Source organism: Rattus norvegicus, chromosome 15 (assembly GCF_021556685.1).
Source record: "Rattus norvegicus strain SHRSP/BbbUtx chromosome 15, alternate assembly SHRSP_T2T, whole genome shotgun sequence".
In the NCBI taxonomy this organism is placed as follows: Eukaryota; Metazoa; Chordata; class Mammalia; order Rodentia; family Muridae; genus Rattus; species Rattus norvegicus.
The window spans coordinates 53,472,463-53,760,820 of record NC_141548.1 but is presented as its reverse complement, the minus strand read 5'-3'; the positions used below and the strand labels follow the sequence as shown (position 1 = coordinate 53,760,820).

Sequence of the window (288,358 nt, the reverse complement as noted above, 5' to 3'; positions counted from 1 at the left end):
TCCACCTTCGTCTTCTGTCCACTTCCAAAGTGAAATGGTCTCAAGCTCTCTGTATGACATAGACTCAAACTCTTACACTGCAGTCTCCCAACTCCATCTCCCTGTGACTTTCCACCATAACGGAGATACTTTTCTGCTCCGGTTTCTAAGACACAACTATACATTAATTTTCTGCCTACTCTACAGACCACTCTTTCTCATTTTCTTCAATTGAATTTCCTTCCTGAGGCAAGCCGTTTAAAATTAATGATCCCCTGGATTCTGTTCAGTCCTCCGGGGCTTTGCAGTCCCATCCCAGGCAAACTCATCTAATGCTATTCTCACACCAGTCACTGGTAAAACAGAGCTCATAGGTCACATCTGATTTATGGCCCATTTTCATACAGTTTTATTAAAAGAGTCACAATTATTTATTTTATGACTATCTTTGTGCCATGTCAGAAAAGCTACCTAGTTAAACCATGTGAACTGCAAAGCCTAAATTATTTACTGACTTGGGCCCTTATTAAAGAAAATACATATATTGGGGTTTTATTTAAATTTCAAATTGACAATACCAATTCCAATGAGCTGTGTATCTCCGTGGGAGACTTGGCACACTCACACACTGGGTTAAAAACAAGAGAGCAGGTGGTAAGTTCAGTCCATGACCTACAACATAGGGGCGAATCTGAGCAACCAATGCTGAAAGTTCCTTTTGGCTCTAAGCAGTAATTGTGATAATTAAGAAATGACATAAGGCAGAGAACAATACAACAGGAAGCAAAGGTGGAAAGATGGGAAGTTTGGCTTTGGCGTCTTTCCATTATAGTACTCATGGGATAGCCAGTTAATGAGAGGAAAAGAGGAAGTTCTATAAGGTTGAGAGGGAGAAGGTCACACAAGAATACACATCTGGGGTCTGTCACTGTCTACATAACATCCAAGTCTTGACTGCATGAAATCCCTCAGCAGATATTTGCAGAGTGTTTTAGCAAGTCCAGGTGAAAGGAGGCCAAGGTAAATGCATATCTTCTTGTGTGTAACTCTGGCTTATTAATTTACCAAGTGCTGATAGGGGTAAGAAAAGAGATAAGGCAAATCCACAGAGAAAACAGGAGACGCATACCCTAACCAAATGCTACACAATCTTGATTAGGTTATCTGTAGAAGACCATTCACATGGCTGCATGCAGTACTTATAATTAAATTGTCATTGTGGGACTTGGAGAAAAATAGCACCTGAGTGATATGATCTCATGCCACTGTATCAGGAGATGGACGATGATGTCATGAGTGATTAGTTTAGGTGTCACTGTTGATTTTATTTATAAATAACCACCCTCTTGCCCTTCCTCATACTTTATGCTTTGGAGTTAAGACTTTCAGCCCAGCCCACACTCAGAGAAATGAAGTGCCTAGAGGAGGGAATTCCTGACACCAGTTAGCATTCTTCTGCTAGGAATACTTGTCCCTTACTAGTTTTATTCCCTCAAGGTGTATTTATGTCTGTGGGGTCCAATGTTCAATCTTTATAGTTCTGACTGTAATCTCATACTATATCCTTTGACATACCCCAACTTAAAACTTATTCATTTTTTGAGATGTACACACACACACACACACACACACACACACACACACACACAATGTTTTTAATCACGCCTATCCCCCATTCTTCCTCCAACTATTCTCAGACTCCCCCTGCTATGTGTATTTCCCAACTTCATGTCCTCTTTCATAACCCAGAGTCCAATCAGGACTATCTATATGTTTATGCTTGAGTATCGGGTCATCCACTGGAGCATAGAAAATATTCACGTACTACTTCCCTGAAGAAAGTGGATTTGGTAGGCCTTCAACTGTGCAAGCTCTTCAGTTAAGGGTAGGGCTCTGTGATCCCCATCCTCATCTGTGTTGGCATTTTGACTGCCTTGATCTTGTGCAGGTCTTGTGGAAGCAAACACAGCCATTGGGGGTCACGAGTACAATGGTCCTGTCATATCTAGGATGCTGTTTCATGGCAGTTCTTCCCAGTCTCTGACTCTTTAAGTCCTTCTATCTCCTCGTCTGTTCTCTGAGTCATGTGGGAAGCAGATGGATATAGATTCAATTTAGGGCTGAGAAAGCCACAGTTACTCATTCTCTACACTTTAACCAACTCTGTATCAGTTGCCACGGGAAAAAGAAGTTGCTACAAAAAAAGATTCTCTGATGAAGGCTGAGAACTGAACTAACCTGTGGGGATACAGAGAAGCGACTAGGAGGCAGTTTGATACTATGTATGTAATATTTGTAGCAAATATATAGCAAAATAATAGTAAGTTCCTTGGTTATGTTTATAGTTGCTCCCTGTAGAGCTCATGTCTCTAATGTTTTTAGCAGTTCCTTGATTTCTGGCACACAAGCCCCAAGATTGTCTTCCATTTTACTCTAGAAATTAGCAGTTGTTTGAACTTTACAATGAATAAATGTTCCAGTTTTTCTATTGATGTGCTAAGACACTGACCAAAACCAACCTGGGAAGGAAGGGGTTTATTTCATCATGTAAGTTATAGTCATCATTAAGGGAAGACTGACCTGGAGGCAAGAACTAGGTTGAAATGTGGACTAGGGGATTGTCCTCCATGACTAACTTAGCCTGCTTTCTTTTTATGACCCAGGACCCCCTACACAAAGGTTGCAACACCCTGGTGGGCTGGGCCTTCCCACATCTGCCATCAACCAAGAACACACCCTACAGACATGCTCACAGACCTATCTGATAGAAGCAGGCCCTCAATTGAGCTTTGAGATTTCTTCTTTCTAGATGACTCTAGTTTGTTTCAAATTGACAAAAAGTAGCCACCACAATAAATGAACAGTTTATTTAAAGTATTAAACATACAGTTATTACATGAAATCGCGATCACGTTCCTAAAAGAACTAAAGATACATCTTCACAAAACCATGTAGAAGAATACTTATGGCATTGGTATTAAAATAGTGTAAAGAGAGACAGTGTAAATTTCCATGAGTAAACAATATAAAGAAATGTCCTATTCAATGGAATAATAGTCATCCAAAAAGAAAGGATGCTGTACAGACTTATATTTTTCGAATCCTACATTAGTAAGTGTACTTAAGTGCCTTAACCTCCCTTCTAGCGCACGGCCCACCAGAGTTAGTGGAAAGGAAAGGTTAATAGGGCAAAGAGGGATGAAGACCTGGTTAGAAATAGTTTTTTGGGGTGAGTCCAATCTGCATTGTCAGCACTTCAGTTCACAGGAATCAGCAAACACTATCCATGAATCAGCAAGGGAAGTTTGATCCAGAAGAAACCTTGAGGCTTTGCCAATTGGCCCGAGGCCACCTCAGAAGTAGCAAGAAGCCTCTGAAATACCACCAGAAGTTCTTTAGTTATTTGATTATTTGGTAATTTCTCTCTACAAAGTCATGGCAAATGATGATCGGCAAAGAGTGGCAAGGTGAACCAATGCCGCCTAGCACTGTCCACTTTATGTTGGTTATTGGGTTATATTTATACTCTTTGCAAACCTCATGTGTTCTCTCAAGCTTCCACTCTAGCAAAACATCACATGCCCCTTTTCCAGGCTGCTCCCAGAAAAATACCACCTGTCTGTTCTCAGCAAAACAGCTTCCCACGTGTCTGCCCCAGCAAAGGCATCCTCTCATAAAACAGTTTCCAGAAAAACACCACGTGACACAACTGGGTCTCCAAGCAAACCAGAAATTTCCACTTCAATGCTGTACAGCCTGTACAAACCTCAGGAACATTAAGCAAATAAAAATCCATCATTAAAAAAACCCCACAGACTGTGAGATTCTATTTGTCTGTCAATAAATGCCTAGTATAAGTAAATTTATAGATTCAAAAAATAAATCATTACTTGCTGTGGCGGTGTGAAAGAGAATGGCCCCCATAGGCTTACACATGTCAATGCTTATGAAATGGAGCTATTTGAAAGGATTAGGAGGTATGGCCCTGTTGGAGGAGATGTGTCACTTGGGTGGACTCTGAGGTTTCAAAAACCCAATCAAGGCCCAGTGGTTCTTTATTCCAGCTACCTGCAGATCAGGATATAGAACTCTGAGCTCTTTGCCAGCACCATGTCCACCTGCAGGCCACCATACTTCCTGCCAAGATAAGACAGACTGAACCTCAAACTGTAAGCAAGCACCAATGAGATGCTTTCTGTCATCGTCATTTTGGTCATTGTGTCTCTCCACAGCAATAGAACACCAACTAAGACACCTTCCAAGTAGAGAAAGAGTGGGGTGGAGATTAATTACTAATAGGTACGCAGGGTTTATTTTAGGGGTGATGAAGATGTTTTAAAGCTAGAAACTGATGATAGTGGCACAATTCTGTAATTAGATTAAGAACCACTATAATGTTCAATGAAAAAGATCAGCTCTGTGAAATGTGAAGTACACCTCAATAAAGCTGGTGTTTTTTTTTAATTTATTTTTATTTTATGAATGTTTGCTTGCATACAGGTCTGTGCACCACACCTGTGCCTGGTACACAAAAAGGCTAGAAGAGGGAACTGGATTACCTAGAACTGGAGTTAAAGGTGGTTGTGTATAGTTGATGTCTATATGCAGGTGAGAGCTGTCACAAGATAAGGCCTGAGATTGGGCAGTGAAAAAGTAAGGCGGAGACAGAGTTTTTGTAAGGTGGTAGAGGGGAAAAGAAAAGAACTAAGATGAAGAAGAAGGATGACCCAGATCTGTGCAGCCTTAAAGGGACATTCATAAGGGATGGATTTTTATAGGACAATTTGTCTTATTTAGGTTTATATCATTATCAATTGGTTGTGAGTTTACTGTGGATGTTTTGCAGAATGAGAATTTAAGACATAAATCTGATTGCTAAATTACAAGCTTATTAAGTTTTGACTTTAACGAGTTACTGGGGGTTGCGACTATAATCCCAGGAGTGGATGCTGGGAATGTGAGCAGAGTCCACAGCAAGAGAGTTGCAAGAGGGTGGCTGCTGCGGGCTCAGAGAGTAGCTGGAGGCAGTGTGAGGTGGAGAGTCGGGTTGAGACACTTTGCTCTTTAAAATGAAAATACCCTGCAGATGCCATGTGGCCCACCGGAGCCAGCACTTTTTATATTTTTACCACAACAGTTGTGAGCCACTGTGTGGGCACTGGGAAATGAACCCAGGTCCTCTCTGCAAGAGCAGCCCATGCTTTTAACCACTGAGCATCTCTCAGATTCTTCTTCTTCTTCTTCTTCTTCTTCTTCTTCTTCTTCTTCTTCTTCTTCTTCTTCTTCTTCTTCTTCTTCTTCTTCTTCTTCTTCTTCTTCTTCTTCTCCCTCCTCCCCCCTCCTCCCCATCCTCCTCCTCCTTCAAGTCTTCAAGTAACAATGCACTTGGCATGACAGTCATCTGGACATCTAGAGAGCATCATCAATGTACAAATGTTATTCTACTTTCAAGTGGTTTTTTTTTTTTTTTTTTTATAGCCTGATTATGTTCCTCTTTTCCCCTTCCCTCTCCTGCCCAGGTCCCTCCCTCCCTCTGCCTCCCATGATTGCTTTCTTCTCCCTCCCAAGTGAGATTCAAGCATCCTCAAAGAGACCTCAGGCCCCAGGGAGTGGGGAGGCTTCCTGGGGGGCAGGGTGGGGACATCCTCTTTGAGACAGCATAGGATTAGGCATTCTGGGAGCTCTCTTGTGAGTTCCAAGTCAGCCAGGGCTAAATAATGTGACCATATCTCACAATAAATAAAATAGCAAAGGAAGATGTCAATTCTGATGCCTATCATTGGGGGGGGGGCAGTATATGCCAGGTCATACTGCATAATACTGTTCATATTTAAATACCATTGAGATAAAAATATCAATATCATAAAACTCAGTTTAACTCAAGGGTGGTCTTCTAAACATACTCTGTATAAACACCGGAAATGCAGCATTAGGGAAATAGATTCAGAGACTGATTGACTAATTTGACCCCATGAATGAATTCAAATCTATGCCTGTCTACTGCTAACTGTAAGTACATTCACAGGTCAACACGGGCTGCATAGTAAATGGATCCAGCCATTCTTTCCAATTGTACTAGCCATACACCCAAGCCCCTGTCCTCCAAAGGGGAGAACTGGGCCACCCATTCCGAAGTTGGGGTAGCCTCTCAGTGGGACTAACACAGAGCTTTGTGTTCTCTAGTCAGACTTTCACTGTGTATGTTTGTTTCTCGAGTTGCTGTGCTCATGTCTTCTCCGGGAGGGTGAGCAGGGCTTTGTGTTTCTAGACCTTAGAATGTTTTCTTAGACAGAGAGTGAAAGAGAGAGGCCTATGGAGGTGCTCCCCCTACAGTGTGTGGGTTCTCTGTCAGTCAGCCCTGGCGGCCAGCTCCTACTGAACCATCTTGCCAATTCCAACCAACTCTTTTCATCTTGATTTGTTTATAGATTTTGTCTCAGAGTTCCTTTGCATAATTCAAATTTGCTTCAAATTCTCAAAGTTCGACATCTCTCTCTTGGTATGTTCTTTTGTGTGTGTATGAGTGAGTGTGTGTGTGTGTGTGTGCGTGTATGTGCGTGTGTGTGTGTGTGTGTGTGTGTGTGTGTGTGTGTGTGTGTGTGTGTATTTCCTCGACTTTCCATTTATGAACTAACATCGGCTTCTGGTGAGTATTAGCTATGTAAAGTGATGTATGAATGCTGTGAAAAGACAATTCTAGATCTCTGGTTGTATTTAGAGGTTTTGCTTTGTTGTCGTCTTTATTAATCTTTTTTCCTTTTACTAGTATCTATCTCTTTTTAATTATTATTCTGGTTTGTTTTTGTTTTTTGTTTTTTGTTTTTTTTTTTTTTTTGTTTTTGCCTTGGTCTTTTTCCCCAGGGGGAAGAAAATACATTTTCTTATAGAACAAGACTGTGCTTTAAACTACTACTTCATCCATCCAACCCTGCACTCCTCAAACTTAAACTATCTTATTTCTTCTTTGGATCTAACATTCCCCCACATAACATAATGGTTTTTTAATTTATGTTTTTCCCACACTCAAATGAAGAGCCATGTGGATCACCTTCGTGCCCTGGAACGTCCCCCAAAGTAGGTGTCGAGCCTAGACACAGGAAGCTTTTTAATAAATACGTAATGAAATAAATAAAGGAAATTACAAAGGGAACTATCATTTTAAGGGAAGTTGCAGGCCTCTCCCCCTCCACCGAGTTTCCTTTCTGGTTATTATGATACTGTACTGAGTATAATATAAAAACTGAGGTAGGGAAATGTCCCTTTTATTTCTGTCAGAAATGCTAAGTTCTGAGATGAGCACGCTCCGAGAGCAGCTGACAGTTCTGAAGTATGAGAGGCAGGTAGAGAGTAGACAATTCAGGGAGCAGAAGCAGCAAGCATGGGGAGGCTCACAGAGAAGGGATGTGAAGAAAGAGGAAGCTCAGAGCATCCCTCTTTCCTTCCTTCCCTTTTTTCTTTTTATCCTCCGTCTCTTCCTTTGAGATACGGCAGCTGATTTTTGATCACTAAATTAATTGTGGTCATTAAAAAGGACATCAGTTAAGCACACAATGTTTTAAATAGTCTGAGTAGATTACAACCATCTCCAAAGATGCCAGTGGCCTTTGCTGGGGGAAAGAAGCCAATGTGAATGGCCCAGGAAGTCAGGCTATGTGTTTACAGCCAACTGAATTCACAGAATGTCCAAAGATCAATACTTTCTAATTAAATAATGAGAATTATTTTCACTAAATAAACTCACTTCTACTTATAGACAAACTTCTTATCAGTACAAGAATATATTTTAGTAACTTATCATTTGCCAAAATGACACCTTTAAGAGTTAGTTCCTAGACTCATCCTGGCTGTCACTCAATCTCTTAAATCTTCTCAGACCCTTTATAGTCAGCTCGAGAGCCCAGCCTCACCCAATTGAGGTTATAAATCAGCTACACCTGTTCCTTATAAAATGTGGTTTATTACAACAAACACAATTGTAAACCTAGATGCCCCAGTGCTGCTTTTATGGTGAAAGTCAAGCAGCCCTTGGCTTTTCTATCTGGTCCCTAGCAGTTGTCTTGAACAAAGCAGAGACTCGCAAAATGGCTACTCTCAAGTCTGTTGAATTATAAGCTGTGCTTTCATGAATCATAGTTCCCTAAGATAAAGTGTATGATGTGGAAGATTTAAAAGTAAACAAAGCTATGACAGTGCCATCTCCTGAAAAGCTTGATGCTTTTCTCAGGCAGGAGCGCAGGTTATTTCTCTGACAAAGGGTTGTTTTTTGTTTTTTTTTTTTTTTTTGTCTGTATTACAAATCTATCAGTTATATCTTAACTCCATAAACCTACTCCCTCTCATTTTCAATGAATGAATTATCCTGGTCCTAAATGCAACGGAAATTGGCTCAGCACAGTTAAATTGCTGCCATCCTTTTCCCAAAATAGTAATAATGATTTATATTTATATGCCTTGGCACAGTTTGAAAATTCCTTACCCATAAAAAATTTTTACCTGTGAGTAAGGTATTCTTAGTTGCAGTGTTACAGCTATGGAAAAGGAAGCTGTGAAGAGTTTGTTAAATTAAAAACAAACGAAAACCTTAATGCTAGGCCTGATGACACACACCTGTGGTCCCTGCTATTCCAGAGCCAGAGGAAGAACGATCACAAGTTCAACGCCTACTTATCTGGTTTACAGAATGATCAAGATCATTCTGATCAAAATAGGAGGTAAAGAAAAGAGGGCTGAGGACCAAGTTCAGTAGTGGAGTGCTTAAAGATAGAGTTCAGCCCACAGCTCACTGCTCCCAAACCCCTTGGGAGAGAGAGAGCTCACCACCCGGACAGGTAGGCACTCCTGAGGTTGCAGACCGGGAGAGACCACCAATACTGCCCACCCCTGCCCACATCCCTGGCCCAAGAGGAAACTGTATACGGACTCTGGGAACCGGAAGATAGGAGCACTGGAGCTGCAGGTCCCCTGCGCTCTAGATACCGCCCAGACTTGAAGGGACTGGATAAACAGTTCCCTGCACCCAAATCCCATGGGATGGAGAGCTAAACCTTCAGAGAGGCAGACACACCTGGGAAGCCAGAAGAGACTAAACTCTGCCCACATTTCTGACCCCAGAGGAAAACACCTAATGCCATCTAGGACCCTGGTGCACGGGGGCTCCCGGAAAAGGCAGCAGAGGCCATCCTGGTTGCCACCCTCACCAAGAGCTCCAAAGCAGCCCCCCACGAGCAATGTAAGCCTCGGGACCACAGGTAATACCAACTTTTCTGCTCCAAGCAACCTGCCTAGTAGACTCAGGACACAGGCCCACAGGAACAGTTGAAGACCAGTAGACAGGAAAGACTACATGCCGGACAGCAGAACACGCAGTTCCCATAACTGACTGAGAGAAAACAGGAAAACAGGTCTACAACATTCCTGACACACAGGCCTATAGATTTTCTAGCCACTGTTAGAAATAGCAGAACAAAGAAACACCAGAGACAATCTGATGTCGAGAGGCAAGCACAGGAACCCAAGCAAAAGAAACCAAGACTACATGGCATCATCGGAGCCCAATTCTCCCACCAAAGCAAACACGGAATATCGAAACACACCAGAAAAGCAAGATCTAGTTTCAAAATCATATTTGATCATGATGCTGGAGGACTTCAAGAAAGACATGAAGAACTCCCTTAGAGAAACACAGGAAAACATAAATAAACAAGTAGAAAGCCTATAGAGAGGAATCACAAAAATCCCTGAAAGAATTCCAGGAAAACACAATCAAACAGTTGAAGGAATTAAAAATGGAAATAGAAGCAATGAAGAAAGAACACAGGGAAACAACTCTGGATATAGAAAACCAAAGGAAGAGACAAGGAGCCGTAGATACAAGCATCACCAACAGAATACAAGAGATAGAAGAGAGAATCTCAGGAGCAGAAGATTCCATAGAAATCATCGACACAACTGTCAAACATAATGTAAAATGGAAAAGGCTACTGATCCAAAACATACAGGAAATCCAGGACTCAATGAGAAGATCAAACCTAAGGATAATAGGTATAGAAGAGAGTGAAGACTCCCAGCTCAAAAGACCAGAAAATATCTTCAACAAAATCATAGAAGAAAACTTCCCTAACCTAAAGAAAGAGATGCCCATAAATGTACAAGAAGCCTACAGAACTCCAAATAATTGGACCAGAAAAGAAACTCCTCCCATCACATAATAGTCAAAACAACAAATGCACAAAATAAAGAAAGAATATTAAAAGCAGTAAGGGAAAAAAGTCAAGTAACATATACAGGCAGACCAATCAGAATCACACCAGACTTCTCGCCAGAGACTATGAAAGCCAGACGATCCTGGACAGATGTCATACAGACCCTAAGAGAACACAAATGCCAGCCCAGGTTACTGTATCCTGCAAAACTCTAAATTAACATAGATGGAGAAACCAAGATATTCCATGACAAAACCAAATTTACACAATATCTTTCTACAAATCCAGCGCTACAAAGGATAATAAATGGTAAAGCCCAACAGAAGGAGGCAAGCTACACCCTAGAAAAAGCAAGAAACTAATCGTCTTGGCAACAAAACAAAGAGAATGAAAGCACACAAACATAATCTCACATCCAAATATGAATATAACAAGAAGCAATAATCACTATTCCTTAATATCTCTCAACATCAATGGTCTCATCTCCCCAATAAAAAGACATAGGTTAACAAACTGGATACGCAGTGAGGACCCTGCATTCTGCTGCCTACAGGAAACACACCTCAGAGACAAAGACAGACACTACCTCAGAGGGAAAGGCTGGAAAACAACTTTCCAAGCAAATGGTCAGAAGAAGCAAGCTGGAGTAGCCATTCTAATATCGAATAAAATCGATTTTCAACTAAAAGTCATCGAAAAAGATAAGGAAGGACACTTCATATTCATCAAAGGAAAAATCCACCAAGATGAACTCTCAATCCTAAATATCTATGCTCCAAATACAAGGGCACCTACATATATAAAAGAAACTTACTAAGCTCAAAACACACATTGTACCTCACACAATAATAGTAGGAGATTTCAACACCCCACTCTCATCAATGGACAGATCATGGAAACAAAAATTAAAGAGACATAGACAGACTAAGAGAAGTAATGAACCAAATGGACTTAACAGATATTTATAGAACATTCTATCCTAAAGCAAAAGGATATACATTCTTCTCACCACCTCATGGTACTTTCTCCAAAATTGACCATATAATTGGTCATAAAACAGGCCTCAATAGATACAGAAAGATAGAAATAATCGTATGCGTCCTATCAGAGCAGCACAGGCTAAAGCTGATCTTCGAGGACAATAAGGGAAGAACGCCCACATATACATGGAAATTGAACAATGCTCTACTCAATGATAACCTGGTCAAGGAAGAAATAAAGAAAGAAATTAAAGACTTCTTAGAATTTAATGAAAATGAAGGTACAACATACCCAAACTAATGGGACACAATGAAAGCTGTGCTAAGAGGAAAACTCATAGCTCTGAGTGCCTGCAGAAACAGGAAAGAGCATATGTCAGCAGCTTGACAGCACACCTAAAAGCTCTAGAACAAAAAGAAGCAAATACACCCAGGAGGAGTAGAAGGCAGGAAATAATCAAACTCAGAGCTGAAATCAACCAAGTAGAAACAAAAAGGACCATAAAAAGAATCAACAGAACCGAAAGTTGGTTCTTTGAGAAAATCAACAAGATAGATAAACCCTTAGCCAGACTAATGAGAGGACACAAATTAACAAAATCAGAAATGAAAAGAGAGACCTAACTACAGAAACAGAGGAAATTCAAAAAATCATCAGATCCTACTACAAAAGCCTATATTCAACAAAACTTGAAAATCTGCAGGAAATGGACAATTTCCTAGACAGATACCAGGTACTGAAGTTAAATCAGGAACAGATAAACCAGTTAAGCAACCCCATAACTCCTAACGAAATAGAAGCAGTCATTAAAGGTCTCTCAACCAAAAAGAGCCCAGGTCCAGACAAGTTCAGTGCAGAATTCTGTCAGACATTCATAGAAGACCTCATACCAATACTATCCAAACTATTCCACAAAATTGAAACAGATGGAGCACTACCGAATTCCTTCTATGAAGCCACAATTACTCTTATACTTAAACCACATAAAGACCAAACAAAGAAAGAGAACGTCAGACCAATTTCCCTTATGAATATCGACGCAAAAATACTCAATAAAATTCTGGCAAACTGAGTCCAAGAGCACATCAAAACAATCATCCACCATGATTAAGTAGGCTTCACCCCAGGCATGCAGGGATGGTTTAATATACAGAAAACCATCAACGTAATTCATTATATAAACAAACTGAAAGAACAAAACCACATGATCATTTCATTAGATGCTGAGAAAGCATTTGACAAAATTCAACACCCCTTCATGATAAAAGTCCTGGAGAGAATAGGAATTCAAGGCCCATACCTAAACATAGTAAAAGCAATATACAGTAAACCAGTGGCTAACATTAAACTAAATGGAGAGAAACTTGAAGCAATCCCTCTAAAATCAGGGACCAGACAAGGCTGCCCACTCTCACCCTACTTATTCAATATAGTTCTTGAAGTTCTAGCCAGAGCAATCAGACAACAAAAGGAGATCAAGGAGATACAGATTGGAAAAGAAGTAGTCAAAATATCACTATTTGCAGATGATATGATAGTACATTTAAGTGATCCCAAAAGTTCCACCAGAGAACTACTAAAGCTGATAAACAACTTCAGCAAAGTGGCTGGGTATAAAATTAACTCAAATAAATCAGTAGCCTTCCTCTACACAAAAGAGAAAGAAGCTGAGAAAGAAATTAGGGAAATGACACCCTTCATAATAGACCCAAATAATATAAAGTACCTCGGTGTGACTTTAACAAAGCAAGTAAAAGATCCGTACAATAAGAACTTCAAGCCTCTGAAGAAAGAAATTGAAGAAGACCTCAGAAGATGGAAAGATCTCCCATGCTCATGGATTGGCAGGATTAATATAGTAAAAATGGCTGTTTTACCAAAAGTGATCTACAGATTCAATGCAATCCCCATCAAAATACCAATCCAATTCTTCAAAGAGTTAGACAGAACAATTTACAAATTCATCTGGAATAACAAAAAACCCAGGATAGCTAAAGCTATCCTCAACAATAAAAGGACTTCAGGGGGGGAATCACTATCCCTGAACTCAAGCAGCATTACAGAGCAATAGTGATAAAAAACTGCATGATATTGGTACAGAGACAGACAGATAGACCAGTGGAATAGAATTGAAGACCCAGAAATGAACCCACACACCTATGGTCACTTGATTTTTGACAAAGGAGCCAAAACCATCCAATGGAAGAAAGATAGCATTTTTAGCAAATGGTGCTGGTTCAACTGGAGGTCAACATGTAGAAGAATGCAGATCGATCCATGCTTATCACCCTGTACAAAGCTTAAGTCCAAGTGGATCTAGTACCTCCAAATCAAACCAGATACACTCAAACTAATAGAAGAAAATGTGGGGAAGCATCTCGAACACATGGGCACTGGAGAAAATTTCCTGAACAAAACACCAATGGCTTACGCTCTAAGATCAAGAATCGACAAATGGGATCTCATAAAACTGCAAAGCTTCTGTAAGGCAAAGGACACTGTGGTTAGGGCAAAATGGCAACCAACAGATTGGGAAAAGATCTTTACCAATCCTACAACAGATAGAGGGCTTATATCCAAAATATACAAAGAACTCAAGAAGTTCGACCTCAGGGAGACAAATAACCCTATTAAAAAATGGAATTCAGAGCTAAACAAAGAATTCAATGCTGAATGGCTGAGAAACACCTAAAGAAATGTTCAACATCTTTAGTCATAAGGGAAATGCAAATCAAAACAACCCTGAGATTTCACCTCATACCAGTCAGAATGGCTAAGATCAAAAACTCAGGTGACAGCTAATGCTGGTGAGGATGTGGAGAAAGAGGAACACTCCTCCATTGTTGGTGAGATTGCAGACTGGTACAACCATTCTGGAAATCAGTCTGGAGGTTCCTCAGAAAATTGGACATTGAACTACCTGAGGACCCAGCTATACCTCTTTTGGGTATATACCCAAAAGATGCCCCAACATATAAAAAAGACACGTGCTCCACTATGTTCATAGCAGCCTTATTTATAATAGCCAGAAACTGGAAAGAACCCAGATGCCCTTCAACAGAGGAATGGATACAGAAAATGTGGTACATCTACACAATGGAATATTACTCAGCTATCAAAACAATGACTTCATGAAATTCATAGGCAAATGGATGGAACTGGAAAATATCATCCTGAGTGAGCTAACCCAATCACAGAAAAACACACATGGTATGCACTCATTGATAAGTGGCTATTACCCCAAATGCTTGAATTGCCCTAGTTGCACAGAACACATGAAACGCAAGAGGGATGACCAAAATGCGAATGCTTCACTCCTTCTTTAAAAGGGGAACAAGAATACCCTTGGCAGGGAATAGAGAGGCAAAGATTAAAACAGACACAGAAGGAACACCCATTCAGAGCCTGCCCCACATGTGGCCCATACATATACAGCCACCCAATTAGATAAGATGGATGAAGGAAAGAAGTGCAGGCCGACAGGAACCGTATGTAAATTTCTCCTGAGAGACACAGCCAGAATACAGCAAATACATAGGCGAATGCCAGCAGCAAACCACTGAACTGAGAACAGGACCCCCCTTGAAGGAATCAGAGAAAGGACTGGAAGAGCTTGAAGGGGCTCAAGACCCCATATGAACAACAATGCCAACCAACCAGACCTTCCAGGGACTAAGCTACTATCCAAAGACTATACATGGACTGACCCTGGGCTCCAACCTCATAGGTAGCAATGAATAGCCTAGTAAGAGCACCAGTGGAAGGGGAAGCCCTTGGTCCTGCCAAGACTGAACCCCCAGTGAACGTGATTGTTGGGTGGAGGGCAGTAATGGGGGGAGGATGGGGAGGGGAACACCTATATAGAAGGGGAGGGAGAGGGGTTAGGGGGATGTTGGCCCGGAAACCGGGAAAGGGAATAACACTAGAAATGTAAATAAGAAATATTCAAGTTAATAAAGATAAAAAGGAAAAAAAAAGAGTTCAAAGCCAGCCTCACACACACACACACACACACACACACACACACACACACACAGAGAATGCTACATAGGATACAGTAAGTAGACCCCAAATGGCTATTAAGGGAGTTAAATCAATCCAGATTGGCACCATTGCAACCCTCCCCAATCATGGAGTTCTAATAGTCAGTCATCCACACAGAATAATCAACATAGGTGCAGTTTCCTCTCTGAGAGCTTCAGATCACACACACCCAGCAATTGTCCTCCTGGGCATCTCTCTCGCCATTTATAAAAATCCAGCCAAGTTAATGTAATGTTAAAATAGCATACCTGGTGAAAATAAAATACAGGAAGTGTGTTGATTGTTTGAGATGAAGGTAAAAGAAAACCTGCTAAATCATTGGGCAACTTGGGAGAAAAATCATTTTAAATAAACAAATCACATCATTACACAGCAAAAAATAAATAAATAAAAAAATAAAAATCCAGCCAAAATGGAAAAGAATTCAGAGGTTTCTCAGGTTTCTGTAGTTGTTGTTTTGCTGTTTTGTGTGCGTACATGCGTGCGTGCGTGCGTGCGTGCGTGCGTCCGTGTGTGTGTGTGTGTGTGTGTGTGTGTGTGTGTGTGTGCATGTAAGTTAAAGGGGAGCACCCATATATCAGGAAGTCCATGAACACAGCAAGATGGATGAATTTGGAAAATAAGAACTCAGAGTGAAAACAAACAAACAAACAAAAAAAAAGAGAAATACTCAAGTTAAAAAAGATAAAAGAAAAAAGAAAAAAAAGATAGAGTTCAACTCTTAGAAGAACACCAACAATCCATCATTGACTTTTCTCTTTCCCACTTCAGCCTCAGGCTCTACTATCTCCTATCAGGGTGGTTTCCAGTGGACTCCTCAATGGGGGAGCAAACAGTGTTAGGAATAGAAGTATGATGATCTGCAAATCCTTGGCCCAGGGATTGACACTATTAGAAGGTGTGGCCTTGTTGGAGGAAGTATGTCACTGTGCGGGTGGGCTTGGAGACCCTCCTCTTAGCTGCCTGGAGGATGCTCAGTCTGTTCCTGGCTTCCTTCGGGTGAACATGTAGAACTCAGCTCCTCCTGCACCATGCCTGCCTGCCTCATGGGACTGAGCCACTGCTAGATCCTTGGACTTCCGTTCACAGCTGCTGCTGACCATTGTTGGAGAGTTGGACTATAGATTGTAAGTCATCAACCAAATCCCTTACTATATAGAGACTGCCCATAAGTTCTGTGACTCTAAAGAACCCTGACTAAGATACCAAGGTACTAGCATTTAGGGAGCTGCACCACAGAGTCAGTCAGTCTCTATCTGCATATATCTGATCCTCCTGGATTGACTCCCTCTTTGTAACCCGTGCCTGAGCCCTAATCTAACTTCTAGTTTATGATCTGGTTTCCATCAGTACTTGAACTGAAGTGAGAGCCCCCACCCCCTGGCTTTCTTGGCTCGTGACCTGACCACACACCTAGGCTTCATATCTTTAGGAAGTAGAACCAGTTTCCACCTGGCTGGACATGTACCTCCAGACCACAAAAGTCTTTTGTAGTTATTACATGATGAAACTGACACCCACCTACACAGAATGAGGCACTTTATGGAAAATGCCCCCAAAGTGCTCCAAGATACAGGCTAAGACCTCTCTCTGCCGAAGTTCAGAGGAAGCCTATGGCAAGAAGCCAACCTCATAAACAGTTCCCAGACAGCAAGGTTCTACTCTACAGTACAAAGCACATTTGTTTTCATTAAGAGTTGATTATCACAACCAAAATTTTCTCTCAAGCATTTCTTTAGCCAAGGAGGAGGAGGAAAGGGGGTGGTGAGCAAATCAGAACACTAAGTTCTAGGGAGATGGCTACTTCTAATTGAGATCCTTCAGACATACCTAAATAGAGGAGAGTATCTTTGTCTCAGTTAGATATATTGACACTTTTATATGGTATTATAAAACTCAAATTAGTACTAGCTAAACTACAAATGGTAGTCTGTTCAAAATTCACAGTTGGTATTATAGATTCAGGATGAAATCCTTAAAAAAATTTCCTAAGGAAATCTACATTTCTTCAGGCTTTCTGATCTCCCATCCATGGTAGATGTCCCTTATCCATCCTACCCTAGCCGGTCTCTCTAGTCCCAGGCATGTCCATCCTCCATTGCTCAGCATGGTGGAAGAATCAGGAAGAATGTACCTCACTTTTACTTACTTTTCCAGCTTACACATGACGTTCCCAGAGCCTAAACGACTAAAAATCAGTTTCACAGACACATTTAACTTCAAATGAGGCCATAAGTGTGAATGCTTGGTGACTATTTACTTCACTGAAATTGGGGTCCTATTACCGAGCAATAAAGTAATAAAAGACAAATGAAGTCTAGGCGGCAATTGCAGGGGGACTGCCATCTGCTCCTTCTTAAGCTACTGTTAGAACACTTCTCCAATCAGGGGAATCCCTTAGTCGACCTTCCTCCCAGACTAAGAGCTGCCCTAGTTAGTGTCTTTCTCTACCCAAGTCATGAGTCTGTGAGCTGAGCAGAGTTTACAAATGAAATGGGTGCCCAGATGGCTGCAAAAGTCTTTTCAGGGGAATTTACTTAAACATTTGGGCTTCGGCTCTTGAGTTTCTGGTTCAGTGAATCAGAGAATGGTCCCGGAAAACTAAACTGTAAAAGCAACACAAACATAGAGAAGTGTGTCTGAAATTGCCCTAGTTAATGAGCGTGTTTGGTTTGTGAAAATTCGCTGGGTTCATCTGACTTCTAGTGTTTGTAAAGCATTGCTTTCTCTGGGTACACTATGCTTCCATAAAAGGTGTTTTTATGGTTCTGTTGCACACCAAGTTAGACTGTAGAGGAAGGATGGGCCAGAGACAAGTCTACCCAGTCCTGAAACTTTACATGCCATTTCCCCTATCTGGACTGCAGTTCCTCTTTTATAGGTGTCCACAGAAGCCGTGATTAGCTAATTCACCTATCACTAAACCTAGGTTGAAGCCAGATGAAAGGAGGATAGATGTCACAATATTGTCCCACTCTTCATTTTCATGGAACTCTAAACCCATCCCACTGCCTCTCAGCATCTCAGAAGTAAAACAGGGTTCATTTGTCTTGACTGTCCCCCCACCCCCGCTCCCACTCATTGTCTCCTTTCTCCTGTGTCTTTTCCTCTCTTGTCTCTCAGGGTCCACTCAGGACTGGGAAGGAAACTGGCTTCTTTTATATAAAGAAGTAGAAAGAACAAATGAGCTATCAGGATGGTAGAAAAATGAATTACAGAAAAAGAGAACATTCACCTAGGCCAGGGCTGTGGGGAAGAGCAACGCAGCCCCTGTTGCACCATTAAACGACAGGAAAATATGCTGGGCAGGGCATGACCACAGGAATTCTGGGCTCTGGTCCCATTTAAAGTAACAAGGAAGACACTCAGGGCAAATCCAACGCAGCATACGTAGGGTGAAAAGATTATAACATCCTCTTAACAGCAAGGACACTGACTGTAGAACAGGAATATCCCATTCCACTGAGGCTTGCTCTCCCCATTAAAAATAATGGGTGGGATGTTTTGACATACTTGCCTGTCTTATCAACCCCAAATAAAACATTATCTGCAGTCATAACAATATTTACCTCAGATCTGTTTTGGAATCTTTGCTGATGGTGCAAGTGTTCCCTTGTGGAAATGTGCCTGCTCTTCAAACAATGCCAAATGGAACCATTTTCTGGGCATATAGAACATTTTATTTTGAAAATCCTTGCTGATGTATGCAGGGCCTGTGTAGTGTCAAGACACATTTAATGGCGCATCCCTGGGAGAACAGCTTAGTACCATTAGCCTCATTACACAGATAAGAACATTGAAATCTAAATAGGTTGACTAGAGGTTGCTGAATGTGTCTTAACAGCAGAGTACTCTAAAACCGTTGTGTGTAAAGAAAACAAGTAATCTCGTAAATAAGACTAGTGAAAACAACCCAGAGGCAAAGAAAATGTACATGTTTGTGTTGAAAGCTTTCACAGTTAGTGTCAAAGAACACACTGTTCTCCTGAGCAATGTACACTTTTTCTTACACAGAATTTTGGGAAATTAGACAACTTTATCTGTAGAACCCATGCAGATTAGAGGCCTGTCGGTGGCTTTCCTCCATGGAGTTCAATGTAATAAGGACATTCTGATGATGTTGTTTCTATCAGCATTTTGGAAAATCAGACGTATCCTATGCAAACCCAGTAAACAACTGCTGGCTCGGACTTTCACCGAGCCGTCTACTGAGGGGTGGCTCTGGATCAGTGAGTGAGCTAAGCCGGAGACACGGTGGTAAATAGGGTAGCCCCCACCTTTTAGGGTTTACAGTGTAAGTGAGAAAAGCAAAATGTAACTCCAAACAGTTAAAAGATAGTACGTTAGCAAGTATAGCTATGTGAATAAATGGCTTCCTGAAAATCTGTGTCCCCAATGCTGTGAGTGGGAGCAGACAGGAAGATTTCTGGGGCTTGCTGGCTGCCAGCCTAGACTTTAATTTAACAAGGGATCCTTTCTCAAGGAAATATGACAGAGAGTTATAGAGCAGGACACAAAAAACTCTCCTTTGGCCTACACACACAGGCATGCACACGCATACATGCATAGGAGTTCACATAGTGTATACATATAAACACCACACATATATGATGCACCCACATATTTCCACAATATCATGCTAAGCTACAAATGTATACAAACTACCCAGGAAATAAAAAGAAGCATGGGATGTTCTCTGCCCAGAGAAAACAGTACCACTCTTAGAGGATATAATACTGAAACTGTGTCTTAAAACAGAGTAAGGTGAAATGCATTCTGTGCGAAGAGGATGTTAAATGAAAGGCTGAGAAGTATAGAAGTGTCATCTGGAGGTGTGTGCTGAGTACAAGGGGAGAAGCCAAACTGGAAAGGCAGAATGAGATGAGCTGGTGACAGATGAGGTGGTGATCCATCATCACTGAGGACTCATCGAAGGATCTAAACCAGGAAACGCCGTGGCCATCTCTGCTTTCACAAAATGGGCTGAAAGAGAAGTGCTACAGGCTGGCAGGCCAGTCCGGAGACCTTGCATTCGTGCAGTAGTTGAGGACAGATATGATAATGACCTGAACCACCTTGATGGCAGCAAGGGTACAAAGAACCAATGATACCATGGTAAGTGAGGAGAGCCAAACTCAAAAAGGCAAGCGACACATGTGCTTTCTCATATGGGGACTGTAGGAGAGAAACAACAATATGGAAGCAGAAGGGAGGCGTTAGGAGAAGGGAAAAGGCCAAGGATTAAGAGAGTGTAGTGGCTATCATATACATGCACAAAAACGTAATAAATCTATTATTTTCTACGACTAAGAAAAGTTTAAAATAGTACCCAATGTAGTGAGAATTCTGGAATCTTGGTTTCTTTGAAAAACATAGAAATACTTTAGGAATATGCTCTCGTTTTAATCTCAGTGCGGGAATGTAGAGGTGCTTCACAGCAACTGACGATGATTTGCCTCGTGCTCTAGCAGAGGCATGTTTTTGCCAGCTACAAATCATTTCTGCAATTAGGTGACGTTTGGAATGCTAGGAAAATTTTCAGAGGGTGTATAAAATACTGGGGCCCCAAGAGGTAGGGACTGTGGTTGGTGGTGGTTGAGGGGAGTTGGTTTGTGGTTTGTTAGCAGTCATGCTCAAAGAAGAAAAAAAAGGAAAAAAAAATAGATGCAGCTCTCTCTCTCTCTCTCTCTCTCTCTCTCTCTCTCTCTCTCTCTCTCTCTCCTCTATCTAGTAAGGTATCTAACTAGGAGTTCCATGCCTTTCTCTTCTATCTAGTAATAGAGATGTGAAACAGGGGGTGGGGGGGGATGGATAAAGGGTGAAAAAAGAAAACCCCACAACGTAGCAAAGGCTACAACCCAAGACAGCACATGGGGGGCAGCTTGGTAGTGCATGACTCTGATGTCACTGTCTGAATAGAGATCACAGGAAGAAAACATTTTGAAGAAGTTAATGGTGAAATTTTACAATGCGTGTGGTCTTCTTTCTGAATAGAGGACAGGAAATACTTGGTCTTTCCTTGCCTGACTTTCAGTATCTTATAATCTCCAGCTTTAAATGAAAAGTTGGAAGAACTCTGCTAGGCATTTATAAGTTTATGGTCTCAGCATTAACTTGCTTGAGGTTTTTGTTTTCACCTGTCTTAAGATGTTTCCCTCTCTTAGACCCAGGTATCAGCTTTGCAGATGAATATTTTCTTTTTATTAAGTCAGTCAGGAAGTGAGGCCAGCAAACTGACGTAGAAATGGGAACTGAAGGCACAAGTTTCCATTAAAACCAGCACAACAAAGAAATATCCACATACTCGTTTTTCAGCATTACTCATAACAGTCAAGATATGGGATGAACTTACCAGCAGCTGTATGAATGCAGATATGTAAGTATATATGAATATTAGTCAGCCATAGAGAAGAATGAAACCTTGTCATTTTCTCAAAAATGGATAGAACTAGACACATCATGTAAACTGGAATAAACCGAGCTCAGAGAGGAAGATACGAGACATTCCTTTTCACATGTAGAAGGCTGCTTATTTGTTTTGAAATGCTCTAATGTATCTGAAGCCAGTCTCTAACTTCCTACGTAGTAGAGAGCAACCTTGGGTTCCTGATCCTTCTGCACAGAATACTGAGACTGGATAGATGTGTGCCATACCCATGCTTTATGACGTGCTGCAGATGAAACCCGGGGCTTTTAAGATACCAAGCAAATACTCTACCAGCTAAGTTTCATGCAAGCTCCGGTTTTTTGTTGTTGTTTTTGTTTTTGTTTGTTTGTTTGTTTTTTAAGACAGCTTGGATACAGAATAGTGATGAGTAAAGGCCAGAAACAGATGGTAATGACAAAAGGCTGGATTTGATTAGTGTGCACTGTGTGTGCTGAAACATCACACTGATTTATATGTATAATTAACATGTTAATTAAAACTTTTAAAGAAAAATAAATAGAACAAGGTTATTAATTCTTTGAGAATTTCTTACAGTGTATTTTGATTCACCCTCATTCCTCCTCCTGATTCCCTTCAGGTCTGCTCCCAACTTGGCTACCCTTCCCAACTTCCTGTCTTCTATTTGACTTTGCTTTCATTTGCAGTAACACATCGAGTCCAATTTGTGTGGTCCATCCACTGGAAGAAGGTCAACTTACTAGTGGCCACACTTTTGCAGAAAGCTGATTGTCCCTCCCCAGCATACATCATTGTCAATAACTCCTCAATTAGGAGTGGGGCCTCATGAGACCCTCTTCCTCCCATTCTAGAGTTTTCATTGGCTTGATCTTGCACAAGTCCTGTGTAGGCAAGCACAGATACTGTAATTTATGTCACATCCAGAGGCACTGTTTCAGCCTGGTTCTCCCTGAGCTCTGGCTCTTACAGTCTTTCTACCTTCACTTCCCTGATGGTTCCTGAGCCTTGGTTGTGGGAGGCAATAGAGATGTCTTTAAGCAAGACGTTTATTCTTTATACTCTGAGCAGTTGTGAGTCTCCTCCTTAACCACAGCCAATGCAAAAAAAAAAAAAAAAGATACACTCCTGATGAAGTCTGAAAGCTGGACCATTAAGGGTAAAGAGATACAAATTTAGGGGGCAGTTTAACACCATGTCCACTTAGCAGAATAGATTATCAATTGTCTTCAAGGGTATGCCTTTCCTTCTTTGGAAATTACCCTGTCCATTCCCACGATGCCTCAAGTCACAGCATCTGCCCAACACAACAAATTACATGCAGAAAAAGAAAAGTAGAGAGCCACACCGAGCATAAAATGTTCTTAGGGAGTAACGAACAAGCAGCGAAGGCATTTTTGTAGATTATGATGAAGGACCTATTGAGTTATTAAAGTAGCATGGTTTCAGCAATCAAATAACTAACAACTGAGACACTTTGGCAAATGAAGAGTTCAGTTCTAGGAGTCATCTAATTGCTCATTTACTTTAAATTTTAAAGTTAAATGATGTGCACGCTAAAGATTCCAGTCACACAGAGCCTCTCAGGTTGTTCAAATTAGTGCACTACAATCCTTACTTTCTTCTCTGCCTCTGTCACCGCTGCAGTCTAGCCTTATAGACAAGAATGCAGATGTAGTCTTTCTTGTCCTCGAAGGTAGATTGTCTATTCCCTTTAAAGCTCAAATATATCAATTATTTGAATGTGTGGCATCTATTCTCTATCTCCTTATAGTCAGACAGAAGGTAATCTTCCATTGCTAAATATGCTATTTTATTTGTTTATTGTACTTGTTTATTTCACTTAAATGTTTCTAGTACCTAATGATCTCCAGGGGCAAAATGTGTGTGTGTGTGTGTGTGTGTGTGTGCGTGCGTTTCTTTATTCACTCATATATTTTTACCACTCTACATTGGTCCTCCAAGGATAGTAAGCTGTTTTACAGTCCTATTTTACTACCACTCTGTCTGCCCTTCTGAGTACTACAAATCTCTCTTCCATGTTTGTGTCTTTTCCTCTTGTTTTTTGACTCACTGAGATTAACCAGGACTATCTCTCTGGGTGACCTTGAGATTGAAATTATCCATTGGAGCCTGGTGAACTCAGCAGTGGGTACACAACTGAAGACAGGACAGGAGTTCTACTTTTAAAACATGCCCTCCATAAGATAGTTGACTCAGGCCTCCTAGTTCCTTTTATTGACTTGAATTGTATTGTCAGTTCATCAGAAAGCTATTTTGTTTAAGATTTATTTTTCATGGGAGCATTACTGAGGTTTTATTAGACCAAAATCATTTCAGTCATGTTGAACAAAGAACTTCTGGGTTGAATAATATATTTGTTCATGGCTCAAAGGGATATATCCTTTTTTACTAAAAGCACTTTTTGCTAGAAGTTGCTTTTGGTAGTAAGCCACTATCATTTCCAATTTTTCTGTAAGTTCCCTATTTTTTCTAACTACCTTATGCACCAATGCACTTCAGGATAACTAATGTTTCCCAGTAATTAAACACCTATTTTTTTTATAAATAGTTAAAAGATTTTCAGTCTAGAATGCATTTATTGAATGTGACTTTAACTGTGCCTGTTTAAAAATAGCTTGCCCTGTTTCAAATGAATAATGTCACTGCAGACCACCTCAAAGGTTACGATGAGACCACAGCTGGGAGAGAGCTACAAACATGCCTGCTTTAACCTTTAGGGGGGGGGTCACTATTTGGTTCAATATTACACCCACTTACATCCACATCTATTTGGAGCAATCATGTGCTAAATGATTAAGTCCATAGATTTTACTTTATGGCTATAAGGAGATGATTTTAATACTTAAATATTTTGTATATAGAGGAAGAACTGACTGTGAAATGTTCTTTAATAAGCACCAATAAAAGAAGAAAGTACTTTTCCTCGAATGGTAGAATATGGTTAAAAGAAATGCTTAATATCCTCATTTCAAACCATTCCTAGAAATGTTTTACCTGAGTATTTTGGCCAGTGAGATTAAGGGGAAAAAAAAGGAAAAATTTTGTACCAGAGAAATCTGAGACTGCTATTTCCTCTGGAAATGGAATCATTTTATAGCTGTTTAGGCCCCAGACACAGAAGCAATCTGTAGTCTGCAGCTTTGTTCTCTAGAACAAGGCAGAACCCTGTGTTCAACAAGAGGAAGGAACCTTTTGCGAAGCCCTTCATGACTCAGTGTTGGGACACTCGTATAACCTTTAGGTAGGTCTCTTTGCGGTCACTGAGCTGTGACTTGTAGTATAATTCATGGAGTCAAGAGATGCTAAATCTTACAGCAAGAGGCATAGGTCATTAACAAGTCAAGATCATAAATGTGATCTTGGAAATATCATTTGGATTTAGTCAACTTGAAAGTGTATCTACCCCTTTCCTCCTGTACAACAATGTTGTGTTCCATGTTTTAAGTGGCTTGGGAGGTCATGAATGTAGGATCTTTAGCTGCTTTTTGTTGTTGTTGCTTTGTTTTTTGTTTTGTTTTTTGTTTTTTTCTTTTTTTCGGAGCTGGGGACCGAACCCGGGGCCTTGCGCTCGCTAGGCAAGCGCTCTACCACTGAGCTAAATCCCCAACGCTTTGTTTTGTTTTTAAACTCAGAATTCTCTTCATCTTATGTTTGCCTGGTCATCCACCCACAAATCTGTTCACTCATCCCTCCTGATGCTTTAAGGATTTCAAAGGATAAGAAAAGGCATTTCTGGCAAAGCTCCCAAAATTGAGGAGTCCCTCTTCAATGAGTGAGGATGACCCTCTGTTATTGCCACAAACTGAAGCAAATGTGGAGTCTTCTCTCCCAGCCATTCAATCAGCCATTGGCCTTGAGATGCTTATTTCTTAGTAGGGGTGGCTCTTCGTTCAAGTCAGTGATCTATGGCTGAGGTCAAGTCCTACTCAGAAACTGTTTAACTGCAGTCAACGTGGCAGCAGGTGGGGGATGGAGCTATCATTCTTCAAAGATTTCTGGAGGAAGTGACTGTCTGAGGGCAAAAGGAGAGTGTGTCTATTTGCATTACATTGTCTTAACTCCTGAATAGACTTTCACACCACCAAAGAGGCTGTTAGTATTGTTCCCTTCTGTCTTAGTCAGGGTCTCTATTCCTGCACAATCATCATGACCAAGAAGCAAGTTGGGGAGGAAAGGGCTTATTCAGCTTATGCCTCCACGTTGCTGTTCACCAAAGGAAGTCAGGACTGGATCTCAAGCAGGTCAGGAAGCAGGAGCTGATGCAGAGGCCATGGAGGGATGTTACTTACTGGCTTGCTTTCCCAGGCTCGCTCAACTTACTCTCTTATAGAACCTAAGACTACCAACCCAGGGATGGCACCACCCACAGTGGACTGGGTCCTCCCATCCTCGATCATTAGTTGAGAAAATGTCTCACAGCTGGGTCTCATGGAGGCATTTTCTCAACTGAGGCTCCTTTCTCTGTGATAATTCTAGCTTGTGTCAAGTTGACATACAAAACCAGCCAGTACACCTTCTACATAGTCTGGATTTCTAGAGTGTAATCAATAAACTAAATTTGATGACTCAAAATGTTCGAATCATTGTAATAGGGCACTCAGATCACAGTAACATGATGTAACAATCTTTCTTAGATGGCCCAAATGATCTCATCAAGTTCTGAATCATCCTTTCTGGGGGACGCAGAGAACACTTGATTTGAAGCTTCTGTTAAAACTGGAGAAGACTCACCTACAATGGGCTTTGGCTTGTAATTTAAATCCCTACTATTTTTTTATCTTGTGCATTGAGAATACAGTGCATTTTGAGTTGTAACTCTGTTTTTGTAATAAAGAAAGAAGTTTGGTCTTTAGAAAAATCAATGTAGTTATGCACATAGAGACAAAACTGCTGAATTACCATGGGTTTACAAACTTTTAATTCTTGGATTTATTAAAGATGAAATTTTCTATTTTTAACTTACTTCAGTCTAAATTTTAATTTATTACACCATACTTCTAATAGGCAATGCCAGGAAAAGAGTGGGGTCCTTCACTTTAGAATTGGTAAATGAACATAGTACAATTCCATCTGAAATACTCAGACCTTACCTTCTACTGAAAATAACTGGTGTTGAATTCAAAACACATCCCACTGGGCCAAAAATTATATCCTCTAATTATCCAGTCTAAATTGATGATGATCTAAGTCAAGTCTCTAATCTGTGTAGACACACTCCTTTTTCAATCATCATGAAAGATATTCAAAGTTGTTATTTGCAAATTCTTAAAATCGTTTGGAAATTCAATTTGTACCCCTCAATATGCCAATTATATCAAATCATGAGCTCTTTGGCCAGCTTCAGGCTGGATGACATTGGAATTCTAACTAAGGAAGTGGAAAAGCTATGTGAATTGGCTGAGTCCCAATAAACAGCAAGTCATAAAATTGACTTCACTCAAAGACTGATAATTCTATTCATTTAACTGTGTTAGAACTGCTGCTAATTCTCTAGAAAGGGGTAAATAAGTTCTCAATAACAAATCCCTACAATCATGACCCTTTCAGTTAAAAGAGTTGGCACAATGTTTCATATCTCCCAAATGGAAAAGCCCCATGTCTTTGTACTGCCCTCTCACTTCAGGGGCAGGTAGCACTGGTTATTGGAATAATTTAAGTTCTATTTGCAAAGGCAAACTAATTTTTGCACAAGCAAACAGGCAGGTCATGCTGGCTAGTTTTATTTCAACACAAGCCAGTGTCATTTTGGAAGAAGAAACTTCAACTGAGAAAATTCCTCACCAGACTACAGACCTGTGCTGCAGTTTCCTGTGGGTGGAGCCCATCCTGGGCTGGTGGTCCTGGGTTCTTAAGAAAGCAGGTTGAGCCAGCCATGATGAGAAAGCCAGTAATCAGCACTGCTCCACGGCCTCTGCATCAGCTCCTTCCTCCAGGTTCCTGCTCTGTGTGGGTTCCTCCCATGACTTCGCTTAGTGACAGACTAAGCTGTAAAGATGAAGTGAGCCCTCTGCTCCTGCTCCTGCTCCTGGTCATGGGCCCTCTGCTCCTGGTCATGAGCCCTCTGCTCTGCTCCTGGTCATGGTCATGAGCCCTCTGCTCCTGGTCATGGGCCCTCTGCTCTGCTCCTGGTCATGGGCCCTCTGCTCCTGGTCATGAGCCCTCTGCTCCTGGTCATGGGGATGGTCACAGCAAAGGAAAGCAAACTATGACAGATGTTGGACAGTATTCAGCCTTCCTAGAACGCTTTGAAATACTAAGATCCTTTGTCTATCCCTTTGGGCTTCGAAAAGGCAGGATGTTCATAACAATGCCTGACACTCAAACAATACCTTTTTTCTTCAAAGACTTTGAAATAGAATAACTACCTATTAGGATCTGTGCTTACCTGGCCAGGAGAGTACCTTCCCCATCCAGTGTTAAAGTATGGTGACCATGAAAACAAGGGGTAAAAGGTAATTAGGGGTATAAAATATATTATATATAATTATTTAATTTATTTACATTCCAGCCACTGTCCCCCCATCCTGGTCCCCCCTCCCACAGTGCCTCATCTCATTCCTCCTCCCCCTTGTCTCTGAGGGGGTGCTTCCCGCCCACCAGGCCTCCCCATTCCCTGGGGCCTCAAGTCTCTCAAGGATCAGGTACATCTTCTCCCACTGAGGCCAGACCAGGCAGTCTTCTGCTCGGGCCTCAGGCCAGCTGGTGTATGCTGCCTGATTGGTGGCTCAGTCTCTGGTAGCTCCCTGGACTCTGGGTTAGTTGAGACTGCTGGTCTTCCTATGGGGTTACCTTTCCCTTCAACTTCTTCAGTTCTTCCTCTAATTCAACCATAGTGGCCCCCGACTTCAGTCCAATGGGTGGCTCTAAGTATCTGCTTTTGTCTCAGCTGCTGGTAGGGACTCTCAGAGGACAGCCATGCTAGACTCCTGTCTGTAAGCACATCATAGCATCAGTAATAGTGTCAGGCCTCGGTGCCTCCACATGAGATGCAAGTTGGGCTGGTCACTGAACTGCCTTTCTTTCAGTCTCTTCTCCATTTTTGTCTCTGCAGTTCTTTTAGACAGGAACAGTTCTAGGTCAGAAATTTTGACTGTGAAGTCAGTAACCCTGTTCCTCCACTTGAGGCCCTATCTATGTACTATGAACTCTGAGTTCTCTTTCTCCACTGTTGGGCATTTTGACTAAGGTCACTCCCATTGAATACTGAGAGTCTCTCACCTCTCTGGTTTCTGGTACTTTCTAGAGGATCCCCCTACCTCCCACCACTGAGGCTGCGCATTTCTCTTTTTTCCTTCTTAAAAGGAATGTACATTCATTGTTTTCTGAAAAGCCTTAATAAAAAACAGACAAGAAAAAACATAGTGAATTATTAATTAGTTCCATGGGTTGTAATGGTGCAGTCCTAACCCTCGTCATGTCTTGATTTCTAAGAAATGCAATGAGGCATAGACAAGATGCTGCAGTTTTACACTTTGGGTAAAGAGAGAAGTACAGCAAGTCTAAGTAGCAAGATGTATTTACACCTGCAGTTCCATTTTAAAAACATGGAATCTATCTTCTACTGGTTTTGTTTTGTTGAGACTACTTCCTGCTCTGCAGCCCTGGTTAGTGGGAACTTGCTGTGGAACCCAGTCTATCGAGACAATCTTCCTGCATAATTACAGACGTATCCTTCTGGGATTACAGACGTATGCCACCATGCCTGCCTTAACCCCGTTTACTCTTAAGCAAGGGGATTTGATTTTAATTTCAGTATTCCAAATACTCACCAGGAAGTGTTAACCATATTTTGGCTTTTTTTTGTTCAGATTCAATATAAATGTAACATTTGACAACAGATTCCATATCAAGCATACACATTTTGCTGCTAAGAGAAACACTAGATAATGGGGTAGTAGCAATATTGTAAATGTAAAGAAGCTCTAATAAATTCCATAGAAGCAGGGAAAACATTTCCCTTGTTAGGAGCAAAGGGAAGTTACCCTTTCTAGGAAATGTTTGGGGGGCTGGTGCTAATCTACAGTATCTCCCATCTTCAAACCCTCCGGGACATTTAAACTTTGTGTGGACTGTACTTAATATAAGACATGCCTATAAGACAGAAGTCTGGGTGGTCCCCCTGCTGCCGGAATAGACTTGTTTTTCTAAGCTGGATTATAAGTGCTTCTAGGGAAAGCTTTCTCTCTTGTATTTCTTACGTTTTCCCTAAGTGTCCCCCAAGCCCCTGTTATGCCACTTCAAGGAGTTATGCTAACATAACTCTCTGCCTGAAGAAAGTTGTAATGTAGTATCCTCAATAATGCAGCACTGTCCCGTCTCCTAACATATATCTTGTTGTGATAGTAAGAAGGGAAGGGAAAGGTGAAGGGACTTCGTCTAACTCACTTAAACCCACGCTCTTTCTGAAGGGTTGGAATTCCTATCCAGTCATTTCTCTTCATAGTTCACAATGGGCTAACATAGTTGCCCTTGTCCTTGTGATACGGGCTTTTTTTTTTTTCAGATGTTTTGTTTCTCTTTTTTATTTGTATCTGTGAAGAGGAGAATGAACATTAGTTAGATAATTATCTCAGTCCTGATTATTAACAAGAAGTCTTTATAGATGTAGATGTATGTATTTATATAGACTCTAAAGGAAACATGAACTAAATAAGTCTGAACCCATTAGATATTTTTAAGGAAAAAAAATCTATGAGAATTCTTAATGAAAAGGCAAATGTCTAAGACGTGATAAAGTAAAAATATCTTGATAACTAAAAAGAGCTCTTACTTTTCAGGCTCTCGGTATAGTCACATACATGTTTGAACGAATAATTTAAACACAGTACCATGTATCCCTATTATGTTGAGATCATTCAAAATGAACCAAGAAGATGAAACAATTGGACATTTCATATTGAAGGATGGTAAAATGCAATGCAATGCAATGCAGTTAATGACAGGTCCCTTAAAAATACTGCAAAGGGGCTACCATAGTAGTCCAGGTCCTTGAGTTTGGTCTCCATATTATGGGCATCTCAAGCCCTGTATGTCCAATACTACTGACTCAGTCAAATGAGTATGTCACAAACAAACAAACAAACAAACAAACAAACAAAGAAAAAGAAAGTGAAAGACCCTTCAAAATTCATCAAAGGTTGAAAACTAGCCTGGTATAAGAAAGAACGAGTCAAAGAGATCATATCCAGTGTCCTCACAACACCTTGATTTGACTGTCTTGCTTCAGTGTAACTAGACTTCTACATAAAGGTGACCAAACTCTATGTTTTAGATATGAAGATGGCCATCTTTGGCAGATGCTTCCCTTAGGCCCTCCCTCATTGTGGTCCTAGTTTTTATCCTTTGAGGTTAATTCTGCCTTGAAGATCCAGAAGTGGGTAGAATGGTACAGGGATCCTGAAGTCTCAGGGATGATATATTGTATTGGTTTTATGTGGTAGGATTCTTTGGCATTCTAATAAAACCTATGCACCCAATTCCAATAATAATTGTTCAAATGAATAAAGTAAAATGCCAAAGTGTACAGCACTTATCCTAAAATTCAGATAACAGAGACATGTGGTTGGAAGAAAGTCAAGGTTAAAAGGCCACCAACAAAGAAAGAGAAAGAGCTACAGAAAGAAGATGAGGTTTTCTCTGTAAAGAAGCCAGTTCCTCCCACTCACATCAAGCTACTCATGGAGCTGGGAGCCACTATGCAAGTATGCTCTGAGAGTTGTGGAAGAGACAGGTCAGTCTCTAGCAAGCCAATCCAAGACTGAATTCAGCATGCTACAGAGGAGGGGAGAACACAATGAGCTGTAGACACAGAGCCAGTAAAGGGATGTGGGAGCCTGGAAGGATTTGTAACACCCACCCTTTCCCACAACCCACAACCCACAACTGCTTAGAGGAGCAAAGAGTTCTGAACTTGGGAACTAGACTCAGAGAACAGAACAAGGAATTGAAATGTATGAAAAGAGCAAAGAGCAGAAGAATTTGGAACATGAAGCCACAGACATCCCAAGCAACCCAGGCTGTGGAGAATGTAGCCAAGTGTGTGCTAATAGAGTGTAAAGCTGACAGACACTCTATTTTCCCATGAACCTCGCTCTGACTCTCAACTTTCCTTACCCCAGCCATAAACCATAGCAATGAGGAATAGTAGAGATGGATTACAGGAAGTTGGGGGGTGGGGCTTGCTGCCCTTCAGGACAGATTGATAAAGGTAAACACAGGTTAGCTGACCTTCCGTGCTCTTCCTTGGAGCTCCAGACATAGAGAGCTCTGCCCAGACTTGTCTGAAAAGCATGAGATAGAGATATAACTTACAACCTGGGGAAATCAGGCATGAGAAACGGTCAGAAAATGGTCTTTGACCACAGAAACATTTTTTTCCTAAAAGGACGCTTACTTGTTTAGATTACCGAAACTATCAACCCTTCTTATTTATGAACTCTGGACTTTTAAAATAAATAATAATAATAAAAGACAATGTAAATTTCAGGCAGGAGAAACCATACCACCCCAACCAGAAAAAAAAAAAATCAGAATCAGGGTGGAAATGCAATATCCTTCATCTCATTGTATTGCCCATTTTTATTTTTACTATAGTAATCTTTAATTTTCATGTTTTTATTTACTTAAATATTAGTAGTTATACTTTTTAGTTATACTTTAATAATTCATTTGTTGTGTTGTAACTAGCTTCTGATTTCACAGGCTTTGATATCTGCTATCCCTTTCTCAGAATCTAGTATACAATACTTTTTCTATTTCTCCAGATACCTCTATCCATATTCTTTCTTAAACATTTCCCTTCCTTTATTCTTTTCCTATTCCATCCCTTCTTCACTACTTAGATATCTTACCTTAAGACAACAACAACACCCTATAAACCAGTGGGTCTCAGCCTTTCTAATGTTGCAACCTTTTAATACGGTTCCTCATATTGTGGTGTCCCCCAAAAATAAAATTATTTTGTTGTTACTTCATAATTATAATGTTACTAATGTTATGAACTTCAGTGTGTAAATATCTGTGTTTTCTGATGGTCTTAGGCAACCCCTGTGGATAGATCTGTCAACCCCAAAGGTATTGAAACCCAAAGGTAGAGAACCACTGCGGTATAAGCTAAATTTTCCAAACCAGTATCCCAGTGACTTTCTCTCTGAGCCTCATGGGGACAGAAGTGCCATCACCAACAGTTAACACCAGGACTACTATCAAACCACTGCATCTGCTCCTGCAGCTGGCTTCTCCTGAACATAAATCCAAATGAGGACAACTCACCCGAAGAACTAGCTTTCTTTCTCTTTCTTCCTTCCTTTCTTCCTCCCTTTCTTTCTTTCTTTCTTTCTTTCTTTCTTTCTTTCTTTCTTTCTTTTTTCCCTTCTTTCTTTCCTTCCTTCCTTCTTTCCTTCCTTCCTTCCTTTTTTTTCAGAATAAACTTTTTTTTTAAAACTTACAACACAATTCAAGGAGGCCAAACACTTGCCCAATAACCAACACTACAAGCCTCAGTAAACATCTACAGTTACATCTCTTTCACGGCCATTCTGAAGCAATTGAGCTGGTAGAAATAAGGGTCCATGCTTCTAACTATTAATTATACAGAACAAACTTTACATTTCTCCAGCTTGAATTTCTTGATTCGATTAAACCATTTGCAATCCTGCACTGCCGCAGCACCTCTCTGAAGCCCTCAGAGGGCTTGACATCGCCTTGGTTCTAAGCACACTCTAGAAACTGCTTGATCTCCAGAGAGCAAAATCCAGGAGACTGCTGGTCCTGCTGCAGCTGGGCTCCCTGAGGCTCCTGTTTGTGATGTCAGGTTCCTCCTCTGCAGCCCCCAGTGATGGCATGACCCAGGGAGTGCCCACCGCAGAGCCCACAGCCACACGGGCTGCAGTGGAAGCCATCTGGGCCATCAGGCCTGGCTGCCAACGTGCAGCAGCAGGTGAGCCGGCTGCAGATGGGGCAGCTGCTGCTGGAGGCTGAGCTACAGGTGCTCTTCTGGGAGCAGCCCTCACCTGAGGGGCCCGGTTGGCCAGAGGAGTCGCCCGGGAAGTGCGGGTTCCTCTTCCACAACCTACATCCTTCTTCAGCATCCGGCTTGTAGTCTCAGTGTTCAGAGAAGACAAACTGGCCAGAAGAACTTTCAAATAAAACAAAACAAAACAACCAAAAAACAGTGGGGAGGAAAGGGGAAGAAATAAAAAACAAAAATATGAACATACATCCCAACAGACACAAAGAAACACAAAAATCATGAGACAGCATTTCATTATAGCATTCCTACAAGCTGGTAACTTCTCAATACTTGGAAACAAAGATAATTAGATATGAAATGACAGGAGAAGATTGGAGTTTCCTATTTTACAAAGACTTGAGAGCCATATATAGGACTAAAATAAGCAGATGAATAACAAAAATCAACATTAGGATCTACATTAGAAAATAAAGCAGATCGAATAGTAACATGGAAGGAAAAATTAAAAAACAACCATGGAAGAGGTGTTAGTTAAATAACTCTGTGGAGAAAGACACTTGCCATAAAGCCTGGTCACATGAGTTGGATCTATACAAGCCACATAGCAGAAGAAGAGAGCCAACTCTCGACAGGTGTCCTTTGATTTCCACATACTTCATGGCATAGGCACTCCCAAACACGTACATGCACATGTGTGCACAGAGTAAATATCTACATGCAAAATGAAATTTTTGAAAATGGAGAAAAAAGGGATAGTAAAGTTTCAAAGAGGAACCAAACAGAATTCTGAAAATGAAAGGGACAACAAATTAAATTCACACACACACACACACACACACACACACACACACACACACACACACACTCACACCAGAAATTATTTACCAGACAAGACCAAGCAGCACAGTAAAGGCCAAGATGATAATATAGACAGACACATTTAAAGAAAACCATTAACAAATAAGAACCAAACTCCTCTAATTCTTATGTTCAAGAGACCAAACCTAAGAACTCATTGGACAGAAGGTGCTAAGAAACAGCTTTAGAGCATAGAAAATTGATTCAATGAAATTATAGCTGAGAAATTCCAAGTCTCAACAATCTGAACACACAGGCAGTTAGAGCCCTGAAGAGGCATAACTAGAGAAGAACTCTGCATTATGTCATGGGCAAGATGTCAAAAATAAGGGCCAGCAAGATGGCTCAGCTGGCAGATGCACTTGTCCCAATCTCGGCAACCTGAGTGGTATCTGCAAGACCTACATGAGAGAACTGATTCCCATAAATCATCCTCCAACCCTCACACTTGCTTCATGGCAAGTTCATGTGCACACATATAGTCATGCACATGCAGAAAATAAACAAGTAATGTACTATTCTTTAAAATATAAAGCAAAGAACACCAAAAACCATAAAGGAAAAATATCAACTCACATACAAAGGCAGAAACATCAGCATAATGCTCACCCTTGGTGAGTGACTCCTAAAGCCAGGAAATCGTGGAAGGATATATCCCAAGGATATATGAAGGTAAGTAACTGTCAACCTGGATTGTGATACCCAGAAAAATCTCTCTGAAAATTAATGAAAGAAGAATACTTGAAGACAAATATATCCTAAGGCCACTCTTGATAAAGAAAGCTAGCACTTCAGAAGATATTCTGCAGAGAGCATGAAGAAAACATTTTACCCATGAGAAGACAGAAATGAACCCATTTCATGAGAGGAACAAAGTCACACATGAGGGTCAGTAAGAAATCAATCCTATCCAATAGGGAATTTCACACTGACACTGGAGGAAGAAAAGAACTACCAGTAACCTAACCCAGTAGACTAGCAGCCAGCAGAATCATAGTCAATAGTAAATACCTCCCAATAATACCCGAATTGCAAATGGACGTAACTCACCAATTACAAGATACACACTAGCTGACTTGATTAAACGACAAAGTCCAGGCCGGGTTGCTGGTGCACACGTTTAATCCCAGCACTTAGAATTCTCTGAGAGTTCAAGGTAAGCCTGGCGCATATATATGTATATGTATATGTATATGTGTATGTGTATGTGTATGTGTATGTGTATGTGTATGTGCATGTATATATTTATTATTTCCAGGCCTTCATAATAAGACTTGTCTTATAAAAAGTTCAAATATGTTCTGTCTTCAAGATATTTAACTAAAAAGACAACAAGGTCTAAACGCCACGGCTGGAAAAAAAGGAATGCTGTATCCTGCTGAGATAGCAATTCTCATATCTGATAAGGTAGACTCGGAACAAAACTGCTTAGAAGATAAAGAGGACTACTATATATAGATATGGGGCACCATTCTCCAAGAAGATATAACAACTGTAAATATTTATGCACCAGATATATGAGCTCCCAACTGCACAAAACAAACACTAAAACATCACAGATGTCCAGCTACAGCAGTGGGAGCCTTTAATATTCTACCCACATATTTCCAAATTAAAAGTCATCAAGGAAACTTCAGGGCTAAATTATACCATACATAGATTAATTTGAGTTTAACAGGTGTCTTCAGAGGAGTCCGCCCAACAGATAGGGAATACATACAAGGAAATAAAGGAATGAAGAGCTCCTTTGATTATCAGACCATAGTGGAATAAAACTAGAAATCAGTAGCAAGAGAACCCTCACAAACTACACAAACAGGATTGAACTCTACACCTTCCAATGAACAGTAATCTTTGAAGAAAAATCATGAGAAAAATGAAAAAGTCCTGGAATCAAATTAAAATCCTCCACCAGCCTACTAGAGCCCTTGGGACAGCTATGGCAGTTGTAACATGAAACTCTGCAGATACTTTGTTTTTTAAAGTCAGATGGATCTCAAACAAATAATGTCATGACGTGTCAAAAAACTTGGGGGTGAGAATATAAACCAAATGCTGTAGATAGCAAGAAATAGAGATTGGGGGAAAATTAGAGAGGCAGAGGGGGCGGGGAGCAATGCATGGAGTCAGGTAAAGAGGCTGTTCTTTTTGAAAAATGGAACAAGATTGACAGACTCCTAGATAATCTACAGGGAGAGAGAGAGAGAGAGAGAGAGAGAGAGAGAGAGAGAGAACCAAATCAACAAAAATTATATATGAGAATGACAATCATTAGGGACTTCTTTGAAAGCCTCTATTTCAAAAATCTGGAAAACCTAAGAGAGAGATAAATTTCTAATGACTAAAAATTACAAAAATTAAATCCCACAGCAGGCAATGAGACTGAGAAGTCATTAAAATTCTCCTGGAAACAAAAAGAGGACACTTGGGATTATGGGGTTCTCTTCTGCACTCTTCTACACTTTTAAGTGGGAGCCAATGAGCCCTTCTCAAACTGTTGCCAGTTTGAGAAAGGGAGGGACACTACCAAACTCATTCTGCAAAGCCAGTGTCAGCCTGACACCAAACCAGATAAAGATATAAAACAAGGCTAGAGACCAAAGTCTTTTCCCAACAAAAAGTTGAAACTGAGTTCTAAAACATAAGAAAATTATAAATTAAGACCAAATTGGTTTCATCCCAGGGATGCAGATTATACAATCTTTAACATGTATTTAAAAATACAGTTCCCAAAGATGTGAAGCAATCTGTAACTAAATTATTACGAAGACAAACTGATAACCTCAGTGGAAATTCATGTTTAAAACTCAGAACAGAAACAGAAAGTGATCCATCCCATATGCAGCCACCAAACCCAGTCACCATTAAGGATGCCAATAAGCGCTTGCTGACAGGAACCTGATAAGGAGAGGCTCTGCCAGAGCCCTGCTGATACAGATGAGGATGCTTGCAGCTAACCACTGGACTGAGCACTAGGACCCCAGATGGAGGAGTTAGAGAAAGGACTGAAGGAGCTGAAGTGGTTTGCAACCCCAGTGGAAGAACAACAATATCAATCAACCAGACCCTGCAGAGCTCCCAGGGACTAAACACCAACCAAAGAGTACACATGGGGGGATCCGTGGCTCCAGCCCCATATCTAGCAGAGAACAGGTCTTGTCCGCCATCAATGGGAGGAGAGGCCCTTGGTCCTGTGAAGGCTTGATGCCCCAATGTAGGGGAATGCCAGGGTGTTGAGGTGGGAGTGGGGGCTCTTCAGAGAAGGCAGAGTGGAGGAGTGGGGGGAATGGGAGTGGGGAAAGGGGATAACATTTGAAATGTAAATACATAAAATATCCAATTAAAAAACTGGGGGAAAAAAAGACATGTTCTCTGCCCAGAATTTTGTAAAAGTTAGAATTCAAGGAGGGAAAAAAGTGAGACTTTCAGAGTGAATAAATAGTTTTACAGCATAGGCTGTAATGAGGGTCTCTCAAGTGTATCTTTCTCTTCAAATTTACTGCATTATATACACAAAACCTGTTCAATTTCTTATATGGGAAGCCTTCAGAATAAAGTGGTTTTAAAAACAAAATGGAAACAAGTTGTATATATTTCTCTATACACTCTTCTACTTAAAAAAAAAAGAAGAATAAAATGTGCTTTAAAAATGTTTGATAAGAGCAGCTCTCTGCCCCCAGACCCTGTGAGAGAGAGACCCAACCGCCTGGTCAGGTGGGCACTCCTGAGGCTGCAGAGCGGAAGAGACCACCACACTGCTCACCCCTGCCCACATCCCTGGCCCAAGAGGAAACTGTATAAGGCCGCTGGGCTCCCGTGGGGGAGGGCCCAGGAGCAGCAGGACACCTGTGCCTGAGACACCACCAGAACCAGAAGGAAACAGACCGGATAAACAGTTCTCTGCACCCAAATCCCGTGGGAGGGAGAGCTGAACCTTCAGAGAGGCAGACAAGCCTGGGAAACCAGAAGAGACTGCTCTCTGCACACACATGTCGGACGCCAGAGGAAAAAGCCAAACACCATCTGGAACCCTGGTGCACTGAAGCTCCCGGAAGGGGCGGCACAGGTCTTCCTGGTTGCTGCCGCTGCAGAGAGCCCCTGGGCAGCACCCCACGAGCGAACCTGAGCCTCGGGACCACAGGTAAGACCAAATTTTCTGCTGCAAGAAAGCTGCCTGGTGAACCCAAGACACAGGCCCACAGGAACAGCCGAAGACCTGTAGAGAGGAAAAACTACACGCCCGAAAGCAGAACACTCTGTCCCCACAACTGACTGAAAGAGAGGAAAACAGGTCTACAGCACTCCTGACACACAGGCTTATAGGACAGTCTAGCCACTGTCAGAAATAGCAGAACAAAGTAACACTAGAGATAATCTGATGGCGAGAGGCAAGCGCAGGAACCCAAGCAACAGAAACCAAGACTACATGCCATCATCGGAGCCCAATTCTCCCACCAAAACAAACATGGAATATCCAAACACACCAGAAAAGCAAGATCTAGTTTCAAAATCATATTTGATCATGATGCTGGAGGACTTCAAGAAAGACATGAACACACTTAGGGAAACACAGGAAAACATTAATAAACAAGTAGAAGCCTACAGAGAGGAATCGCAAAAATCCCTGAAAGAATTCCAGGAAAACACAATCAAGCAGTTGAAGGAATTAAAAATGGAAATAGAAGCAATCAAGAAAGAACACATGGAAACAACCCTGGATATAGAAAACCAAAAGAAGAGACAAGGAGCTGTAGATACAAGCTTCACCAACAGAATACAAGAGATGGAAGAGAGAATCTCAGGAGCAGAAGATTCCATAGAAATCATTGACTCAACTGTCAAAGATAATGTAAAGCAGAAAAAGCTACTGGTCCAAAACATACAGGAAATCCAGGACTCAATGAGAAGATCAAACCTAAGGATAATAGGTATAGAAGAGAGTGAAGACTCCCAGCTCAAAGGACCAGTAAATATCTTCAACAAAATCATAGAAGAAAACTTCCCTAACCTAAAAAAAGAGATACCCATAGACATACAAGAAGCCTACAGAACTCCAAATAGATTGGACCAGAAAAGAAACACCTCCCGTCACATAATTGTCAAAACACCAAACGCACAAAATAAAGAAAGAATATTAAAAGCAGTAAGGGAAAAAGGTCAAGTAACATATAAAGGGAGACCTATCAGAATCACACCAGACTTCTCGCCAGAAACTATGAAGGCCAGAAGATCCTGGACTGATGTCATACAGACCCTAAGAGAACACAAATGCCAGCCCAGGTTACTGTATCCAGCAAAACTCTCAATTAACATTGATGGAGAAACCAAGATATTCCATGACAAAACCAAATTTACACAATATCTTTCTACAAATCCAGCACTACAAAGGATAATAAATGGTAAAGCCCAACATAAGGAGGCAAGCTATACCCTAGAAGAAGCAAGAAACTAATTGTCTTGGCAACAAAACAATGAAAAAAAAAGCACACAAACATAACCTCACATCCAAATATGAATATAACGGGAAGCAATAATCACTATTCCTTAATATCTCTCAATATCAATGGCCTCAACTCCCCAATAAAAAGACATAGATTAACAAACTGGATATGCAACGAGGACCCTGCATTCTGCTGCCTACAGGAAACACACCTCAGAGACAAAGACAGACACTACCTCAGAGTGAAAGGCTGGAAAACAACTTTCCAAGCAAATGGTCAGAAGAAGCAAGCTGGAGTAGCCATTCTAATATCAAATAAAATCAATTTCCAACTAAAAGTCATCAAAAAAGATAAGGAAGGACACTTCATATTCATCAAAGGAAAAATCCACCAAGATGAACTCTCAATCCTAAATATCTATGCCCCAAATACAAGGGCACCTACATACATAAAAGAAACCTTACTAAAGCTCAAAGCACACATTGCACCTCACACAATAATAGTGGGAGATTTCAACACACCACTCTCATCAATGGACAGATCATGGAAACAGAAATTAAACAGTGATGTCGACAGACTAAGAGAAGTCATGAGCCAAATGGACTTAACGGATATTTATAGAACATTCTATCCTAAAGCAAAAGGATATACCTTCTTCTCAGCTCCTCATGGTACTTTCTCCAAAATTGACCATATAATTGGTCAAAAAACGGGCCTCAACAGGTACAGAAAGATAGAAATAATCCCATGCGTGCTATCGGACCACCACGGCCTAAAACTGGTCTTCAATAACAATAAGGGAAGAATGCCCACATATACGTGGAAATTGAACAATGCTCTACTCAATGATAACCTGGTCAAGGAAGAAATAAAGAAAGAAATTAAAAACTTTTTAGAATTTAATGAAAATGAAGATACAACATACCCAAACTTATGGGACACAATGAAAGCTGTGCTAAGAGGAAAACTCATAGCGCTGAGTGCCTGCAGAAAGAAACAGGAAAGAGCATATGTCAGCAGCTTGACAGCACACCTAAAAGCTCTAGAACAAAAAGAAGCAAATACACCCAGGAGGAGTAGAAGGCAGGAAATAATCAAACTCAGAGCTGAAATCAACCAAGTAGAAACAAAAAGGACCATAGAAAGAATCAACAGAACCAAAAGTTGGTTCTTTGAGAAAATCAACAAGATAGATAAACCCTTAGCCAGACTAACGAGAGGACACAGAGAGTGCGTCCAAATTAACAAAATCAGAAATGAAAAGGGAGACATAACTACAGATTCAGAGGAAATTCACAAAATCATCAGATCTTACTATAAAAACCTATATTCAACAAAACTTGAAAATCTTCAGGAAATGGACAATTTCCTAGACAGATACCAGGTATCGAAGTTAAATCAGGAACAGATAAACCAGTTAAACAACCCCATAACTCCTAAGGAAATAGAAGCAGTCATTAAAGGTCTCCCAACCAAAAAGAGCCCATGTCCAGACGGGTTTAGTGCAGAATTCTATCAAACCTTCATAGAAGACCTCATACCAATATTATCCAAACTATTCCACAAAATTGAAACAGATGGATCACTACCGAATACCTTCTATGAAGCCACAATTACTCTTATACCTAAACCACACAAAGACACAACAAAGAAAGAGAACTTCAGACCAATTTCCCTTATGAATATCGATGCAAAAATACTCAATAAAATTCTGGCAAACCGAATTCAAGAGCACATCAAAACAATCATCCACCATGATCAAGTAGGCTTCATCCCAGGCATGCAGGGATGGTTTAATATACGGAAAACCATCAACGTGATCCATTATATAAACAAACTGAAAGAACAGAACCACATGATCATTTCATTAGATGCTGAGAAAGCATTGGACAAAATTCAACACCCCTTCATGATAAAAGTCCTGGAAAGAATAGGAATTCAAGGCCCATACCTAAACATAGTAAAAGCCATATACAGCAAACCAGTTGCTAACATTAAACTAAATGGAGAGAAACTTGAAGCAATCCCACTAAAATCAGGGACTAGACAAGGCTGCCCACTCTCTCCCTACTTATTCAATATAGTTCTTGAAGTTCTAGCCAGAGCAATCAGACAACAAAAGGAGATCAAGGGGATACAGATCGGAAAAGAAGAGGTCAAAATATCACTATTTGCAGATGACATGATAGTATATTTAAGTGATCCCAAAAGTTCCACCAGAGAACTACTAAAGCTGATAAACAACTTCAGCAAAGTGGCTGGGTATAAAATTAACTCAAATAAATCAGTTGCCTTCCTCTACACAAAAGAGAAACAAGCCGAGAAAGAAATTAGGGAAACGACACCCTTCATAATAGACCCAAATAATATAAAGTACCTCGGTGTGACTTTAACCAAGCAAGTAAAAGATCTGTACAATAAGAACTTCAAGACACTGAGGAAAGAAATTGAAGAAGACCTCAGAAGATGGAAAGATCTCCCATGCTCATGGATTGGCAGGATTAATTTAGTAAAAATGGCCATTTTACCAAAAGCAATCTACAGATTCAATGCAATCCCCATCAAAATACCAATCCAATTCTTCAAAGAGTAAGACAGAACAATTTGCAAATTCATCTGGAATAACAAAAAACCCAGGATAGCTAAAGCTATCCTCAACAATAAAAGGACTTCAGGGGGAATCACTATCCCTGAACTCAAGCATTATTACAGAGCAATAGTGATAAAAACTGCATGGTATTGGTACAGAGACAGACAGATAGACCAATGGAATAGAATTGAAGACCCAGAAATGAACCCACACACCTATGGTCACTTGATTTTTGACAAAGGAGCCAAAACCATCCAATGGAAAAAAGATAGCATTTTCAGCAAATGGTGCTGGTTCAACTGGAGGGCAACATGTAGAAGAATGCAGATCGATCCATCCTTATCACCCTGTACAAAGCTTAAGTCCAAGTGGATCAAGGACCTCCACATCAAACCAGACACACTCAAACTAATAGAAGAAAAACTAGGGAAGCATCTGGAACACATGGGCACTGGAAAAAATTTCCTGAACAAAACACCAATGGCTTATGCTCTAAGATCAAGAATCGACAAATGGGATCTCATAAAACTGCAAAGCTTCTGTAAGGCAAAGGACACTGTGGTTAGGACAAAACGGCAACCAACAGATTGGGAAAAGATCTTTACCAATCCTACAACAGATAGAGGCCTTATTTCCAAAATATACAAAGAACTCAAGAAGTTAGACCGCAGGGAAACAAATAACCCTATTAAAAAATGGGGTTCAGAGCTAAACAAAGAATTCACAGCTGAGGAATGCCGAATGGCTGAGAAACACCTAAAGAAATGTTCAACATCTTTAGTCATAAGGGAAATGCAAATCAAAACAACCATGAGATTTCACCTCACACCAGTGCGATTGGCTAAGATCAAAAACTCAGGTGACAGCAGATGCTGGCGAGGATGTGGAGAAAGAGGAACACTCCTCCATTGTTGGTGGGATTGCAGACTGGTAAAACCATTCTGGAAATCAGTCTGGAGGTTCCTCAGAAAATTGGACATTGAACTGCCTGATGATCCAGCTATACCTCTCTTGGGCATATACCCAAAAGATGCCTCAACATATAAAAGAGACACGTGCTCCACTATGTTCATCGCAGCCTTATTTATAATAGCCAGAAGCTGGAAAGAACCCAGATGCCCTTCAACAGAGGAATGGATACAGAAAATGTGGTACATCTACACAATGGAATATTACTCAGCTATCAAAAACAACGAGTTTATGAAATTCGTAGGCAAATGGTTGGAACTGGAAAATATCATCCTGAGTGAGCTAACCCAATCACAGAAAGACATACATGGTATGCACTCATTGATAAGTGGCTATTAGCCCAAATGCTTGAATTACCCTAGATCCCTAGAACAAACGAAACTCAAGACGGATGATCAAAATGTGAATGCTTCACTCCTTCTTTAAATGAGGAAAAAGAATACCCTTGGCAGGGAAGGGAGAGGCAAAGATTAAAACAGAGACTGAAGGAACACCCATTCAGAGCCTGCCCCACATGTGGCCCATACATATACAGCCACCCAATTAGACAAGATGGATGAAGCAAAGAAGTGCAGACCGACAGGAGCCGGATGTAGATCGCTCCTGAGAGACACAGCCAGAATACAGCAAATATAGAGGCGAATGCCAGCAGCAAACCACTGAACTGAGAATAGGTCCCCTATTGAAGGAATCAGAGAAAGAACTGGAAGAGCTTGAAGGGGCTCGAGACCCCAAAAGTACAACAATGCCAAGCAACCAGAGCTTCCAGGGACTAAGCCACTACCTAAAGACTATACATGGACTGACCCTGGACTCTGACCCCATAGGTAGCAATGAATATCCTAGTAAGAGCACCAGTGGAAGGGGAAGCCCTGGGTCCTGCTAAGACTGAACCCACAGTGAACTAGTCTATGGGGGGAGGGCGGCAATGGGGGGAGGGTTGGGAGGGGAACACCCATAAGGAAGGGGAGGGGGGAGGGGGATGTTTGCCCGGAAACCGGGAAAGGGAATAACACTCGAAATGTATATAAGAAATACTCAAGTTAATAAAAAAAAAAAAATGGGGTTCAGAGCTAAACAAAGAATTCACAGCTGAGGAATGCCGAATGGCTGAGAAACACCTAAAGAAATGTTCAACATCTTTAGTCATAAGGGAAATGCAAATCATAACAACCCTGAGATTTCACCTCACACCAGTGCGATTGGCTAAGATCAAAAACTCAGGTGACAGCAGATGCTGGCGAGGATGTGGAGAAAGAGGAACACTCCTCCATTGTTGGTGGGATTGCAGACTGGTAAAACCATTCTGGAAATCAGTCTGGAGGTTCCTCAGAAAATTGGACATTGAACTGCCTGAGGATCCAGCTATACCTCTCTTGGGCATATACCCAAAAGATGCCTCAACATATAAAAGAGACACATGCTCCACTATGTTCATCGCAGCCTTATTTATAATAGCCAGAAGCTGGAAAGAACCCAGATGCCCTTCAACAGAGGAATGGATACAGAAAATGTGGTACATCTACACAATGGAATATTACTCAGCTATCAAAAACAATGAGTTTATGAAATTCGTAGGCAAATGGTTGGAACTGGAAAATATCATCCTGAGTGAGCTAACCCAATCACAGAAAGACATACATGGTATGCACTCATTGATAAGTGGCTATTAGCCCAAATGCTTGAATTACCCTAGATCCCTAGAACAAACGAAACTCAAGACGGATGATCAAAATGTGAATGCTTCACTCCTTCTTTAAATGAGGAAAAAGAATACCCTTGGCAGGGAAGGGAGAGGCAAAGATTAAAACAGAGACTGAAGGAACACCCATTCAGAGCCTGCCCCACAGGTGGCCCAAACATATACAGCCACCCAATTGGACAAGATGGATGAAGCAAAGAAGTGCAGACTGACAGGAGCCGGATGTAAATCGCTCCTGAGAGACACAGCCAGAATACAGCAAATACAGAGGCGAATGCCAGCAGCAAACCACTGAACTGAGAATAGGTCCCCCGTTGAAGGAATCAGAGAAAGAACTGGAAGAGCTTGAAGGGGCTCGAGACCCCAAAAGTACAACAATGTCAAGCAACCAGAGCTTCCAGGGACTAAGCCACTACCTAAATACTATACATGGACTGACCCTGTACTCTGACCCCATAGGTAGCAATGAATATCCTAGTAAGAGCACCAGTGGAAGGGGAAGCCCTGGGTCCTGCTAAGACTGAAACCCCAGTGAACTAGACTATGGGGGGAGGGCGGCAATGGGGGGAGGGTTGGGAGGGGGACACCCATAAGGAAGGGGAGGGGGGAAAGGGAGTAACACTTGAAATGTATATAAGAAATACTCAAGTTAATAAAAAAATAATAAAAAAAGATGTTTGATAAGAAAAAAAGTACTTCCAAATAACCTTGTGGTATGGGGAGACAAATTATGGAAATTAAAATTCTTTTGGAACTAATGACAGTGGGTGTACTTGACCTTGAGGAAGGTCTTTTGAATGAGGACTCCGTCATCCAGGAAGTCTTGAATTCCCTATCAGGAAGGATGGCTCAGTGGAGTATCTGTGAGATATGGTATAAAAGAAAGGACCAGCTGAACTCTAAGTAAACCCAACACTTCCGACTTGTCAGGTGCATGATACTAAGCAAACACTTTTAAGTTTTGAAAATTTCTTTCATGTATCGGTAATGTCATTGCTATCCTTTATACAACAAATGGCCCAGAAATAAATCTGGTTCATAAGATAAGCACACAAACAAAAAAGTTCCAGGGTAAAATGACACATGAGCCTCCCTTGAAAATACCACCATTTGTTAGTGTGCCTATTGGATGTCCATTATCAGTTCTGAAATTAATGAGACTACAATATCTTTAGAGAATAAAGGCTGATAGAAGAGAGATATTTCTTAATGTTCCATATCTGTTACAATATCTATTATTAAGTAGAAGCAAGAAATTACTTGAAATAATAAAATGAACTAGAAATTCAGTTACGTGTGTCATAGCCTTTTCCTGATCAGTAAGATCATTTCATCCCCTGGAGAAGAGACCAACTGTCTTCACATAAGTTATTACTTGTTGGTAGGAGCTTGCACCTTTTTGTGTACTGTGCACTAGAAAATTACTAAAACAATCTTTACCTTTGCAGTCTATGAGTAAAAGGCATTCCCTACAGTTTCCAAATGCAATTAGGAGGAAGAATATCAGGCATGCAATTCTTGACTTTCCCTTACTTTGCATTGTGGAGACTAAAACAACTATTCAGATATGATTTAATTTTTGTACACAGAATGTACAAGAATTACCCCTTCTCCTCAGGTCTTTGATGGTGAAAAACTACTGGATTTGCCTCTTCTTGCCACCAAATAAGTTAATTGTTTAAAAATTCCTTTATTATAAAATGAAGTATTAATTTGAAAGAAATTAACTAATTTGAAATTCTCTGAGATTCAGTGCTTTTAGAGCACTGGTTATAGTAGACAATCTACATTCAAACACAGAGGGTCCTCAAGTTGCAAGTTATAGTCCAAAAGTTGATTGGAGGCCTGCTGTTTGGAAGTTGCAAAGGCATTTTTGTCCTGGAAACAAAGTTATAAATGACAGTTGAATTTCTAAGGTAGCTCACAAAAGGATCTCATGCATGACATGTCTGAACCCAATTGTTTCAATTACAGGTGTGTAGCAGACCATAACAGAACATTGGCAGCCGATTGGAGGCCCACTTGATCAAAATCTCTCTTTTTAGTGTTGTTGGCTTGTCAAATGATGTTATTTCTTCCTTATATCTTTTAAAGGTGTATTAGTCAAAGACTTTCACCTCTCACTATTTGATTTCTCTTAGTCCTGTAGATTGCCTTGGAACTAAAGCAAGGAACAAATAAATAGGTTTTTCTCTGGGAGAACAATTAGTCTTGTTCCTTATAAAGTTTTTTTTCCTTTTCTTTTCTTATCACTTGGTGTGTGGATTACCACCTCCCCTCCCCTTTGTTAATCTGACACAATTAGGATAGGGTAGGAAAAAGGAAACAACAGAGGAAGTGGCTTCATCAGATTGCCTCTTAGGCAAGTCTTTGGGGGCATCTTCTTGATTAATGGTTGATGTGGAAGGCCCACTGTAGGATGTGCCATCCCTATAGAAGATGGGCAGCTGGGCATGGTTTATGTAAGAAAACAGGCTGAGCAAGCTGTGGAGGACAACATTTCTATTCCCCCATTGTCTCTGCTTCAGTTTCTGCCTCCAGGTTCCTGCTCTGTTTGTGCTTTTGCCTCCTCTGATGGACTGTGATCAGCACGCAGGAGGGAAAGGAGTAAACCCTTTCCAAGTTGCTTTTGCTCAGTGTTTTATCACAGCAAACACAGCCGCCTCCTCCCAGAACACTTGGTGTAATGGAAGTGAGCCAGCCATAACATTTTTGTTTAGTTTCATTTCAATGTGTTACTTAAGTACCTTTGACAACTGCAGTGACTTGAAGGCCATCGATAGCCCTTTTACTTTTAAACTAAATAGCTTTTTAACTTTTGCCCATTCATTTTTCTGACCCTTTATAAAATTTTAAAATTTTTTTTATGTACCATTAAAATCATTCTGAACTTGGCCTGCATACATTTCTTCTGCATCTCCACACCTCCCATCACGGACTTTTGTCCTGGTTTCTTACTCTAGGCATACCTGATATTTTCCCACTTGAATATCTTTCTAACTACCAGAACATTCTACTAGCATCATTCCATTTGATGACTATTCTTCAACATCCCATAATATTCCACACTATCTTAAGAAATATGAACTAGTGGAAAGAGGACACTGAACACTACAGAGCACTGAATCCCAGACCTGACACTGTGTTAGCTTCCTGTGTGGGAGCCTAGGTTGGAAGGCAGGTATGTTCACCACTATACTAGCAACACAGGTTTCTGGGAGCCTAAGTTGGACCTCTCCAGTTAACTTTCTCGCATATAAAGTGAAATTTATACTGCTTTGATCACAGTGTTATTTTGAAGATTACAGTTTAAAAACTCAACTTTCCAAAATATGATGCTTGTCTTTGAGAATCCCATAGCAACTAGCTATATTGTCCTTTTGAACTCTATAGCAACTCTTATCTCAGCTGTTCATCTTGTCATATGTCATTTTGTTGCATGGTTATATTTTGAGCCTATGTGCCCCTAATTTAGCCTAATAAGTAAAGAGCCATGTCATTTTTACGCTCAAGAATTAGTCACTATCAGTCAGTGCTATGTGGGTAGAACTAGCTAGATATTAGTGTTTGCTGGTCCACCTTAGGAAACAAGCATTCTCCACCCTCACAACTGAATCTAAAGCTGTTTGTAAATTAGTCTTTCAAGGCAAAACACATCTTGAAAGGCTCACTACTTTACATAATAATGATTAATGTAGAGTGGGGCATTTCTTGCTCTTAACATGTACAACTATGAAGAACTAAGTCTGGATCTCCATCACCCACATTAAAAAAGAAAGGTAAGTATGCCTGCCCTAAACAGTCTAGGGCCGTACCACCCTGAACGTGCTTGGCCCTATCTGATCTTGGACATATGCCTGTAACCCCAGAGTTAGAGGGCAGAAGCAGGAAGATCCTGAGAGCTCACTGGCCAGACAGTCTGGCAAAAACAGTAAGTTCCAGGTTCAGTGAGAGACCCTCTCTCTCTAAAAAAAGTGTGTGTGGGGGGGTGTGGAGAAGTGACTGAGGAAGATATAACATCACATATATGTTCATCAACATATACACATACAAAACAAATGGCAAAAAGGGTGGATTTGGAGTTAGAAGCAAATTGTAAACAAGTGCTCTGCATGGAAAGGAAATCTCCTGAGGTCAGGGCACTTGGTCTTTGTTCAGAATCTTTATCATAAATGGAATTCTATGAATATTTCTTGATTCTTAAATTATTCTCTTCTTTGCAATAGACCCCTTCTGAAGCAAACTGGGATTATCAATTTAAATGGGACTTTTGTTAGAAGGGAGTTTGTGCTTCTTCAGTACGGGAACTAGTCTCACGCATATGTCAAATGGACACTGCTATTAAGAACATTAATCACTATTGCTCTGTAATACTGCTTGAGGTCAGGGATAGTGATTCCCCCAGAAGTTCTCTTATTGTTCAATATAGTTTTCACTATCCTGGGTTTTTGTTATTCCAAATGAATTTGCAAATTGCTCTTTCTATCTCTATAAATAATTGAGTAAGAATTTTGATGGAGATTGCATTGAATCTGTAGATTGCTTTAGGCAAGATGACCATTTTTACTATATTATTCCTGCCAATCCATGAGCATGGGACATCTTTCCATCTTCTGAGATCTTCTTCAATTTCTTTCTTCAGAGACTAGAAGTTCTTGTCATACAGATCTTTCACTTGCTTGGTTAAAGTCACACCAAGATATTTTATATTATTTGGGACTATTATGAAGGGTGTCATTTCTCTAATTTCTTTCTCAGCCTATTTATCCTTTGAGTAGAGGAAGGCTACTGATTTGAGTTAATTTTATACCCCAACACTTTGCTGAAGTTGTTTATCAGGTTAAGTAGTTCTGTGGTAGAACTTTTGGGTTCACTTAAGTATACTATCATATCATCTGCAAATAGTGATATTTTGACGTCTTCCCTTCCAATTTGTATCCTTTGTCTGATTACTCTGGCTAGGACTTCAAGTACTATATTGAATAAGTAGGGAGAGAGTAGGCAGCCTTGTCTAGTCCCTGATTTTAGTGGGATTGCTTCAAGTTTCTCTCCATTTAGCTTGATGTTAGCTACTGGTTTGGTGTATTTTGCTTTTACTATATTTAGGTGTGGGCCTTGAATACCTGATCTTTCCAGGACTTTTATCATGAAGGGGTGTTGAATTTTGTCAAATGCTTTCTCAGCATCTAGTGAAATGATCATGTGGTTCTTATCTTTGAGTTTGTTTATATAGTGGATCACGTTGATGGATTTCCATATATTAAACCATCCTTGCATCCCTGGAATGAAGCCTACTTGATCATGATGGATGATTGTTTTGATGTGTTCTTGGATTTGGTTTGCAAGAATTTCATTGAGTATGTTTGTGTCAATATTCATAAGGGAAATTGATCTGACGTTCTCTTTCATGGTTGGTTCTTTGTGTGGTTTAGGTATAAGAGTAAAGAGAAATGCAAATCAAAACAACCCTGAGATTTCACCTCACACCAGTCAGAATGGCTAAGATCAAAAATTCAGGTGACAGCAATGCTGGCAAGAATGTGGAGAAAGAGGAACACTCCTCCATTGTTGGTGGGATTGCAGACTGGTACAACCATTCTGGAAATCAGTCTGGAGGTTCCTCAGAAAATTGGACATTGCATTGCCTGAGGACCCAGCTATACCTCTCTTGGGCATATACCCAAAACATGCTCCAACATACAACAAAGACACATGCTCCACTATGTTCATAGCAGCCTTATTTATAATAGCCAGAAGCTGGAAAGAGCCCAGATGCCCTTCAACAGAGGAATGGATACAGAAAATGTGATATATCTACACAATGGAGTACTACTCAGCTATCAAAACAATGACTTCATGAAATTCATAGGCAAATGGAATGAACTAAAAATATATCATCCTGAGTAAGGTAGCTCAATCATAGAAAAACACACTTGGTATGCATGCATTGATAAGTGGATATTAGCCCAAATGCTCGAATTACCCAAGATGCAATTCACAGACCACAGGAAGCTCAAGAAGAAGGATGACCAAAATGCGGATGCTCCCACTCGTTCTTAAAAGGGGGAACAAAAATATCCATAGGAGGGGATATGGAGGCCAAGTTTAGAGCAGAGACTGAAGGAACAGCCATTCAGAGCTTGCCCCACATGTGGCCCATATATAAACAGCCACCAAAACTAGGTAAGATTGATGAAGCTAAAAAGTGCATGCTGAAAGGGACTGGATATAAATCCCTCCTGAGAGACACATCCAGAGCATGTCCAATCAATGCTAGCAGCAAACTACTGAACTGAGAACAGGACCTCTTTTGGGGGAATTAGAGGAATGATTGAAAGAGCTGGAGGGGCTTGCAACCCCATAAGAACAACAATGCCAACCAACCAGAGCCTCCAGGGACTAAACCACTACCAAAAGACTATACATGGACTGACCCAGGGCTCCAACTGCATATATAGCAGAGAATAGCCTTGTTGGGGCACCAGTGGAAGGGGAAGCCCTTGGTCCTGCCAAGGTTGAACCCTCAGTGCAGGGGAATGTTGGGGGGGGGCGGTAAGGTGGGTGGATGGGGGGGAACACCTTTATGGGGAAAGGGACAGAGGCTTATGGACAGGAAACTGGTTAAGGGAATAACATTTGAAATGTAAATAAAGAAATATATCTAATAAAAAAGAAAAGAAAAAAGAAAATTAAGAAGTCATTTATTTAATGACCACATCCCTCGCCTGAAATACCTAGTTGTTTTTATACCTAGAATCACAACTTAAACTTAGACTCTTTAGCCTTTGGACTTAAGCATGTTTGAGCATGTCAACAGAGATAATAGAGTAGGCTTATTTGCAGAGGGGGAAAATGTAAAACTGATATGAACAGTTTGCTTTGAGCTTGTTTGCCTTACAGTAGTGGTAAAGGCTTAATGTGGGTAATGTCTATACCATGAGCTTACTCAATGAGAGCTACAGCTTCTGTGAAATTAAAATATGGCATTAGTCCATCTTCTGTTACTAATATTATAATAACAAGAAGTCTTTTCTGTAGAAAATAGGCTTATTTTGGTCCATTGTTCTGGAGATGCAAAGTAAAAGGCTGTATGTGATGATAGCACACCAACAGACTCCTGAGGTGGTACAGGGCATCCCTCTTAAGAGATAAGGGCACGAATGAACAAGTGTTGTTTCAGATCTCATAAAACCATGGGAATTCATTCACAAGGGATCCATGTTGATGAACTCATCCCTTCCCCATTCCTATCAAGGCTTCACTGTAGAGACATGAGCAGACTGAGTGTCAACTTTTCAGTTCTCAAGATAATCAACCTTCAGCATGAGTTTTGAGAAGGCAAACCAAATTCATACCACTACTATGAAATTAAATGTTTTGTGAAGATTTGCTTGCAGGCATGGGGCACACGCCTTTAATCTTAGCATTCAGACCACAAAGGCCAGAAGAACTCTAGGCTAACTAGGTCTACACAGCCCAGGTCTACATAGGCCTCTGCATAAAAACCATCTTAAACACATCAATACTTTCCTAATTTTTCAACATCTTTACAAGTTTGTCTCGATGTAAGAGTTGTCCATTTCATTTTAAGGTGTAGTTTATAGTATCATACGAAGATAAATGATTGTATAAATATACACCTGCTACCATGAATAGTTGATTCGTCTTGTTGCTTTAAAATGCAATTTTGTTTAAATATTTAGTTCAAGAGTTTGAGAAGGAATTTCTTAAGTTCAGCAAATTACAATTGAACTTAGAGAATATGGATTTTCCTTTCTAAACTCATGTACATTTTGTTCTTCCAGATTAAAATTTCACTATAATCTTGGGAAAGAAAGCATTGCTCTAGTTTGAGGCTTATAGTTTTCTTCTTTTTTGGGGATGGTGGAATACGGGTGGGGGTGGAGAAGCCAAGTGGCTTGAGGATAGTTTTTAAACTCTCAAGTCATTCTCTTTTTTTTTCTCATAGATGCCTATCGTCCTCTTCTGTCTCTAAAATTGATTCATATGTCATCTGGTTGTGCTGGGTAATAATAATGGTGTGTTCAAACTGAGGCAGATAGAAGACGCTCCTAAACATGTACAACGCGTTGACAGATCCAAGAACAGATATAGAAACTATTTTTTCAACCAAGAGAAAAATCCTTGGTCTGTCTTATGATTGTGCAGCCTTTTCATATGGGAGAACTTAGTTACTTGTTCAGTTTAAATAAGACTCACAAACACGTGAGTCTTTTCCCATTTGGGAAGTAAGGTCTGTCCTCTGTAGTGTGCTATGAAACCATATCATTAGCAGTGACAAATTTGGGTTATTAGGATTATCATTTATGATTTTAAAAACCTCTTAATGCTTCTTAGTTTCTCTATAAGGAAGAAACTATATTAAATCTTGAATCATAGGCAATAACAATTTTAAACAATTTCATTAATCCAAGTTAATACTATGCCACAGAGGGAAAAAAATCCTTGTGAAAGTCAACTGTTTTTGTGTTATTCTAAGATGATTAAAGTATGGTCTGTGTGTTACCCACATCAGAACCCCTTGGAGAGTTTATAAAATATAGAATCTTGGAAAAGGAATAATGGTATGGAAGTGCTATATTATATATTCATTATATTTATATATTATACTGTATATTATATGGTGCATTCTACATTGTCACAATATATTATATTGTCTATTATATTTTGATTGTTTATATTCTAAATTGCATATAATATGTTACATTGTACATCATGCATTGTATATCATGATATATTGTATATTATATATTAAAATTTTTATTTTGTGTGTGTGTATGTGTGGGTGTTTGTGTGCATATACGTGAGTGAAAGTGCCTGAAAGGGCTAGAGACCTCAGATACCCCTGGAGCTGGAGTTACAGTTGTAAGCAGTCTGGTGTAGGTGTAGGGAATGGAACTCTGGTACTCAGGACGAATACGCTTAACTATTGGGCCATCTCTACATCCTGAATTAGATCTTGAATAAGCATCCCAGGTGATTTTTTTACTTTTGCCAACACTTAAGAACTACCTCTCTAGGACAGTTACTACTCAACTCAGGAAATGACTTAGATTGTGGGGTGTGTGTGTGTGTGTGTGTGTGTGTGTGTGTGTGTGTGTGTGTGTATGTATGCATGTATGTATGTGTTTGTTTATTCTGTTTTTGTTTTGTTTTGTTTTGATGGTGAAAATCAAACCCAGCGCCTCACATATGCTAGATTCTATCTCTGAGGTTCCCTTTCAGCACCAGGAAAGCACTTTAGTAGACTTTCTTGGGTTTGAAACAAAACTAAGGCTTCCAGGATTATTTTGAATAAAAGAAGAGAAAGAGAACAAAGTCCTCAGCTACTGCTCCAGCTCCAAGCTTGCCTGCCTACCACCATGTTCCCCCACCATGAACTCACTCTCTGAATTCTAAGTAAGCCTTCAACTAAGTCAGTTACCTGGGCCATGATGTCTCCTCAAAGCAATAAAACAGGGACTAATACAGCTGGTTTAGGTGGCATACCTACATTTTCATCTTCTACATGTGAACTCGGGGTGAGGGGCAAGGGTAGAAATGTTCTCTCCGGCTCTATTCAGTTAGGACTGAGTAGTCTTTCTCAGAGAATTCAGTCAGCACACAGCCAATCAATCTTCTGTTTGTTCTGTCACTGTTTGTCTGTCTGTCTGTCTGCCCACTCTCCTCTTTGACCTAAAAGACAATCTCCACTTTCCTTTTAAAATTTTTAGTTATTTTATTTATGTGTATTAGATTTTTGCCTGCATGTATGCATATATGCTGGTAGATGCCAAGAAGAAGGCCTTGGGGCTGGAGTTACAGATGATTGTGAAGACCATGTAGGTCCTAGGAATCAAGTCTGAATCTTTTGCAAGAGTTACCAGTGCTGTTAACTGCTGTACCATTGTCAGCCCCAAGATCTACACTTGACTTCTTCTTTGTTTCCTCTTTAGTCCATCAGACCTTCTCAAATGTTCTGATTTTATCATCCTCTGTAGTATTAACTTAACCTGTTTCAGTCTCACAGGGGCCTGAATGAGACACTTTGGGATGAAAGTGTCTCACTTGACTTGAATGAGACACTTTGGGAGCATAGAAGGCAGATGCTCCATGTCATGCTCCGCTGTTTAATTAATTCCCTGCCTCCATGGTCTTGGGAGGCCACAAGGACTATAAGTCTCGGCTAAGGAATTCTAAGCTTAGGAATCTCTCAATCTTTAAAATTGGCTGCAAAAATTTTTGTTCAACCTTGACTGCATTGAGTTTTTATTATGGTGGGTGATTTAAAAAAAAAAAAAAAACCCGGGGTTGGGGATTTAGCTCAGTGTTAGAGCGCTCGCCTAGGAAGCGCAAGGCCCTGGGTTCGGTCCCCAGCTCCGAAAAAAAGAACCAAAAAAACAAAACAAAACAAAAAAAAAAACCCTCTCCTCTGATGGGGACATTATGTCTATTTTACACTTCTGTCTGCCAAGGAGGAAATACCCTTGAAAACGAAAATCTGTTGGTGATACATGAGACATAATTGTCTCCCAACTCATTTCTACTACTCCTGAACGTGACCTGACATTTCCTAGTTTTACAAGCCCACAACCTAAAATACCAAAAGGAACTGCAAAGGACAGCAGCACTCAACCATTCAGGAAATACTTATGGTATTTTCCATATGCCCAGAGGTACTACACATGCCGAAATAGACACTCTCTTTGTTGTTATAAGCAATAGGAGCAGTACTCAAGACATACTAAAATGGAACTGTACATTGTGCTAAAAACATAAGAACTAAAAATACATGGTGGTGGGATTGTTGATATCAATCAGGGATCTTAACCTTATCTGGGATGTCAGATTCTGCCCCCCTCCCCAAGTCCTATTCAAACTGAGCCCCAGAGGGTAAGTAGGGGATAAGATGGTTAAAAGGAAGAAGGGCAGGTGTATAGTGCATACAACTATTCCAAATAGAATACAACAACAACAACAACAGAAAAACCTCAGCCTAGGAAGCAAGACAAGACTGTGGTTTACAGGCACTGAAAGGACTCTAGTATTATTCTAGGATAATAATAAATTATTCGAAGGTGTTATGTAACAAGTGATACGGTCTTATTTGCTTTTTGGAAGATCATTTTGGCTGCAAAGTTGGGAACATACATATTGTCTGCAGTTAGACCAAATTAGCTCGTTAGTGACAGGAAAGAAGTGGAGTCATTAGGGGGGTTTTGGGGGAAACATTTCTAGAAGTTGGCACAGCAACAGATAAGGGAGACAGGGTGAGGGAAACACCAAGGAGGATTGTTAGATGTTTGATTTCATAAGCCGAAGAACCAGGAAAACATGAAGTTGGACCAAACTTTGTGAACCTGGGACATTTTGCAGCATGCCAGGCAGTAAAGCAAACTGATGATGCAGAAGGACTTTGGCATTTAACGCAAGCATCCAGGCTACAGGTGCGTAGAGATGTGAAGGCATAGTGAGTGCTAGCTTACACTATGGTTTGGGTGACAATGCACAGGGTAAAATGAAAGCACAAAGGAACTTCAGATAGACCTCGCTCGGGGTGCTGAGAGGCTCAAGTGGTGTGTCATAGGCAGAGAGAAGAATGGAAATATGCAGAGACTGTGTACAGGAAAAGAGAAGGCAAACTAAGAAAATGGCCACCAAGTAAAGAAAAGTTTAAGAAAGAATGGTGTTCAAAGTGTTCCTTCACTGTCGCTGGAGCTCGAGGAGGGCGAAGGTTGAAAATGGTATTTATTTTACTGATGAGGAAAAGAGAAATGTCTGTTCAGAGCCAACATAGATTCCTGTGTCTCTCCGGCTAGGGTGATTTATGTGTGTTTCTCTCCAAAAGATATAAATTACCCTCCTTCTCACAGCATTGTGTACCCTATCAGAGTGTCTAGGTCTACTTCAATGAGATCATGAAGTCCATACCCTTATCTTCTCCACCTAGGCTATCATTTCTTGCCCTGCCTATGGCATGTAGATGGGCTTTAAACATACTTATAAAATAATGCAGGTTATTTTTAAGTTCTATTTTTCTTTTCTTTTTATTCTTTTTTTCTTTTTCTTTTTTTGTCTACCACTGAATTATGGAACCAGCATCTTGAGGGGGGTAGATGGTAGGAGTCTGCATTTTTACAAAGTTCACAAGAGCAATGCTTTGGAAAATACTAGCTTAGAGCTAACTTTGGAGACCACTAGTTTAGTCTCCAACTGAACAAGAGTTGGGCTGCAGTAAGGGGAAGCCACACAACTCCCCCACATTCACATATAAACTCTCCTATTGCAAAACAATGAGCAGTTACACTTCTGTTATTCCAAGATCAGCTTTCCAGTAATTTTATCTGGAACTGGGCCAAAGCTGGGAGTTAAGAAAATGAAACATTTCTCTCAGGGAAAGGACTTTAGCCCCCATCCCCCCGCCCCCAAAATCTCAAAATACCATTTGAAAGAATCACTGGCCTACTTGTTGACAGGAAGAAAAATAACCTCTCATTAGTTGGCCGTGGATACAAACATCGGATCAATCATTGCCTGCAGCCATAGAGAAAAGTCGAAGAAAGGGGGCTTTAAAAACACCACCACAGGAAAATAGAAATGGTTAAAGTGGATGTAGAGGCAGATGAACACAAGTCAAGTGAGAGGACTTTAAGAAAAGTAAGAACACTGCAAAAAGCAGCACCAAAGTGGGGATTTTATACACTCACGCACAGTTCTGCAATCCCATGGGACTTCGGTGTACGGTCTGGGTATCATATTTAACGATACTCAGTGATCCACGAAGAATTTCATTATCCATTTTTTTTCTAAGAACGTTAGAAATATGTTTATCTTCGAGAGATTTCTGTCAAATGAGAGAGAGAGAGAGAGAGAGAGAGAGAGAGAGAGAGAGAGAACGAGCGAGCTAGCTTAAAACGCAGCACAACTAATAAACTGAAATCCAAGTCAGACATGGAACCTGGTTTCATCAGTCACCAGTTTTGGATGTACAGGGTAGGACTCAGGTTCCCAAAGACGACCCTCTCCCTGAGGCTTCCGGTGAAACTGCAAAAGTAAGCAGTCCGGCCGGCCCTCAGGCGTTACTGCAGCGCCCCCCCCCCCCCCCCCCCCCATTGCTTGAGGCTTAAGGAAATTGCTGCCGCCACCACTTCGGTCGCCGCTGTGGTAGAAATCAAGGTAACGGGTTTCCACTAGATTTGGCTGGTCCGAGACCAATACATTAAGCTCTGCGTTTCTGAAAGACGTAAATCTGTTTTGTGGGTGCTATAAAATGCCGGGGCTCTAAACGTTTGGGAGTGGAAACGTCTGAGCCCACTTCGGTGCGCTTCCCTGTTTTGGGCTTGTCTCTAAAGGCACCTGCCGGCATTATAAGTTCTGGGGCTCTCCGAGAGGGGCTAACACGGTTCGTCTCAGAGGGTAGTGGGTGGGGGCGCTTTCTAAAATACATTTGGAATGGCGTGTGGGGCCCCGGAGACGTCAATCATCTGCATAGTTCCCAGGCTTCGAGAGAGCCGCTCCGGAGCTCGCTCGCCGCACACTTGCGGGCCCGTGAAGCCTGGCTCCCGGGCGGCGGGCGAGCGGGCGGGCGCGCGCGCGCGGGGGCTCCGGGTCCAGGCGGCCGGGGGCGCCGTCGGCGGGGCTCGCGCAGCCGCACTGGGCGCGCCGACTCCGGGCTCCTCCTCCCGGCTCCGTAGTAATCATGGCGGCGGCGGCATTCGCGGTCCCTCGGGTGAAACAGAAAGCGGGAGCTACGCGGAGAGGGAGTGAAGAGCGGGGCTGAGGCGGCAGCGCCGTCACTGCCGGGAAACATCTCTCCCCCACACCAGTCAGCGCCGCGGCGGCCGCGGGAGCCTGGGCCCACCTCCAACCTAGTGAGGGGACGAGCCGGAGCCTCGCAGAAGAGACGCCGGGGGATCCGCCTTCCTTCGCCTCGGGGCGGCGGGATTCGGAGGTGAGAGCCGGCGGGGGACGCCGGAGCCTGCGTCGGGGAGACCGTTAGGCTGGGGCTGCGGGCCGTGCCGCCTGAGGGCTGAGCCCGTCGGGGAGGGCGGGCGACGCCCCCACGCGAGGCCGCGCGGTCCGCGGGGCGGCGGGGCGGGCCCGGGACGCGGCGGGGACGTGCGCGGCACCTGCCGGGGCTCGGCCACCGCGGAGCGCTGCCCGCTCACCTGAGGGTTAAATCCTCGAAAACACGCCCTTCGGGTCTGCGCCCCGGCGGCCGCTGCCCGTGCCTGGCGGCTCCTCTCCCCAGGTAAGTCAACCACCTGTTAGGTGGGTGGCGAGGAGGAAGGGAGGCTGCGGTCCTCGCCCAGCCTAACAGCCTGCGTGGGGGAACTTTTGACACGACTCTGGAAAGGGCGGCGTGCGCTAGGTGAAGGAAAAGGAGCGAGTGATTTCGACGTCAGATCGCTAGCGCTGCTGCGTTTAATGAGTGTATAGGTAATCGTAGTTTTATTAAACTATCATCACCTTTCAAAAAAGCCTTGGGATATTCTCGTGTGTGTGTGTGTGTGTGTGTGTGTGTGTGTGTGTGTGTGTGTGTGTGTGTGTAGAGGAGAGAGAGAGAGAGAGAGAGAGAGAGAGAGAGAGAGAGAGAGATTGCTGAGGGTGCTAGGGATAGTGAGCTAGAGATTATTATTCTAGTGAGACTGTAAGTTCTTTTGGGCACCTTCTCGTCTGTCCATCTACTAACTGAGAATAGCAGGCTGACAGCTGATTTCCTCTTTTGTACTATATAATCTTCAAGTACTCACGGTAGACTTTAAAAAAAAAAAAAAAAACCAAGCCACATAAAGCTCTTGCTGCTTCCTATCGTGATCCGTTTCAGTTCTTGAAACCCAAGTTTGTGCATGTTTTTCTGTGTCATAAGAATCGAATAGCATCACCTCTCAGCCTTTTTGCTAAGATCAGTTTGTAAGAATGAAATAATAGTCGAAGCTTTTCTGTAATATTTTAATCACTGTGCTTTCCCCAGCATTAGTGCTATAACATATGCCAGTCAAAACCGAGCCATATGTCAGACAGAAGCAAATTGAGGTTTCTGGCTCATCTCCTGTGTTTAGATAAATATTTAGTTTGTGTGTATTTGCGGACTGTGTAATTCTTATCATCTCGGAAGTGTTGTTTAAGTCACCTAGGAATGCTCCAGAGAGGTGAGTCCCCTACCTTCTTAACATTTTCTTGTTTAAATTGATTTTTTTTCTCCTCAACTAATGAGATCAGTTACCCATGGAGACAGGTGGTGGACCTATTAGAAAGCAATGGTAAGGTCTTTTTAAACATGGTTTTTCTTATAAATATGGGAGTTTGTTTTTAAGATTTTAGTCCACATGTAATTCTTGCCACCACTAACAACATCCTTTAAAGGGGAGGAGAGAAGATGAGGTGATAGGGAAAAATCTTGTTTAGATTTTATGTTTAAAAATTTTAGCATTCTCATATTAAATTTCTCTGCGTTGTTTTGTCTTCATAGATCATCTCCCAGCATTCTCTGTATATTAAGTGGAACATTTTTATCTCAGGCTGCTTACCTTTAGCCACCTGTATGCGTTTGCCTTAACTCCTTCCTTTCCCCTTCTGTCTGAATCCTCATCACCAAATGGTCAGGGAAAAAAAAAAAAAAACCTCTTACTTAATTAACAACACTGGGTCAGTGAAGCCTGATTGTAAGGGGACTTTTCTTCTCCCAAATTAATGTTGTACATTAGAAAAAACAGATTTTTTTGGGTGGGGGGTCATGTATCATCGTATCATCACTTCCTCTCCATGTAATTGAGAGCTGATTTACCATACACTTAATGATTCCTTTTTACATTTCTATACTTTTATAAGTTATAATGCAAATGAAGAAAAATTTTTCTGGCTTCCATGTCTAGTGAGATGTAGGCTGAGAAATTCTGGAAAACACAGGGGAAAAAAATAAAGAATATTATAATGAATATTGTCTTTTAGCTTGACTTAGGTGAAAGACATTTATGATTTGTTCAGCCGTAGCTTAGACTCATGCAATATTTCTACTTATTTTGAAAATATATTTTGGCATATATATGTATGGCTTATTCATCTTATATTTTGCCTGTAGTGTTAAAATATCATTTGATGATATAAACAAAATAGGATTTTTAAAGCAAAACATTCTTAATGCATTTTTTCCATGAAAATGAGTTTTGATTATGTCTTGGTGCATGATATAAGGATGTGCATTTAGTTTATTAGCCTGGTATTGATAAGCAGTTAGTTGTTTTTTGTTGTTAAATGCAATCTCTAAAGCAAGAATTATTAAAATAAATTCTGAATGTTTTTAAAAAAAAGTCAGATTTAGAATTTTGTTCATTGAGTCCCAAAAGTTGATCATTTTGGTACAATAAATGTATATCAGTGTCAAGAGTGCCTTATTACAAAGAAATTGATGACCTGGAGAGATAAAGGGCACATTTTGTTCTTTTACATGCATTGTGAGTGTTTATCCTGTTAAGTACTCTAGTCTTTATTTCAGAGTATTATTCAGTGAGTTCTTTTTATGTCAGGATCCTTAACCTTCTCTCCAACTGGTTGGGTTTTGTTTGTCTTTAATGTATACTGTGTAAATTTGCCATGCAGCCTCTGGGTTTCTATTAAATTCTTTGTGAGTTTCATCTGATGTTCCCAATCCCTTATCAACCACTCCCAGGCCTTAGGCTACTTTTCTGCATAAAATAGCTGCTACAAGATAGTGAATGAGCTTGGGAGGAGATTACATAGACTCAGAGAGTGATGATCTTTTATTAAAGTAAGGGATACAAAAGCAGTGGGATGTGTTCCTTCAAGTAATTTACACATTATCTAAGAATTGTACACTAACAAAGGAGACTATTAACAAAAAACATCATATTATCTTTAAAGTGTGTGGCATCCACTGTGACTGAAAGCACTGTGAGGGAGGGCTACTTCAGTCTGGGCATTTGGAGGAAGTCCAACTTGAAATTTAGGAAGGGTTTTCAAAGTAAAACTCATTCCAAAAGAGAGTGACAGGCGGATTTGGAGGCAGTATGGAGAGGAATAGTTTGGGAGCGTCTAAAGACAAGTAATAGGAAAAAGAGATGATCAAGCAGAGGGTGGAGCTAGGCCTTATGAGGTATGAAGAGTCGTGTAGGAAGCCCTGGAGAACAAAGTTCTGCTTATCAGCAGGAACCTGTCTCTGGAAGTAATAAAGAACCACATGGCACTTTGTTTTGTGTCCACTGTTTTTAGTTAGCATACAAAATAGTAGATTTTGATATATTCTCATACATAAGCATCCCTGTGCTGGACTCATTTTCTTCCTCACTACCATCTTTGGACCTTCTTCCTTGCTAATTGTGGGTCCCCATTTCCCCCAGGTGCTTCTTTTGCTTTCATTGTGTGTAAGTGCACATGTATATGTGTGTGTATATATGTGTGTGTGGGGGGGTGGGTAAGTGCACATTTCTGTACATGAGAGAAAATGTGTCTTTCCTCTCCTGCTTCCAACCTCCCTCCCCTTAATACCCCTCCTAATCACACTCTACTTTTATGCCATACACATAAAAAAAATCTGTATTTGAGAGAAAATACAGTGTTCATCTTTCTTACTGTATTTTGTTTTGCTTAGCATTTTGATCTCTAGTTTCAGTTTTCTTAGTGATTTGATAGATTATATGTTTATATAACTTAGATAGGGGTAGACACCCTTTTTATAGATTGCTTGGTAATTTTGTCTCGAAAACTATTTGTAGTCTTTTTTGAATATTTTTGTTAGAGTTTAAAAATTTTTTTTTTAATTTTAAAAACCATGTCTGCAGACAAGAGTTAGCCATCTGACTAACTTGAGTCATGGCTAGCTAACTGTCCATATAGCATGAATTGTAAGTATTTTCCTCATGGTTGTTTGAAGTAGTGTTATATCTTTTTTGTGGTATATGAAAATAAAGAAAATATGCTAAAATAACTACTACTGTAATTATTATCTGTGCTTAAAGCTCCAGCAAGAGCCTAGTCTAGGTTTTGAACTAGGAAGAACTTGTCTTTGAGTTGGGCAGTAAAACAGCTCACGGTGGCTGGAATTAAAATTTGTATAAAGTTAAACTTACCAACTCTGCTGGGTTTATGGTTTTAAAAAATACAGTTGCCATTTTAGAAACCATGGTTAAGTTGCTGGAGGTCTGTAAGTGATGGCAGGGGACCAATAATCTGTTTTTTAAAGGTAGTCTAAGGTGAGTGCTAAACACTAGAAATCCTGCAGTAACTTTCATAGAATAATTGGTAATCAGATTGACAAACTAGACTCATTTGGAGAATGTTATACCATGTAGATTAGAGGGAGGACCCAGTAATTTCTAAAAAAATACTCTTTTGAAACTTCGCTTTTTGACACATCTCTTTGAAGTTTCTAAATTTGTAACATGTGCTTCTAAGACAGCAGTTTTCAAGCTGTGGCTTGCAACTCCTTTGGGGATGAAGGACCTTTCACAGGGGTCGATATCAGATATCCTGCATATCAGATATTTACATTATGATTTATATCAGCAAAATTGAAGTTATGAAGAAGCAATGAAAATACTTTTATGGTTGGGACTCAGCACATTATGCCATACTTACTGTATTAAAGGGTCACAGCCTTAGGACGGTTGAGAACCACTGGTTTAAGATACTTTTCTCTTTTTCCACTGTGTTTTTCCTATCATGACTAGGTGACCTGTGGTGCCAGAGATTATGGCTCAGTTGGTGAGGGCTGCTACATAGTTTGTGATATCAAGAGATTAAAATATTGATAGCATAAGAACATATTTTCTAAGCTTCAGGCATTATGAATAGGCTTCTGTGTGGTCAGTATTGGGTGTTGGAGAAAGTAGAAGGGACATTGACTAGAGAGAATCAGTACTGTTTCATCCCTTAAACTAAACCAAACATTAATCTTTTATAACTATAACTTTGCCTTCCTTTATAAATATTTTTGCTATCTTAAGTTTAAGGATACCATAAGCCTTTTGAATTAGGTTTTGTTTGACCTTTCTCAATTGCTACCTAATACATTTTGGCTTAACATTGTGCTTTAAGAAGAAATTAATAGCCAAGCATGATGGTGTGTGCCTTTAATCTCTGTATTCCAGAGGCAGAGGCAGAGGCAGAGGCAGAGGCAGAGGCAGAGGCAGAGGCAGAGGCAGAGGCAGAGGCAGAGGCAGAGGCAGAGGCAGAGGCAGAGGCAGAGGCAGAGGCAGAGGCAGAGGCAGAGGCCAGAGGCCAGAGGCCAGAGGCCAGAGGCCAGAGGCCAGAGGCCAGAGGCCAGAGGCCAGAGGCCAGAGGCCAGAGGCCAGAGGCCAGAGGGACATCTGGGTTAGAAGCCAGCCTGATCAACATTGTGAGTTCTAGGCTAGGCCAGCCAGAGCTTCACAGTTGAGACTCTGTCTTGGAAAAAGAAGACTGTGTGGGGCAATTTAATAATTGGACTCTGCTTTCCTGTCCTGCCATCTTCCCTGCTGAAGGAGGAGATAGGTGCCTTGGATGGTGCAGATCTTGGTTCCCCATTTACCACTCATTAGTGACCAGGATTTCATGGTTTGGTTTTCTCATTTTTAAAATTGAGAATATCTGCTTTGTTTTCATCACACACATGGTAAAGGGTTCAACAAGATGGTTGAAACATGAACATGTTAAGGTAACATGCATGTGCTTATATCAGTGTTCATTTGTGTGTACTAGAAGCTACTGAACAGATTGTTTTTCTAATATGACCAGAACTTTTGAGATCAAGTTTTACTCTGCAGAGTTCTACAGTCAGCCTTTTCAGGATGCATTCAGTATTCTAGAAAGTCATAACTGTTTTCTTTGCAAATAAAATAGGATATAAAAAATTTTCCACTCATTAATCTTTCAGATCAGTCCCTGCTACACTCTTCCTCTGTCCCTTTTAGCAAGGGAATGCTGATCTTCTGTTATACTGCCTCGCTGTTTTATCCATAGTGGGAAGAAAATGTATATATAAGACAAGTGAAGTACTTCTTCAGTAGAAGACAGTGTCTTTACAGTACTGAGAAACACATTTTAAGGTCACATTGGATTTCAGGGTTACTTTTAAAGCCCTGTATAAACTTGTTGGATATTTTACTTGGGAATGACTTCTTTCTTTCTTCTTCACTGGTTGGTGCTAGTTGGTAGAAATGCAAAGTGTAGTGTCTATTACGTCATCAACCTTGATAAGAAAGATAGGTACATTTGACAGATTATTGTATAAACTAGACTATAGCAGTGTTGAACAGTGTTTTTTTTCTTTCTTCTTCTTTAGAACTCACATCTTAATATATGTTTGTACATCTAGATTTATATTTTCAAAGTGACTTTCTCCTTCTCCAGTGAGGAATTAGTTTAATTTATTTAAGTGTGTGTAGTCGTCTTTAATAAACCCATGGCCACATAATGGGAGGGAGAGAATCTTCTTACTTGGCTGCAGATTCATAGCAGATGTTTCTTAAGTACACTGTACAGCACATTTAAAACTTTTCTTAAAGTGTAATTATAAATTGAGCACCCCAAACCCCAAATTCAGGATGCTCCAAAATGTGAAAGTTGTTACCACCACGATGCCACAGATGCAAAATCTTCACTTGATGTGGAGTGGTGGGTTACAGTTACTGTGTTGGTAAACTAAAAACACTGTAGAAACCCCAGGCCATGTATATAACGTACATATAAAAAACAAGTGAATCTTGTGTTTGGATCAAGTTCCCATTTCAAGAGTATGTGCTGGTGTGTGCAGGTACTATAAAGTTTGAAACACTCTTGACTGTAAGCATGTTGATGAATAGACATGGAACTTGTGTATCTGGGGCCTTGAAAGAGGTAGCTCGCGTACACACTGACTGCTTTGGTTGAAGGAGTAGTTATCTCTTGTTCTTCAAAATCAGTTTGTCTTCATATTTGCTTAAATAAAAGGAACTCATGGTGTCATTTTGTTTAAATTTTCAGAATTTGTTTTTTTTAAATATTGCCACTTAAATATGGTTTTATTCTTAAAGACTTGATTTTCCCCCATGTAGTATTTTTATTTATAATGTTTGTTGTATATATTATTTACATTTTATCATATGGTTTATTAAGTACCTTTCTGTTGCTTTGTATATTGTTATGCCCAAGTACATCTACTACTTCAGAGCAGTATTTTTAAAGAAAATGTCGTAGTATAACAATACTTCATTTATATATCTGTTATTTGAAAATGTCATAGTATAGCAATACTTCATTTATATATCTGTTATTTGAAAATGTCGTAGTATAGCAATACTTCATTTATATATCTGTTATTTGAAACTTTGACGATTAGTTCATGTTGTTGGGCAGCAGTTCTCAGCTTGTGGTTGCAACCCCTTTGTTGTTGAAGGACTCTTTCACAGGGGCCACATATCACTTATCTTGCATATCAGATACTAGTATTATAATTCATAACAGTAGAAAAATTAAGTTATGAAGTCACAACAAAAATAATGTTATGTTTGGGGTTCCCCACAACATAAGGAACTGTACATTAAAGGGTCTCAGCATTAGGAAGGTTGAGAGCCACTGCCCTAGGGTAAAGAGTAAGAACTGCTATATCCTTTTTTTTTTTTTTTTTTTTTTTGGTTCTTTTTTTTTCGGAGCTGGGGACCGAACCCAGGGCCTTGCGCTTCCTAGGTAAGCGCTCTACCGCTGAGCTAAATCCCCAGCCCCTGCTATATCCTTCTTGACCCACTTTATAGGTTGCATTCAGACTAATACTTCAAGTAATGAGTTTATTGGAATAACTCCTCAATTTAAAGATATATCAAACTTTCTCTTGGCTTAACAATAACCTCCTTTCTCTGCAAATCCATATTCTGTTGATACCATTGGCAACCCCATTGTGTCTCATCACTTTCCAGCTTTGTAGCATGAGGTAAGTGGTGTAACAGACTATTGGTTGTCTTTACTGGGTATATAGAAACATGCCACTTTATCGCACTGACCCCTCATTCATCCATGTACAGTGGAATAATATCTATCCTTTAGAATAAGTGTTTCAAAAAGGATTAAAAGGCAGAACTTATTTCTTGTGAATGGAAATGAATGTCATAATATATTTATATCTGCAATTTTGACAGATGTGTTAGTTATTGTCATCCAGGTTTCCTGTTCTTATTTTCACTATTAATTTATCTCTCATTTGTTAAAGAATTACAGTGTCTCCAATGCCTGCAATATAAATGTTATAAAATGAATGTTATACTTCCTTCTCTTTGGGTTCATAGACTAGGATGAGCAATAAAGTCATGTAAATAAATAATTAAATAAAGTACCTCTTCTTTTACCTCTTTTTACTTGTGTGATTCTTTCTGGTTTTTGGCTCTGAGTAGCTCTGTTTCCTGTAGAGTGTTGTGATTATGTAAATTGTCTTGTGTGTATGTGGTTGTGTGTGTATATTATATGTTTTTGTATATTAGGTTTTCTAACTATTGGACTGTGAACAGCACTGCTACTACTGACAGTTTTGAACAGAAGGAGCAGAGAATCAGTATATCAGGCGTTGTTTGTGGCAAGGAGTCTGCATACCTACTGAAGCCAAGCTACAGCAGGAGCAGAAAGTAGCCACAGCTATATTACACAAAAATGAGTGTGGGTCTCTTCTGATTCAGCTTTATTTATGGAATAGGCAGCAGGCCAGTTTTGACATCTAAACCTTAAGTTTGCTGACCCTCTGAGTGCTTCAAACTTTGTTCTTGACTAGTACAAAGTTACTAGTGAATAGTAATTAATAAGTGCTTTTTCTATCTTGGGTATTGTTCCAAACTTTACACATAGCTGCTTATTTAGTTCTCAAACCATCTGAGTTGGACATCATTGCCACCATTTTTAAAATAAGGTAACTAGTATGCACAAGACCATAGAGCTGTTTATGATGATAAGGACTTTGAGTCTGGTTGATGCTGGAACCTGGGCTTTTTGTTAATACCAGTTCTAATACATTGCATCCCAGGAATGTAATGAGTCAGTCTTAGGAGACATAGTGATATAATTTACTATATAGGTTTAAGGAACAACTATACTTATCTCTTTGGTACTAAAAATGTTACTATGCTGAATTTCAGGTATATAATGATTAACTGCTAGAAAATATTAATAATATACTGTATTTATGGATTTTAGGGGCAACTATAATTATCTCTTTGGTGCTAAAATTTGTTTTCTTAAATTCAGTTACCCATCCTAATAACTCACCATCAACAAGGACTAGCATAAAAATATTCTAGCAGGAACTTACATTGAATGTCATAGTGAAATGCTAAAAGCATTTCTATTAAAAGATAACATTATTAACATTGGTCTAGAACTCTGATACATTAAGAAACAGGAAAAATAACTTGCAATAGGAGAATAGTACTATTATTATTTATAACTGATATGATTGCAAACTTAGAAAATACAAAATAGGGTTGGGGTGTGATTTAGCTTTAGAACACTTAACTATATAGCTGATGTCATGAGCTCTGGTTGATGATTCCTGGTAGCCCCATCACCATTGCCGCCACCCTGACCACAACAACGACAAAACAGAATTAGAAGAGAAGTGGTAAGGCTTGACATCCTTTTCTTAAACATAGTGGTTGAAAGTATCTAGTTCCATCCCTCCCCCACATCCCCCCTGTCTGTCTGTCTGTCTCGCGCTCGCGCTCGCGCGCTCTCTCTCTCTCTCTCTCTCTCTCTCTCTCTCACACACCCACACACACACACACACACACACACACACACACACACACACACACCCCATGATAGAAAACAGAAAATGACTTAAAGGGTTTCAGTAAATATCTGGCTATGAGGTTAACTTACAAGTATTTTTCTGTACCAGCAGTGACTGACTTTTGAAGTAGTTAAGAAAAAGCAGTTGTCAGTTATAAAATATTTTAAAAAATTATAAAATGTATAACTAAATGAAGAAAATATGAATAGCTGGAGGAATATTTCTGAAATTGGTAACTCACTAATTACTACGAAGTAGCAGTTCTTACCATATTAGTTTATAAAATCATTGTTTTAATTAGAAATTTAATGGGATTTTAAAATGCAACTTGCAAAATTGAAGGTTGAGGATGGAGGAAGTCATAGGGGCACATAGCCAAATCCATTTCAGAAATAAATACAAGGGAAACTAACTTATCAAAAGCAAAAATCAAAGCATTGTATTCTTTTAAGATTTATTTGTTTTGTGTGTATGAGTGTTTTGTCTGCATGTGTGTATGTGTTCAGTGTCTGCAGAATCTGTGAGAAGGCAAGAGACCCCTGGGAACTGGAGTCATAAGCTGCCATGCGGGTACTGGGGCTTGACTCCAGATCTTCAAAAGCAGTGAGTGATATTAACCACTGAGCAGCAGTTTAGCCCCCAAAAGTTTAACTTAAATAGTAAGAATCTGGTGTGGAGATAAGCATAATTATCAAAGAGACAATAAAATTCAAGAGATAGAGGGTACTAATGAGTAATGGAAAAGTTAGTTTTTAATAGTATAGGGAAGTCTTCCACCCAATTGGGTACTCTGAAAATTTAAGTTTCAAATGAACTAAATATCCAAAAGAAAAAAAAAAAGACTAAATGTCAAAAATCTTTGAGGTGGTTTTTAAAAAAGCCTTGAGATGAAAACAGACTACCAAGCTTTGGTATCATTGTAAAAAGGCAATTAAGAGACTAGAATACAGTGTTCACCAGGTAACAGAAAAAACACTGAAGCAAGCTTCATAAGTTTGTCTACAATTATTCTAACAAGCATAGCTTAGTAGAAAATGGGAAAAAGTATGACAAAAATAAATGCACAGAAATAAAAATGTGGAGATCTTGAGGCTGGAGAAATGGTTCTGTGGTTAAAAGCACTTGTTGCTCTTTTAGAGGACCTGGGTTCAGTTTCCAGCCATATCATGGTGGTTCATAACCACCCATAGCTCCAGTTCCAGGGGGTAGAATATCTTCTGATCAGTGTGAGCATCATCATGTATATGGTGCGTGCATATATATATGCATATATATATGCATCCAAAACAGAGATCTTATAAAAGCTTTGAGGGGACAGCCACAGGAGTATTTTGAGAAATTTAGCTTAAAACCTCACTGAGAGATGACTTAAAAAACTTTGAGATAAAACTAGCAAATTTTGGGGGAATTTTAATATTGTCAAACTAGAAAGCAGGCACTCAAGAATTATTAAACAGAATATAGGTTTTTTTTTTCCTAAGAAAGTTTGGCAGTTTCTACTCTAACCAACACACTTCTGAATCATACCAATAATATAGAAATATTTTCATAGATTCCTAGAGAATGTTGATTCTACATGGTTCTGACTGCAGAGGAAGACATACATAAATGAAAACTACAAGTGTGCTAGATGTGTTGGCACACTTCAATCCCAGGCTCATGAAGTAGAGGAGGGGGTCTTTGTGAGTTCAAGGCCAGCCACTGTTACATAAGGAGACCTTGCCTAGAAAAGAAAAAAAGAAAATAAAAAGAGAAAATAAAATAAAATATTGAGGCTGGAGAGATGGCTCAGCAGTTACACATGTAACTTGTAGAGACCCAAGTTCCCAGCACTCATGTCAGGTGGTTCACAGCTACCTTGAACTCCAGCTCCAGGAGATCCAGTGCCCTTTTTGACTTCTGTGGGTATTGCACTCACAAGCACTGTGTGTGTGTGTGTGTGTGTGTGTGTGTGTGTGTGTGTGTGTGTGTCACTTGTTACTAAGCCTGCCTACTCATAGCAATCTTTTATATAGTAAGTTGAAGGAGAGAGAGACTGACACACAAACTCTCATGAATACACATACCTGGCACCTGTGGGCACACATACATTTTATAATAAATTACAGGTTATTGAAGACTAAGACTCAAAATCAAAATGTCAAAGGAAGTAACAATTTCAATACAATGGTGTGTCTGAGATGCAGTTAAACATTCAAAGAAGTAAGAATTTATCCTAGAGATCCTTAACTTTTATAAGTTAACTGATATCCAAAATAATATGTTTTTATTTGTGTGTGTGTATCTGATGTATGCATGTGTTTATATGCCAGTACATGTGCAGAGGCCAGAGGAAAATTCTCTGTTCTGCTTTACTCCTTTGAAACACAATTTCTCATTGAATCTGGGACTAGACTGGGTAGCCAGAAGCCAGATGACAGGCCAGCAAGTCCACAGTCCTCCTATTTATGCCTTCCCCCTTTATTTTTTTAGATGTCTTCTGTAGCTATGGTTGAGCACAGTGTTTGTTTAGGCAGTGCACAGCTCCAGGATCCATCCCTACACAAATTATAATTGTGAATGTTTTTGATCTTTCATATCATATGAAAAAGCTCCTCCAGAGCTCCTCCTGGGGATCAGATCAAGGGTCTCAGTGAGGTAAGGTGAGTGCTGTACCACCGAGCTAGCCCCGGAACCCTAAAGACAGTCGGTGTTAGAACTTGCGAGAGAAATCACTGTGTGTAAAGAGTAAAGACAAGATTTTTTAATAAACAGGATAGAGAAAAATGATGTGCTTATGGAAAATACCTTTTAGTCCAGGACTAGTTAGAGGTTTACAACAGAATTTGGAAAGCACTGCATTAAGTTACTGTGTTCTACTAAAGACTCTGTTCTGTTTCACAGAACATCAAAGCAGGATTTTCTTGTGATAAAATTTATTCTTTGCAAGTAATTGGTGAGGCTAACTGTGTTAAGTGTGCAAAGTTACTGCAGCTCTGCAGCTTCTGAGATATGCAAGCCATGGTGCTGTGAGTGGGACTGCTAAGTTCTTAATGTGGTCAGAGGAGTCAGGTAGCACATGGTCTGGAACTTGAAATTCTACAAGACCAAAGTGAATGAGCTATCACATAAAAAGTAATAACCTTTACAGAGGCCAATAAAATATCTGTAAATGAGAACAGAGTTAACCCAGGTATAATATCTTTTGACTTTAGAAGTACCTCAGATGTCCTGCATACACCAGACACTAAGGATCTAAGGATTTAAGGCAATACTACTTAGTTGTTGTTAAGTGGCCAAATTCAGTCTGCTACTAGATTGGGCTTGCTTTCACTTCTGCAGCTTGTATCTTGTATCCCATAGTTTCTTTTGTTGTTTGTTTGGATTTTTTTTTTTTTTTTGAGTCTCACAGGCTAGCCAGGAGTTTGCTGCTGTGTAGGTTAGGATGGCCTCCATCTTATAGTGGTCTTACTGATTCTGCCTCCTGAGTTCTGGGATTACAGTATATGCCATGCCCAGCTTACATTGCCCAGAGTGTATCTATCATGGTTTTTTTTTTTTCTTTTTTTGTGTGTGTGTGTGTGTGTGTGCACTCGCGCATCTATGTGTGTATATGAATCCCAGATTTCATTATAGTGTGGTTTTGCTGTGGGGGAGTGGGGACTGACTCTGTTTCCTGAATGCATAATTAAATGCTGTCATTGAATCCGACTAAGAAAAGTAGTAATAGTGGCTTTCAACACCACCTCCAAACTTCTGTTCCTTTGCGGATGAGGCCCACCCATCCTACATGTTGTACCCATTTTTCCTTTCTAGTAGACAAGGAAGTGGAGCTGAATGTGGTAAATATGTCATAAGAAATGTTTAGATTATTAGTTAATAATATATGTAATAATAGTGAATGTAGTTTAAAATAAAAAATTTTAAACTTAAAAACCTTGACCAATTAAAGGTACTCCCCCTGCCCCAGACCAATTAAAGTGAGAACTAAGGACAGCTCTCAGGTTCCCTACTTTTCATCCCTATGGTTTGTACTTATTCTGCCTGTTTCATGCAGCCAACTGTCTTAGAATCCTGAGATAGAGGTCCCACGTAACCCCAGCTTAAGGGTGACACATTTGAACAAACTCATTCTGGAGGTTCCTAGTAACTTCAAGTCTTATACTGAAATAAAAACTAAGGAATTGTGTCATTTACTCAAAGTAAGTCAATAGCTTCAGTTTTTCTTTTAGGTAAGGGCATATCAAGAACATGCCAAATTTTCAAGTCTGGAGTATACTTTAAAAAATAATCATAATTTTAAAGGGTAGCCTGTTGCTTGCAACCTAACTAAGACCCTTAGGGATCAGGGTAAGAAGGTGCAAAGTCAAGGACACAGACTCTGGGAATTGGGCAAGTGGCAAAACTAAACTCGTTTATTAGAGGAACTGGGCAAACCTTTATACACCCCTCCTAGCATCTCATTGGCTCTCAAGTGGCCAGATATGACACTGTCTTTTTCTCAATGGCTCACTCCATTCCCTGGTCCCAACATTAACGGTCTCTAACTGTCCTATCTAGGTTGGCTCAGGGAGGAAGTATCAGCAGCACATATGCCAGCATTGTGACTGGGCCTGTTCCTCCTACAATAGCCATTTTGTCCTAGCACATCTGTTTACCATTCTATTGGCTATTGGACACAATGAAAAGAGTCACAAATGTAGGTCCCTTGACAATATAAAGTAAAAAGGGTTGGATTTGCTCTTTGTCTTGAAACAACTAAAAATTAGACAAAAGGCCTGTAACAGTATCACTTGAGACATTAGACATCAGACAAAAGAAGCAAAATAAAATAAGCCTGTGATTGCTTGAGGACTTGCCAGGTACAATATAGGCAGGGCAACTTGAGTCTGTTCTGGAGACTCTGATTTGAGATTAAATTGCAATCAAGGAAGCCTATGGAGATTATAATATACCTGTCAAAGAGCCTAAAATCTAGGAAGTCTATGGAGATTATAATAATCTAGGAAGCCTATGGAGATTGTAATAATCTATCAAGCCTATGGAGATTATAATAATCTAGGAAGCCTATGGAGATTATAATAATCTAGGAAGCCTATGGAGATTGTAATAATCTAGGAAGCCTATGGAGATTATAATAATCTAGGAAGCCTATGGAGATTATAATAATCTAGGAAGCTTATGGAGATTATAATAATCTAGGAAGCCTATGGAGATTATAATAATCTAGGAAGTTTATGGAGATTATAATAATCTAGGAAGCCTATGGAGATTTTAATAATCTAGGAAGCCTATGGAGATTATAATAATCTAGGAAGCCTATGGAGATTATAATAATCTAGGAAGCCTATGGAGATTGTAATAATCTAGGAAGCCTATGGAGATTGTAATAATCTAGGAAGCCTATGGAGATTATAATAATCTAGGAAGCCTATGGAGATTGTAATAATCTAGGAAGCCTATGGAGATTGTAATAATCTAGGAAGCCTATGGAGATTTTAATAATCTAGGAAGCCTATGGAGATTGTAATAATCTAGGAAGCCTATGGAGATTGTAGTAATCTAGGAAGCCTATGGAGATTGTAATAATCTAGGAAGCCTATGGAGATTTTAATTAGGAAGCCTATGGAGATTTTAAAAATCTAGGAAGCCTATGGAGATTGTAATAATCTAGGAAGCCTATGGAGATTGTAATAATCTAGGAAGCCTATGGAGATTGTAGTAATCTAGGAAGCCTATGGAGATTGTAATAATCTAGGAAGCCTATGGAGATTTTAATAATCTAGGAAGCCTATGGAGATTGTAATAATCTAGGAAGCCTATGGAGATTGTAATAATCTAGGAAGCCTATGGAGATTGTAATAATCTAGGAAGCCTATGGAGATTGTAATAATCTAGGAAGCCTATGGAGATTGTAATAATCTAGGAAGCCTATGGAGATTGTAATAATCTAGGAAGCCTATGGAGATTATAATAATCTAGGAAGCCTATGGAGATTGTAATAATCTAGGAAGCCTATGGAGATTGTAATAATCTAGGAAGCCTATGGAGATTTTAATAATCTAGGAAGCCTATGGAGATTGTAATAATCTAGGAAGCCTATGGAGATTGTAGTAATCTAGGAAGCCTATGGAGATTGTAATAATCTAGGAAGCCTATGGAGATTTTAATAAACTAGGAAGCCTATGGAGATTTTAAAAATCTAGGAAGCCTATGGAGATTGTAATAATCTAGGAAGCCTATGGAGATTGTAATAATCTAGGAAGCCTATGGAGATTATAATAATCTAGGAAGCCTATGGAGATTGTAATAATCTAGGAAGCCTATGGAGATTTTAATAATCTAGGAAGCCTATGGAGATTGTAATAATCTAGGAAGCCTATGGAGATTGTAATAATCTAGGAAGCCTATGGAGATTGTAATAATCTAGGAAGCCTATGGAGATTGTAATAATCTAGGAAGCCTATGGAGATTGTAATAATCTAGGAAGCCTATGGAGATTGTAATAATCTAGGAAGCCTATGGAGATTATAATAATCTAGGAAGCCTATGGAGATTATAATAATCTAGGAAGCGTATGGAGATTTTATTAATCTAGGAAGCCTATGGAGATTGTAATAATCTAGGAAGCCTATGGAGATTGTAATAATCTAGGAAGCCTATGGAGATTATAATAATCTAGGAAGCCTATGGAGATTGTAATAATCTAGGAAGCCTATGGAGATTGTAATAATCTAGGAAGCCTATGGAGATTTTAATAATCTAGGAAGCCTATGGAGATTGTAATAATCTAGGAAGCCTATGGAGATTGTAATAATCTAGGAAGCCTATGGAGATTGTAATAATCTAGGAAGCCTATGGAGATTGTAATAATCTAGGAAGCCTATGGAGATTGTAATAATCTAGGAAGCCTATGGAGATTATAATAATCTAGGAAGCCTATGGAGATTATAATAATCTAGGAAGCGTATGGAGATTTTATTAATCTAGGAAGCCTATGGAGATTTTATTAATCTAGGAAGCCTATGGAGATTATAATAATCTAGGAAGCCTATGGAGATTGTAATAATCTAGGAAGCCTATGGAGATTGTAATAATCTAGGAAGCCTATGGAGATTATAATAATCTAGGAAGCCTATGGAGATTTTAATAATCTAGGAAGCCTATGGAGATTATAATAATCTAGGAAGCCTATGGAGATTTTAATAATCTAGGAAGCCTATGGAGATTGTAATAATCTAGGAAGCCTATGGAGATTTTAATAATCTAGGAAGCCTATGGAGATTGTAATAATCTAGGAAGCCTATGGAGATTTTAATAATCTAGGAAGCCTATGGAGATTGTAATAATCTAGGAAGCCTATGGAGATTGTAATAATCTAGGAATCCTATGGAGATTGTAATAATCTAGGAAGCCTATGGAGATTATAATAATCTAGGAAGCCTATGGAGATTGTAATAATCTAGGAAGCCTATGGAGATTGTAATAATCTAGGAATCCTATGGAGATTATAATAATCTAGGAAGCCTATGGAGATTGTAATAATCTAGGAAGCCTATGGAGATTGTAATAATCTAGGAAGCCTATGGAGATTGTAATAATCTAGGAAGCCTATGGAGATTGTAATAATCTAGGAAGCCTATGGAGATTTTAATAATCTAGGAAGCCTATGGAGATTATAATAATCTAGGAAGCCTATGGAGATTGTAATAATCTAGGAAGCCTATGGAGATTGTAATAATCTAGGAAGCCTATGGAGATTATAATAGTCTAGGAAGCCTATGGAGATTTTAATAATCTAGGAAGCCTATGGAGATTATAATAGTCTAGGAAGCCTATGGAGATTTTAATAATCTAGGAAGCCTATGGAGATTATAATAGTCTAGGAAGCCTATGGAGATTTTAATAATCTAGGAAGCCTATGGAGATTATAATAGTCTAGGAAGCCTATGGAGATTTTAATAATCTAGGAAGCCTATGGAGATTATAATAGTCTAGGAAGCCTATGGAGATTTTAATAATCTAGGAAGCCTATGGAGATTATAATAGTCTAGGAAGCCTATGGAGATTATAATAGTCTAGGAAGCCTATGGAGATTTTAATAATCTAGGAAGCCTATGGAGATTATAATAGTCTAGGAAGCCTATGGAGATTTTAATAATCTAGGAAGCCTATGGAGATTATAATAGTCTAGGAAGCCTATGGAGATTTTAATAATCTAGGAAGCCTATGGAGATTGTAATAATCTAGGAAGCCTATGGAGATTATAATAGTCTAGGAAGCCTATGGAGATTATAATAATCTAGGAAGCCTATGGAGATTTTAATAATCTAGGAAGCCTATGGAGATTGTAATAATCTAGGAAGCCTATGGAGATTTTAATAATCTAGGAAGCCTATGGAGATTGTAATAATCTAGGAAGCCTATGGAGATTTTAATAATCTAGGAAGCCTATGGAGATTGTAATAATCTAGGAAGCCTATGGAGATTGTAATAATCTAGGAATCCTATGGAGATTGTAATAATCTAGGAAGCCTATGGAGATTGTAATAATCTAGGAAGCCTATGGAGATTGTAATAATCTAGGAAGCCTATGGAGATTGTAATAATCTAGGAATCCTATGGAGATTGTAATAATCTAGGAAGCCTATGGAGATTGTAATAGTCTAGGAAGCCTATGGAGATTGTAATAATCTAGGAAGCCTATGGAGATTTTAATAATCTAGGAAGCCTATGGAGATTGTAATAATCTAGGAAGCCTATGGAGATTTTAATAATCTAGGAAGCCTATGGAGATTATAATAATCTAGGAAGCCTATGGAGATTGTAATAATCTAGGAAGCCTATGGAGATTGTAATAATCTAGGAATCCTATGGAGATTGTAATAATCTAGGAAGCCTATGGAGATTATAATAATCTAGGAAGCCTATGGAGATTGTAATAATCTAGGAAGCCTATGGAGATTGTAATAATCTAGGAATCCTATGGAGATTATAATAATCTAGGAAGCCTATGGAGATTGTAATAATCTAGGAAGCCTATGGAGATTGTAATAATCTAGGAAGCCTATGGAGATTGTAATAATCTAGGAAGCCTATGGAGATTGTAATAATCTAGGAAGCCTATGGAGATTTTAATAATCTAGGAAGCCTATGGAGATTATAATAATCTAGGAAGCCTATGGAGATTGTAATAATCTAGGAAGCCTATGGAGATTGTAATAATCTAGGAAGCCTATGGAGATTATAATAGTCTAGGAAGCCTATGGAGATTTTAATAATCTAGGAAGCCTATGGAGATTATAATAGTCTAGGAAGCCTATGGAGATTTTAATAATCTAGGAAGCCTATGGAGATTATAATAGTCTAGGAAGCCTATGGAGATTTTAATAATCTAGGAAGCCTATGGAGATTATAATAGTCTAGGAAGCCTATGGAGATTTTAATAATCTAGGAAGCCTATGGAGATTATAATAGTCTAGGAAGCCTATGGAGATTATAATAGTCTAGGAAGCCTATGGAGATTTTAATAATCTAGGAAGCCTATGGAGATTATAATAGTCTAGGAAGCCTATGGAGATTTTAATAATCTAGGAAGCCTATGGAGATTATAATAGTCTAGGAAGCCTATGGAGATTTTAATAATCTAGGAAGCCTATGGAGATTATAATAATCTAGGAAGCCTATGGAGATTTTAATAATCTAGGAAGCCTATGGAGATTATAATAATCTAGGAAGCCTATGGAGATTTTAATAATCTAGGAAGCCTATGGAGATTGTAATAATCTAGGAAGCCTATGGAGATTGTAATAATCTAGGAAGCCTATGGAGATTGTAATAATCTAGGAAGCCTATGGAGATTTTAATAATCTAGGAAGCCTATGGAGATTGTAATAATCTAGGAAGCCTATGGAGATTGTAATAATCTAGGAATCCTATGGAGATTGTAATAATCTAGGAAGCCTTTGGAGATTGTAATAATCTAGGAAGCCTATGGAGATTGTAATAATCTAGGAAGCCTATGGAGATTGTAATAATCTAGGAATCCTATGGAGATTGTAATAATCTAGGAAGCCTATGGAGATTGTAATAATCTAGGAAGCCTATGGAGATTGTAATAATCTAGGAAGCCTATGGAGATTGTAATAATCTAGGAAGCCTATGGAGATTTTAATAATCTAGGAAGCCTATGGAGATTATAATAATCTAGGAAGCCTATGGAGATTGTAATAATCTAGGAAGCCTATGGAGATTGTAATAGTCTAGGAAGCCTATGGAGATTATAATATACCTGTCAAAGAGCTAAGATGGAAGACACACTTCAGAAATCGGGACGTGTGTCTTTTAAAGTCGGCCAGGGAGTAATCAATGGGCACATTTCCCTGTGTCCAGAAAGCAGACACCTAAGATGATCTTTCCCAGTAATACCTAAGCTCTCGCAGGGCCGGATAAAGCAACTGCCCGAAGAAGGCAGTTGGCTCTTGGGGACTGAAAGCAAATCTGGACCTGAATAAGCAGTCCTATTCTGTAGTTGTGGGTATTCTGGAGCTCACTGTGTGTGTCAGGTAGCTGAAACTCATGGCAGTCTCCCTTTGTTAGCCTCTCAACTCCTGAGATTATGTCATCTATTATGCTTGGCCATGTGGGTTGTAAAGGACGAGATGCACTACCAAGTGGCAGAGACTTATTGTTAGGGCTCTGACACTACTAGAAGGGATGGGCCACCTTGTCAGGCTATGTGCGTGGGTGATTCTAGTAGGTTTGGAAAACAGAGCATTAGACCAAAGGTCATTATGCCTTTAGACCTTATGGTATTTGTACTGCTAGATTTTAGAATTACATTTTTCTTTCCCCCTTGGGGACCCTCTAACCAATATGTACCCCATTATTATATTTTGTAAGCACACAATTTAAAGGGGTTTACAAGTTCAAAAAAAAAAAAGGAATTATGTTGGAATAAGTTGTTTCTTCCAATGATTGATGTAGGTGATGTTAATATGAAATTTTGAGTTTTAGAATTGATGCGAAAACAAATTAAGACTTTTGGGGACCATTGGGACAGAATGAAAAAGACACGAATTTGGGGAAGAGGTAATGGCAGTGTTAAGTTTTGAATGTGTGTCTCCAAAATTCTTATTTGAATGTCTTACCCTCAGTGTGATGATGTCAGGAGGCAGGGCTTTGGGAAGATAATGAGACCTAAGATGAGGTCATAAAGGTGGAGCTCCCATGATGAAATTAATGTTCTTATAAGAGAGGCATAGGAACTTCCTCTTCCTCATAGAGAAAACATGAAGATTAGCCATTTGAAAGAGGAAGAAGCAGGTCCTCAAAGAGCCAGATAGCTAGCACATCATCTGACTTTGTAGCCTCCAAAACTGTGAGCAGTGTCATAGAGTTACCCAGTGTGTTGCGTTTTGTTGTAGTTGCCTCACTGTGACAGTTTTTTGCAGTTTTTAAACTGTTCTGAAAGTTGTCAGTTTCAGGGTAGAGTCCTCTGATGTGCAAACATTTATGTTTGATGTACTGCCATGTCTGTTTGCTTTTGCCATGTATGTACATATAGAAACCTAGTGTCATAAACCTTTCCTGCTTATTTTTTGTCTAAGATTTATATAGCTTTTATTTTTATATTTAAATCTTTAACCTAGTAAGTTTTGTATGTGCTATAAGAGTCCAAATTCACTCTGTGTGTGGATATCTCAGTTTCATGACCTTGTTGTTGAAGAAAATATCCTTTCCCATTTTGTAGTCTTAGCACTCACAGAGATTGTTTGACAGTATGTTAGAGTATCTCTGAGGTCTATAGTTATCTAGTTGTCTTCTACTATATCAGCACTGTATGTGTTATTAGTACATGGCTCTTTAATATGTTTAGAGAGCAGGAGGCATGAACCCTGCATCTCTCTTCTCCTTCAGAGTTGTTCTGGTTATTTACAGCCCTTTAAAGTTCCATATGAATTTTAGGATCTATACCCATAAACAATGCTGTTTCACTGAATCTGCAGATCATTTAAGAGTTTGGAAATCTTCAAAATAAATCTTTTAGTAAATGAACATAGGGCATTTTTTTCCTTATTTGGGTTTTTACCCTTTTCAGTGAAATATTGTAGTTTCAGAGCACAAGTCTTACCTCCTTGGCAAAGTTTCTTTAAGCATGTGCTTATTTGCTTGCTTGCTTGTTTATTATATGTGTGCACATATGCATATGCCATAGTATATGTGTGGGGGTCAGAGAATAGCTCAGGAGTCAGGTTGGGCTTTTCTTGTTTCTGTGCTGTGCTCCATACTCTAGGCCCACTGGCCTAAGAGCTCCCAGATGATTCCTAACTCTGCCTCCCATTTCAACATAAGCATGCTGGGGTTATAGATGGGGCTACCCTTTCTGGCTTTTATGAATTGTGGTGATTGACAGTGTCAGGCCTGCATGGCTCATGCAAGATTACCTGTGAAGCTGCATCCCCATCCCCATCTTTATTCTTTTTGGTGCTGTTGTAAATTGAATTTTGATTTCTTTCTCAGATTACCCATTGATAATGTGTAGTAACACAACTCATTTATCTATATTGATTTTATATCCTGCAGTTTTGGTATTTTTTTTAAACAATCATAGCTTTTGTGAAATCCTTACATTTTCTAGAAATAACATGGTATCTGCAAGGATCATTTTACTTCCTCCTATTAATTTAAATCCCTTTCTTTCCCTCCTTTCTTATATAACTATTCTAGCTAGAACTATAAATGGATTGAATACATGTGTCAAAAATTAACATTGTCAGAAAAAATAAAATCACCACCTTACTATAATCTGGTTCCATTTGAACATTGTAAATCCTTACTAAAGAATATGTGTGATTGAAAATAAATCCAAACAACTTAATCCCAGAGACAAGTGCCAAAATGGCAACACACACACACACACACACACACACACACACACACACACACACACACAAATGAAGGCAACATGACTTCTTAAAATTACTAATTCCATAATAGTTGACTCCAGGGAGAATGAATTAGATGAAAAATCAAAGTATTCAAAAGAATAACTATAAGAATGTTGAATGAAATCCAAGAGGATATGAATAAGCTTATTGTTATATTTAGTGACTACAAACAGCAGGGTGAAATAAGGAAGTCAATGTAGAATATGAAAGAGGAATTAAGTAGAGGTACAAATACTGAAGAAAAGTTGAAAAATTGGAAATAAAAATACCAATAAATGAAATAAAAACCTTAGTCGGGAACCTTGGTAGTAGAATTAAATGGAAGTTAGTGTTAGAACTTGAAGACAACAAGCTAAGAGAATTAGAATACTCAGTGACAAAAATGAAGTAAATAAGGAAGCATGAACAAGATCTGAGGCCCATGGGAAACTATTAAAAGTCCAAATTTACAAATCATGGATATAGGACAAGAAAAATGAGCAAAAGGCAGAGGCAATGTATTCAAGAAAGGTATGGGAAAATTTCCAAATCTAGTGAATGAGGTGGCTATCAGATGTAGGCGGCATTTAGAAAACCAAATAAATAAGATCAAAAAAGAAGATGCCACATCGTACTCTGCTTAAGACAGTAAGTATTCAGAACAGAGACTATTGAAAGCCGTCTGAGAGAAGCACTAGTCACATATAAAGGCAAACCTGTCAAGATGCCAGTTGATAGCCTAATTAACTTTAATCGTCAACTTGACACAGCCTAGAATTCACCTGAGGGGAAAGTCTCAGTTGAAGCATTCCTTAGGTCAAATAGATATGTGGGATGTTTTAAGGAATTTTCTTTATTGTTAACTGACATAGAATGACCCAGCCCAAAGTGGGTGATACCATTCCCTAGGCAGGTGGTTCCTCTAGGCTATATAAGGAAACTAATTATGCACGAGCATGAGATAAAGCAAGCAAATGCAATAACATGTAGCACGTCTCCATGATTTCTGCATACTTTCTTGGCTGTAAGTGAATGTCCTGGTTAGAGGTAATGCTGTGGTCATGGAATAGCAACCAATCCTGCCTTGAAGTTCCAGTGAGTTTTTGCCATGTCTTCTTTCAGTGACCTGGAAGTATAAGTCAAATAAGTCTTTTCCTCCTGAAAGTTGCCTTTTGTCTTTGTGTTTTATTACAGTAGCGGAAAGGAAACTAGAACAGTGGATTTCTCAACAGAGGATCTAAAAGTTATGAGCTTTTAGAATAATAAATACCAAGGTCTCAAAGACAGTAGTGGCCAACCAAGATTTACTATACTCAGCAAAGGTATCCTTAATAATTAAAGAAGGGAAAAGTTTCTATGATAAAGGAACTCATGACTACTAATGAAGCATTAGGGAAGATACTTAAGGGAATTATACACTGAATAGAGAGAGAAACATTCATGAAGCTATATGGAGAGACTGTCCCACTAGGTTGATAACCAAATGATTAGGAAAGTACTAGATATGACCAAAAAAAAAAAAAAGTACCCAAATGACAGGAGTTAATGCATGCCTTTCAATACTGAATGCTCCTAGTTTCTAATTAGAAAATAATGACCTGTAGGTTGGATTAAAACACTGGACCCAAGCAAGTTATGGTAGTTCACACTTTTAACCCTATCACTCAGGAGGCAGAAGCAGGAGAGCTTTTTTGAGTTCAGGACAGCCAGGGATACATAGACTTGTCTCAAGCAACAAAACCACAACAAAGAAGCCCAGACCCATCTATGTGTAGTATACCAGACCCATCTATGTATAGTATACCAGACCCATCTATGTGTAGTATACCAGAAACACACATAACTGTCAACGCTAAGCACAGTCCTGGGTTAAAAGGGAAAAAGAGATTCCAAGTAAGTACATACACCTAGAAAGCAAGTGGATATAGGAAATAATATTCCTGCACAAAGACTTCAAACCAAAATTGTGATAAAGACAGTCATGTTATTTAAGGGGACAGTTCCTCAAGATGACAGATACTTCAATTCTAAATGTACAGCTCCTGAGTATGAATATACCCTATTTCATAAGGCAAACACTATTGAGCTATAAAGGCACAGATTGACCTCAGTACCATGGCAGTAGTTACTTGAGTTTCTTACTCTAATTGGTAGGCCATTCACGCAAACAGACAAAAATATCAACAAAGAAATAGAGTTAAGTGATATTATAGATCAAATGGACTTAACAGACATCAACAGAATATTGTACCCAAGCATTGCAGAATATACATTTTTTCTCAGATGCTCATGGAACATTTTTTGAAAAGGGTCATATTTTAGAGCACAAAGAAAATCTAAAGAATATAAGAAAATTGAAATACTTTCTTGTGCTTTAACTGATTACAGTTTAATAAAGCTAGTAATCAACAGCATGAAAAATTACTGAATGTACACAGAATCATGGAGCAGCACAGTACTGCATGAATCATTTAAAAAATAAGGAAAATTAAAAAAAATCCTATAATTGAATGAAAAAAACAAGCCACAAGATATAAAAACCTATGGAGCCAATGAAAGCATTCCTCTGGTTATGTGTGGGTGGGTCTGTATATGTGTGCAGTTGTACTTGTTCATGAGTATGCAACTGGGGTCTGGAGGCAGGTATCCAGTGTCCTTCCTTACCTTCCCTTACCTTGTCTCCTGACCTTAGTTTTCAAGACAGGATCTCACTGAACCTCAACTAGCTGTTTTTGCCAAATTGGTTAACCAGGGAACTACTGGGATCTGCATCTACTTGTCTTTGTTCCCCAGTGTCAAGGTTACTGACAAATTGCCATGCTTGGTTTTCAGGTGGGTGCTGGGGATTTAAACCCATGACCATATGCTTGTTCAACAAGCATGTTACCCACTGACCCATGCCCTAGCTCCTAATGAAAACATTTCAAAGACAAGTTTATAGCTAGACATTCGTACATTAAAGAAATCTGAGACATACAAAGTAATTTAACATTTAAAAAAATTCTGTTTTATGTGTATGAGTGCTTAACTGCAGGCATGTGTATGTGTACCATGTGCATTCCTGGTGCTTATAGAGGTCAGAAGAGGGTGCCAGCTCTCCTGAAGCTAAAATGATGACCATTGTGAGCCACCATGTGGGAGCTGAGAACTGAATTTGCATCTTCAGTAAGAACAGTCAGCTTTCTTGACCCTTGAGTTTTCTCCAGCTCCAGCATCAATTTAGTTTTGCATCTCAAGATCTTAGAAAAATAAGAACAAATTAAATCTAAAGTTAGCGAATGGAAAGATAGCAGAGATTAGGCAAGAAATTATAAAATGGAAGTAAAAAGAACAATACAAGTAATTAAATGGTTGGTTGGCGGGAAGGTGTGGGTGGATGGGTTGGGGGACACCCTCATAGAAGAAGGGGAGGGTGGATGGGATGGGGGTTTATGGATGGGAAACCGAGAAACCCGAAAAGGGTACATAACATTTCAAATATAGATAAATAAAAAAAAATCCAATAAAAAAAGAAATGGTTGGTTGGATATTCATCATATTGCACAATATATGCCAGACTCAGAATGACAAATATTATTTTCTCTCACTTGTGGAACAACAAAAACATATATGTATGTGTGTGATATTATGTATATACCAAGTATGTGAACACACGTGCATGAGTGAAGGGCATGAAAGCAGAAGAGACACATGGAGAGGAAGAGGAAGAATACCTGTAGGAAAAGGGGGGAATGTAGGGAGACGGTATAGGGAGTAATTATGGTCAAAGCACATGAAATAACTTGAAAGAGGTTTTTCATGTGTAGCCTTTTATTTTTTCTTGTGTTCTGAGGTTTTTTTTTTTCCATGAATGAGTATTGCATTTATTGAATGGTTTTACTAGATGATTTGAGATGATGTGGTCTTTTAATTTTCAAACAGTATTTTTTTGAAAATATGTACAGAACAATACATGAAAGATCAACATGTAGGGCTTGTAATTTAGTAGTTGTGACTCATTTAACTGAAGACACAGAACAGAGTCAGCATCCCAGAAACTGTTTCATGCCTCTATCCTTAACTCCTCAAAGGCAACCAGTGTGCTGATTTTTTAACAATAAATTGTATTTAAACTTTCTACAAAGTTGAACATATGTATTCTCTTCGTTTGTTACTCATATTGTGTTTGAGAAATTTTACTCCTTGTTCTCTGAATTGGCAATTTATTGATTTTCTTTGGTTTATATAGTTACTGAATAGATTGGTTGATTTCTAAGGGACATTAGGTTGTCTATGGTTTTAAAGGACTATTAACAAATCATGTTGCTATGCTATAAACTCATATACTTACTTGTGTGTTGGTCTATATGTGCATGCATTACTTTGGGGCATCTGTTGTTAGTCTTTGTAGTAGAGCATAAACAGCATCCACTATATGCATTTGCCCACCTTTGGTAGAGAGGACTGTAGAAATAAATGGTAGTGCCTGCCTCACTTGGGCAAGGACCTGGCTTCAAACCCTAGCATGAGAAACAAACTTTGATAGATACTAGAATTATTTTAAAAATGATTGTAGGATTTTGTTGGTTACTGCATAGTTTCAATGCCACTTGACATTGTGTTACACAGGTTTTTCTTCTCTTAAGGGTGCCCACACAATCATATGCCATTCTAAGTTCAGTGAGGATGAGGAAGACTTGTGCTTGTGGCCTCCGGCACCCAGGGTACCACAGCAGAGGAGGATTGGAGTCTAGCCTGCAGGACATTGAGAGGCTGTCTGTTAATGAAATAAAAGTTGATTGCTGTTATAACAAGGAAAAGGGGAGGGAGGGGGTGAAGGAAGAAAGAGAGGAAGGGAGCAAAGATGAAGTACTTACACAGTCTCTCTTTGATTGTGAATTTACTTCCTGGAAATGTTTTCTCTTACAAAATTGTGAGACTTGCAAGAGTCAAAATAACACAAAGATTCTTTGCTGCCTTAAAATTCTTTGTAAATTCCACAGAAAATTATTTGATATGATTCAAAGTATTGAGTTTTATCAGTCTTTAATTTAGCAATGCACATTATGGCAGAAGTTAATTTGTTCATATGCATGTGTATGTTGTATAAATATAAACACTGTTTAAGCGGCATGCCTTTTCATGAGAGAGCTAATCATATACAGTGTTCTCTTAGCATTTTTAATATGAAATCATCAATAAGTACCTATGTTGAATGTATTTTTTAAAAGGCTCTACAGTTTCTAATATATCTAAACAGAAAATTGTTTTCCAGTTGAGCCAACTTCTATAAAAGTTCCTGTGGAGAGTCAACATTTTAATTTTTACACATTTTATTGGATATTTTTCTATTTACGTTTCAAATGTTATCCCCTTTCCTAATTTCTCAAGCATACCCCCCCCCCCCGCCTTCTTCTATGAGGGTGTTCCCTGACCCAACAACCCACACCTCGATTTCCCACCTCCCCGCCCTGACATTTCCATACACTGGGGGGTCCAGCGTTGGCAGGACCAAGGGCTTCTCCTATTGGTGCCCAGCAAGGCCATCCTCTGCTACATATGCAGCTGGAGCCATGGGCCTGTCCATGTGTACTTTCACTGATAGTTTAGTTCCAGCGAGCTCTGGTTGGTTGGTATTGTTGTTATTATGGGGTTGCAAACCCCTTCAGCTCCTTCAGTCCTTTCTCTAACTCATCCAGTGGTGACCCTGTTCTCAGTTCAATGGTTGGCTGTAAGCATTCCTTTCTGTATTTGTGCTGCTCTGACTGAACTTGTAAGGAGACAGCTATGCATGTCAGCATGCACTTCTTGGCAAAGCAGTGTTGTCTGGGTTTGATGCTATATGTATATGGGTTGGATCCCCAGGTGTGGCAGGCTCTGAATGGCCATTCCTTCTGCTTCAAACTTTGTCTCCATATCACCTCCTATGAATATTTTTGTCCCCCCTTATAAGGACTAAAGCATTCACAGTTTGGTTGTCCTTCTTCTTGAACTCCATGTGGTCTGTGGATTGTATCTTGAGTAATCCGAGCTTTTGTGCTAATATCCACTTATCAATGACTGCATACCATGTGTGTGGGTTTTTTTTTTTTTTTTTTTTTTTTTGTGATTGGGTTAACTCAGGATGATATTTTCTAGTTCCATCCATTTGCCTATGAATTTCATAAATAATTGTTTTTAATAGCTGAGTAGAACTCTATTGTGTAGATGTACCACATTTTCTGTATCCATTCCTCTGTTGAAGGGCATCTGGTTCTTTCCAGGTTCTGGCTACTGTAAATAAGACTGCTATGAACATAGTAGAGCACGTGTCTTTGTTGTATGTTGGGGCATCTTTTGTGTATATGCCCAAGAGAGGTATAGCTGGGTCCTCAGGTAGTACTATTTTCACTCTTCTGAGGACCTTCCAGAGTGATTTCCAGAATGGTTGTACCAGTCTGCAATCCCACCAACAATGGAGGAGTGTTCCTCTTTCTCCACATCCTTGCCAACATCTGCTGTCACCTGAGTTTTTGATCTTAGTCATTCTGACTGGTGTGAGGTGAAATCTCAGGGTTGTTTTGATTTGCATTTCCCTTATGACTAAAGATGTTGAACATTTCTTTAGGTACTTCTCAGCCATTCCTTATCCCTCAGTTGAGAATTCTTTGTTTAGCTCTGTACCCCATTTTTTAGAAATAGGGTTATTTCATTCTCTGGAGTCTAACTTCTTGAGTTCTTTGTAGATATTGGATATTAGCTCTCTATTAAATGTAGGATTGGTAAAGATCTTTCCCAATCTGTTGGTTGCCGTTTTGTCCTAATGACAGTGTCCATTGCTTTACAGAAGCTTTGCAGTTTTATGAGGTCCCGTTTGTCGATTCTTGACCTTAGAGCATAAGCCATTGTTGTTCTGTCCAGGAAAACTTCCCCAGTGCCCAGGTGTTCGAGGTTCTTCTCCCTTTCTCTTCTATTAGCTTGAGTGTATCTGGTTTTATGTGGAGGTCTTGATCCACTTGGACTCGAGCTTCATACAGGGCAATTAAAAATGGATAGATTAACTTTCTTCTACATGTGCTGACCTCCACTTGAACTAGCACCATTTGTTGAAAATGCTATCTTTTTTTCACTGGATAGTTTTAGCTCCTTTGTCAAAAATCAAGTGACCATATGTATGTGGCTTTATTTCTGACTCTTCGATTCTATTCCATTGATCTACCTGCTTGTCTCTATACTATTATCATAGAGTTTTTATGACTATTGCTCTGTAATAAAGCTTGAGGTCAGGGATGGATGGTGATTTGCCCAGAAGTTTTTTTTTTTTTTTTTTTTTTATTATTGTTGAGGATAGTTTTCTTCTCTATCTATGAAGAATTGAGTTGGAATTTTGATGGGGATTGCATTGAATTTGTAGATTGCTTTTGGCAAAATGGCCATTTTTACTATATTAATCCTGCTAATCCATGAGCATGGGAGATCTTTTCATCTGAGATCTTCAGTTTCTTTCTTCAGAGACTTGAAGCTCTTGTCATACAAGTCTTTACTTGCTTGGTTAGAGTTACACTGAGGTATTTTATGTTACTTCGTGACTATTGTGAAGGATGTAGTTTCCCTAATTTCTTTCTCAGCCTGTTTATCCTTTTGAATAGAGGAAGGCTACTGATTTGTTTGTGTTAATTTTATATCCACCCACTTTGCTGAAGTTGTTTATCAGCTATAGGAGTTCTCTGGTGGAACTTTGGGGTCACTTAAATATACTATCATATCATCTGCAAATAGTGATATTTTGACTTCTTCCTTTCCAACTTGTATCCCTTTGACCTCCTTTTGTTGTCTGATTGCTCTGACTGGGACTTTGAGTACTATATTGAATAAGTAGGGAGAGAGTAAGCAGTCTTGTGCTTGATTTTAGTGGTATTCTTTCAAGTTTTTCTCCATTTAGTTTGATATCGGCTACTGGTTTGCTGTATATTACTTTTACAATGTTTAGGTATGGTCCTTGAATTCCTGATCTTTCCAAGACTTTTAACATGAAGGGGTGTTGAATTTTGCCAAATGCTGTCTAAGTATCTAATGAGATGATCATTTTTTTCTTTCATCTTTTTTTCATTTTTGTTTCCCTAGTGGATTATGTTGATGGATTTCTGTATATTGAACCATCCCTGTATCCCTGGGATGAAGCCTACTTGATCATGATGGATGATCATTTTGATATGTTCTTGGATTCAGTTTTTTAGAATTTTATTGAGTATTTTTGCATTGATACTCATAAGGGAAATTGGTCTGAAGTCCTCTTTCTTTGTTGGGTTTTTGTGTGGTATAGGTATAAGTGTAATTGTAGGTTCATTGAAGGAATTAGGTAGTATTCCTTTTGTTTCTCTTTTGTGGAATAATTCGGGCAGTATTGGTATTAGGTCTTATGTGACGGTCTGGTAGAATGCTGCAGTAAACCCTTCTGGTCCTGGGCTTTTTATGGTTGGGAGACTTTTAATAACTGTTTCTACTCTTTAGGAGTTATGGGATTGTTTAGTTTATCTGATCCTGATTTAACTTTGGTACCTGGTATCTGTCTAGAACATTGTCCATTTCATCCAGATTTTCCAGTTTTGTTAAATAATAGGCTTATGTAGTAGGGTCTGATGATATTTTGAATTTCTTCAGATTGTTAAGTCTCTCTTTTCATTTTTTTTTAAATTGGGTATATTTCTTTATTTACATTTCAAATGTTATTCCCTTTCCTGGTTTCCTGTCCATAAGTCCCCTATCTCCTCCTCCTCCCCGATAAGGGTGCTCCTCGCCTTATCATCCCCCTCCCGTTATTTCTCTGCACTGGGGGTCCAACCTTGGCAGGACCAAGGCCTTCCCATTCCACTGGTGCCCCAACAAGGCTATTCTCTGCTACATGTGCAGTTGGAGCCCTGGGTCTGTCCATGTATAGTCTTTGGGTAGTGGTTTAGTCCCTGGAGCTCTGGTTGGTTGGCATTGTTGTTCTTATGAGGTTGCAAGCCCCTTCAGCTCTTTTAGTCCTTTCTCTATTTCCCCCAAAGGGGGTCCCGTTTTAAGTTCAGTGGTTTGCTGCTAGCATTTACCTCTATATTTGACATGCTTTGGTTGTGTCTCTCATGAGAGAACTATATCCGGTTCCTGTCAGCATGCACTTCTTAGTTTCATCAATCTCATCTAGTTTTTGTGGCTGTATGTACATAGGCCACATGTGGGGCAGGCTCTGAAAGGCTGTTCCTTCAGTCTTTGCTCTAAACTTTGCCTTCATATCCCTTCCTATGTCTCCCTTTTCATTTCTGATTTTGTTAATTCTTTTCTTCTTTTCCCTCTGGTTAGTCTGGCTAAGGGTTTATCTATCTTGTTGATTTTTCTCAAAGAACCGGCTACTAGTGTTGTTGATTCTTTGTATAGTTCTGTTTGTTTCTCCTTGGTTGATTTCAGTCCTGAGTTTGATTCTTTCCTGATGTCTACTCCTCTTAAGGTGTATTTGCTTCTTTTTGTTCTAAAGCTTTTAGATGTGCTGTCAAGCTGCTGATTTATGCTCTTTCCTGTTTATTTTTGCAGGTACACAGAGCTATGAGTTTTCCTCTTAGCATAGCTTTCATTGTGTTCCATAAGTTTGGGTATGTTGTACCTTCATTTTCATTAAATTGTAAAAAGTCTTTAATTTCTTTCTTTCTTTCTTCTTTGATCAAGTTATCACTGACTAAAGTGTTGTTCAACTTAATGTGTATTTCGACTTCCTGTCGTTTTTGTTGTTATTCAAGACCAGCCATCCCATGGTGATCTGATAGGATGCCTGGGATTATTTCTATCTTCTTGTATCTGTTGAGGCCTGTTTTGTGACTGATTATATGGTCAGCTTTAGAAAAGGTGCCATGAGGTGCTGAGAAGAAGGTATCTTGTTTTATTTTAGGATGAAATGTTCTATAGATGTGTTATATTCATTTGGTTCATAACTTTTGTTAGTTTCTCTGTGTCTCTGTTTAGTTACTGTTTCCATGATCTGTCCATTGATGAGTGTGGGGTGATGAAATTTCCACATCTTGCTTTTCAAGTGTGTTGGGATATCCAGTATTTTGCTTTGGTAGGAGAACTGGGCTCTGATGATGCCAAGCAGTCTTGGTTTCTGTTGCTTAGTTTCCTGTGCTTGCCTCTCGCCATCTGGTTATCTTTGGTGTTAGCTGCTCTTGCTCTCTGTGACATGGCTTGACCCTCCTGTAAGCCTGTGTGTCAGCACTCCTGGAGAATCTGGGCACAGAGAGCTGTGTCACAGGATCAGTTTCAGGAAGGATCCTGTCCCAGATTGCTCCTAGGTTCCTGTGTCTGGAGGACTCCAGGTGGGTTCCTCTTGGGCCAGGTATGTGAGCAGAAGTAGTGGTCTTCCCTGAGTCCTTACTTCTGAGAGAGTCTCTCTCTTCCCAGGGAATTTGGGTACAGAGAGCTGTTGGACTGGTGCAGCTCAGGGTATAGGGAGAAACCAGAAAGATCCTGTCCCAGACTTCTGGGTTCCTGTGTCCTGAGGGCTCCAAGTGGGTCCTGTGGAGCAGAATTGGTGGTCTTACCGCTGCTCTCAGGTGTATCAGAGCTCCTGGAGACTCATTCAATTTCATCATTGAAAATTGAATGCTTGATCCTCAGCACTGAATTGGTGAATGTGATAGGCATCCAAAAATGATTCCATAAAGCTCAGCATAGATTTAGTAGCATGCATGACTGTGTTTCCTTTGCTCAGTTTGTTGATGTTTATTGGTTTGTGCAGTATAAACTAATCCTCTACTATCCCATTTTGCTGTATGAGTGCTAGTACACCCTTTCATTAAGATAAGATTCATTTTGCTATATAGTTGTTCTTAGAGCAGATGAGTGGATTCCGGAAGTGCTTAAAACTTAAAACTTGAAGGCTCTTGCCCTGATCCTGAACAAGTCCCCCAAACCTCCCCTCTTAAACTGTGTTACTTTGTATGACGATTCAGTAGAAAATCATGATTCCTTTTATATAGTGCCTCAAGGCAAACAGGATGATGAAGGAGATTGAGTCTTCGTAATTTAACCTTATCAGGTCAAAGAAAAATGTCAGAGGTAGAGTTACCTCATTCAGCCATTTTAGTTTGATGTCTTTCACAGGGTGTAGATTAAATAGTGATGGTTAAATTAAACAATCCCTATCCAGGAATGGAAGGGTGAAGATGCAGTTGTTTTAAGTAGAGTTTCTGGTATTAGCATTAGGTTAAGGTTGTATGAAATACATTTTCTCAAATAGTTGATTGAAAAAAGCAGTCAGGAGATCCTTTTGGTTTGTTGGACAGTTGGTTTGTTAGTGAGACAGTTCCTGACTGTATTTGAATGTGTATTCTGGATGTTACTTCAGTGGTTATATCTTTTTGTTTTGCAGAGTTGGAGGGCTTTCCGGTGTATTGATGCCTTATTGATGATGGCAGAACACCCGCCTTTGCTAGACACAGCTCAGATTTTAAGTAGCGACATCTCTCTTCTGTCTGCCCCTATTGTAAGTGCAGATGGAACACAGCAGGTAAGAAAACAGAAGTGTATTTTACCTCATGTCTTGTCATTGTTTTGTTTTGTTTTGTTTTTTGCCTAAGGGGCTGCTGTCTTTGCTATTGAAAAACCAGTACAAGTAGGCTTGTGTTCTTGTTTTTTTCTGTCCTGTGTAAACATGGCAAGAAAAGTTTTGTCTCTGTTTTTGTTTTCATGTGTGCTCACACACCTTAAGCTTCACCTTCTTTTTTTGCTGACTTGCTTTTCAGGGTCAGATGGAAGTCCCCTAAGGTTTTATTTTCCCCCACACTAATCAAAGGTATGGTAGATACTCATGTACTCTCATGAGTTTCTGATAGATTTCTGTTAACATTTGCTGTCTGAGGCCAGTTACTGACTTCAATATGAATCTGTTAATCAGTTAATTACAGTTCATTGCCCTGGTTGCCATAACTGTATCCTGTTGTGTTGAAGACAAACTACCAGGCCGAGCCATAACCATAAAGACTTAGAACTTGGCTTTCTTCTTTCAAAAAGGAGATTTCACTGGTAAATTCTGTAGAATCTGAGGCTGTGAATGGCAGCAGTGGTGCAAATGGCTGTTGAGAACAGCACACACTAAAGCATTAATCTGGGGGTGGTCCAGTAGCTGTGGTAGAATATATAAAACCATATGGCACAGCCTGGAGAGATGATGCAGCCATTAGAGCACACACTTGCTTTCCTTGAAGAGGATCCAGGTTCAGTTCCCACCATTCCACATAATGACTTACAACTTCCCTTAGTTACAGGGCTATCCAGTGTCCTTGGCTTTGTGGATATCAGGTACACACATATACACAGACAAAACACTCATATGCATAAAATTAAATCTTAAAAAAAAACCTATACAGCAGATAATAATAATTGAAGGTAGACAGACAATAAAGTTGACAGTCTATGTTCTTAATATTGGTTCAAAACCTGACTAAGTCAGAGCTTGCCTGTGAGACAGACAAGTCATCAATAGGTGCCTGGAAAAAGGAGCTCACTACAGAGTACTGCAGACAGGCGAGCATGTGTGCAGGAATGGTGTGGGAATTCCACAGCAACAGGTACTCTCTCCTGTTGTCTTAACTTTCTCAGTGGGATGTTTTGGATCTCTTGGGATCAAATTAACTTTCTTGTATTTGGCTATTAAGATTACCTATCTCCTCAAGAATGCTGGTGTCCACCTCTGTGTCATATTGGCTATAGTGGACTTGGCTTACGGATTACAGAGGACTCTTTTGACATACAGTGCAGCTTTTACAGAAATAGTGACAGACATTTCTTATCCCTGCCATGGCTTCTGAACCTGTTTTGGTTTTGTCTTCTTACTAATAAGTTTTTGGTTTTATTTTTTGAGACAGGGTCTCACTGTGTAGCTCAGAGTGCCCTAGAACTTGCTATGTAGATCAGGCCATTTTCAAATTCGCAGAGATCTCTTAGCCTCTGCCTCCCAAATGCTGGAATTGAAGGTGTGCACTACTATACCCATTTTGTAATAGATTATGTATTCATTTAATAAATTTATTCATTTGAAATTGTAATACAGATACATTAATTCCCCTTTTCTCCCACACACCCCTCGCCCCTCTTGCTGTCTTTCAAATCCATGCCTTCTCTTTCTCTTACTGTTAAATGTGTGAAACTGCACACACACACACACTCACACACACACACACACACACACACACACACACACACACACACACACACACACAGCTCAGTCTGTATGTATATGATTTCTGGACTGACAGGCTGACCACTTGATGTTGGATAACCGATTGGGGAAGTCTTCTTGGACAAGACTACTCTCCCATTTTAGGCATTCCCAGTCCTTGCCCATAGTTCTTTTGCTAGGGGGAAGACCCCCATGCTTGCCCTCTGCTGTGTGATCACGTTCATTGATTGGTGTTGTCATTGTTCAGGTCATGTTAGGCAGCCATATCGCTGAGACTTGATGAATGTTGTCTCCCTGGCATTTCTAGGAGACACAATCTCACAATGACCTTTCTATTTCTGGTGCTTACCCCTTCCCATACCCTCTTTTTATATAATGATTCCTGAGCATTAGGTCAAGGAGTTGTGCTCTAGATATATCAGTTGGGAATGGGTATCACATGATTAATCTCTTGTTCTCAGTATTTTGATCTATGTGGTTTTATGTAATAGTCTCTATTTGTTTCAAAGAGAACTTCGTTTGATGAGGGTTTTGGTTTTTTTTTTTTTATTATAGTACTAGGCTTGTAGGAAAAGAGACTGTATTGAGAATTCTAATATACCACCTCAGTGGTTTCCTCCATTATTATATCAGTGTTAAATATTAATATATAAATCACAACCAGAATGATATCACTAGATAATATACTCTAATGAGCCACTATCTTATATGTAGTCCTTCAGCTACCAAAACATCATGATTTGATGAATATCAGTGTTAAGCTTTATGCTCAGTGTTCTATAGCCCTGTGAGTTTTGACATGTGTATACACTGTATTTATATTATCATATATAGAATAGCTTCCCAACTGCAAAAAGCCCCATGTTTCCTCTTTCATCTTTCCTTCACTGTCCTTGGAGTTTTGGCATCCATTGGTTTTCCTCCTGTCTTTTGTACTTTTATCTCTCCTGGATGCCATGTAATTGAATTCGCAGTGTGGGTTTTTTCAGATTGCTTATTCTGACTTCACAATATAGTCTGGACAGTTTCATGTCATGGTTTAATGAACCTTATCTGCTTTATTATTGTGTAACACCCCATTGTGTGTATGTTCTAGACTAGGTCATTTGTCTAGTGTTCTTTTAAACTTACTTATGTGACCATTTTAAACCTAAACCTTCCGGTGCAGAGTTCAGGGTGAATCTCAGCTTCATCTCATAGTGTGCACAGTAAGAGAATGACTTTTGGTCATATCATAAAGCAATGTTTAGTTTTGTATGATGCTACCAAACTGTCTTCCAAAGTGTGTGTGTGTGCTTTAGGTTGGATCTAAGATATCCTCAGTGGTAGAGGAAGCCAAGCATAGGAGTGATTAATGCTGTTGGGACTCCGCATTTGCTCAATTTTGGGAAATGAGAGCATCACAGGAGGGATACCCAGCTCTGTACAAGTTGTTGATATCAGGGACAGTCAGATATTTTGGTTTTAAATGTACCCCAACAGTTTTCTAATTTAAATTTACCTCCTCTGATTTCTTTGCATTTGTCTTCTGAATGGATTGAATATACTTAACATGTTGGTTAAGATAATTTTGGGTGGGCTGGGCTGGTATGCAGCTTGATAAATCATGTACTTAGCCTGTGGTCAGCACTGGACTTAACCCCAGTACTACAATTAGAGGTAGAACTGCTCACCAAATTCTATGGCGAGTCCTAATTATAATTGTCTCCATTTAGTTAATCTCTTTTACTGTTTTCTATGTGTCCCATTTGAATTGAGTCCATAGGCTTTTGCTCTATGTTAGAGACTAAGAGACAGCACAGAGATGCTGATACATTGTCTGAAGTTTTTTTTTTTTTAAGACCTTACATATTTAATACAGTGTGTTACCCCTGTACAAATGGAAAAAACTTAAGTTCAACATTTCTAGACCAATATGGCTGTTAATTTCTGTATAGTGCCAACTCAACATAGTAAACGGGGATACTTTTTTCCAAAGATGACAGCACAGCTAAAGTTTCAAAAAATTCAAATTATATATCTGTATATATATATTTATATTTATATAAAAAGACCATAATAGCAGTGTGTTATGCATCAACAGCAGCAACAGCTTTTCCAGGTTCTGCAGTCATCTGAACAAAACTGTAGAGACATCAAGCACACTCCATCACACTCCATTAAAAAAAAAAAAAAAGTAAAAAAACACAACCTGAGAAAACAGCACAGTTCTGTTACTCTTATGGTACCTGGCACCATTTTTTTTTTAAATTAGCTTCTCAATCATCATCTGGAAAGAAAACATTCTGAGCAACATCATTAAAAACAGCTCTGATAAAGCACGGTCACTACTACGTATCATAAAGCAGGTACAAGCTATTTTACATCCACAGAGGTATGATACAGTACTGTCCTACATCTATAATACTAGAGGATACAATTTAAAAGGCATTATTTGAGACTTGATTCTACTTTTCCAGCAGAGGGCCCAAAGGATGGTGTGACACAGCTTTGTAAAGAAACATACTCTAGACAGGATTTCTTTCACTAGTGGCACAGTTCTAAGGATTCATTCTCTCCATGAATGTCAGCTAAAACAGTTATTAAAAAAGTGAAATATCCCTAGAACAAAACCGTATAACCTCCGGATTCACATGAAGATGACCTAGTGGAGACAAGCTGGACCTCACCTTACCAACAAGCTATCAAATCTGTTATGTTTAAACAGTGAGACCTCCAAGGAAGGAGATGCCAAGTAGTGCTTCAAAGCTTCGGACCACAATCAAACACGGCATCCTTTTCAACAGAAGCAGAAGCTCATCTGAATATGCTCAAGGATGCTGACATCAACATTTAATCATCTCCTCACTCATCCAGGAAGAAGGGGAGATCAGTTACTACTGTACTTTATTGTGTTCAACCAAATCACCATGTTACAAAAATAGCAAGCTGCCATAATAAAAAATAAGGCTCCTCTATCCAGCACCAGATAGCATCATTTTACTTTCAAGCCTAGAAATTGCACACTTGTATATAAACCAACCGAAGATGAGGATTGAGGGTTCATCTTGGTGGATTTTTCCTTTGATGAATATGAAGTGTCCTTCCTTATCTTTTTTGATGACTTTTAATTGAAAATTGATTTTATTTGGTATTAGAATGGCTACTCCAGCTTGCTTCTTCCGACCATTTGCTTGGAAAGTTGTTTTCCAGCCTTTCACTCTGAGGTAGTGTCTGTCTTTGTCTCTGAGGTGTGTTTCCTGTATGCAGCAGAATGCAGGGTCCTCATTGCGTATCCAGTTTGTTAATCTATGTCTTTTTATTGGGGAGTTGAGGCCATTGATGTTGAGAGATATTAAGGAATAGTGATTATTGCTTCCTGTTATATTCATATTTGAATGTGAGGTTATGTTTGTGTGCTTTTCTTCTCTTTGTTTTGTTGCCAAGATGATTAGTTTCTTGCTTCTTCTAGGGTATAGCTTGCCTCCTTATGTTGGGCTTTACCCTTTATTATCCTTTGTAGTGCTGGATTTGTAAAAAGATATTGTGTAAATTTGGTTTTGTCATGGAATATCTTGGTTTCTCCATCTATGTTAATTGAGAGTTTTGCAGGATACAGTAACCTGGGCTGGCATTTGTGTTCTCTTAGGGTCTGTATGACATCAGTCCAGGATCTTCTGGCCTTCATAGTTTCTGGCGAAAAGTCTGGTGTGATTCTGATAGGTCTGCCTTTATATGTTACTTGACCTTTTTCCCTTACTGCTTTTAATATTCTTTCTTTATTTTGTGCGTTTGGTGTTTTGACAATTATGTGACGGGAGGTGTTTCTTTTCTGGTCCAATCTATTTGGAGTTCTGTAGGCTTCTTGTATGCCTATGGGTATCTCTTTTTTTAGGTTAGGGAAGTTTTCTTCTATGATTTTGTTGAAGATATTTACTGGTCCTTTGAGCTGGGAGTCTTCACTCTCTTCTATACCTATTATCCTTAGGTTTGATCTTCTCATTGAGTCCTGGATTTCCTGTATGTTTTGGACCAGTAGCTTTTTCTGCTTTACATTATCTTTGACAGTTGAGTCAATGATTTCTATGGAATCTTCTGCTCCCGAGATTCTCTCTTCCATCTCTTGTATTCTGTTGGTGAAGCTTGTATCTACAGCTCCTTGTCTTTTCTTTTGATTTTCTATGTCCAGGGTTGTTTCCATATGTTCTTTCTTGATTGCTTCTATTTCCATTTTTAATTCCTTCAACTGTTTGATTGTGTTTTCCTGGAATTCTTTCAGGGATTTTTGCGATTCCTCTCTGTAGACTTCTACTTGTTCTCTAAGGGAGTTCTTTATGTCTTTCTTGAAGTCCTCCAGCATCATGATCAAATATGATTTTGAAACTAGATCTTGCTTTTCTGGTGTGTTTAGATATTCCGTGTTTGCTTTGGTGGGAGAATTGGGCTCCGATGATGCCATGTAGTCTTGCTTTCTGTTGCTTGGGTTCCTGCGCTTGCCTCTCGCCATCAGATTATCTCTAGTGTTACTTTGTTCTGCTATTTCTGACCGTGGCTAGACTGTCCTATAAGCCTGTGTGTCAGGAGTGCTGTAGACCTGTTTTCCTGTTTTCTTTCAGCCAGTTATGGGGACAGAGTGTTCTGCTTTCGGGCGTGTAGTTTTTCCTCTCTACAGGTCTTCAGCTGTTCCTGTGGGCCTGTGTCTTGAGTTCACCAGGCAGGTTTCTTGCAGGGGAAAAGTTGGTCCTACCTGTGGTTCCAAGGCTCAAGTTTGCTTGTGGGGTACTGCCTAAGTCCTCTTGGCGGTGGCAGCAACCGGGAAGATCTGCGCCGCTCTTTCCGGGAGCCTCCGTGCACCAGGGTTCCAGATGACGTTTGGTGTTTTCCTCTGGCGTCTGGATGTGCACAGAGTGCAGTCTCTTCTGGTTTCCCAGGCGTGTCTGCCTCTCTGAAGGTTTAGCTCTCCCTCCCACGGGATTTGGGTGCAGAGAACTGTTTATCCGGTCTGTTTCCTTCAGGTTCCGGCAGTGTCTCAGGCGCAGGGGTCCTGCCGCTCCTGGGCCCTCCCCTACGGGAACCCAGAGGCCTTATACAGTTGCCTCTTGGGCCAGGGATGTGGGCAGGGGTGGGCAGTGTTGGTGGTCTCCTCCGCTCTGCAGCCTCAGGAGTGCCCACCTGATCAGGCGGTGAGGTCTCTCTCCCACGGGGTTTGGGAGCAGAGAGCTGCCGCGGGCCGGGATCCGCGGGTGAAGCTTTTTAATATTTGTGTTTCCCAAAGAAAGCTGACAGGAATGAGATAGCAGCATGGGCTACAAGGAAGCTTGAGCTGAGAGCTTCGCTGGAAGAGACTCCATGAAAGGCAAGGCAGGACAAATGGGATTGGCTAGTTCTAAAATGCCAGCAGCTTTAAGCAGTGGGGATGTTTCTTAGTTACTTGGTACCCCCCCACCCCCTTTATTTAGAAAATGGGAAATATGTGCTAGGTCGGTGGTTGAGGCTGTAAAGTTGGGACTGGTTGATTTGGTATAAGGGATGCTCCCTCTGTGCACTTTATATCCTTGAGAATTGACTATCTCTTTGAGAGGCAGTCTGATACAATGTAAATGAAAATGTTTAAGGGGCATAAAGCTAGGGCAGTAGTAGACAGAAAGAGAACCTGAGTGAATGTCAAATTATGATAAATAATTTATGAAATATTAGGTAGGTAGAATTAATAAACAAAGTCAGAAGAAAGTGAGAGGATAATGCCTCCCAGGCATTTCATTTGAATCTGTGTGGGGGTGGCAGGAACACTCACTGAGACAGGGCTCACAATCAGGAAAAGGAGGATAATATTATGGCTATAAATATCCTTTTAAACAGTCAGAAGTTTTGTTGCTCATGCAGTGTGTCCACTGCAGGTTAACAGTGGCTCTGCCTGAAACATCTTCACTTGAGGACCGTCCTTGAGGGTTGTTGCCGATCACATTCAAACATAGGCTGCCTTCCAGTCACATTTGACTGCCTATCAGGGAGCTGGGATGAGCTTACTGTAGGAAGGGTCATTTGCGTGTAGTAAAGAGTCCTCTAGTAGAGAGGACAGAAGTACCAGCAGATTCAGGATTTAAGGGAAGGGAGTATGAGACGACTTCAAAGGATTTTCAGGATTTGGGGGATGTGTCAGCAGAGGCAATAAATATGAACCAAGCCCTTGCCTTGGGCCAGGTTGAGTCACACCCTGTCTGTTTATTGTTTCCTTCATTGTTACCAAAGTCTTAAGAGACAGAATGAGCATTTCCATTTTTTAGAGACTACGAATTACAGTGATACTTAGTTGTACATTATTATGCAAAGTCACGTAACTTCTAAAAGGCTGGAACCCCTAGGGATCAAGCTGACCATAAGTAAGATTTACTCACTTACTGTGGTTTTAGTTACCATAAAAACAAGATTAACAAGCTAGACTCATGAAAGATGTAACTTGAGTCAGAGATCTAAAATTGTCAAGATATTAGAGATAGTAAAGCCATAGGAATACGTGATATTATTTATAATTAAAGGAATTTATACTTGGCATGCATATAGGGAAAGTATTAGTAACCAGTCTGTTAGCAGGTCTGTCTCTGTTTGGTTGTGTTGGAGCAGCCTGAAGCTGCCTGTGTATTGTGTTCCTTAGCTTTTTTCCCTGTGGACTTTGGTGGGTTACTTGCTTTCCTGTTTGTTATCACCACAGGCAGTTGCAGTGTCAGCCACCTGCCACTGTTTTAGACAAACACACAGTAAAACCTTGCTGCTGGCCCCGTGACCATGGTCTCCAGGGAACTGCTAGCTAAGTCTGATAATGACAGTTCTTTGGGGATGAGATGTCTAAGCCGCTCCGTCATTCTGCCCCCTCCAGTGGCTGCTGTGATTTTTAAGACTGTTCATTTTCAAGTCTGTGACGAAGCTGAGAAGAGGGAGAAGAGAGGAATGCAGCTTGAAGTGGTTTAGATCCCACTGTTCCCCCCAGGATCCAGATGTTTGCTTGAACAGAGGAAATTAAAAACAGCAGTAAAGACAAGTAGGGATGTTTGCTTCCTTCTCCCCCTGTACCACCTAAACAAACCTAAATGTTGCATTTCCGAGACAAGCATTCACTATGCTATTGCTGTTTTAACTCCATGATAGTTCTGTGTAGTTAAATGAGAAGTAAGATTTACTGAAAAAGAAAATTTTTAGAAAGCGATCAACTTTTTGTTTTTAAAAGTTGTAAATTAAATTATGCACATTAAAAACAGATAGCTTATGTGACAAGCTATACCATACCCACATAGTCAAGCTTAGGGTTCAGATTTCCTGAGACATTAAAGTAAAAGCTCACACCTTTGTGTCCCAGAACCTCAATGCAGACCCTGGACTACTGATTTCAAAGCAGCTGAGCTTGTCTTCTTGCTTTGGAGCTTAAAAAACTCTTGTTAAAGACTTCCTTAGAAACTCTCAGACTATTAGAATTTAAACATTAAACCAGAATCCTAGTTCCCACTGGTTTATTTCTCTTCTGTATCTACACCATGCTGCTTTCAATGATACTTCGTAAGAAAATAATACCGTCTTTTCGTTTGTTTAAAAAACCACCCCCCCCAAAAAAAAACCAACCAACCAACCAAACAAAAAACATTATTGGCTGTGAAGACAAGTCATGAGGACCTAAGTTCACTGCCCCAAATCTGTTTGTTTTAGCCTGATATAGTGGCATACACTTGTAATTCCAATGCTGGGAAAGCAGAGATGGGTAGACTTGTGGGGCTCACTGACCAGTCAACTTAGCTGAGTTCTAGGTGGTTGAGGAGACTTCCTGTCTGTCCGTCCATCTGTCCTTCTTTCCTTTTTTTTTTTTTTTTAAGGAATGGTGCCTGAGGAATGATATTTGAAGTTATTCTCTGACTTCTACTTACATGTGTAAGCATATGCATCTTCGCATACCCCTACATGCATGTGCACGTGCATGTGCGTGCACATACAGACACCATCTCAGTGTCATTCATTAATATGTAATCATACTGTGTAAGAAACATTATACACATGGTTTAGACCAAATCTGTCAATATTACATACTTTATAGTAAAGGTTCAGTTGTTCTCCTTCCCCTAAAACATTAGCTGCATACATATCTATATACATACTATCTCTGTGTAAAAATTGTTGATTCTTGTTCTAATGATATTAAATTTTGCCTGTAGTTAGGTTAAATAACAAGGCAGTTAGAAAAATATTTCTTAAAATATTCTTTTATTAGGAATTGGTTCACAAGTCAATCTCAGAAGCATGTACAAAGGTAACTGCTATCAGGTAATGTATAAGGATCCTAAATACAATTTCTAAATAAATAATGATGTCTCCCAAGTGCATACTTATAAATCAGCACATCATATTGAATGCCAAAACTGCTTATTACTTACTAATACTTGAGTCTACTAGAAATAATAGTTTTCCTATTTCAGGATTTTAAGGCTGGAATTAACTTTTATGACCCCCTCTTGGGAGAATGCATAAATAATACTCCCATTCTGTAGGCAGTAGATATCACTCTCAGGGTTTCATATGTATCTTTAGATATGTTGTGGACCCTTAATCATCTTCTAGACCATGTAACCCAGAAACTAAAGTGGCTAGAGGCCTTGATGGGTGTATGAATGCTTCGCGTACCCAGAATGCAGTTGTGTTTAGTGAGAGTAGAGCCACAGATTGCTGTACACCAAGAAAGAACCCTCTCCTCCAGGAGTAAAGTCATTGGGTGGATTAAAGGTTTGAGGAAAGAAGGGAGGTTGGAATTAGGCTTTAAAGGAAGAAAACGCATATTAAAACCCAGTGAGGGTTTGGGTATGATCTCAGGAACCATAAAACAAAACTTAACAAGAAAGTAAATATTAACTAGCTTTGCATCAAAAGACTTGTGCAGCAGTGAAATCAGGTCTTTCATATACTGCTGGTACTCTGTTTTGATGGGGTTATCGGAAGTTACAAGACAAGACTGATGTCAAACTTACTAGATACTAGAGGTTGGCCGTAAACTCTTGATCTTTCTTCCTTCACTTCCCAAGTTCTGGGAAAGATGTGTGCTACTGTGCTGAGAAAAATCTACACATGTATGTAAAGGCACATGCACAAAACAGTTACTTGCATTTTTTGCATGAATAATTGGATGTGGTATACATGATCCACAGTAGGGAAGTAGAAATAGATTTTTAGGTAATTCATGCAGAGAATGCTTGGATAATTTGTACCAGCATTCTGTTACATGAATTTATACTAAGGGAATGTTATACAGGGATAGTGTTGAGATTATAAGACTGTATAAGCTAACCAAAATGACAGAAACCAAAGGAAGATTCGAAGATGCATGTGAAGAATATTAATGATGAAAAAATATAATACTCCAAATTCCCCCTCCTCCCCCTTTCTCTCAAACACACACACACACACACACACACACACACACACACACACACACACACACACACACCTATAAACTTAACACTTACCCAAAGAGTATCTGAGTCTCATTGGTCAATATTAACTGTCTAGTTGATGCTGACAAGAATATAATACGTCATACTTTTCTATGTATTTGAAATACTTTACAAAAAATTCAAAGATATGAGATTATATATTTTAGAATAGTTGATAAAGATTTTAAATGTTATATCTTGACTTTTAGATTTGAGCTGATAACCAACAGATAGTAAAAAACATTTCAAAAATAGATATGGGAAATAAGAAAATTCCTTGAAGAAAATTGTTTTGGCTCAGGAAAACATACAAGGGAAAAACCCAGGAAGATGCCCCTGAGGGTGGCAAATGCTATCAGCTTTAGAAAGCTGCTGGACTGTGTGTGAACCATGAACTTGAGGCACCTAGTGGAGTCACTATCTCCATGTGTGGTGAGCTTCATTTTTACACCAGCCACATAAACAAAGCAGACAGGGCTCTCTTTTTAAAAGAATAGCACCATTAAGACTGAGATCACATTGCACATTTGTACTCCCAATACTTAGGAGGCTAAGGCAGGAGGATTGCCTGAGGTTTTGGCCAGCTTGGACTATGTAGCAATACCCTATCTCAAAGAAACAAAGCAAAACAAAAACAACAAAAAACTAAACAAAAAATATTCTAGATTAGTACTTGGTATATAATTTCTTCACTCTTAACTTGGGAAGAACTTGACAAGGAATCTAGCTGAGGATTTCCCTGGGATCTAAACTGGTTATAGCAACACAGAGATGCAAAGAGATAAACCCTTGTGATGGTCTTTCAAGCATATGCTTCTGTAATCACAAATGATTCTGCTGCTTTTGTCAGATTTTCTGTAGGAACGGCTATAAAAGTTTATATAGAACTAAGGATGACAATTCTATTCCATGAATGATCCTTTCCAGATAGTCAGCTGCAAGAGCACTGAATGGTACAGGTAAAACTAGAGCATCCTCTGGTTCTACTAGTCCCCAGTTAACAAAGTTAGCAAGTTTATTTAGTGCCAACTAACAGATGCGGAATCATCAGATTTTTAATTTCAGTTTATTGGATTGTTCAAGTATCTCCGCATTCTTTACTGAATATGTTAAAATATAGGTAATATAAATATTGAGATTAAAAAGTTGTAACGTATGCTATGCAAACTGTAATCAAAGCAAGTGGCACTCTGTTTAATTGAACTACATATAGACTTTAAGTTTCTAGAGGTATCAGTTTTATAATAGGAAAGACCAGTCTTGGGTTTATAGAGATGGGTCAGTGGTTAAGAGCATGCTCTTGGAGAGGACTTGATTTTGGGTCCTGGCACCCATATTGCACAGCTTATAACTTTGCCTATAACTTGTACTGCAGAGGATCCAACATCCGTTGCTGGCCTTCATGGGAAACTGCACTTACATGCACATACTCCCGTGCAGACATACACATATATACATAATTTTAAAATAAAAACTCTTAATAAAAGAATAGGCCAGTCTTCATGTAACACTGCAATTTCCAAATACCCAACATGCTGACAGAATTGAAAGAAAAGATAGTCAAGTAAACAAATTCAAAGTTTTTTTTTGTAAAGATAATCAAATTTCTAATAGGTTAGGCACTTAACACAAAAAGTCTTACATACTAAAATCAAGAATGTAAGGTCTTACAGAAAAAAAAAAAGATAATTGGTTTATACAATTGCATGCCAAAAAATGTGTCCTATATATGAACTAGACAAATATCTAGAAGAATGTAAAAGAAATAAAATGAATAAAGAAAAAAAGTTAGTCTGAGTAAAGTAATGCCAAGTAAAGAGATTGTTGTATGAATGTGTGCATGCAGACACACATACAAATGAAAGCTGTCATAAAGGAGAGACTTGGTGGCTTCTCCTGTGAATTTCAGAAATGTTTAAGGCAGGTTAGTATTTTATCTAAATCAAACAGTCATCACAATGACTTGATACTATAGGATACTATAGGCCAGTGTTCTTTATGAATACAGATACAGAATCTTCACAAGTCCTGGCGAGCAACATCAAGATGATTATACAGAACAACTAAGAGGGGTCTTGAGCTAGTACTGGGATGAAGGAGCCAGAGCCCCATGGTCATCTTTATAGGCCCTTAAGTATTGGCGTGAACCCAGTTCCCCTTCCGATGCAAGCAAAACAGCATCCATTCAGGTGGAGAGCAGTCTAGAGGAGCTTCTTCCTTCTCAACAGTGTGCGTGTTCCAGGACTCACACTCACTGTACACTGAAAAGCTGAATGCATCTCCTCCCAGACTAAGATCAGGACATAGATGTACGTGGTAACACATGTTGGCAAACATGCACAAGTTGAACTCTTCGTGCATTGCTGGTAGGAATATGGTCTGTAAGTCTACTTTATGAGATAGTTGATGTGTCTGTGTAAAAATTGTATAGCATTATTTGTAACAAATATGATACAAGCATTTTAAATGTCCACCAACGGATAGATAAACAAGATGTTTGTATCTATACAGTATCATTCAACCACATAATAATATGAATTACTTCAGTATTTGTTACACCTGAATGGACTTAGAAAGCAAGTAAAATGAAAGAAACCTGTCATGAAAATCTACAAAAGTTCCGAGTTAAAGAAAATATTCTAGAATTGACTTTGGTAGTAGGAAAGTAGCTTGGTAGTAGAGCACTTGCCCCTCATGTACGGATCCCCAGCGCCAGGAAAAGTTTACTGGCTATGATGGCTTTTGGTTTTATAACTGTATTCTACAAGTTACTGAATTCTACACTTTATAGGGCAGATTTTATGGTAAATGGATTATGACTTGGTAAAAACAGTTTAAAGCCCATCTACCTTTTATTTTTACATAATTTGAATATGATCATCAATGATAGCTATTACACCGAGTTTCCGTCTATCTCTAACAATTGGGTTAAAAATGTGGAGTTGCTTTTAGACTTTTACCATGGATAGATGATTATTTCCAGGTATATGCCAAGCACCTTGGACACAGACGTTATCTGCTTCATTCCCCATTTATCTTCTTAGTTTGTATATAAGTGAATAGACTAACATTCTCCAAATCCAGAAATACCAAAACTGGAACTTTCCAAACAAAGTAAATTTAGAAATAACATACTCTTAAATTCTGCCAGCTGAAATCGGATGATCCAGAACCAAATGCTTCTGTAGTTCTTTGTTGATTTAGTTGCTATGGTAACCAGGTACATTCATGTACAATGGGAAGCTTCTTATACATTGGCTAATTTGACAATAAGGTTGGGGTGGATATGGATGAGTGTAACTCATAAGTGGTTTAACTCATAAGTGGTTGTAACTTGCCATTCTACATCTATGTATGTTATATTAAGTAATTCTAAAATTGAATGGAATGCTGCCAGAATGGAGTTTACCTTGTTAGACTAAGCACCAGGACAGTCAAAATCCATTTTGTCAATGGAAATTGTGTTTAGTTGGAGCAGAAGCTGTTGCATTTCATGGCAGCTGTTGACAGCTGTGGCAGCAGCAGGAGAATGAGGACATTGAAGAAAACACATGCAACAGTAAGTAAGTGCTGCACTGACAGGAAGAGCGTGGCTACGCATCGGGGATCTATCACTCCAGTCCAACTTCATGGCTTTTATCAGAGTATTATGTACTTACAAATGAGGGAGTAAGATCATGAACTGTCTAAAATGTCAGCTCAGGGAATAAAAGCTATGTGCTTCCCAGTTTTAAGTTTAATTTACCATTATTGGTCTTAAAAAGAAACCCATAGAATATTTTTATTAAATCTGTAGTTACCTGTATTTTGAAAAATATTATAAAGTGAAAAGATGGTGAAAGCAACTTTTCAGGACTATAATTGAGGTATTAATACTTTAAATATGTAGGCTATTTATCACTGAGGTTATTTTAGCTTCTATCTTGTATTAGGGTTTTTACTGCTGTGACAAATCACCATGACTAAAAGTTAGAGAGGAAAGGGTTTATTTTGCTTACATACCCTCAATTATAGTCTATTGAGGGAGGCAAAGGCAGGAACTCAAACCAGAAATCTGGAGATACGAGGTGATGCAGAGGCCATGGAGTGGGTGTGTGTACTAGTTTCATCCTTGCGACTGGCTTAGCCTGCTTTCATAAAGCACCCGGAATCACACGCCAAGGGATAGCCCCTACAATGGGCTAGGCCCTCTCCCATCAAGCACTAATTAAGAAAATGTCCTACAGGCATATTGATAGTTGAATCTTTTCTCTTATTTTAAAACTGAGAATACTTTTTCCATACAATTTATTTTGAACATGGTTTCCCCTGTTCCTCCAGGTCCTTCCCACCTCCCCACCAAACCAATTCCACACCTCCTTCTCTCTCTTTAGAAAAACAAATAGGCAGAAAAAAAAAGGGAAACATACCAGAATAAATAAAAATATCAAAGAGAAAACACAAGAAGCACAGGTACATACACCCTCCTCATCAGAAACCATAATTCACAGAGTAAAAAACTATAAGACAAAAAAATGCATGAAGTGATGAAACAGTGTCTCCAAAAATATCATTGTGTTCATTTTGTGTTGTCATCGTTTGCTGGGAAGAGGGCCTGCACTTAAGTGCTTTTATCATACCCGTGGAGACTGTTGCTTTCACAGGTCATGTCAATTGGAAATAGCTTCTTGGTTAGACATGGGAACTCATACTGATACTTGGCCTGGCTTGAACTGTGCAGTACCCATGCATGCTGCCACAGCTGCTCTGTGAGTTCATATGAGCATCATTCCTGTGTGTCTAAAAGACATGGTTTCATTGATGGCCTTCATCCCCTCTGGCTCTTAGAATCTTTTGACTTCTCGTCTGCGTAACTCCTTGAGCCCTAAGTTTGATAAAGACATCCTATTTAGGACTTTGTGTCCCAAAATCTCTCTCTCTCCATTTTGTCCCATTGTTTCTAGTCTGTAGTTGTCTATTTATGGCCTCTGCTCAGATGACTCTAGTTTTCAAGTTGATATAAAAATTAGCACATAGCTTACGTTTATTGCTAATTGTATATTACAGCATTTTATTAGATCAAGGTTTATAGAGTCCTTCTATCTGCTGTTTTCCTGGTGTATTGTAGTATGAATCAGAATTTATGACCATTAAGAGTGATGAGTTTCACTACACTGTATGAAATTGTGAGTGTGAGAGTTTTTAAGAAGCCATATTAGGTAATCAGGAAAAGTTTTTGAAGGATTAAGTTCTGAGTCTGACATGCAGTATGTTCTCAAAATATTAACGCTTCCAACCCAGTGCCAAGACTTGCCCTCGTCAGTCACTTGGGCAAGGTGAAATAATTTGGGCAATAGTTGAAAAACACATTATCTTATATACTGCAGCATATAGACAGTGTGAACATGTACATGTATGTATATGTATGTGCTCCCATACATCTGTTTGGGTACATATGCAACAGTTTATGTCCATGCCTACTCAGATGGCTTATAATTCATTCAGTAGGATCATTCATTGTGTGTCAAATACTAGAGTTTGTGTATACAGTTTACTGGTCTTTTTAGTCTGGATATTGGTATCAGACATACTTGTCTGAATATTGGTGTCAGGTTAACATTTTTTCATAGAACTAAAAACCACCTTAGAATATATTAGTTTAATAATTTTCCTTAAAATTTTTAAAACCTCAGCCTGTGGACTTACATGAAACGTTGCATCATGTAGCCTAATACACAGATTAGTAAGATCTAGATAAATGCAATAAAGCCTGATTCAGAGTTCTTCTTACCAAGTCAGCTTAATGACTTGTAGAAGTCACTAATGAGTATAAGTGTTTAAGTAGTGAATAAATAACAAAGACTTGTTTGTGAGTTAACTGTAGTTTGTGTAATGAATGTACCCGCTTGGTTTCTCAGAGAATTTTTTTTCCAGGTGAATCAATTCAGAACACAGTTGCAAACAGACTTTCAGTATAGGAGTCCAGAATTCAATCCCTATTTTCTCTAATTATTTCAAGTGTTCAGTAGCCATGTTAAGTAGGAAACCTTTATATCTGACACCACAAGTGAAGAGCATTTCTTTTAGTCTTTGCAGTTCTAGTACAACTGGAGTTGCAGCCAATGAAAACACGAGCCATGTGAACCTGGACTGCTGTTAATTTAGCAAGTGCTTCATTCAGCTCCTGTGTGTCACTGCAGTACTCTAGTCTAACTGTAAAAATTAACTGTGAAGTTTTCTGAAGTGTATTGTAGTAGGGATGGCAGTGTGTAAACAGTGTCAAGTGTTACAGAGGAAGGATGATTTAATTCTGACTTAGAATGTCTGAGCCTTGATAGAAATCTTGGGTTTCTTGGAAAAAGCCAACTTCTCAGTTATAAAAGTTGAGAGCACCTGACTTAGAAAAGTGTTTGCAAAAATAAAATCTTAAATGTTTGTGCAAGAGAATAGTACATAAATAATGCATGGATTAGAACATTAAAGTGAGGCTATTGGTTATTGGAGCACTAGATTGAAAAGAATAGAGGAGATTGATAGCTGGAAAGCTAGAGGACCAATGAGCTCTTTGTTATTCTTATCAGGTAGTTAAGGATAACTTCAGTGGTGTAAGGCTTAAAGCAATACCTCTGGTTTCCTTGTACAAAGAGGGAATTAAGACCCAGAAACACAGGGGAAGAACATGCATTCTGAAGCAGTTCAGAAGAATTTTGTGTTCTCAGCTACATGCTCTCATGTGTAAAATGGTCCATTCTGCCAGAGGCAAGTCCTTCAAGCAACAGATAAATACTGATTAAAAACAGTGATGATGACACCCGCGGATCCCGGCCCGCAGCAGCTCTCTGCTCCCAGACCCGGTGAGAGAGAGACCCAACCGCCTGGTCAGGGGGGCACTCCTGAGGCTGCAGAGCGGAAGAGACCACCAACACTGCTCACCCCTGCCCACATCCCTGGCCCAAGAGGAAACTGTATAAGGCCTCTGCGCTCCCGTGGGGGAGGGCCCAGGAGCGGCAGGACCCCTGCCTGAGACACCGCCGGAACCTGAAAGAAACAGACTGGATAAACAGTTCTCTGCACCCAAATCCCGTGGGAGGGAGAGCTAAACCTTCAGAGAGGCAGACAAGCCTGGGAAACCAGAAGAGACTGCTCCCTGCACACACATCTCGGACGCCAGAGGAAAAAGCCAAAGACCATCTGGAACCCTGGTGCACTGAAGCTCCCGGAAGGGGCGGCACAGGTCTTCCTGGTTGCTGCCGCTGCAGAGAGCCCGTGGGCAGCACCCCACGAGCGAACTTGAGCCTCGGGACCACAGGTAAGACCAAATTTTCTGCTGCAAGAAAGCTGCCTGGTGAACTCAAGACACAGGCCCACAGGAACAGCTGAAGACCTGTAGAGAGGAAAAACTACACGCCCGAAAGCAGAACACTCTGTCCCCATAACTGACTGAAAGAGAGGAAAACAGGTCTACAGCACTCCTGACACACAGGCTTATAGGACAGTCTAGCCACGGTCAGAAATAGCAGAACAAAGTAACACTAGAGATAATCTGATGGCGAGAGGCAAGCGCAGGAACCCAAGCAACAGAAAGCAAGACTACATGGCATCATCGGAGCCCAATTCTCCCACCAAAGCAAACACGGAATATCCAAACACACCAGAAAAGCAAGATCTAGTTTCAAAATCATATTTGATCATGATGCTGGAGGACTTCAAGAAAGACATGAAGAACTCCCTTAGAGAACAAGTAGAAGCCTACAGAGAGGAATCGCAAAAATGCCTGAAAGAATCGCAAAAATCCCTGAAAGAATTCCAGGAAAACATAAATAAACAAGTAGAAGCCCATAGAGAGGAGACACAAAAATCCCTGAAAGAATTCCAGGAAAACACAATCAAACAGTTGAAGGAATTAAAAATGGAAATAGAAGCAATCAAGAAAGAACACATGGAAACAACCCTGGATATAGAAAACCAAAAGAAGAGACAAGGAGCTGTAGATACAAGCTTCACCAACAGAATACAAGAGATGGAAGAGAGAATCTCAGGAGCAGAAGATTCCATAGAAATCATTGACTCAACTGTCAAAGATAATGTAAAGCAGAAAAAGCTACTGGTCCAAAACATACAGGAAATCCAGGACTCAATGAGAAGATCAAACCTAAGGATAATAGGTATAGAAGAGAGTGAAGACTCCCAGCTCAAAGGACCAGTAAATATCTTCAACAAAATCATAGAAGAAAACTTCCCTAACCTAAAAAAAGAGATACCCATAGACATACAAGAAGCCTACAGAACTCCAAATAGATTGGACCAGAAAAGAAACACCTCCCGTCACATAATTGTCAAAACACCAAACGCACAAAATAAAGAAAGAATATTAAAAGCAGTAAGGGAAAAAGGTCAAGTAACATATAAAGGGAGACCTATCAGAATCACACCAGACTTCTCGCCAGAAACTATGAAGGCCAGAAGATCCTGGACTGATGTCATACAGACCCTAAGAGAACACAAATGCCAGCCCAGGTTACTGTATCCAGCAAAACTCTCAATTAACATTGATGGAGAAACCAAGATATTCCATGACAAAACCAAATTTACACAATATCTTTCTACAAATCCAGCACTACAAAGGATAATAAATGGTAAAGCCCAACATAAGGAGGCAAGCTATACCCTAGAAGAAGCAAGAAACTAATCGTCTTGGCAACAAAACAAAGAGAATGAAAGCACACAAACATAACCTCACATCCAAATATGAATATAACGGGAAGCAATAATCACTATTCCTTAATATCTCTCAATATCAATGGCCTCAACTCCCCAATAAAAAGACATAGATTAACAAACTGGATACGCAACGAGGACCCTGCATTCTGCTGCCTACAGGAAACACACCTCAGAGACAAAGACAGACACTACCTCAGAGTGAAAGGCTGGAAAACAACTTTCCAAGCAAATGGTCAGAAGAAGCAAGCTGGAGTAGCCATTCTAATATCAAATAAAATCAATTTCCAACTAAAAGTCATCAAAAAAGATAAGGAAGGACACTTCATATTCATCAAAGGAAAAATCCACCAAGATGAACTCTCAATCCTAAATATCTATGCCCCAAATACAAGGGCACCTACATACGTAAAAGAAACCTTACTAAAGCTCAAAACACACATTACACCTCACACAATAATAGTGGGAGATTTCAACACACCACTCTCATCAATGGACAGATCATGGAAACAGAAATTAAACAGTGATGTCGACAGACTAAGAGAAGTCATGAGCCAAATGGACTTAACGGATATTTATAGAACATTCTATCCTAAAGCAAAAGGATATACCTTCTTCTCAGCTCCTCATGGTACTTTCTCCAAAATTGACCATATAATTGGTCAAAAAACGGGCCTCAACAGGTACAGAAAGATAGAAATAATCCCATGCGTGCTATCGGACCACCACGGCCTAAAACTGGTCTTCAATAACAATAAGGGAAGAATGCCCACATATACGTGGAAATTGAACAATGCTCTACTCAATGATAACCTGGTCAAGGAAGAAATAAAGAAAGAAATTAAAAACTTTTTAGAATTTAATGAAAATGAAGATACAACATACCCAAACTTATGGGACACAATGAAAGCTGTGCTAAGAGGAAAACTCATAGCGCTGAGTGCCTGCAGAAAGAAACAGGAAAGAGCATATGTCAGCAGCTTCACAGCACACCTAAAAGCTCTAGAACAAAAAGAAGCAAATACACCCAGGAGGAGTAGAAGGCAGGAAATAATCAAACTCAGAGCTGAAATCAACCAAGTAGAAACAAAAAGGACCATAGAAAGAATCAACAGAACCAAAAGTTGGTTCTTTGAGAAAATCAACAAGATAGATAAACCCTTAGCCAGACTAACGAGAGGACACAGAGAGTGCGTCCAAATTAACAAAATCAGAAATGAAAAGGGAGACATAACTACAGATTCAGAGGAAATTCACAAAATCATCAGATCTTACAATAAAAACCTATATTCAACAAAATTTGAAAATCTTCAGGAAATGGACAATTTCCTAGACAGATACCAGGTATCGAAGTTAAATCAGGAACAGATAAACCAGTTAAACAACCCCATAACTCCTAAGGAAATAGAAGCAGTCATTAAAGGTCTCCCAACCAAAAAGAGCCCAGGTCCAGACGGGTTTAGTGCAGAATTCTATCAAACCTTCATAGAAGACCTCATACCAATATTATCCAAACTATTCCACAAAATTGAAACAGATGGAGCACTACCGAATTCCTTCTACGAAGCCACAATTACTCTTATACCTAAACCACACAAAGACACAACAAAGAAAGAGAACTTCAGACCAATTTCCCTTATGAATATCGACACAAAAATACTCAATAAAATTCTGGCAAACCGAATTCAAGAGCACATCAAAACAATCATCCACCATGATCAAGTAGGCTTCATCCCAGGCATGCAGGGATGGTTTAATATACGGAAAACCATCAACGTGATCCATTATATAAACAAACTGAAAGAACAGAACCACATGATCATTTCATTAGATGCTGAGAAAGCATTGGACAAAATTCAACACCCCTTCATGATAAAAGTCCTGGAAAGAATAGGAATTCAAGGCCCATACCTAAACATAGTAAAAGCCATATACAGCAAACCAGTTGCTAACATTAAACTAAATGGAGAGAAACTTGAAGCAATCCCACTAAAATCAGGGACTAGACAAGGCTGCCCACTCTCTCCCTACTTATTCAATATAGTTCTTGAAGTTCTAGCCAGAGCAATCAGACAACAAAAGGAGATCAAGGGGATACAGATCGGAAAAGAAGAGGTCAAAATATCACTATTTGCAGATGACATGATAGTATATTTAAGTGATCCCAAAAGTTCCACCAGAGAACTACTAAAGCTGATAAACAACTTCAGCAAAGTGGCTGGGTATAAAATTAACTCAAATAAATCAGTTGCCTTCCTCTACACAAAAGAGAAACAAGCCGAGAAAGAAATTAGGGAAACGACACCCTTCATAATAGACCCAAATAATATAAAGTACCTCGGTGTGACTTTAACTAAGCAAGTAAGAGATCTGTACAATAAGAACTTCAAGACACTGAAGAAAGAAATTGAAGAAGACCTCAGAAGATGGAAAGATCTCCCATGCTCATGGATTGGCAGGATTAATATAGTAAAAATGGCCATTTTACCAAAAGCAATCTACAGATTCAATGCAATCCCCATCAAAATACCAATCCAATTCTTCAAAGAGTTAGACAGAACAATTTCAAATTCATCTGGAATAACAAAAAACCCAGGATAGCTAAAGCTATCCTCAACAATAAAAGGACTTCAGGGGGAATCACTATCCCTGTACTCAAGCAGTATTAACAGAGCAATAGTGATAAAAACTGCATGGTATTGGTACAGAGACAGACAGATAGACCAATGGAATAGAATTGAAGACCCAGAAATGAACCCACACACCCATGGTCACTTGATTTTTGACAAAGGAGCCAAAACCATCCAATGGAAAAAAGATAGCATTTTCAGCAAATGGTGCTGGTTCAACTGGAGGGCAACATGTAGAAGAATGCAGATCGATCCATGCTTATCACCCTGTACAAAGCTTAAGTCCAAGTGGATCAAGGACCTCCACATCAAACCAGACACACTCAAACTAATAGAAGAAAAACTAGGGAAGCATCTGGAACACATGGGCACTGGAAAAAATTTCGTGAACAAAACACCAATGGCTTATGCTCTAAGATCAAGAATCGACAAATGGGATCTCATAAAACTGCAAAGCTTCTGTAAGGCAAAGGACACTGTGGTTAGGACAAAACGGCAACCAACAGATTGGGAAAAGATCTTTACAACAGATAGAGGCCTTATATCCAAAATATACAAAGAACTCAAGAAGTTAGACCGCAGGGAAACAAATAACCCTATTAAAAAATGGGGTTCAGACCTAAACAAAGAATTCACAGCTGAGGAATGCCGAATGGCTGAGAAACACCTAAAGAAATGTTCAACATCTTTAGTCATAAGGGAAATGCAAATCAAAACAACCCTGAGATTTCACCTCACACCAGTGAGAATGGCTAAGATCAAAAACTCAGGTGACAGCAGATGCTGGCAAGGATGTGGAGAAAGAGGAACACTCCTCCATTGTTGGTGGGATTGCAGACTGGTAAAACCATTCTGGAAATCAGTCTGGAGGTTCCTCAGAAAATTGGACATTGAACTGCCTGAGGATCCAGCTATACCTCTCTTGGGCATATACCCAAAAGATGCCTCAACATATAAAAGAGACACGTGCTCCACTATGTTCATCGCAGCCTTATTTATAATAGCCAGAAAATGGAAAGAACCCAGATGCCCTTCAACAGAGGAATGGATACAGAAAATGTGGTACATCTACACAATGGAATATTACTCAGCTATCAAAAACAACGAGTTTATGAAATTCGTAGGCAAATGGTTGGAACTGGAAAATATCATCCTGAGTGAGCTAACCCAATCACAGAAAGACATACATGGTATGCACTCATTGATAAGTGGATATTAGCCCAAATGCTTGAATTACCCTAGATCCCTAGAACAAACGAAACTCAAGACGGATGATCAAAATGTGAATGCTTCACTCCTTCTTTAAATGAGGAAAAAGAATACCCTTGGCAGGGAAGGGAGAGGCAAAGATTAAAACAGAGACTGAAGGAACACCCATTCAGAGCCTGCCCCACATGTGGCCCATACATATACAGCCACCCAATTAGACAAGATGGATGAAGCAAAGAAGTGCAGACCGACAGGAGCCGGATGTAGATCGCTCCTGAGAGACACAGCCAGAATACAGCAAATACAGAGGCGAATGCCAGCAGCAAACCACTGAACTGAGAATAGGTCCCCCGTTGAAGGAATCAGAGAAAGAACTGGAAGAGCTTGAAGGGGCTCGAGACCCCAAAAGTACAACAATGCCAAGCAACCAGAGCTTCCAGGGACTAAGCCACTACCTAAAGACTATACATGGACTGACCCTGGACTCTGACCCCATAGGTAGCAATGAATATCCTAGTAAGAGCACCAGTGGAAGGGGAAGCCCTGGGTCCTGCTAAGACTGAACCCCCAGTGAACTAGTCTATGGGGGGAGGGCGGCAATGGGGGGAGGGTTGGGAAGGGAACACCCATAAGGAAGGGGAGGGGGGAGGGGGATGTTTGCCCGGAAACCGGGAAAGGGATTAACACTCGAAATGTATATAAGAAATACTCAAGTTAATAAAAAAAAAAAAAAAAGGAAAAAAAAAAAAAACAGTGATGATCTCCTGCATTTTTCATGGGAACATGCTTAGGGTGTGCTTAGTGCATATCAGTCACTGTCCCTAGCATCTGGTGTTTTCTGACTCATGTAACATCACTGCTACCCTGTAGTACTGAGTTATTCGACAATCTCCAGGCATAGAAGGGAGTGCATAGGTTCTTAGTTAGCTATGGTGTAGGTACGTTATCAGTTATTATTTAGGGATAGAAGACTCAAGGGCATTTTCATTGTGTTATTGATCTCAACTTAAGTAAATCTACACTCCCCACAAAATGCAAAGAAGTTTGGATAAGGCTTACACAGTAAGGCTTTCTTAAAAACATTTAAAAAAGGTTTTTAAAGGACTTTTTATCAATAGACTTTTCTGTTAGAGAAATAAGTATATTTGTATTTGTCCTCTACATCAGTTATTGACATTTAGGGCTTGAAGCTAGGTATGCCTTGTATACAGCAAACCTAGTACGGTTTTCTGATGCCACCTGGCAACACGCCAGTGACACTTCTAACAGGAACACTGTTTTGCTAGTTTGGACAGGAGAAGATGGCACGGTTCTTGCCCTGCAGAGAGTAACTTCAGTCTCTGTACATTATTTGAAGGAGACTGTGTGTGATTTTAAGGTGTCCTTTCCATCTGATTGGCTTGGAAAGATGTGTGGTGTTTCTTGTTTCTCATTCTCATTTTTAAATGGAAGGGACTTTACAACAACAGGATTGGGTGCAATCACCTGTTTGGATGTAAACAAATATTTTCATAGTTATCACACCTAGTGATGGTTAGTGGAACTTGTTATTAGGTATATGCAAGTGTTATTAATTGAGTTAAGTGTTATTAAGTGAGTATACCTTATAGACATTTGAATAAAGTTTATGGTGACAAAGCTTAAATATCTCAGCTCTGGGCTTTTATTCATTAGTTCAGATTCCCAGGTGGCATCACATGCAATACTTTTCATTATAAAGATACATTAGGTTTTATCTCATTTAAGTATCCCTTTGCAAATAGTTTTCATACTAAATGTAAAGACTTGGAATTTACTATCCAAGGAACCTGTTGGATAGCTTTAATTACGTTCTAAATAATACAAATAACCCCTTCAGTTTATGTGAAGAAGCAGTCTGTATTGGGTTAGCAGCTCTCCTGGGTCACTTAGTTCCTACCCTCCCCAGCTGTGTGTGCTGTTTCCACTTTACTGATCAAGATCTTCATTTTCTGTTGTCCTGCCTTTTTATTTTATTACTTTCCTTCCTATTTTAATCTGTTCTCTTCCGTGACTCTTATCAAGTGACAATAGGCATCTTTATTATGTATTAAGGAAGTTAAAGAACTTTAGACCTTAGAAATACTTTTCTGAATGTATGTGTGTGTGTGTGTGTGTGTGTGTGTGTGTGTGTGTGTGTGTGTATATATATATATATGTAGTATGAATGTGTACATATACACATATATAGTGGCCAGATTTACAGCCCTGTCAACCTGACCCTTTGTTACATTTAATGGAATGTTTTTGTGTACTATAAATGACAGAAAATGACAAGTAAAATAACTGGTCTTTTTGCTTGTATCACTCATTCTTTTCCCTCTCCTTGCTTACCACATCATGCTATTATTTATAATGAGAGTGTGAAGAGTCTATTTTGTTTGTGAAAGATCCATGTAAAATGGCACATTAACAAGATTATCTGAAGATAGGTAAGTAGTATTGTATTTTGGGAGTTGTCAGAACCTCTCAAATATTTACCAGAAACCTATATGGGTAGGCAGGAACCTATATGTAGGCTTAGTGTGGGGGCAGGAACCCCATGCAGTGTAGCCCTTGTTTGATCATCAGTGCTAGCAAAAATGATGATTTTCAGTCAGACATGCATCTATATGTATTACTTTTTTAGCTATACATTTTCGAGTTATTTTTAAAAATAATTATCTGATTGTTACTACTGCCTGGAATAACTTGAATTCTGTAGTTTATTTTATTAGCTATATCATGAAGATAGTGTCTTTGTCTTTTTGTTTACTACTTTGACCCTATTATCTAGAATAGTGCTTCACAGTTAATAAGAGTTAGTAAATGTTTAAGTGAATGGATGAATTTTGCACACTTCCAGTATTCACAAAAGTCTTAACATATTGTCAGCCAGGTGCTAGAGTGCAGAGGTTTATAAACAAATCAAGGTACTTGTTCATTCTGATAATGGTGGAAATGATTCACTGTGAAGTAACAGATGTAGAAATGGTTACAGGTAATTGTGGTAAAACGGTAACCCAAATAAGCCCGAGCATTGAAAACACAACTCAGTTATATGAATACAGGCTGTGCGCTTAGATTGGGCAGCTTTACCACCACACCACTATGTTCCCAGCTTTGAGATTCCCTATAACTGGCCGTTTCTCTAGGCCACCTGCTTCTCCATTTTCCTTCCACTACCTCTTCTTCAGTCTTCTTTCTCTCCTCTCTGTCTCCCCTCCTCCTCTCTCTTCCTCTCTCTCTAAAACCTTTTGCTCCACCTTTCCCTTCCACTGCCCAATCACTGGCTTTCCTCTTTATTGTACAAGTTAAAATGGGGAGAAGGTTTACTGAAGTCACCCGAGTATGTGATTCACTCCTGGTAGAGGCAGCCCCTCTTGGGGAAGTGGAATTAGCATCAAAATACAAACAGCACCAGGGCAATCCACAGTAGGTAAGGAAAAGTGCTTGTCACAAAGCAGTAAATGATAAGAATGTAAGGGTAATGTTTCCTGCAGTATGGTGGTCAGATAGGATTCCCTTGAAGAGACACTGTTCAGAGAATTCAGAGTAAGAACAAGGAGCTGCCATTGGAAAGATTTTGGAAGAGCCATCATTTTGATATTCCATTAAATAAAACTTACATAGAGAAAGACTTAAAAGTTCCTATTTTAAAATTTGGTATGTGACTAAAATCTTCCAAGGGTTATGAATCTCCTCTTAGAATTTTTACTAACATATATTAACTATACATCATAATTGCTTTCATTGTGATATTTTCATACATGTATGTTTTGAGCATCTTGGCTATCTGATTACTTCTAGTACCTTTCATGCTGTTGCAGCTATCTCTTCTCCATTCTCTCTCTTTTTTGGTTCATTATTTCTGCTCTTATGTTTGTTATTTTTACCTTTTTGGGCTCAATTGCAGCATTATGAATTGGATCCATAATGTACTAATTTTCCATCCTTCCATAAGTATCTTTTTTGATAGCACATTTTGTCTGCATCTTTTCAGAAGAATTGAGTGGGGTTCCAGGATTAAACCCAGGGATTTTGTATGCTCAGCAAGTGCTCTCTACCCCAGCCACCTTGTTAACTTTCCTTTGTTAGATCTGTCCATGCTTTCTTTTACCATTATGACCTCCACAATCCTATGTGCTTTCTCTTTTTGAAGTATTCTAAATAGCTCAGTCTATAAAAACTTTAAAAAGAAAATCGTAAGTGATCACAGTCTCAGATTAAGCATTGGTTTCTAAGGTAATGACTGTGTGACTCTCCAAATTTTTTTAACGCATCCCCTCTAAGATTCTCCCTGATTGTCCTGGAGTGATGGTTCAGGGTTGCACGGTTACCTATTGCACATTGTCCCTGACCTCCCACTCGTTACACCCCACAGTTGGGCAGCCAAGTACTTCTTCCCTTCACAAACTGAGCTCCTCAGAACCTTGGTCTGGGATTTTCTCTTGTTCATGATGTTCATAGTACCCACAAGAGTGTTTGCCACACAACTCTTTAGCATGCTCTCTCTCTTTTTTCAAATTTATTCTAATCTCATACAATATGTCTTGACTGCAGTTTCCCCCTCCTCCACTCTTCTGTTTCCCTTCAGAAGAAAGCAGGCCTCCCAGGGATATCAACCAAATGACATAACAGGATACAATAAGAAGAGGCACAAACTCTGTCAAGGCTAAATAAGGCTGCCCATTAGGAAGAGCAGGGTCCCAAGAACAGGCAAAGAGTCAGAGATACCTCCCACTCCCACTGTCAGGAGTCCCACAAGAACTCCAAGCTACACAAGCATAGTATACATGCAGAGGGCCCAGCACAGACCCATACAGGCTTGTGATTGCCTCTTCAGTCTCTGGGAGCCCCTGTGAGCCCTGCCTAGTTGATTTTTGTGGGCCATGTTCTCATGGTGTCCTTGACTCCTTTGGCTCCTGCAATCTTTCCTTCCCCTCTCCTTTCCTCTCTCTCTCAGGGTTTCTGTAAGCTCCAGCTCATGTTTGGCTATAGGTCTTTGCCTTTGCTCCCATCAGTTGTTAAATAACCTCACTGATGGTGATGGGCTGAGCACTGATCTGTAAGTATAGCAGAGTATCATTAGGAATCATTTCATTAACTTTATTTTTCTTTTTGCCAGTTGTGTTTGGTTCCTGAGTCTCTGGGCTGTCCAGCCTCTGCTTCCTGGCTAGTGAGGCAGTGTCATGCGTGGGTTAACCCTTTCGTACTATGGGCCTTAAGTGGTTGGCCACGCCTACAAGTTCTATACCACCATTACTCTAGCACATCTTACAGGCAGGACAGATTATAGGTTGAAGGTTTTGTGGCTGGGTTGGTGTCCCAGTCCCACCATTAGAAGAAGCCTTATTGGGTTATGGAAGACAATTCAAGTTCTGTATCCCCCATTACTAGATGTCCTGTCTAGGGTCACCCTAGTAAATTCCAGGGAGTTTCTGCTGTACTAGGTTTCCACCTTGATACCCAAATGTCTGCCATTCAGTCATCTCTCTCCGTGCTCTCTCCCTCCATATCTCCTTACCCCATCCCTCCTCTTTTCATCTCAGCCTGTTCCCATGCACCCACAAAAATCTATTTTATTCTTCCTTCCCAGGGAGATCCATGTCTTACCCTTGAGCCCTCCTTACTACTTAGTCTCTGCCTCTGCAAAGTAGCTCTTTAATAAATGATTTTTAAATAAAGAAGTAAACTTTACTTACTCCTTTTTATTAGAATTTTTAATGCGACTGTTTCTCTTTTTTATTATTAGGATTTAAATATATTTGATTTTCTTAGTTTTGTTTCTTTTGTCAGTTTTATAGTAAATAACTTAATATAGAAACTTCATATTTTATAAGATGCCACAGTATACTCAGTATATCATAGGTAATCAGTACTATTTGGCTCAGAATGAACAGTTATTGCTTAATAATGAACTATACTTTAAGGCATTATGGGAGATTATAGGGATAGTTTTGAAAGGTTGTTTAGATAATTAGCTAATGTTTTCTCACATTAGATCCAAGTGTTTAATTTACTTGTTTAAGGCAGAATTTCAAATATTTTTTAAAAGAGAAGAAACCATTGAGGCACTAAAAACCATGGATTTTTTTTAAATCATGTCATAGGAAATCTTTTATAGCACAAAATGAAATCCAGTAGCTGTACAGAGCAAAATATGCTATGATAATTCTAACAGTGGGGTAGTCAGAAGCTTTCTTTCTTTATTTCTTGGTCTTTAGAAAGATTATTTGGACTTGTTTCCCATGGGACCCAAAGGGAACTTCTGGTGGGTTCAAAGCCCAGTGTCTGTGTTTGTGATAGCATGGCCAAGCCTGGATTTGACCCTGAGAACTGCACAGGATGTAAGGTGTGGGTCATTGAGACCACCACTGTAGCAACACTTGCTCAGAATGCTTTTCAGAGCTAACTTAATTGACTTTGTTTTTGCTATCAGTGTTTCCTTAGAAGGAGAGTCTCCTCTAAGGATTCATCCCACTTGTTTGGTTGTTTTCTATTTTTATATCTACCTAGATAAACTAGAATAAGATAAACTTCAATTTTGGAAATTAGTAAATTTTTGTTGAATAAATACAGTAAGATCTAGCTGGCTCATATTAAAAATAATATGTAGTAGGAGAAATGGCAAGTACTTCTGTCTATATAATAAAGCATAACTGTTTTATTAATTAGGTATTAAACTTGAAAGATGATAGGATGTTTCATTTATGTCTTGTGATTTCATGAGTCTCTCACTGATAGCATTCTTTGTTCTTACAGAAATCTTGGTTTTGAGTTGCAGACGTGCTCAGATGAGTAGGATAATGCCAAATTATTTGGAAATCATAAAATATTCTATTGTTTTTATCCAAGTTATTAAAATAACATTACTCCGAGCCAAATCTTGGTTCTATGTGATATTTTAAAGCCAGACAAAGTAAAATAAAGTAGCAAGAATGTTCATTTGTGACTGTGAACTAATGTTTAAGACAGTGTGGGAAACAGATTTTAAGCAGGTTTAGACCCCCTTGCCCTTTTGGTTCATTGGCAGATGCCAGTGTACTTGCTATTGTTCTTGTTTGTGTGACACAGTACCCAACAAGGGCAGTTTGAGGGAGAAAATGTTTATTTGGGCTGTCATTGGAAGGTTTATTTTGTCACGGTAGGTAAGCCATAGCAAAGGTGCAAAATGTCTTGTCACATCATTTTCCCAGGGAGAGAGTGTGCCCCTGTGCATGGTGAGGATGGCTCCACCTACATCTAGGGCAGTTCTCCCACTCTCAGTAAGTTCTTCCTGAAAACAGTTGTATACGCACCTAGAGGTGAATGCCCTTGTGATTCCAAATCTTACCAGGTTGATGATCAGATCACAGATAATGCAAGTTTATATCCTTTCAAGTTGACAACCAAATATATGACACTTTATAGCATTAATATTTCACCTCTAGTTCCTAAAGTCTAATAATGTTCATCTGATAAAGCAATTTACTTTTAGTCCATCTTTGAACGACCCCCAAATTCTTTAATAATCTCAAAAACCTCAGAAGTTAAAAGTTTCTTCTAACACTTGAACAAACTCTTAGCAGTGAGCTTCTAAGATTCTCAGTTACATACTTCCAATATACAATGGGATAGAGCAAATATTTGTTTTAAAAGAAAGAAAGGGGGCAGAATTTGGACAGATTAGAACATTGATTTTCAACCTTCCTAACACTGCAACCCTTAAATACAGTTCATGTTGTGATGACCCCAACCATAAAATTACTTTCATTGCTACTTCATTAACTAACTACTGTTATGAATTATAATGGTAATATCTGATATGCAGGCTAGTCTTACGTAACCCTGATGAAAGGGCCCTTAAAAACTCCAATGGGGTAATAACCTACGAGTGAGAACCACTGGATTAGAGAACCACTGGATTAGGGCAAAGCAAGACTGAAACTCAGTAAGCCAAAAACTAAACCCTGTAACTCCCAAGTTAGACACCTGAAGCTCTTCATGATAGTAGAGGTTGATTCTAAAGGCTATGGATGGGTAACACATTACCCATATAGCCAGTATGCTGTGACGTCCTGTGAGCCTTTGCACATCCAGGTCTTTATTGTAACTTAGACTTCCTCATCCCAGCTTCATGCAGTGGCCTCTCGTGGTCCCCTTACAGAGAATGTAGCCCTACCACACACTGTCTGGTCTTAGTGGCTTTCCAAAACTGTGTCAAAATTCTTCATCATGTGTACATGGAAAACCAGCACCTTGTGGACATTGCTGTCATTTCTGTTGCTGGATGCTGCTGTATGTAGCCTGTTCCCCTTGGACCACAACTGCAGTACCCTCTATTTGTGGATCCTTGGGAAATACCTAGGGTGCTATTTGTGAACAGGGAACCCCTTTCAGGGCCATTCTCAGTCCAGGTTCACTCATTTATAGTTAGTATTTTCACAAAACCTTTTTGCTTTTTCTTGTGGTAGATGTGGGTAAGAGCAGAGAACAGTCTGGATGCTCTTCTGACTTGAAACTTTCGTGCCAGATAACTCAGTTCATTACTTTCTAATTTGGCCTCACTTAAGTTCTCAGGACACAGGGACAGTGAAGGCGGATTCTTCGCCAGAATATGACACAAATGTCTTCTGGACAGTTACACTTTGGATCGATGCAGCCTATTATGGTAGGAACATGAAGCAGTTTGTTATGTTGGATCAGAAACAAGTATTTATACATCCTCTAGATAGATTGTCCAGTGCAATTATAATGCAAACCATGTAAAAACTTTAATAGTCACCTTAAAAATTTAAAACAGGCAAAAGTAGTTGTAGTGTTTTTATACAGTATGTCCAGAATACTGGCGTAATGCAAAAAAACACAAAAGATGCTAATGACATATTTTCTATTGTTAGGGTTTTTGAGTACTAAATGCTTTTAAAATCTAGTCTATATTTTACTTACCCCATACATACATAAAACAGATACAGAGAGGAAATATAAAGGAAAAGACAACACTGATTATAGGAAAATAATTCTAGTAAACTAAAAGGCAAAAACAAGGTGACAGTATAACATAAGAATATAGTAAGATATTATTCTAAATATGTAGAACACTTGCAAATTTCTAGAAACACTTGAAAGCCCAGAAAATAAATAGTAAGGTGACATGATCAGGCCTTTTACAAGAGTTAATATAAAACACAGGCATGATAAGCAGAGAAGTGCAGTTCTCACTGAAGTCATGTTACTCAGGGGTGGGTTGCTTGTTCAGCATGTGTGAAAGCCCAGATTTAATCTCAGCACTAAAAAAACATGCAAATTAAGATCTGTTATGACATCAAAGATTATAAAACTACAATTTTTAGTGCTCTCACAGACTGTGAGAGGAGCTGTAACATAGGAGAGCCCTTTGAGGTAATAGAATAAAGGGCACCAGATTTTGATTTCTAGGTCTCTGTCATAAGGAAATCAAGCTAACTAGAGAGGAAGAGACTACATACATTAATGGAAAAATGAGGACTACCAGTACTCCTCATCTAAGGGAGGGCTAAGGAGTTGGTGATACAGAGAGGTAGTCTCTTGATGGAATTCTTGAGCAGCATAACATGGAAGTCCTTTTAGAATAATCACAGTGTTACATAAAATTTAGGAGATAAATCAATTCTGCATGATAAATCAATTCTGCACAGATAAGCAATGAAGAATTTAATCATAATCTTGACTATATTTTAGGACTCTCAGTTTCATCTTTCCAGTCTTTTGTTTTATCAAGTTTCAAATGTCATAAAATTAGTATATAGTTTACTTATAAATGATGGAAGTAAATTCACATTTTTACATAGAGCTTTTGACATTAATTCAGGTATAGTCTGTGTATCAGTTTATCAGTCCTTAAGCGCTGTGTTAAAGTATAATATGTAATCCACAGTTGTTGGGTTTGGCTCCATCATTGTTACTTAGTGAAATTGTTATTTCTCAGTAAATTTGCCATTAGCTTATTTTTCTGTTTTCCTTCTTTCTAGCCTGATTATGACCTATTGAATAATAAAATAAACATAATGTAGTAGCTCCAACTTTCTAAGGTTTATACCTCACATTTGCTCATGTACAAGCTGTATATTTTATATACTGATTTGTTCTTTTATAGTTTTGATTAATTCTTCTTTCCATTGTTTCCAGGTTATTCTGGTACAAGTTAATCCAGGGGAAGCATTTACAATAAGAAGAGAAGATGGACAGTTTCAGTGCATTACAGGTAAGAGAAATAACTACATTTTGTAACAAAAGAGAAAATTCGCCTTTTAGTTTTCCAGGTATGCTTGTTCTGTCTCCCTTTGTCACAGTCACAAACTTGAGTACTTCAGTCATTTAACCATTGTAGTAGAACTTTAATTAGTTCTCTTTCTCATTTCTTGATTGATCTAACTATAAAATTTTATTGTTTACATTTCTTTAGTCAAATATAGTAAGTGACTCTAGCCAGGTCTTCCGGTCCTCAAGAGGTCTATTCTGTTTTCTAATCCTGTTTTTATTTCCCCTCCAGTGTGGTTCCCTCAGGCTTTTTTTTAAGATTTATTTATTTATTTTATGTATATAAGTACACTGTAGCTGTCTTCCTCAGGCTTTTTAAAACATCTGCTTGTTAACTGCAAACTTGTCTTGTCCAGTCAGCATGAGTTTCCTTGTCTAGGATTCAGCCTTGTCACCACACTCCAGGTGGCTCTAACCACTGCTTTAAACTCGGCTCAGGTGTTCTACCATGTTCTCTGGACATGTACCATGTCTCATGTACCATGTTCTTCCTTTACTGGACATCCCCTTAGCATTTTGTACTGGATAGCTTTCATCTGTTGGGAGCCATCTCATGAATTGCAGGTTTAGTAGAGTCCATGTCCTCTACACACTCGTTATTTCTTACCCTCCATGATTGATGACAAATATTAATCTCTCCAGACATCACCAAATTCCCCGAGAGGAACAAAACAACCTCCACTTAGGAGAATTGTGTTTATATATGAAAGTGTGAGTGCTATAGAAAGGTTAAGGTGGCCCCTTTATCCACTGTCTAGTATCATTAAAAGGGGAAACTTGTCTTAGGATGTCTTAGGATGCCCTATGATGAAGATCCAGGTCTTTGACTTGCTTAAATCCACTTACCAAAGATTGCCAACAAAGCCAGAGAGATGTCCATCAGAACAAGCCAGTCTTGCCAGCAACCCAGTACTCTTATCATTGAGCTAGTAAGTTTCTGTTAGCAAACGGACAAACAAAAAGTGTCTTTGAAATTAGAGAAGCTGAGTTAAACATTAGCTGTTTCTTAGTAGCTTGCTATAAGGTGCTACGGGTTATTTAAGTTTGGTAATGCATTTTTGTATCAGTACAGCTCTTGTTCCCATCAGTAATAGGTCATGGTAAGAATGACTGTCTTACTTAGGGTCTTATTGCTGTTTAGAGACACCATGACCGCGGCAGCTCTTATAAAGCAAAGCACTTAATTGGGGCGGGATTGTAGTTTAGTTGTTTAGTCCATTATTGTCAAGGTGGGAAGCATATTGTCAGGTAGACATGATGTTGGAGAGGTACCCGAGGGTTCTATATCTGGATTTGAAGGCAACAGGAAGAGACAGTGAGCTACTAGGCCTGGCTTGACCTTCTGAGAACTCAAAGCCCACCCCAGTGACCTATTTTCTCCAACAAGGCCAAATAATATTGCTCCCTGTGGGACTATGGAGGCCGTTTTCATTCAAGCCACCTATTAACTAATAAGTGTACATTATATTTAAACCAGACCTGGTACCTTTGAGGTACTCAGTAAGTAGAGATAGTGAGTACTACAGGGTAACTGCTAATAGAAGGTGAGCCAGGTCTACTCTGAAACCCTCGATACCAACTATTGAGAAACTGACTTTCCAGGTATCTGTGTCCTGTACCTGCATGCAGCGTTCCTTTCAGTTATGAAATTCCATTTGTTTCTGTTTAGTTTGAAGTGCTTATTTTGCCTTTCAACTAATACCTAAACACTTTGGATTTGTATTTTTTTACAATTCTTTGTATCCCTTTTGGTTCGTGGACTTCTACCTAATAATCATGGCTTTAAATTAAAGACTCCGTGGAGGTGATTCATTACCTGTCTTGTTAAAATCTAGACTGTAATACTTTTGAGGGTGAAGGACTTATGCACACCCTCTGATTAGCATTGGCTGTGACTGCCACAGGCTAGTCCCCTTTCTTATCACTCTACATAGCCTGGCTCTAATGATGAATCTTTTAAAATACCTTAGCCAGTGGTCACAAGTCAAACTTAGAACCTTACATGTGTTAGAAATATCACTAAGTTAATCTAAAATATCTGTGCCGTAGTTGAGGTAATATACAAGTAAGTTATACTCCTGAACGGATCTAGACAAGAGAATGTGTAAGCAGTATATACATTAAAAAAGCTTCGCCATCTTTACTAACTTTTCTTCAAGTACAACTTTTTGCTTTCACTATGAATCACATAGAATATAAATTTCTGATCACATAGCTTACTTATATGCCTTTCAAATTATTCATAAATACTAATCAAAGAAGCACTTTAATTAACATAATATTGATTTCACCCCAATCCACTAGCAGATGAAGGAACAGATTGTTCTACTCTATTTTAAAACATAAGGACAGCTAGATCACAGAGTGATAAACAGCTTATATCTCAAGAGTTAGTTTGTGGCTGCAACCTGTAAGTTATCTCTTCCTAATTCCTTTCATTTGATTTTAATATCTGGCAGCAACAGCCTCCTGTAGGACATAAAGAGTTGTGTACTGTACAGACTGTCTTAGACCTTAAAGGGGCTGACTCCTCTATGAGCATTCTGTACAAAGACACATTTCTGTGCTTCACTGGGTAATAGTCTATACTATGATGATGATGGTGATGATGATGATAGGAAACTTTGTTTTTAAATTAGTGGGTAGAATTTTTTAATGAGGGGAAAAGAATAAAGAGAATTAGACAGTAAAAGGCTCTCTTATTTTATGTTTTCATCTGTCCAGAATTATCAGATGTGCTGCCTAGTTTTATGTCAATTTGACACAAACTAGAGTGTTCTGCAAGGAAGGACCTTCAATTGAGAACATTCTTTCATAAGATCAGGCTGTAGGGCATTTTTCTAATTAGGGATTGTTGGGGGAGGGCCCAGCATATAGAGTGGTGTCATCCCTGGGCTGGTGGTCTTGGGTTCTGTAAGAAAGCAGGCTGAAGAAGTCATGGAGAGCAAGCCAGTTAGCAGCACCCCTTTGTTGTTTCTAGATCAGCTCCCCCCTCCAGGTTCCAGCCCTGTGGGAGTTCCTGCCCTGACTTCCTTCAGTGATGAACAGTGATGTGGAAGCTTAAGCTAAATAAGCCCATTCTTCCCGTTTGCTTTTGGTTATGGCATTTCCTCACAGCAACAGAACCCATAACTAAGACATCAGGTCTGTGTGTGAAAGAGTAGTAGTGAGTGAAAACTGGTTTGGAGAGAGGCCTATAGGGAAAAAAGTTAATGGTTGCTCACTCTCTTCCCCTCTCCTCCACCGTCAGGTCATTTGGTAAGACCCCTTTTGGATTTGAGCTGTAGAGAGAAGGAAGCACAGCAACAGGAACGATGCAGCCACCAAGAGAATGCCTCAGGGGAGGAAAATCAGGGCAGTGAAGCTGTGAGAAAAGACAGATTCCTTACAGCTTTTATTATCACGTAAGAGAAAATCTCTATAGGATCATATAAAGATTGAGGTAGGCCTAGCATAAATGTATGTTTGCAAATCTCCCTTAGGAAGTTGATTACCTACCAAGAATTCATAGAAACGAAACTAGATTAAAACTTTAGATAGGTGTAAACCGCTGCCACCGGACTGATTGGACTCTCATAATTAGTGAGGTCCACTTAGTTATGGAGAGAGCTTAATCTGTACCCTTCTACCACAGAACACTTTGTAGAAAAGCAAACTACTAATCGTGTTTTCCTTGTGAGTTCATTAAGTCTGGGTATATTGTGCTAGTTCCTGGGAACGGGAGGAGGGGGGGATCAAGTCACAGTTCTTATCCTTTAAGACCATAGTGTAGTAGTGCTAGGGATGTAGCTCGGTGGTAGAGCATTTGCCCAACAAGGCGGAGTTGGACCTCAGACTGAAAAACAAAAAAAACAAGACCAGCAACAACAACAAATACCCAGTGTATTAGTTACGGAAAGAAAAACTGAACAGTTCTGTCAGTACAGTGGTCACATTTAGTGCATGTGGTGTTATAAGAACATACAGTGAGGGTCCTGGTAGTTATGAGAAAGCTCTTCACATGAACTGTGTTTAAGGAAAAGAGCATCAAGGTGTTTTAGACAGAGTAAACAGTATTCAAAAACAGCAGAAGGAAGGACTGACTTGAATTATTTAAATAACGGAGATGAGAATTGCTAAAAAAAAAGCTGTATAAAGGGGAATACAACTGGAGATGGAGATGAGATGCTGACAGTTCTTGAAGTGGCCCATATAGCATTTCAACAACTTGAACTTTATTGTGAGGATATGGAAGAATTCTTGAGGAGAGTTAATGGTCTGGGAAGCTGAAAACCATTTGCCTGACCTGCCTGGGCCGGCACTGCTGGGATTATAGGTGTGTGCCACTAAGCCCAGTTGACTATGAGCTGAGTACTCTCCTGGGTTTTCTGGTGCTGCTATCCCTTCGATCATTGAGTTATTTCGTTCTGGTGTATGGAAAAGTCAATCTCTTGTGACTGGTCTCCAGTTTGTCCTCCTGCTTATTGATTGGCTTTATTTATACACCCTGATGGGACCTGTACTACCTTAGCTTAGACCATCATTAAGTGATACTCAATAGTTTCAGCCCAAATACATCGTTACTTTTTTTCCCCATCTGTATTAAATTGGGTATTTCTTATTTACATTTCAAATGTTATTCCCCTTCCTGGTTTCCATGCCAACATACCCCTAACCCCTCCCCCTCGCATTCTATATGGATGTTGCGTTCCTAATCCTTCCCCCATTACCGCCCTCCCCCCAAGAATCCTGTTCACTGGGGGTCCAGCCTTGGCAGGACCCAGGACTTCCCCTTCCACTGGTGCTCTTACTAGGATATTCATTGCTACCTATGAGGTCAGAGTCCAGGGTTAGTCCATGTATAGTCTTTGGATAGTAGCTTAGTCCCTGGAAGCTCTGGTTGCTTGGCATTGTTGTACATATGGGGTCTCGAGCCCCTTCAGCTCTTTCATTCCTTTCTCTGATTCCTTCAACAGGGGTCCCGTTCTCAGTTCAGTGGTTTGCTGCTGGCATTCGCCTATGTATTTGCTGTATTCTGGCTGTGTCTCTCAGGAGAGATCTACATCTGGTTCCTGTCGGCCTGCGCTTCTTTGCTTCATCCATCTTGTCTAATTGGGTGGCTATATAAATATGGGCCACATGTGGGGCAGGTTCTGAATGGGTGTTCCTTCAGCCTCTGTTCTAAATTTTGCCTCTCTATTCCCTGCCAAGGGTATTCTTGTTCCCCTTTTAAAGAGGGAGTAAAGCATTCACATTTTGGTCATCCTTCTTGAGTTTCATGTGTTCTGTGCATCTAGGGCAATTCAAGCATGTGGGCTAATATCCACTTATCAATGAGTGCACACCATGTGTGTTTTTCTGTGATTGGGTTACCTCACTCAGGATGATATTTTCTAGTTCTATCCATTTGCCTATGAATTTCATGAAGTCATTGTTTTTAATAGCTGAGTAGTACTCCATTGTGTAAATGTACCACATTTTCTGTATTCATTACTCTGCTGAGGGCATCTGGGTTCTTTCTAGCTTCTGGCTATTATAAATAAGACTGCTATGAACATAGTGGAGCATGTGTCTTTGTTGTATGGTAGAGCATCATTTGGGTATATGCCCAGGGGAGGTATAGCTGGTCCTCAGGTAGTGACATTGTTACTTTTGAAATGAAAATACTATCTTGAATCTGTCTCAATTGTACATTGAGAGATTTTGAAACATATAATGATGATGATGATGATGATAATAATAATATAATAATAACAGCAACAATAACAAGTTAATGTTTATCTGTTTTAGTAATAAAGTGCTTTGATAAGCAGGTCAACACATTGTTTTCCTAGTGAGAAACACTGGGGACTGGGTCATGTTTGTTGGGTAACTCATACATAGGCATGTAAACATTAAATGAGTAGATTCATAGGTTAAATATTATTAGATCTTTATAGCATATGCTAGTGACTGCCTTTCTTATTTTTATGGAATTAGGCAAGGTTTCTTAATTAGGCTTACTGACAACATGAAGAGGCATAGTTCATAGAGTTTAAGTGGTAAACTTTTTAGAAAGCATATCATGTATTTCAGTTTACACACATGTATATATCTTATATATATATTATACTTTATTCTTTTAAACATTAGTTATTTATAGATTATATGAAAGCTTTGTTTGCATGTCCATGTGTGCCTTGTGCCCTTAGAGGCCAGAAAAGGGCATCAGATCCTCTAAAACTATAGTTATAGATGTGAGGTACCATGGGAGCACCAGGAGTTGAGCATGGGTCCTCTGCAACAGTAGCCAGTGCTCTTAACCTCTGAGCCATCTTTCTAGTCCTTTCATTTCCTTTTACTGTGAACATCTCAATTCCTCTTGTCAAAAAATTCCTCATTCTGCTTTCGTGTTGTATATATTTTGTTACCCTCTTGAACCTTTAGGCCTCTTCCCTGTCATGATCTCTTTCTTCTTTCATATGTTACACACAGAAGTGTAGATTCTGCATATGAAAATTACATTTGTTTTTGTGAATCGGACTTATTTTGCTTAATGTTGCTTCCCGGCTCTGTATGTCTTTCCTGGAAGTGCCATTTCGTTCCTCCATACCAGTGTATAGCATTCCATTGTCTATATTACCAAATTTTCTTTTTCTAATAACCCTTTGATGAATGTATGAACTGATTTCTATCTTAGCTGTTAGAAACAGAAGGGTGATAAACGTGGATATGTAGTTATCTCTTTGGTGTGATGACTTAGAATCTTTTGAGTATATGCTCAGGAATGGTAGTGTTTGATCATATAGTATTTCCTAAGTTTAGTGTAAAAATTGTTTATTTTGTGGTGTGTGTGTGTGTGTGTGTGTGTGTGTGTGTGTGTGTGTGTCAGGGGATAACTTGACAGAGTTGGCTCTCTTCCCTCCATGTGGGTTCTATCAGGAAGTGTCATGTTACCAAGCATTGCAGTACCTTTACCTGCAGGGTTGCCTCCCCAGTCCTCAGGTCTCCTCGGTCCTGACTGATGCAGTGGCTGTGCCTGCTTACCTTCCCTCCAGTAATGCGTATGTGCTCCTCTTTCTGCACACCCATCACCAGTAGTTCCCCTAACTATTTCCTTGATAGCTGTCTCCCTGTGGTTTGATAAAGTCCTATAGAAGTTTTTATTAGGGTTCTCCTGATGGCTGATGATAATGAACACTTTCAAATACTTACCAAGTCTTATTTCTTCCTTTGAGAACTGTCTCTTTAGTTCATTAGATCATTTATTGATTACATTTTATGTTGTTTTGGTTTTTTGTTGTTTGGTTGTGTGGTTCCTCTTTAGAAGTTTTTAATTCATCTTTGTTAGATACATTCTTCACATATTTTTCCTCCCATTCTTTTTAACTTCATGTAGGCCCATTGTCAATTGCTGCGAGAATTTCTTTTCCTATTGAAGTCTGTTTTATAGTCAGGGTTACTATTGCTGAGAATAAACACCATGACCAAAGAGCTAGGTGAGGAGGAAAGGGTTTACTCGGTTTACACTTCCACAGCACTTCTCATCACTGAAGGAAGTCAGCACAGGAAGTCAACAGGGCAGGAACCTTGAGGCAGGAGGTGATGCAGAGGCCATGGAGGATGCTGCTTTCTGGCTTGCTCCCCGTGACTTGTTCAGTCTGCTTACTTATAGAACCCAGGATGAAAGAGTCTAGGTATTGTCCCAGTTCACAACGGGCTGGGCCTCCCCAGCCAGTCACTAACTAAGAAAATGCCCCACAGACCTTCCTACAGCCTGATCCTATGGAGGTTTTTTGTTTGTTTGTTTGTTTGTTTCTGTTTTTCCAGCTACCCCACCCTAGCTTATGTCAAGTTGTTGACTCTAACTTGTGTCAAGTTTTCATAAACCTAGCCAGCACAGAATCTTTTATTAAAAAGAAAATTTCTATCTATAAATAAATTTGTTTTACCTGTTTTCTTCTAGCAGTTTGATTAAAAGTTTTATTTATGGATATGTGTATCTGTGTGTGCATATGCCATGTGCTTGAGAACACCAGTAGATGATATTGGATCCTCTGGAGCTGGAAGTACAGGTTTTTGTGAGCCACTTATGTCGGTGCTGGGAGCTGATTCTGGATTCTCTGAAAGAACAGAACTTCTCTTTGATCCATCATGAATTAGTTTTTGTATAAATTAAAAGATGGATCTACTTTCATTCTTGTGTGTGAGAAAATTCAATATTCCCAGAATCATTTATTAAAGAAGCTGTCTTTTCTCCAATTTATATTTTTGACAGCTTTTGTTCAGAATTAGGTAGCTGTAACTGTATGGGTTTTTATTTGGTCCTCTATTCTAGTATCTTGGTCTACATGTCTGTTTCATCAAATTCTTGTTACTGTGGCTCTATAATAAGATTTAAGATTGGGGACGGAGGTATCTCTATTATTGATCTTTCTCTGCCAAGGATTGCTTTAGGTATTTAGAGTTTTTGTGTTTCCACATCAATTCTCTAATACTCTGAAAAATGTCATTGGAATTAAAAATATTTTTATTTCTTGAGTGTGTGTGCATGCACACGTATGTACCACAGCATATAATATACAAGAATGTTGTACAGTCACTTCTCTTCTTTTGCCTTTAGGGTTTCCAGGAATTTAACCCAGGTCACAAGGCCTACGCTTGCACAACAACTCCCTGCCCAGTGACCCAGAATGTCATTGAAATTTTCATAGTAACTTCATTGAATTTGTGTATTGCTTTTGGTGATGTAGCCACTTTCACAATATTAATTCTGAATACACATGAGCCTCTATAGGCCCATAGCCATTATATGATACAAATTACACTGGGTCCAACTTCAAAAGCTGTCATATTCTTTTAACAGTCCAGATACTATTCAAAAGTCCAAGTAAAGAATCTCCTCTGAGACTTAAGGTAATCTGTTAGTTGTGACATCTGTTAAATGTGACCATAAAATTTGAAGGAAAAAAAGACTAACAAGTAAACAATACCATCATTACATACTTATGCTATACTGTGGCAAAGTATACATTCCTCTTCCTAAATGGAGGCATAGGGAGATCCTGAGGAAATACTGGACCAAAGCGATATTAAAACCTAGCAATGCACACATTAATATCCTATAGTCTCTATCCTATAGGTAGATATCCAATATCTAGGGCTTTAGTTTCTAATTATAATTTATGATCATGTAATGTATAAGAACACATCCGGTTTGCAGGCATTTTTAATGAGAATTTTTGCATCTATATTCATCAGGGAAATTGGTCTACATTTTGTTTTTACCTGATTTTGGTGTCAGAGTAATGCTGGCTGAAGACACTGTATACTTAAGTCATAGGACATAGAGAAATGAATGAAGCTGATACTGACTTGGAAGCTTCATCTCTATTGACTAGCTTTCATAGTGCAAGAGGATGTTAGGCATTTGGGAGAGAGAAGTAATCAATACTCTTAAATAGCTATGAATTCTGCAAGCCAGGGTAAGACTATTGATGCAGACTAGCATGCCTGTTGTCAGAGTAATCAGCCTCTTCCTGATTAGGCTTGAAGACTGCTTTAACTTAACTTTTTAAAGGCACACAGCAAAGTGTTCTGACTACGGAGAGTTCTTCTTAATGCTATATTGCCATAATGTTGTATCTTAACTCTTCTCTATTTAACAAACAAAAACTCAATACATGTTTACTTTAGTGCAGGTAGCACGTTTGCAGCCACACGGGTAACTGTTGACCATTTCCTACTAGGTTATCAATATCTATAGGAGGGACACTGCGTCACACAACGATGAGTCAGACACACAGATGAGCTTGAGAGACAATGGCAACATAGTACAGTGTCTACTCTGGCACAAGAGAGGAAGACTACGCTTTATTAATAGAAACTGCTTGTTTTAGTGGGACTAGAACTAAATGAGTCATCTTATCGAATCTTATTTTCAAAAGAAAATGAAGTCTTAGAGAACGGAAATAGAAATGTAAATTCGGGGTAGATGATGGTCTATGCAGTTTACATGGTACCATGTTAACATACTTGAAAGCAATATTAACACATTTGGATTGTCCCAAAAAATTAAAACTGGAGAACATATAAATGTGAAATCATTTTTATTAGAATATTGAGGCCTTTGAAACCTAGAAAGGAGAACTTGACTTTGAGTATGTTTTTTTTCTATACTATGAGAGACCAGGAGGATGTGAGGAGGTAGATTTTGACTCAGGGACGAATGTCCAACTGTTCTGGCTGGATATAAATGGAGTCATTCATTAACCCAAGATCCTCGCGCGCGCGCGCGCGTGTGTGTGTGTGTGTTTTCCTATTCTACTTGGATGGTACTATAAAAGCAATTCTTGCAAAGAAAGGGAATTTGATTAGATGACTTCTAGTGTTCATCTTAAAGATTCCTTGATTTCAGAATAAACTCTTAATCAGACTGAGACCTCTTTAGTTACCTGTGGGAATGTGTACTTTGAACAAGAATATTAAATTTAACAGTATACCTGTGCAGAGGCACATTTCAGAGTAATTGAGGTGGTAAGTGCATAATCAGACTGAGTTAGATAGCTTACTAGTACCCATCACTCATTAATGAATGTGTAGGAGAGACACTTCCACTAAAGTGTCTGGATCTTATAGAGACATAAACAACAAAATCAACCTCATCTGGCATGTGAAAGCTTACCTCAAGGGTCCAAGAAATGCTATCTTCTATTTTGCTTAAAAATAGGAATTATCTCTTCATCTGATTTAAAAATACTCCTTTCCTCAAGATCTATTGATAATATTAAACAAAACTGTGAAGACATTTTTAAGATTGATTTTCGTGTGTGTGTGTGTGTGTGTGTGTGTGTGTGTGTGTGTGTGTGTGTGAATATTTTGGAGCCTTGTCATCTTCATGAGTACTAGTTCAGATGGTATATGGAAGTGTTCAGTTAAGTGTGTAAATGGTGAGCTGTAGATATTATCTGAATGTAGATATTTAAAATTGCTATTTTCTTGCAGATTGACCTTCATGTGTAAATAAGTATTGAGGTGGATTCAGGTTTGTTGAAGAGTATCTTCTTTGAGTCCTCCAACTCTGCCTTAGGGAAGCTGAGAGCCCAGTTTACATCCAGATCATTGTGCTGTGCTGTGCTGTGCTGTGCTGTGCTGTGCTGTGCTGTGCTGTGCTGTGCTGTGCTGTGCTGTGCTGTGCTGTGCCTTGCCGTGCCGTGCCGTGATGTGTTGTGCTGTGCTGTGCTTTTGCAACAGTGTCTTGCTGTGTAGCCCAGGTTGGCTTTCACCACCATCCTCTGCCTTGACATCCTGATCAGAGTCCTGAGACTCTTATCACCAGTTAAATGGCATTAAACCCCATAACTTTCAGTACCCAGTGACTGAACCAGCAGTTACCTAATAGCATTGTTGGTAGGATGTCCTTCTTTTCTCCTGTGAAAGGTTACTTGCTCCCCCCAAGAAGTCATCATTACTGTTGTTTCCATGGCCATTGTCAGCAGCCTTCCTTTTTCTGTTTTCCTCCCTTTACTGTTGGTATTATCAGTACGTTTCTATTCACACCTTCCTCATTCCAGTAGCAGATCCTGAATCTTCTCCCATGACAGCAAGTTTTACAGAGAAGCCATTTTTTCCAAACCAAGAGCTGTTTTTCCCTTCTGTATGTTCTTGGTGATAGCACATAGCCTTTCTGTCTTTCTGTCTTATCTATCTGTCAGCCTGTGATAGGACCTCACAGTGTAGCCCGTGCTGGCATAGAACTTGTAGCAGTCCTGCTTCAGGCTCTGGAGTGCTGGGCTTAGGGTTACAACATCCAGTTTACACTTTTTATAGGACCTGGTCCAGGAACTGCATTACAACAAGTCTTACCTTCGCTAAAAGGTCTAAGTTCTACTCTAATAAGTAACTCAGGTTAAAACAATATGTAGTAGATTTTCATTCCCACATAGGTAGGCATTAATAATTAGTCAAAGTAAACTCTGGAGTTTTATTCTTTATGCATTGCTTAGAAAATCTTAACTATCCTGAGAAATGCCCTAAAATATAGCATGCTAATCAGGGTTTCTATTCCTGCATACACATCATGACCAAGAAGCAAGTTGGAAAGGAAAGGATTTATTCAGCTTACACTTCCACATTGCTGTTCTTCACCAGAGGAAGTCAGGACTGGAACTCACAAAGGGCAGGAACCTGGAGGCAGGAACTGATGCAGAGGCTTCCTTCCTTGTGATAGCTTGTGTCAAGTTGACACATAAAACCAGCCAGTACAGATAGCTATTTCTTAGCCATTGGAAGTCACCTAATTCTATTAAAACATTTACCTGTTATAATTTCCCTTATTGAGGAAAACATCAGTACTATTAAAGTGACCCAGAATACTAGTTTGACTCAGAAACTTAGTCTTGTATATGAAGTGAATCGAGGGGATGATCCATTTACAAATGCAGCCCCGCCACCCTTTTCTACTGGCTGTGACTCACTCTAAGTACATTCTGAAATGTCCACATTCTCCTGGAAAGTTATTTGATTGTTATATTCCAAAAGAAACTATATTGTATACAACTGAATTAGGGTAACATTACAAGTTATGTTTAAAAGCAAAATCTAGACAACCTGAATCAATTACTTTTAGTGGATAATGTTAATAGTATTTATATTTTTCATGTGTTTTCTCCCATTGGAAATCCTTAGTCTTTCTGATGTGTATTAACATTCAGATTCAATGGGACATAGCAGTTAAGTTAAATAAGCCAGTCACAAAAGGGCAAGTAAATGCCAAATAATTCCACTTACTGGTGATAGACATAGTCATAGAGACATGTGTGCAGGGGTGGTTGTCAGGGCCTGGGGAAAGGAGAATAGGGGATGCTTCCTCAGTGACTTCATAGTTTAGTTCCAAAGATGACTGGAGGTGTTGTTTACATAGCATGTAACTATATTTACTACTGAACAGTTGCAATTGTTAAAATACAAATTATATATATAATGTGTATATATATATTTTATAATATATATGTATGTATATATATATATATACATACATATATATATATAAAATCTAATTTCATTTAAAAAAATCTTTTAAAGTAGCAGAGACCTGGAGTAATGTTATAGAATTCAAAGATAGCCCAAAGTCATTGTCCCTTTTGTAAATTGTATATAATTTTTCAAACTTATTTTGATGATTTTTATTTCTTTGGTTGGGTTATTCTCTGTATACAGTTGACTTTTGAGAGATCAGGACGAATCTTACCTGGTCATGTGAGCTTTTAAAAGGAACAGGCCTCTTCTGGGAGAAGAATATCAGAAGCACAGCAAGGCACACTACAAGTCCAAGAGGATAGAAGTGTGGACTGGAAACAGACTTTTGATTGTGGTTGAGGAGTTGTGGCTTCAGATGGTAGCCAGAAGGACGTGATACCTTGTGCTTATAATTCTAAGACTGAGTGCTTCCATGTCAGGGGACTTTAGAAGAGTCCTTGGTTTTCATCTTGTGGGACCTTAGCCAGAGAAACCAGTCACACTAGGCCAAATTCTGAATTTTACAACCATGAGCTAATTAATAAGTCTTTTTGAAGAAAAGTTTGTGGTCATTGTGACATCACAAAAGAAAACCAAGACGAATGGTATGAACTTTTTTCCATCTCATAAAGATTGGCCTAGAGATAGGCAGGAGTTAGTAGAGCCTCTGCTTTATGTCATACGTAGGACTCAGTCTACATACATGGTCCAAGGTTGCACACTACCTTATCCCACACAGAATGGAAAAGGGCAGGAGAAGAGATAGACAAACATGTAAGATACTCACCCTCTTTCCTAAGAACCCTTGTTGATTGGCTGGAGTTTACATAACTTAAGTCACGTTGGGATTCAATGATGAATCAGTGGCTAGGATTTTGGAATTATAGTAGCTGGTTGCAGCTCTTTAGAAAAAGAGATACTTTAGGAACTATACACAGTTTTTAATGGTTTATAAGAAATATTTCAATAGGAAATATATCATAGAAGGCAACTGTTGTTGAGCTGTGATTTGAGAGAGTCTTCCCTGTTGTGATAAAGTCCTCTGAGAGCAACAACTTTTCAGGCCAGCATGGCAGCAAAGTTCAGCAACAGAAGCTGGAGGCAGCTGGTCACATGGCATCCACAGTCAGGAAGTGGGATGAGCACCTCTTACACATGAGTACTTCACTTCCTCCTCCATTAATACAGTCTGTGCATGAGATATACTCAGAAGGTGCCTTTCTCTTTAACTGCAGGAGAAGAAGCCTCTTTTCCAACTGAAAACATTTAGAAAATAGCATTTAAATTCAGCCATGGTGTTAAAGAGAACATACTTGAAATATTCATTCTTCTAGGGACCTAAATACTGATTACATTGTATAATTGTTGTAGATTACAGGAAATACTGAATTGAATAAATTAGTAAGTCTTGAAACATGACCTAGAGATTGTTTTTTAAAATCCACTTAATTGAAATAAATTATTGCTAAGTTTGTGTGGTCACTACTTAAAAGATTGGTAAACAGCATAGAATTCATCTTCATGCCCCCATTAGGTTGATAGTCCTGTAATAAAAAGAACATGAAGGAATTGCATGAAATAGTGTTGTGACTGAGAAAGCAGGAGGGGAGCTATGGACTCCAGGAGGATCTCATCAGACCAGGGTCTCTAGGGCATGATGCACTTCCTAGAAGAATGTCATAGGGTGAGTCCTGGCCTCCACCTTTTCCCTCAAAATATGGAAGATTAAAATCTTTATTTAGAATCTTGGTTTAATTGAAATTAGAATGATTATGCTAAACAAAGAATTCTCAACTGAGGAATATCGAATGACTGAGAAGTACCTAAAGAAATGTTCTACATCCTTAGTCATCAGGGAAATACAAATCATAACAACCCTGAGATTCCACCTCACACCAGTCAGAATGACTAAGATCAAAAACTCAGGTGACAATAGATGCTGGTGAGGATGTGGAGAAAGAGGAACACTCCTCCATTGTCGGTGGGTTTGGGATTGCAAGCTGGTACAACCACTCTGGAAATCAGTCTGGAGGTTCCTCAGAAAATTGAATATAGCACTACCTGAGGACTCAGGCTATTCCACTCTCTGACATATACACAAAAGATGCTCCAGCATATAACAAGGACACATGTTCTACTATGTTCATAGCAGCCTTATTTATAATAGCCAGAAGCTGGAAAGAACCCCGATGCCCCCTCAACAGAGGAATGGATACAGAAAATGTGGTACATTTACACTATGAAGTTCTACTCAGCTATCAAAAACAATTACTTCATGAAATTCATAGGCAAATCGATGGAAGTAGAAAATATCTTGAGTGAAGTAACCCAATCACAAAAAAAACACACATAGTATGCACTCACTGATAAGTGGATATTAGCCCAAAAGCTCGAATTATCCAAGATACAATTCACAAATCACATGAAGCTCAAGAAGGATGACCAAAGTGAGTTGCTTCAGTACTTCTTAAAAGGGGAACAAAAATATTCATAGGAGGAAATACAGAGACACATTTGGAGAAGAGACTGAAAGAAAGGCCATCCAGAGCCTGTCCCACCTGGGGATCCAGCCCATATACATACAGCCACCAAACCCAGACAATATTGCTGATGCCAAGAATCATCACTGACAGGAACCTGATATAGCTCTCCTGGGAGGCTCTGCCAGGGCCTGACAAATACAGAGGTGGATGCTCACAGCCAACCATTGAACTGAGAACAGGGTCTCCATTGGAGGTGCTAGAGAAAGGATTGAAGGAGCTGAAGGGGTTTTCAACCCCATAGAACAACAATACCAACCAAACAGAGCTCCTAGGGAATAAACCATCATACAAAGAGTACACATGGAGAGACCCATGGCTCCAGCTGCATATGTAGCAAAGGATGGCCTTGTTGGGTACCAGTGGGAGAAGAGGCCCTTGCTCCTGTCAAGGCTGCCCCCCCCCCAGTGTAGGGGAGTGTGCTCTAGCAGGGAGGTGGGAAGGGGGGGGTGGGTGAGTGAATAGGGGACACCCTCATAGAAGAAGGGGGAGGCGGAGGGATTGGGGGTTGTTTATGGACAGGAAACCTGGAAAGGGGATAACATTTGAAATGTAAATAAAAAATTATCCAATTTAAAAAAAGATGAGGTTTTTATATAAAATGCTTTTTATGAAAGGATGACAATATTCATAGTTAATGTGGAAAAAAGTCACAAACAGAATTATCTCTTTAGATGCTGAGAAAACATTGCTTTTGATGAACATGGATGCATAGAAAATAATTTGGGCATGTTTGCTTCATTTAATAAAATTGCAGGTTTTCTTATTTTCTACATTATTTGATAATTTTGGCAAATTTGATCATGTAATTAATAAGCCACCTGAATGTAATTTTTTAAAATAGAGTTTTAAAATGTTTAGATATTTTTCTTTTAAATTTAGACCCTCCATTTATCCCAAAAGAAGGGCGTGGGGAGATGTACTAAACAGTATTTTGACTGCAGAAAAAACTAGTGACCAGTGAGAACTAAGAGAAAAACAAAGGAAGGAAAAAAGGAATGTAGCAAGTTTATAAATTCATAACCATACATTTTCTATAAATTAAAGTGGGCAAGAAAATGTCTCTTTTATATTTTTTATAGTACCAGCTTAAAGAATTCTGGCAATGATAAGGATGGATAGCATCCTTAAAGTCACAGAATCTTTAGCTAGTAAGGATCTTTCTCAATCTGGAAAAGTTTGAGGGTGAGCCTGATTGAATTGATGAAAGGGGATTTTAAAAAATTATTTATAATCAATCAGTCATCATCAAATTTTATCCACCTAACCAGGCCATTCTTTAAAGGAATGCTAAGGAAAGAATATTTATTACAGACCTAATTTATGCTTTTTGTGGTTTTTAACCTTATGAAAGAATGTCCTGACAGATCGTGTTTTTTACTAAGAATAAAAATCATGTTATTCCAAGTCAGTCCCACTAGGAGACTTCCCTGCTGAGAAAAACACTGCATCATAAATGTAGAGATTTCCTTGAGCTTTACATGTAACGGGACCTCCTTCTAAATTTTTAACTTGGGGAAGTACTACTTGTCAATCAAGAAGAAAGATGAACCTTTCAATTTGCTTATGAAAAGATATCTTGGTTTACTAGATAGTTATATGTCAACTTGACACAAGCTAAAGTCATCTGAGAGGAGGGAACCTCAATTAAGAAAATGCCTTCAGAACATGGGGCTTTAGGCACGCCAGTAAGGTATTTTCTTCATTAGTGATTATTTATTGGGGAGGGCCAGGCCAACGTGGGTGTTACCCTCCCTGGGCTGGTCATGCTGGATTCTTCTATGAGAAAGCAGGTGAAAAGCATGGAGGACAAGCCAGTAAGCAGTAGTCCTAATGGCTTCTATATTAGCTCCTGCCTCAAGGTCCCTATCCTGTGTGAGGTTTTGTCTGACTTCCTTTGATGATGAGTAGTAGTAGAGAAGTGTAAGGCAAGTCAACCTGCTCCTGCCTAAGATGCTTTTGGTTATACTATCTCATCACAGCAACGATAACCCTAACTAAGACACCAGGATAGGACTGGGGTGTGCAGAGAATATCAATATAGAAAAAAAAACTATCATGAATTGAGTGTGTGCTGGTGTAGAGAGAGCAGAGGTCTACATTGGGCATCTTCCTTAGCTGCTTTCTTCTTGAGACTGGCTACATTACAGAACTTGGAGCTCACTGCTTGGACTATGTTGACTGTCTCATGAGCTCCAGCGATCCTCTTGTCTCTGCCTCCCAGCACTGGAATTATAGAGGTCCTGTGTATAGCTTCTTCCATGAGTGCTGAGCTCTGAACTCATGGCCATAGCAAGCATACACTGAGCCATCAGCAAAGGCCCTAGAAGGAGTGACCATGAATTTATATAATCTGATTTTTATACTATGCCATGTAAAGAAACTGTTCCAGGAAACAGAATAGACCACTCCTGTCTTTATACATCATAGGGATGTTCGATTTGTTGTTATTCATTTGTTTGTTTGTTTTACCTTCCTACTTGCCTAGAAATAGAAAAAAGATCTTTTCACAAGATGTTTGAAATCTGTGTGCTTTTGCACAGGATCCCATTCTGTAACCCAGCTCAGCCTAGAGCTCACCCAGACTGGCCCCAAACTCACAGCAATAGTTTTGCTTCTGTCTCCCAAACGCTGGGATTATAGGTGTGAGTTTCCATATCCAGTTTATGATTCATATTAAATATCTTTTTCTTTTACAACTGCAAACATTGTGTGTGATGTTATTTCAAGCCTGTTCTGTATCTAGAGAAGTATCAAAAAGCCATTGTACTCCATGGCTGTAGAATCAAGACAACATCAATGTCATTCATGTCATGAGTGACAGAATAATCTGGTGATGATAGAGAGTACCTGTGTATACTGTGTTCTGCATGTCAGAGCTGAGCGGCTCTATGCCAGACTCATTAACAGAATCCTCTCATCCCAAACCTGCCGATAACAGTTGAAGATACTGATTGACTCTTACAGGCTTCAATTGTAATCACATACAGTTTTTGTTTTTATCTTGAAAGATTCTTACAATTTCTTTTTACATTCCCTTCTGCTTCATTGTGTCATATCCTTCAACATGTTTAGAAAACTTGTTTCATGACTTTATGAAATTCGTAGGCAAATGGTTGGAACTGGAAAATATCATCCTAAGTGAGCAAACCCAATCACAGAAAGACACACATGGTATGCACTCATCGATAAGTGGCTATTAGCCCAAATGCTTGAATTACCCTAGATGCCTAGAACAAACGAAACTCAAGACGGATGATCAAAATGTGAATGCTTCACTCCTTCTTTAAAAGGGGAACAAGAATACCCTAGGCAGGAAATAGAGAGGCAAAGATTAAAACAGAGACTGAAGGAACACCTTCAGAGCCTGCCCCACATGTGGCTCATACATATACAGCCACCCAATTAGACAAGATGGATGAAGCAAAGAAGTGCAGGCCGACAGGAGCCGGATGTAGATCGCTCCTGAGAGACACAGCCAGAATACAGCAAACACAGAGGCGAATGCCAGCAGCAAACCACTGAACTGAGAATAGGTCCCCCGTTGAAGGAATCAGAGAAAGAACTGGAAGAGCTTGAAGGGGCTCGAGACCCCATATGTACAACAATGCCAAGCAACCAGAGCTTCCAGGGACTAAGCCACTACCTAAAGACTATATATGGACTGACCTTGGACTCTGACCTCAGAGGTAGCAATGAATATCCTAGCACCAGTGGAAGGGGAAGCCCTGGGTCCTGCTAAGACTGAACCCCCAGTGAACTAGACTGTTGGGGGGAGGGCGGCAATGGGGGGAGGATGGGGAGGGGAACACCCATAAGGAAGGGGAGGGGGGAGGGGGATGTTTGCCCGGAAACCGGGAAAGGGAATAACACTCGAAATGTAAATAAGAAATACTCAAGTTAATAAAAAAAAATAAATAAAAGAAAACTTGTTTCAGTGAAATGGCAGCTGTTTTTAGTGTTTAGCCTTTTTAGTCACAGTGTGTTGCAGTTTTTCACCTCTCCTACCCCTGTCTCCAGGCATCAGGCACTTGCCAGGACACATAAAACATCTTTGCACAGTGCACATTCTTTCCTGTGGTTATAAAGTTTGTCATAACTCCTGTTGCTGTCCTGAAGGGTAATTCATTTTCAAGAGACTTGGACTGTGCTTCAAAGCCTAGCACTGTATGCTCAAATATGTGTAGAAGGCTAAGAAGTGAGCATGTGAGGTCACTGAGTGCATCTAGGAACCATGCCACTTAAGTATTAGCTGTTATGAGGGTGAAATTAGAGAGATACCTGTGAGACAGAAGGAACAACATAGTCCTTCTAAAGGTGGAACATACTTAGATTAGAAATGGCAGAAGGGTTGGGGGATTTAGCTCAGTGGGAGAGCGCTTGCAAGACCCTGGGTTCGGTCCCCAGCTCCGAAAAAAAGAAAAGAAAAGAAAAAAAGAAAAAAGAAATGGCAGAAAAGGTATCTTCATAACACAGTTGAAGGGGGAGTGGCTGAAAATAGACTACAACTTATTTATACTTTGTATTATAAATACCATTGTATCCACACTAAACATTTTATATTTAGAGAAATGGGCCAGGTAGCTCAGTAGTAGAATGTGTATTTAGCATGCATGATAGAAACCTACAAACTATGGCATACTTCATAGCAGACATTCACTCAGTGAGTCCTACTCTTGGCCCTTTCTTTCCCTGCTGTGGAAAATTTTAAAGTTGTATCAGGGGCTAGAGAGATGGCTAAGCAGGCACAGGCAAGTGCTGCGTAGCCCTGTAAACATGGTCAGTCCTTGGAGCCTAGGTGAGTGAAGGTGGAAGAAAGAACGATCTCCACAAAGCTGGCCTCTACATGTACATGTGTGCCATGTCATGTGTACATGTCTGCCATGTCATGCGCAACCTCCCTGAAGCCTTGTCAGTTAGAAATCGGATAGAATCTGGGTTTAGCTCCCCCACAACATATTTCTTATTTAAAATTTAAATAATAAAACCTAAAGCTAGGCTAGCCCTATAGTTTAGTGGCATAACATGTTACCTGAGTACTGCAGAAAACAAAACAATTAAAAATGGGTAGGGTTTCAGATATTACTCTGAAGGAAGGGGGAATTACTGGAAGATCCTAAGTGGAGAAATAACCAGAGCAGGGACTGCAGGCTGTGTGGGGTGGCTAGGGGCTAGGGTGGCTGACCACTCATGAATTTATTTTGTCAGGTAAGTGCACCACCTTTCATTTCTATGTTAAAGAATGTAAGAAAGGGGAAAATGAAATAACAAATTTCATTTCTGAGCATATTAGATTCAGGGTATCTTTTGACTTTACTCTTTGCTCAGAAGGTCTCACAGGAGAAGTATACATGTTTCAGTGAGTGAGATACAAATGAGCTCTTTGAGAAAATATAGGATAAGAAAAAAAGTTGAGACCGCGAGAGACTTAACAACCTTGGGAATGTGCAAAAGCAAGGAAAATAAGGTTACATTTAGGGGAAGATACAGGTCTCCTGCATATCTCATCCTGTGACTCTGAGGAGTGGAGGAAAATAACACTGTAAGAGAGATAAAAGACAGAAGGCTAAGGAGTAGGGCACTTGTCTGCCTTGCTCAAGGCCATAGGGTCAATTTCCCAGGACCACAAGAAAGTACAAATGTAGCAGAGATAGCAGAAATATTTGTATTATATCAGAAAGAGCTACTGTAGTATAGTTGTATAGTACCCCTACAAATAGAATGCAAAAAATAGAAACACTTATTAATACAGTGGAAAATAAATGGCTTTTAGAAGTGTAGCTGTTTCATTTTTTATTGAAAAGAAAATGAAAGCTGTGCTACAGTGAGATGATATTTTCATCTTTCAGGTTGGCAAATACCAAGGCGTTAGGAGCTGAGTTGAGTGTGCTGATTAGATTATACATGAGAGTAAACCCTGAACTCATTTCCTAATGTCAGAACCAAGGCTTCTGTTTCATCCAGCACTTCCATGGCTACTAATTTATCCTGAGGATAGGATTCTGTGACCTGATACTTGTGTAGTAACAGCCAGATTATCAATAGGTGAATTGCCAGATGAACTATAGAAAGTGAGGCATCTGTGTATGGCCAGGAAAGGAACTCCAAGGCTGTTAAGATGCAGGCTGTGGAGGTTTTAAAGAATACATAATTGCAATACTGTGTGTAGAATATAGCTCTGGGTATATATTTATACATATATACTATATATGAATATATATAAAATCATTCTTTAAAGTGTAAGAATGATTGGCTCAGCAGTTAAGAGCACTGGCTACTCTGCAGAGGACCTGGATTCAGTTCACAGGACCTCCATGGTGGCTCATGACAAACTAACTTCAGCTGCAGCAGATCTGTTGTTCTAGCCTTCATGGGGAGCCACACACATGAGGTATACAGTCATACATGCAAACACATATACTCCATAGACATAATTAAGTCTAAAAAGGGGAAAAGAATGGTTTTCTTTGGAAAATCACATACACACATACATAGACAAATGAATACACATGCACCTATACACACATACACATGTGTACATGTAGGCATGTACATATGTGTGTGTATATATGTGGAAAGAAAGTGAGAGAGACCATCTATATAATTCTGTTTCTAGGGGACCAAATTGTAAATGTGTTTCCTGGCCACTTACCTTTCTCTGCTCAATTTTACCATAAGTGACCCACATAAATAAGGCTTCCCAAGCTGGCAACATTTGAACCTGAAGGCAATGAAAGGGACATGTCCCTGTCCCTCTCCTTTTCATTTGTAAGATCTACCTCTTTCCATCGTTAGCATATCATAGCTATCTGGAGGTTCCATGCACTTTTTCATTTTATGTTCCTGATAGCTTGTGACCTAGTGATTCCCAGATGAAAGCTGATATGAATAGAAGCAAGATGTTCTCAGCACATCGGAAGCCCTCAAGAAGAACTGTGTATTCAGCCACCACAGCAAGTCATGTTTGCTGATGCTGCTTTCAGGTCGATAATTATGAAACAGACAAACTAACAGTTTTCCTACTTTTCAAAAAGATTGGTATTTTTTATTCTATGTGTGAGTGTTTGGCCTGCAATCATGTATGTCCTTGTGGCAGTCAAAAGAAGGCATCAGGATCCCTAAAGCTGGTGTTACAATGAGTGTAAGCCACTGTGCATATGGACCAGGACCAGGAAATCAAACACTAGTCCTGTTCAAGAGCAGCAAGCACTCCTACTGTGCCTTCTGTGGGCTTCTTTTAAGTCTGCACCTTGTGCATACTGCACCCTCTACACTACAGTGTTCCAATAGAAACAAGACAAGCTAAAGAGGCTCCAGCAAAATGATTAGCTGAGGATGGGAAATAGTCCTCAGCTTGCTGTCAACTCAAGTCTGTGTGAGAGATGATTAGAAAGCACCTGCAGCTCACATCCCGCCTGCCACCTTTCTCATCCCCCTGGGAAGTGATGCTTTTTGAGGAGAACCTAAGTTGAAGAGAAGATGTTGGGGTGAAGATAACTCATTCCTTTCCCAGGGCCTATAGCAGGATGCAAACACTTTGAGTTAAGTTTCTAGAGTTTGCATTCTTGTTCCAGAAGACATTTCAACTGTGTGTATGCATGTCATTTGATAAGCTATTTTAAAACTTTACACACAGCTACTCATAATCATTTGTTTTCTCATCCTATAGCAACCATTAAATAGGAACCTTTTTTACATTCAAAATAACAATAAAACCAAAAACTACAGAAAAGAAGCAATTTAGAGTGGGAAGAAGGGTCTTAGATTGGAGTGGATTATAAGGTCCTGGTGTCATATTCAAAATATGAATTTAAATGGAATTTGTCAAGCAGAACACCTTATATGTAATGCTTAATAGCTAGTGCTATACTCTGCATTAAGACTTGTCTAAAGTGCCAGACTGCAGAGGGCCTTTTTTATGTAGTTTATTTGACTGATAGTCCCTTAATATGTTTTGAAATATCCAAAGCTTAAACCTCAGAAGTCCCAAGGAAATTTAATATAGAGCCTACTACATGGGAAATCTGTAACTAAAATTAAAACACTCCATTTCATCACTGCAGCATTGATCTGGTACAGTCAAGTGGCAGATTACTGTTCTGCCCTGCCACTTGTACCACTTTTCCCCCAAACCTCTGTGGCCTTAATATTTGATTCTGACAGGATTTACATCATCGATCCGAATCGCCTCTCTGTGATGTCAGTGTGTGGGTTTTGAGTTCTTGAGACATAGTTAACCTAATGTACTGTAGTAAATCCTGAAGGTCACTAGAGTGACCCATCATTGCTCATACTAGACTGATACTACTACATCCTGGGATCACAGCAGCTGCAGGTTTTTGACAAGAACACTAGAAAGAACTTCTTGTTGAGAAACGGTCAGTTGGTAAACACAATGCCCAACTCAGGTGTTATATGTATTTCAATTTAGTGCTAAGGTTAAAGTTTAACCTTATTTGTCATATTATTTTTCCTGAGGAGAGTTAAATGTCTGTTACTCCAGATAGGGCACCAATAATAAATCAAAAAGACAACTTCATACCAGTGCAACTATGGAAACCAGTGTGTTTATTTGGCTTAACAAAGGAACATTGGTGAGGTTACTGGATAGGAGCAGGGTGATTTACAGAAAGCTGCGTCACTGAGATGTCCCATCACAGATGGCGAGCCCAAGGAAGCTGCTACTGAACAGAGTCCCACTTTCAGCTGCCATACCCCATATCCCATACATGCATTGCAACTCCCTATGAGCACTTCCAGGTAGGAGTGGTGGTGGACTCCCAACAGGAAAGGCCTCCTGCCTCTCCCTCTCCACCTTCTAGGGATATATTGGTAACTTCCATGCTATTGTCACATAGCTAACTGTCCCCGTATTGGTTTACTTAGTTTGTTGCCGTGTTGGTAGGCGAAGATTAACTCTGCCTATAGAAGGCCACTGATCATGTAAAGCCCTGAAGATATATATGGTTAATTCTTCATATTCTACTTAAATATTGCAGTTATATCTAGGTGCATAGAAAATCTAATTATAGATATTTTCAATTACTTGAACATAGATAAGTAAAATTATCCATAAATCTGAATCATACTTAGGCCATTAATTTATGTGTTCTCTATTATCTAAACCTTAAAATGGGTAAATTTCCTGGAAAGAGGAAGCCCCCCAAAATTGAAGTGTGGGTAATACCTTGATCTTTTCATGTAATTTCCTGCTTCATCCCTTCCTAAGTTACAATCACCAGCTTGTGAAATGCCTAGGCTGTCAGCAGTGCTGATTGCCTGTTTTGTGTGTCAACTTGACACAAGCTGAAGTTATCAAAGAGAAAGGAGGCTCCTTTAAGGAAATGTCTCCATGAGATCCAGCTGTAAGACATTTTCTCAACTAGTGATCAAGGGGGTAGGACCCATTGTGGCTGGTGGTCCTGTGTTCTATAGGAAAGCAAACTGAGCAAGCCAGGGGAAGCAAACCAGTAAGCAGCACTCCTCCATGGCCTCTGCATCAGCTCCTGCCTCCAGGTTCCAGTCCTGTGTGAGTTCCAGTCCTGACTTCCTTTGGTGATGAACAGCAGTGTGGAAGTGTAAACTGAATAAACCCTTTGCTCCCCAGCTTGCTTCTTGGTCATGGTGTTTTGTGAAGGAATACAAACCCTAAGAAACATTCCAGGTTTGTGCTATTTTAATATCTAATTTTCTTGACATTTGTCTCATAATTATTTTTAACAGTATAATATGATTGGCCACCTTTTCTTATTTGATTCTTCATCTCTGGAGTTTGCTCTTTAATTTGTATTTAGATCTTAAACAGAAAGTGAAAGGCATGAGTGATACTTGGTGCCACTAGTCTGTATTGTGTTACTGTGACATACTGTGCTAGACTGAGTAGTTGTTGAGGAAACACGTTTCTCTTCTGAGTCTGCAGAGACCAAAATTTATTGTATATGTCTGCTGAAGGCCTCTTGCTGTGTCAGAAGATGGCAGAAGGCATCCCATAGGGACAAGAGGCATACTAGATTACCTCATACCTTTCTCCCATCTTTTTATAAAGCAGCTCCCTAACCCCTGTGTATGTCATTCCAGTTACCTCCTGAAGGCCCATCAGCAGATTTATCTGCATATGTAGAATTAGCAGGTTAAGTTTCTAACATGAATTTGGGGAAGACATTTAAACTAAAGCACTTAGATATAAAAAGGCTAGGAAGTAAGTTCTTTCTTTCCTGGTGTTAGGGAAACTATCTGATGCTGTTGCCTCTGCTAGCCACTTGATGTCACCAGGCCACCAGCTAAAGGAACATTTGAAAGATAAGTAACTGTAAATTACATACAGAAAATAAAAATGAAATATTTTTGCTATAGCTTACATTTTTAAAAGAAGTCTTATTACCTAACTATATGAGTCTATCACTTGGCAGTGCTTTTTCATTTATACTCATCTAATAGCACCAGTTAACTAAGAAAATGTAGTCTAAATTAGTGAAACATTCACAAGAATTAGAACTGAAGAAACTCGAGTGAAATATGTTTGTAAAAATGTTTGAAGATGTCATGGTACCTGTTTTAGTAAGATAAAATATAAATGTCATGTTCCCCAGTAATGACAATTGATTCCAAGCTTATCAGGCAATACCTCAGAAACAGAGTTTTCCTAATATGAACGTAATCTTAAAACTGTTATAAAAAATAAAAAAGGGGGCCTGTTGAAGGTATTAATAAGATTTATTTATCACTCTATGATATAATGGTCAGCAGCAGTTTTATCTAAAACTACAAAAATTAGAATGAAAGAAAGTTTCCAGTTAAATGCTAAGGAATTAAATGGATAAATAGGTAATAAAGTCTGGAAAGACATAGGCAGGGTTGTTTGTTCCCTCTGTCCCACCCTGGGAGACGTGGACATGTATTTGTTTACCCTAGATGTGGGGCTGAATGTCAAATAAAAGAAATGATCCCACCCACTTCTGGTTTTATTGGGCTTCCTTACAGAAACACGAGTGATTCAAATGCAGCTCTGAGTGGCCAATATCTCAGGAAGTCTGAGTCCTGTTCCTCACAGTCATCTGCAGTGGAGAGCAAACCGCTACTGCACCCCTCATCATTGCTGTCATTGCTGTGAGGGGCCCTCTGAATGTGTAACTTGGTGAGCTTCTCTGTAAGATCCATTGGCTTCCTGAGGCTCCAGGGCCTTCTATCTCCTAGGAAGAAATAATAACTGAGCAACAGCCCACCCACTCCTCTGGCACTTAATCCTCTTGTTTCTCTTTTGTCATGTTCCCTCAGCCTTGATTCGAATAAAGTAAATGGCTATTTTTTCTGTGTTTAGCCAAGCCTTGGGCCACAGTGCCATACAAAGTTACTAATTTTTATGAGCTTGACTTGTTGTCTCTGCAGTAAATCCATTGTAGAAGAAGTTTGCCTCCATAAATAGCTGAGGTTGACAGCAGCAGTAATCTGTGGCCTAACCATTTAGAAGGCAGTTTGATGGGCACACAACATCCATTTAATAAAACAGTAGCAGTTGCTTCTGTAATTGAGACCCATGACTTGCCTAGTCACAGACTTTGTCCTAGGAGACCAGATGTGTATTCACTGCTGTAGGGCAGCCCTTCAATAAAAGGAAAACAGTTGTACTCATAACTATTGTCCCTCCATGAATATGTTGATGGGTAAATCTTGCCAGACTCATTTATGTTTGCAGCATAACAGGTCCCATACTAAGCAGGTATCACTAGTAATTCTGCTGTGTTGTGCCCTAAGCATTCTGAGAGCCAGTCAGCTCAATCTAAGACTGATCTCATGGAGTCATTGTATATGATGTCTTCAGTAGCAGGGTCTTACCATCTGGTTCTGTTCAATGGCAAACATCAGTGACAGTAGTTATAGTCTGTGAGTCCAGAAATCTCCTTGGCCAACCGCTTACAGGGAAAGGCTCACCTTTGGCACTGAGAAATCTTCAACAACCTTATGGCTTCTGGAAATGCCTTTTCTCCACCTACTATTGGGTTTGTGTGTGTTTAAACTGTTTAATTGTTGTTTTCTGTTTTTTCCAAATGCCTTTTCAGCTTTGTAAAGAGACTCAGAGGTTAGCACAACCAATGAAACCTTGTTCACAGAGGGCAGCAGCAGGGGAATGGGGTGGGGGGTCTCTGAAGGCCCATTGCTATTTGCTCTAAGCCAGTGCTAGTGGATCTTGGCTAGATAAGGGTAAGGAAAAGAAGGGTAAATAAAGGCCAATAAAGCATGAAAGGTTACATCACTTATATCAAGTGTTCCCTCAAAAGAATAATGTTGTATGCAAAGCCATTATCTTTCTTTCTTTTCCTGTTGCTGTGAGTAAATATGTGACAAAAGCAACTTAAAGCAGAAACCATCCTGACTCATAGTCCATCAAGGTAGAGAAGTTACAGCATCATATTGTTCAGTTTATACAGTCCAGGACCCCACCCAGAGAATGGTCCCAGGCACAGAAGATAGGTCCTCTCACCTCAGTTAACTGAATCAAGGAATGACCAGTGCACTGTTGCCAAAGTAATTCTCAATTTCATCAAGTTGACAGTTGACATTAACCATCACAGGCCTAGAAGGGAAATATACCATCTAAACCTTCATAGTTGAGTCATTTTAGCCCTCCAACCTCCTCATCCTAAGAATCATTATATCTCATTATTTTCTCTGTGTTTGGCCAAGCCTTGGTCCACAGTGCCACACAAAGTTACTAATTTTTATGAGCGTGACTGGCTGTCAAGCTGCTGCAGGGTCCAGCAGACTGTGAGGCTAGCTTTCAGTGCTTGTCTAGACTCAGGTCCCAGGGAGAACAAGGCCATGTTCTAGCCCTGCTGTTTCTGCCTCTGGAGTTATTGCCTGGTTCTGACAATTTCAGCCAGGTCAATGGCTCCTTCTCCATGGCCACACATGAGCACTAGACTGAGCAAGCATACTCTCCCCCAATATACATGTGAAGGAGAAAAGCATAAACATACTCTAGAAGGATTGTCGCCACCCTTAGACAAGCTTATTTTTCCTCTGCATTGTCATGTGTGTCTTTTGTGATCTGCTGGGTGGTGCTTAGATCCTTAAACGCTCTCTAGCATATGTTGCTTTGTCAGTTTCCCCATCCCCCTAGAAATTCCAGTTTGACATGAATCCTGTCACATTTGCCTCCAACTGACTCAGACTCCCTCATCTGCTTTACCTTTTTCTGTCCCTCCTGAATGCTGTAACACTTTATAAGCTTGATTCACATGGCAGTCCAGATTCTTTCAATATGTCAGAGCATCCCTCATGAGCTCAACAAAACCCTAAGGCTCCCCAGCCCTGAGGTCAACTCTGCTGAGTTACTTGTCTCTTAGGTCCCCTTTGTAGTCTTACCTGTACCAGTGACCTTGCTTCTTCTGTACCCAGTTCTCTCAGGAATGTGGTCCTTAAAGAAATATTTACTGTTTTTCAGTCCCTGATTTTTATAGGACATCAGCCAGTGACAACAGTAGGTACAGCAAGATTTATCAGCCAGTGTCTCACCTGGGTGTATCAGACTCATCTGAAGCCTGAGCACCCACCCATCTCCAGGCCATGCTGTTGTTCCCTGTTGTTCTTCGGTTCTGTCAGCCCCTGTTGGGGCCAGTTGCATGCTTTGGCTTTCCCTGAGAAGATGTGAATAAGAATCTCTTCACTCCAAACTAGGTGGTACCAAAAAAAAAAAAAAATCAAAGAATTATTGTACTTAAATCTAGTTTGATGAATCAGTGGGTTTATTTAGCTTATGTGATGGTTTGAATATGCTTGGCCCAGGGAGTGGCACTATTACAAGGTATGGCCTTATTGGAGTATGTATGTCCTGGTTTAAGGAAATGTGTCAGTATGGGGGTGGGCTTTGAGACCCTCCTGCTAGCTGCCTGAAAACAATCTTCTAGCCGCCTTCAGATCAAGATATAAAACTCTTAGCTTCTCCTGCTTCATGCCTGCCTGGATGTTGCCATGCTCCTGCCTTAATAATGGACTGAAACTTTGAACCTATAAACCAGCCCCAATTAAATGTTGTCCTTTATAATAGCTTCGTCATGGTGTCTGTTTGCAACAATAAAACCCTAGCTAAGAGGGAAGTTGGTACCAGGAACTGGAGTACTGCTGTGATAGGCCTGGCCATGCTTTTGTTTGGAAGAATGTGGATTTGGGGACTTTGCATTTGGAAAGCCATGGAATGCTTTAAGTGGGACTACTGGGTTATCTTAGTAAGAATATGGAAGACATTGGTACTGAGAGTGGTTTTAACTGTAGAGGTGGTTCTGATGTTTTGATGAAGAATATTACTCCCTCTTGCCCTTGTTTGAAGCATGTCTACCTCTAAGATGGGGAGACTGAGATTAATTGCATTGAGAAAGGCTGACTCTGAGATGCCAAGCATAAACCTTGTTCTCTGGTTTACTTTCATGAAGAGCGTTTTGGTCAAGCATAGCAAGCTTAAAAAGAAAAAAATACAAAATGTATGGTTCAAAGAGTAAAAGGGTACCAGGAAGTAAAATGGAGCTAAATACTATGTTGAAGGGTATTAAATGGAATTAAGGGAGTGGGGCAAGATCCCACCTTATTGTTTATGCATTTGCAGTTGAACGAAGGATACTTAAACCTGGTTATTGTTTTCATTTGGACTTTTAATCTGGCATGAACCACAGTCCAGAAATGGAGGGCAAAATTTGAAATGTGGCCTGTGTTTTCTGTGTTCAGATCTTGAGGCATAACGCCTATGAAAATATTAGGCCCAGGCATGGTGGTATATACCTTTAATACCAGAAGACAAAGGCATCCCTCCCTCCCTCCCTCCCTCCCTCCCTCCCTCCCTCCCTCCCTCCCACGCTCCCTCCCTCCCTCCCACGCTCCCTCCCTCCCTCCCTCCCTCCCTCCTTTCCTTCCTGTTCTCTCTTCCTCCCTCCTTCCTTTCTTTTTTCCTTCCTTCCTATCAGTGTCTTTATTAGGCTTAATATTCCTATTAGTCTTATTATAACCTGTAAAATAATTTAATGCTTATAACTTAGTATTATGAGAAAATTAACTTAATGTTTTTAATTAAGAGAAAGAAAATGTTAACTGTATGACCTTACCTGCAAAGTGACTAACACAGCCTGAAAGGCAAAAAAGTGAAAATGTGTGTGTACAGAGAATGGGACTGGAGGGAACATACCTCAGTGTAATAAAGATTGTATATGTCACACCCACATCATTCGAAATAGAGAAAACTTGAAGCAATCTAGTTAAAAACAGGAACAAGATAGACTGTCCACTCGCCCCACTCATTGTCAGTATCATAATTGAAGCACTGGCTAGAGCACATAAGGCAAGAGGAGTAAATAAAAGGGATACCAATAGGTAAAGAAATCATTTCTATTTGCAGATGATACATTAGACATAATGTGAGTTTAACAATAAACCTAACCAAGGAGGTGAAAGACATCTATCATGAAAACTTTGAGTAGCTCTTTAATGAAATAAATTGGGGGTAGTAGAAAATGTAATAACCTACCACGCTCATTGATTTATATAATTCATATTGTGAATATGAACATCTTAAGATTACAAATTCCATAGAACCCCAATAAAATTTACATGATATTCTTCACAACAGTAGAAAAAGTGTTCTACAGTTTTACTGTAGCTTTTGTTCCCCTGAAGTAATAATTTTCTCCAAGGCTTACTGCCTCCGTCTGCTAACTTGGGCCTACTCCTGGGAGCTTTTAGCTACTGTACAATCTATTCTAGGCCTAGAATGGTTTTAGACTTTGAGACTTATGCTGAATAAGCTCATTCTTTCTAGTTCTTTTTTGAGTTTGGCTGGCTGGTTCAACTCAACTCTTCTGGCTCAAACTGTTTTCCAAGTTGACTGACTCAGTCTGGCTTCTCTCTGTGCTACTCTCTTAAATTTCTCTTTGTTCTTGTGAGAATTGGGCATATCCTATTTTGCCAGATATTTCTCTGATTCATCACCTTGTCTACCCCTCAGTTTCAAACGTGGGTGCTCCCTTATTTGGGATTAAAAATGGGGGCAAGAGCATGTCTGTATTCCAGCTAAGGGGATCAAAGGTGTGTGCTAATGTTGAGACACACCATAACTGGAAACAGGTTTTTCCAGTAAACAACATAGTCTTGGGGTTCACAGTTTGATCAAATATCCTGCAACACTAAAGTTCATATGGAAGTAAAAAAGAATCCAGGTAGCGAAAGCAGCCCTGAACAGAAAGAACAATGCTAGAGAGATCACTGTGCCAGATTTCAAGTTGTATTACAGAGCTAGAATAATGACATCATGGTGCTGGCACTAAATCAGACATGTAGGTCAGTGGAACAGAATACAAGACCCCAAATTCAAATGCACTTAAATTAAAGTGATCTGATACTTGACAAAGTTGCCAAAAATATATGCTAGAGAAAAGACAATATCTTTACTAAATGATGCAGTGAAAACTAGATGCCCACATGGAAAAGAATGCATTAGTTACATATCATCATTCTGTACAAAACATCAGCTTGAAATAGATCCAAGACCTCAGTGTGAATCCTGAACACTGAAACTGGTAGAAGAAAACGTAGTAAGACCTCCAAAATACAGATAGAGAAAAAGGGTTTCTGACTAGGACTCCCTTTGTTCAAGAATTAAGAAATTGATAAATGGGACATCATAAACCTCAAAAGCTTCCACACAGGAAAGGATCCATCAATGAAGTGAAGAGGAAAGTGTGCAGAGAGAATCTTGCCAGGCATACATCTGTGAGGCTTACTATTCAGAATCACCAAGAATTCAAAACAGTCAGGAGAGCAAACGACCAAATTAAAGAATGGGCTATCAGGCTAAACAGAGAGTTCTCAAAAGAAATTAAAATTAAATTAAAACATAAAAATGTTCAACACCCTTAGCAGTTATGGAAATGCAAATTAAAGCTACTTTGAGATTTTTATCTTATTCCAGTCAGAATAGCTAAGATCCAGAAAACAACTGACAAATGCTGCTGGTGATACAGGGGCAGGGGAATGCTCATTCACCATGGCTGGGATTGCAAACTGGGATAGTAATCATGGAAATCAGTGTGAAAAACCCTATAAACCTAAAAATACATCTCCATATGACCCATGTATACCACTTCCCAGAGGACTGAAGTGTTTTACTATAGAAATTTTTGCTCAGTTGTGTTCATTGTCAGTATGTTCACAATAGTTAAGGTGGAAGCAGCCTAGATGGCTTTCTGATGATGGATGAATAATGAAAAAGTAGTACATATGCAAATGAATTCTACATACACAAGTGAAGTCTATTCACCTTTAAACAAAAACGTGCTTGCTTACTGTCTATGCTTATTACTGGAGTGCTACACCCATGTTCTGGAAACATGGCTTTATAAATACCTTTGAATTAACTGACAAATGAATAAAAACAAAGTAGTTTCAAGAAAAAAAGGAAAAGAAATTGCAGGCAAATGGATGGAACTGTAAATACTCAGAGGTAACCCAGTCCCAGAAAGGTGAGTGCTGCGTTCTTCTGTATTTGTGGTTCCTAGTTCTTAATCTTTGGATTTGATGGTATAACTGAGGAATAGCCACAGAAAAAGTAGAAAGAGGCATTGCGATGGGAGGAAGCCCTAAACGGGGATAGTGGACACTAGTGCTCTGCAGAGGGAAAAGGTAGAAACAGGGTGGGGGAGTAAGGCTAGTACAGAGGGAGAGACAGAGTGATGAAATAAATAAAGCTAGAAGTTTTCAAAATGCCATTGACATATTAACTTACTTTAAAATACATACACATACATACATACATACATACATACATACATACATGCATACATACATACATACATGTATGTGCCTGGCTGTGCTGACTCTGTCTCTGTCTCTGTCTGTCTGTCTGTCTGTCTGTCTGTCTGTCTGTCTCTCTGTGTCTTACGCTCTCTCTCTCTCTCTCTCTCTCTCTCTCTCTCACACACACACACACACACACACACACACACACACACACACACACACACACAGAGTTTGAATAGAGTTAGCCCACATGGGGTGGGGTGATAATGCTCCCCACAGAAGCTATAAGATATCTTTTTTTTACAAGATATAGAAGACAAGGGATACCTCCTTTAGTGATTTTGATCCCTGTCAGGGTGGGGTATCCAAGAAACACTCAAAATTATATAAGCTATTGCCATTGCCATGGTTAACATCCCAGAACTTGAAGGTAAGAACCTGTTGCTGAAGACACCATATATTCTGTCACAGGACTTGGAAAACTTGAGTTGGTACTGGCCTAAAAGTCTTCTCCCTGTGGTTAGCGTTGTTAAGGACCAAAAGTGCTGTACAAGCTGCCAAGGGAGAAGAGTAATCAACAGCCCTACTGAGTTGTAAATCCTGTGAAACACAGGGATTGGCCCAGAAAAATATCCCTACTGGTGCAGTAGTGACACTTAAGACTTGGGAGCAACCCACAGCTCTCTAATTGGAGGTAAGTCCCTCTCAATAGGAAGGAATTCTTGCCTGGTCTATAAACCAAGCCAAGAACTTGTGTCCTAAAGGACACCCAGTTGCTGCCATTTTCATAAATTAATATAGCATTTGACCATACTCTGAATATTTATCCTTATACCTACAGATAAATGTAATTCTTCATCAGAGAAGCTTCTTTTAAAAAATATTTTTTATATCTGTTTGAGTGGTTGCCTGCATGTGTACATGTATACTACATACGTGCTTGGTGCATGCGGAGGCCAGAAAGGACATTAACTACCCTGGAACCAGAGATGCAGGTGGTTGTAGGCCACCATGTGAGTAGCAGGAAATACACCCAGGTTCTCTGCAAGAGCGTCAAGTGCTCTCAACAGCTATGCTATCACTCCAGCCTCAAGAGACTTCTTTTTGCAACAGATGGAGGTTACACAGAGATGCACACTGGGGCGAATGTAGAAAATAAATGATCACGGTGTGGCCAGCTCCAGTTAATACATCTGCAATACAACCCTACACTTAAGGCTTGGGAACATCACAGAAGAGAGATCAGAATTGTAGAAATCAAAGGACCAAGAAGACTGGTCAAGATTTAATGTCTTTTACACAGGACAGGGATGCTGTACTCCCTAACTGAACAGACTAGGTACCCGTGCACAGGTACCAGCTAATTACATGCCATAGTAGATGGAAAATTTACAGAGTCTCAACCCTAAATGGAGAGCTGTATAGACAGTCAGTGACTTTTGAAGGAGGGAGTTTTCTCTTGGGACAAGTTCTCTGAAAGCTTTCCAAATCTTAAATAGTTAACCCTAAACACATGGAACCATGCGTGTGTGTGTGTGTGTGTGTGTGTGTGTGTGTGTGTGTGTGTGTGTGTGTGTATGTATGTAATTATAAATAAAAAAGTTATGAATTCAGGATGGGGGTACAACACAGGAAGAGTTGGAAGAGGGAGGTGACAAAATGATGTAACTGCAATGTATTTATGTATGAAATTCTCAGAGTAAAATTTTATTGTAAAGAAGAATGCATTGAATTTCATTCCCTGCCCTTTTATTGCTTTTCTGGGTGTTGATTGGTTGGTTTATTTGTTGAGACCAGGTCTTCCTATGTAGTCTTGGTTAGCCTGGTACTCCTTATGGAGTCCAGAATTACCTGGAATTCATAAAGAGGTGCATGCCTCTGCCTCCTGAATATACTACCGTGCCCAGCTTCCTTACTTTATTAATGATATTGAGCAAATAAGACTTTTTGTTTGCTTTTTATGTATGCCATAGGTGTTACTAACTTCTGCCAAGAAGATATGATGCTATACTGAGCTACTACCCTTACTGTCCTCAGACTTACTAGTTAAAAGGCTCAGCATTAGTGATGTGGTCACTGTTTTGAATAACCTTTCAGCTATAATAGGAAGATACAGATACATATATGTTTCCTAAAACCCTTGTTAAGCTAGTAATCTACATCAAACAATTTTCCTATAGGAATAAATATTGGAGATGAATTGAGAGCATTATAGTTTATACAATGTACTTTGCATCAGTGTGCATGTATTTTTTTCTCATCCTTGTCTGATTGTGACAACTGCAACAAACTTATAAACATACTTGCTTTTTATTTTCATAATATCCTCAACTATTTTATTACACCATTTTCTCCAATTAATAGCAGAGTCCACCATAGACTTTGTCATAACACTTTGACACACTACTAGCAGTTTTTGAAACAGTCGATTTTCAGGTAGGTTTGTCAAGGCAAACACAACTATTTTATTGGGTATCCTTGCTTATACTGTGAACCTAATTTAGCCCTTTTATAGCCACATAACATAGAATAATAGTTGTCTCTACTTTAAGCTAAGGAAAGTAAGATACACACATTTTAACTTTTCAGGTCTCATAGCTACAGGAGTTTGATGGGACAGCTCCAAAGTCCTGCACGATTTAGGGCTTAGCCTACCTAGGGTGAAGAGGAATGAAGAAAGTACAAACATATGTACAGAAAAGGTGGGATTCCATGTGCATTTTGCTGGAATCTCAGCTTGTTTAGAGAACTGAGTTTGCTAACCTTAGCAGGAGGACTCTGTAGGGACTCATAGGCACAGTCATCCCTGAGGAGGAAGCTACAGTTGGCACTTTTCTGTATACACTGCTTTTAGCTGACATTCCATAGTTGCTGGAGTTATTACTAGACCCCAAAAGGTTCTACCATCCCCTAAGCCTGAGCCAGGAAAGCCTTGCCTTTTTTCCTATGCATCTGGTGTGTCCAGGTCCTTGCATGGCTATATCCCTGACAGTATGACACGTACACTCAGGACTTCCCCTGCTCCCTACAAAAATCTGCTGCATGCAATCACTAATTATAATAAAATAACAAATAATGCTTAAAGACATTTGAAAATATTTTGTTACAATGGCTAAAAGAGTATCATTCACTCAGTATTGACAGGAATAGAGTAGAATTTCAACAGGTTAGACTTTTGTTTCATAAACAGTAAAAGACTTTTAAGCAGAGGAGAAAGCAAGTGGTTTGTTTTTAATTCATTTTAGCAGTAGTATTTGAGGGGTGTTTATTGCAAGAGACTGGTGACAAGAAGACCCACTAGGAGGATACTGAGATAGTTTTAGCTTGTTACTCCTTAGCAACAGCAGTAGGAGAGAAGGGTTGAAACTGTCAGAACTTCACAGCTAATGGTATGAGATGAGCAGGAAGAAGAAACTCTAGTGTTATCCTCAAATTTCTAATAAAATAAAGCCATGGGAAATACAGAAGGTAGAGTGTGTACTGAAAGGAGAACAACTGATTTGAATTTCATGTGAATTTCATATTATACACCTAGAGCCCAGAAGAAAAGTCTGCAGAGGTGCAGAATCCCACACCTTTATGAGTATATCTAATAAGGCCATCTTGAGAGTTGATGTAGAAAACTGGCCAAGAACAAACCTCCAGGAAAGCAACACCTAAAAAAACAGAACACAAGCCATGAAGCACTTAAAAGACATGATCAGAAGATTGAAATCAAGGATTTCAAGGGGAAGCAGATATTTGTCAGTAATTTTAATTAGATTTGTCACTAAGGATTTGATCTTAGTTGCCGTTGCCAGTTGCTGAAATCCAAAGTGTTGGCAGAGCTCAGTCCCCTCTCCAGAAGAATTTGTTTCTTTATGTTTCTAGCCTAATCTCGGTAGAGTGGTCTGGAGGAAAAATTTGATTTTGGTTGGTTGAAGTATGATTTTTGAAGCCTTCTGGTTTTGTTTGGTAGACTGGATCCTCAGGTAATCATTCTCTCCTAAAGCAAAGTTTTCCACAAAATGATTTTATTGGCATTATGTGTTCACAAGAGGAGATTAATTTTATAATTTTGTAATGGAGATATCTTTAGACACGTGCAGTGGTGTCCAACAATGTTTTACTCCAACTTAATTAGAAATGTTTGTACATTTTCATAAAATATATGAAAAACAAAGCATGAACTAATAAGATAGTTACAGCCAGTTTAACCCAAAGGAGTAAGTACCGAGAAAACTCAAGTCTTACTACTTAAAGAGGCAACCCATATAGAAGTAAAACGATGCAAAACATGAACTCAGTAATGTACAATAAGAACAAGGCTGTCCAATTTTTTAAATCTGCATTCTAAGTAGTAGTGAGACTGCATTGATAGAACCTCTCACTCAATGTGTGCTGAAAGGAGTAATATATTAGGGAAAGTATTTGGCACTGCTCTTCAAAAATAGCAATTATATAATCCTAAGCCTAGCATTTTTCTTCCTGGGTAGAGAAGAGTATCTTGAAGAAAGATGTGGGCCAAGAGACCTACAGAAATATCTCCCTTTAGAGTTTAGTCTGTCTCCATTTCTCCTTTAGTGATGTTAGCAAGTCTCATGGATTAGTGCCCATTTATCAGAGACAGTGGGATTTATCTCTCAGACTATATCTTTGAATCTCAGATTAGTTAAGGCATTATGTTCTGATGCTTTGGAACATCTTAAATGTCACATGTTCACATCTTGGCATCTTATCTCTAGCCCATTTCATCCACTTGGGGGCTTATAGGTCCAGTCCTTTGGTGCTTTCTATTACTGGGTGGTGGGCTATATAGAAATGCTTAACTTGGGGTCTTCAAGTGTTGTACCATAGTCCATCAAGCAATGTGTATGTTAGAGGAATCCTTATTTAAAAATACAATTCAGATAATGTCTTAAAGTCCGTGAGTGAATCCCTTGTTTCACTCACAATAAAAGCCAAAAACCTGACATTGTCTTACAAGGTCCAGGAGAATGTTTTTTCTGTCTCCCCAATACCTCTCTGGCCATTTCCCTCTAGTAACTCTAGCACTTTAAGGCAACTTGAGCATGCCTGTCCATTTGGTACTGGCTGCCTTCTCTCTGAAAAAATGATCTTTCCTCACATACCCTCTCACATTAAATCTTTACTCAAAAGCGACCTTCTCAGTGAAACTGAGACTGATCACTATTTTGAATTTCAATTCTTAGCTCTGCCAGGCAGCATCTCTCTGTACTAAGCCATCCTTCTTATCCTGCTCTACTTCTTTTCTTCTGTCATATTATTTACTACTTTCAGACATGTTTTCATTTTTCTTTTTTTTTAAGAGAATACTCCTTTTTATTTACCGTCATTTGTTCAAAATAACATTGTAATGATAAAATATTTTGGTAAGGCTATAGGAAAAAAATTACATATATTGGAAAGGTAATTCCAGATAAAGAAAACAAGCAATTTGTACAATGTTGTATTCAGATTTTCACTTATTCCAAGTATCTATAGAATTAAAACAATGATAATTACAGTAATGTTTTTTGTTTGTTACATCCACAAAATTTTATATGCCTATAACAATCTTTTTTCTCCATCTTTATTAAATTGGGTATTTCTTATTTACATTTCAATTGTTATTCCCTTTCCTGGTTTCCAGGCCAACATCCCCCCTAGCCCCTCCCCCTCCCCTTCTATATGGGCTTCCCCTCCCCATCCTCCCCCATAACAGCCCTCCCCACAACAATCACATTAACTGGGGGTTCAGTCTTGGCAGGACCAAGGGCTTCCCCTTCCACTCTTACTAGGATATTCATTGCTACCAATGAGGTTGGAGCCCAGGGTCAGTCCATGTTATAGTCTTTGGGTAGTGGCTTAGTCCCTGGAAGCTCTGGTTGGTTGGCATTGTTGTTCATATGGGGTCACGAGCCCCTTCAAGCTCTTTCAGTCCCTTCAGCATACATACTTGCAAACATACATGGTTTATCTCAATCTGATTGATTTATTATGTATTTATTATTTTAAAATTTTTTAAATGGGGTTGTAGTTTAAATAGGAATGGCCCTCATAGATTTATGTGTTTGGATACTTGGTCATGGGGAGTTGTACTATCAGGACATGTGGCCTTATTGGAGGAAGTATGCCCCTGTGGGATGGTGGGGAGGAGGACGAGAGGAGGGTTGATGTTCAAGCTTGGCCCGTGTGCACAGTCTTTCCTTCCTGCTCATGGATCAAGAATTCTTAGCTCTGTCTCCAGCAATTTGTCGGACTGGATGCTGCCATTCTTCCTGCCATGAAGATGATGGACTAAACCTCTGAAACTGTAAACCATTCCCAATGAAATGTTTTCCTTTATAAGAGTTGCTATGGTCATGGTGTCTCTTCACAGAGATAAAAGCTTATGACAAGGGTATAAGTGCCAAGGCATGCATATGGACGATTTGCAGGAATTCAGTTGTGTTTGTCCACCATGTGGAAACTAGAGGTTGAATTTAGGCTGTCAAGTGCTAACTGCAACCACCTTTATCCTGAACCACCTCTTCAAAAGTAAGATGTATCCATTTTCATTTACTAATCTCCCCCAATGCCTGGACAAAGTCTAGCATGAGGAGGATGACATTACAGAAGATAATACTATCTAATGTTTATAAGCGTCAAAATTAAGTAAGTTGATTAGATTGTTTTTCTTCTAGTATTTCTTTTCATGGTACTGGAATGGGACCTAGTACCTTGTGCACTGTTAGGCTAGCTAAGTAGTCTACCATTAATATACTTCCCAACTAGAAAACTGTAAGGATAAGAATGAGAGCAGCATTTAGAGGAGCAGAAGCACGAGTGGTACAGTATGGCTTGATGGAGAGTAGGTACAGCAGTATCCATCGCTGGGGTCACTTCAGTGTGCTTAATGGCTGGCATGATTTTCTTTTCTATCCATCAAATATTGTATAACAAGTTTTTATTAGTAATCTAAAAGGGAATATTAGGTCTCTTTATACTAATTTTGGTAAGATTAGCTGTGAAACAGGATGTAGTTATAGTTGTAAGAAATAAGATGGGCCTCCAAATTCAGCTTTAAGAACAAAGCAGGTACTGGAGCAGAGAAATCATAGATCTAGAGTTTGGACATTGAAGTCATTATCTTGATGACAGCAAGTGTTGGGGCAGAAAGAAAAAAACACAACTCACTGTCAAAATACTCAGAGAACTTCAGAGGGCAGAGTGGCAGCTGTGAGAGAGGACCAGGAAGTAAGCGCCCATCCCACAGCCTCAGGGGAAATTCGGTCATAATGGAATAAAAGGTCAACAGTTAACCTTCTCCACTCAGAACAAGTGTCTCTTCTCCTCTGGGGTGTCTGACATCCCTTAATTGAGTCAAGTTGACTGTGTCTTGTCAGGTTTAATTTTTTATCTTCAGGAGAGAAACTGGGCCTTTAAATACCACCTGCCCTTAACATGTGATTATCATATGAAGCAACCCTGCCTTTGCCTGTGTACCCTCAACAAGTTACTTACTTAGCTGTTCCTGCCTCAGTTTCTCTAGTAATGATGCTGCTTGCATTAACAAGTAGAACACTCCAGATGGTCCCTCTCAACTATGTAATCATTAGTTTTGAGAGTCAAATGATCATACTTTTACTTAGAATAATGATCAGTTATTGTATGGCACCAAACTCTATTTCAGGCACTTCCTTGTCTAACTTGAGTCTCCCAACAGTGCTTTGAGGTTGATCATATTAACTTTTCCACAGGAGACAGATTCCAATAGTACTTCGCTGCCATGCTAGTTAAGTATTAGAGCTCATTATAACTTTCATCTGGTACTCAAAGCCATTTCACCACTGTGCTACATGTCACAGATACCAGCTATTACTTTTATGTGTGTGTAAGCAATTAATAAAGTTCCTCTGAATTTATATGACATCTTAATTGACATAGCATCATATTTTTCACCTCTTGTAATAGTAGTTTTCACTTTCCTGCTTTTTGGTATGTTTATTTTATAAATAATGTATTTATTCGTTATAGAGCAAGAATACTATCCACTAAGAATCTTTCCTTAATGCCAAGAGTAAGTTCTATTTTTAAAATAATCATTAAAAAGAAAGTACACTGACAATAAAAGCAGAAACCTTCATTAGCTTTCAAGGAAAACAAAACAAGCCTGAAATATATTCCACCTGTAAGGAACTTCTCATTCACTTCCATTGTGTGCGCAGTTCACTATGTGTTTCAGACATTGCTTAAATATTAAGCCTGAAATGCTCACAAATCATACACAAATATTTTGGTTCAAGGCTTTGGAATTAATTTTACCCCTAACTTTCTATGTGAAAGCCAGCAGCAGGCTGGGTTAATAACACAAAAGAGGATGGTTTTCCGTCGAATGCGTATCCACCAGGTTCCTTTGATTAGCGTTTACTTTGGCTCTTAAGGCAGAACGGGTTCATTCAGGGAAGCAGCTGAAGAAGCGTTTAAGTCGTTTTGGGTGAAGAAGCCTTTAAATCATTTGGGTAGCACCCAAGCAGACGCTTTGCGCTGTTTCCTCTCCCGGGTTTTCCCGGTTCACTGCAGGTCACGTGATATCGGTCACGTGACTCGGTCAAAGGATCTTTTCCTCTTACCAGCTTTGAGGGGAAAAAAAAAGCGAAACTGTTCTCCAATTAAAGCTGCTAACGTGTACTACGCCGTTTCCTTGTTGGATTTTCTTGTTCGCTGACTGCTGCTCCTGTAGAAACAAAATGAGTGGTAAGATTTGCTGTTTTTGGACATTCGCTTTTATTTTAAAACATAGGAAGCTTTGTATCCTAAAGCCGTGTTGTGTGTTTTTAATGTCAAATCTGTTCGCTATAAAAATACTACAAATTGTTATGTGGTTATGAAAATTGTAGACTATGATCTAGAGTGATTATAAATTTCACAGCATGTCCCATTCTGTCTGGCTTCTTGATTTTTTTTTTCGTGTTTCTCTTTTAAAACTGATCTGAAAATTGGCACCAGATAATTTGGAAGCCATTGTGCACAGCAGCAGTCAGCAGCCCGTTGCATATTTAATTTTAAATGCTTGGACAAATCTGTAGTTTCGGGTTTTTTTTTTCTAAAAACGAAAGAAAGAAATTTCTTGAATATAAATGAAGATTAACAAGGAAACAATAGGTTTGGTTTGTGTTGGGTAAAATAAATTAGGTATAAATTATTGATGGTACTTTTAAGAATTTGGGTGGGGAGTTTCTCGAATTTAAGGCAAATGACAAATAGAATTGTACCCTCTTTTGCAGATTTTTAAAATAAGAAGTCGACCCTTAATAGTAATGCAATCTCTCTGTGCTTTGGGGTAAAATTTGCCTAAAGCTTGTCAATTCTGAAGGAGCTGTTAGGTGTACCTACATTTGTTCAGGTACAGCTTTCTTGTGCCAGTTGTACATGTTGTGTACTCCTATCTTCCCTAGACACAGTCTGCTTTGCTGCACACAAATTTAAGACAGTTTGTGGTTAATCTTCTAGAACTTTCTGAGTTACAAAGTATTGTTGCACCTAGGAGGTAATAAGCATTGTGTTAATAAGTGTTCATGGGTTTTAGAGTTCTGTTACTATAGACACAGATCAGGCAAAATGGTGCTGCCAGCATTGTGGATCTGAATATCAGTACTTGTGTTTACTGTTTATGTATTGGGGGTGTGGCAGGTGTGTGTTCAATGTTGAATATATCCCACCATTATTTTAGATAATGTACATAGCACTGATAAATTGCCTTTTTAAAATCCATGTGGCATTTCTGCCTCCCAATTAGAAAATTTACTTAAGTAGTCAAAGTGATCACATCAGAAAGGAGTTTTTTGTGAAACTAAATGAATTGTTTCAGCAGCTATCAAAGTAGTGAACTGAGTACAGTGGCAATCCTAGCATTGTGGAGGCTGAGATAGGAGCTGTGGCTGCCTCACCTAGAAGTTACTGCTCTAATATCACAGAGAAACAAAACACCGGTTCAGTTGTTTTCATTAAAGAACAGTTCTGCTTTTGAAGATGCCTGTCTGCATTCTTTCATTTCCACATCATCTTCATCAATCCCTGACATCAATGACTTTATTTATTAAACTTTGCAGTGGGTGCAAAGAGTCTGCAGTCTGAGCTTAGTTCATAGTCAGAGCTCGGTAAACATTATTTTTTCTATTAAGTAAACAAATACAATTGTCAACAAAATCTCTGGTTCTCGGTCATTTAATATCCAAGTCAAATCTTACAATTTAGAAGGCTGATTTACTGGCTTATATGAATTAGTTAATGAATAAAAATGACTATTAGTGTACAATTATTCCCCTTTCTCCAGAGAGCAGAAATGAAGCCTTTCTGTGTAGAGATTTTAAAGAGGCTCTCACGAGTGCTACTTAGCAAACTCATAGGTAATGTTTACTTAAATTTAGAATTGTGTTTCTGCTGTTATGCTTTCCAAGGAAATAAAAACAAAGGTAGCCTTAATTTCCTTAGAGGCAAGACCTAATGACTAGTAGCAGTTACTGACCGTGAGTAGCATTTCAATGTTCATGTGATGTATATCCTGAAAAATTAAACTGTTGGCTTTTTAAATTCCTGCTGTACCACTTGGGCAAACTTAAGTTCCCTCTGCCTCATTTCTGTCTGGATAATGGGTAATGTTAAATATAGTTGTTTAAATGATTATGAAGAGAAAAATGTTAAAAACATGGCTTATAGTATTAGTGTTCATGACTTATGATTAAGATAATACTTAGAGGGGGGTGGAGAGTGAATCAGAATTAAAAAGTACTTGTTGCTCTTACAGAGGACCTGGGTTCAGCTTTTAGCACTGACATAGATAACTGCAGTTCCAGGGGATCCAGCACTCTCTTCCAACCTTCACAAGCACGAGACACAGGACAAGCACATATGAAGACAAAGCACTCACATAAAATAATTTGCTTTGGTGCTGTGCTGTTACTTAGCTAGAGAACACTTGCTGGCCAGGCCTGAGCACTCCAACTCCCCGAATTTTCCAGGTTTCTTTTGGACAAGAGTGTTGCTAACACTTGTGTAGGTAACTCAGTATACTGCAGAAGTCTGCACTCCCTCTGCTTGCTTTCTAGTAACTACTTCAGCCCTGCTCTCCTTCTCGTTCTTTTTCCTCACTCTATTTTCCCCCCTTTTCTCCATTTAATGTTTCCTCCCTTCCTGCTTCTCTCTTGTCTTTCTTCTCTTTCACTTCTCCCTCCCATTTCTCTTCAGTTCCCCTTATGACATGATTTAGTACTTTTCTTCTCAAAGCCCACTATCTTAACATTTCCCTTTCTCTTTCTTCCTAGCCCCCTATCACGCCAGGTTGTTCTGACTTCCCCTCACCCCTCCCTAAAAAGACTGCAATCTGGATTTGCTGGGACCTGCTTGCTTTTCAGTCACGTGGCCCTAACCAGTAGTACCATTCACCTCAAAAGCAGATTTTCTACATGTAAAAGAGATCACCTCCCCCTACCCCCTGGCTCTTTTTTTTACCAGATCTGATACACTTTCTTCTTAGAAAAGATAATAATATATATAAAAGATTTCTTTCAACAGATTAAAAACTGGAGCATATGGAATACTGCAGTTTAAAGTTATTGGGAGAAAAGATCCAAAAGAGGTATTTTTCTAAAAAGTTATTTATAGCAAGTGAGGTTTTTGTTTTAGAAAGGATAAAACTTCCAAGAATACTTATTCTCAGAAAGGTGAAGAGAGAATAAGATCACATTTATAAAGGTTATATGGAAAGGTGACACCATAAAAGTAGAAGACAGAGTGCAAGTGAAGCTCACATTGTTTACAATGTCCCTGTACATTCCTTCAAGTGTTCTTAGCTGCAAGGACAGGACCACTCTACACTGCACAAGTCCTTACCCTTACAGAACTCTTCAAAGACCTTACTGTTCCTCCTCACTACTCCCCCTTCTGCCTTTGTGTATGTGGGGGGGTCCTTCTCCATTTCTAATTGGTTTTTTTTTTTTTTTTTTTTTTTTTTTGGTTCTTTTTTTTCGGAGCTGGGGACCGAACCCAGGGCCTTGCGCTTCCTAGGTAAGCGCTCTACCACTGAGCTAAATCCCCAGCCCCTGGTTGTTTTTAAATACAAAGTTCAGTTTGATTTTCCTACTTGCACAATCATTGGAGTCACATGGGGTATTTGTACAGTGAATGATTGGAGATTGTAAACTGACTAGTTTTAAGGTTTTACATGTTACTCATAAGTATAAGAACTGAGCAAGTGTGGGAAATGTAGATGTACTTAACGATAATGCATACTCTTCATAAAGTAAATGTTACATAAAAACTTATGTTATCATATATAACATATTAAATTTTACATAAAACATAGAGTAATGGTATATAAAAACTCGGTAATCTTCATTCTTTCCATGGAATAAAATCACAGCCACTGTTGGCTTCATGTTTAGCTTAGGTGAAATAGTCATGCTGTTGTCCGCCTCACCTTGCTAAGCGCTGATGGATTATTGCATCATTTCTGTAACCCATTCAGGTCCTGCTCAGGTTCCAATGATGTCCCCAAATGGTTCCGTGCCTCCTATTTATGTGCCTCCTGGATATGCCCCACAGGTATGCTTTTTGTGTGTATTTCTTTATATGTATGTATAGATGTAGATATGTGTGTATGTAGATAAACAGGTAGATAATGTTACTCTCCTTGACATTGATTCTGGTGAAAATATGCTGTTAAAGATCTGGATATTCTCCAAAGCAGTATCTTCTATAAGTCCATTTCAAATATTTACTATATTTGGAAAGGAGGGAAGAATACATTGGTACTATTCAGCACTCAGAGTTACCTTTGGGCACTAAACTCCAAGAGAGGTTTTAGTGTCTTATCTCTTTGAATATGCACATTGTATAGCTAAGTTGCCTACACATAGCTCTTTAGATGATTGACTTAAGTAAGGCAGGAGAGAAGACCTTCAGGTACTCCAGTAATCATGTGGACACAGTGTGGCAAATAGAATTTGTTTCCATGTCTCCTTATAGCCCAGGCTGACCTCAGACTTACAGTCCTCCTGCCTCCTGAGAGTGTGGATGGCATGTGTGTGACACTATACCTGCCTCCCAGAGAAGAGCACTTAAGCCTGCAGGCCTGAGACTGAGGAGACGACTGTAATCCACCCTGAAGCCCTTCTGCAACCCTGAGGACTGGGGGATATCATTGCTGTCCTCACTGTAGCCATTCCCTACAGCCCTGAGACTGAGCTCAGTGCCCTCTGTCTCCTAACCTCATGTGAATTGCCAATCTAAAGAATTAAGTGTAGCTCGGTTGGAAATACAGGCAAATGGAATTAAATGGTAGAACTGAGACGTTAGCGTTGTCCACTACTGCAATTCCTTCTGTTCAGTGCTGGCTGCAGCAATTTCCTGTTAGGGACACTTACATTCTCTGCTAGAGAGCAAATCTGCATTTAGGTACTCTTCAGACCATGTCTTTCTCCCTGAGGATAGCAGAATATTGGTAGGCTATTGTGGTAGATTCTTGTTTAGATTATGAAACATACCTCTATGACAGAAGAAATTAGTATGGAGGATAGACATTGCCTGAAATAGTCAGGAAACCTGGATCTTTTATCTCAAACCTTTGCTGGTTGTTGGGTTTTGGGCATATCAACTTCCTTGACTCCGTGTACCCTCCTTGTGATGTGATGAAGACACGAGGCTGTGTATTTAAACACCCTGTAATCTTTGTAGAGTAGGCTCTGGTCACTGACACTACTTAAGCACATTGAGCCCTTCATTTACTGTAGCTCCCATTCTACATACAGGTTTACCTGACTTGCTCACTGCCGTATTCCAGACCTGTGCCTGATCCCTGACCTTGAAACGTAGGAAAGCATTAATGTGATTTACTCCAGATTTTGTTGGCATCATGTCTATTATTTCTTCTTCTGCTCTGTTGCTCTTCCTCAGAACTTTGTTCATTTATATGGAAACCGCTCTCAAGCATAATTCAGTTCAAACATTTACTGAGTATTATCATTGCCAAACTGTGTTCCATGCTGTTCACATAAGGATGAGTGGGACCATTATTCCAGTTATAGGGTATTCTTGTAGAGGTGTTGGTGGTTTGAATTTAGTTTGTGGTAGTGGTTGTTTATTTGGGGCTTGTTTTGGCTTATCCTTTGATAGGTTCTCACTATGTAGCTAGACTGGCCTTAAGTTCATGATCCTCTTGACTCTGCTTCCTAGTACTGGAATTCGAGGAATGAATCCCTGTGCCAGTCCTATTCTGTTGTCTTACAACACTTTCTGTTTTTATGACAACTCTCAACCTTCTCATTTCAGTCTATCATGAATGTAGAAGCAGAGTTTTCAGGCCCTTAGTCACCTTTATTGATATAGCTGTGTTTATCAGTCTGTTGATTAATTTTCTTCCTGAGGAAGATAATGTTTACCAGTTCTTATACACAGCAGTGCTCCACAGATGTGTAGTGGGATGCATCAGTCATCCTTGAGAATGAGAGAGACAAGACTCTGCCTCCCTCTAAAGATTACAAAGTTGGTTTTTTTTAGGAAGAAGCAAACAAAAATGATAATCAGTGGACAGATGGGTCTGTTACAGTAGAGGAAAAGCAGAAGCGACTAGAGCTGAGTTGGGCAGTGCTCCATTACAGTGTGGCAGAGCAAGCCATGGGGAAGGTGGTAAGCAGAGTCTACAGAAAGGTAGGCATTCGCCTTGCCTTTATGGGCTGCAAACTGATTCTAGAACAGAAACGGCCATTGCAGATGACCTAAGCTGGAGGTCTATCCCATGCCGAGGAGCAGTGCGAGTCTAGTAGAACTGAATACAAAGAGAGAGTGAGGCCAAGGTTACCCAACTTACTTAGGGACTCCAGTCACTCTACCCTCAATGCCAAACAGCTAATGGAGTAAATACTTAGAAGTCAGCCCATCATCTCTAGATTGAGGTGCTAACTTCCTAGACAGGGAGAAACTAAGGAGATAGGAGCTCCCTTTTAGTTAATTTTATATTCTTGTACTCAGATGTAGTAGGTATCCCACAAATATTTGTCAAATAAATTGATGAATTTTAATAATAATCTTCGTGGAAGGATTGTGGGAAGCTAGTGAATTTATTACTATTCTCTTAATTTAAAAAATCAAGATTGCCTCTAGAAAATTTATTAGTTTGAAATATATATATATATATATATATGAGATAATCCAAAGACAAAAATACAGTCTTTTGAAATTTTCTAAGTATACAGTAAGACTATATGCTCAGGTTCTCATTACCTGCAGTTAGCATACCTCAGTTCAATGACACATGATTTCTAATACTAGAAAACGTTAATAAAATCCACATTGCACTCACAGCTAAGCACTTGACTGTTGCAGTAAATATTTGAAATAACCACAGACCTTCGCTAGCTGGCGTCATCAGGCCTTATGTTAGCAGGCTCTATTCATCTTAGCCAGTTCTAGGGCACCATGCCACACTCCCTCTAGCTATTCTCTGTCCCTGCAGCAGCCACAGCTCTGGCTTTCTGCAGAAGAACTCTGCTCAGATTCACAGCACCTGCCCCCTAATGGTTATAGTATCAACTCCCAGCAACCCGTTAAAATCAATACTCAATAAGCTTGTAACTTAGCAGTCGGAGTTATCTAAGTAAATTTACATTCCACAAAACGTCCACACAATAAACTCAGAGCCAGTTGATAATGATAAAAACAGCCCACCTAGATAAGTCAAATTGACCTATAAAAACCTATTCCTTAAGATTATTCATAACTACCTCTGGCCATTTAGGCCACATGGATCTTGGTCTTCTTTCTCTGCCTCCATCTTGGTTCTTTCCCTTTCTCTAGCCTTACAAAAACTCTTGTCTCCACCTTACTTTTTCACTGCCCAATCACAGGCCTTGCCCTATCTTGTGTCTGCCCTCACCTATATAGAGGCAACAATCTACGCTTGTCACATTGTCCAAAACCTGACCCATGAGCATAATGCTGGCACAACAAGAAGCCAGGAGTAGAAGGAAAGATCGAGGCACACGTATGGATATAAGAAAATGCAGGTTGTTTGGTTTGGCAGAAATGAAGTGGTATAAATATTAATAACCACTGTCTATTCTCCTTTTAGCATTTTATACTGTGAGCAACCTCAGTTGTTAGATTTCTAGTATGTTTGCCTTAAAAGGCAGGACGAAAGCTTCAAACCAGGCAGGCTGTTTAGAAAAGATACTTTGTGGTCTGTAAACCAAGACTATGAATGTGTGTGTGTGTGTGTGTGTGTGTGTGTGTGTGTGTGTGTGTGTGTGTGTGTGTGTGTATACCTTTCTTATTGATAAGCTCTGAGCTTATCCTTTCTATTGGGTATAATAATGAGCTGTTAGTGTTCCTTAACAAGAAAGGGAAGGCTGTGAGAGACTGAAACTTCTCTTACCAGAGAAGTTAAGATATCAAAAGGGGAACAAAATAAAAGAATTGTAAAGTTTAACAAAGCAAATAGTGACAAGAGCAGAAGAAACTGCAACCCACTGACAGATAAGAACTTATTTCTTACGAGCCTTGCATTGCAACATAGAATAACTTAATATTTTAGTAATGAAGTTAATGACTTACTGAAAAGTTTATGAAATACCTCACTGTAACTCCTGGATGACATCATCAAATATGGGTGGCAATTAAGTCCCCTAACACTTTCATAAAAAAATAATCAGGAGGGGGAAGGTATGAATCCAGCATTTGAAGATAGAAAGAAAATGCCCAACACAAGCTGAGTGACTAGACCAACAGAATTGGAGAACACTGGCTTTAGTGAAAGAATTTACCTTAGGAAATAGACTGGGCATCCATGTGTTAAGGAAGACCTTTCACGTCAGCCACTGACTTCCACATGCTTATGGTCTTCTTGAGCCAGACATGGTAGCTCATAACTAATTCAGGGCTTGAAAGGTAGAAATGGAGTGACCAGGTTCAAGGCTAGCCACCCCACCCCCCACTACCCCCACCTTAGCCATTCGTCTTTTCGTTTGTTTTAGTGCCGTGGAGGTGGTGTTTTCAGATGAGAGGGCTCCTGTAGGAGTGCAGATTTATAAAGCAGGGGAAAGACCCATGTTAGCTTAATTATAAGTCTCAAGTTGCTCTTTTAAGCTGTGCTTGCTTTATGTCAGCAGCTAGTGGCGAATCAGTACACTCTTGAAAGCTTCTGCATCCTAGCGGATCCCAATGCTGTCTTTGGAAAGCAGCCGGATGGGAAGAGAAGGCGTATGGAAAGACTAGAAGAAAATTTACAGGAGTTCACATGAGGACAAGAGGGTGGAGGCTGTGTGAGGACTCACATGCACACACGAGTGTGTGTGTGTGTGTGTGTGTGTGTGTGTGTGTGTGTGTGTGTGTTTACGCATGCTCGTTCCTGTACAAGCACTTGGGTGTCAGGAAATAAGGATTTCCTGGCAGGGTGCACAGGTACTAGTATTTATTATTTAAAACTTCAAGATGGGGAGCTTGTCAAGCCTTGGGGGGAAGCAAAGATTGGAGGAAGTCACCTAAGAGTCAGTGTGGTGATGAGTGAAAAGGAGACATGAACTAATCATACACATCATTTTTTTTTTTTAAATCTAGTACCAGTACTGGTAATAAGAAAAACAAAATAGATTGACTGGTCACTGAGGCCAGGAAAGCACAAACTACAGTATAAAATGCCAAATACTGAGCACAACCTTTCTGCCTTCAATGGAAGAAATAAGGCTTTGCCTAATTAAGATTAGGTGCTATGTGTAGTTAATGAATTGGTTATCTGTACTCTAATTTTTATTGGCAATCTAACTTACCTTACTGCTTTTACTTTACTCCTTACCGCCAGAGGACCCGCTGATGTGACATTGAGTGTCTACATGCTAGCTATTTCTTAGCAGCTGGACCTCTGGAGACCTAAGGGAGCTTTGAGGTGTCTGGACCTAACTCTCAAGTTATAGCCTCCTAAATCATTATTGAAGTGCTGAAGTGGTCTGTGCTCTTTTGGTTCTGGTCCAGATCTTTGTTGCTTCTGTGTTGGTTTGTTTGGTTTGGATTGGTTTGGTTTGGTTTGGTTAATGTTTCCCAGTGACATTTCTGCTGTTAACAGTTTTGCTTTTGTAATTGTGGTTAAAAAAACAAAAACAAAAAAACAAAAACAAAAAAAAAACACACAGCACATATTTTATTAAATTGTTAAATTTTTAGGTGTAGAACTCAGTGACATCAAATATGTTCAATATTCCATCATCCACAGAACTCCTCAACACTGATCAAAACTAAAGCTGCGAACCAACTTAGTAATAACTCTCCACTCTCCTCAGCTTGTCCACTGTGTTAGTAAGGATATGGAGTTAGGAGTCAAACTGCCTGGATTCTAACATGAGTTCCTGCACACTGCTACCTGTATGGTCCTGGGCAGTTTATTTGACATCTCTATGCCTGGATTTTTCCATCTAAAATGGAGATAATAGTATCTAATTTACAGTATTATTGTAAGAATTAAATAATTTGCAATGAACAGTAAAAAACAAAATGTCTCCAGTCCACTGTTCTTAGCAGCCATAACCCCGTTTCTCTATTCCCTTTTGCAAGACTTCTGAAATCGTGCTGTGAGGTCTAATTCTCTCTACTTCCTCTTTAAACCCACCCCAGCCAGTTTTCCCTCTGAATTTCCCAAAACTGTTTTCGTGGAGTCACAGTTTTATAACCCATTAGATAAATCATTGGTCAATTCTTATTATCCATCTACCTGACCTATTATCTTTTTACAGGTTGAGCCTTCCCCCTTGCCAAATTTTAAAAAAAACTTCTAAACTCCACAAAGGAATTGTGGTTTCTTCCTGGCACGTAGGCTGTCTTTTGATCTTTCTGGAAGTGCAAACTGGTTCTTACTGGTCTGCTAAACATTTCCAATTAGATGTCTTAGAAATTTATTAAATTCTTACCCTTGAATCCTTTTTAAAACTCTGAATGCTAAACCCCATAAACTCTTCACTTTCTCTGTGTAGCCTTGCTCGTCACAGTTAGTGAGCACAGTCTTATCCTTTCTTCCCACATGGAATCATCAGCTAACTTCATGCCTTTAAATACATGCACCTGTTGGCCACTTCTAAACCCCTCCTGCCTGCACCCTGACCTACCCATGTAGCCCACAGTAGCCCAACATCAGCTTTTGCCTAGGTGACAAGTGGTGGCTTTCAGAAGTTTCCTCACTTTTGTCCTTCATGTCTCTGTTCTCAATTTAGCAGCCAGAATAATCCTATCAAATAGAGGCTTGTATTAAGATTTCTAGACCTGTTTCTGTAGACATTTTCTCCGGGTAATTTTTACTCTTGGTTCATACCCTGTGTTATAAGACAATTAGCAGCATTCCTGACGTCTGTACTCCACTAAGACCCCAAAATGTCTCCAAACACAACTAAATGTTCTCTAGAGGGCACGAATGAGCTCTGGATTACAAAACTCTAGGCTAAATCACCATGCTGCACAGAATTCTCTTAAATTGTCCATTTCTTTGTTTTGCTCAAAAATATTTTTTAATGGAAGAGATAATTTTATATCTGGATTTGGATGGATAGATAGAATTCACCTGTTTATAGATTAAGAGGAAACAAAATGAAAAGGAAAATGATCTCAACAGAAGGACAAGATACAGAATGACAAGCCATCATCAAGGCCATCCTCACTGCAGCTAGAGTGTAAAGGTCGACTGCTGTGGAGATGACTCATGGACACTTGCCTCAGAAGCAGTAGGAATGAACTACATGAATGCCTGGGAATGCAGAAGCAGGGGAGGCTGGCTAATAGGACTGAGTGGTCAGCAAGCTTTGCATTTGATTAAGAAACTCTGCCTCAAAATAATAAGGTAGAAGAATAATTAAGATCCCTGACATTAACCTCAGGTCTCTACAAAGACACATACTTGCACATATACCTTCACCCGTACATATGTGCACATGCATACCACACAAAGACACACAAGGGAAGATAATTGGAACAGTACTGAGAACTGAAAATCCTTTCAGGGTGAGTTGTCTTCTAGGAATTAGGAATGAGAAGGATAACATGGAGTGCTGTTATGGCAGACATTGGAGTCTACTTTACTCAGAGTCTGTTTCAAGATCTGCTAATGTGTGTTCTTTTAGGACTGAGGCTGAAAAGGGTATATGCCACTCCACACTCCCTTCAAGTTGGGTTCCACATACAGCTGCTTCCGTGTGCTGTACACTTGCTGAAGATTTGAGGCATTTCATTGGGAGGAGGATACAGTACAGACTCAGCAGTACATAGAAATACCATGTGTTGTGTAATATATATATATATTATATATGTATTTATAATATATATATATATATACTAAATATATTACATATAAGCAATGAAATCATTTGGTATTCCAGTCCAGTGTTGTGGAGAAATCCTATCACACTTCAATAGAAAGTGTCTCAGGTTGATTTGTCTCCACATACATGTTATACTTATCAAATACAAGACTTGCTATCCTTAAATATAAAAGGATTTGTTTTTAAATGAGCACTTTTGTATAATAATTTTTCTGTTTTTCTGAAGTGCTGGATATATTATTAACTATTCGGTGTAGACAGATTCCTAATTTTGAGATTAAAAATTTTATACCTTTTAGTCATTCCTGTCTGTCCTGAAGCCCTCACATTCCTAAAGGTCCTGTGAGATCCAAAGGGGATTTATTAATTTTTTTAAAAATTTGATTCTCAGAGTTGTGGTACTTTAGACTGTGGCAGTATAGGGTGGGGAGCATTGTTTTGGTTTGTTGGTTTCTTCAGACAGAAAATCACTGTGTAGACCAGGCTGACCTGGAACTCTGGGATCCTATTGCCTCAGCCTCTGGGTAGTGGGATATCAGTTATACAGCACCACTGTATAACTGCTGAGTTCTAGAAAAGGGCGCAATGCCACAAATGCTTTGATTAGCCTGAACCTAAACTGTCTGGTGCTCTTTAGTCTTCTTCACAGCTTGTTTTTGATCCACCCTCAGTTATGATATAGAAAACAAGATTCTTGACCATATTATGCCCAAACCACCATATGTATGTGATAAGCTAAATACCCAATATTCCAGCCCAATGTTCATTCATGGTATAGCCATTGGTATTTTAAGATCTGCTTTAGATAACATTCATACTGTATAGCAAGAACTGCTTTGTTGTTTAGTGCTGATTTAATCCCTAATATGTTCAATAAATTTTTTTCATGGTTACTCTGTCTTTTGAATCCTAATAGTACACACATTTTTTAGTACATTTGAAGAGAGTCGCTTATTTCCTTCAGAAGAGACTTGTAACCTGATGTTCATTTTATAGGTTATTGAAGACAATGGTGTTCGGAGAGTCGTTGTGGTTCCGCAATCACCAGAGTTTCATCCTGGTGGCCACACAGTTATCCACCGCTCCCCACATCCTCCTCTGCCTGGTTTCATTCCCGTCCCAACCATGATGCCCCCTCCACCACGCCATATGTACTCACCAGTGACTGGAGCTGGCGACATGGCAACACAGTATATGCCACAGTATCAGTCTTCACAAGTATATGCAGATGTAGGTAAGATATCTCAAAGATCCCTGCCTTGTTGTGACCATCCCTTACTGGGACATCAGAGACGCTCGCTTCATGTCTCAGAAAGGACACTACACATGGTAATGATAGCAAAGTGCGTCTCTGTTACCCAAGTACTATTTAGGAACTTTATCTTCATGATGCAACAGGTCTCCAGCTAACACTTAAATAAACAAAATCAGGATGTAGTGCATATTTAGCAGGGTCATGTTAAAGGATGGGTCTCCTCTAAGGAGATTTTTAAACCTTTTTTTTTTTTTTAAACCTTAAAGGCTGTGATACTACTACAAAAAGTTCCTGGATTCTATGAGGAATTGAGAAGCCCAAAGTTACCTTCAGTCAATAAATTGCTGAAAAGACAAACCTAACACACACGCGTGCACACATACACACACACCTCAATTTTTTTCTTTGCTGTGGCTTTAAACACCTTTCTACTTACAGCCCAAGTTTTATATCTTCTATGAGAATCCCTTTTCTGATACTCATTCCCATTCTGTAACTATCCCAGAACGTAACTACAGCAGCCTCAATTTAAAAGAAAACTGTGTAGCACAATCTCTAGGTAATAAGGAAAAATGTGCACATTACACTTGGCAGTGTCCGAAGGAAAGTGAAAGAGCATAAATGCACCACCCAGCTAAAATGGTGGAAGACAAGCGTCCCCTTCAGGAGTCTGTTCGTGAATGTGACATTAGGTCTGAGGAGCTGACAGTGCTGGTTTTCTATTTCCATTCCACTTCCTTTCCATTCATGTTGTTTGGATTCTCAGGGTGGGACACTGTTGTGGAGATGGACTTCACTGTACAATGTTCTTATGAATGCATTAACTCCTATCATTCCCCAGTAACATTTCCAAGATACGGAAGGAGCGGGGTTCAGAAGGATTGTCCCTGAAAGGTCATGTTAGTTACTGTTGTGGTTTTCATTCTCTCAGATCTATTGTTACAATTTAGTCTATTTTCTCCATGGATACTCTTTATTTTATCTTGACTAGATAAAATGTAAGCTTATCTGTGCAACCAAACTACATTTAAAACGGGTACTAAGTATAGTTCTCACATAGCCTTAGCCATTTTTAACTGTGTATTCAGTGTAATTTTCTATTTGCTGTATCCTACAGAGAATAAAGTTTGTTTATATATTCTTTTTCTCTCAATAGATTATCCTTTGTCTGAAGTGTTTCAAAATCTGGATATTTTACACGTACATGTACATTGATACACAAGATATCTTAGGAATGATATATAAGAGATTGTAACACAAAACTCTTTTATACACATATCCTGAAGATAATTTTCATATAATATTTAATAATTTTGCGTAGCCCATCACCATTCAGGTGTGGCGATTTGTATTTGTGTATTTGTGTATTTGTGTATCAGCACTCAAAGTTTCAGACTTGGGAGCCTTTCAGATTTCAGATTTTAGATTAGGGATTTGTAATTCTAAACTATTTCTGCTGTCCCAGAGAGAACCCTTGGACTTGTCAAGTAGTCTGTCCTGATTTCTTCTTCTGCCCCCACCCCTTCAGCTACTTTCTGTCTCTGTGTTTTTGCCTGTTCCAGACTTTTCACTGACATGCATATAGTGATGGATGTGTTGCAACATTTATAGTATTCCTGTAAGATGTAATATTTTCTGCCTGGGTTTTGAACTTGAGTTTCATCTATGTTGTGACATGCAGTAGCATTTCACCAGCTTTGCAGTTGCAGTTTAGACTTATGTGCACATCACGCTTTGTACCGTTCACTCATCGGATGATGGCGTTTGATACTTTGACTGAGTGAGTGATGCAGATCTCAACGCAGCATGTTGTACACTTTTGAGTAGAAGGCTGGGGCATGTGTGAGTAGCACCTGCCATGCTGTCTGCTCACTGGTTCCCTCATTTTCTGTCCCTACTAGCAGTGTATAAGGGTTCCAGTTTTTCCACATCCTTGCTAAAATATACTTTGTTTCATAATCATCCTGTTGCTTGTGAATTTACCTCATTTCTTTGTTTTAATTTCCTTTTTCTTATTTTGTTGATGCTCATTGGCTATATAAATATTCATTCTTTAGTAGAATTGGCATTTAATTGTTATGTAATCAAATCCATGGTTTACAGGTTCATATAGTCTTTTCACTTTTCCCTGTGATAGAAAAAATGTCCTAATTTCAATAATCTCCTGTTTGTTTTGCTTTGTTTGTATTGTTTATATCTTATCTAAAAAGCATTACCAAACTCAAGATCATGCAAATATACTTGTTTCTTTATGAGAGTTTTGTTTGTTCATATGTAGAGTAAATCTGTATATCCATATCATATTCAAGAATATTATGCTAATTTTCATAAAGCACTGCTGAGGGGACTTGTTAGGCTTTTAAATATTTTCCTTAGTACCTATTTCAGATATAAAATTAAAACATAAATTTAACACAGTTCCAATTTTTGCTAACTCCTGCAGCTTTCAGTGATGATTTTCTCTTTCAGAATTATAATTTAGACTGGTAACATCTTCTTCCTGTTTTATATGGTTGAGATTGAAGAAGGTTGAGAGGTAATAGCTTACAGTACAGTGAAGGAAAAACTATAACCAGGTTGGCCTGATCTTATTACTCACCGACCCACAAACCACTATGGTGTTTCTCTGGAGAGATAGTTGGAAAAATGGTTAGGAAAGAAGTGTCTGTGCTAACTTACATAGAGCTGTAACCCATGTCATGAAGCTTGAGTCTGTAAGGGGAGGCATAGAAATAGTTTCATTTTGCAGCATTACTACTCATAATATTTTATTATAAATTTTATATGAAATGATAGCCTTATTACTGCCTGTGCTTTTATTGTGACAGATCCATTTGGAGAATGTGATCTTTTTAACACTTGTGTTTTACTTCTTCTAGATGCCCACTCTACACATGGCAGGTCCAACTTTAGAGATGAAAGATCTACTAAAACATATGAACGTTTGCAGAAAAAGTTAAAGGATCGCCAAGGAACCCAGAAAGATAAAATGAGCAGCCCACCACCATCACCTCAGAAATGCCCTTCTCCCATAAGTGAACACAATGGACTCATAAAAGGGCAGAACACCAGTGGTGTGAACACAGGATCTGCAAGAAACAGATCGGGGCGTGGGAGAGGCTGTACACAGGTTGACCAAGAAATAGAAGGTAACTCTGGACATGATTGCTTCTTATATTTTTATTTAAACTGCTAAAATTATTTCTTCACCTTTCAGCCATCTCATCCCAGACCACATAAATATATAGCCTAGCACTTCCCTAACTGTAAGAAATGTTTTATAATCTTAATGATTCCTAGATGGCTGCTTTAGCATTTGGAAATCTCAGTTAAGTAATCTCACATTGTCATAAATGTTACTAGTTGAGAAATTTCCTTTGATAGGAAAACTGACTAACCAAGATGTCATTTCTTCTGTTTCTGATCCTTTGATAAGGCTGTCTTACCTTTTACCAAAACTTTATTTTCCCAGCCTCTTTATATGAGTACATGATAACTAGTTATTAGCTAGTCATTAACCAATCCTCTCTGCATGTTCCATAGTTGGTAATAGTATTCTCCTTCCCTTTGCTTCAGAAGTTTTACTTTTTCTTTTGACCCTTCTCCTAACATAAGACTGTCACCATATAAATTCTGAACGCTACTTTTTATCATGTATTAGACTCTATAGGTAAATATAAGCTACATTAACAGTAGCCTGTCTCCCTGTCTCAAGTGTGAGGTTTGTGCCCAGGTACTTTGACTGTATGCTAAGCCTCTCACTGATGCCTATCTTAATTTCCATAGATTTCCTTGATACTGTTGCCTGTTTTAACTTCTAAAGGTAGACCATACTGTATTTCATCCAATGTGCCCGTGAGGCGCACTAACAAGCCTTCTTACAAATACTAACAGCTGAATTTTCTCAGTCCTTGAATGTACTTGTCTAACATGGTCCTCCTAATGCTTACTGTGTTGAATTATCAAATGATGCAGCTGATTAATGATGCAGCAACTAGGATGTGCCCAGCTTCGGGAGCAATATCAACAGTGTTATGCTCACCTCCATGTTAACATTCATTCTGCACATTTTAATCAATGCTTTAATGGCTTCATGATTTGAATGTTAACATTTACTAAAATGTTCTCCAGTTCTCGAGACTGTCTCAATATCCTTTTCTGCACTAATATTCCAAATGAGTTGGGCTAAAGGGTTTTTTTCCCCCCCTTTGGTTGGTTGATTTTTTTTTCTTTTTTTGGTTTTTTATCTCAGGGGTTGCTATGAATTACAGATTGCATCTATCTGGGTGACCATGGTCAAGTATTTAGTTCACCAATTAAAGCCAGGCGTGGTGGTGCATGTCTGTAGTTCTAGTGCTTGTGTGGCTGAGGCAGGAAAGCTATGACTTCCAGGCCATCTGCGACTGCACTGAGCCAAAGCTGAACAGTGAAAAGGATGATGTGGGAAGGGCGAGCAGACTGCCAGAGGGGAGAGGTGTGTCTCCATTGAGAGAGCACACTCTGTAGGAGAAGCCGTCTACAGGAGAATAGGCATGCGCACATGCACACCACATGAGTGACGGTAACAATTACAATAGAAACGGAAACAGATGGACTGTGAGGGGCTGTGCGCAGATGCCTGTGTGTCACTAAGGAATAAAAACTAGAAGACAACCAGAGGAGAGGAGGAGAACTTTGCATTTAAGTTCTTTTTTTTTTTAATTCTTTTAAAGAAAAAGATGAAGAAACTAAAGCGTTTGAAGCGTTTCTTTCCAACATCGTCAGACCAGTGGTAAGTAGCTCGTGTGTTTTCCCTGCTTGTATAATGTGTTCATGTAGAATTCTGTCATTTTCATTTAGCCTTTGTGTTAACATCACAGAAATGTGAGGCCAGTAGTAGCTCATCGTGGAGTGGGTGTTCTGAAAAGGGGCCCTTCCTCGGGGAAGCAGGATTGAGACAAGGAGGGCATGAGTATTTCCCAGGGCTTTGTAACACCAAGTACAGTAAGTTAGAAAGTACATAAGAAAAGGCTTACAAAAGTCATGTGTATACATTACAAATGGCTTGTGTAAAGGCTGTGTGACAAAAGATTACGTTTCATACAAAGTGAAAATTTCAAACCCATTAAGCGTAGGAAGTTGTTCGCTGACCCCTAAAAGAAACAAGGAAGTGTGCTATAGGAATCATACTTGCTGTTTAAAAATTAAATGAAAATGTTCATTGCAGCATTAATATTCACAAAAGGTGGAACAAGAAATGTATAAATTATGATAGTTTATTTAACAAACTATGAAGAAAGTAGAAATAGACAAAGGTACTTTTGACAAAAATTGATATCGTCATTATAAATCAATAAAATAGTCTTGGAAAAAACTTACTGGGAAATAGTGAAATCATCAAAATATTACAACACTCGCTCTGATTTGTTCTTTTCTTTCTCTGCTTTCTAAGTGCTGTGACTCTGCTCCATTATATATGCAAGATCACCCCTTCATCATTATGTTTAGCTGCTTGGGATTCATACCACTGTGTACAATTCATTTTCATGAGTCTGACCGTCAATACACTCTTTTTAGCCCCAGTCCTCCTTTCTCTCTCTCTCTCTCTCTCTCTCTCTCTCTCTCTCTCTCTCTCTCTCTCTCTCCCCCTCCCTCCCTCCCTCCCTCCCTCCCTCCCTCCCTCCCTCCCTCCCTCCCCCCAATAGCTTGACTTTAATCTCTTACCGTGTATGGCTTGTGTTCCCATGTCCTACTATTCTCTAAGAAATTAACCCACACATTCTTTCAGACGATATTTACTGAGCTATTTCTATATGTTAATAAGAAAGAAATGTGTAGACAGATCTAGTGTGGAAGGTAGAGTAATGTGAAGTAAACATTTAAAGCAATGAGGAAGATGCCACTGGGCTCCCAAAGAGGGAGGCAGCGTGGGACGGGAGGCAGGAGCAAGGACCATTGTCAGCATACCATGGTGACGGAGAGAACATGCGGCCAGAGCTTTTCCAGCCAGGATAAGGCCATCTGACATTGATAAAAATGTTCCTCAGCTTACAAAGCAAGTGCTTTTACCTCTTCACCTCTAGAATGCATGGTATTATAACAAGAAAAACACTTGGGAGTTTTTGCTTATTTTTGCACAAAAACAAATTAAAAGTTGCCATTCTTAACACCTTCTCCATAAAGGTGTTATTTTGATTTTGCCCTATTTATAAAGTATGAATGCATCAGTCCTCATCAAATAGGTTGCTCGTGTCTTTCTTGTTCTGTGAACTCCCTGTTGATGTATTCGAATATTGGAGCTCTCTTTCATTCTAACTTGTTTTCTCTTAAGAATGGACCATGTAGATGGAATAAACATAAAAGAAAACAGTAGCTGACCAGTTAGCTAATGCCAGTCTCTTTTCCGAGTATTTGAGATGCACATGTGTTCCTTAATTCCTATATAATACACTCATGATGCACTGCTTTCCCATTTTACAGATAGAAACTTAAACAGGCAAGTTAAAAGTAATAAAAGCCAGGGTTAGAGTGCAGGCAGGCCCCAGAGCTCTGACTTAGTGCTTCTCAAGGGGTCCACTTAAGGAGAAAGTTAGGGCTCACAGCATGGCCATCATCTTGATAATGTTTACTGTTGGTGTGAGGTGTATCTGCAGGTGATCTCTCCTGGGTTTCTGAGACGGTTTCTTAGATTGCTTTGCTGTGTGGCAGCTTCCCTGTGCAGTAGTGCAAAAGTGTCACCTGTTAGAAGGCTTACAGTTGGTTGTCCATCGTAAGCCTAATGTGACTCCGCTTGGATGTTTTTGCCATGATTATATACAGGTAGTTAAATAAAGAGCAACACTTAATTGCTGTGGTACAGATTAGGAAAGAAATTTCAGTGAGCTTACTGGCAGCATCAAATAAAAAAAAGTAGCCTACAAGTTTCATGTTTACTTCTAGAACATCTGTAGTGTGTTAAGAGGGAAAGCTGTGGGTTCTTCAGAGTGCCTCATCTACTTTAACTACTGTCACTGTGCCATGCCTGTGATGGCAGGGGAAGAACTGTGTGGCAAGCTGAGGGCTTTCAGTAGCATTTGCCCGAGTTGCCTTCTTTCTGTCATTTAAAAGCTCAGTGTGTTCCCAGATAGAACACATACTCTGACATAGCTGTCTGCAACACACAGCTGCTTCAGCCTCCTGAGGATGCTCTGGTGTTAGCAGCAGTGCTTGAGTGTAAGTACTGTGCATAGAGGATGTGCAGAATATGACATGTACAGTCCAGATGCCCATGGTTACTGTGTCAAACCTTTATCACTTGGTGTTGTAAACTCTGTGTAAAACCAGAAAGAAAGACAGACAGACAGACAAAAAGACAGAGAGAGAAAGAAAAGGAAGTGGCCTTACCTAGCAAGATTTGTATTTGGTTGCCATAACAGCTAATGAGCTAATGTTGATATCTGTAGCTAATATTAAGTGTGGCCCCAGAAAGTGAAGTTTTAAAATAATCTGCCTGTTATTATAAAAAGAGGTAGTTTAGTAAAGTGTCTAACACTAAAAAGGGGGAGGGGTAATTTCACACTTTAAGTTTTTTATTTAATGGTTAAGTGATTAATTTTCTGTTTCTGAGCTATAAAGTACAGGGTTGTTTTGGGTAGTTTAGCCTGCTATAGTGTATTGAGATCACATGGCAGCTCATAACCACCTAACTACCTATAACTCCAGTTCCAGGGATCTAACACTGTTTTCTGAACTTTGCAGGCATGCAGAGATGTATATTCAGGCAAAGCACCTATAGACATAAAATTAATCCACTTTTAAAGTAAAATAATTTTTAAAACATTGAGTATTGTGAATCACCAGAACAAAGAGAATGCTATCCAAGTTTTTAATAAGGAAACTAAACCTTGGCAGGGGCATTAGGGAATTTTTCTTCTGAAAGAATGTTTGAGCTGAAATTTCAAGGAAAAGTGGATGCTTGGTTGTTGTAGATGGGGCAGAGGGTGTGGGGCGGTATAGCACACATAGCAGTGTGTAAAAGTCACTGGCTGTGGAACAGTGGGGAGCATAATTGCAGCATACATATGTGCTCACATGAATAGAAAGAAAAGGTGTTCACTGTGGAACTCAGCTGCACAGTGTAGGGAAAGTCAGTGTACATTTTAATTCATAGTGAGCTGTGCTCCCAGAGTCAGGTGGCCTGGAATGTCGCTAAGCCTTTCTGAAGCCATTTTTTCTATAAGATAAAGTAGAAGGGTGCCATATCCTCCTGTATAGTGAACTGACCATGCTAGCATGGTGTTTTCTTTTGGGGGGGGGGATCTTTGCTAGAATACTGAGTTTAAAAACGTACCATCTTGATGGCCTTTCCTTCAGTCTCTGCTTCAAACTTTGCCTCCATATCCCCTCCTGTGAATATTTTTGTTTCCCCTTCTAAGAAGGGGAAAATCTGCACTTTGGTCATCCTTCTTCTTGAGCTACATGTGGTCTGTGGATTGTATCTTGGGTAATCTGAGCTTTTGGGCTAATGTCCACTTATCAGTGAGTGCATACCATGTGTGTTTTTCTGTGATTGGGTTACCGCACCAGGATGATATTTTCTACTTCCATCCATTTGCCTATGAGTTTCATGAAGTCGTTGTTTTTGATAGCTGAGTAGAACTTCGGAGTGTAAATGTACCACATTTTCTGTATCCATTCCTCTATTGAGGGGCATCTGAGTTCTTTCCAGCTTCTGGCTATTATAAATAAGACTGCTATGAACACAGAGGAGCATGTGTCCTTGTTATATGTTGGAGCATCTTATTGGATATATGCTCAAAAGTGGCATAGCTAGGTCCTCAGGTAGTGCTATGCCCAATTTTCTGAGGAACCTCCAGACTGATTTCCAGGTTGTTGTACCAACTTGCAATCCCACCAACAATGGAGGAGTATTCCTTTTTCTCCACATCCTCGACAGACTGCCCCACCTGGGGATCCAGCTCATATATATACATACAGCCACGAAACCCAGACAGTGCATGCTGACAGGAGACTGATATAGTTGTGTCTTGGGAGGCTCTGCCAGTGCATGATAAATACAGAGGCAGACGCTTGCAGCCAACCACTGAACTAAGAAAGGGGTCCCCGTTGGAGGAGTTAGAGAAAGGATTGAAGGAGCTGAAGGGATTTGCAACCCCATAAGAACAACAATACCTACCAACCACAGCTCCCAGGGAGTAAACCACCATCGAAAGAGTACACATGAACAGACCCATGTCTCCAGCTGCATATGCAGCAGAGGATAGCCTTGTTGGGCATCAATTGGAAGAGAAGCCCGTAGTCCTGCCAAGGCTGGACCCTTCCCCTACTCCCCCAGGGTAGGGGAATGTCATGGCAGGGAGGCAGGAAGGGGTGAGTAGATGGGTAAGGGAGCGCCCTCGTAGAAGAAGGTGGAGGGGGAATGGTATAGTAGGTTTAAGGACTGGAAACTGGGAAAGGGGATAACACCTAACATCTATTTCAGTCATGCCTGGAACTAAACATTGCTGTTTCCTCATTATTGTCTGTCTTCAGAACCATTCTCCATTCTCTGTGTTTATGAATTCTAGAACTGTCTGTCTTCAGATTTAATAGACAAAGCTCTCAAATTCCTTTCTCACTTTGTGTGTTATTTTTTTGCTTTCTGAGAAAGAGTCTTCCTATGTGATCCAAGCTGTCTTCAAGCTTGTAGCCCTCCTGCCCTAGGCTTCTGCTTCCTAGGATTGCTAGTGAACCACAGGCTAGCTCCTTTCTTCTTTTTTTTTCTTTTTTTTTTTCGGGGCTGGGGACCAACCCAGGGCTAGGCAAGCGCTCTACCGCTGAGCTAAATCCCCTACCCCAGCTCCTTTCTTCTTAATCACACATACATCTGACTGTTGAGTGTGGCAAGTTTTTTTTACTTTAGCATTTTTTTTGAAATCCAAAAATATTGTAGTTTTTACTTCTACAGTCTTTGTTACAGTCCATGGCATTCAGAATTTCTTTCAAGGTTAGCTTCCTGATAAGTTTTACTATATTAGCAACTAGCAGACAAAACAGCCTGTCTGCAACTAGCAGACAAAACAGCCTGCCTGACAAGTTCAAATTTAGCATAACAATCCAGCTACTTGTTCTGGCTTTTTCATTGTCTTGCCTGCACCTCTTGACCATTATCCATTTTTATACCAGTTCTTACACACTTGTGTCACTTTAGCTGCTACTGAGAGTAGGATTCAGCTCTGGGGTACTCAGACTACTCACTGCTTGAGTGTCCATGAGTCACTTAACCCCTCTAAATGTTCTTCCTGTAAAAAGAGGTGTGCATGTTGTGCCTCCTTTAGAGAGCAGTGATAAGCAAATGAGATGGACATGAAAGCATATTGTATTTCTAAAGTAGCATACAAGAGGAAGCAATTCCATCTGGTTTCTAAATCAACTGCACAGACATCCTAAAGAATACTCAAATGGGATGCTTTGCCAGCAACACTTAAAACATAGTTTATCTTAAAGTTTATAAAACTTTTTCCTTTTTTTCTAAAATGAAAAAGAAATAGAATAATTGACCCTTTGTGCTTTTCATACACCATTAGTGGACATTTATTACCTGGGTTTCCATAGGCTGCAGTGTCAGGGTCACCTCTCATTACTACTTTACCTTCAGTTCTCCCCCACCAGTCAGCATCACTGAATTTCTGAGGCCTGTACTTCCCTGCCCTATCCCTGATACACACATCATTCTTCACACCTGGCTCTTAGAGTCCTTGTATATAGATCTACTTTTGTTTCTCTTATATAACTTTTTTACTGTCTACCTGGCTCCAATAACACAAACAGCCTTCTAAACCATTGTTTTACTACATTCTTTCTTGTTGATTGCCGTGCTGGAGTTGACATTTCTGGTCACTTAGTCTTTGACACTACCTTTGTCTTTCAGGATATAGCTGCCTACCTAGCTCCTGTAATCCTTTCAAAGGTTCCCCCACCACCACTACCACATCTGGTTCATATGAGAATGAAATTGCCAGGTTTTCCTTAAAAGTTAGCTTTCTGTATAAACTTAGGAGATAAATCATTCTCAAATTAATCACCTACTCTTCTAGTCTTAGGAGATCTAGATTAGATTTCCTAATCCTTCAGGGTATATTGAAAGAGTAGGCATGGTAGTGTGATAGCATGGGGCATGCCTGCAGTCCCAGTACCTGGGAGGCCTGGGCAGGGAGGGTCTTCAGTTCCAGACCACCTGGGCCATGTATAACAAGACTTTGTTTCATAATACAAAAACGAGAAATTTCTTTTTGAAGTAAATTTCTCAGGAAGTTTTCCATTGCTCATTCTAAGTAAGCATTCCTTGTGTGGCTTAATTAACATGGATATATATGTAAGAATAAGAGTCTAGCTTTTTGGAACTGAACCGATCCCACAGCTCCCTGCACCCAAATCCCAGCACAGGGGGTTGGGGGTGGGGGGTGGGGCAAAGAGCTGAACTACCAGAAGTGCAGACAATCCTGAGAGCTTAGTGGACACTGCCACTTCTGCCCACATTCCTGGCCCAAGAAGAAACTTCATAGTACCTCTGGATACAGGAATATAGGAGCAGTCAGTGGCAGGAACCTTTTGGTTTCTTCCTGTGCCTGGAACTGAACTGAACCAGTCCCACCTGCACCCAAATCCTTTGGGGAAGAGAGCTGGACCCTCAGAAATACAGACACTCTGAGAACTCAGAGGAGACAACTATTTTCTGCCCACATTCCTGACCCAAGAGGAAATCGACTAGTGCCATTTGTGCCCTCTGGACACAGGGACCTAGGAACAATCAGGGACAGGACCATTTGGGTTTCTGCCTGCTGTGAGAGCTGAAAGCCAGTCATCAGGAGCGCCTACACACCTAAAAGCAGAGAATCCGGCTGAAAGAAAACAGGTCTACAAGAGTGCTGACACACAGGCCTGCCTACAGGAGGGTCAAGCCATTGTCAGAGACAGCAAGACAAACTAACACCAGAGACAACCTGATGGCTAGAGGCAAGCTCAGGAACCTAAGCAACAGAAACCAAGACTACTTAGCATCCTCAGAGCCCAGTTCTCCCACCAGAGCAAATACTGGATATCCCAAACACACCAGGAAAGCAAGATTTGGATTTAAAAAATCACATTTTATGATAATGATGATGGAAGACTTTTAAGAAGGACATAAATAACTCCCTTAAAGAAATACAGGACAACACGAGTAAACAAATAAGCCCTTAAAGAGGAAAAACGACAATCCCTTAAAGAATTATAGGAAAACAACCAAACAGGAGAAGGAATTAAACAAAACTGTCCAGGATTTAAAAATGGAAATAGAAACAAGAAAGCACAAAGGGAGAAAACCCTGGAGATAGAAAACCTAGGGAAGAGATCAGGAGTCATAGATGCAAGCATCAACAACAGAATAAAAGAGATGGAAGAGCAGAAGATACCGTAGAAAACATCGACACAACTGTCAAAGTAATGTAATGTAAAACCCAAAAGACTCCTAGCCCAAAACATCCAGGAAATCCAGGACACAATGAGAAGATCAAACCTAAGGATAATAGGTATAGAAGAGAGTGAAGACTCCCAACTTAAAGGGCCAGTAAATATCTTCAACAAAATTGTAGAAGAAACCTTCCCTAACCTAAAGAAAGAGATGCCCATAAACATACAAAAAGCATACAGAACTCCAAGTAGATTGGACCACAAAAGAAATTCCTCCCATCACATAATAGTTAAAACACCAAATGCACAAAAAAAAAAAAAAAAGAAAGAAAGAAAGAAAAGAAAGGAAGGAAGGAAGGAAGAATATTAAAAGCAGTAAGGGAAAAAGGTCAAGTAACATATAAAGGCAGACCTATCAGAGACCTATCAGAATTACACCAGACTTCTCACCAGAGACTATGAAAGCCAGAAGATCCTGGGCAGATGTCATACAGACCCTAAGAGAACACAAATGCCAGCCCAGGCTACGATATCCAGCAAAACTCTCAATTAACATAGATGGAGAAACCAAGATATTCCATGACAAAACCAAATTTACACAGTATCTTTCCACAAATCCAGCCCTACAAAGATTAATAGATGGAAAACTCCAACATAAGGAGGGAAACTACACCGTAGGAAAAGCAGGAACGTAATCTTCTTGCAACAAAACCAAAAGAAGAGAGAAACAAATATAAGTCTACCAATAACAGCAAAAAATAACAGGAAATTGTAATCACTATTCCTTAATATCTAACATCAATTCCCTAATAAAAAGACATAAACTAACAGACTGGATACTTAAAAGAGGACCCAGCATTTTGTTGCATTCAGGAAACACACATCAGTGGTAAAGATAGACACTAAATCAAAGTAAAAGGCTGGAAAACAATTTTCCAAGCAAATGATCCCAAGAAGCAAGGTGGGGTACCCATTTTAATATTGAATAAAACCGACTTTCAACCTAAAGTTATCAAAAAAGATAAGAAAGGGCAATAAATATTCATTTTAAAAAGTCCACCAAAATGAACTCTGAGTCCTGAATATCTGTGCTCCAAATGCAAGGGCACCTACATTCATAAAAGAATCCTTACTACAGTTCAAAGCACACATTGCACCTCACACAGTAATAGTGAGAGATTTCATCACCTCACACTCATCAATGGACAGATTCTGGAAATAGAAACTAAATAGAGACACAGAGAAACTAACATAAGTTATGAACCAAATGGATTTAACAGATATATATAGAACATTTCATCCTAAAACAAAACAATATTCCTTCTCAGGACCTCATGGTACCTTCTCTAAAATTGACCATATAATCTATATAGTCAGTCACAAAACAGGCCTCAACAGATACAAGATAGAAATAATCCCATGCATCATATCAGATCACCACAGACTAAGGCTGGTCTTCAATAACAATAAAAACGACAGAAAGTCCAAATACACATGGAAGTTGAACAACGCGTTAGTCAATGATAACTTGGTCAAGAAAGAAATGAAGAAATTAAAGACTTCTTGTAATTTAATGAAAATGAAGGCACAACATGCCCAAACTTATAGGACACAATGAAAGCAGTGCTAAGAGAAAAACTCATAGCTCTGAGTGCCTCTAAAAAGAAACACGAGAGTTCATACATTAGCAGCTTGACAGCATACCTAAAAGCTCTAAACCAGAGAGGAAAATACACCCAAGAGGAGTAGAAGGCAGGAAATAATCAAACTCAGGGCTGAAATCAAGTAGAAACAAAAAGGACTATACAAAGAATCAACAAAACCAGGAGCTGGTTGTTTCAGAAAATCAACAAGATAGATAAACCCTTAACCAGACTAACCAGAGGTCACAGAGAGTGTATCCAAATTAACAAAATCAGAAATGAAAAGGGAGACATAACAGAAGAATCTGAGTAAATTAAAAAAAAAATCATGTCCTACTTCAAAAGCCTATGTTCAACAAAACTTGAAAATCTGCAGGAAATGGACAATTTTCTAGACAAATACGAGGTACCAAAGTTAAATCAGGATCAGATAAACCTTCTAAATAACCCCGTAACTACTAAAGAAATAGAAGCAATCATTAAAAGTCTCCCAACCCAAAAGAGCCCAGGACCAGATGGGTTTAGTGTAGAATTCTATCAGACCTTTATAGAAGACTTCATACCAATACTATCCAAACTATTCCACAAAATTGAAACAGACGGAGTGCTTCCGAATTCCTTCTATGATGCCACAGTTACACTTAGACCTAAACCACCCAAAGACCCAACAAAGAAAGAGAACTTCAGACCAATTTCCCTTATGAATGTTGACACAAAAATACTGAATAAAATTCTCGCAAACCGAATCCAGAACACATCAAAACAATCATCCATCATGATCAAGAAGGCTTCATCCCAGAAATCCATCAACATAATCCACTATATAAACAAAACAAAACAAAACAAAAAAAAAGCACATGATTATTTTATTAGATGCTGAGAAAGATGCTGACAAAATCCCACTAAAATCAGGGACTAGACAAGGCTGCCCGCCCCCTCCCTACTTATTCAATATAGTACTCGAAGTCCTATCGCAATCAGATAACAAAAGGAGATCAAAGGGATACAAATTGGAAAAGAAGTCAAAATATCACTATTTGCAGATGATATAATATGATACTTAAGTGACCCTAAAAGTTCCACCAGAGAACTACTAAACGTGATAAAAACTTCAGCAAAGTAACTAGGTATAAAATTGACTCAAATAAATCAGTAGCCTTCCTCTACTCAAAGGATAAACAGGCTGAGAAAGAAATTAGGGAAATGACACCCCTCACAAAAGACACAAATAATATAAAATACCTCAGTGTGACTCTAACCAAGCAAGTGAAAAATCTGTATGACAAGAACTTCAAGTTTCTAAAGAAAGAAGTTGAAGATCTCAGAAGATGGACAGACTTTCCATGCTCATGGATTGGTAGGATTAATATAGTAAAAATGGCCATTTTGCCAAAAACAATCCCAATCAAAATTCCAACTCAATTCTTCATAGAGTTAGAAAGAGCAATTTGCCAATTCATTTGGAATAACAAACCCAGGATAGCTAAAAGTGTCCTCAAGCAATGAAAGAATATCTTGGGGAAATCACCATCCCTGACCTCCACAAGTATTACAGAGCAATAGTAATAAAAACTGTATGGTATTACAGAGATAGGCAGGTAGGTCAGTGGAATAGAATTGAAGACCCAGAAATGAACCCACACACCTATGGTCATTTGATCTTTGACAAAGGAGCTAAAACTATCCAGTGGAAAAAAAGAGCATTTTCAACAAATGGTGCTAGATCAACTGGAGGTCAGAATGAAGAATGCAAGTTGATCCATTCTTATCACCCTGTACAAACCTCAAATCCAAGTGGATCAAGGACCACTCAAACTCCTAGAAGAAAAAGTGGGGAAGAGTCTCGATCACATGGGCACTGGGGAAATGTTCCTGAAGAAACACCAGTGGATTATGTTCTAAGATCCAGAATCAACAAATGGGACCTCATAAAACTACAAAGCTTCTGTAAGGCAAAGGACACTGTGGTTAGGACAAAACGGCAACCAACAGATTTGGAAAAGATCTTTACCAATCCTACATCTGATAGAGGGCTTCTCTCAAAACTATACAAAGAACTCAAGAAGTTTGACCCCAGAGAGCCAAATAATCCTATTAAAAAATGGGTTACAGAGCTAAACAAAGAATTCTCAGCTGAGGAATATAGAATAGCTGAGAAGTACCTAAAGAAATGCTCAACATCCTTAGTCATCAGAGAAATGTAAATCAAAACAACCCTGAGATTCCACCTCACACCAGTCAGAATTGCTAAGATCAAAAACTCAGGTCACAGCAGATGCTGGGGAGGATGTGGAGAAAGAGGAACACTCCTCCATTGTTGTTGGGATTGCAAATTGGTACAACCACTCTGGAAATCATTCTGGAGTATTGGACAGTACTGGACATAGCAATACCTGAGAACCCATCTATACCTCTTCTGGGCATATACCCAAAAGATCCTCCAACATACAGCAAGGACACATGCTCCACTATGTTCATAGCAGCCTTATTTTTAATAACCCGAAGTTAGAAAGATCCCAGATGCCCTTCAACAGAGACATGGATACAGAAAATGTGGTACATCTACACAAAGGAGTACTACTCAACTTTGAAAAACGATGACTTCATGAAATTCATAGGCAAATGGGTGGAAGTAGAAAATAACCTCCTGAGTGAGGTACCCCAATCACAGAAAAACACACATGGTGTGAACTCACTGATAAGTGGATATTATCCCCAAAGTTCGAATTACCTTAGATAAAATCCACAGACCACATAAAGCTCAAAAAAAAGAGTACGACCAGAGTACGGATGCTTCATTCCATAAAAGGGCAAACAAAAACATTCATAGGAGGGAATATAGAGACAAAGTTTGGAGCAGAGTCTAAAGAATCGGACATTCAGAGCCTGCCCCACATGGCTATACAGCCACCAAAACTAGGTAAGATTGATTTACGCTAAGAAGTGCATGCTGACAGAAACCGGATATAGATGTCTCCTTAGAGACACAGCCAGAACATGTCAAATATAGAGGTGAAATCTAGCAGCAAACCATTGCACTGAGAACAGGATCCCTTTTGGAGGAATTAGAGAAAGGATTCAAAGATCTGAAGGAGCTTGCAACCCCATAAGAATAACAGTGCTAACCAACCAGAGTTTCCATCCAAAGACTATACATGGATTGACCCCATGGCTCCAGCTGCATATATAGCAGAGGATGGCCATGTTGGACACCAATGGAAGGCGAAGCCCTTGGTCCTGCCAAGGCTAGACTTCCCAGTGTAGAGGAATGTCTGGGGGAGGTGGGAGTGACATGAATGGGGAGAGGAACACCTGTATAGAAAAAAGGGGAGGGGGGTGGGATAGGGGGCTCATCTCTGGGAAACTGGCAAAGGGAATAATATTTGAAATGTAAATAAAAAACCGAATAAAAGAAAAAAAGAGTCTAGCTTTTTAATAGAAGTAGAGAGGAAGCATTTTTCTATAACAAAAGGGCTGCAAATGGTGAAACTTATTGTTTACCCTAAATTTCTCTTCACTATTCGCTGAGCTGAACACAGTCCTGGAAAAGTCTGTATAGTTGATAGAATCAGAGCTTGGCTTCTCCTTTAGATAGTGTTTAGGTAACAGTATTTCCCAGTGTTCATTTCTTAGTTTTGATGAGAAGTGCATGTCTATATAACATCTTCAGCTTAGGGGAAGAAGCAGGAAAGAATCCTAGGTACTGTCTTCTCAACCTTCTGGAAATGCATTTTATTCCAAGTTAAAAGAAAACTCCATAGGTGCTGTTAATTTAGTATTTGTGAAGCAAGTTTGCTTCACATGATTCCTGACTTAATGCTTTCCCCACTGCCTGTTTCCTACTGCCTGTCTTTGTGAAATGCAGTAATCAGCCACAGGCCTGTAGATGGATTTCATAAGGTAGATGCCAGGTAATGCAGTTCTATAACCACCTTCTGAGTCCTGTTGACATTGTCATTCTGTGAGGTCAGGTTCCCTAATGGAATGTGCATGAGGCTATACATGCAAGTTACAGTAATAGTTGTTTATGCGTAAACAAAAGCAAAAGCCTGTCCCATCTACCAGCCAATAGCCAAGTAGACATTGTTTAATGTAAAGTCATTTTAAATCCATTGAAGAATTTATGAAAGCATTGTAAGAAAACTTTTGTGTTCTCCTGACTTAACAAAAAGCAGAAAATATGTAATTTATTCAGGTTTGGAGAACTTTCAAAGAGAAAGTTACACTCACTATTGAACTTGTTTGTCCTGTAATGTGATTTAATTTTACATTTGGAAACAATAATTAATATGTATAAGGGGCTGGAGAAATGGCTCAGCAGTTAAGAGCCCTGACTGCTCTTCCAGAGGTCCCAAGTTCAATTCCCAGTAACCACATGGTGGCTCACAACCATCTGTAATGGATCTGATGCCCTCTTCTGGTGTTACTGAAAGAGTGACAGTGTACTCATTAAATGAACAAACAAACAAACAAACAAACAGTGTGTATAGTTGTGTGTGTGTGTGTGTGTGTGTGTGTGTGTGTGTGTGTTTTACATTGTATTTATCCCGTGTGTTCCTAAGTTTGCATTCCATGATACTCAAGTGAAAGTTAGAGGACACTGTGAAGTCAGTCTTCTTCCACCTTATGTAGGTTCTGGTCACAAACTTGAGTCACAAAGCTTATATCGCAAGTGCCTTCACCCTCAGAGCCATTTCTATGCTTTCTATATTTTTAAATTATGTCTAATTCCTATACCACTTTTTAAATTAGGCTCTTGCTATAAGAAAAACATATATCAGAATTATTCCAATAAGAGCATATATGTATAAAACAATTAAAACTTCTTGTCTTTTTCCTCTTACAATTTGTCTTCTACACATCAACAAAAAACAAACCCCAAAAGGCAGCAGTAAGTTTGCTTGTACAGTACATTTCTGGCATCTTTGAGCGCTTACTGTTTAACAAACCACTATAAACTACTGAGTTCTTCTTTTTTCCATACCCTTAGATATCACCAGTACAATAATGAAACTTTTATTATTCTTCTCTCCTTCTTTTTAAATACATGAGTAGGAATGTTTTTAAGAGGCAGCACCATTACTAGATGCTGGCATCTGTGTTTCCAGCTTTTTGCCATCAGTCATGTTGCCATGAACAACTTGAAGTGCATGTACTTGTGCACTTTTGCAATTTGTAGGATAGTGTCCTAAGAAGAGAAAATACTGAAGTGAAATTCTTAAATCTGAGAGTAAATACAACCTAGCATGGAAGTGTACGGTTTATAACCCAGGATTGAGGAGCTGAGGTTAGAGGAACTCAGGTTCTGCTTTAGCCTATATTGTGAGACCTGAGGCGGGCGGGCGGGCGGGCGGGCATGTGTGTGGACAGACTACGTGTTTCCTAAATAGCTCTGAGAGAGAGGGATAAGGGAAGGGAGGGAAGCACTACTTGTTCCCCAAGTAGCCCTGAGGAAGGGCTGTAACAGCATACATTCCTATTCTGTTCTACATGCCTATTTCTCTGGACCCTCAGCACACTAGTCCTTAGCTTTTTAATATTCTTCTGTCTGGTGGTGAAAGCAGTGTTTTGTTGTAACATCTTCCTTTATAACAGTGCACGCCCCTGCACTTTTTAAAAAATTTTTATTAGATATATTTCTTGCATTTCAAATGTTATTCCCCTTCCTGGTTTCCTGTCCATAAGCCCCCCTCCCCCCTCCCCTCCCCCTCCCCATGCAGATATTCCCCTCCCCCCATACATCCCCCTTACTGCCCCCCCATATTCCCCTGCACTGGGGGTCCAACCTTGGCAGGATCAAGGGCTTCCCCTTCCACTGGTGCCCCAACAAGGCTATTCTCTGCTACATATGCAGTTGGAGCCCCTGCACTTTTTAACTTGTGGTGCATTTATGGTTTGCATTCTTCAAACTTTCATGCCCTTCATTCATTTTCTCTTAATTAATTTTGTTTCCTTTCTGTTATATACTTGGTAAATGGAGAAATAACCTCTCAGATAAGTTTAAAAATTACTTTCTCCCATCTTTTTATTGAGACTGTACAGTCTGGAACAGACCACATCAGTCTTTATTTTTTGTCTTTCTTTCATCTTCACAACAAATTCATCTCATCTGTATATATTGCATCTAGCTGTGAGCTGTTTGGGGTAGTTTGGGCTATTGCTGCTTTGCCCATCAGAGAACCCACTACTCATCATGCACACACATTTATTTCCTAGGTCTTTCACCTGTTGGCATTTTGTTTCCTAGGCCTCAGACATTCAGGCAAGGACAGTCCTGCTCACCTGGTCACCTCCTTCCAGCTTCATTAACGGCGAAGTGACTGAGACAACTGTACCAGAGTTCTTCAATTATGAAATCCTGGTGTCGAGCACTGGGAAGGAAGGGAAATACAGAAGTGTTTATGTGTAGGTGTTTTCTGCTCTTGCTCCTCCCTGTTATGTGGGTTAACACTTTGTGATAAAGAGCTTATTGCTAATTGTACTATGTATTGTTTTTTCCCTTCCCCAGAGGAGAAGAAACAAGTGTCACTTTAAATGATCTCAAACCAGCCACAGATTACCATGCAAAGTAAGGAGTGTGCTCCCTTGCTTCCATAGGACAGGCACCGCAGCAGTCTAGACTTTGCCTTTGTTGTTGTTAGTAGTAATTGCCTTTAAAATCTATAATATAATTAAAACTAAAGAGGGGACTTTAATTTTTCTACTGGCATTATTAATATTTTCACAACACTTAAAAACATTTAACTCATATGTAAATGTTGCAGTAAAGGAAAGAGCTGATTACCCTGTTTGAGAAATGAAGGGTTAAAAGAACTCTGTAGAGGATCTGCAGTATTTGCTTTAGTACTGCAAACTTGCCCTACCTTCTGAGATGTTTGTACACAGAATCATAAACAATGCTTGGTTCACCCTGATGTGTAGTGATCTGCATCATGTTTGGAGGGACCTTGGAATTTTAAGGTTCTCAGAATTCCACAACATTTAATAGGAATAATTCTGATAATGCCTTAGAGCTTCCCAGTATATTTTGTTAAGTTTTTATTCTGAGGCCTCCACAGCCAGGGGCCCAATACTTAGTCACCCTGTTTTTAAAAAAACATTTATAGTTAGGGTATTCCTATTATACATTAACACTAAGTTTTCTGTCCTTCCATTCAAAGCATTATCTAACCTAATCTATTTCAAGTGGATGACACCATTATTAAGTCAATGATAGTAAAGTAGAATAGAAAGTAATTTTTTTTTGGAAAATTATTAGTTTGGGAAATTGTGTGTAATGTTTGTTTGTGTAGAGACATGTATACATTTTAAAGTGTCTTTGAGTTACAGTAAAATAAAAACACTAGTTTATATTATTTTACTATTTTTAAGGGATATACTTTACTTCTAGATAATACTTGCTTTTTTTGGTAAAATATTTGAAAATCGTCTTACTACTTGCATATATTTAAAGCTGATACTGTTGAAAGTTAAAAGTGGATAAAACTATTTTATCCGATAGAGTGCAGGCAGAGTCCAATTCGATCAAGGGAATCCCATCAGAAGCTGAAAGCTTTACGACCTTAAGCTGTGAGCCGGACACCCCCAATGCACCGAGGATAGCTAACAGAACCAAAAATTCTCTCACGTTGCAGTGGAAGGTAAGAATATTTCATAGAGGATTTCTAAGTAGACATTTCTTCTTTTTTCCTTTTCTCTCCTTGTGTTAAATGTCAATTGTTTTTGGAGACCAAAAGAGTGTTAACTGAAATAACATGTTCTTCTCATTGTACAATAAAGGAGGTGTTTGCTTCTTATGCCATCAGATAACCCACTTCCTGTTGCTGTTGTTTGTCACTGACCTAAAACAACTTACAGGAGAGTAGAGCCTATTTTATCCTACAGGTTACACTCTCTCACTGGAAGTCAGAGCAGAACCATGGAGGAACACTATTTACTGGCTTGCTCCCAGGCCCACTTGCCTACAGATAGTATCTCCATGATGGGCTGAGCCCTCTTCCATCACTGGCAATCAAGAAAAGGCTTCAGTCTGATCGAGGTGGTCCCCAGTTGACCCACTCTCAGATAACCTGGACTATATTAAGTAAACAGCCTAAGGGGGTCAGGGATGCCCCTCCCATACTGGAGATTTAAGGACCGATGATAGAACCTTCCTGCCCTGTGTTAGGCAAACACTATCCCTATTGCCCTTGCCTCGTTTTAAAACTTGCTGTCATCCTGTCTCAGTTGTCTTAGTAATAAGTGGAATTACTTTGAAGGCCTCATTTCCTCTTTTGTATAACTTCAATAAAGGGACAACATAATGGTAGGTGATAATTCAGTGAGGTGTGGTAAAATACTTTACACAGAGTAGTTTTTTCATTGGAGGAAAACAAGAAGGTGGGCTTCAGGTTTTTGAAAGTGAACATTATATCTTTACATACACCCCCAAAAAAGCTTTTTTAAGGAAAAGTAAACATGAGGCCTTAGCAGCTAGACTAAAGCAATTGAAACCATGAACTCTTGGAAAATAAATTTTTACCTTCTCCCTACTTGTAGTCTCTGACTTTGAAGTCTTCTCTTCTGTTACAAAAGATTAGGATTTCCAAGAATCTTTCTCCCCCCTCTTCTCATTATAGTCACTGTGAACTGTTTTTGCTATGTCAATCAGTAGTTAACTATTCTGACTCACAATATTTTTTTTAAAAAATTTAATGTAAGATGTTAGGAATCTCAGAGTTGCGTTTCTTTAGAATCAGAGTTTTAAGAAAAGCCAATGATTCTACAAAAGAGAAGCAGATTAAAGTTGTAGGAGGAAAAAGTTACTAGAAGAGAGATTGGAGTTCTCATTCCAAGAATGAATGTAGACTGATGAACTGCCAAGCTGTCCTCCTGAAGCCACAGATTACTGAGCTGCTGTCTGGATGATGGGCATGCCGTGTCTAGCACCAGGGATCCTAGCACAGCCCTCTGTCCAGCAGCGAACCCACTAGCCTCTGGTATACTGCAAAATAGTCTATTTACATTGTAAGGTTAGTTACAGTAAAAATAGTGGAAATTTAAACCTGATAAAATCTTTTGGGCAAATGATTTTGGTAAGAATTATGAAAGTTACAATAGTTGTTGTTAAAGATTAGAGTATTCAGAAAAATGTAGTTGACCTCTTGCTTTATTTTTCTATTTTTATATGTATGAGTGTTTGCCTGCTTGTATTTATGTGCAATGTATATGTCTGATGTCCATTGAGGCCTAAAGAGGGCATTGGGTCTTAGGGATGGTTGTGAGTCACCATGTTGATTCTGTTAACCAAACCTGTGTTGTCTGTAAGACCACCAATTGCTCTTAACCATGGAACCTGCTCTCAGACCCTCTGACCATTTTTAAAGCTAAGTCACAGAGAACATCTGTGACATAAAGTTGGTTGCTTGTTATTTGTAACTAATTCATATTCTCTCTCTCTCTCTCTCTCTCTCTCTCTCTCTCTCTCTCTCTCTCTCCCCCCCCCCCCGCCCCGTACCTCCCTCCCTCCCTCCCTCCCTCCCCCTCTCCCCCTCTCCACCCCACCCCCTCCCGACTCCCCCATTTCAGGCACCTAGTGACAATGGTTCTAAAATCCAAAGCTTTATTTTAGAATGGGATGAAGTAAGTACACTGAATCTTTTTTTAGTGGTTAAATGTGTGGGTGTATCTTCAGACAAAATAATATTTTGTATGTTTTAGTTGTATTTCTCTTAGTATTATGCATGGTGGGCAAGTGGATGGTTAAGTGTCCTTCGCAAACATAACTAACTGAACTCCCTCTGAAGGAGGATGGTGGGTGTTCCAGCAGCCACTATTGTTACCACTCTGTTTGGCAGTGAGATGGAATCTAAAAGTGAGGCAGACAAAGCCTCACACAATAGCCAGCTTGACTCAGAGCATCAGACAATGTATCTTTGAGGTGAGGGTTGAGGAAAGTGTACAATAACAAAAACATGTATCTCCATAGCGGCATATAAACAAATGACAGAAGCAAGTTGTAATGAGTAATCTAAAGTGAACTCTTACCCACTAAACTGGGAGGGGCACCCAAGCACATTCTAAAAACAACCATGGAATGGAGGAACAATTTACAAGACTTATGTTCACTTGAAGGTTTCTTACAACGTCTCAGAAATCATACACAGCTTCTTTCATGGACTGTGCTATCAAAATGGTCACTTGAGTTGGGGATATAGGTCAGTGGTAAGCTTGAGGCACTGGGTTTAATCACACACACACACACACACACACACACACACACACACACACACACACACAGTAGGGGGAGTTATTCTTTATAATTACCTTGGGAAAGGCACTATTTTTTCCCCATGCCAGCCTTAATAGCAATATTAGTGGTTTCCTATATAGAGAATTACCATAAAATTGATTATTTAAATGACATCTTACGATCATGGTTTTCACTGGGCCAGAATTAAGGTGTGAGTATGACTGTTCCTTCCAGGGGCTCTAGAGCTGTTTCCCGTCCTGGCCAGTTTCCTGTGGCCATGGCCACTCTGCCATTCCCGTACACTGTCTCACCTCTGCCTGCCTGCTCAGGAGGCTGTCTGTTCTTACCTTTGTGGCTTGTCCGCATCATCCAGGGTAATCCTCTTTCTCAAGACTGCTAATTGTTTCTCAAGACCCAAGTTGTTGGTCCTGTCACCATATAAGGTAACATCCGGAGACTAGGGGTTATTAGGTCTTGAGCATCTTTGGCAGTCATAGCAACGCAATGGGCTATACCATTTTAATGCATTATTTTTTTGTTTTTATCTTATATTTGAGAATTATTCCATTCTCTCTAATCCTGTTGTTTATACCAAGCAAAGAAAAGGGGCCAGAGAGACTGGAAATTCTATTGATAATGTGGAGATTCAACAGTATATACTAAAAGAATAAGAAAGCATAACTAAGAAGGTTTTGCTCCAGAAATGCTAAGAGAGTTCATAATAAGATTGCTTTTGACAAATCACAGAAGACTCAATAGGTGATCTGCTAAAATGTAGCAGGAATAGAAAGTTTATTCATTGTTCAACAATTTTATAACATTAATAAACAAGGGATTTCTTTTCAAAGTTTCATTATACTAGTTTATATTATTCAATAATTTGTAATTAACTTAATGACTTTAAACTGAGACTGATGGTAGAGTCATAGTGTCCAAACTAGAGAGCGAAATCTACCATTATTCAGATTATATGATTTTTGTGCTTAGACCATGCAGTAGGTTTAGCTAAATGCTATTAAAAATAATAAGACAGTTCAGTTTTACAGCAAGATACAGGCATTCTCAGAGAAGTAGAAGTAGACCAAGGTACAGGGATGAAAAATAGGTGGGAAAAGAGGAGATGCCCATTTTATTTCAAACCCAGCATTACTGAATTTCCGATTGTCCTCGGGTGGCCTTTCTGTTGTCTGTCTGTGCTGTTCCCAGTTCTGCTAGAATGCTTCAGTGTTATATGTAACTTAGGAGCAGTTGCTGCTTTAAACCTTTATTTTAAAGACACTTAGCAGTCTTAGGAGGAGATTGGAGATAGACTTAAAAACTATTCACAAAGAACTTTTCACAAGTTAATGGTAAGTGGCCATTTGTCTGTCTCAGAGATCAGCCTGTTGCCATCACTACTTGTGCCCCATGAAGATTATAAGGCCCACACCTTGTTGTGGATAGAAATTTATCACTAAAATACCATGTTTAATTCAAGAAACTATGCAAGACTATTTGGAGAGCTACTTCTGCTCTTGGAATTGTGTGCCTGAAGTCAACCTTGTGTAAAATGTTCAGTGTCTCAGCCTTTTCTTAAGATCAGTGGTGTGTGGAACAGAGTGGTGTTGCTGTGTGCTGTACCAGCTAGAAAACAATTGTCAAAAAGGAACTGATAGGGATTTGTCTCTTGTTGGTAGTACATATTATATATAATAACTAGCCATTTCTCCTAGGGGAAAGGAAGTGGAGAATTCTGTCAGTGTTACATGGGCTCACAGAAGCAATTTAAAATTACCAAACTGTCACCAGCAATGGGTTGTAAATTTAGATTATCAGCCAAAAATGACTATGGTGTAAGGTAAGACATTTTGTAAACAATATATATTTTAGATTATTTAGTCAGACTGCCCATTGACAACACTGCTTTATTTTGTTGCTTTAGTTATGATGTAGCAAAGCCAAGAAGAGAATATCTTAGTTACATAGAGGTGACGTTTTCCAACTTCAAATATAAATTAAATCTTTACATGTCAAGAGGGCTTGTGGGTTTTTTGTTTGTTTGTTTTTGTTTCTGTCTTTTTCCCATTTTTCTAAGTTAACCATCAGTGTATATGTTTAATGGTTTTGTTTAGAATCTAGTGGGCTCTATAGCCCTGGTGCTTGATGCAAATAGAAAACACCCCTCCCCTTTTCAATCTTGAAAGGCCCAAATTTTTATTGTTTATTTGTAGATGAAATAATAAGTCATATTTAGGGTAGAGTGTATTAATGCTTCTGGTAAACAGGCTTAGTTCAGTTAGCGTGGTTCTCACTTAGGTGGATAATCAGTAACCATTAAAACAATTCATCTGGAGTTTTGATTTCTCTATTTCTTATAAGGTTTCTCTGTATGGCTCAGGCAAGCCTGGGCTTTTAAGTGTCCTGTTAAAAGTAGCCTGTTTGTTTTATTTTAGAGATTCCTCTACTTAACCTTTTTGGGTGTTGGTGGGTTTAATCACATGGTCTCCATCTTCCACCACATAAAATGGGTTTATGAGAGCTGTCTTTTCTGCTGCATGTATGTACCGTATGGAAACGTGATAGATGTGCACAGTAATTGGGTATTACTGTGTTCTCTTCCTGCACACCACTGTGTACTGTTTCCTACTGACTGAAACAAAGCTTAAAACAGCTAAAAAATTTACATATTTGAAAGAATACTAACCTTTTGGTATCTGGGCTACCTTAAAAATTCTTCATGTCCGTTCAGTTTTGATTGCCTGGGCCTGGAACTGTAGCTGAGTGGTCAGGCTCTGACTTGACATGTTCAATCAAGGTTCTTCATTTGAGCCCCATGACAACAACAACAAATTTAAGATTTTTATTTTGAAGAAATAGTATTAGTGGAGAAAAGAGGTTCTTTATCAATAAAATAATTTGTACTCCTTTTTAAAAAATCATTTGTTCCAACAGTGATTTTAGTGAAGAGGTCTTATACTACACCTCAGGCTGTGCCCCCTCTGTACCTGCAAGTCCTGTGCTGACCAAGGCTGGAGTTACTTGGCTGTCCCTACAGTGGACTAAGCCCTCAGGAACACCGTCAGATGAAGGGATTTCTTACATTTTAGAGATGGAGGAGGAAACATCAGTAAGTACGACTCTATTTTAAATAAGAGTAGAAGTAATTTTGGTACAGTGTTAGTCCCAGTACAGTAAGTGTCACCACAGGAGGTGGCTCATCCCGTCAGGCCTTGCTTCGATGTTGTCTAAGTGAGATTGGGAGGGAGGACTCAAGTCTCTTGATTTCTTGGTGTATGTAAGAGGTTTAGGGGTCTATGAATGTTGAAGTCTATATTTGGAAAACATATCGGCTACACTTTACACTTGAGAGCTGACTGCATAACTCAGTGGTAGAGCATTTACCTAACAGCCATGATGGCACCTTACATCTCCCAGCTCAGAGAGTGGGACATGGTTTGACCAACTTAGGAAGAAAGAAAACGGAATGTCAGCACAGCCTTCAGTCTCCTGCACAGAGCAGTTTCAGAATCCTATGTCACCCTTCCCCACTTAATCCAGTACTGCTTGTGGACATACTGCAGCAGTCTGAGAGTTATATGAGAGACTGTGTGGTGCATCCCGAATCTAGTTCCCTGCCTCTATTGCCTGCCAACCAAAACCAGCTTCATTTAGGATTATGATCAGGTAAAAGTGGCACATTCGTGTGAATATGCTATAAATCTTTATGTATACATTTAAATGGTAAATCATACTATGTTTTAAATTATATCTCCACTTTTGTAATTTCAACATGGGAGCTAATATAGTATGAAATATTGTCACTGGGACTGTAAATAGCAATATTGGGCCTAAGTGGTACCTTATCTCCAAGGACAGTCAACCATTTATTTCTTCACTTAAACACAATTATGTATTCAGGGCAAAGTAGCGGTGTTAAAGACTTGTGCTTAGTTCTTGTGACTTCACTGGGAAATTTGGTTGTTGGGAAATCACTTTGTTGATAGTAAAGTTGCCATTGGCTCCAATTCCTCCTTCAAGACCTTCTCTTGGCTCTTAGATCGACTGAGACTAAAGAATCTCAATTCTTCTACAAAGGGCTCTATAGCATATCAGTGTTCAGTCACCAAAGACAGAAGGGCCACGGTGAGAATTAATTTGCACAGTCAGAGGTGAAGAGTAAGGCAGGCCTTCACATACCTGTTACTCCTCACATCTCTGCAAGTGGATGTCTAATGGAAACTTTCCCTTTACAGGGGTATGGCTTTAAGCCGAAATATGATGGAGAAGATCTTGCTTACACAGTGAAAAATTTGAGACGAAGTACAAAGTATAAATTTAAGGTAAATTTTTAAAGCCCATTAAGAAAAGTATTCTTTTTATTTTTCTTGTGAAATTAAAACCACTTGCACATTTACATTGTGTATCCTTCCAAACCATTCCTTTGGTCTTAAATTTTAATTCTTTCCTTTAGTGGGTAGTTCTGTTTTACTCTTTAGTGTAATGCAATAATGTTCTTCAAATTAATATATTTATGTTCAAATCCAGACATAACATTCTGTGGACCTGGGTAGTGTGGGTACATATACTAAAATATGAATGTTAAAACATACCCACTGTGATTATTAGCATCATGCCATAGAAAGATTCTTTATATATTGTTAGTCGTAATCCCTCAGAGGAGGTGGTATCTACCAGTTTCTTAACTGCAAAGTCATTCTCTGCCCTTTAGAACCATTGTATTCCATACCAGGATTCCATACCTGTTTTAATGCCCATTACAACCCTTGCCTGGGTCTGTTCCTGTGACTGATAATGCTAAGTGGTGATGCCTTACTTTGTAGTTCAACCTTGGGGCACTAGCTTGCTTGCAGTAGTGACAGATTGAAATTCCTCTATGTAAACTTCTGGAATTTATCTTTCCTCCTATGGCATCACTCTAGGATATATTTTGACTCTTAAATTTGCCCAGTACTTGAACTGTTTAATAATTACAGTTAGTAGAAACAAATCTAAAATTATGGCAAGATGCTGGAAAGTTACCTGGACATGTGAGAGCAGTGCAGAGACCAGAGCAAGTTGGACAGAGCACTGCCTTTGACTAGGTTGTCACAGGTCACAGTTGTTCTTAAAATGCTGGAATTATTAAAACTCTCATAATTACATAGTTCGTGACAAGGCAAAAATGTGGGTATAATTTCTAAAATCAAAATGACACCTAGATTGGATCATTGGATTGTTTTTTTCATTTCTTTGTTAAAAAAATCTATCTCATTTTTTTCCCTGCTTGGAAATAAGTTTTTGTTATCTTGTAGCTTCTGTTGGCTAGGAATCCAGGAACCAGTGGTTCAGATTTAAAGACTACTGAAGTGGAATCATTTGAAGGTGTCGGATTCCAAGTTCACTCACCTGGTTCCTCCCTGAGCCCTCAGCTCTCACCACACAGGCTTTCTCATATTATGCACAGGGCATTTCTGCTGCAATCTGTATGTCAGAAGAAACCATTAGGAATAAATTAAGGCTGTAGATTACAAGCACATTTAGTATGCAGATACACAGTTCTCCAACAGAGAGGACTTGTCAGTTTCAAAGTGTTTAGTCATAGCACTGAACGTGTGTTTTGCTCACAGCTTGGTTCAGTGTGTTATTAGGTAACAAGCATTCTGTCTTCGTGTTCTCTCTACAGGTCATTGCTTATAACTCAGAAGGTAAAAGCAGTCCTAGTGAAGTAGTGGAATTCAGCACCTGCCCTGATAAACCAGGAGTACCTGCGAAGCCTTCGGTTAAAGGGAAGGTACACTCACACGGCTTTAAAATTACTTGGGGTAAGATGTTTTTGTGTTTGATTAAAATAATTTAAAAGCGAACTTTTCTTTAAGACCAACCTTGTGAAACTATCACAGTACCTTTTGCTAGAAATTTACCCTTTCGTCCTTAGACAAGAGGAACAAAATCCATAAGCAACTGGTTCAAAATTCAAATTCCTGTTTCATGGATGTAAATGTCCAGATGGACAAATTATTGTTACATTAGGCCGTGCTCAAACAGTGGCTCCTCCTGTGGATGGTTAATTGTTGAAGCAACTTGCTATGGGACAAAGGCAGACTCACAGGAGTTGTTTAGAAGAAAGGGATGCTGTGTTTTCTCAGGACAGAGAGCCCAAGCTCAGTAATTTAATCCACCGAGCCAGCATGATGATTTCCTGTTGGCTACTAGTACCAGTGTTTGAATAACATTGTGATGGTGGTGCTTGGGTAAAGTTATTTATTAACTTAGGGCAGTCTGATAAGAAATGTGTCCTCCAGCAAGGATATATCTGTGGAAAACTGTATACTCACAGATACTAACCAGGTTTGACACTAAAAGAACTGGGGGCCCCTGTAAGAGGATAAACAGGGTCAGCTTCATGTGAAAGAGAGAGATTGCTGAACATGGAGCCAGCAGCATCTGAGTCATCTTAACGCTCAAGTCAAACAACAAGAGCAAAGCTTCAACCTTTGCAGAGCATCTGCTTATATCTGAGTTCAGTGGGTGTGCAAACTCAATCCTGCCTTGGAGACGTTTGGAAAAGTCAGCACATTACAAGTACAGATTTCAAATTCCCTTTGAAGCTAAAGTGAATGGAATGTTGTGCAGCCACTGAAATTATTGTAGAGTCAGTTTTATATGGGTAGATTTAGTGGGACAGACTGGTATATTGATTGAAAATTGGTGACAGTAGTATAAACAAAGGATGTGTGAATAGTAATCGTTCAGTGGTTCTTTTTGCCTTGTAACAATCTGCCTTTGTATTCTGTCTTTTGGGGTTTCCATAATACATACCACTTTTGTTTGTGATAGATCCACCAAGAGACAATGGAGGGGCACCCATCAACAAGTATGTGGTGGAGATGGCAGAAGGCTCTAATGGTAAGGAAGCATAGCTGGTAAAGCTGACAGATGTGCTCTGCTGGATGAACCTCTGGTCTTCTGGCTTTACATTGTTTGCTGCCATAAACACATTTGTGCTGTGCTGAGAATTGTCCTTGATTTGGTGATATTAGCGGGTGCGAGTATTTGTGGCAGCTACAATTGTGCCCATCGTGTTATGCTTCAGATCTGGAAATAGAGTGGACCAAATGTCAGCATCTATTACTAAACTCATATTTTCTTTTTTTTTCTTATTTTCATGTTTATATTATACAAGCCTAGCATGTCCAGACTGATTTTTTTTAGATACTATATATTTAATGTATTAAGGAGTAGTTTATTAAGTTAGGTTTATACCCACATGTACTAGAGGAAAGTTGGTCTCTAAAGGTTAACTCTAATTAAGGTTTTTATGAACTTTGTGCTTGAGTCACCTGTCCATCAGTTTTTATTCCTATAAGGTATGTTTACTTCAAAGAAAGGTCTTGTAATTATGATTAAATGTGTTACTATACTGACTATATTCTTTGTTACAATATTATTACTGGACTAGTAAACACATTTAATATGCTTAATTAAAAGCAGATTACCAGGGTTGGGGATTTAGCTCAGTGGTAGAACACTTACCTAACAAGCACAAGGCCCTGGGTTCAGTCCTCAGCTCCGGGAATTAAAAAAAAAAGCAAATTACCAATCTAAGTCAAACACTGTACAGAGATATTTCAGTTCAACAAAACCATGCAGATTTGTATCGGAGACCACATGCATAAAGAAAATCTATTTCAGGAAACCCAAGTCAGGCTTGAATTGTTTCTGACAACTTACATAGACACTTAGTAAATGAAGCCTGAGATGCCAGCCCCCTCCATGATACCACAGTGTTACCATTATCTGGTAGCTGATTGCACACAATTCTGCACCTTTCAGGAAGCAAGTGGGATATGATCTACAGTGGCGCCACCAGGGAACATCTTTGTGACCGGCTGACTCCAGGCTGCTACTACCGCCTGCGGGTTTACTGCATTAGTGATGGAGGGCAGAGTGCGGTAATGCTTATGTGTACACGTGTTTGTTTTTTAATTTGGACCACATGGGGCAGGGCCAACATTTCCTGACTTCATTGGTGAAGTCTGTGGACAAATAGGCAAGAGTAATGTTTGTAACACGGTTTTTGTAACCTGGGTGCTATGTTAGAGTTACCAGAATATTCTAACAGGATATTTTACTCGCAGTACATATTTAGGTAAATCTTAGGAAGATATTTGATATCTATATTCAGCAGAAACTGAAATAGTTAGATACTGATTTGCTGCTTTGCAAATTGTGTCTCTGGAGAAACCATAAACTGTTCGAACACAGATACAACATTTTAGTATTTCAGAAAATCTAGCCATTATTTTATGATTCTTAAGAGAAGCAGTAACTGGGGTTTAATCCCAGCACTTGAGAGGTAGAGGATGATGGATCTCTGAGTTCAAGGACCAGCCTGGTACACAGAGCAACAGAGCAAGTTCCAGGACAGCCAGGGCTACAAAACCCTGCCTCAAAAAAAAAAAAAAAAAAAAAAGAAAGAAAGAAAAAAAAAGGACTCAGTAACTCAGTGACCAATAACTTTATCAGTTGTTTTGATCGTATCCCAATTCTGAGGACAGTTTTAGAGCCTGGTTCAATACTGAGTACATTTGGCATCTTTGGTTGCACTTACTCAATCCCAACATTTTCATTGCTTAGTAATTCAGAGAGGGTGTCTTCATCAGGCTTCCTGACGGCCTATTTGGGCTGGTCACAGTCCTTGAGGGTTTCTACTTTGAATCTGCTTGAGGACAAACAAGAGCATGAGAACACTGGGCAGAGACTGCCCTTTTCCTCATTTTAGGTCATTTCAAACTACAGAAATGTTTTGTGATTTCCACTCCCTGCCAAGATGCTTGCTATAGTCCCTGTCTCTACTTTCTTGTGAGTTTCAGAGAGCATCCTAAAGCATGCCAGGAGCCCTGGCCCAGGCACATACCACAAGCAACCTCAGTAGCCAAGCTCAGTGCAGCAGGGTGAGGCAGATCCCCCTCCCCACAGTTTTGGACAGCATGTGGCGCACCTCTGCTTGCTTATACCTCCTGTTCTTCACTCCTGAGCTGGAATCACGTTCTAGGCACCTGATGTATTTTTAAAGAATTTAACCAAGAATCAGTTATTGGAACATTCATAATAATGTTTTTCAAATGGAAGTTTGCATAATAAAAGCACTGTTGTTAAAAATGACTTTTAAACTTCTTGTTAGGCATGCAAGTATTGTGAAACTAAAGTGTGTGTGCTGCCCAGCAGGATTGTGGTACAGTGTTCCCTTCTATTAATCGAGAAAGGTCCCTGGTGGTAAAGGCATAATTTGATGCTAGAACAGTTTTCTGTGGAAGAGATCTTCCTGAATCCCTAGAACCATCCGGAGAAAAGGAGAATCTCCCCGCATTTAAGAACAACAAACATAACATCTAAAATTCTTTTCAAGTATATCATTGAAGAACGCCTCTACATTACATAGAATGTCTGTCTGAAAAAATGTTGAACAAGTGGTTTGTGTTTAAAAAGAATTAAATATTAAATGTGAACTTTTATATACAACTAGGGCAGGTGATCTTCAAAATAAAATCAAGGCTGGGGCTGCTAGCATTTCATGATAAGATACTTGCTTAGCATTTGTAAGACCCTGGGTTCAAACTCTTGTCACATAAGAAAATAAAGCCTTTAAAAATAGGGACCAAAGCAATACTAAATAAAGGTGTCATGTACTAGAGAAACTAACTGGCTGTAGAACTGATATTAGAGGAATAAAAAAATAAATAAGTTAACATTAGGGTTAAAAGACAGTTTAAAAAAAAATAAAAGCCCTATGAGTCTTAACCTTCAAAACCAAAAAGGTAGAAAGCATCTATAGTGTTGGAACAACCTAAGAGGACTGTGGGTCCCTGTGGACAGGATTGGTTTAGCTGCCTATTGTCTTGGATTCGTTGTTTTGTTTTGTTAAAGGACTTATTCCTTTTCCCGTTTGTTTTTTTTAATAGTAGTTATAGCACATGTCTTTTTGTCTATAAAAATATGTTGCAATGATTTAATAAGGCTTGATTCTATTCAGCACTTTATTTCTGTGAATAGTAAAGTATGATTTCACACTGATACAATTTTATATTGTGTTAAAATCCTTTATCAAAGCAATCCAGTTGTTTAGAGCCTTTTGTTTGATTTTTCTGCAGGTCTCTGAATCTTTACTTGTGCAGACTCCAGCTGTGCCTCCTGGCCCATGCCTCCCTCCCAGGTTGCAGGGTAGACCCAAAGCAAAAGAAATACAGTTACGATGGGGTAATTTCCATTTTGCTACTGAATTATAATTAAATTAGAACCAAAATATTCCTCCTGTTAAACCCCTAAATCTATCCCTGCTTAGGACCTCCTCAGGTTGACGGCGGATCACCCATTTCCTGTTATGCAGTAGAAATGACTCCTGCAGATAAAGATGAGCCCAGAGATGTTTACCAAGGCTCTGAAGTGGAGTGTACAGTGAGCAGCCTTCTTCCTGGAAAGACGTACAGCTTCAGACTTCGTGCAGCAAACAGAATAGGGGTGAGGGAACTGCCATCTTATCATCGCGCCTGTCACTGTTTATAAGCTTCTAGTGATAAAGAAGGAACAGTGCCCTATCACTTGCCTTTCTGTCTTTGTACTTTCAGATCTTAGAGTTTATGGCACTTGGAAGGAGTTGTGGCTTCCTTTCAGATGTTTAAAAGCCTGTTTGCCTGCTCACTAAACTGGTTTTATGGAGCATTTACTCCCCACTGAAAACCAGATGGAATTCATGCTTTGCTTCATGAGCACATGCTGATATTTAAGCATTTATGGTTTATATGAGTAATTTAAAAGTGTGCGTGTATATGTTTGTGTATACAGAGGTGGGGGAGATCCATAAAATACATAAAAAGGTGATAGCCCCTCGTTGCAGCTAGTGAGGCTAGGGCTGGAAGAGCGCGGCGTCCACACAGCTGCCGATGCCCTCACTCTCTGCTAGGGCAGATAGGAGCCCTGAGATAAAGCAGTTGCTTGGGTGGGTGGCACATTTTTAAAAACTATTCCAAAATTAATTGTTTTCAAACTTTAAACTCACAGGTCTCTTTACCAATGTTTTAAGACTTGTGCTTAAACTGTGCTTTGTTTTATAATCTGTCTCCAGTTGAACTCCATTTTAATCTGAGTACACTTAAATATTGCGAATGGAATTGTATGGTCTGCAGGCAGTCATAGTCCGTATGCCTTCAGCAACCGCATAGGCTGCAGTTAACTGGTAGCATAGTCGATGTGATGTCTTCCTTTTTATTTACTGGTTTTTACTAGTTTGTCAAGATAACTTTGCACATTTACTTCCTTTATTTCCACTAAACACCCATCTTTGACTTTTTAAGCTAAGATTGGTGCCTGCCATCTCCCATGTTTGTATTTGGTGCCGTCATCCCCCTTCAGATCATTCCTTTATCGCACCTCCCTAATTTACTAGTGCCCATCTCCTTTTACAAAAAGCAGTTCATAAAGAGAATAAGGGAGTGGGAGAGACAAAGTATATTAAATGAAACTTAAAACTCTGCTTCTTTTTCTATAATTGTTAAATCTTTTACTCTTAATGAATGCCTTTAGAATTATGACCAAATTAATTTTGAAGAACTTAATTGCTGGTAAGTCTTTAGATATAGGATTCTGTGCAGTGAACGTTTAAGGATGAAAAAGAAAACTGTGTTCTGTTTTTCTAGTTTGGACCATTTTCAGAAAAATACGATATCACTACAGCCCCTGGGCCACCCGACCAGTGCAGACCCCCTCAAGTGACATGCAGATCTGCAACTTGTGCACAAGTGAATTGGGAGGTACTGTAATTTCTACTTACTTACATAATTTTCCTAAGTAGTGCTTATAAAAAAATAAAAGTAATCTTCGCTTTTGATCCTTTATTTATGTGAAAACTGAGTCCTAGATAAATTCACATGGTAGAAATGAGTTAATTGTTGGAGTAAGATAGATTTGCCTTTTAAGTATTCAGGCTCTGGTTTTTGTTACTTAGTGTGTTTAATCAAAGGTTTTGTTTCTTTACTGAGATTTTAGCAACTGGCGAACTTTGAACAATCAATTGTAAGATTTGATGTATCTTTCTCTCAAATTCATTATCAGTATATTGTGTATTGTAATTGGTCACTGATATCCAATTTCCTTTGAAACTTGTGAAAATATCTGTGTAAGTTAACATTCTGTCGTCAAATTATTTTGAAGTGACTTTATTAAGATACTCTGACTCTGAGGCATATTTTTCTTGTGCTATAAGGCAGAAGACTGTTCAGGTAGTTTTAATGAATGAAAATTGTACACTATTGATTGTGTTGAAATGTTTTAAATCAGACAGTCTCATTTTTAATATGTTAGAGGAAGGAATGATTGTTCCCCAGAGCTGTTGAATTACTTTCAAGACTAAGAAAACTGTATCCTTTTCATAAAGATTCCTTTGAGTAACGGAACTGACATCACTGAGTACCGGCTGGAATGGGGAGGAGTTGAAGGAAGTATGCAGATATGTTACTGTGGACCTGGCCTCAGTTGTGAATTAAAAGGACTTTCACCAGCTACTACCTATTACTGCAGAGTCCAAGTAGGTGACCGGTACCTGGGCACACACACTACTCAGAATCTTCTGTTTAGAGGTCACGGCCACAAGTGTGTCTTTGTTAACTTGCTTTATTCATCTGTAGGCTTTGAGTGTTGTAGGTGCGGGTCCCTTCAGTGAAGTTGTAGCCTGTGTGACGCCACCGTCGGTTCCTGCCATTGTGACTTGTCTTCAGGAAATACGTGATGATGATATAGAATACCCCCATTACTCACCCTCCACCTGCCTTGCAATTAGCTGGGAAGAGCCTTACGACCATGGCTCAGAAATCCTTGCCTATAGCATAGACCTTGGAGACAAGCAGCCCTTGACAGTGGGGAAGGTGACAAGCTATGTCATAAACAGTTTGCAACCAGATACAACATACAGGTACACCTCAAAATCTGTCTGTTTGCCTAAACCAGGAAGCTGTGTAAGTACAATAGCCATAAAGTAAGATTTTTTCTGTATGTGTCGTTTAGAATACGAATTCAAGCCTTGAATAGCCTTGGAGCTGGGCCTTTCAGCCATACTATTAAATTAAAAACTAAGCCCCTTCCTCCTGATCCACCTCGGCTGGAATGTGTTGCCTTTAACCACCAGAACCTTAAGCTTAAATGGGGAGAAGGAACTCCAAAGACGTTAGCAACAGATGCTGTTCAGTACCACCTTCAGATGGAAGATAAGAACGGAAGGTAGGCTTTCTACTTCCTTTTTCATGTGTAGAAGTTGGGGGTTAAGGTATAAAATGTTTATAGTAAATAGTTTGCCAGGCCAGACTGAAGGCTCTCATAAGGGGCCCACTAGGTGGCTCAGTGGGTAGAGACTCCTGCTGCCCTGATTCCCAAGCTGAGTACCTGCGTGACAAAAGGAGAACCAACTCCATCCATTACATGTGTATCACAGACCACACACACACACACACACACACAAATTAATTAAAATGTAATAAAGTTATTTATCAAAGCTATCTTAAATAATTTAAGTACGTTTTTCAAACTCTCAGAAGGCTCCCTGTGGCTTTCTTGTTTTAATTCCAGTGATGCTCAGGAACTTACGTGAGCTCTTACCTTAGCTATGAAGTAACTCTCTGCAGTTGATTTCCAGCTGCACAATTTATACAAACTGTGATCTGTTCAAGGCTTCTGAGTGAGATTTTAGACAGCACGGCTATGACTTACACTCCTGATGCAAGGACACTTCAGCCCCTCCCTCACCAGCAAGGCCTAGTTGGACTGTGATTTTTGTCCAGTGTCGTTGGCACACTGCCTGTCCCACTTTCATGTTCTTCCACACGTCTGTTGGGCTTCTACATACACGCACTGACACTGCCCTAGCAGATCCTGTACTTCAGTTAGAGTATATTATTCAGATTATTTTTAACATTGTTTAAATACCAATTTAGAACTGTTTATTTACTCTGCATATACCACATAAACATTGCCTTGTGCATTATATAGCTAGTAATCTTGTAATATTTTAAGATTATAAATAATACTTCTGTACTTTTTACACAATTAGAAGATTGCCCAACTTAAGCATGTAAAATACTAAACAGTTTCTCCAAGGTTTACATTGGCTTTAATAACTTTTCCGAACACTTTAATGGCCATAGTGTGTGTTTCTTAATGTCTGTGCTTTTTTTTTTTACAAATATATATATAATTTTTTATTATTGAATATTTTCTTTATTTACATTTCTAAGTTGTGCTCTTTTCTGGTTTCCCCTCCGGAAACCCACTATCTCATCCTCTCCTCCCCCTGCTTCTATGAGGATGTTCCTACACACACACACCCACTCCCTCACATCTCCCGCCCTGGCATTCCCCTGCACTGGGGCATTGAGCCTTCATAGGACCAAGGGTCTCTCCTTGCTGTGATGCCCTACAAAGCCATCCTCTGCTACATATGCAGCTGGAGCCATGAGTGACTGACTCCACGTGTACTCTTTGATTGGTTGTTTAATCCCTGGCAGCTCTGGGGTGTCTGGTTGGTTGATACTGTTGTTTTTCCTATGGGGTTGCAAACCCCTTCAGGTCCTTAAGTTCTTTCTCTAACTCCTCCATTGGGGACCCCATGCTTAGACCAATGGTTGGCTGTGAGCATTCACCTCTATATTTGTCATGCTCTGGCAAAGCTTCTTAGGAGTCTTCTTGGCATCCTTAGTAGTGCCTCACTCAGGATTATATTTTCTAGTTCCATCCATTTGCCTATGAATTTCATGAAGTCATTGTTTTAGCTGAGTAGTACTCCATTGTGTAAATATACCACATTTTCTGTATCCATTCCTCTGTTGAAGGGCATCTGGACTCTTTCCAGCTTCTGGCTATTATAAATAAGACTGCTATGAACATAGTGGAGCCTGTGTCCTTGTTATATGTTGGAGCATCCTTTAAGTATATGCCGAGGAGTGGTATAGCTGGGTCCTCAGGTAGTACTATGTCCAGTTTTCTAAGGACCCTCCAGACTGATTTCCAGAGTGGTTGTACCACCTTGATATCCTACCAGCAGTGGAAGAGTATTTCTCTTTCTCCACATTGTCACGAGCATCTGCTGTCACCTGAGTTTTTTGATCTTAGCCATTTTGACTGGTGTGAGGTAGAATCTCAGGGTTGTTTTGATTTGCATTTCCCTGATGACTAAGGGTGTTGAACATTTCCTTAAGTGCTTTGTGGCCGTTTGAAATTCCTCAGTTGAGAATTCTTTGTTTGGTTCTGTATCCCATTTTTAATAGGGTTATTTGATTCTCTGCAGTCTAACTTCTTGAGTTCTTTGTATATGTTGAATATTAACCCTCCATCAGATGTAGGTTTGGTAAAGATCTTTTCCCAATCTGTTGGTTGCCGTTTTGTCCTAATGACAGTGTTCTTTGCCTTACAGAAGCTTTGCAGTTTTATGAAGTCCCATTTGTGGATTCTTGATCTTACAGCATAAGCCATTGGTGTTCTGTTCAGGAAATTTACCCCTATGCCCATGTGTTTGAGAATCTTCTCCACTTTCTCTTCTATTAGTTTGAATGTATCTGGTTTTATGTGGAGGTTCTTGATCCACTTGGACTTGAGCTTTGTACAGGGTGATAAGAATGGATCGATTTGCATTCTTCTACATGCTGACCTCCAGTTGAACCAGCACCATTTGTTGAAAATGCTATCTTCTTTCCATTGGATGGTTTTAGCTCCTTTGTCAAAGATCAAGTGACCAGAGGTGTGTGGGTTCATTTCTGGGTCTTCAGTTCTATTCCATTGATCTACCTGCCTGTCTGTGTACCAATATCAGACAGTTTGTTTTTTTGGTTTTTGTTTTTTTTTTAAATCACTCTTGCTCTGTCATGGATGGTGATTCCCCTAGAAGTTCTTTTATTGTTGAGGATAATTTTCGCTATCGTGGGATTTTTGTTATTCCAAATGAATTTGCAAATTGCTATTTCTATCTCTATAAATAATTGAGTAAGAATTTTGATGGAGATTGCATTGAATCTGTAGATTGCTTTAGGCAAGATGATCATTTTTACTATATTATTCCTGCCAATCCATGAGCATGGGAGATCTTTCCATCTTCTTAGATCGTCTTCAATTTCTTTCTTCAGAGACTTGAAGTTCTTGTCATACAGACCTTTCACTTACTTGGTTAGAGTCACACCCTGAAGTATTTTAGGTTATTTGTGACTATTGTGAAGGGTGTCATTTCCCTAATTTCTTTTTCTCAGTCTGTTTATCCTTTGAGTAGAGGAAGGCTACTGATTTGTTTGAGTCAATTTTATACCCAGCCCCTTGCTGAAGTTGTTTATCAGGCTTAGTAGTTCTCTGGTGGAACTTTTGGGGTCACTTAACTATTCTATCATATCATCTGCAAAAATGATATTTTGACTTCTTTGTATCCCTTTGACCTCCTTTTGTTGTATGAGTGCTCTGGCTAGGACTTCAAGTACTATATTGATAAGTAGGGAGACAGTGGGAAATCATGTCTAGTCCCTGATTTTAGTGGGATTGCTTCAAATTTCCCTTCATTTAGTTTGATGTTGTCTTCTTGTTTGCTGTATATTGCTTTTACTATGTTTAGGTATGGGCCTTAAATATCTGATCTTTCCATGACTTTATCATGATAGGGTGTTGAATTTTGTCAAATGCTTTCTCAGCATCTAATGAGATGATCATGTGGTTTTTTTTTTCTTTGAGTTTGTCTATATAGTGGATTATGTTGATGGATTTCTGTATATTGAACAATCCCTACATCCATGGGAAGAAGTCTACTTGATCATGATGGATAATCGTTTTGATGTGTTCTTGAATTTGGTTTATGAGAATTTTATTGAGTATTTTTGCATTGATATTCAGAAGGGAAATTGGTGTGAAGTTCTCTTTCTTTGTTGGGTCCTTGTGTGGTTTGGGTATAAGCATAATTGTCACTTCATAGAACAAATTGAGTAGTGTTGCTTCTGTTTTTATTTTGTGGAATACTTTGAAGAATATTGGTATTAGGTCTTTTTTGAATGTCTGATAGAATTCTGCACTAAACCCACCTGGTCCTGGGCCCTCTGTTGTTGTTGTTGTTGTTGTTGTTGTTGTTGTTGTTGTTGTTGTTGTGAGAATTTAATGACTGCTTCTATTTCTTTGGGGGTTATGGGACTGTTTAAATGGTCTATATGATTCTGATACCTAGAAAATTGTTCATTATGCTTTTGTAGTAGGATCTGATGATTTTTTTGAATTTCCTCAGTTTCTTTTGTTATGTCTCCCTTTTCTTTTCTGATTTTGTTAATTGGATACTGTCTTTGTGCCCTCTGGTTAATCTGGCTAAGGGTTTTATCTTGATTTTCTAAAGAACCAGCTTCTGGTTTGTTGACTCTTTGTATTCTTTTTGTTTCTACTTGATTTCAGCCTTGAGTTTGATCATTTCTTACAGTCTACTCCTTTTGATGTATTTGCTTCTTTTTGTTCTACAGCTTTTAGGTGTGCTGTCAAGCTGCTCATCTATGCTCTTCCAGCTTCTTTATGAAGGCACTCAGATATAAGTTTTCCTCTTAGCACTACTTTCATTGTGTCATAAGTTTGGGTATGTTGTGACTTCATTTTCAGTAAATTCTAAAAAGTCTTTAATTTCTTTCTTGACCAAGTTATCATTGAGTAGAGCATTGTTTAGCTTCCATATGTATGTGGACTTTCTGATGTTTTTAATGTTATTGAAGACCAACCTTAGTCCATGGTGATCTGATAAGATGCATGGGATCATTTCAGTCTCCTTGTATCTGTCAAGGGCTGTTTTGTGACCAATTATATAGTCAGTTTTGGAGAAGGTGCCATGAGGTGCTGAGAAGAAGGTATATTCTTTTGTTTAAGGATGAAGTGTTCTATAAATGTCTATTAAATCTATTTGGTTCATAACTTCTGTTTGGTTTCACTGTGTTTAGTTTAGTTTAGTTTCTGTTTCCATGATCTGTCCATTGATTAGAGTGGGTGTTAAAGTCTCCACTATTATTGTGTGAGGTGTAATGTGTGCTTTGAACTTTCATAAAGTTTCTTTTATGAATCTGGGTGCTCTTGCAGTTGGAGCATACATGTTCAGAATTGAGAGTTCATCTTGGTAGATTTTTTCCTTTGAAAATATGAAGTATCTTCCTTATCTTTTTTGATAACTTTTGGTTGAAAGTCAATTTTATTTGACATTAGAATGGCTGCTCCAGCTGGTTTTGTGGGACCATTTGCTTGGAAAAAATTTTTTCCAACCTTTTACTCTGAGGTAGGGTCAGTCCTTGTCACTGAGATGTGTTTCCTGTATGAAGCAAAATGCTGGGTTCTCTTTACGTATCCAGTCAGTCAGTCTCACCTTTTTATCGGAGAATTGAGTCCATTGATGCTTCCTGTTATTTTTCTTGTTAGAGGTGGTATTATGTTTGTGTGGCTATTTTTTTGGGCTTGTTGAAAGATTAGTTTCTTGCTTTTTTCTAGGGTGGTTCCCTCCTTGTGTTGGAGTTTTATATCAATTATCCTTTGTAGGGCTGGATTTATGGAAAGATATTGTGAAAATTTAGTTTGGTCATAGAATAACATGGTTTCTCCATCTATGTTAATTGAGAGTTTTGCTGGATATAGTAGCCTTGGCTGGCATTTGTCTTCTCTTAGGGTCTGTATGACATCTGCCCAGGATCTTCTGGCTTTCATAGTCTCTAGTGAAAGGGTGGTGTGATTCTGATAGGTCTGCCTTTATATGTTACTTGACCTTTTTCCTTTATTGCTTTTAATATTCTTTGTTTGTTTTGTGCATTTGGTGTTTTGACTATTATGTGACGGGAGGAGTTTCTTTTCTAGTCCAATCTATTTGAAGTTCTGTAGGCTTCTTATGTGTTTATGAGCATCTCTTTCTTTAGGTTAGGAAAGTTTTCTTCTATAATTTTGTTGAAGATATTTACTGACCCTTTAAGTTGGGAGTCTTCACTCTCTTCTATACTGATTATTCTTAGGTTTGGTCTTCTCATTGTGTCCTGGATTTCCTGGATGTTTTGTGTTAGGAGTTTTTTTGCCTTTTGCATTTTCTTTGACTGTTATCTCAATGTTTTCTATGGTATCTTCTGCCCTGAGATTCTCTCTTCTATCTTATTGTTTCTATTTCCATTTTTAAATCCTGGGTAGTTTTGTTCAATTCCTTCTCCTGTTTGGTTGTGTTTTCCTGTAATTCTTTAAGGGATTTTTATGTTTTCTTTGTAAAGGCTTCCACCTGTTTACCTGTGTTCTTCTGCATTTCTTTAAGGGAGTTATTTTATGTCCTTCCTAAATCCTCTATCATCATCAGATGTGATTGTAAGTCCAGATCTTTTCTGGTGTGGTGTGGTATCCAAGACTTTCTGTGGTGGAAGAACTGGGTTCCGCTGATGCCAAGTAGCCTTGGTTTTTGTTGCATATGTTCTTGTGCTTGGCTCTCACCATCTGCTTAATCTCTAATACCACTTGCCCTTGCTGTCTCTGACAAGAGCCTGTCCCTCGTGTGATTCTGTTTGTGTCTAGAACTCCTCAGAGTCCAGCTTTCTCTGAGATCCTGTGATCCTAAGATTCTGGGTGTGTCAGAGCTCCTGGAGGTCAAGCTGCCTCTAGGATCCTGAAATCTGGATGTTACCGAACTCCTGAGTTTCTGTTGTGTCAGAGCTCCTGGGAGTTAAGCTTTCTCAGGGTGTTGCAGGAGTGGGTTGGGAGTCAGAGACCTGGGTCTGCTCTGGGCACAGGTGCAAGCTGGAAGAAACTTGTGCCTCTGGCTGGGCAGGGAAACCCAGGTTCCTGTGGGGGTCCCAGTTATGAAAGATGTTATGGCTTCAACTGTGATCCTGGGTGTGTTAGAGCACCCGGGCGTCTGGCTTCCTCCGGGTGTTGTGGAACTGGGTGCGGAGCCAGTGCCCAAGGTCTGCTCAGGGCACTGGTTCAGACCAGAAGGAAGGATGTCTGTTCTTTTATTTATGGCATAATTATATGTGTTTTTCCCCAGAAGGTTCTTTGCCAGTTGTGTGGTATAATCATTTGTCTTTCTTATGAAGTGTTGTGGGTGAATCGTTCAAAGTCTTCTCACTCTTGAAAGATCATTGCACTCAGGGTGAAGAGCAAGAAGGCTGGCTAGAGACAGTTCTGATGCAGTGCTTGGCTAAAACGCAGGCTAAAGATCCATGTATTTTTAGCAGATAGTGCAAGCACTAGGTGAATTGAGTGTTAAAGTTTTTCTCCAGCTTATAGCTTTTGCATTTGGGATAGTTCAAAAAGGTTTATCAGAAAACATTCCAATTAGTGGACAAGAGATAAAGCTTCTGCTAAACATAAAACACAGGGTTGGGAACTGCTGGTTTACATTCATTTAGCATCTGAGAAGTTGCTAGGGAATGAATGTGGCTAGGAAAAGGAAAATTTAAGACCTTTAATGATCTATAATTAACATATAAGTTTAATAAATTATGCCAACTTGATAGCTTTGATTTCTTTGTCCTTTTTTTTAGATTTAAAAAAGTTTTATTTTATGTATGAATGTTTTACCTGCATGTATGTGTGCAACACATGCATGCTTGGTGCCCTCAGAGGTGAGCAGATGGCGTTAGGTGCCCTGGAACTGGAGTCACACGTGCTTACGAGCACCATGCATGTTGAGAACCATGCATGTGGGCTCCTCTCTGCTCCTCTCCGTTTCTGTGGAGATCCATGTTTGCCATCTGGTGGCATCAGGGGATGACTCGGTCGTTTTCAGCAGTTTTCATCGGTGGTTGTTTCCCACCTCCCTTCCTTTCTTATTTAAAGAAAAAGTAGTTCAGAGGATGAGACACCAGGCTTATTCAGTTACTGTGTTATTAGCGATCTGTTTGCTTCGGGTCATCAACTGTTTCTTATTCCTAATATAGTTTCCAGGCTGTTAGCATTGCCATTAGTCATTCCCTAGTTCCCAACTATTTTTAAAACTGCCCATTAAAAACAATGAGAAACATCCAATTTATAAGTAATATATTAGGGGAAATCTGTATAATTATAAGCATCTACCTAATAGTTTATATTGGTAATTTATTTGAAGTTTTATAGTCTTTCATAGTACTATCTAAATATCTAAGAAAGGTCACTAATGTAGCTAGAATTAATGGCCGTGAATTAAGAATCCCCTTTTGTGTTCAGATAAAAACAAGAGAAATTTAAGAACAAATTATCTCATAGCTCAAGTTCGTGCTGTCGATTATGACTTGGTTAGAAGTAACTCATAAAAGCAGTAACTTTATGTTGTTCTGATGCCTTTAAGAATGTAATCATAAAAAGCGGCAGGCAGAATCAGTACTTAGCAGAAGCCTGAGAAGAAGCTTATAGTGGTTGAACATTGAATTCATGGTAATTTTTGTGTATCAGGTTAGATTGGGAGATCTCCATCTGTGATTCTTGTTGTCTGATGGAAAGCTAAGTTTTGTCTCTGAGTTTTAAGATTTTGGAGCCACTTGGTCCTCAACAGCAATCATTCACTTGTAGTGGGGTTTAAAGCACTTTTCTATGCTGCTATAAAGTTGTTTATTTGCATTTCAGGTTTGTCTCCCTGTACAGAGGGCCTTGTCATACGTACAAAGTACAAAGGCTCAGTGAATCCACGTCCTACAAGTTCTGTATTCAAGCTTGCAATGAAGCTGGGGAAGGTCCTCTGTCCCAAGAGTATGTTTTCACTACTCCAAAATCTGTTCCAGCTGCCTTGAAAGGTAATTTATAGCCTTCTGAAGTTATTTTTCTTTAATAAGGTGCTTTATTTTGATAGATCTATCAATTAGATAGATGAGAGCACAGACAAAGCACATGCTCAGGGCTGCACTGGGTCATTGGAACCGTGTCCTGTGTTGCACTAATACTCAGAAAGGCCTGGTCTCCTTAATCACCTGACGTAAAATACTAAGTTCAATAAGTAAATTGTGTCTAAGTATGTGATTTGCTATTCCGCCTATTGTTACTCAAAGACTAAATATCACAAACTCTGGTCATTTAAATGTTTCAGATTTGGGGAGCCAGGTCCCCAAATGTTTCCTTGCTTGGCTTCACATACAGATGTGTCCTCATGGACCCACACACTATGCACAATTCCTAATTCTAATGTAGATGTGATTTTAAAATGATTCTGGCAAGGATTGAAGTTTGTGTATTCATTCAAAGAGATGAGAATCCATTACACTCTGAGAACTGGTGATAGACTAGACGCTGTGGGGACAGTATTGCGTCCATCAGGCACTGAGAGTCACTTGTTAAGACGACAACCCCAGCTAAGCTGTCTATAACTAGTCTGTATGATGATGATGAGTTGTCCAGGTTAGTGTCCCAGGACCTCATAAGGACTGTTGTTTCTTTAATCTCTTTACATGCCTGTGGCAAAAGTTCGCAAGTTTATAAGTTAGTTTTAGAGATTTGTTGATTCTTTTTCTTTCTAAATCTGTATCTGTGTAATGTGCCAAATGAAATCAAATAGAGCTGACTTAATTATGTTCCTTCCATCCAGCCCCTAAAATAGAGAAAATAAATGATCACATTTGTGAAATTACATGGGAATATTTACAGCCAATGAAGGGTGACCCGGTTATTTATAATCTTCAAGTTATGGTGGGAAAAGATTCAGAATTCAAGCAGGTATGTATCAAGATACCATTTTATATGTACATATTTTTAATCTTTCATTTTTATTTATTTTCAGTTAAAAGACTTGACATTTAGGTTCTAATTAAGAAACATTTGTTCAGAGCATATTACATTCCAGCTATCTTGGAATTCAAAATATTTTGTGAATGCCTGCCCTTGGATAGGTTATTCACTCATTCATTGAGCTGTTGCCAGCAATCAGGACATAGCAGTGAAAAGTACCTACCTTCATAGGGGTTCCAGTGGAATGGAAAGACATACATCAGTATGCACTGTGTGAGGGAGACAGGTGTAAGTGCACTGGAGAAAGGAGAAAACTGAGCTCAAGGACTGGGGAAGACTGTGATTTCTCTAAGGAAGTTCTATGTGAAGCCGAGAAGAGACCCAGAGTCAGCAGAGTGCTTGTTAAATTTGATCAACAATAAAGAGGCCAGTATGAGTGAGGCAAAGAGATCCCTAAGACAAGCTTGATAGAAATGGTAGTTTCTTCTCAATGGCTACTACTGCAAAAAAGAAAGTGCCCATTCTGTCCTAGCCCACTAGCTGACCCTCACAGCAGTCTTGACTGTCTGAGCCTTCTTGAAGTCAACTTGACAGTTCCTGATTCCCCTTCAGCACTCCAGCCCCTACAGACATTGTTTTACCATAGTCCTCTTGAGAAGTGAGCAGTAAAGAAGCCATCATGATGCAGAAGTGATGTGGGAATGATACTGACACCCTGAATCATGCAGTGACTTTTACTCCAAGTGAAAATGAGAAGCCAGGGGAGGATTTTTTTTTTTTAATCAGAATAGTTACATAATCTGACACATTTTGATTACAAGTGTGTGGGACAAAGACAGAAACAGAAAAATCAGTAAGATGGCTTCAGTAATAATAATAATTATATGATAATATTTAGATGAACATATAACAAGATAAAGTTCTAAGGAAATCAATATTTTAAGTTTTATAGTTAATGTGAAGTAAGTGGTCTTTGTATTATTATTATTCAGTATTTGATATAACAGGATAACTATTGTTATTATACGTTGACTCTTACAGTGGCCTTTGGGATAAGAGTTTAGAGGAAGTCACTCTCCTGGCAGGGATATTTCCTGGAGCTTCTGATATATGAGTGACGGAGGAAATCACTATCAGTGTCTCTTAGAAGAGTCTGTGACTAGGGTGGCCTCGGGAAGCATTGCGCTTCATTTGCTTTTTTCCCTTTCTTCCTATCAACCATTGCATATGAGGGCTTACAAAGTGTTTGTTTTTACTTTAATTTTAATGCATGGATTTTTTCCAAATTATATAGAAATACAGTATCTAAAATATCAAAGACTTCAGGAGTTAAATTTGGCATACCATTGTTTTTCTCCATTAAATCATCTGTTAATTGACATGATAATTAGATTTCAATGTAATTTACAGATGAGCAGATTTTATTCCAAGGAAGAAGCAAAATTAATATTAAAGAAAATGTAATTGCCTAACTGCATCTTTACAGAAAATATAGATCTCACATTTTAGTTGGATATGAATTTCAGTAAGTTTGTCGTCACTACATGAAACATTAATGCTAATTCTAATTTAACTTTAAATCTAAATTAGTATCCCTCTAGACTTGTGACTAGAAAGCCCGAAAGACTGGCCTGTTTGGAGCTTTCTTGTTGCTTAGGGGTGCAATAGGCACCTGTTTGAGGAGTGCAGCTTCTTTTTGGGAGTCTATATTTTATTTGTAATTTATTTGATAATCAGCATGTATAGCTACAAGGGAGCGTTGGAAACTGGAGTTAGTATTCTAAGTCACTAAGTTACTTCTGATTTCAGGAAATTTGTTTGGACTCTAGCAAAGTTCAGGATAGGTGCAAGCTCTGACTTATGACTGAGGTCCTAACAGTAGGGAGGCTGAGGTTGCAGGAATCTCATAACTAAGTCTTAGAGGCTGGGAACTGCAAGTAGAAGAGACCAGGTATTGATGGGTCTCTGCTCCCCAGCAGTAGCAATATTAGTATTTTTAAGAAAGGGAATATTATTTTAAATTATTATATTATTATATTATAATTATTTTAAATTATTATGTTATGTTATTACATTATAATTATTATAGCTAACCTGTAAAAATCTGATTAGCCTGTAAACTTTCTGGGATTGGGGGTTCTGTAGCAGCAGGTACCGAGCTCAGAAACAATTTGGTTTCTATTTTATTTCTAGTTCTGGGATGTGAACTCAGGGGTTCAGTAATCTATACAAGTATTCTGACTCTGAATCCCTTCCCAGTTCCTTTAAATTTGTTTTTCTGGTTTTATTTTTGAAACAGGGGTGTTTAGTGGTTGTTTGTTGAGATACGGTTCCTCTTTTTCACCTTGTCTGTGCTGCTACACCGACCTCGCCATCAGGGCTTTACCCAGACCTTGCTGCCCTCACAGCCTGTACTTTATCTAACTCTACTTTCTTTTTTTCATTTTTTATTGGAATTTTATATATTTATATTTCAAAACTTTTTCCAGTTCCCTCCTCCCCCATCCCCCTACCCCCTGCTTCTGTGAGGATGCTCCCACTCCCACTCCCACATCACCACCCTGGTATCCCCTACACTAGGGGAAAGGGCTTCTCCTCCCATTGATGCCAGACAATGTCATCCTCTGCTACATATGCAGCTGGAGCCATGAGTCCCTCCATGTGTACTCATTGGTTGGTGTTTTAGTCCCTGGAAAGCTCTGGGTGTCTGGTTGGTTGATATTGCTGTTCTTCCTATGCGGTTGCAAACCCCTTCAGCTCTATCTCCTCCATCAGGGTTCCCATGCTCAGTCCAATGGTCAGCTGCAAAAGATCCCATGTCCAAGTGTGACCTTGCTGTCTCTTACCACCCTCCATTACAACCGTGCTAACCCCTGTGTACTGTCTAGACTTTACTAGATGTTATTAGGAAGATTGTTTGGGAAATTTTAGACAAATCAAGTTTCTACTGGCTCTTCTGAGAATCTAAGGAGATAACAAGAGAAGTAAGTGTACAAGGACAGTAGAGCCACCTTCAAAGCAGAGGAACAAAGTCACCAAGGTCTTTAGCTAGCTGGCCCTGGTCTGCCTTTGAAACTAAGAGTGAGGCCAGCTTCTCTTTGAGTGTGAGCTGGGTAGGGAAAGGTTAGGTATCCTGTCCAAAATCAACGTGCTCTTGAGAATTACAGCTATTAGCATTGGTGAGGAGTTTACACAGAAGCAGAGCCAGTAGGACACACACAAACATATATTTGGGCAGGTTGGTTTCCTCAACGGAGATTTGTCAACCAACAGCTTGGGACCCAGGACAGCCAGTCGTCTCTTTACAGCACAGAACCATAGGCTGGAGAACCAGGAGTGCTGGTGATTCTAAGTCCTAGCAGGAGTCCAGAATCAGCAGAAGGGTGTCCCAACCAAGCAGAGATGATGAACTTGTCTTTCTTTGTCATTTCATTCTGATCAAACATTGGATGGTGCCCATCCACACTGGTGAGCATTATGTATTTTATCAGTTCACATCCTGGTCTATTCCAGAACAGTCCCATAGACACACACTGAAGTGGTGGTACACCTCCTCAGCTGGGCAAGTTGCCACGTGTGCTGCGCTGTCAGCAGAACATGAGCACTGAGACAGTGGCCATTGCCAGCTTGTGGAGTTTAAGAGCAGTGCTCCTCAGTGTACACAAAACCATTGTGAAGTATCCATAAGTCAGACAAGGGTCATATATCACATGACTAGACATACGTTGCTATGGTGGTGTGCTTACATATTGGTCTGATTTTTAAATGTAATCAAGTTATATCCTAAGGAAATATTTAACATTTGGTTTTGGTGGTACTGAGATTAAGCCCCTTTTTGTCTGTATTCCATGCAAAAGTAATGTATTTCCAGAATCACTGTTTTATGCTGATTGAAGTAACACTGTGAGTCACTGCAAAAACAATGAAGAAAATCTTTCTCCCCCCTCACACACACACCACACACCACACACCTGTTCTTCTGTGATAAGAGCTTCAAAGGTAAATGTATACACTTGTCTTCGAAAGTTAAGAACTGTTTGAATCATAGTGTGAGTCCTTGTTAAGTTAAATCTATATGGCTAGCCAAATGAAATCCTAGAAGATAGAAATAGACACAAAGAGGTAAGATATTAATTCTCATTGACCTAGGGCCTCAATTATGTTTCCCATATCTATGATATGTTTATAATATCAAAATAAGGACAAATAGCAATTTCCCAAACTCTTCAGGTCCCTCATATGGCCCTGTAGAAAATCCTCTTGCATTGTATTTGAAATGTCTTTACTAGTTATAGTTAGACTTTACAGAGTTCATACTCTTAAATTTTAATGTGTTTCTCCTTTAAAATGTAGAATGGAAGGAGTAACGTGGTCTTGCTGTCTTTTAATTTAAATCTGTGTGCTGCATGGTCACTCTACCTGCAAATGGATGATTGATTCATAGTGAACACAAAGGGGTATTTTCATTCTCTGTAATCTAAACGTAACAGAGGTCCCAAAAAACTGTAAACCTAGACATTTTCCATCTCACTTATCAGATCTGTAATGTTAGAAGAGATCAATGTGATGTGATTTTTTTTTTCTAAATCTTTGCATTCTAAGCCCTAGCCAGTTCCTCTTAAGGCCTTCAGACTTATTACTGAGTGTCTTCTCTTGGGTGTGTAAACCCATGAGTTGTTTCTAGCAAGATCCTGTTCCCTTCAGTATTGTGTCTGTGGGCCCTGTTCGATGCTGACCTGTCTTGCTCCCAGCCTCTCCCAAGTAGAACAGGGTCTCATCCAGCTCCGTCAGTGTCCAAAGCAGTCACTATTGTCTCTGTCCTTTCATCCCTTTACCAGCTCATATTCAAATCTCACACCTAGGCCAGTTGTATCAGGGCTTCACAGACCTATTTTATAGCAAGAGCCCATCTCTTTTCCAGTTCCTCATGCTGTTTCATGATGAACATTTCTTTTTAAAAATATTTATTTATTTATTATATATGAGTACACTGTAGCTGTCTTCAGACACACCAGAAGAGGGCATCAGATCCCATTACAGATGGTTGTGAGCCACCATGTGGTTGCTGGGATTTGAACTCAGGACCTCTGGAAGAGCAGTCAGTGCTCTTAACCACTGAGCCATCTCTCCAGCCCCATGATGAACATTTCTTAAGCACATTTTATATACTACTAAGGACTCTGAGTTAAGAATACCTGAATTTAGGGCTGGTGTGGTAGCTCATGCCTTTAATTTAGGGCCGGTGTGGTAGCTCATGCCTTTAGTCCCGTGAGTTGCAGGAGGCAGGCAGATGTCTGAGTTCTAGTACAGCCAAGACTACAAAGAGAAATCCTGTCTTAAGAAAGAAAAAGAAACAAACAAAAGACTTAGTACAATTAATGTATTATTTCTTTCTCTACATCTAGTCACTTGTGACCCTCAAGCCATTTGTTGAAGAATTTTCCTCCCTAGCCATAATATCATACTCTTTTGAAGATAAAATGAGAAAGAAAGCTCACAGTAGAAATATTAGTTAATCTGAATTCAAAACCCCCCTGTACTACAGAACAAGATCCTACTTATCTCAGAAATAGGGGGAGAGGGAAGACAAAAATTAAAAATGACTTTATTGTACTCATATAAGATAAAAGTATATTTTAACTAAAATGGTTTTATATATGTATACAGCTTTATATTGAATTCTATAGCTTCCTATTTATGTAAGTTACTCTATCATACCTCAGATATGAATCCTTTCTGTATTTCTACTTGTAACACATTTCCTTATAGTAAAAGTTCCATTTTCCTATCAGCATCTTCATTTTTACTTGAAGTCACTGATTTCACTAATTTGTTAGATGCTAGATTGTGCAGACTTTTTTATTAATAAGATTAGCTCTTACATTGCCTCTTAGAAGCTAGTTTGTTAAAAAGTAGATTTACAACAGAAGTGCAATTAGGACAGGCAGAAAGCCTGACAGAGTGCAAACACACACTGGTGTCTGTTAGTGTGGCCTGTAGCCCACCAGCCCCTGGAAGGAGGCAGCCGAGAAGAGGTTTGACAGACAGAGCCTTGGTTTCTCATTGGCAGAAGGAAAGGCTCATGGGGGAGAATGGTAATGTCTCTGAGCATTTGCTGTCAGCTAGGGACTGTGCTGACTTTTATCAAGCAGGCGTTCTTCAATCTCATAGTTTCCATGTATAGCTATCACTGCCTGTAGTACCTGTGAGGTAAGTGCTCGCTGAACTATGAAGCCACCGTGCAGTGCTTGGGTCACCGGAGTGACCAGCTCTGGTGTATAGCTTGCTTTTTTCTAGGACACACCATGAAAGCTCATGTAGTTCCAGTAGTGTTCATCTCTCTTCTAAGTCATGGCCAAAGAGTTAGTTTTAAGATTCTAGTCTGATTCCAAATGACCAATCTCTTTACAAAGTCATTCGCAGTGGATACCCATCGACAACTTCTGTTCTGTTTGATTCGACAGGTGTTTAAAACTATAGAACTTCACTAGATAGTCAGATCCTCTAATTATGAAGTGAACAAGAGTATATGGTCTCCTGTCTCATACAGTGAGTTCACAGAGAACAATCACCTTCCCCCCAACCTCTCAAAAAAAAAAAAAAAAGACTTCTTTTTCTTTTGAGTAAACCAGGGAAATGCGTGGGACAGTTGTGTATTTGGTATTTTGTCGCTTAGCACATTCTTAACTCTAACTCACTTACAAACTGTGATGGCTGAACTCACATCTTCACTTTTGCATGTTTTTAAATGTCATTTAAAAGATGACCTTGAGGCTGGGAGATAGTGAAGTGCTTGCCATGCACTTCACTTGAGGTTGAGATCCAGCGTCCATCCACATAACAGCCCTGTGCCTAAGATCCCAGTGCCTAGGAGGTGGACACAGGGGAGTCATCAGGCTAGCCACAGGTTCACAAGAGGCCTCAGAAAACATTAATAAATGAATAGAGAGTGGGTAGAGAAGGGAAGGCAGCTAGCATTGCTCTCTGGTCTGCGTGAGCAAGTGCCCACTCACCACACATTCACAAGATGGAGTGAGTGGTACTCAGAAGGGTTTCCATCTGACATAATGCAGAACGTAGCTGTGCTAGTATTCTCTGTGCAGGCTTTATACTCTGTTCTTCTTCTAATATTTCCTTAACAGATTTACAGGGGCCCTGATACTTCATTCCGGTATTCCAGCCTTCAGCTGAATTGTGAGTATCGATTTCGAGTGTGTGCCATTCGCCAATGCCAAGACCCTGCAGGACACCAGGACCTCGTAGGTCCCTACAGCACCACAGTGTTCTTCATCTCCCAGAGGACAGAGCCGCTAGCCAGCAGCAACAGAGACACTGTGGACAGTGCACGGACCCGGCGCACTCTAAGTGACGAGCAGTGTGCTGCAGTCATCCTGGTGTTGTTTGCTTTCTTTTCCATTCTGATTGCCTTTATCATTCAGTACTTTGTAATCAAGTGAAAATATAACTTTATTTTTAACACTATTACATTTTATTTTGTCATGTACTAAAATTATTTCTGTATTGCTTTTACAAAATGGTGGCATTTAGCACTGGCATTGAGACTATCTATTGAACATGGCTTTGGCATTTTCAGTGCTTCTGTTGTTAGGCTGGCTCTTCATGAAAATTCAGCCACAGAAACATCATTCTGGGGAGGGCTGTTTATTTTGTTCTTAGGTTGGGACTCTTTTCCCAGTTTCTTTCTTTTTTTTCTCTCCCCCACCCCCCACCCCAGATATGCCTTCTAGTAAAACAAACTTTGTAAAGGACACCGCTATGATTGTTCTGACCCATCAGCAGGAGTAAAACAGTGGTAACCGCATCTGTTTGTCTCGAAGGTGATTGCCATGTGAAAATTTCAGAATGACTAGAATTTACACTAACGTTCTCTACGAAACTTGTTGGAGTCTGATGCTGTGAAAGCAATCTAGTGCTATATTTCTACCTCCTCATTTGTCTTAATTGTTTGGTAAGTGGGATTTTGATGAATAACTGGAGGGCTTAGCAAACAAAAACTGGATGAAGGAATCTGAGTGAGAAAGAAGCTTTCTGTTTGGTGAGTGTGGAGTTCTTCCTTACACACACACACACACACACACACACACACACACACACACACACTCTCACACTCACAAGTGAGCCCGAGAAAGCAGACCAGAAGTACAGATCTTTACTTGAACAGCATCTCTTCTTCTTTTTGGGATTTGAGAACAGAGGACTTTTGAATAATAACTAAATTTGAAATCTGTTTGGCCTCTGTTTTCTAGGCCTTGAAACTATGTGTGTGTGTGTGTGTGTGTGTGTGTGTGTGTGTGTGTGTGTGTGTGTGTGCACAAGCACATATGTGTACATTGGGTCTATGTGCAGACTGTCAGGTAAGGAGGTGTGTCCACACTCATGACCTGCTCTAGGCTAGCTTTGAAGGACTCCCAATGGTTTTGCAGCATCTCCTATAACTACTGCTGTTGCCATCAGAATTTCTAATCAAACTCAACCTTTTTGTTTGGGGTACCAAATCTGAAGACAAAATTAATTTGCACCAGTAAACTTCAAGCTGCTTTCTTTCTTGAGAAACTAATGTTTAATGTATAATGTCTGTTTGGATACTGTTCCAAATTGTTGATTGCATGTGGGTACCGTTGCATTAGAGCACTTTGCAAATTGCATAGTTCATTAATGTTTGTGAGCTTGCATTTGTGAGTTATTGAATGATCAGATTGAATTTTCTCATATCACATTGTACATCTCGCCTTGATGTCAATGACTGCCAGTAATAATACAGTCTGCAATGAATTTATATGAAATGTTTGTTTTATCACATGTTATCTGTAGACATCTGTATCTAGCTTCTTTAATTTATTATTTGGACTTTAGAGTAGTGAGTCACTAATTTTTAGTTGCTGAGGTCTGCATTTTAGTGATTACTAAGCACTTCTGTCTGTCAAAAAGAAATGTATGTTTTGTACTTTGAAGATCTCTGAAGAATTTCTCTTATAATAGAATGGGCATGTATTGTAATTGTTTTATGTCAAATGATCTGTGCTATAGAAAAAAACATTAACCTTTATTCAAAAAAGAAACGGATAAACTTGGCCTCTCCAAGTGTAAGAAAACCCTGTCACTCTAATATACTATATGTTTACATTTTATTTAATCTCATATGAATAGGGTGATAACTTGTCCCCCAAACAACTGCGCTTACGATTGTTTTCTAGAACTTCTTAAGTGCCACATTTGGCAGTACAAATGAGTTTTGAGTGTCAGAGCCCAGAGATTTCTATAGAGTTGAATGTCTAAAATGGTAAAATGTGCCACACAGTGGCTTATGTTTTTCATAGTAATTCAAATGAACTCCTATTTTTGATAGTAAATGTCATTTAATAGTGTACTTGCCATTTGAGCCTCACTGCAATGTTAGTGCAGAGGAGAAAACAATTTTTAATGTAATCTTGATTTTACCTCATATACTGTACATTCCAAAAACTCAACTTTTTAAAGATTATAGATACACTACCAAACATACCACCTTAAAATTGTATAAGGTTGAACTTCATACAAGTGAAAAAATATAATCTCATAAGAATACATAAACTATGTAGCAAAAGTATCTGTAAAATCCATGGAAAATAAAAGTTGTATCATTCTTTTTTGAGATATGTTTTTTTATTTATAAACAGTTCATCATTTGCTCCCTATATAAGAAAATTAAATATCTCCTCTCTCCCAAGGGGCTTACAACGTTTTCCAAGCACTTGGGGACACATACTCAGTATGCAACTCATTCTAGTAAATTCAAGAATGAAATTAGAAACCCCCAGCACGTGGGAGGCAGAGGCAACTGTGTCTCTCTGAGTCCCAAGCCAGCCAGGGCTACATAGTGAGACCCTGTCTGAAAAAGAAAATTAGTTTAGTTTAGAAGCTTTACCTAATGAGTTATCTTGTCCAATTCTTTGTCTTACTTTCTTTAAATACAGAAAAAGGTGATTCAGGTGTAAAATCCCCATTGGAAAGAAAAGGAAGACAGTTCTCCCCTCTACTTGAGAGACTGAGACAGGAGGATCATTTCGGTCTAAGAGTTAAATGCCACAGTGGGCAACAGAGTCAGACTCTCCCTCAGTTAGGAGTAAAATCCATGACCATTCCTGAATCTTCATCTGCCCAGAACCTTCCTTATTGGTGCTGCTGGGTCAGATTTTCTTGGCTTTCCACTAACACTCAAGCCCCCACAGGACTCCTCTGGGGTTTGTTGGTCTTACTGTCATTGTGTGTGTGTGTGGTACTCAAAAGTCTAGGCTGAGGAAGTGGAGGTCTTTTGGATCAAAACCATCATACCTCCTGGAGGACATCGAAGTCCCATACAGCACTGTGCCTGACTGCTCTCATTTTATACACATTGGATGCAGGTTTTATGCATCAGCCTGAGCATTCCAGCACTTAATTACTAACTCATACAAGCTGTCATCAGCCTGAGCATTCCAGCACTTAATTACTAACTCATACAAGCTGGCACCCTGCCCCCCCCCACCCACACACCCCAGCCAGGGGAAAGTGCAGAAGAGCTTATCCCTCCACTCACCTGGTGTCAGGTGAAGTGGGTGTAGGGATGGTGCTCTCCCATTCTCCTTTGCCACCTGCAATAGCTGGCCCTGGGGTCATTAGAGCAGAAAAGCTAGTCCTGACCTCTCGCTGTTTGTAGCACTCAGAGCTGACCCTGCACCTTGCCTGGGCAATACAGTTGGACCTTGCCTTAATGGTGAACATGGGGAAGCTGGGCCAGCCTCCTAAGGGCTGCAGCACTTGGGAGAGTGAGCCCCACACCTTTACTGGGCAGCAGAGTGGAGCTGGCTAGTAGGAGAGCTGACCAATCCAGAGCAGTGCTGGAGAGCTTGTCCTGGTGGTGCAATTAAGGGAGAGCCTACCACACAGGCCCACAATCCGGGTCTGAATTGGTCCACCCCAAAATCTTTATCATTGAGGAATTGTTGGGATGCTTGAAAGGGCCAATCCTGCTGTTCCAAAGCTGCAGGATCTCCTTGACACAGAGAAGCAACAGGATAACAGGAGGAGTCCTAATGGTGAGGAACAGGAGTGTGTGCAAAGTAGTACACTGTGGGGCACAGTGTGACATTCTACAGCTTTCACAATGAGATGTTTTCTATGCTTTATTTTTTTAAACTATGGCGGGGGCTGGTTTGTTTGGGGGAGGAGGTTGTGAGGGGAGAAAAGAGCAGGACTGTGGTGCATGATGTGAAATCTACAAAGAATCAATAAAAAGTTAAAAAGGAAAACGGAAGGGCTCGAACAGCATAGCCCTAGCTCTACACACCCAGGACATCCGAGCCTGCCAAAGACTTACTGAGGAGGCCTCCTGGCCGACCAGAGGCCTATAGGGACGCTACCTTCTTGCTTTCAGAAGCACAAGGTCTTAAAGGCTGGGCCAGACTTATGTATAATCTTGCCCCCCCCCACCAACACGTCACCCCAAATACCAAGTAGAGAGATGCCTGAGGAGGGGGAGATATCTGAAGTCCTGATCCATTCAGAAAGCCCCCTCATCAGATGACCTGCTGGTAGATGGTTCTAGAACTACCAAGCAGAGCTGATTGGTTCTTAGACTACAGAATGCCAAGCCATTATAATAAAGAAAGGCTACACCTGCAGGCCTGAGGCATGTTTGGATTTCTCCCTATCAGTGAACCACCTGACTATTGATAGGTGATTATCCAAGAAATCTTACAAATATACACTGAATCCTCATTTTGTGAGATGTGCCCATCCGGACAACAGAGAAGCCGCTGACGAGGCAATAGGTTAAAGTCCTGCCTTCTGGTGCACATGGTACTAATACATATTAATTAAATATAGCCAAGTAAGCTGAATAGTATGTAAGACACGGGAGAGAACTCAAAATGGAGAAAGGTAATACGTGAATGGAAGGCACAGTACAGAACAGAAATCGAATCGCTGTGATGTCACGACACCCAGGCAGCCTGCCTAGGGGACACTCGTGGATGAGCAAGCTTCAGGAGAGAACGGAAGAGAGAAGAGACTCAAGGACGGGCAACCTGGAGGCCTAGAAATTCTGAGTCAAGGAAAGGACCACATTGATAACTGAGGACGAGGGAGAGGCACAGAAGCCCAGTCTAGCAAGGGCCAGTCCAAGCCACCAAGATTAAGTGCAGTTAGATACCTGTCTTCTAGGTGCACAAAGACCCTTAAGCCATCTGTCCTACCCCCAACACATAGGGACGGACCCAAAGGTAACAAAACTGACACAACCTAGTGCTCTTTATTTGGCTGCACTGTACTCTGCTAGGGTACTAGCAGGTTCATTTAATTTCTCTTGCTGTGCTGCAGCTAAAGGCTCGGGGAAAACCAACCGTGGATGAAGAAATCGCATTTCTCTTCTAAACGGTTGGGAAGCAGGGAGCCTGGAGACTTGAAAACAAACTCTTGAACTTTAATGAATGTGTGGAAATGATTCAGAAGAAAAACTTATGATATGGGAGAGGAGTCGATCTGTTGTCCAGGAGATGATGAGATGCTTGAGGTGGGTCAAACTGACTCCAGCCTTAAGGGCCACCAGCTTAGTCGGTCCAGTAGAGCCTGGAGGGCAGAGCAGTGTGGTAGTGGAACAATATGGATGTTTTCTTCCAATCACTTCTGGTGTTTTAGAGAAAGTGGGGGAGGGATGTGATTTAGGGCTAATGAACAGAGGGAGATACAGGGCAAGAATCGGAAGAGTGGGGAGTGAATGAGGCCGAGAAGGGTAAATATTCAGATGGCAGATATTGGGCTGAAGCTGAGTCAGTGGTTCTCGATATTCCTAATGCTGAGACCGCTTAATACAGTTCTCCATGTTGTTCTCCATAATATTTTCTGTTGCTACTTCATGACCGTAATTTTGCTACTGTCATGAGTCCTAATGAATACTTGTGTTTTGATGGTTTTAGGTGACCCATGTTGAAAGCTCCTGCTGAGCTGCTAAGGCTGCTTTTTCAGTGAACAGCAACCCAGCGGGAGCATGTGTGAAGCAGACAGAGCACAGCTTAGCTAGAGCGCTGGCTGCCCTCTGGCCAAGCTGTGCGATGAAGATAAAAGGGTGCAGCTGCTCACTAGTCATGCAATTAAGGCTGGGAAGTAGAGGGAAGTGGGTGGGGCTGAGAAGGGTGAGGGACAAGGAGAAGACAGACCCAAGGAGCTTCATGGGATTACATGAAGGATTACAGGAATACCCACGAGGGAAAATGAGCTACAAAGAGCCAAGCAAATATAGGGATGGCGTTCTGGCAAGATGGAAGTGTTGGAGTCCTTAGCTAAGGAGTAGTTTCAGTCCACTGGAGCAGCTGGATGAGATGACCAGCAGTCCAAAAGGCCAAGATCATAAGGGTGGTGGTGTTTGTCCCTGTGTGGTTCTTGCCAGCAGTAGCGAGGAATCTGATCCTTGGGAATGAATGTGAGCATTGAGGGCTGGAGGGGGTGGAGTCTGCTGCACTTTGGCTGAAACAGGTTTTAGAATTGCAAGCTTCTCTACCTTAAGTACTGCTTTCTACAAGTTCATGAGGATTAAACTGAAAACAGAGCCAGATGAGTTGGAGGCTCCCATCAGTATTGTCCTTTTATTGTTGAGGATAGTTTTAGCTATCCTGCGTTTTTTGTTATTCCAGATGAATTTGATTGTTCTGTCTAACTCTTTGAAGAATTGGATTGGTATTTTGATGGGGATTGCATTGAATCTGTAGATCGCTTTTGGTAAAATGGCCATTTTTACTCTATTAATCCTGCCAATCCATGAGCATGGGAGATCTTTCCATCTTCTGAGGTCTTCTTCAATTTCTTTCTTCAGTGTCTTGAAGTTCTTATTGTACAAATCTTTTACTTGCTTTGTTAAAGTCACTCCGAGGTACTTTATATTATTTGGGTCTATTATGAAGGGTGTCGTTTCCCTAATTTCTTTCTCGGCTAGTTTCTCTTTTGTGTAGAGGAAGCCTACTGATTTATTTGAGTTAATTTTATACCCAGCCACGTTGCTGAAGTTGTTTATCAGCTTTCGTAGTTCTCTGGTAGAACTTTTGGGATCACTTAAATATACTATCATATCATCTGCAAATAGTGATATTTTGACTTCTTCTTTTCCGATCTGTATCCCCTTGACCTCCTTTTGTTGTCTGATTGCTCTGGCTAGAACTTCAAGAACTATATTGAATAAGTAGAGAGAGAGTGGGCAGCCTTGTCTAGTCCCTGATTTTAGTGGGATTGCTTCAAGTTTCTCTCCATTTAGTTTAATGTTAGCAACTGGTTTGCTGTATATGGCTTTTACTATGTTTAGGTATGGGCCTTGAATTCCTATTCTTTCCAGGACTTTTATCATGAAGGGGTGTTGAATTTTGTCAAATGCTTTCTCAGGATCTAATGAAATGATCATGTGGTTTTGTTCTTTCAGTTTGTTTATATAATGGATCACGTTGATGGTTTTCCTTATATTAAACCATCCCTGCATGCCTGGGATGAAGCCTACTTGATCATGGTGGAGGATTGTTTTGATGTGCTCTTGGATTCGGTTTGCCAGAATTTTATTGAGTATTTTTACGTCGATATTCATAAGGGAAATTGGTCTGAAGTTCTCTTTCTTTCTTGGGTCTTTTGTGGTTTAGGTATAAGAGTAATTGTGGCTTCATAGAAGGAATTCGGTAGTGATCCATCTGTTTCAATTTTGTGGAATAGTTTGTATAATATTGGTATGAGGTCTTCTATGAAGGTTTGATAGAATTCTGCACTAAACCCGTCTGGACCTGGGCTCTTTTTGGTTGGGAGACCTTTAATGACTGCTTCTATTTCCTTAGGAATTATGGGGTTGTTTAACTGGTTTATCTGTTCCTGATTTAACTTCGATACCTGGTATCTGTCTAGGAAATTGTCCATTTCCTGAAGATTTTCAAATTTTGTTGAATATAGGTTTTATAGTAAGATCTGATGACTTTTTGAATTTCCTCTGAATCTGTAGTTATGTCTCCCTTTTCATTTCTGATTTTGTTAATTTGGACGCACTCTCTGTGTCCTCTCGTTAGTCTGGCTAAGGGTTTATCTATCTTGTTGATTTTCTCAAAGAACCAACTTTTGGTTCTGTTGATTCTTTCTATGGTCCTTTTTGTTTCTACTTGGTTGATTTCAGCTCTGAGTTTGATTATTTCCTGCCTTCTACTCCTCCTGGGTGTATTTGCTTCTTTTTGTTCTAGAGCTTTTAGGTGTGCTGTCAAGCTGCTGACATATGCTCTTTCCTGTTTCTTTCTGCAGGCACTCAGCACTATGAGTTTTCCTCTTAGCACAGCTTTCATTGTGTCCCGTAAGTTTGGGTATGTTGTACCTTCATTTTCATTAAATTCTAAAAAGTTTTTAATTTCTTTCTTTATTTCTTCCTTGACCAGGTTATCATTGAGTAGAGCATTGTTCAATTCCCACGTATATGTGGGCATTCTTCCCTTATTGTTATTGAAGACCAGTTTTAGGCCGTGGTGGTCCGATAGCACGCATGGGATTATTTCTATCTTTCTGTACCTGTTGAGGCCCGTTTTTTGACCAATTATATGGTCAATTTTGGAGAAAGTACCATGAGGAGCTGAGAAGAAGGTATATCCTTTTGCTTTAGGATAGAATGTTCTATAAATATCCGTTAAGTCCATTTGGCTCATGACTTCTCTTAGTCTGTCGACATCACTGTTTAATTTCTGTTTCCATGATCTGTCCATTGATGAGAGTGGGGTGTTGAAATCTCCCACTATTATTGTGTGAGGTGCAATGTGTGCTTTGAGCTTTAGTAAGGTTTCTTTTACATATGTAGGTGCCCTTGTATTTGGGGCATAGATATTTAGGATTGAGAGTTCATCTTGGTGGATTTTTCCTTTGATGAATATGAAGTGTCCTTCCTTATCTTTTTTGATGACTTTTAGTTGAAAATTGATTTTATTTGATATTAGAATGGCTACTCCAGCTTGCTTCTTCTGACCATTTGCTTGGAAAGTTGTTTTCCAGCCTTTCACTCTGAGGTAATGTCTGTCTTTGTCTCTGAGGTGTGTTTCCTGTAGGCAGCAGAATGCAGGGTCCTCATTGCATATCCAGTTTGTTAATCTATGTCTTTTTATTGGGGAGTTGAGGCCATTGATGTTGAGAGATATTAAGGAATAGTGATTATTGCTTCCTGTTATATTCATATTTGGATGTGAGGTTATGTTTGTGTGCTTTTTTTTTCATTGTTTTGTTGCCAAGACAATTAGTTTCTTGCTTCTTCTAGGGTATAGCTTGCCTCCTTATGTTGGGCTTTACCATTTATTATCCTTTGTAGTGCTGGATTTGTAGAAAGATATTGTGTAAATTTGGTTTTGTCATGGAATATCTTGGTTTCTCCATCTATGTTAATTGAGAGTTTTGCAGGATACAGTAACCTGTATTCTGTATGACATCTGTCCAGGATCTTCTGGCCTTCATAGTTTCTGGCGAAAAGTCTGGTGTGATTCTGATAGGTCTGCCTTTATATGTTACTTGACCTTTTTCCCTTACTGCTTTTAATATTCTTTCTTTATTTTGTGCGTTTGGTGTTTTGACTATTATGTGATGGGAGGTGTTTCTTTTCTGGTCCAATCTATTTGGAGTTCTGTAGGCTTCTTGTATGCCTATGGGTATCTCTTTTTTTAGGTTAGGGAAGTTTTCTTCTATGATTTTGTTGAAGATATTTACTGGTCCTTTGAGCTGGGAGTCTTCACTCTCTTCTATACCTATTATCCTTAGGTTTGATCTTCTCATTGAGTCCTGGATTTCCTGTATGTTTTGGACCAGTAGCTTTTTCTGCTTTACATTATCTTTGACAGTTGAGTCAATGATTTCTATGGAATCTTCTGCTCCTGAGATTCTCTCTTCCATCTCTTGTATTCTGTTGGTGAAGCTTGTATCTACAGCTCCTTGTCTCTTCTTTTGGTTTTCTATATCCAGGGTTGTTTCCATGTGTTCTTTCTTGATTGCTTCTATTTCCATTTTTAATTCCTTCAACTGTTTCATTGTGTTTTCCTGGAATTCTTTCAGGGATTTTTTGACTCCTCTCTATGGGCTTCTACTTGTTTATTTATGATTTCCTGGAATTCTTTCAGAGATTTTTGCAATTCCTCTCTGTAGGCTTCTACTTGTTCTCTAAGGGAGTTCTTCACGTCTTTCTTGAAGTCCTCCAGCATCATGATCAAATATGATTTTGAAACTAGATCTTGCTTTTCTGGTGTGTTTGGATATTCCATGTTTGTTTTGATGGGAGAATTGGGCTCCGATGGTGCCATGTAGTCTTGGTTTCTGTTGCTTGGGTTCCTGCGCTTGCCTCTCGCCATCAGATTATCTCTAGTGTTGCTTTGTTCTGCTATTTCTGACAGTGGCTAGACTGTCCTATAAGCCTGTGTGTCAGGAGTGCTGTAGACCTGTTTTCCTGTTTTCTTTCAACCTGTTATGGGGACAGAGTGTTCTGCTTTCGGGCGTGTAGTTTTTCCTCTCTACAGGTCTTCAGCTGTTCCTGTGGGCCTGTGTCTTGAGTTCACCAGGCAGCTTTCTTGCAGCAGAAAAGTTGGTCTTACCTGTGGTCCCAAGCTCAAGTTTGCTCGCGGGGTGCTCCCCGCCCACGAGCTCTCTGCAGCGGCAGCAACCAGGAAGATCTGCGCCACCGTTTCCGGGAGCTTCAGTGCACCAGGGTTCCAGATGGAGTTTGGTGTTTTCCTCTGGAATCAGTAATGTGTGCAGCGTGCAGTCTCTTCTGGTTTCCCAGGCGTGTCTGCCTCTCTGAAGGTTTAGCTCTCCCTCCCACGGGATTTGGGTGCAGAGAACTGTTTATCCGGTCTGTTCCTTCAGGTTCCGGCGGTGTCTCAGGCGCAGGGGTCCTGCCGCTCCTGGGCCTCCCCCATGGGAACCCAGAGGCCTTATACAGTTTCCTCTTGGGCCAGGGATGTGGGCAGGGGTGGGCAGTGTTGGTGGTCTCTTCCGCTCTGCAGCCTCAGGAGTGCCCACCTGACCAGGCGGTGAGGTCTCTCTCCCACGGGGTCTGGGAGCAGTGAGCTGCTGCGGGCCAGGATCTGCAGGTGTGGGACTCCCGGTAAACACAGGGAGTGCCGGTCCTAGAGGAATTCTGCCTCTGTGTGTCCCGAGTTCACCAGGCAGGTCACTTGCAGCAGAGAAGGTGGTCTTACCTGTGGTCCCAAGGCTCAAGTTTGTTCGCAGGGTGCTGCCCATGAGCACTCTGCGACGGCAGCAACTAGGAAAGAGAGCTGAATCTTTATGCAACCAGGATCAGCAAGTCTCAGCAACCACTCAGGCTGCTGGCACACTCTTGTAGCATCCTTAATTCCTGCAGCTTCTGGATTCTCTCCGCAGACGGAGGACCCCCTCTCGGTGCCTGGCGATGGTGTGGCATTTTTTATCCCGGGTTCTCGGCACCAGATGTCCCTTGCGACCTCTCGCCAGCAAGAAAACACGCAGGGACATACGAATCCTTGCTGCAGCCAAAACTTTTATTCAATCTTAAGGAGAGCCCCCAGCGCCATCTTGTAATGGTGAATGCTATCCTGGCTTTTCATGTGGGGCGCAGTGGAAGCCAGCGCCATCTTGTGGTGGCGAATGTTATTGCAGCTTTCTACATCTCCCCCTTATTGTTTTACTCGTATGAGACTGGTCTAGGTCCCTGCAGTTACATCCATCTCCTGTGGCTCCTGTCTTAGGTCGTTCCTCTATGTCACAGCCTTATGCGTCGTAGGGTAACCCTATCGCCACAGGGTCCCGTGTCTTAGATTGGTCTGTGCGTGAGGAAAGTTGCCCGTCTTGGGATACCGCAGTGCTGTGTGACAGTAACTGCTAAACAACCTAGGGCGAACTCTATAAAAGAGGCCAGCCAGAAAATGAGTTAGTGGGGAAATCATGATCACCCTATCGCGTACAATGAGGAAACCTCAGCGATGTAGAAGGGCTGATCAAAGAATCATTGAGTCTCTCTCATCCCAGTGTAATGGATCCACAAATCCATGGGGTGCAAGAGCAGAGAACTCAGATGCCGACTAATTAACCAAATTCCAGGGGACACCCCTTGTTCAATGGCCACAAGTGCTTGAGTGATAACGACCTTTTTACGTTTCTGTTGAGATCTGAGTTTGCAAACCAACCATAGCATGAACACTAATCCACAGCATAGGGCTGCACCAAACAGAGCCACTCCCGATAAGTAGTGGGCACCTCATCTGGTTCTCCTCAACTGTTACCACCAAGGGCCGTAGTCAAGCTGCTCTTATAATAAAATTTAGAATTCTCAATTGTTAGTAACTACTCCAAAAAGTTCACTCATTGTGCTTGCCTAACAATAGATTGAGGGAGGGTAACTCCAGACACTGCAGACACAATGGCTGCAGCAGTAATGGCTGCTACAATAGCAGCGAAAGTAACAAGGTCTTTCCCAGGACAGTTCAGGATCAGCCATTCTTCTCTGGAACAACCAGCAGGCAAGAGAACCATGTCTGCGATCTGCAGAACCAGGGCAGAGTTCCCCAGTCCACAGCAGCTTCACGCAGGTAGCATTCCTGTGAAGCTATAGACTGCAAAATGACAACACCAGTTAAGGCAGCAAGAGTCGCCAGGGGAATGAGGGGGGCAAGGGTAATGGAGTCCAGTCTTCTCCAGCAAGCAGCAGTGTACAGAGGGTCTGAGCGTAGGCCACAGTGGGACGGGACACACGCAGCGGTAACACTGACTGCAGCAATGCCAAAATCTGTGATGACAAAAGATGAGGGGGAATCTTCCATCTTCCTCTCAGGGCAGAGGAATGACTCCAGGGACCCGAACCACGAGAGCTGAATCTTCATGCAACCAGGATCAGCAAGTCTCACCAACCACTTCTGGCAGCTGGCATACTCTTGTAGCATCCTGTAGAAAAAACACAAACATTCCCTCTCCCCATATAAAATATCTGAACAGGATCATGCCAATACGTGCATCTTTCTATTTCACCTAGGCAGAAGTATGCCTAGTTGTAGGGTGCCATAAACACTTAGAGTGTTCCTTGGCACCCAAATTTTAAAATTGGAAATAAAAGGAGTATTATTAAATAATTGTATAGCATACATAGCATACAGGGATATAACTCCCCCTTTTTATTTATTAAGATACAAACTGTCTAGTATCATTGTCCTCCCTCATTAAGGGGTCCAGGCAATCCAGTTTGAGTTATTAAATGTCCTATAAAGGAACAGTACTTAGTGTTCTTAACCACTAAGCCATCTCTCTAGCTCCTCACAAACTTTATTTACCTAAACATAAGCATTAATTAGAAATGTCAAATCTTGTAAATATTGTCCAATTTCAGTCTTACTAGAAATCCCTGAGCTAGCAGGGTGAGGCTGGGAATTGAAAGTAAGCAAATGGAGTCTTCCTCTTTTCATATCAACTCCATTACCATTTTCAAAGAGCTGGGTCTATGGTTTTGTTTAGTTGTCTGAGCCAGAGCACTGAAAGGACAGTGAGTTGTCAGACGATTCACACTGAAATCATCACTCACTGATTTCATGTAGAAAACTTGTCTCTAGTAAAGCATTAAGTAATTGAAATCGATTGTAAACCACAAGCCACACATTGGCTATCAGTATGTGAATTGAAAGCTTGATTTAAAAACAGTGGCTAAAGCATGGAATTTAATAATCTGTGCTGAAGCAACAGAAACTCAAGAGAATAAACAAGTGATCTAATCATATATGTAGCCTTTTCACTAGATGAACCACCTATAAATAAACTACGCGCATTTTCTATGGGTTGCATGTACAAATTTACAGTTTCTTTTTAAAATACTTCTATGACTCTAGCCTACAATTTTGTATTAACACAACTGAAGCTTTATCTCTAATGAGGATGACAAAGTTAAGACCTCTGGTAAGGTGAGGTACTTAGCCAACTAACATATCCTTAGAAGCTTAAAATTAGTTTTAAATATTCTTTTCTGGAGTAGTGCAACAGCTACTCCCCAAATATTAAAGCTCATTTTGAGAGCAAAGGTTTGTAGTAAAAATTTCCATATATACTGAAAGATTTAAAGTTCTAACTTCTTACATTGAAGAAGCAACAAAATTACATAATATAAGGCTATTAGCCATTCTTTTGTAAAAATTTTTAATGATATCACTTTATGGGCTCTCTAAAATTATAAGCAAGCTCACGAAATGAAAACTCAAAATCAATCCTCTAAATCTATCTTGAAATGGCAGTTGGAGTAAACAAACTGGCTGTAATGCTCTCACAAGTTCCAAAACCTCATCAATTCTTCGTAAATCCTGTAACAATCTCTACCTGTTTGATTTTTTCTTAATTACAAATAAGTTTGAGTTAGTCAATGTAACACTGGCAATCCTTAATCACAATCCTTAAGTTCTCCTTGTAACAACAGAGCACAACCACAAGGTCACCTGAGTTCTGAGTACTTGACTAGGCAGCTGTTCTTGGGGCAGTGGAATTAGCATCAAAATACAGTAACTTCAGGGCAAACCACAACTTTGGAAAGCAAAACTCAACCTCCAACAATCTAGTCTCCAAAATCTAGTCTCCAAAACACCAAGTCTATCCTTCATGTTACAAAGTTTGACTGCCAATCCCTACATATGAACGCACGACGGTGTAGTCTCCAATACCTCAACAAAGAGACATTCTAAATTCTTTTAGAAGCCTGGTTTCTAAGAGTTCCATAAAAATATTGTCTCAATTTAGACCTGTTTCCCTAGGTTGGCTCATGCCACATGTTGTCTAGAATGACTCTATCCAAATTACCAGTTTTAAGCCAACTTTCTGTTACCAATGTTACATCTTTTTAACCATATCTAATAACTTAAAAGCCAATAGTCCATACCCAAGGCATGTAGAGCATATTTATACATTTAGAACCAGTCAGAAACAAAATTGAAGTGGCTACACATATCTTTAATATTTAGACCAAGCACCATTTTTACCTTTTTAGCTATGATTTTAAGAGAAGCACCTTGTCACCTGTTGAGTCTAATAATCTGCTCATGCAGACGCTCACCCCTGGGCAGCTTCTCCAGCTGACCTAGACACCTGGCTACAGGTACAGGGCTCCAAGGGCTGATTGAAACTGCTTTTTATTCATTTGTTCCTTTTTTTGAAACGAGTTAAAACCAAATCAAGGTGTGAACGACTGGCAGATAAAGTTTTTACCATTTTCTCTTTTGAACATGAAACATAAACCATTTAAGCAACAAGAAACAAAAACCACAGACATAAACTGACAGACATGGACAGCTTGGTGCACCAAGGACAGACAATAGACAAAGAGGGAAAAAACTAGATGGTGTTCCACGAAAGGGACCCACATTCCAATAGGAGTCAGCAGGGAGGTAGGATTTCCCCTTTCCTACCACTTCCACGGTGACCATCCACTCGAGTGGAGTTGATATGGACGATGGATTGTCTCAATTCCTGGACTAGTCCATCAACGTGTTGAAACCAAATTCCTGTAAGATACTGAGATATATTACAGGATATCTGAGCAGCACGACTGACATTCACAAATGGTATGGAAGTGAAACACTACAACTCTGAAGACAAAAGTTTAGAATTGAGATATCCTTTTGTTTGATTCTCCTGAATAAATTTCAGGCGGTCTACTTCTATCAAATCTGATCAGTATGACTCTGTGTAGTTTAAACAAAATTACCAGCCTTGCCCACAAAGGATCCATAACTTTCGGTTTCTTCACAGTGGCTCTCCACCTAGGCCCATATCTTTCTTCTTCATAGCGAGTTGCCTCATCTTCTAAATCCTCTTCCTCAGAGGGGCTAAGCTCGTCTGTTTCTGAACTATCAAGCTCCAAAGCCTCTAACTCCTTTACCAGATAAAGGCTTTTCCTTTTCAGAGCTTTCTTCTCCTTTCTCTATTTCTCTCCCAGGGCGTCTTTTCCCCTATCTCTTGCTTCCTCAGATCTGAAGTCTTTGGAAGGGTCTGTTTTCTTACTTGTACCTTTTTTCTTTGGGTTCTTTAATCTTTTATCCCTCTCTGTTTCTGACATGCTGTCTTGTAACTCCCCTAGCACTCCCTGTCCTGCTATCACTGTCGGGCGGCATTTCCCATCTTCTAGGCACGACTTCTGACGGTGCCTAGCAGTGGCCGCAAAATCAAAAACCAAAAGAGAAAAAATGAGGGCTGCTAAAACGATAACAAAAGGCTCCGCCACATCTTCTAATGGGGGAGAGAAGTGAAAGAGATCAAGACCAAACATATCTCTCAGAGCTTACCCTAGACACTGCAGTTCTGAATCCTCTCCGCGAGCGGAGGCTCTCCTTGGCGCCGGCGATGGTGAGGCGTTTTTACCGGGTTTCGGCACCATATGTCCCGCGCTATCGTCTCGCCAGCAGGAACACACGCGCAGACACCAGGATCCTTCTGCAGCAAAGTGTTTATTACATCTTGAAGAGGAGAACCCGGGGCCCCAGCATGCGCAGCTTATATACACCCTAGCGCGGCGCATCCACACCTGATCAGTCGCTTACCCATGATCTCATAGGCACGCCCCGGAGTGGGCAAAGACCTGGCACGAAGACACTCTTGCACATGTGCACACAGCTAACTTCCTGAAAGGAAGTTGGGCTGGCGCGGCGGAAGCCAGCGCCATCTTGTGGTGACGAATGTTATTGTGGCTTTCCACACCAACCTGTATCATGATGTCAAAACCAATTACAATCTTAGGGGCAATTCTCATTTGAAACCAGTAACTGCATCAGTTAGACAAACCACAGATTTAGCTCACAGGTCAACCAAAGTGCTTATACCAAACGATGGCCCTGAATCATCACATCACTGTCCATTAATCAATTCAAGGAAGAAACATAAGCAAGGCAGGAACCTAGAGGCAGGTACTGAAGCAGAGACCATGGAGATGCTGGCTGGTTTCCCTGTCTTGCTCAGCTACCTTTCTCATACAATCCAGGACCTCCTGCTCAGGGATGACATTGCCCATAATGGCCTGAACCCTCCCACACCAATCCTTTATCAGGAAAATGCCCCACAGGGTGCCTTCATGCCAATCTGATGGAGGAATTTTCTCATCTTCCTCTTCCTAGACAACCCAGCTTATATCAGGCTGTCCAAAAACAAACAAACAACAAAAAAATGAATAAAAAACACCCCCCCAAAAAAGAACAAAAAACAAAATGCAAAAAAAGCAAAGAACTAGCCAGTACTCTGGGCATGTCTTTATAGTAACCCTCATGTTCTCAGAAACATTAATTTCTATGTTTTTTATATCAAAACATTAGATTGGGTTCTTGAGATTGAGCCATTTTATTTCAAGGCCAGGAAATCCTGTTTGTTTGCACCTAGACTCTATTTAGCTCATTTCTCTCGCTCATAGTTTTTCAGAGACAAGGACAGAAGTTCAGGTGACACACTCTTCCCAGACACCTGTGTAGGCAGACTCCTCACACAGTTACTCTTTCAACATTCCATGCCCAGACAAGCAAGTGTTTTACTGCTATCCTTCCAGCCCTGGCCACTCAGTCTCCTCCAGTTCCCAAGACATCTTCAACCCTGGCTTTCATCCATCACCAACAGTCATAGTGTGCTTACAGCCTGCACTGATGAGTTCTCTCGGCCAGGCGTTTGCAGGCTACACCACAATACCACTGCTCGTTTTTAATGCTCATCTACAAGTTTTGAAAAATCATGATTTTATTTGATGTGTATGGATGTTTTGCCTACATGCATGTATGTGTGCCATGTGTGTGCCCTGTGCCTGAGGAAGTCAGAAGGCTGCATCAGATTCCCTGGAACTGGACTCACAGGTATGTCCCTAGTGGGTGTTTTGAAACCCTGCAAGCACAACCTTCAAGTGCTGTTAACCACTGAACAATTTCTCCAGACTTACCACTGCTTTTTAAAAGATTTATTCTATGTTTAAAATTACACAAATGTGTGTGTGTGTGTGTGTGTGTGTGTGTGTGTGTGTGTAAGGGGGTGTATGCACAAGAATGCATGTGCTAGCACAGGCCAGAGGTATTGGATCTTTCTAGAGTCAAGCACTTTGGCTGCCAGATGTGAGTCCTCTGGAGAGTACATACCCCTAACCACTGAGCCATCCCTTCAGCCCCTTAATGATATTTATTACAACAACAAGCTGTTTTAGGATACTAGGCTCTATTCTAGTTATCTGTTCTGCACAAAAGGCCATTTTCCTCATGTCAGGGTCGAAATAATGTACCATTACCTCGGGTTCTTTGAACTGGAGAGTTTGGGTTTGTTGGCTTGTCCCGTGCATAGCTGAAGACGTCTAACAACTGAAATGGATTATCTGAAAACACAGAGGGACTGGCAGCAAAGAAAACTCATGCTGTTGGAAGATGCTTGGTCATTGTCAGCACATGCAGTCGTGGTCCCTCTGCCCCTCCATCAGGCTAGCCTATTAGTTGGATATTAGTTACTCCTCTGTTGCGGGGACAAAACACCACGGCCAAAGGGAACTGGAGGAAGAGAGAGTTCATTTGGGCTTATGGTTTTAGTATCCATCACGCCAGAGTGAGAGGCCCGGTGGCAGGAGCAGGAAACTGAAGAAGTCATAACCTCAACCACAAACATTACACCGGAGGAGCGAACTGGAAGCCGGTGGAGGCTGTGGATGCTCAAAGCCCGCCTCCAGTGACGGACTTCCTTCAACAAGGCTACACACCAAAACCACACTACTAACTCCGCCTCCAGTGACGGACTTCCTTCAACAAGGCTACACACCAAAACCACACTACTAACTCGGAGTGAGTGTTCACCTGCCTGAGCCAGCGGGGACGATTCTAATTTAAAGTACCTCAGATCCTCCCTGTGAGTCTTTAAAAATTTGGTGTTCTTAAGTCACCGGAAAAGCTGCATGAGCTCTCGCCTCTGAGGATCCGGACACCTTTGCTGTGTTCCATGGGATAACACGCCACTACTGCTGGCCAAGTTTTACAGGGAGTTATTTTCCAACACAAAGGGAGGAACTGAAAAGAAGTCACAGTCCCACGTTGTTGGCATTTTGTCTAGGCTCCGCCCCACAGTTACTTGGCAACAGCCATATGAACCTGACTCACTATAAACAGTGCTGCTTGCCCCTCCTCACTCTCTTGCTCTCTTCTCTTCTCTTGCTCCTACTCCCCCCTCCCCATGCCTTAAATAAACTCTATTCTATACTATACTGTGGCTGATACCTCGGGTGGGAAAGGATTCCTCAGCATGGACCCGCAGAGGCACCTCCCTTCCCCAACACCACACCACACCTCCTACAAACATATCACTGGCTTATCTTTTTATAAAACACAACACACACAATCTTCCAGAAAACCACTGTTGTGATGCCTTAGTGTAAATTATTTCCAGTTTGTTGTGTGACTAACGAGTTGTCAAAGTATTTTAATTTTCAAGTATGGATACTTTGCCTAACTCCTGTTTGCACTGTTTTTGTTGTTGTTTTGTTTTTCTTAGATGACTTTCTGTTCAAAGGGCACACTTAATAAGATTTACGTTTTCAAATTTTTCTATGACTCAAAATGGGGTACATGTTGACAAATGCTCCAGGTTAAACACTGTGAGTATCAGTTAGGTCAAGATTTTGTCGGCGAGCTCTGCATTCTTCTGAATTTGTGTGTCTCCTGTTCCGTCAACTAGTTTTTCTGTTGAATGTTTAGGGGTTTTGCCTGCACTCGACTTTGAACCTAAGTGATTTTATGCGTTTTTTTCATACTTCCGGTAGCTTCTTCTCTAATGGTTTCGACTGGGACACCCAATACTATGCTAAATAGAACTGCCAAGAGCAAGCGCCCTCTGTTCTCTGTCACAGAGGAAATGACTTAGTTTCACCACTAAACTTAATGGTGACTATGAACATTTTGTGTGTCACATCTATTGTGGTCTCTCCCCATCCATTCCTGGTTTATTGGGCATTTGTAGTTTGAATTAATGATGATTATCTAACTTTGGCATTAAAGTAATGCTAACCTCTCCTTCAGTTTTGGAATATTTCACAGGAGGGGGTCCATATTAACAAGATAAGGGTGCTCAAATTCTAAATTTTGGTGAGGGTGTATTTAAACTATGGCACATATCTACCTGATTATTATAGCTTTATACTATAACTCTAAAACTCCAACCATGTCGATAGTCCAACTATACTCTATTACAATATGTTAACTTTTCATTTCCCTTTTTATTATTCTTTGATATGTTCATACAATGTGTTTGACCATGCTCACCCTCCCTCAACTCCTTCCAGCTCAACTCTTTCTCTGACTACCCAATTTTATGTCTCCTCCTCCTCCTTTTCTTCTTCTTCTTCTTCTTCTTCTTCTTCTTCTTCTTCTTCTTCTTCTTCTTCTTCTTCTTCTTCTTCTTCTTCCTCTTCCTCCTCCTCCTCTTCCTCTTCCTCCTCCTCCTCCTCTTCCTCCTCCTCCTCTTCCTCCTCCTCCTCTTCCTCCTCCTCCTCTTCCTCCTCCTCCTCTTCCTCCTCCTCCTCCTCTTCCTCCTCTTCCTCCTCCTCCTCCTCCTCCTTCTTCTTCTTCCCTTCCCCGCCTCCCTTGTAAATACCCAAGTCTAGTTTTGTGTTGTCCATATATTCTCTGCTGTGTGGCCTTCTACAGAGTCTGATCAACTTACCAGGGTCAACAGGTTTTCTTAAAGAAACCTGATTCTCCATCAATCCGCAGCTATCAGCTGCCAGTAGCTCAGCATCTGGAGGTGGGACATGGCCCATTCCTCTCTCGGTGGTGGGAATTGATCTGGCTTGAGCTCGCACAGGTCTTATGCGTGCTGTCACAAACACTGTGAGTTTATATGTGCCGCTGCCCTGCTGTATACAGAACACGTGAGGTCATCCTCTGCCTGTGGCTCTTACACTCTTCCATCCCCTTTTCTGCAGTGCCCCCTGAGCCTTGGGAGGAGGGGTGTGATGTAGGTGTCCCATTTCAGACTGAGAATTCCAGTCTCGTACTCTCCCAATCTTGACCAGGTGTGGGTCTGTTTCAATTGCCTTCTATTGAAAATAAAAAACTTCGGCAATTAAAAAAATTATTTATTTTATGTGCATAGATATTTCAATGGCATGTTATGTTAATGTACCACATACGTGCCTAGTGCCATTGGAGGTCTAAAGAGTGCCATTTCCTTGGCACTGGAGTCCAGACAGTTATGAGCATCAGTGTGGGTGCTGGGAATTGAACCTGGGTCTCTTGGAAGAGCAGCCAGTGTTCGTAAGTGCTGAACCATCTCTTTAACCCCAAGAGCTTTTTACTACTCCTCAAATACTTTATAGTTCACTTTAGGGTTTTGTTTTGTTTTATATTCAGAGAATAATCTAGCAAGATATTTATTAGAGTATCAATGAATACTGTCAGTATTCTAACTAATTTTATTTTTCATGGAATTGTAAGTTAGAAGAACAAGAGATAGCAATTCAACGTTAGATAGTTGTACAATTTATAACTGTTTGGATAGAAGAAAACCTATGTAGCTACAAATAGTCATTGTGATTTTTATGAAATTGCAGGTCATTAGGATAGGATGAGCTTCTCTCCCATATTCATGAGCATTCCATAAGCAGTGTTAAGATGTGGCTCATAGGTGTGGCTTTACTACTCTATCTGGTTAGGCACCTGAGAGTGAATAGCATAGATGATGTAAGTGATGAGAATGAAGGCAGACATTTGTGACAAGCTATGTCACTTTCTCTGTCATATTAACTAAAAACCGTGCTGAATTAGGAAGGTTTATCTGAGCTCCAACTATGATTTAAATGTGATTATAAACGATAGATATTTTAATTTTTGAAGCATGGTTTTACATAGCTCAGCTTGGTCTTCATGTTTATATATACATCTTGTCTCTCTATAATATATGTATAATTAGACAAGGATGACCTATCTTTTCTGATCCTCCTGCCTCAACCTCCTAGTGCTGGGACTACAAGAGAGTACCACCATACTCTCTATGTGGCACTGGGATTTGGCGTCAAGACTCTGCATGGTAGGCAAGCACTCTGCCGCCTGAGCTACAGGCTAGCCCTCTGGCTACCCTCCAGTTCGTATGTTCTTCTCTCTTTATTCTAACGCCCGCTTGTGATGCAGAGAAGATGAAGAAGTAGCTGTTGAAGCTTCCTTTTTGTAGTGGAGTTGCCTTCCTTTTCATTACAATTGTCTTCATTGACAAAACTCGGTAGACGTGAGTTGTTTCACACACTGCAGAATCTTTCATTCCCCTCATAATAGAACCGTTTCTTCCTGTCACGTGCTGATCAATAGTCTCCCGTTTGTTTTTGTTTTTGTTTTTGTTTTTTTTACTAAGCCCCCACCCCCCGCATCCACCCCCAGCCCTCTCTCACTCACCCAGAATTCCTAACTGAGGTAGCAGACAGCCAGGGACCTTTAACTTCACCTTGCCAGACGATGGCAGCAGAGCACCACGCAAGCACACGAGTGACCCAAGGACCGGACGCAGAGTGTGCTTTTCTGTCGGAAAACCACTGATAGCCAAAAGGAACACCTTTTTAGAAAGGAGATGCTTCGCTCTGTAGGCCTAAAAGCATGATACTATCTGGGAATCCTCTGAGAAAGTTGATTTTCTAAAGGGATTTTAGGATCCCTTCAAACAAAGACAAAATAGAAAACTATTGGCTCTTGATTAGTACAAGGGTCGGGCGGGGCATTCGGTGTTTCTAGAACCAGATAAAAGGAAAATCCAGCTACTGCCTTCAAATAATAGTTTCTATATAAAGCTCATTGCATTTTCTTGTTTCGGACAGCTTCCACTAACTTAATACACTCAATGAGAATTCAGGAAACCGAAGAATTTAGAAGAATTGTACTGGCGTCCCAGTCAATCCACGGGTTAGCTGTGATTTTAAGAAAGACAGACCTGCCATTCCAAAGGAGACTTTATTCCTCTGCCCCTCCCTGTGTTGGTCCCTCTTTCTTTGGTTGCTTCTGCCTTCTAAAGGGCAACCATACTAGTGGGCTCCATCTAAGTTCACAGTGTAACCTTATGGAGAGAGAGCTTGCTGCCTTGGAGAACGTGAATTCTGTGCTGTTCACTTTGTAGCTGTGTGACTTCAGCCCCCGGACTTAAGTCCTTGGCATGCTCCATATTTCTTTGAAAGGTCGCTATTATTATGTGTTTGAGGCTAACTGAAAATATGGGAGCATAAAAATATACAAATAAATTATAGTAATAAAATCAGCATTGTGGAATTTTCCTGGTCAATAATTGTCCATGAGTATTTAAAGTTTACAAAGCAGACAGACAGATAGACAGACAACAACAGCAGCAACAAAGAACTTCATAATTTTTTTCTCTTGAGTGAAATACAAATAAAATAGGAATGGGGAGAGACAATCTAACAGACTATTTTGTTTAACTCTCTCATTTAGTGACTGGGGGTTAAGAGCAAGGACCGGACAGCTCTAGTCTTTAGGATGACATCTGCCATCCCTTCTGGCTGCAATTGGGTGTGTTGATCTGAAGGAACCTCCTTAGCCTCCATCGGACAGTCCACTGCCTGAGATTTCACCATTGTAGCTTCTGGTGCTTAAAGCTTTAGGATGGGGTCCTCAATGAAGATAAGGAGGTGCTTGGAAGAATGTGTGGGTCTGGAGAGGAGTGTGAAGACACTGACTGAAGACAGCCTTTAGGAAATGCATGTCCAAGTCCTTCTAGTCCCCACAGTTACCACCAGTAAGTAGCAAGGAGGGGTCACTGGCAGGTCCCAGATATCCTCCCCCTCATCTTCCTCCTCCTCCTCTTCCTCATTTTCATCCTTCTCTTTCTCTTTTTTCTCTTCCTCTTCCTTCTCCTCTTTATCTTTCTCCTCCTTCCCTACTTTTCTCCCCCTCTTCCCTCTCTGTCTACTGCTTCGGCCAAATAAACAGATAAACACATATAAATTGATAATAAAATGATCAAACTGTCTTAAAACATAACCACAGACACATTGATTGCTTCTTAACTACCATTTTGAAGGAGGTGCTGCATTTTTCCTGTTAATCCTGTGGTTTTTTTTTTTACTATCGATTGGGAGTAGCAGTGGGATTAAGGTAAGGGCAGCAGCAGACTGTTCTGCTGTTGTTTCTGATCTGCTTTTCTGCCTGGGAGAGAGCATTCACAAAAACTCTGAAAAATCATCACAGCTTTTCTGTTATTAATCTGTGCTCCGTTTCCAAAAATCAATCGTAATAGTGCCCAAGGTTTTTTGTCTGCAAGATTAGTGCCAGTTAAATGGCTCAGCAATTAAATTCTCTGCTGTATAGGCCTGGAGACCTGAGCTCACTGCCCAGAACACACACACACACACACACACACACACACACACACACACAAACAAAAACCTCAGAAAAGGGCCAATGAATTCTTCCTACCTCAGTATATTAAAATTTCTACTGCTGTGTTTTATAAAAAAGAAGAGGAAGCCAGGGATATATTTGGTAGAGTGGGGTGTGGTGCAGTAGAAGGGGGTACTTCTGCTAGTCTATGCTGAGGCATCCCTTCTCCCCAGGTACCAGCCAGGTGATGGGTAGAGTATAGAATAGAGTTTATTAAGCACTTGGGCAGGAGAGATGAGGAGGGAGGAGAGACAGAGAAAGGCAGAGAGAAAGAGAGAGAGAGGGAGAGAGAGAGAGAGAGAGAGAGAGAGAGAGAGAGAGAGAGAGAGAGAGAGAATAGGCCTGCCATGAACACACGGAAAGGAAGGAGGAAAGGGAATGGGGGAAAGAAGGCACAGAGAGGGAAGAAAGTAAGAGAGTTATTAGCCCAAAACCTTGAATTACCCAAGATACAATCCACAGACCACAGGAAGCTCAAGAAGGACGACCAAAGTGCAGATGCTTTACTCCTTCTTAAAAGGGAGAACAAAAATATTCATAGGAGGTGATATGAAGACAAAGTTTGGAGCAGAGACCCAAGGAATGGCCATTCAGAGCCTGCCCCACTTGGCAATCCAACCCATATACATACAGCCACCAAAACAAGACACTATTGCTGATGCCAAGAAGTGCATGCTGACAGGAGCCTGATATAGCTGTCTCCTGAGAGGCTCTGCCAGAGCATGTCAAATACAGAGGTGAATGCTTGCAGCCAACCATCGAACTGAGAATGGGGGTCCCCATTGGAGGAGTTAGAGAAAGGATTGAAGGAGTTGAAGGGGCTTGCAACCAACAGAGCTCCCAGGGACTAAACCTCCACCCAAAGAGTACACAGGAATGACCCATGGCTCCAGCTGCATATGTAGCAGAGGATGGCCTTGTTGGGCACCAATGGGAGGAGAAGCCCTTGGTTCTGCCAAGGCTGGACACCCCCAGTGTAGGGGAATGTCAGAGCAGGGGGGCAGGAAGAGGTGGGTGGTTGGGTGGGAGAACACCCTCATAGAAGAAGAGGGAGAGAGGATGGGATAGGAGGTTTATGGATGGGAAATTGGGAAAGGGGATGCTATTTGAAATGTAAATAAAAAAATATCCAATAAAAAAAGAGAAAGTAAGAGTTTAAGAAAGTAAGAGAGATAGGAGGGGGCAACAGCCCCTTTTATACTGAGTCACGCATACAAGGCTGTTGCCAGGTAACTGTAGGGCGGAGCCTAGAAGGAATGCTAACATCTACCACCTAAAGCAAGGCTGGTTTGAAGTGATCTGCTTAGTGGATATGAAATAATAGGTCAGTCTAAAAATTTTATTATTCCAAACTTTATTGAAAACAACTCTTTTGGGTTTTTTTTGTTGTTTTTTTTGTTTTGTTTTGTTTTTTTGTTTTTTTTTTGTTTTTGGAGCTGGGGACCGAACCCAGGGCCTCGCGGTTGCTAGGCAAGCGCTCTACCGCTGAGCTAAATCCCCAACCCCTGAAAACAGCTCTTTAATATGTTTATAATATTTCAATTTAGTAAGTGTAGCATGATTAGGAACCTTCAGCAATTGTGAATTGTGGTTGCCTGTCAACAGAAAATAAACCATTATGCTGAAATTACATTAATGAATAATTTGTGGAAGTTTGAAATGATTGGACAATGTTCAATACTCAGAGTTAGTATAAGCACTATGAAATAACAGTGTGATGGGTACTTTTAAAAACAACACATGGTCTAGTAACACGACATTGGAGTATTCATCTGAAAGCAATGAAATTAGTACATAAAAAAGAATGTCTGAATTACCAAGTCCATTGTCCTTATCCATTTGCAATCTTCTAAACAGTAGGCAGACAGGACTCTGTCTGTTCAAGACTATATAGAAAACACCAGCTGAATAAGACGACAAGACAATGGGAAGCTTTGTCAGGGTTTCAAGGGCTGAGAAAACAACCTGTGTGGTGGAGGTGGGAAGATAAAGCAAACACACTGCCAAATACACTCCGGTCCTTGGCATCTATGTAGCACCTCACCATCATCATTTTGAAGGGCTCAGGCTTCCCAGTCACTCATGGTCCCTGTCATCAGGGACATACAACCTTTGTACAAAATTCGCAAAAACTGAAACAGGATTGTGGTGGTTTGAATAGGAATGGCTCCCAAAGAATGCTTGGAACTTAGGGAGTGGCACTATTAGGAGGTGTGGCCTTGTTGGAGTGGGTGTGGCCTTGTTGGAGTGGGTGTGGCCTTGTTGGAGTAGGTGTGGATTTGTTGAAGGAAGTGTCTCACTGTGGGGGGCAGGATTTGGCTCTCATATGCTCAAGTTAGGCCCAGTATGGCTCACAGTCTCCTTCTGCTGCCTGCAGATGAAGATGTAGAACTCCCAGCTCCTTCTCCAGTTCCACACCTGTCTGCCAGCATGCCATCATGGCTCCCATCATGATGATAATGAACTGTAAACCCAATCCAATTAAATATTTTCTTTTACAAGAGTTGCCTTGGTCATGGTATCTCTTCACAGAATAAAACCCTAAGACAACGACTTTAATCAATATTCAATACATACCTCTTCTACATATCTAATGAACAATGTAGAATGTGTTAAGTGATAGGACGTTTTGAGTACTTAATTTCATAGACTATTTTTAAAGGGGACCCAATGAAGTCCTTTGGTGATGATGAGGGCTTCAGAAGTGGTTCATTGGGGCGGGGGATGTGTGAAGTGGGTGTGTCAGCTCTTTTTCCACAGTTTTCCATATAAATCACTAAATGACTAAATATAAATCACTTCACTGTCCTATGACTCACATTTCTTACACATAAAACAAGTAGGACCTACCTCTGGGAGCTGATGAGATAACAAGGTGTAAGACTTTTTAAAAAAATTCTTAAGTATGCTATAAATGTAGCCAATAATCTTGACTCAAAAGATAGGGTTGTACCACAAAATAATTGTTCCCATGTTCTTAGAGAATCAGTTTTATGTTGAAATTATTCTGTGTTAGGATAAAGATTAATAGTATGAGGGAAAGGGACAGCTTAGAGATAGGTGCTGGTGCAAGTTATACTAGGGTGTGTGCGAGCATGTACTTGTGTGTACATGAGTGTGTGTGTGTGTGTGTGTGTGTGTGTGAGAGAGAGAGAGAGCGAGAGAGAGAGAGAGACAGAGACAGAGAGAGAGACAGAGACAGAGAGAGAGACAGAGACAGAGACAGAGAGAGAGAGAGACAGACAGAGAACAGAAGAACTCATGTGTGTGCAGTAAGTAGAGAGGGGCAAATCTAATTGCATTCCCCCCAAGAGCAATACCTGGAGTGATTTCTTTTCTTAACCCTTTCCCTGAGAATTTAAGAATTCACACCCTACATTAGATTCACATTTCATTCCTAAAGACCATGCTGGCTTTGACAGTCAAAATCAGAACTGTAACTGACCTCCTCAATTCAGTAGTGAATATAAAGAATATTTAGCTAATACATAGGTTTTCATGTAATTATTTGTAATTTTTAAAGATAAATACAGCAAGAACAAATAAAGTTTGAGTATACAACATTTCTCTAATAATCAGGGAACTCCTCTCCAGGGAGAGTTTAAGATAACATACTTTAACAAATTCTTCTGTTTCCTTTCCTCCTTGGCCTACCAAACCTTCCTTCCACACAGCTTGCTGAGGGACCAACGCAAAACAGCGGCAACATGAGGGCTGCTGGGAAGCACCAGGACTTAAAAGCTATCTTCAGCACATGCACTGCAATCAGAGCATAAACTATATTCACTGTGTTTACTCTACAACCAATTATATCAGCAGCAAATATTGAAAGTGCTTTGTAAACATCCTGAAGACCAGGCTGACTTCTTAACCTACGTGACCATGCAATTAAAACACGACTCTTCCTCCCTACCAGGACAATTTACAACCAGACAGACTCTTGCGACTTGCTGAGTTATCAACATTATTAAAATGTACTAAAAAAAAACAACTATGCTAAAGAGAGGCATTTAAGAGAAAGGAGCTGTCATGCCTAGGTTATATCATTATTCTTAACTTATTTTCATACTTCTTTCATATTTCTTAGTTATCCTTTTACCAAGAATTCTGATATTCTCAAATTAAAAGAAGCACATATTTTACCCATCTCATTCTGTAATATGCTGTAGATACTGCTAAGTAATAAACTAAGGAAGGTGGGATTTTTGTGTTCTGGGGCAATGTTTGCCCATGTGGAATTCTAAGACAGCAGTGTTATGTAAAACCTGTGGGTTTTAGTCTATTCAGAGGATTCTGGAGCCCAACTCTACCTCAGGTAAGGATGACGAGAGATGACATAGCACTTGTGTGCTTTGGGGAAGGGTATCAAGCTGTCCCTTCATTGGATTTTGGTGACCTTGTTCTTTGGAGACAGAAGCCTCAGCTTGATCAAGTTCTACCCTCTTCTGAAAATGGCATTCTAATCCAAGTCCCCATCTCAACAAGCCAGGTTTCTGCATTTCTGCTTTGCTCATAATGGATGGCAACATTGTTATGTCTCAGGAGAGAAGCAGTTTATAAATATGAGATCTGTCATTTGGTATCCGAAACCTCTCCTGAAATTTTTAGTTTAGTTTATGAGTATTTTTAAAAGAATTACTAGTATATATATACTACTGGTAAACTAGTCTCTTGGAGAACATTTTGGGATTTCTGGTAGGAATCAATCAGCAAAGTGAGTCATGCTTACATAGATGTGGTTTATCGATTTTATACAAACAGCACACAAACATATATACTACAGATGATACATTTGTACAGAAACCCTACAAGGAGAAGAAACAGGAAGTGGTAAAGTTCAGATTGGATTCAAAGTAGAGTTTACTCCAGTGGAGTGATCATTCAGTAGAAAGTGTTGTAAGTGGTCTTTCACCATGAGAATGACCAGGTTTTATTTATTTCTTAAATGCTATTGTTATGATTAATGCCTTCATATTGTACTTTATTATAAATGTAAAAAATATTAAATGTTCTGCTTTAGGGGCTAGAAATATAGTTCAATGGTAGAGAAGTCTTCTGCCCAATCCCCAGCACAAAAAAGGAAGGAAAATTCTGGTTCATAAAATAATATTTCCTTGAAACATTTTCATACGTATCGGTTTCATTTGATTCAGTTAAACTTTTATTTTACAGTCAAACAAGCCTAGTGCCTGGCTTTCTGCTGTTTGATCATAAATTTGTATTTTCTATGACATGCCTAAATAATTCTGTTTCAGATTGTTTCCTTCTGCCCAGGTATTCAGCTTCTCCAGGGTCAAGAGTAATGTTTTTTCTTACTTGACTTCCATCTCATACTTTGGCACCAAACTGGAGCATGGTTGGAAAACAATTGCACTGAAGAGGGAGGGCCAGAAAGGAAAGCCTGGGAAGGCACTGCAGGGCCTGCTCAGTGCTCTCTACTGTGGTGGGGATCCTGTCCCCCAGAAATGGTTCACAGCCTGACCACACAATGCTTCTTTACTGCATATTTCCTGTGCTAGAGGTGTGACTAGAATGTGAATATGTGGCCCAACTGAATTCCTGTCTAGTTAGTTTGGTTTATGGGAATGTACACACACACACACACACACACACACACACACACACACACACACACCCTCTAATTGTCCTAAATACAACCTTTGTCTTTTGTTAAAATCAACTGAAAAGCAAACTTTCACAACTAAAAATTAAACCACGTGGTTAGCATTTTAGTTGTCCTGGTTAACGTTAGCACTGCTATGATGAAACACCATGACCAACACATTATGGGGAGGAAAGGATTTATTTGGCTTACACTTCCACATTACTGTTCATCATTGAAGGAAGTCAGGATAGAAACTCAAACAAGGCAGGAACCTGGAGGCAGGAACTGACACAGAGGCCATAGAAGGTGCTACTTACTGACTTGCTCCCCATGGCTCATGGATTTTTTTTTTTATAGAATCCAGGACCACCAGCTCAGGGGTGACCTCATCCATAATGGACTGGGCCCTCCCCCATCTATCACTAATTAAGGAAATGCCTAACAGGTTTGCCCACAGCTAGAATGTGTGGGGCATTTTCTAAATTGAGGTTCCCTTCTCTTCTGTGACTATAGCTTGTGTCAAGTTGACATGAAACTACCCAGCACAGTTATCTCTTACAAAATGAGTGATATGACATTGTAAAGAGCTGCTGTCTCCTTCGTCTCCCTTTTCTTTGCATCACTTCATTTAAAATGCCAACAGTAGTAAAACATATGTGCTATAATTGGTTATTTTATTATTTATTTATTATTTATTATAGTAGACCGCAGCTGTCTTCACACACCCCAGAAGAGGGCATCGGATCTCACTACAGATGGTTGTGAGCCACCATGTGGTTGCTGGGACTTGAACTCAGAATTTCTGGAAGAGCAGTCAGTGCTCTTAACCGCTGGGCCATCTCTCCAGCCCCCATAATTGGTTATTTTAATCATCCCAAGAGCACAGCTCCTGCAGCCCTCAGTACATCCACACTGCTGTGCAGCTGATACCCAATCAGTCCTTAGAACTCTTGAGATTCCACATACTAATAACTCCCCAGTATCCATTCCCTCAGGCACTGACAACCACGATTTTACTTTCTGCTTTTATGAATTTAACCTTTTGTTTGTTTTTACAGGCAAGTTTCCTGTAGCTCCTGATCTTCCTGACCCCACTTCCCAAGTGCTGGGGATACAGGCCTATGCCGACATTAGTGAGGGCTAGGCTGATTCAGGGTTTTCCCCATGTAAGATTCAAAGTTGAAGGACAAAGGCCGCCTTAGGCAAATACCAGGTGGCTGGGACTTTAACTCACAGTCCAAAGAATTTAGGATAACACCCTGTTCCAGGGAATGAGCTAACCACCCTTAGCAGTCCCCTCTCCCCATGAATGAGCTAACCTTGAAAAGGGAAAGGCTAACCTCAAAAAGGGAAGGGCTCTTAGCAGTCCCCCATCCTCATGTCAAAAATGTCTCACTGTTGATGAATGTAAGGGTCAAGGCTGTCTCCACAAGTGTAAAAAAAATGTGTGCTTTTGCCATTTGGGGTCGCCTCTGTTCCCATTACAGGGCCACCCCAATGGACTGGATCATTAAACCTCTTGCTTATAGCATTGCTCTCTGTCTCCGTGTTTTCATGAGTGGGACCTCCAGGACGTAAGTCCTATACCCGAAGCCCTAATGTATGGAGAAAGAACATAGCTTCTTCTCCAAAACCACGAATATTCTGGGGGAAATTGTGGCTTCCAGTCCTGGGAACCCAAGTCTTCCCACCATCTGAGGGTGATAGCCATGAGTTCAAGTGCACTGTGTGCTTGGTCTGCATTACGGGGCCCAGCCGCCTGTGTGGTACTCCGGAGCTCCCACTTTCACAGTCCTATTCAGAACCTGGGGACGCTTCCACATTAGAAAGTGGGCCCTCGGGAAACTTTGGGCACAACTGGCCTTCCTTTTTGGCTCCTGAAGATCTGGCAGAGCATCCATTCTCCTTAGTGGCTGGCCTAGGCTGGGCTGAGGTGGATTGGCTGGGTTCAGGTGGTTTTCCTGGTGATGTGTCCTTTCAGCTGTGGAAAACAGGGCCTCCCAAGCCTTACTTACCTCAGGTCAGCTTAGCAGCTGCCCCAGTAACAGTCAATAGCATCAAATATCCCCAGAGCACTCACATCTCCGGGGCCTCAAGTCAAGGTGGGGTTGGTTAGAACCGAAATGGACTCACTTTCTTTTAAGGGCATTTTTTGAAGTTTTTTTTTCTTTGTATAGTAATATTTTAGCTGTTAATGCTTGACCTAAGACCTTGATCTGTCCGCGTTTGACAGTACATATTCAGAAGAGTAGAAAATCACACCTACATTCTACAGTGAGCCTTTAAGAGAATTGCAGCGGCTGGGTGCTCTTTGCTCTCTGTCTTCCTGCAGGTAAGGTGAATTCATCCTCCTGGGCAGGATTCTTGGTTCACCAATATTTCTGTAAGGGACTTTCTCCAGTTTTCATTCTATCAAGAAGTCTCCAACATAAGCATTTAACCGCGGTTGCTCTCAAACCCTATAAGTCAAAGATGCCCTACTGTTCCCTAAAACTTCGAAAGAACTTCGGCACGGAATCCCAGCATCACCTCACTCACCGCCAATTGGTGGGTCTGTGAAATATGTTGCAAAGCAAACATGAAAAAGTTAAAATGGATTGCGGGGATTGGGGTTGGGGGGAAGGACACTTCTAAATATCGTTGTGATATCATCGCAACGTGAGCATCAGCTAACTCAGCACAATTTCCCTGGCTCGGCAGTTTGGTTCTGGCTGAGATAGGCATCAAATGAAGGAAGTTAATGCACCTTCATCAACCTCGCAAGCACAGCACATCACCAGTAATGAGACATTCATTCACAAAAATGGTCCTGTGGTAAACAGCTGTTTGCTCGCCATCAAGTCTCTGGGAGTGGTTGTTGGGCTGCTCCTCTAAGTCACAAGCAGTCAGCAGTCTTAAAGGACAACAAAACCAAGCCAATCCTTTGCCAACAGCTGACAGACCCTCTGCTGGGAAAATTCAGTTTTTCAAATGGGGGCGGAGACGGGGTAAACTCAAGACAAAAGAGATTAGGCAGCCTCCTCGCTGCTTGTCACTGAATCGCTGGAGGAACTGACTGCTGAGAAAGTTTGTTTGTACTTCCAATCTCTGCCATCCCTGACTGAGTTAGGCTCAGTCTCACAAGGCTTTTTTTTTTTTTTTTTTTTTTAAGCAATAAACTGTAGGTAGACTGTTAGGTCTCAAAGAAAAACAAGTCCCAGTACCTGTGGGTCCTCCCAGCACTCCTCACCCTTCTTCCCACCCTAAATGTCTACTGCTGAGGGCCTGGGCTGGGCTTCCTGTACCCTTCCCCCAGCTTCTTTTCCCTATATAATCTCAGCCATTTTGGCTATACCCCTCCGGGCCCCTTGGCCCCTCTGTTGGCTTACAGGCGATTCCACTGGGCACCTCACAGGGACCTAGCAGCAGCTTACACCTAGGCGCTGCGTCGTGCTAGCCAGGTACAATATATAAAAAGGATTGCTGGCTCCTCCCCTCCCCTCCCCCCTCCCTCTCTCTCTGCCGCTCTCCTCTCTTTCCTCTTCTGTTCCCGCTTCTCTGAACTCTGGCTCTGTTCCCTTCTGTCTGCCTCTACCCCTTCTCCAGATCTTCATTTCCCTCCCTTTCCCCGAAATAAACCTTCCTTATACCAGGTCTGTCACATGGCGGTGATTTCTCAGTTACCTTGACATGGAACATCCAGGTACTCCTACCCACTGGCATATCACATTTCATAACAGGTTCCACTCCTGGATCTCTGTTGGCCTGCTTGCAGTCCACACCCCCAGCCCCACCCTCAGTTCAGTTTGCAGAACATGTTCAGTCTGAACCCTTCCAGATGCCTCTGGCTGTTCTCTCTCTCATATCTACAATAAACCTTGTCAACAATACCTTGGAATGGTCATGTCCCCATTTTCCACTCAGAGACCGTATGCACTAGAGCACCAGCCCATCTAGGGTGTTGTAAAAGTTCTTTCCTTTTCCTTTTGCAAGCTCACACAGAGGCAGGAGCCTTCCCACAGAGGCTCACACAGGTGAATAAAGATTCTGTTCTTCCTAGGAATTCTGCCTCAGCAAATAAGCTCACTGTCTAACCTGTGGCCCACGTTGCAGCAGCAGCTGCATTCCCTCTGTATAGCAATGGAATGCCTTAAAAAATATCATGGCACCAGATTGCGTTCTTTGTCAACAAGAAAAGAATTTCGACCAATTTCTTGAACAATATTTACATTTTAAGTTGTTATGTTCATTTCTCATGATTAAAAGAATTTATGTGGTGAGTTTGAAGGTTAAAATTTCCTGCTTCCCGTGGCTACTGTAGGTTGCCTTGTGCCTATCAAGACTTCAAACTGTAGCCTTTCAGATGATGTTATTACTTGCACACACTAACAGTAAGGAGGATAGACAGTTTTAGGATTTTCAACAATTCAAAGTCCTGTGATATGTCAATGTCTTAGTTAAGGTTTCCATTGCTCTGAAGAGACGCCATGAACAAGGCAACTCTTATAAAGAACAACATTAATTGGGGCTGGCTTACAGTTTCAGGGGTTTAGTCCATTATTGTCATGGAGGGAAGCATGACAGCATCCAGGCAGACATGGTATTGGAGGAGCCAAGAGTTCTACATCTTCATCTGCAGGCAACAAGGAGGAGACTGTCCTCTGAGGTAGACAGGAGGAAGCTATGATTCCACACTGGGCGGAGCTTAAGCATAGAAGACCTCAAAGCCTGCCTACACTGTGACATAAGGGCACACCTACTCTAATAAGGTCACATCTCCTCATAGTGCCAAGCATTGTACCCTTGAATATTTGGGGGCCAAACCTATTCAAACCACCACAGTCAGTGAACACACAGTATTTACATTGTGCTAACATGGTGTCAGAACAATCCAGAACTGAAAGTTCTCTGGAAAACCTGCACCTGTTCAGAAGCCTGTTTCTCAGATGTGTAGATGTGAGGAAATTCAGCTAAGTGCAGTAGAGTGTAGCTCAGCCTGCCTGGGTCTGTCTGTTCCTCCGGGATGACGTGACAGCTCCCAGGACTAGCAGTCAACTTTGTATTTTGATCTATTTTTCCCATGTCTGCCTCTTCAACAGGCTGCAAAGCAATCCCTTGAGGTGAGGACCAGATTCTTGTTATTTGAATATTCACAGTAGCACACAAATTTAAGCTCAGTGCCATATACAAGAGGATTTTAATGTTTACTGAAGAGAGAGAGAAAAAAAATCCACTTTAGTGCACATATAAAACAGTCTGCAATTTCATCATAACGCTTCAAGACAATAAAAAAGTTTCATCTGAGTTTTCGTTCTCACCACAGTGTAAAGTTCTTCCTCATGATAACTAGGTTAGCAGTCTTGGTCAGGTAGCCATGACAACTAATTGAGCAGAATAAAAACTGAAGCAGCTAGGTTACTGGTGATCACAATGGAGCTGCTGTCCGTCCCAATAGAAGTCAAAGGACCCTCACCTAAGGGCCATTGCTCTCCCTTGTTCTCCCCCAGATGCAGATAATGTTAATCCCACTGACAGAGAGTAAAGACCATTACCAAAATTCTTTGGTCAAATTATGCAAGTTTTATTTTCTGCCAGACAGGACTATCTCTCTAAAGCGGGGTTTACAAAAATAGCATCCAATACGGAAGAAGGTGGGGTTTATATTAGTCCTCAAACTGCAAGGCTAGGTTTGTTTGTTTTTTTTCCAAGGGTTGAGCGATTTCTAGTGGAATTTTGGTTACGTAGGGACTTGGCTGAACATTTCAAAATTATTTGGCAGGGTAGAACTCAGGGTATAGGGTGTAGAACATGTCAAAGTCCAGAAAACAGATCAAGACCCTGATCAAATTTAAGTTTTTGTTTTTTTTTTAAAGAGAAATGAATTTATTTTGACCTTGTAAAATAACTTGGTGTCTTAAGTGTCTTCTTAGTCGGGGTTTCTACTGCTGTGACAAGACACCATCACCAAGGCAACTCTTATAAAAGAAACCATTTAATTGGGACTGGCTTACAGCTCAAAGATTGAGTCATCATGGCGGGAAGCATGGCAGCAGGCAGGTGGACGTGGTGCTGGAAGAGCCAAGAGTTCTACTTCTTGATCTGCAGCCAGCCAGGAGGAGACTCTGGATCACATTGGCCAGACTTGAGCATATATATGAGACCTAAAAGCCCCACCTCCATAGTGACACACTTCCTCTAACAAGGCTATTCCTCTTCCAATAATGCCACACCTCCTCACAGTGCCACTTCCCATGGGAAGCGTACTCAAATCACCAAAGTGGAGGTTAATCCCAAAGATTCAAGAAGAAAGACCGCCAACCCAAATCATCATTGCCAAATAAATTAGAGCAAGCTTTTAAACTCATGTGCCCCCTGTCAGTGGGATCCAAGAGGTCAGCACTAAATATAAGGAAGACAAGGTTTTTTTTGTTGTTGTTGTTGTTGTTTTTTGGTTTTTTTTTTATATATATTTTTTTATTAACTTGAGTATTTCTTATATACATTTCAAGTGTTATTCCCTTTCCCGGTATCCGGGCAAACATCCCCCTCCCCCCTCCCCTTCCTTATGGGTGTTCCCCTCCCAACCCTCCCCCCATTGCCGCCCTCCCCCCACCAGTCTAGTTCACTGGGGGTTCATTCTTAGCAGGACCCAGGGCTTCCCCTTCCACTGGTGCTCTTACTAGGATATGCATTGCTACCTATGAGGTCAGAGTCCAGGGTCAGTCCATGTATAGTCTTTGGATAGGGGCTTAGTCCCTGGAAGCTCTGGTTGCTTGGCATTGTTGTACATATGGAGAAGACAAGGTTTTTAAAACTAAGGTTTAGGGGAATTCTAAATGGGGTGATTTGGTCGGCAGGGGCAGAACATAAGCAGAACAAGTTAGTCTCAATGATCTCCTGAAACAAAGACATGATAGTTAAGTAGTCATAGCAACAGGTAGCTATGACAAGGTAGCCATTGCTGGTCAAAATAACCGTTTGAAGCAAAGGCCTGGTTGCAGTTTCTTGGAACAGGCAGTACAGAACTATTTGCGATTTAAGATTGTAGGTGAGGCCAGTCCAATCCTTGAGAAACAGATTTAATCAGAAACAGGAAGGAAGGAACCTAGTTTGTTTTTACTATAAGGTGGCTTGGAAGCCTAAGATCTCCTTCTGGCTGGTTTATTACAGCATCCATGTAAATGCATTCTGAAGCAAGAGGGAAAGACAAATCAACAAAAGCAAATCCTTCCTTGGAATCTTCTGTCATCTGGGCTGCTGTAAGAGGGTGCTGAGCACATTTAGGGAGAGTCTTTCCACATCAGCGAAGGCAGCTAGAGAATGCCCCACAGATGGTCTGGCCTGATCTACAGAATTCCTTAGTTGAAATGTTCTTCTCAGGCATCTCTAAATTATGGCAAGCTGACATTTAAAATCAACTATCTTACATGCGTTGAAAACCAAACTATTTGGGTATCCAATCTCACATGCTCTTTAGATGTCCTGTCTTTATCGTCATGTGGGGAAATGCAAAGACACAGCAACAGTTGACATGTGTACTTCAAGAAGGAGTTTATGTCTTCATACATCACTTTGCATTTTCCACAAAAACAAGAGGACATGCTTTGTGAGTACACACTAAATTAAACAATTGCTCATAAGTACCCTTGCTATGTATAATACGGCATTCAGCATTTATGATAATTCCACTTCAGGGGCAAAGTATGACATGTGTTAATGCCCTTCTCAAAGAGATTAAAATATTTAAAAAAAATCCCATCTTCAAAGAGCCCCATAAACTATCTGTGATGGCTCATCTTGGTGTCAACTTGACTGCATCTGGAAGCAACTGAAATCCAAATTACTTGGCACTCCTGTGAGGGATTTTCTTAGTCGGACTACTTTCCTAAATATGGGCTTTCTGGTACTGTCTCAGGAAAGTACGTAGAAAAAAGTTTTGCTTTTTTGCCTACTTGCCCTCTCTAGCAAGGTTGTCTATCCTGTTGCTATGGCCAGGCCAGCATTAAATCTAACATTAGGATTCGAGTGCAAACTGAAAACCATCGTCTCTCTAGGAATCCTCTGATTCCACACAAAATTGGGACTGCTGAGATATCGGCTTTGTGCACTGAAGAGTTACCACATTCTTGGCCTTTTTCTTTTCAGACAAGCATTGCTGGACTGCCCAGACCGAAGCCTGGCACTTAAATCATTAACCCCTACCTCTAACATCCTTTAGTGGTCCTCAAGCTTCCTAAGGCTGCAACCCTTTAATATAGTTCCTCATGTTGTGGTGACCCTCAACTATAAAATTGTTATTGTTCATAACTAATTTTGCTTTGGATAATCTGTGTCTTTGGTGACCCTTGTGAAAGGGGTCGCTCGACACCAAAGGGGTTGAGACCCACAGACTGAGAACTGCTTCTCTAATAGGAGATAGTCATCTGGGAGCAGTGACCACTACCTTTCTCAAAACTGTAGAATTCCCTCCATGCCCTCCCACTTACTCTTATGCAGGGTTCAGTGGAGGCCTCCTCAAGGCCATCAGCTTAGGAAACTTCTTGAAGGATGTGTTCCAAGATATTGCTGCCACACTCTGATACCAAACTAAATTTGTGGGTAGGTGGGTAAGACCATTGATTTTCAGTGTGTGAATTCTGCTTATCTTGGGTCCTTAGGCCCTATAGTATTGTTATCAAACTTGTTCTAAATGTCCTCAACCGGTCTCCTCTCTACACTTGATCTTAGCCAAAAGGCCGAGAAGCGATCGGTCTCCTCTCTAGATTGCCTATGCTGCCCAGCCTGTGCTACTGTTCGTCTGCTCTGCCGAAACCGTTCTCTCCTCTGCTTCTGCTGACTTCACTCCCATTCTCTAGATTCTCTCTAATTCTGTTATTGAGATACCCACCACACAGAGAAGGGCTTAAAGTCAGGGCTGTGGATTTGGTGTCACCTAGGCTATCTTCTCTCTCCATAGAAATGACACCAACACCTCTGAACTTCAAGTTCTGTATCAGGACAACCATCTCCTAGGAGGATAAACATGGTCGAAGATCTAGAGGGTTATTTATTTAGATTTTCTTTGATTCTTTAATACCCTGACATACCTTGTGCTTTTCTGATCGTCTCTACAGGAAATAAAATGAACACTTAGACATAGGAGGGAAGAAAAGACATAGGAGGGAAATCAGAAAAGTCAGTGAAAAAAATAGTTAATGATAAACTAAAAACAAAATAAAAATAAAATCAAAGAGTCCACTGAGTCTGCATGTGCCGGGGCTTGAGGGAAAATCAATCTGAGAAACCTTGATTTAAAACACCATCCGCTTTGGCTGGGCATCATGGCACATACTTTAAACCCCAGCATATGAAAGGCACTGGAAGTTCACTCCCTTAAGAATTTATCCACTCTGGAGTGGATCTCCAGGAGTTTGAGGCTATCCTGAGCTATATAGTGAGTTCCAGGCCACCAAGGGTTACACAGTGAGACCCTCCCCCCCAAAAAGTTTATCTCTCCAATCCTTTTGCTAAGAGGCATAAGAGAAGCATAGGGAGGATGCAGTGTGTTATCAGAGAAATCTGTCTGACAGGTATGTTTTCTAAGGTGTAGCTTTGTGAAACCCTTGGCATCGGTGTGGGCTGAGAAGAACAGGAAAAGTGTTGTCCTGTCAGTGTGGTTGGTTAGCATCCCTGGTCTCTCAGGCCTTTTCACTCTGTGGCAGACTGAAAATTAAACCCTTTCTTTATGTAAATTATTTTCCATCATGTCCTGTGCAGATGAACAAAAGCAGATGAAAAAGAAGGGAAGAGCTAGACATGTGGCTCACAGACATATCCTGACCTCACTCCCTAATGCCAATAAATTTATTAATTTAAACTAAGAAAGCTGACGGTGGTGCATGCCTACAATTCCAATGATTGGGGCATCAATTCAGGAGGTTCAGGCATTCAAGGCCAGTCTCTACATAATGAGTTGGAAGCCAGCTTGTGCTACATGGTACTCCCTCTCAAAGAAAGAAAGAAAGAGAGAAAGAAAGAAAGAAAGAAAGAAAGAAAGAAAGAAAGAAAGAAAGAAAGGCAGGAAGGAGGGAAGAAAGAAAGGAGGGAAGAAAGAAAGAAAGGAGGGAAGAAAGAAAAAGAAGAAAGGAAGGAAGGAAGGAAGGAAGGAAGGAAGGAACGAACGAACGAACGAACGAACGAAAGGGCAGCACCTGTTGAGCCAGGACAGTGAGACATGTGGACCCTTAGCAACAACAATGTACAAGTACCTGACCCCCGAGCATTGCAGTTCAGATAGTGTCTCTCTTTTTACATCTAATAGCGGCCCTGGGGAATGATGTGAATGTCTGCTAAAGCCTGTCTGCTATGCAGAGCTCTGGTTAGCTACTTATGGAGACTGTAAGTCTGTGAGAGCTGTGAACCTTGCCAACATCAGTGTACACACCGATAGGCTTTGCTGAGACGTCCCCCTTCCCCACCCTTTCTTCCCCTACATGAGCCGGCATCACAGATGCTCTTACACTATTGCTGCAGCCCCTGACTCTTCAAGGATTTTCCTCGCCTCCTGCTGGTTTCCAGTGTTCTACCATGGGCAGTTTGCACAGTGCAGTTTATATCTGTTGCTTGGCTTCTTCTTTCTGGACAAGGTCAGTTCTGGGTGTCTTACTCAGCCACCTTGAAATACCTTGGACCACTACTTCAACTCATATCTTCTTAGCCTTGCAATAAAAGTGACACCCCAGGAAGATGTTACATAAGCAACCCTCTCTTTTTTCACCCCTCCCACTCAGGAGTAAGATTATACCTATCCCAGCAGGAGAAATGCACAGTAATCCTGTGTTTTGAGGTAGTCTGAAAAACCACTGAAGACAGTTTGGCTTGGGTCCCTAAGATGTCAAAGGAAGGCTAGGAGCGCAGTAGCTGCTGGACTTTGTGTGCCTGTCCACCCGCCTGCCTTCTGACTTGTCCGATAGCAGTACTTCATGCTCGCATTCCACTGTGTTCACAGAGACTTGGGAACTCACAACAGGTCCTCCATTACTGGCTTCAAGTCAATTCTTGTTTCTTTAAAAAAATTTTAAAGTTTGTTTATTTTTATTTAAAATATGACTATATCATTTTAGCTTTCCTGTCTCTAACCTTTCCTAGGTCTCACCCTCAATTCATGTCCTCTTTTTAATTCTTACTGTTAAATGTATGTATTTGTGTATACACACACACACACACACACACACACACACACACACACAAATACATAGATATAACTTGCTGAGTCCACTTAGTGTTGCTTGTATATATGTTTTAGGACTGACCACTCAGTATTGGATAATCAGTTAGGGGGATAATCTCTGGGGAAGACTAACTCTCCCCTTCCTAGTAGTCTTTCATTGTCTGTAGCTCTTCGTCTAGGAATAACAGGTCCCATTAGATTTCCTCCGTGAATATTAGCGTGTCGACTTATTTTTACTAATCCTTTGAGAATTTCATGCAGCGTATTTTGATCATATTCACTGCCCCCAACTCCTCCCAGGTGCACCATCCTGTCAGGTCTACCCTCCTCCCAGGTCCATGCCCTTCCTCCTTAACAGCTTCTATTTCAAGTCCTCTTTTGTCCCCATCTCTAGAAGACACTATCTTGATGCCCTGGCTGGTCCTTCTCAATCTTTCCTCTCCCTCTTCCACGATGTTCCCTAAGTCTTAGTGGTACGGGTTTGTACTGTAGATATATCATTTTGAGGTGGACACCCCACAGGCCAGTTGTCCTCTGCATTGTGATCAGTTGCAGCTTTCTGCAATGGTCTCCATCTGCTGCAAATGTTCCCTTTTAATGTTTTAAGTTAGCATATGAAGAGATGAAGGATGTGGAATTCTCCAGAGGAGGAAGGTACTTGCTATGAAGAGGCCTCCAGTCTATTGAGTTGGCTCTCTCTTTACCTCCCTTTGCATAAGGAAATATAAAGAAAGGATAAAGACTCCCCCGGAATCCCTTAGCCAGCATCTCCCGGGGATGGAGCTGGATGCTAGCCTGTTCTTCTGAAGGACAGCCCAGGCCCTGCTCCTCCCACTCTGTACTCTCGGGGAGGCCACGTTTCCCTGGACACTGGGGGAGAGACAGTCTGGTTCAGATTTCACACCATGCATCTTAAGCTCTTTATCAACAGGGCCGGGTCCAACACATCCGCTGGCTCGGCCTTTCCTTGCTGCTACTCCATCATGTCACAGCTGTGGCTCTGGGTGCCACGGGTTCTACTGCTTGTAACCATCAGCACAGTTGGCTCAAAGATAAGGTTAGTGGAATTCCTGTCTCCACATCTTGATGTGTACATTAGTGCAGGGGAGGGATACAGCCCTATCCTATACCAACTGGCCTTTGTCAATTTCTGGGAAACTGCATTCCTCTGAAGTTGTAAATCTCATGTTCAAAGACATGTTGGCAACAAGTGTAAGGACTAGATAAGAGCTAGCCATGAGCTTCAGTGCTACTGGGGTGGTACTCCAAGCAAGGGATGGGGAAGGACAGCATAGAAGACCTCCTCTGGGTTTCTCTAATGTGTACTCTATTCCTAGTCTTCAGGGATCCTTCCTCCCTCAGACTGAGGCTTCCTCCTCCCTTTCCAGGTCCCTGGGTACTGGTGTTCCCCAATTCCCATCCCCCTCACCCCTACCTGAAGAAGAAAGCTATTTTCTTCTGTTCTGCACTTTCCCTGGGGGCCTGAGTCACAGGCGATCTTTGAAGGTTAAAATTTCCCTGGGGATTGTCTAATGCAGGAAACATCTTATACATAATGAAACTGAGGTGACAGGGGTCACTAACGCATGCTATGTTACTTTCAAAATACTAGAAGAGGGCACACATGAGGCAAGTCTATCTGTCCCTAAAGTCTGTCACCTCCCACTGGGTTCAGGAGCTTCCTAGGCACTGTGGGGTTGTGCTGAGAGCTTTGAAGGTAAAGTCCAGCCACTCATTCTTGACTTCCCACCCAAGAGGAGGCTACCCTAGTGGTAGCTCAAATTCCTTCCTAGGGAATTTCTTCTCACAAGCAGTAGCTACTAGTTTTTAAAAAAAATTCCCAATGGCAAACGGAGGCACAATTCTAATGTTCATTTCAAGGAATTGATGTCTATTGGGCTTCTTTACAGAACATAGGTGAGAGGTTACCTACAGGGCTGTACGTAGGCCTCTTCTATAGACCATACCTGGAAGGCCTTTATCCAGGAGAGATGAGGGCTTTCCTGTAGCTACACAGATGGAGTCCTCTTCACCAGTCTTCCCTGGCCTACGTACTCTACTTCCACCACAAGCAATTAAGGCGGAGTTGTTTATGACAGGTGGTATAGAGAGAGTGGATCCTCAGGTGAGGTCTGAATGCTCAGGTTAGGTTCTCATGCCCTCGCTACTCCTCCTTAAGGGGATATAAACAGCCAACAAGTCTGGTTGGCATAATTCTTTTGCAAGGGGGAACAGCTAAGCACCCCAAGATGGTGGTTGCTTGGCTCTGAGAACAGTCACTCACAATAGAAGTTGTAACAGGAGAGGGCACACTTCAGGGCTCCTGACCTACAGAGGGTGTGGCCTGAAGTCTGATATACCTTACATCCTGCTGTGCAACCCTCCCGCTGGGGAGGTCTGGGTGGCTTTTTGCTATTCAATCCCTCTGGCCTCTGCTCTGCCACCTGTAAAATGAGAGGGCTGACAAGCCATGCCGTGAGATGTCAGCTTAAGTCTTCTTTGGTCCTGACTGCAAGTCTTTAAGCTCCTAGAAATTCTAGAAGTGCTGGTCGGTGTGGTGATGATGCAGGGCCATTATGACTTCTTCAGCATCAGGTTCCCAGGGCCCTGGGCCTCTCAGCTGATACTGTCCCTGACTGCATGAATTCTGAACTTTCCCTCTTTCTTTATCTAATAGTACTGTGTCTAGAACAGCCGCCCCTGGCCTTGCTACTACCGTCCACATCTTCAGTGGAGACGTCTGTGACTGATATTTCTGCTACAGTAAATCATTTATAGCAGCTAAACTGAGAAAGAACTAGCAGGGCATTCATACTAATCCTTTGCTCTCTGCAAAGCTGACCACCTTCTCCACTTGCAGTCTGGCAGACTGCCTCCACATCTCATTTTTCCTTTCCTTTAGGCCTAAACACTGGCCATGGTCTGCCCACAGTCTTGTAGGCCTGGGGTACAGAGGGGATTGATTGGAGAGCCTGGGGTGCTCTCTTTGATAGTTCCAAAAGTGGTGGACACCCAAGGAAGAAAGTGCCACCAGAGCAGCCCCAAATGCTAAGAGTATGATAGCCTGAGGCTCCAGTGCTCCAGGACACAGCCCCTGGAACTCCAGGCTGGACAGAGTGTGGGACCAAGAAATCACCATTGTCCTGGCTCTGCCTCTCACCTGCCCTGTGACCTAGGCGAGTGCCCTATCTGAGAAGTGGGCTGGTCATTGTATGTATTGCTCCCAGGGGATTCCCTTGTCATATTCACCAACATGGACTCCTGCTATTGGGGTCCCCCCTCATATGAAACCACATCTTACCCTAGGACCCCCATAGCTTCAGCCCCTTTTCCCTGGATCCCTAAGATCAGCTCCAAATAAACATCCTGATGTAGGAAGCCTTTATCAATACTTCAAAGTGGTGACACATGCCTTTAACCCAGTACTCAGGAGGCAGGGCATGTAGATTCCTGTGAGTTCAAGGCCAGCTTACAAAGTGATTTCCAGGTTAGCCAGGGCTATTTAGATAGACCCTGTCTCAAAAAACAAACAAACACCTCCACACAGCCTGAGTGGGACTCATCCTGTCCCCAGACCTCTTTACAATGACATCGTCTCTGAGTTGTTCACTCATCCCCGTGGGGACAGCAGAAAATGGGCCAGGTGGCATCACACTCAGTTCTCCAGCCAAGTGACAGCCACTACCAGCTAGCAGCTTCATTGGCTTAGACTATTGGCTTCCTTTGGCTTTGTAGTTACCTAAGTAACAGAACAGCCATGCACAAATCAAATGTTCCCAGGACAGCACATAGAGATAGCAGAGACAGACTCCATATGGAGGGAGCATGTAGCTCTTTTTCTCACTGTTTCTTTGGGGAGGGGAGTGTTGGGAAGAACCCAGAACAGATAAAACACCAGGGATCAGGTCCAAGCCATATCTTTACTGATTCGCAAAAAGCTGGTATTTTTCTTAGAGCATAACCCACAAACCCTTCATAGCTATGAAAGACCTCCCAACCCTGAGGCTGCATGAAGTCCTCAATCAGACTGAACCCGAAGTCCAATTACCCACCTGAAGTGCTGCTGTTGGTGACATGATATCCATGCAGATGCTGAGAGGCTCAGAGCCCTGATGCCATATGTCTCAGTGAATGGAGAAGTCACCAAGTCTGGGGAGGGGGAGACGTCAACATAACAGGGAGGTTACCCCATATTGAAGCTCTCAGCTAACATAGCTTACCTGTGCTGCTGTAGAGTGCTATGTACCCAGTAGGGTTAGTCAGGCCTGTGGCCCCCAGCTCTGGCCCTCTCTCAAAGAGGAGTCTGGTGATACCTATAAGGGCTGGACCTGTAGAACTGTACAGTGACTAAGAATGAAGGGAAATTTTCTGTTAGTCCCAATTTGATTACAGGAATGAATTACACCTGCCTTTGATGCATGAAGGTCATATCCAATGAATGAGAAACTAAGGGACATGGAGTTTAGAGACTGTGAGAGATATTCACATGGTGAATAGCTGAGCTGGGGCTGCAAGTTGTAGCATCATCAGGGTGTACATGGGGGTCATGATCCGGCTTCCCTTTTCATATGGGATGTCTTATCCCCTAGAAGTGCTTGTCTGGGCAGGAGCCAAGAGCAAAGTAGCTCAGCCATGCAGCCTGACTTCCGGGCTTCTTCTCAATGGACAGAGGCTAGAGCTGCCAGCCCTGCCTTGCAGGTAGGTGAGACCATATCAAGCACTGCATTTGATTGTTCCTGCTTGTGTGGCCTTGGCAGAGCATTGCTGCCCTCAATTCTCAATGTGCAGTCTCTGCATTTGTCTTGCTAAATCTACCTACAAGTTTGCCATGAGTTTTGATGCAAATGGAGTTGTAAATTCCATTTCAACTCCCAGTGGTTCATTATAAGCACTGACTTATGAGTAACATCCCTGCCTTCTTTATTGATTCCTTTTTTAAAAAAGTTAATAATTGTGTGTAGATTTCATTGCCCACAATCACATTATCTGTGGATAAATGTGGTACAGGTTCCACAGCCTCAATCTCATATCACTCATTACTTTTTCTTGCTCGCTACACTGTTAAAACCTCTAGCTCTACACTCATGTGCAGGCAAGCCTGTTGGATTCTAGATCTTTTGGGAGAATATTTTGTCAGTTGTTACCTTTAATGATGCTCATTGCCGTGTTTTTCAGAAGGAGGAGGAAGTCAGGTGGAGGGAGTTCCCTTCTATTTCTGCCTTGTTGAGAGCTCATTACTATAAGTAAGAATTTATCTTGGGTCTTCTTCTGTACCACTGAGATGAGCATACAGATATAATCACTCTCATTCTGACAAGACACTGAGTATCTTGTCTTAAATGTTAAGCCAACTTGGTGGCTCTGATAGACACGTTTTGTCCTTTCCATCGCCTTTCTGAGAAATAGTTGTATATGGTATTCTCCTCTGGTTTCGGTACTGAAGCCATGCTAGGCTCATGAAATAAATTATGTGGCACTGCCCATGCCTCTCTTTGCAGCAGAGTTCATGGTAACCTGTTGTGAGTTCTTTCCAGTGGAGCATAGACCTCAATAGAGCCGCGGGGTTGTGGTGGGAAGGGCCTTAGTTACAAATGCAGCTTCTGGAAGGCACTGAAACCTTTAAAGTTCTCCAGAGTTTTATTTGTCTTCGATAGTGTGGCTGTGCTAGCCACTGTCTGTGCCTTAAGGAACTTGTCCTTCTCATCTCAGGTGCGAAGCAGATGGCCACACAGATGCTCATCCTGTACCTGGGTGCTCTCCGTGGGCTTGTTCTCCTGCTCGCCTTTGCTCTCCCATCCTCTGTCTTGGCCAGCATCCTTGGAATGCTATCCATGCTGCTTATGTTCTCTTTGGGTTCGTGGATTCTCAGCTGTTTTTCCATTTCTTCCCATGTTTATGTTCTTCCTTTTAACTACTTTAGTTTTAGTTTGTTCTTCTTTAGCACAGAGAGCAGAGAGGGAAGCAAAACACTGCCTACATTCACTCCCTTTGCCTCTGCAGGGCATCACTGTCCGTACTTCAGGACACACACAGCTCCTCATTCTCCCACGTGCCCTTTGGTGTGTGTTGAGGGCACTAGGCACCAAGTCCATTTAGCAGAGCTGGTTTAGAGAGCCACAGAGTCTAAACATCTATACTTGTCAGGAAGAGGTGCCGGGAGGCAGGCAAACCTTCAGCCAACTGCAGCTGCCTCTGTGGGAATCACAAATGACAGTTCCGACTGCAGGGCCAGGAGAGCCGAAGGGCTGGGGACAAGAGGAAGCGCTGGCCCAGGTGAGACACGAGTCAGTGCTGGCATTGCTGCCAGCCTCTGTGTATCTGTGCTTCCTGGGGTACACTCTCATCAAGCACCATGTGTTGGACACTAGACAAACACCAAGACTCCTGGAGTACCCTGTCTGGGAAAAAAGCTGTCCCTAAGGTGTCATGCAGGAAACGATCTGTCCCTGACGAAGGTACCACTGAATACCTCTTCAACAAAGGATCCAGGAGACTTCTTTGAAGAGTGAATATAGGGATGACATTAGCCCCTTTAAGGATGAAGGAGCCTCTAGCAAAAGAAACAGCTTTTGTGGATGAAGAAAACAGATTTGCCCCTCTTCCTTCTTTTCCTCTCTCTCTCTCTCTCTCTCTCTCTCTCTCTCTCTCTCTCTCTCTCTCTCTCTTGGTAATGCCATTTCTTGTCTTGAATGGTCTCTGTCATATCCTGGCTGGTGCGCACTACCCTCCCTGGTCCTAGAGTCACCGCCCATGTTCTCTCAGCCAGCAGGCTCCCTTTAGGATGAGGACACCAAGCCTTGAGTGTTCCCCTCATAGACCACTTCTATTTGGCTAGATACTTCTCCTGTGTGTGCCTATCCTGGAACTGCTAAGACAAGGGGAAGAACCATCAGGTCCTGCCCAGAGAGGCTGTGGCTGGGTTCTGCCTTCTACCTGCCCAGAAGGAAACACAGCTACAGAGACTGATACTGGGGTGTTAATCACAGGCTAGCAGCTTGGCCAGGTATCCCCTGAAGAATAAAGATGGAAAAAAAGTCATATCCAGGTTTCCAAACAGGTGTCTTCAAGCTCAGCTCCAGGAAATTTTTTTTCTAGCCTCAACTGGAAGAGCTGGGGACTCTACAAAAAAGGCCAAGGCAGCCTGGGTTATGCCACACAGTGCTTTGGCAAAGATAGAAGGGTAATGTGGCTGGGAACCACAAATGCTGAGGATGGGAGAAAAAGAAATCAGCAGTTTATAGTGGAGATGAAGAGCATTGCCAGGTACTCTGGAGCCAATTCCAGAGTCAGACTGTGGACATTCTAGGTTTGTTGTCTAAGAGCCAGGGCAGTTCCTGGAGGCCAGGACCTTTCAGAAAGGACAGTTCCGCATTGGCAGGAGTAGGGAGATAGCACAGAATAAGACTTGGTAAACTTCTGGAGGTCAGATGGAAGCTCCCCAAGTTGAACTGAGGGCTCCTGCAGGAGAACTAGGAAAGGCAGCCAGGTTCCTGTGCCCCTGAACATGGCACTGCTGTCTCATTGCTTGCTCACTATGATATCGTGGTCACAGCATGAGGTGGGAAGTGCAGATCTGTGGGGAAAGGAAATATGGGCCTAATGTAAACCCAGTAGCTCCAGGTTGACCCTCTCCTAAGGTGTGTGCTGGACAGAAACACCCAGTGAGGCATCAGTGTGCCCAATGCTGTGGAGAACCATGAATTCAGTGTCCCCAGAGCTGTGCAGAGCCATGGCATCAGAGTGCCCAGTGTTGTGCTGAACTATGACATCAGTGTGCCTAATGCTATGCAGAGCCATGGTATATACATAGCACATTTGGGAGTGACTATCATGAGGACTTATTTTAAAGAGAGGAAGACCCAAGGAGGGGTTAGAACTTCTGAAAGGGATTTCTAGTCATACCTACTCGGGTCCTGTAGTAAGGTCTTTGGAAGCTATCCCAAAGGCCATGGACACCAAGAACACAGTAGAAAGGCCAGATAACATGGTAAGTAGGGTCAGTAGTTTTGCATCACGAGGATAGGCCCTGTTCAGTGCCTCAGGCCCCTGGTGAAAATGCATCTGACTCTATTCCCATGTCCCAGAAAGCATCATGAGGGTCTGGAGCCTGGAACCTTTGGCATGACTGTTTCTTCCCAGTGCTCTCCTTGTTTCTGGGGTGCCCTGCCAGACTCTTCCACCTCAACAAAGCCACCTACCCCATCCTACACCAGCAAGGCACTTTTGGCCCCTACTCAGACCTAGACGAGGCCAAAGGCTAACTCCATTCCCAGCAGGCAGCATCCATACCCAGGCTCAGCTGACACAGCCAGATGCAGAGAACGTACCTGGGTGAGTGAGTGCTACCATTTCTTAAGGGCTGAAAACTCATGAAAGCCAGAGGTGGGTCAAGGCAAGACTTCTCTGAATCTCATCCTGTTTCTGATCCAGTAAAGGCCTCGCCTCTAGATTAGTTTGGCCTCATCTAATATGGGGCTGTAGGACCTGTTCTCAGAGTACTCAGATTTCCATGCTCAGGAGATGGCCAGAAAGCTAAACACTGGTTTTGAACATGAAGGGAGACCAGGTTTCTGTGAAATGTTACACAGTGGGATCAGGGCATGGTGATATGTCACTGTTATGGTTAGGAGACCGGACTCCAATTAGTGAGAACCAAGCCCCTCTCCCTGGCTGCCTTGGGCACATGTATCCTGTGGGTGCCTACAGTCCCCATGCTCCCTCCTAAGCCTGCCCATCTGGGGACCTTCAGTAGTCTCAAATAGCTGCTTAACCCCTGCTTGGTAAGGGAGATTCTTCTGGGAGTGAATGGAAGGGAATGGAACCTGTACAACTCTACCTGAGGGTGGAGACCAGTCCCACTCAGGGCAGCTGGACAGCAATGCAGATGCTGTCCCAGAACTTCTTCATCCCCCTGCCCCAACAACAACAACAAAAATACCCCACCATCTATCTAATTGCTTGGAACCCAGAGGATGGGTCCATGACTAACATTCTGAGTTCAGCCTGTTGTCTCAGGTAACATTGCCTGGGAGGCTGTTAACCAAGAAATTTCTTACCTCAATGTCAGGCCCAATCCCTGTCCATGTCTTCTGCCAGAAGACATGGCTAAAGGGGAACAGTAGTCTCCTAACATAGTCCAGGACTGTGACTACTCTTTCACTCCTGCACAACTGACCTGTTACTACCCTCTGGGCACCAAGGGACCCACTTAGTTCTAGTGTTCCCTGGTCACCTGGAGTAGCCAAGTCACACTGGCCATGAGTGACGACTGAATGGTTTGTCCCCTTGGCCAGTTCTGTATTAGATACCTTCAGGGGCATTCAGACCTAGGTATGACTGCCGAGAGGCAAGGGAGTCAGTCTTTACTTGGCAAGGTCCTGAATTACTACTGGTAAGGGTCTCTAGAAAGGGATGCTGTAGACCTACAGAATAGACATGACAGGAGAGACCTCTGGGGATTGAGGCCAGATCCCAGGAGGAGCTGCCTGGGAGTGAGGAAACACAGAACACAGACCATCCAAGAAAGTCAACATCTGGCTGAGCTGGGAGAGGACAGGTCAACTCTGTGTGTCCTTATGGGGGAACTGGGGCCTCTCAACTTTCTCCCTTAAATCCCAATCTTCCTAAAGATCTATGCTCTGGGAAGTGGCATTTTAATTCCTGACTCATGCTCAGGAGTGGCTGGCAACTGTTCCTCAGGAGCAGCCAGGAGCTGCTGTATGAGATGACACCGATCTGATCCCCTTCCCTCCTTTGACCCACACTCTCATTCCCTCTGTGAAATAGACACAAAATGAGGTAACCAGGTCCTCTGCCCAGGAGCATCCACAGCTCCCAGATAGCACGGGGCAGCTGAAGATATGTGAACTTTGCCCAAGGTCCCTTTGCTCTATGAAGCTCCCAAGCCTGGGCCTTTCCTAAAGGAGGCAAGTGATGTAGAAGCCACTGTATGCCAGAGTCCAAAACTGTCCTGGGTGCTAAGGTCTCCACAGGGAGAGGCCAGGCTTGTCACATAACTCAGCTGCCAAGGAAGTGAGGACACAGGGAACAGCTTGACCAGTGCCAGTATATGGAACCAGACATGATTCATTCTGAGATAGAAGAGATGAGGAGAAAAATTACACAGCCCACCTGGTCTTAAGAGGACCAGAGTCTGGCTGTGGGTCTCTGCATTTGTTTCCATCAGCTGCTGGGTGAAGTCTCTCAGATGACAATTATGCTAGGCTCCTGTTTGTAAGCATAGAAGAATATCACTAACAATGTCAGGGGTGGGCTCTCTCTCATGGCATGGATCTCAGGGTGAGCTACCATTGGTTGGCCATTCTCTCAGCTTCTGCTCCCTTTTTATCCCTGCATATCTTTTTTATTTGTTTATTAACTTGAGTTTTCTTATTTACATTTCGATTGTTATTCCCCTTCCCAGTTTCTGGGCCAACATCCCCCTAATTCCTCTCTCTCCCCTTCTATATGGGCATCCCCTCCCCATCCTCCCCCCATTACCACCCTCCCCCCAGCAATCACTTTCACTGGGGGGTTCAGTCTTGGCAGGACCAAGGGCTTCCCCTTCCACTGGTGCTCTTACTAGGATATTCATTGCTACCTATGAGGTCAGAGTCCAGGGTCAGTCCATGTATAGTCTTTAGGTAGTGGCTTAGTCCCTGGAAGCTCTGGTTGCTTGGCATTGTTGTACATATGGGGTCTCGAGCCCCTTCAAGCTCTTCCAGTCCTTTCTCTGATTCCTTCAACGGGGGTCCTGTTCTCAGTTCAGTGGTTTGCTGCTGGCATTCGCCTCTGTATTTGCTGTATTCTGGCTGTGTCTCTCAGGAGCGATCTACATCCGGCTCCTGTCGGTCTGCACTTCTTTGCTTCATCCATCTTGTCTAATTGGGTGGCTGTATATGTATGGGCCACATGTGGGGCAGGCTCTGAATGGGTGTTCCTTCTGTGTCTGTTCTAAACTTTGCCTCCCTATTCCCTGCCAAGGGTATTCTTGTTCCCCTTTTAAAGAAGGAGTGAAGCATTCACATTTTGATCATCCGTCTTGAGTTTCATTTGTTCTGGGCATCTAGGGTAATTCAAGCATTTGGGCTAATAGCCACTTATCAATGAGTGCATACCATGTGTGTTTTT

General features: G+C 40.3%; 1 protein-coding gene and 1 pseudogene across 14 annotated transcripts; one reads left to right on the top strand and one right to left on the bottom strand.

The window, feature by feature from the left end:
• Window positions 1-33,220: 33,220 nt before the first annotated feature.
• On the bottom strand, window positions 33,221-34,130 carry LOC148001038 (coiled-coil-helix-coiled-coil-helix domain-containing protein 2 pseudogene; annotated as a pseudogene).
• Window positions 34,131-58,266: 24,136 nt separating this feature from the next.
• Window positions 58,267-238,696, top strand: Fndc3a (fibronectin type III domain containing 3a). 14 transcript variants are annotated; one of them, XM_087585807.1, is made up of 27 exons: window positions 58,267-58,340; window positions 93,172-93,309; window positions 93,545-93,594; window positions 127,106-127,181; window positions 173,015-173,091; window positions 181,833-182,070; window positions 184,971-185,240; window positions 186,804-186,862; window positions 202,390-202,547; window positions 202,651-202,710; window positions 203,644-203,782; window positions 205,710-205,763; window positions 208,086-208,210; window positions 209,305-209,479; window positions 210,606-210,692; window positions 212,036-212,174; window positions 213,190-213,258; window positions 214,186-214,304; window positions 216,504-216,609; window positions 216,695-216,870; window positions 218,046-218,159; window positions 218,783-218,932; window positions 219,033-219,316; window positions 219,409-219,621; window positions 227,953-228,119; window positions 228,905-229,032; window positions 236,187-238,696. In XM_087585807.1, exons 5-27 carry the CDS (start codon window positions 173,032-173,034, stop codon window positions 236,499-236,501), a joined length of 3,405 nt encoding a protein of 1,134 aa, XP_087441933.1. In that variant the 5' UTR covers window positions 58,267-58,340; window positions 93,172-93,309; window positions 93,545-93,594; window positions 127,106-127,181; window positions 173,015-173,031; the 3' UTR covers window positions 236,502-238,696.
• Window positions 238,697-288,358: the final 49,662 nt, after the last annotated feature.

What these genes read in the sequence shown, in the direction of transcription:
- Fndc3a (XM_087585799.1), top strand. Translation starts at nt 93,208, where the DNA reads ATGATGGCAGAACACCCGCCTTTGCTAGACACAGCTCAGATTTTAAGT. An exon ending in AAATACAGAAGTGTTTATGT is followed by an intron (nt 202,548 to 202,650) that starts GTAGGTGTTTTC and finishes TCCCTTCCCCAG; the next exon opens with AGGAGAAGAAACAAGTGTCA. An exon ending in TGTTCCAGCTGCCTTGAAAG is followed by an intron (nt 228,120 to 228,904) that starts GTAATTTATAGC and finishes CCTTCCATCCAG; the next exon opens with CCCCTAAAATAGAGAAAATA.